Here is a 288,358-nt window from a genome sequence, read left to right as displayed (position 1 = left end):
AATAGCCTTGCCTTGCCTCTTTTGCTTTTTGTACGATTTGAGAGACTCTGGAGGGTAAAAAGAGGTAAGCAACATGGTTATCCAGGCCACCACAGGAATGAGAAAAGTCTGAAGGAGAGCAGTGGCCATAGACAGGAATGAAGGTGTTTCATATTCATGGGATCTCATACCTCTTTTCTCTTGCTATCTATTGGTCCTACCTGTGATTTCCTTAGAGCCTTTACAGATCATCTTCTCTCATCTCTTATCCCCATGGGATCCCACCACCTTCCTAGAAACCTTCTTCTCTGGAAAAACTTGTCACTGTCACAAGACTTGAGTTAGTTCTGGTCCTTAGCCAGAAGGGAAGTGATGGCTTTGGAGATAAGGGAGAGAAAGGTCTAACAAGAATCACAGTGGAGAGAGGTCAAGGCTGATCATACAATTGCCCTGATTTATATGGCGGTCATATGCAATTCCAAACTCCCTGTTGGATGGGGGTTAATCCCCGAATTATATTGGCAGGAGGCATTGTGGGTGCCTGTGATAAACTCAACTAGAGGAGATTTCATGGCGATTGTTGGAGCTCTTTGTGTAAATATAGAATTGAGTATTTCAACAAGAGCATCAACCAATATGCAGGAGGACATTTAAAATACATAGGAAATAATCCCTAGGCAGTGGATGAAGACTTCTGTAGGTGCAGCAGTGCAGCCATATGTCATATGTTTATAATTTCAGAGCAAAAGTGCTGTCTAAAATGGAGAAATTTCTGATGTAACTATTCTGGCATATCAGTATTAGGTTGTTACACTGGTCTGATTATATCCTGCCATAAATACACTGGTGAATTCTCCAGTGCAAACAAGCCTTGTAGAGGAAAGTGCATTGTCTTTCATTACTTCCTGATGAAAGACTAAAATATAAAAAGAGCAGCATGCACAGTCTGCCCTTTGGAAGGAAAAATAACAATTCTGAGTGACTGTCTTCCTAAGGCAAACACAAAGGAGTTGAAGGCAAGCCTGTTGTATGTCTGTTTCAGTGCTCTCTGCCCCTCATTTAATCAATGCACGGCACTGAGGAAGAGCTAAATCCTGCTTGTTTTACTGAGGCAAGTGATGCCATTGACTTGAATTAAGCTACCTGCAGGATTAGAGGTAGAAAGATTAAGACCTCACAGTAGCAAGTTCATTTCACTCTGTTTTCAAATGCAAAGAGTCACCTCTCAGTTGTCAGCTTGATTCATCTGTTGGTTGTTTAGCACAATGAGGCTCTGATTCTGCTGCCTGATGGTTTCTCCTAGGCTGCTCTCTACCACAAACATACTCAACTTCCATTGAATAATTGGGATGGAAGTGGAACAGTAAGTCCTCTGCAATTTTTAAAATGTATACCAATACATATTGATGGATAAATCTATCTCAAACTAGAGAGAAAAACTTTCTCATAGAGAATTCATCAGTTGGATCCCTGAGTTTTCAGTTTGCAACATGGTTTTATACCTATTTTATCTCTTATGTGGACAAGTTTTTCTCACCTCTTGACCCCACTGTACTGCTGAGGGAGAGACCCTGATTTGACAGGAAATATGGGAAGTCTCACATTATCTTACAACTCATGCCACTATCCTGTGAAACCACTTTACAGCTGCCTTCATTAGAATGTCTTCAGCAAGTTAAATAAATTACTAAGTGATAACTCATCTGTAACCAAGAACATATTTTGATTAGAACTGCAGTTTTAATATGTAAGCTGTCATTTTAACATATATATTAGTTATTTTGGATGGGGCACCACTGACAGATTACTGACTGTTCCTGTGTTTATCAGAAGCCTTACCAAATTATTCCTAATTGCACAATTGTCCTGTGTTTATCAGAAGCCTCACCTAATTATTCCTAATTGCATACCTTTACCTCTACAGCTATGCTGAATCTTTCAAGAACTTCTTTTTGATAACTTATTTGATTTGCCACCAAACCTCTGTTTTATCTTTCTACCAAAAATCCCCAAAACTCAAATGAAACCATTAAGTCAATGTCATAATTTCTTTATTTTTTATTTTAAAGAAATGAAAATTGACATTATGTATCACTGAAAATTATTACAAAAGTGTCACAGACATCTTTTGTGAAAATCTTAAGATTTTTTCTCTTCTGAGAAGCTGAGGCCTCAGAAACAAAATGTAAACAATGGTTATCTGCTGCTGTGGAATGCAACAGGTGGATCCGTGATTGGTCTCCTGTGGATGTTTGGATTTACTGGCCAGTCATGGCAGAGCTGGCTCTCTCTCTCTGTCCGAGCCAGCTGCCTTTGTTATCATTCTTTTCTATTCTACTCTTAGCTTAGCTAGCCTTCTGAGAGACAAAACCTTTCCTTCTATTTCTTTTTAGTATAATTATAGTGTAATATATATATATATCATAAAATAATAAATCAAGCCTTCTGAACATGGAGTCAACATTCTCGTCTCTTGCCTCATCCAAGAACCCCTGTGAACACTGTCACACAAAAGAAAAATAGTAATATATCATGAGGTTATATATCATACCAAGGTGTTGAGTTGCAAAGAGAAACTAAAAAATGAGGAAAAACCAGGAAAAGGATACAGCTTAGCAGTGCATATTTAAATGTTGAATCTGATTTTAAGAAAATATGATCCATTTGTCTGCATTTATAGTGTCTCAAAATTCTATTTTAAAAACCCCTATGGTTTATTTTAAGCACTTCTAACTTTGCAGCAAGGATCACTGTGTGAGTCTTTGCTGCTTACGTGAAAATGTTCAGCCTTCTGAAACTAAAAATTTTTTTGAAAAATGGTGCTCATTAGAACCAGTATTTTTATGCAGCCCTCAGAAACTGAGGTGCTTCACTGAGTGTTTGGACAGCAGGTTTACAGTTGCATTTGCCTACTCTGATTCTACAGAAGTCAGTACTCCTGGGTATGTGGCACCTCTACCTACAATTCTGACCGAGGAGCAAAAGCTCAAAAGTTGGCACACTTTTCTGAATAATATTTCAGGTCTTATTTCTTGAAGCTTTAAGGTTGTTCATTTTTTTTTTTTAATGTCTTGCCAGCTCAAACCTTCTTGCTTTGGTTTTTTCATTGCATTGTCCCAAATTGGAAGTAAGACTCATTTGAGGGAAAGGTGTCTCAGAATACGGAGTCTAGGATGCCAAATCTTGATCAAATTTAACAAAAAAGGTGAGAAAAAACCCAATCAATTATCCAGCAATTCTGATTTTGCAGCAAGAAATACCCTAGATAAATTTATAGCTCAAGTGCAAAGTCAAATATGTGATCTGGCTTTAAAAAGTCAGAAGCTCCTGAAGGGAGGCATAAAAAATACAGTGAAATTGGGATTTGACTTTTGTACTTAACATGTTGTGCAGGTTTTAGATGGGATAGAATTCATTTTCTACATAGTATCTGGTATGGGGATATATTCTGGATTTCTGATGGAAGCAAGATTGATACCATGATGTTTTAGTTGTTGCTGGGCAGTGCTTACACAGAGCCAAGGCCATCTCTGCTCCTCACCCCACCAGCAAGGAGGCTGATGGTACATGAGATGTTGGGAAGAGACAGAGCTAGGACAGCTGATCCCAGCTGACCCAAGACATATCCTTTACTGTCTGGTGTCATGCTCAGCATGTAAAGCTGGGGGAAAAGAAGAGAAAGGGCAACATTTGGAGTGATGGCATTTGTCATCCCATTGCAAAGTTCCATGCCTTTTTGGTGATTTCTCACAGGCAACTCCTCACAGCACTGACTCCTTCTTCTTCACAGCACAGCCAACAAACTCTAGTACCCTTCTCCACTAGCTAACCCACTCTTTTGTAGCACTTGTCTTCTTATTGGACACAGCTGTGGCCTGTTAAAGGCAGGCCTGTTCCTAATCTTTGGTGATTAGCACAGCTGCAGCTCCTCAGGGGTGAGACTACCTTCTGCACTATTCTCTTACATTCTATCCCTCCACACCAAGTCATCATCTTTTGTGATGAGGCCCTTCTTCCCTGGGGATGGCTGAACACCTGCCTGCCCATGGGAAGCAGTGAATGAATTCCTTGTTGTGCTTTCCTTGCATGTGTGGCTTTTGCTTTTCCTGTTAAACTGTCCTATCTCAACCCATGAGTTTTCCCACTTTTTCTCCTTCTAGTGTCTCCCCCGTCCTGCAGGTGGGGCAGGGAGTGAGCAGCTGTTTGGGGTGAGCTGCCCACTGGGGTTAAACCACAGCACATCACAAACTTTGGAAAGATGTTTGACACAATAATACAGCAGATTAATAAATGTGAGGTACAAATTAGACACTTCCTTTCACTCTTCAAAGAACTGCTCAGACTGACAACAGACAGCAGCTAACCACACTTAATACAAGGTCATGGTGCAGACAAAGGCTTTTAGAGGTAATAGAGCTAAGTGAAAAATAGATTATTTTCCTGGTGATATTTCACAGAAATACTACAACGTCACAAATTAAATGCTAAAACAAAGATATGCTTAACTCTGTAAGATACCCAAGCATGACTTTACTGTACTGTAATAAACGTTTTGCAAGTAAAATGGGCTGTAAATAAAACATTCATTTCAATGCATTACTTCTTTAATCATAGGATTGCTAGAGGTCTGGCATGGCTCAGAGGATTAAAAAAGTGCTGAACTTCACTAATATTAAATGTAGGCCCAGGCAATTGACTTTGCAAATATATGGCCAACCTGCATTGCATTTAGTAGTAACTAGATTGTAAGTAGATCTTGGATAGTAATAAATTGCATTTAGAGAGTGGTGGTCAACAGCTCAGAGTCCTGACAGACATCAGTGACAGGCAGTGTCCCTGAGAGGCCCATACTGTTGAAACTTCTTTGATATCTTCATTAATGACATAACAAAGATTCCAAGTGCACCCTCAGCTAATTTGCAGATGACACCAGGCTGAGCAGTGCAGTTGGCACACTGAGGGATGGAGTGGCATTCGGAGGGACCTGGACTGAGAACCCGAGAACTGAGCCATGGGAATCTCATGAGGTTCAGCAAGACCAAGTGCAAGGTGCTGCACCTGGATTGTGGCAACCCCCGGTACCAACACAGGCTGGGGAATGAACAGATGGAGAGAGTCCTGCTGAGAGGGACTTTGGGAATGCTGGTGGTGAGAGGCTGGACATGATCCAGCAAAGTCCCCAGCACAGGAAGGACATGGACCTGATGGAGCATGTCCAGAGGAGGCCACCAAGATGTTTAGAGAGATGGAGCACCTCTCCTGTGAGGAAAGGCTGAGAGAATTGGGATTGTTCAGCATGGAGAAGAGAAGGCTGTGGGGTGACTTAACTGAGGCCTACCAGTACCTGAAGAGAGCCTATGAGAAAGATGGAGAGAGACTTTTTACGGGGGCTTGCTGTGACAGGACAAGGGAAATGGCTTTAAACTGAAAGAGAGTAGGTTTATAGTTGATATGAGGAAGAAATCTTTGCTGTGTGGGTGGTGAGGCATTGAAAAAGATTGTTCAGAGAAGTTGTGAATGCTCCATCCCTGGAGTTGTTCAAGGCCAGGTTGGATGGGACCCTGAGCAGCCTGGTCTAGTGAAAGATATCCCTCTCTGTGGCAGAGGGCTTGGAACTAGATTTTCTTTAAGGTCCCTTCCAAGCCAAACCATTCTGTGAAGTAGAATTCTCTCTACTGGTTGTGACCAGCATAAAGCACATCTGACAGAGCTGTGGAGGACAAATGGTCTTGCTCTCAAACCCTTAATGCTAAGCTCAGAAAGTCCATAACCCATAAGCTCAAAAAACAAATATTTGTGAATAAAGGTTTCCCCTCCTCAGAAATGCATTTTCTGTAGCAAATCAAGCAGGAACAGATTTCATTACTGAGATTCTTCGATAAGGCTTCATTTAGCCCATAGCTCAGAATCCCTGACAGCAGTATCATGGAACCTCTGTTCAGCACAGGCTGTCTTGCCTTATATTGAAATATATTTTTTAGAAATATGTTTTTAGAAATAGCTTGGATTTTGTTGCTTTAACTGATTGTCAATACAATGACAGAATATATTTGAATTAGAATGGCAAAAAGCAATTTTATTCCTTCAGAATGATGCTTAACTTCCATTTTGCATAAAATAATTCACATTAAAAGGTCAGAGATGATCATTTTAAGACAAATCCATAGAAGGAACTTAGAGGCCTAAAAATCATGTGATGAAGTAATGTGATGTAATAAAATGTCTCCTGAGAATGATCTGCATTGTCACAGTGAAGGGAGATGTCTCAGAATGGAATTGAAAACAGCCAGCATGCTAAGCAGGCAAGTGTCTAGACTTAACTAAAAGACATCTCAAATCCCACTGCTCAAGCTCAGGGTCTTGCCATCTGCATAATGTTCTCTTGAAAAATATAGGTCCACATTATTTATTTCAATGAACTTTGTATGAATGCAAATGGCTTTTTAAAGTGATGGCACTTTTAGTGACACCACTGTCACTACTCAACAAGACTCATACTTACCTGACTGCTAAAAGTAAAATCATGTCAGCACAATAGCCAGATTTTGAACATTCAATAATTATTCTTGGCATTTCTGTGTAGTAGTGTTGCTTTCTCTGCTAGTTTCTTCCTTCCCAAAGCTTTGAACTGCTTTCAGGTTTGACATGGGGCAGGATAGAGCCTGCTGTTAAGACATTGCCATTAAACAAATAGATTCTACCTCCTTCAAACACATTACTGAGTCAGTTACACAGGTTGGGTGGATGGCAACTCTTCTGGGTTACTGAAAAAGAATTATTTCCTTTCCTTCTTCTAGCTCTCTTCAGTAAGAAAGGAGACATTTTCAACCAAGTTTTAAGAGAAGCCTGATTCCTTATGTTTGTTGGAACTACTCCAAATACTCTTTTGATATTTGAGTTGTGTGTTAGTGGATATGCAAAGGACAAGAGAACTCATTTTTTAGGGCCTCTAAGTAAGGTAATAAATTCTGCTAGATGTAATGCATCTTAAATGGAAACCATTTCTAATCAGATGGTTTGAGGAAAGTGTAGGCAGTAAAGAAATATATGTGTAGGCATTTAGATATATGCAGTAGTATACTTGCATTTAAAAAAAGTTGGAAGATCTTCTTTGAAATTGCTTTATGGTGGAAGGGTATGATATGTACTTATCTCCAAAAAACCTGAAAATATTTCAATTGTATTAATTTCAGAACAGGGCATCTGAATATGATGAGATAAAAGAAAATTTGGTGCAAATGAAAGAAGAAAAAGGAAACACACATCTGCTCATAATCTAAGATTTATTATATATGGCTTACTTGCAATGATACTGTCCTAGTATTTATCTAACTTAGAGTAAAAAAAAAAACCCATACTTGTACTTATGTTTGCTTTCCAGTTAATACCAAGGAAGTATTCAATACTCATTCAATTAATTTTGCTACACTCCATGTTTTCTCTTATTGGAGTACAAATACAAATGCAAAGTAAATCTGAGTTTGGTATGAGTTTAAATCATTCATGTTTGAAAAGGTTTGTAGCTTTGAGCTCCATTACAACTTTTAACGTAGTATATGACCAAATTTTGGTCAGAAAACAGATGAAGAGTTGGTCAGAATTTGGAAAATGGGATATTAATCAGAATGATTTTCTAAAAACAAATTTTGTGTTGTAGCTACTAGTCCTCCCTTTCTTAATATCTCACAGTTAATGAAGAAAGTGACTAACTATGTTATCACTGTTATTTTAAAAGACAAAGTTTACTGGCTATCTCTTGTTTTCTTTTTTTCTTAATGTAGCAAGAATATGCACATGCAGTATGCCAGTTTCTAGAACACAGTTTTGAAGACATGCTTTCCCTCAGAACAAGAGAATTTGGTATTGAACCCGCAACCATTAGCATGTAGTGCCATTTTACCTGCTTTCTAGCATATGCTGCATCCACAGCAGGTTGGTAGGTACAACACAAAGCTTTTGGAAGGCCTCTTCTCTTTGAAAAGCCTTCTGTGGGAATACTTGGATTCATGCTTCTGGTTTCATACTTTACAAATGCAGTACTCTCATGGTTTCAGAATTTTTCAAGAACAAAATAAACAGCGTGGAAAATGATCAGGTTTGTTTTGTGAGCAAAGAAAGGAAAATCCCATGGGACTCCTAGGAGGCTCTAGGGCAGGATGAGTTAGCTGAGAGCATCCTCCTGGTTGATGTGCATGGTAGCAGTTTTCACCACCATAACCAAAACATTTTATTTCCATGTGTTTTCTAGGAGAGCATTTGCTGGACTGAGAGGAAAACCAGGCAGTACCAAAGGTGCACTCAGCACAGTGCTGTCACCTGCATGGCCAAGTTTATAGAAACACCATGCAGCCATTTCTCTGCTCTGCAGCTGGAAAAGCCCATGTTTTGTGGCTGATCATTATTTCCTTCCTTGTGTTCACAGGATGCCATCATGATTGATAGCATTTACAGCTGTGCAGATAAAAAAGTCAAATACCTGGATTATTATTTATTGTAATTGTAATTCATAATGATTTATATAATATTTGCAATTCAGTACTCTTCCTTTAGATTTCTGTTTCTTATTTCATAAAACAAGTCTATCAATCATAGTAATTATATATCACTGTTTCAGTTTTGAAAGAATGTCTTGGGACTGTAATTTTAACAATTTCTGTGACAGACAAACATTAATTTATTGACAGCATGACTAGCAACCTGGAAGAATGATTGAGGCCTTCATAGTAAAAACTGTAAAATAAATTCCCCAAATCCTGTGCCTTTTCCAAACATGTTAATGTCAAAAAGTATTTAAATATTTTTGTATGGATGATTATTTAGAATATTTTATATCGATATTGTCTGTGGTTTTGTGCTCATTTTTGGTTGAAACAGCACACCAGAGCCCCATGCAGACATGATTCATCAGTTTACTGTGTTAAGAAAATAATAAAGTCTAAGTAATTTGCATTATTTAAATATATATCTACATATATGCTATATTTAACAAAACATAGGCTAAAAAGCTCCATGTGGTACTCCATAGAAATTGCCTATATTTTAAAATGACTGCAAATGAAAATACAGAGACCATCTCATTAAACTTCACTCATTTACAAACAGTCTTTAGGCACTGTGGTACAACCTACACATTAAATTAGTCTTTTAAATATTCATAGATCTAAATTAGGTATTTGAAATAATTTCCATTTTGAGTATTAATATGAATATTGAAATCCCAAGGCAACTTGCATATTTAAAACATATTTCAAATTTACTGATAACTTCTTAAAAGTGCAGTAATCTGTTGAGTTAGAGCTTGGAACTTGGAACTTAAACCATAAGCAAAGTATTTAATAATATGACCTACATTTTAGAAGAGAAACTGGATAGATGGTTAGTTGGTTTATGGATGAATCCTGTGGATGTTTTTGTCTCCCACTTACAATCACACAGAAGTTCTCTTGTCTTGTTTTCTGTCTGCATTGAATTAAAAAACAAGGAAAATCGTTATTATATTTTACATAAATTTTAAATTCAAGTTGCTAGCTGGAAATGAGAAGGAATCATTACATGGGTTTCATCAAAACCCCCTGAAAATGGGAAAGACAGGTTATGCTACATGGACCAGTTATGGTACAAAATGCAAGTGCACAAATGACCACTTTTGTAAGAATGCCTGCTTCAACTATGCAGTTCCAAACTATCTCACAGCCCAAACAGATTTTCAGGTCTATGCAGAACATTTCAGCTGAAGTTTAAAACTAGTTTTGTCAGGTCCAGCATGAAAATATTTTAAATTGGCTACTCATATGTCTTAAAATTTTGCTGTAGAACATAATGCAGAATACTGACAGAAAGACATCTGCAAGTTTTGAAAGAGATGCTGAAAATAAATTGGAAATTATTTAGGTTACCTTGCCCACACACTGTGATAATTCAAGGTGATTTTGTTGCATAAACATCATGTCAGAAACTTCCTAGAAAAAAATACACCATGCAATTGTTTCATTATTAATGCTGGCAAACTTCGTAACAAACCCACAGGGCAAATTCTGACAAACTATGAGATGAAGGTAACAATTCATTTCCCCAAGTGATGGGCAGATGAGTTTTTAGACTACAATACCTTTCAGGAAGATGGATAAGAACAAGACATGAAAATTATCTATTTATTAAACTTCCAGAAGTTAAATACCCCAGAATGTATTCAACAAAGATGTGCCTTTCCCCCCCACACACTTTTTACCCAAAGACCTCATTCTTTGAATTCTTATAGTTTTTGATTGATTAGACTTTAGCAGAGGTCTTTGATACATCTTACAAATGCTTTGCAACATATCTGAGTGTGAAAAAGAATTGTGATTTTTCATTATATCGGAATTTTCATTTGGTTACCCTCATGCTGGTTCACTCAGTTCCATCAAGGATGCTTAGCAGGGTGGCCTCTAGTTGCAAGCCTGACTAAAGCAGAGCTATCACATCTGCTTATTTACTTGTGTTCCAAACTTGAGCAGACTGGCAATGCAGTAATTGCTGACATATGAGCTCAGTACACAGGGATGTGGGCATTCTTCCTCAGCTAATGTGGTCCGCATTTTGTGGTCTCAGGTTGCAGGGAGTAAGGCTGCTTGCAAATTACACCTCCCACTCAGCCTGGAACAAGGAATTTTGCAGCAATAGTGCCTTCCAAGAGAAAACTATTGATGCTGTAATTCTTATTCATTTGTCTCCAGGAAGCTTTCAAAAACTCTCCAAGGGAATCATTAATAGATTGCAGAAATCAGCTGTCACTTTAAAAGATCCTCCTTCCTCTTCTTCTCCTCTGTACGGACTAATGATTTCCATTCAAGAAGATCAGCTTTTTAGCTGCACTTCATGCAAAATTCTCACTAAACATAAATGAACATAAATAAGATTCATTAATATAAGCTACTATTTTTATATTTTCATTTGGGTTTGTTTTATTTGATCAGGGGATGCCACATGCAGCAAGTCTTATTTCAATAACATGATTCAGCTTCTCTGCTGAAACTTGGCATCAGATTTTCAGAGATTTGAAACATAAAATATAAATATGTATCATCTTGTATATAAAATTTCTGCTTTTTTTCATTATTAATGTGATTCCTAGAGAAAGGTACAAGTTACCCAGCTGCTGTCATTAATGAATGACTAGCTAATTAATGCTAGCTAATTAATCAGAAGAAGTAGCTATGGGAATGGCAAACCTATAAACATGTACTCTGAAACATTCTCTGTTCCTAAACTTTGGCATTGTCACAAAAGTCCTAAGACAAGGACTCCTAAGGCAAATCCTTAACCAGCAAGGTAATTCTGACCCAGCATCAGGGGTTATGATAGGATATCGGTCTTCTCACTCTTCTAGATGGCTGCTGTGAGCCTTATCCTAAAAGGGGAGATATGGGTTTGAACTGCCTGAGGGACCCCATAAATCTCCCAGCTCAGCTCTTCAACATTTTCTGACCCCAACTGGGTACTTAAGAGCTGCTTCCCACACCTTTTGCTTCTAACTGCTAATGCAATGATTGTTTCAAGAGAATTACTGAAGATATTACTTAATTACTAATGTTCCCAGCATAGCAGGAATATGCCCTGTACATGGAATAACAAAACAGACATAAATTGAGGAGAAATACTGAGTAACTCTATTTTCTGGTCTATTCAACTCCAAGACGTAATAGGAAATAATCTATCTTAACATTGTTGGATTCTAGTTTTCTTTAAAATCTCCTTGTAGTTTGGAGGTATGTAAATAAAAGGTGAAAGGGAATTATTTAGTAATTATTAGCACAACGAATTTTCAGATATTAGGGACCACTCCCTTATCTAATCAGAAAATGGTAGAGAAGCTAGATAAACAGGTATCTTATAATTTGAGGCTTTAACAGGGAAATAGTAACTCATGCAAAAATTTACATAGAAAAAGAAATATTTAACCAAAGATTTTAGTTTGTTCAGGTTCCTGAAGATAGGCCTATTTAGTCTGTTCACTCTACTCAGCTACTGAAGAACAGTCTCTTTGCAAGCTCTATATTAAACTGCAGCCTTATTTACATTTTACAACATTTCTTGCAAATTAGATCCCACAGTGGATGCTTGCCTCAGTCAAATATTTTTCAAGCACCTAGAAGGCACTCATCAACAGATGTTTTGCTCAGTCAAGCTTTTATCTCATGGTTCAATGTTCATGAATCTTTTCATGAAGGATTTCTTATTAGAATGGATATTTGTATGTATGACATGTCCTCTAATCACAAGTGCAGCAAAACATGTGTGAGCAAACTAATTTGTGGGCAGCAACTACTTGTTACTTCTTGAGACTTTAATTAGGAAACAAAAATGACATCTTATGATTTGAGTTGCCAGCATCATAGACAATCATGAACAGCAAGTCAGAAAATTTGGCAGTAGTTTGGCTAACCTTGACTGATACACTTATGCAAATTATGATGCTTATAAATAAACAATGGAAAAATTAATTTAATATAAAATTTAATTGCTTAAGACAGTTTATATAAATATAAATAAATATCAACCAAGAATATATAAATAAAATAAAGCCATGAGAAAGAAAAAAGTTCTTTTGTTATGCAACAAAATTGTTTAACTAAACACACAAACCTTTATTTATAGCAGACAGAAATATCAACTCATTTCACTGGGTGATACTTGGATCATCAGAAGATGTTAATCTGATATCAACATGGCTCCTTTCTCCTAACAAACTCTACAAAGCACATATCACACCAGGAATGTGTGTATTTCATGCCAAGAACACCCTAATCTGCAGTGTCCCATCTCACAAACTGTGGAAACTATTCTGTAGGTACTGCATGAGAGAATTCAAATAAATTCAGGCTGGATAGAGGCAGAATTATTGCAAGTATCAACACATTTTGTACACACAGTCTAACAGTCTTTTACCTGCTGTAGTCTACACAGGATCTTTAAAAATTCCACCTGCTTTGATCAGATTACAGGAGTCAATCACGTCTTCTTTGCACTACATTCCAGTAATAGCAGCTCAATCTCTTACCAAAAGGATGTTCTGTTTAAACTGATTAAAAACTGCAAGAAAAATGTCTTTCATTTCAAAGAAAGACTTCTGAAATACATTAATCATTATTATTTGGTACTACTGAATAAGTCCACAAAATCTTACCTTGTGCTTTAACTAAAGCTAAAATTCCCCTTTCGAAACTGCAGCAGGGAGAATCACAGGCAGGCTTATAAAGATAGAAGGTGGCAACATGCCACTATTCTTTTGTTGTCACTGGCAAGAGCACAATCATGTGCCCTTTAATCTTTGTTATTCAGCCTGCTGCTCATATGGATAACACAATCAACCTCTTCTTTCAATCAAAGGAATAGGGACAGAATCGGCTGCACTGAGAGAGGTACCAGGACCAGACTAAACTTGTGAAATCCAAATACTCAATAAAAATTTAGAGCGATAAAAGGTGTCTTTGTTTTGCTGCTAATTGACAAGATATTCATTTTGTGGCACAAATTAATTTCCTAGGTAATAATTTTAACTTATTCATAGGGTTTTTTTCATACATCACCAAATACAGTATGCACGTACTGCATTATGAGTAGTAATAATATTACTACAAATACCAATACACTTGAAAAGTTTAATGTGTTCACCCTTACAGATTTTTGTTTTGTAGCTTTCCTAGTGCTCAGTCCCATTTAAGCCTGTTGTCTAATACTAAAGAACTAGAAACCCTGGCAAATTCTATGAAATGTTTTAAGATTCCTTGTCTGTTTTTTATCTCATCTGAGATTTTCTAAAAATAGTAACATCAGAGCAATTGATAACTGCCAATATAATCTCTTGTTGACTTTCAAAAGGCAGTTAGAAATAGTTTCAGGCAATGGACAGGCCTCTCTGATTCTGTGCTTCTACTAGCTCCTTTTAAAGGATTATTTTATATCATATCATATCATATCAATCATATCATATTTATTATACTATGAAAAGGAGGGGATTAGGGTTAGGTTCAGGGGAAAGGCTTCAGTGCAGCAGGTCAGAACAGAGCTCAGACCTCGATGCAGAATGCAGGAAGAGCTGCCTGAATTTAGAGCAGTGAACAGCTATCCTAAAAAAAGCTGCATATTTTAAACCCTGTTCTTTTGTGCATGAAATCCCATGCATCCACATGGGAGTCACAGTCCAGACCTTTACAGAAGCAGTATAGTGATTCCAAGAGTGTGTGTTTCTATGTATTAACCTTTTAGATGGAGCCTTTAAGATGTAGAAGACCCATGGTTTTTTCCCTTGTGTGCCTGAGATCAGAGATGCTTTGGCTGATACCGTCCAGCAATTCAGCACCTTGATCAACTGGAATTACTCAGGGTGCCAGAGGTGAGATGGGTGCTGTGCAGTTGATGGGAATAAGTAATTTTCACAGGAGTGAAAAGACAGTCATGTAAAGGCACACACCAAAAAGATGTCTTCCACACTACAGATTAGACAGATATGGTCACAAAGGACCTAGAAAATCTGACTCTTCTTACAGAGTAGGCAGCTAATTAGATAGGAAACGTCTTTTTCATAAGAACTTAACCACCAGTACAGTTTCCCTTAGATAGGTCTTTGATTTAACAACTGTACAGGTGCCTCCAGCCCCTGGATTTCTGAGCTGACATCTTTTATACCTTCCCCATTTTTGGCTGAAATATATCCTGGTTTCAAGAAGAATGGAGACACCACTCTCCAGACAAACTAAGACACTTTGATAGGGGTGAAGGTGTCCTCATGAAAGGACCTATTTGCAAATGAATCACCTCAGGCTGGAGATGATAGGAGTTCAGGTTTCCCAGTTCTTTTGTACATGTTACAGTGATGAGCCTTCAATGAAACAAAAGGCCCTGTTGTGTCCATTGTGGTTTTTGAGAATGAAAACGCTGACCTTTGTGCATGCCTCAGTACAATTTGCATGGATTAAGTTTGACTAAAATGCTTGGATTCTTGGGTTTCTCTAGGGGACTTAGGTAGAGTTTAGTGACCTCATAGTCTAGTATCTCAATTAGATAGGGAGCTTAAAGACAGAGACATCATGTAAATTCTAGGTAGCACATTTTTTAAAGAGCTCTTGTATCATCAAATTTCACTCAGTTCTCAATGGGAGCTGAGCAAGTCTTGGGACAATACAGTCTCAATTGTCCATGGCACTGATTATTACTTATAAGTATTATTTCTACACACATAATAGTTATGCTTATATTTAGAATATGCTTAGAATCTTTTCCTTGTAAGGAAACAAAACTTATTCTCTCTTCAGAATTTCACAAAATGTAGTGGCATAGAGTTGGTACAGAACAAAACAAACAAAAAAACAACCAAACCAAACAAAACAAAAAAAGCAGTCAATGGACCATCATTTTCCTTACATGTCATATTCTAAAAATCAGAAAAGTCACTGATCTGTCAAATGTTAAGCTTGTGCTTCAGAGACTTCACTAACAAAAGTAGTCTGTAGATAATTTTTCAGTTTTTGCATTTTATTTTACTAGTTTCAACTTCACAGGCAAGTTTCAACACAAAAGACATATTAGTAACTATACATGGAAGTTAGGTGTAAAAAGAATATCAGAATTGAAACATTACCATGTTGTGCATATGATCCTAATTATGATGTCATTATTTAAGGAAAGATCTTGCTCATTAAAAAATCTGCCATTGGAATTTAGCTAAAACATGTTTACAAAGAAAATGGAACAAAACAGACTTCACAGACAGATGCCATTCAATTCTAGTTACAAATGCATGTACTTTATACAATCACAATTCAGTATTGTTCCATTTGGAATAACTGTGAATATCAAATGTTCATTATTTGGATATGCCAATCTTGATAGTTCTTGGTAATAGATCTTTTAAAGCCTCAATAAAAGCTAAAACCCCACTGAGTCCTTGTCTAGGCTGTACCTTGTTTGAACACCCTCCCACTGTCTACTGTACTTCCCAATACTAATGCAGTGAAAACATTTCTGAAGATGATTCAGTACCATCTCCCAGGGCCTTGCAAGAAGATTTACAATCAAGACAAATTATGTAAATACAATCTCTGTTCTAACTAAGAAAATGCTAATACTTCATACTTGCCTTAAAACAATTTAAATAATTTGTGTGCAGTTCACCTTCATCTTCATCTTATCTGTATACATGCATTGTATACAGTTCATCTTCATCTGTATACATGCCATTGTATACAGAGCTAATCATGCTCATACTAAATATTTTACACTCCTGAGGCTCTTGTGTGACTCACGGTGGAGCAAACTAATTTCTTCTAGGAAGAACTCTCACTAGAACATCAACACAAGGGGTAAAAATGCTTATGGTAGCAAAGGCCTGACATTTAAATACATGACAGCTTTCATAAGAGCAGACTTTTAATTCCAGAAATAGATGAAAATCTAGCTAAATTCTAGGTCTGTTGGTCTGAGATCATAGGCAGTCTGTCGTCTGTGGAAGCTTATCTATGGTGCAAACCCACTTTCATTCCTCTAATGACAGCTGGGTAACTTCACAGCTCCCTCATACCCTCTCACATATTTATGTGTTATGGACCTAACACTGAAGCATTCAACACTTTGCTAAAATGCTTTTATTACTACTCTGTCCAGTCTAATTTAAGAATGACGACTATAGTGTAATAGATCTCAAACCCTAGGCATTTTTCCAGATAATCTTCTTAAATTTCATTAATTTGCTTCATTTTGCTGAGTAACACTGTCTTCAGATTTCAATCAGTTCAAATATTTAGAGATAACCAACTCCTCAATTTTAAACACTCCATATGCCAAATGTAAGAAAATTTAAATACATATATGTCTAGAAATTGTACAAATTTATACAGTATATGAATAATTACTTAGATATGCATATATTTACTTTTTTCTTTGTTTTTTTATACAAATACATTTCTAAGGCCAGGGTCTGGACCTTTATAGAGGGGTAGGCCCCTGGACCTGACCTCAAGCAACTGCCTAATCCTTTCCTAAACCCCAGGAAATTATCAGCTAAGCCTAATTCACTCTACATGTTTGACAAGGGAGTGGCCCCACTCTCCTGGAGGCAGAAAGCAGTAATATTCACAGCAGTACTTCAAAAGTATCACCAGTTAAGTAGCCTGAGGTTCAAGCAAATGCAGTAGCCATCAACTAGAAATAAATAGGGCATTGAATTTCTGACACAAGCTACCTTTCTTGGCTGTTGAAGAAGGGCCATCCAAGAATAAAAGATTTTGCTTCAATTCGCTTAATCTTTTTTGAAGAAATGATAAATGAAGCTTATGATACTATGATACACAGCAGAAGACAACAGCAAAAATGGAGCATCCACTGCTAAATGATGAAATAGGTGGAAGAGAAAAAGAGAAAAGAGAAGAGAAGAGAAGAGAAGAGAAGAGAAGAGAAGAGAAGAGAAGAGAAGAGAAGAGAAGAGAAGAGAAGAGAAGAGAAGAGAAGAGAAGAGAAGAGAAGAGAAGAGAAGATATCTGACTAAAGGCCAGGGCACAGGGAGATATTCTCCAGCCATGAATATTATCTATTTAACATTATGCCTTAAAAATTAATTAGCATATAAAATATTACTTTAAGTTACATTTGGTTTCTAATCAACAAGCCAGTTGTTTCATAGAAAAATGATGGCTGGGACAGCCATCTCTATGTTATATTTCTGCACTTGACTTTTATCTATCAATGTGTAAAGCCTTTCATTCTTCATTATATAATTCAAACATAACAATTTCAGTCTGACTGACTCCTGTCAATCAATATCACTTTGAACTATCCTTAGTGCTCATAGACAAATTTGTATTGCTTACAAAAGTAGAAAACACCTTCTCTGTCCTTGAGACAAGACATTAGGAGCGGCACTAAGTAGCGTCCAGCCTCAGATAGGCTTTTGTGCAGCCCTTCTTGATCCATCCCTAAGCCATTGAAACCATCCTCCTGAGCTTTATTTTTGCACCTAGTTGTGCAGCCTTGCAGTAGGATTATTTTGATCCCTAGGTCCTGCATGAAACTGTCATGTGAAATGGTGCCTGAAGCCTTTCCGTGGTCAAAATAAATCATATCTGCTCCTTCTTTACCCATCAACCCATTACCTTGTCAAAAAGACAAATAATGTGGTTTGACATGATCTGTAATGGACAAATTGATGAAAGCTCTCACTTTACATCTTGTTTTCAATAGATTGTGTTCTTACATGAATTTAAGCTGATTAGTTGTATATAGTATCTTGGGTTACTTTCCCCCACACAATTTTCAAGGATTAGTACTATTTTTGCCTTCTTACAGTTTTTTGGGACTTCATCCATTCTGCATGAGTTCCCAGATATAAATGCTAACGGCTTTGAGATGGTCTCATTCAGTTTGCTGAATCTCCTGCTGGGAATTTTACTTGACTGAACAGATTTGAAAAAGACTCATGAGTCTCTCCCCTCTTTTTTTACTTATAGTACAGTGGTTCTTACCTCTATTTCCATATGTCTTAATTGTGTTAGCCAATTAGGTATTTTGCTGAAGAATAAAAAAAAAAAAAAGACACTTAAACACTCAGAATTCTCAGGATATTCCACTATTGGATATGCTATCCCTTTGTGTAGAGATCTTTCTTTAATCTTCTAAATACCATGCTTTCAGATTATTTTTTGCCTCCTGATAACTGCATGTCATTTTATACTTTTTTATAAAAGTATATACTTTTTATATGGTTTATATAAATTTTATACTTTTTTGATTTCGTGTCTACAATTTCATGTTGTTCTTCTATACTCATCCTTAAAAAATTCTGAGAAATCCCCTCTGGTGTGTGAGGTTGCTGAAGAGTTCACATCCCAGTTAAATTTGTGGTGTAACATAATTTCTAGCCTTTCTTTGCACTGAGTTCTGTGTTTGTGACCCATAAATGGCTTTTAAGAGTCTATCAGACTTTGTGCTCTCTATTTTTGTAACTTTGCTTTCCCTAGCTTCTTATCTATCACTTCCCTGAGTTTATGCAAGTCTGCTTTCCTGAAAAAAAATTATATTTGTCTCTTTCTCCATCTTAAGAGAAAAGAACTTCAAAATTCATATTTCATATTAACCTTTATCCATCCACTTTCACTGTCTCAGTAAGGTCTTCCCAACTGGCCACAACCAAGTTCAAACAAGTATTACTGTCCATCACCTCACTTAAACCTGTCTGCTCTACCTCTTTGCAAGCTGATGCCTGAAGAGCTAAAAGTTTTTCACTGACACAAAAAAAAAAAAAAAGCAACCTTCCTAGTTTTAATTGGTAATTCCCCTTCTAAAAAAACAACTTCCAATACTTGCCTGTATTCTATTGGAGACCTTGAACACAACAGTAAATAACCCTTATTCATTGGCCCCTGAATGTGTTGGTTTGGGTAAGGATGGAGTTAGTTTTCTTCACAGCACTATGGGGCTGTGGTCTGGATTTCTTATGGCAGCAGTGTTGCAATAGAGATGTTTTAGTCACTGCTGAGCAGTGCTTATACAGGGTCAGGATCTTTTCCATTTTTCACCCACACCACCAGCAAGGAGGCTGAAGCTGCACAAGGGCTTGGGAGGGGACGCATCTGGGACAGCTGACCAAAGCAATACCCCACAGCACATGGCATCATGTAAGTATATAAGGACAGGGGAAGAAAGAGGAAGAGGGGCATGCTCTGTAAATACTCCCAGATCACAGAATATTCTGAGTTAGGAGGGACCCACAAGGATCATCGAGTCCAAACTTCACTGAATGGCCCATCCAGGGAGCAGCCCCCCAGCCTTGGTGTTATTAGCACCATGCTCTGACCAGCTGAGCTCATCTCAGGGTCTCATGTCCAGATTGATTATTCGGATTTATCTTCCCAAGTCACTGCTTCATGTGATGGGAACCTGCTCTCCTGGGGATGGCTGCACACCTGCCTGCTCATGGCAAGAGGTGAATGATTTCCTTGGTTTGCTTTCTTGCATGTGCAGCTTTTGCTTTCCCTGTTAAACTGTCTTTGTGCTCTCACTTTATCTTCCAATTCTCTTCAACATCCCACCAGAGGAGAGTGAATGAGTGATCACCTGGGACTTGGCTGCCAGCTGGGATTACACCATGACACCAGTTAGGTTCAACGCGTTCTGTGAGCATTTTGAGGGCTTGAATACCTCTACATGTCTCTTTTATATTAAAGGCAATATCTCATTTCTTTTCAATTCAAAATCACACTTTAGTTTCAATACTGTCAATATTCTAAATCTGTGAACTAATTTTCCATAAAGAAAGTTAAATCATTATTTCATTTGTGTACTAAGACATCAAGACCATCATTTGCATCTAAATCTATTCTCTACTGTGTGAGATGAAACACCTAAAATGTTTAAAATACAGCTTTATCATTTCTATCACCATTTTGGCACAGTAACTTTCTTCTTTTCTATGTTAAACCTTTAAGACTGACCTGTAAACTTATGCTTCCATCGTTTCCTAATCTAGACTAAAATTTTTCTCTCCCATAGCTTTGATAATGTGCCTTCATCTTTGGTATGACCTCAGTGAAAACTCCAGTGGAAGAAATGAACTCCTGTTCAGTTGTCCCCCTAAGAACATCACTCATGGGCAATGAAAATCAAGTCATCCTGCCTACGAGTCTGCAGATACACATTTTTATTCAATTTATCTATACCTATGTGGACTGTTACCAATAGCTATGGACACTAAAGGGAATTCCAGCTCAGCTCTCATTTTTACTCCAGGAGCTATGTAGCCTCTTACTTTCCTGAGATGGCTCCTGGCATCATCCATACAGCCTATGACTTGGGCTTATAAAGATGTCAGTGCCAGGACTTTGGCTAAATGAATTAATCTGCCTTCCCACCACTATTATTCTGTGGTTCCAGCACACTGTCTTCTCCCTTGTCCCTTGAAAAAGCACTATTTCCTACTTAAGGTGAAAAATGTTACCCACCTGACTGTTCCATCCCACTCTTAACCACATTTATTCTCTTCATTTTATGTGATGCACATATATGTACTCCACATCCCAAGTAGGATCTCACTTCCCTGTTCTGATTGTAACAACTCTTAATAGATGATTTATTTAAGAACATTTACCTTAAGATTGTACCTCTTCTTTTCCCACTGATCAAAGCTATTCCTTGACTTTTTGTAACTTGTTCCCTTCAGAATTACTGGAGCAACATATGCTCATTCAGATTTTTAGCTGATGTTCATCAGTCTGATCTCTTTAAATTCTCTATTTTTAGAGTATTATCTCCTTGTCGTTTGTGAATTCCCTAAAAGCTCTCAGGATGACTATACTTGGTCCAAAGATTACATGGTTAGACTTCTGCATTATATATGTCCAAAGGGATATGGCATATGTATATATGGCATTTTCCTTTCCAAATGCATTTCTAACAGGCTGTATCCATTCATGTAATGCTAAGAGAAATGAATGAAAAAAAACCCAATTTAAACAAATTATCATTTCTCAATTATAAGACTGGAAATGTGCTTTTATGGAGTCTATTTGTCCAACTCCTTTCATTAGCTCACTCTGTTGGCAATTCAAACTTGACAAATGCCTTTTTCCCTGCTGTACTTTTAGAATAGATCACTTTCCTCTTGGGCACAATCATCCATGATATTTTCACAAATTCAAGTCACTCTCAGAAATTATTTTTCTCTATTTGACAGTTATTTTCCTTGGTTTTTCAGCTCTTACTCTGTCATCCAGGTACATATTCCCAAAGGTGTTGAGGCCAATATAGGTATCAGTCTCCAACAGCAGGTCGGTGGCCTTAGTGCAATATTTTCCTTGTCTCCCTGAAGCTGCAATATACTGTCATCTGCAGCTTTGCTGGGGAAGAGAGCAAAGAGATAAACAAAAAAAAGATTCTAGGGAAGGTACAAAAAGAAAACTAGGTAGAAAGTTAAGAATGAATGTGAGAAAGATAAAAATATTCAGGAGACAGATTTCTTTTCTCACATGCCTCAGCTCATATTGATTATATCCACAATAAGCCACCTACACAGTCACAGCTTCTAAACTGTATCTAGATTAAAAATATTGACACCAAGAAGCTGTCAGATAGTTCTTGATAACTTGTTAAGAAATGTTAAAGAAAGGAAAATTCGAAAAAATATTAGGCAGGGATAGAAATAAAGGAAGTTAATAATTTCAAATCTAGTAACTTCTATATATTTACCTTTTATAAAGTTCCCTGGGAAATGACAGTAAACCATCCCTGCCTCAAGCCTCTTTCAAAGATCATGCAAACTCAAAACTAGCCTATATAATTTTTTTGTGGTAAGGAAAAAGCCCACCAAGTGGTAACTAATAGAGCATATCTCAATTTGCAAAAATTATTAAGAAAAACAGTGGAAACTTAAGAGTAGCGATGACAGTGGATATCATGTAAAAATCTCCTTGGTAGCAAACATATCTTGTCCTATTAACTTCATTGTTATTGCATGTGTAAATAAAATGAGCAATTATATATGTAAATAAAACGAGGCCCAATGAAATCTCTACTTCAAAATATTCTCCCAAGGGAGCCAATTATAAGCTCCTTCACTTAACACACTAAAATGCTGCAACATAAAAGAATAAAAAAACTTCTAACAGACAGCAAACTATACTAGATGATTCACCATGAAAAGTCTTTTCCATATCTGATTTCTATGAGTCAAGGATCCATAAAACCATCAATTTTCAGGGGCTGTCACCCCCATTTCCTCACTAGTAATTTCTGTTATCACTGGAAAACAAAGTTACCAATAAAGACACCAGTGAAAAGCTGCTAGTTACATGCATTTAAAATGCAGATCTTTTATTCAAATGCTGCTATGACATATAGCATTTCCCAGAAAAACCCACTGATTTGCATACAATTTTAACCAAGTAAAAATATGTTGCAATGTTAGTTCCTGGAAATAAAAATTGAATTGAAGGTTGATACGCTTTTATTCCTTTCTGCTGTCATCCTAATCTAGTACAAGAGTACAGACCTGCCGCAATTCTATCATGTAATTAGATGGTGCAAGATCACATGTCCTCTGGTGCATTGTTAAAACAAAATCAGGACCATGTTAACTATCAATGTTCAGTTCAACCTGTCCTGTTCTCACGAATGGGCTTCTTAGATGCATGTGCAGTAATTGAGGATTAGAAAATAAATACATAAATACATAAATAAATAATTTTAAACACCAAATATATTGAATCGAGGTGATTTTCAGGCACTTTAGTTGCTCATCATTTTATCTAGTCTACTGTATTTATCTAATTTATGGGGGTTTCCTTAGAGTTCTGCTTATGTTTTCCACAACAACTTTATTTTTCTGTTATCCATGAAAAGAAGAGCAATATGTTGACTTCCCATGAATTGTGAGGAAACAAAATTATTAATTTTAAAATATATCTTTGAAATTGTAGAACATAGATATCTGAGTCTTACTTTTGATAACATTATTAACTAATTCCACTCGGAATATGGGTAAGTGAAAATAAGCAAGAACACTTCTGTTATTCCAGTATTTGTTAACTTGTATTTTTTAACATGTGCACAAGAGGCTTACATGGAATGTGAGAAAGTATGAAGAATAAAATGAGACCAATAAAAACTGTGGCAATAGAAATGAAAAATTAATTTCCACATTAAAGTTTTAAAATATAGGCTAATAATAAAACATCCACTTAGGTGGTTTTCCAATCGAAAAGAACATCTTGTAGAACACCAGTTATCACAAACATACAATTAAAAACTAAGTACTAAAGAGGGGAAAATTTCGGTTTTTACATAACATTGAAGTTATATAAGGTTTCTCATTATTCTCTCACATGCAAACTCTTTCAAGAAGGTCAGTTTCAGTTTTGTCTAGCTTGACAAACTTCCAAATTAATTTCATAGGTCTGAAATACATAAAATATTCAAGTCCCCATGTATTTATTCAGGCATTTGTGCTGGTTTTGGCTGGGTTAGAGTTAACTTTCTTCCCAGTGGCTGGTATGGGTCTCTGTTTTGGATTTGTGCTGAACACAGGGCTGGTGATAATGGGCTGGTTTTGTTATTGTGAGCAGGGCTTGCACAGAGCCAAGGCCTTTTCTGCTTTCTATAACAACACACTGGAGAGGGAGTTTGGGTGCTTGGGAGGTTGGGAGGAGACACAGCTGGGACAGGTGACCCCAAATGACCAAAGGGATATCCCAGACCCTAGGGCATCATGCTCAGTATATAAACTGGGGGAAGAAGGAGAAAAAGCAGGGATGTTTGGAGTGATGGTGTTTGTTTCCCCGTGTCACCCTTGCATGTGAGGGGGCCCTGCTCTCCTGGAGATGGCTGAACACCTGTCTGCCCATGGAAAGCAGTGAATTAATTCCGGCATTTGCTTTGCTTGCATGTGAGGCTTTTGCTTTCCCTATTAAACTGCCTTTATCCCAACCCATGAGTCTTCTTCCTATTCTCTCTCCAGTCTCTCTGCTGGTGGGGGAGTGAACAAGTGTCTGCATGGGGCTTGGCTACTGGCTCAGGTTAAGCCACAACAGAATAATGAAAATATATCAAAATTCTTTGAAGAGTGATGAACAGTATTTTATTTCTTTATTGAAATTACTGCTCTCCAGTTATCACAGCTACAGTAGCGAGATATTTTATTTGTAAGTAACACATTTTTAATTTTTATATCATATGGTTTAATGAAAATGTCAGAATCCTAAGCCATTGCCCTTAATCGGTTCTGATAAAGGACTGATGAAGGAATTTTGAGAAGTAATTTTTTTACTTCTTGTTGGCGTTTTTTATGAAATCTGAAATACCAATGTTGTTTGTACAAAATGTTCTGAATTGATCATGCTCAGAACCCAAAATTTAGTATCACTGAACTTAACACTAACTTTTAAACACATTGCATAATGAAAGTGAAGTTTCTTATCATATGGAACTAAAATTTCCTGTATTTTCTTTTGTTTTGCAATGCATATTATTTATCTCTTTGTGACCTATGAAGAACTTACCCAGAAAATTTTATTTAAGGACGTATATTGATCTTAGTGTTGCCAAGGCAGCCAAGCAAGCTGTAATGAATGTAATGCTCACATTGAGTGAAAAATGGAGAAATATTTTTCCAAATGAAAAAACTTAATTTTCCCAATACATGAGCAGTACAGACAATGAAAAATATCATTTTCCAACACCTGGCTTAGGAGAGATGATTGAATAAGTTTTTATTAGTGCTCTTTGCTGTTAATCAGTTGCTATGAATACTTGTTTGATAACAATGGTATAAAAGTTTGCTGACTGTCATATGCAATCCTACAGAAAAAAAATCCAATTGTTTAAGAAGATATCACCTTCAGCTGTAAATTTAAGGTTATATGAAAACACAGTTGAATTCTAGTTTACTTTAGCTAGCCTGCCTTAGTTCACTTTAAGAAACCTTGGGAGAATACACTGCTGCTCTTAGGGCTCAGTGCTGATTTTCCAAACTGCTCTCATTCAATTCGCAGTAAGTTGTCTCTCCATACCTCCATCTTCAATCTGAATAATGGAATAAAATAATGTTTTTTCTTTAAGCAGGACCATCTCCCAGCTCAGAAGACTATCAGAGGTGCATAAACAACTAAAACTGGCCCACACTTAGCACACATAAGCAATACAGTCACTGTAATGCCCGTCTCTGCCTTCCAGGTCCTAACCAGATTACCAAGTTCAAAATTGCTCTTTCATTTATTCCTCAGCAGCATAATAAATCTTGAATTATTTTCTGCCCAGTAAATAGTGGAGCTTTGAAAGAAATGCCTTTTGCCACCATCCTCCTCACATCCCGACAGTGAGGTCACCCCTCAGAAATAGGAGCTCTTGGCTTGAATCACTGAGTCAGTGATCATGAAATCTGAGACAGCAGGAGCAGTCAAGATAGTGAAATCTGATGATGATTCTTTAAGACATACATGCCTAAAACTTTTGCTCAGAAGTGATAATACTAGCATCTAAATGACTCACCTTCCTTTCTGGTGGGAGATATTTATGTGCACACACATAATTACATAAACATGTATTTGCAATACGACATCTTTATGCATTTCTTGGGGAAGAGATATTTTCTTTAAGTAGAAAACTGAAGAAATAAAAGTGCAATGTACCATGAATATTATGTTTTTCTCTTTATGGCAGTGCATTATATGTACTAGAAGGCCTTTGCAGTAAGATTCAAGCTCATTTCAGATCTCATCTTTCTTTAATTAAGGTAAATTAGTTGCTCATTCTCCACTGAAAATTAATTTTCTCTTTCATATATCAACTATCTTGTTTTTAGCTAATAATGGAGATTTTTTTTTTTTTACTAATTCTTTAGCAGTTCACTATGTCTCTATAGAAGCTTTGTTTTGCTATAAGGTCATTCCTTGTTATCACTTCTGGGTAAGCTAAGAGCCATTCAAAGTACACAACTCCTTCTGTTTCACAACAAGTGACTAATGAACAGCCCTTTGGCATCATTATTTTTGCCCCTAATGTTATGCTTGATAATATGCTTTTGTAGCCTCACTGACAACAGGAGGATCATCCCACCTCTTCCTTTCAACACCTTATGTTTTAAATTTTCAAGCAGTTTATTTACTTTCAGTTTTCCCAACAGATATTTTAATCTTGTTCAAGTTCCATCAGCATCCCGAACTGGAATATGACTGAAGATCCAGACAGTTCCCAGAAAAGCCTGTCAGGAATCTGGATTAACACTTGCACCATGAGAACTTGTGTAAATTAAATGCCTTCTGCACTCATCCTTCTTTGATTAGCCTCCCAGATATGACATGTATGCTCAAAACTATGATAAAATAGGATCATAAAATGCAAAACCCCCAACAAAACAAAGAAAAAAACAACTACAAAAACAAAACAAACAAACAAGCAAGCAAAAACCCAAAAAGTACAAACAAAAACAAACCAATAAAAAAACCCAAGAATCCCCTTAGCAACTTGTAAGCAAGAACATGAATGGCTGTGGGTTATAGAAACTGTGCAAATGTGACAACAAAGCTAGTACTGTGGTATTTGGTTTTCATTTTGGTGGCCATCACAAATCCAATATTTATATTTTACCACATATAAAAAACACTAATTAATCTATGAAGATAAATCCATTCAACTCTTCTTTTCCTCTTCCAGGTGGTCTTGGATATAATCCTAAATTATGGGTTAAAATATGAAAAAGTAAAATAATTCAGCCTATACATCTATTTAAATAAAACTGCCTTACATGATTGTTAGAAGTAAATAGATACCATAGAATATCTGAGCTGGAATGGACCTCCAGGGATTATTGATTCCAGCTCCTGGCCCTGCACAGGAGACATATACACTGTATTTTACATGGAATTCAAGACTGTGCACTTGTGGCATAAGAAGACATTTCTATGCAGCCTGTGAAGGCACCAGAGCTTCAGAGAAGGGCAGAACTCGGGTACATTTCTAAATGCTTCTGCTCTGCAGCAGCATGCTCCATGAAGTCAGATACAATGATTCCTGTTCTGAAGCTCCAAATTCCTTCCTTTCCGAGCACATGATTTCCGGGTCAGCAGCCCAATTTTCTTGTACAGTGCTCATAGGCACAAATGCCTAAAAGCATCTAAGACCTCTTACTCTAAACAATTAAGATGTTTACTGCCTACAGCCTCTGCCTGTAACAGCATTTCCTTCCAAAGCCTCTAGAGTCAACAGTGTAAGCTGTTTTTTGAACTTCTCCTTTTACAGCAATTCCAGGTTTTTTCCATTTTCTCCTTCAGGAACAATGCCAAAAAATTCACTTTTCTGGAAAACCACTTGTCTAAGGAAATGCATGATTTGATTTATATATTAAGTTCTATATTTTGTGCTCTAGAATGACCCTGGTTGAGCAGGGTACTTGGATCAGATGACCCGCTGTGGTCCCTTCCGACCATTCTGTGATTCTTAATTTATATTTTATGTGTTAATGCTGATAATTAATAGGCTAAGACCAGTCTTTTCATACTCTCATGGATTATAGAAAGTACATTAAATCTTGGAAGCTTGCAGAAGTTAGCAGCTCTGTCTCCTCTTACTGTCAGATCTGTTCATCCCAGAAATCAATAAAGGTTTGAAGAATGTATTTACCCTGAACACACACACGTGAAAGTTTATGAATGAGAAGCAGCTGCAATTTAAAACTGTGCCTGCAGACAGATGTCATGAATTATTTTTAGTAGTTACAACAACATCTTGGGCAGAAGCCTAAAAAGCACTTGCATATATACTTGTACATATAAATCTAAATCTGAGATTCTCATAATCTTTCCTCAGTTTCTGCACAACTCTTTAAACTCTGCATGTTTCCCACACGTCCTGAATTTAAATGCATGTCTAAAAGAGCAACAGCCTTAAAAAACCAAGTGTTTTGGCCCAAGCCTGCCTGTGACGAGCAATTAAGCTGTCCTCTGCCTTTGTCCATGACAGGCTCTCCAAGGCAGTGAAAGCTAGGTGCAGACACAAAATGCAGGTGTGGCAATCCCTGTCCTTTGAAATAGGTCGATGGAAGTGTCAGGCTATCAAATGTTATATCAGGCAACAATTAATTGATAAAAAAACACCTGCCCAGTGATAAATGATGGGATCAGGTTCCTCACAAAATGGAATGACATTTCCTGTAAGACAACATAATGGTTATATGGTTTGCACAGGAGGAAATTCAATTAACTTTTTATGGTGCAATAAACTTTGAAGTTCTTGCTGCAATAGCTGGCACCTCTTTGGGAAATAAGATGGAAAGCATCTGCTCTCAAAACAGAGCATCCGCTGTTTAGGCTGACTCTCTAGAGATACAGATATGAATCCCTCAGGGAGATGATGGTATTCAAGCCAACCAGCTGCTTCTTCCCAAATGCTCCAACGTGGAATGGTAACATCACACAGCACACACTGACAATAGAGCAAGGAGAGGCATCACTAACAACTCTCTGTCTCGTTAAGACCCTTCTATCACATTTTGAGAAGGGATTAGTTCTTCTCACGTGTGTTAGGCTTGCTCAGTTCAACTGTCATTGATTAGGCCAATGGGGACATTAAACTTGAACTTGCCTGATAGACACAGATGGTATTCAGCCTGCTCAAGTCTATTTCTATAACGTAGATGTTCTACATTTAAAAGAAGTTTGAGGGCTTCTATTACTTTAACAGAGAGATAATTGGCCCAGTCACAGGACTTGAGAAAGCTGCTGATGTCATCCCCACACTTCATCATCTGAATATATCTCCAGCTCTGGATAGCTATCAATCATATCTAGCTCTAGGTATAATATAATTAGATCTAAACCCCCTAGTTCACACACAGAAAACACCCCTAAAATTGATAGGTTGTGTCCTACCTTAGCTGCAGAAAAAATCTAGGATGAAAAAGAGACAGGACTCTTATGCAACTGGACTTGCATGGGAATAAGTTCAACATTATCATCTGAAAAATATCCTCAGGGATAGAAGCCAGGGAGTCAATTGTAGCTACTGAGCAGACTCATTGGGTACCCTAGATAAGAGAATATTAATTTCCTAGAATTGTATGAGTTATGAGCCTGACCCCATACATTTGTTTAACAATTACCTACATGGCTTGGATAGTGGTCCCAAATTGAAGGTTAGCCTCTGATTCACTGAATTTACTCTGATTGGAGTCAGACAAGCCCAGAGCTGTTCACTGGCTTTACATCAGTGCTTTCCAGCTCTCACTTTCTCTCTGTGAGAAAAAGGTTTTCAAGCTTTCCAGAAGATTGCTGACAACCCTTTAAAGACTTGAAAAACCAGTCAGTGAGTCATGTTTGGTGGGATGCTAATTAGTACTGATAATTAGTGCTTTATATTGTCTTTTATCTTCAAAGCACTTAAGAAATGCTGACTTAGCATTAATTCTCCCACAGTGTCTTGTCTAACCTTGCTGAGTATACTAACAATTGAACAGCTGATTCAAAAGAAAAAACAAAAAGAAAACAAAAAAAAAAACCCAAAAAACCAAACAAAAAAATCCCAAAACAAAAAAAAAAAAAAAAAAACACAAAGAAAAAAACAAAAGAAACCCCAAAAAACAAAAAAGGCCAAGAGAGAACATGTGAACATGTCAATGTCTAGTTTCTACCTGTGCTCTGTAATATTTTCATAAGCACACAATTCTGCCATAGGTCCCAACTAGGGGCAGAAATTAACCATATCATAAGTTCATATACGGCTGAATAAATTCCTTAAACTTTAAAAGTTTATCTGTCATGTATACATTTATGTTTATTTACATTTCACAGTGTGCATCCACACACTGTTTTTTGTGACTCCAGTTCTTAGGTGCCTGAATACTCCAGAGCTCCAGACAAAGCTTTATTCCTTACGTCTTATTTGCAGGCATAAATTTTAATATTTATCAAAGAATCCAACATCTAGCTGCTGCAAAACACAATTTCTGTTTTGTAGGGCCAGCCTTAAAGATTCATAGAAGTGAAGTTCTGGAAAGTATCTCAAAGATCTTTCTTGTGCTTGTAGAGAAGATCAGATTTTATTTTTTTAACCAAAAACATATTGACCAATTTCTCTTTCTAGAAGCATTAAAAACAGAGTGAACAGAATGGAAGAGTATATAGGGTTGTTCAGGGAAACTTCCAAGGATGGAAATTTCATTACATTTCTTGGCAATCTATTCAAGTGCCTAACAATTTTCACCTTGAAATTTTGTTCCTCATATTCAGTTACAATTTTCTTTATTGCAACCTGTGGCAATTAAATACCTCTGGTCTTTTTGTTGTTCACCTCCTACAAGAGTCTGGCTTTACAAGGGACTTTTGGGTTACTGAAGACAGAAATTTAACCCCCTTTTAACTTTCTCATCTCCAGATCAAGCAAATCCAGTTCACTCCATCTCATACAATATGTGCTGCAGTCACTCAATCCTCTTAATGACATTTTTCTGGACTAACTTTAGTATTGGAGCATGCAAAGCTGAACATAATATACCAGATGTAGCCTTCCAAATGCCAGGTGAAGGGGAAAAAATACTTTCTTTAACATCTTTGACCTGCTACCTACACTCTAATGTGGTGATTCACATTCAATTTTTGGCCACCAGCACCCCTTTTTTGCAGTACTGCTGCCTCAGCAGCATGTATTGTTGCATGCATTTGTTCTGTCTCAGATGCAGGATTTTGCATTTGCTTTAGCTAAACTCCATCATGTTTGTCTCATGAAAGTATTAAGTAGAATCATCCTGATACTGGCCCCTAGTTGTGCTGGTTTTGGCTGGGATGATCTTCTTTGTTGTTGCTGATTTGGGCTTATGTTTTGGATTTCTGATGGAAGCAGTGTTGATAACACAGGGATGTTTCAGTTATTGCTGAGCAGTTCTCACAGAGTGTCAAGGTTTTTTCTGCTCCTCACCCCACACCACCAGTGAGGAGGCTGGGGGTGCATAAGAAGTTGGGAGAGGACACAGCTGACCCCAGCTGACCAAAGGGATACCCCACACCATATGGTGTCATGCTCAGCATATAAAGCTGGGGGAAGGAGAAAGAAGGATGTTTGGCATAACTGTGTTTGTCTTCCCAAGTCACCATAATGCATATTGGGGCCCTGCTTTCCTGGGGACGGCTGAATGCCTGCCTGCCCACAGGAGATGGTGAATGCATTCCTTGTTGTGCTTTGCTTGCATGTGCAGTTTTTTCCTTTGCCTTTATTTCAATCCATGAGTTTTCTCACTTTTACCCTTCCAGTTCTCTCCAGAATCCCAGCAGAAGGGGAGTGAGCGAGCGGCTGCATGGCACTGAGCTGCCATCTGGGGTTAAATAACAATACCGAGGAATATCACTGCCAGTTAGAGTTCAATTTGTTGGCCACTACCTTAAAGCCTGTTTCAGACTGTTTTCTATCCAGTTTGTGTTCCATCCACTCTGCGTCTCCTCTTCTAGGCCACATGTTTGTTATGGGAGACTATTGTCAAAGGCCTTGCTTGTTCCAAGGCAAATGACTCACACCACTCCCTCCAGCCCATACAAAGAGGCACTAGCATCTAAGAAGGCAATCAGTCAAGCATACTTTGGCCTTGGTAAATCCATGCTGTCTGTTCCCAAACACATTCTTGTCACAGGCTTGAAAACAATTTCCATGAGGTCTTTCTCTGTAATCCTCCGAGAGAGTGAAGGGAGACTGAGTGATCTATTGTTCACTTTATCATTCTTCCTGCCCTTTTTGAAAAGCATGTAACATCTGCTTTTTCCCAGCCATCAGGGACTTCCTTCAATCACCATGAGCATTCAAAGACAACCATCAGTGGTCTCACAGTGGTATCTGTGCTCTCCAACCTTTCCTCATAGTTAAACTTTTTAAACCCTCTTATCATTCTTTTGGTTTCCTCTGTACACTTTCCAGTTCACTGAAGTTTTTTAAGAACACAGTGACCAGCACAGGACATGGTGCTCCTACTATTACATACCACTGCACTTTAAAATAAACAGCATCATTGCATTGTTGACAAGTGCTCCATTTTTGATTCATGATAGATCCCACACTGACTAAGTGGAAAGCACTGAAGTCCACTAAGGCAAAACAAAGACATTTCTGATTCATAATAAAAAGCTCATATTACCAGGCAATGCCTTTCTCTCAGGAGAGATTCAGGTTTCTAACATATTGAGTTCAGTGAGATTTCATGATTTATAGCATCCATCATGATCAGAATGATAAGATTCAGTGTCCTTGACCAAGAATTTTGTGACACAGAATTACTACAGATGAGCTAATAAAAATAATTCCATTGTTATATTAGCCTCATTATATATGTCTGCCCTATCATAAAATGTGGTAATATTCTATTTCTTCCCCAAACTAGGGACTAGCTACTAAAAGTATTTTAGTAGCTGTTTCAGATAGTTTTGCATCTAATGTTAAATGCTTATTCTGAACTCCAGAGTGCCTACATTTATTAAATACAATTTTAAAATTTTCAATGCAAAACAAAGAAATGAAGGAAGGAATTTGTAATCCTCACTCTGCAGCTGACTGCTTCAGATGTTCATTTCACCATCTAATTAAAACATCATTTCAATTTCTCACAGAAACGTACTATCAGTTACAAGATACCTGGAAATAATTTGACTTGATGTTTATACAAGACAACTAAATAAGCAGGCTGTCACAGTCTGCAGGAAGGGAACATGAAATATTACCTGATCCAGCCTTTCATAGGAAAGGGAGCCTAGATGATAATTGTGGGAGGCAGACTAGCAGGGATGGACAGTGACTTGGCCTTGACAGAGTACACAGGTGGCATCAAGCTGAGACCATGGAAACAGGATGCTAAGAAGGATAACATCCAGCTAAGTTATGGAGAGGTGCATGGAATCATGGGAAAGGTTATGTTAATATGTTCATGCCAAATAAGGTGATGCTCTGAGTTCTTGTTCGTGATTAGTTAGTTATGTTCTCCATATAAGGTAATGTTTGTAGTTCTTGTTGTTCATTAGTTCCCTCAGCCAGCACTGTATATATTGTCATGTTTTCCCTATTTTGAGGTCTTTGAAGTAACCCTATATTGTGTGCAGCCTATCCCTTCATTTGTACATTATTAAAGTTTTGCTTTCAAGGTTTACTTCATCGTTTCTGCTTCTTCATCGCTGACGTTATGTGGCGTTCCTGCAGGCAGGCTATGTCACCAGTCCTTGTCATCAAGGATCCATTGGTGCTCCTGGGGCTGGACCAGGCAGTGACAGATATTGTCTGGAATCCTGCTGCATTGCTTCTAGAAAAAACCTCCTGTGGTAAGGACTCTGCTGCATCCCTGCAGAGATTGTTCCAGTGACTGACTGATCTCATTGGAAATACTTCTTCCTTATGCCAAGATGAAACCTCTCCTGGTGTTACTTGTACCCATTGCCCCTGGTCTTCTCCACGGGGCTCCTAGTGAAAAGAGAGACTCTGTCCTCTTTGTAGACGATCTTCAGGTACTGGAATACCATGATGAGGTCCCTCCTATGCCTTCTCCTCTCCAGGGTGAAAAGACCTAATTCCTTCAATCTTTTCCAACAGGATAGGTTCTCCAGCCTTTTGATCATCTTTCTGGCCCTTCCTTGGACCCTCTCCAGCCTGTCTGCACCTTTCCAGGCCTGGACACAGTACTCCAAGTGTAGCCTAAGACATGCTGAATACAGCGGGTAACCACATCTTCATCTCTGCTAGTAAAGCCCTCATGGATGCAGTTCAGGACCTGATTTGCCTTTGTTGCTGCAGCTTGACTCGTGTTCATATTGTGGTCCACCAGGACCCCCAGGTCTCTCACAGATAAATTGCTCCCAGCCACACAGATCCCTGTTATCCCAGGTGCCGGGCCTTGCACTTGCCTTCGTTAAACTTCATACAGTTCTTGCTGGCCCATTCTTCCTGCTGGTCTCAGTCTCTGACAAAGGGCTCTCCCTTCTGACAAGTCCACCTCACCATCCAGTTTGGCATCATCAGCAAACTTGGTGAGCGTGTTTTCAATCCCTTCATCCAGATAATTTATGAAGATGTTTACAAGCCTGGAGCCCAATATCGATCCCTAAGGGACCCTGCTGGTAACAGACTGCCAGCCTGGGTCAAAAGCATTGATCACCACCCTCTGAGTGCAGCCTGTCAGCCACTTTGCTACACATCTCACAGATCACATCCAGCCTGTATCTTGCCAGTTTGCCTAGGAGAAAACTGTGGGAAACAGTGTCAAATGCTTTGTTGAAGTCCAGGCAAACAACATCCAATGCACTCCCCATGCTGACAGAGGATGTTATGTTGTTGTAGAAGGTATTCAGGTTAATCTGGCATGATTCACCTTTGGTAAATCTGTGCTGATTTTTCCCAGTCACCCGCTTCATTTGGAGGGTAGTAGTTTCTGGGAAGACTAATCCCATTATTTTCCCAAAAACTGAACTAAGACTAATGAGTGTGGAGTTTCCTAGGTCTTCACTTTAGCCCTTCTTATATATGGGTTTGAAAACGCATTTTAAAATGCTTACACTAAAATTGAACTTATACTGATAAATAAAAAAGGTTGCTTTTTCTTACATTTGCTAATATTATTGATTTCTTCCATGATTATGGCTACTGCTAAGTAGTTTTTAATTGAATTTTTCTCTGCCTCAAATATTAAATTCGGGGAATTAGGTTTTGACTGCGTTTAGAAATTGTTTCATGAGTATTTATGAAGAAATATCAGTACTTTGAAAGTTATTAGAAAGTATAATCTACACTGTATTTTAATGAGGTCATGTAAAATTCAGATATTAATACTTTTATGTTTACTTCTAAATAATTAATTTCTAAATGTACTATCAGATGCAAACCAAAATAATATTCAAATAAATATTAATTTTCAATAAAATTATCTTTAGAATTTTCTTTATTTAAGATGTAGAAGCAAACTCTACAGTGGTTTATTCCTCCAACCTTCTACTCTTACACAGTTTCAAAGGAAAACATATGATAAACAGTTGGAAACTTATTTTACATTGTATTGAAATAGACTGATATAGGATCACCACTTTTTATCTATTCTCCTTTTTGAAGTTGAGAGAAACTTGATCTAGATCTGCCATCTGAAGGATTTTCTGCATTTTTGAAATATTCTGGGTCCATGTACTCCATAATCATAAAAAAGCCCATCTAAAATTTCCAAAATTGTCTAAATAGTTAGAATACTCTGAAAAATGTCAAACTTTAATTCTAAGCATTCTTTCCAACTACACACCATCATATTTTATCTGTCTCTGATCAAACATCAAGAAGACCACTAGTATCATTTTACTAGAAACTAGCAGGAACAAGGAATATTTCTTTCCTCTCACTATTCAACAAACAGTAAATTGGCAAATCATTTTGCATAAGACTGGAAAGTCTCCAGGTAGATCAGTTTCTGAGGCAATTTAAAAATATTAAAATAATTAAATTTTCAAAAACTTTTCTTTTCTTTTCTTTTCTTTTCTTTTCTTTTCTTTTCTTTTCTTTTCTTTTCTTTTCTTTTCTTTTCTTTTCTTTTCTTTTCTTTTCTTTTCTTTTCTTTTCTTTTCTTTGTTTCTTGTTTTTCACAGGGTGTTCTTCCTTTATATTAAATAATTTTCAGCTCTAGGTTTACAGTGGGAAGATTCAGGAGCAGAAACAGCAATCTCAATAGCCACTGAGTTAACAATTTGCACATCCCTCTTCCTGTACAGCACAGAAGCGTCTCTCTGACTTCGGCAAAGATGAGAAATAATAAAAAAGCCCAGAAACTATTGCTACACAGCTGCCAAGAACATATTTGTGGCGAACACACATATCCTAGTCCTCTCTGTGTCACAGTGGTTTTTCATTTCTTTGATATGAGATGGAAACAGGCCTGATGAGGAAGGTGGAGAGCAGCTGAGTTCCCATTTACACAATGGATGCCTCTTCCCTGCTACATTTGTCTTTTATAAAGTATTTTTCTCCTGAGATCAAAATGAATTATCTGTATCATAAACTGATTTATTCTCTTTTTAAATTTTTTTATTTATTTCTTAACAATGACTCACAGTGGAACCTGAAAAATTAAGTGATATTTTCTACTGCTTCATTATTCACAGCTATTCTTGGCCTTAATATTTAAAATTGTTAGTAATATTGTTTTCTTTGTTTGTGAGCCAACTTTTTTTGGGTTGAAAACAAAAATATAACTATGGCTGTTTCTGGAAGCCTTTCCTGGCAGGGACTGAATGCACCAGTCACAGGTAAGCAGTAAAAAAAAAAAAAGCATATTTTTCAGACATAGGAGGGATTCCATTTCTTTGCTCTGTGGGAAAAAGTCAATACGTTATCACCATAGCAATGCTCGCTCTGAGCTTAACAGTTTCTGTGAGGAAAGGAAATGCAGGCAGTGTTTTTTTGCAGACAGAAAATTATTTCAAATGAGTGCCCTAAGAAATACAGACCCAGTGCTTCATCCCTGTTCTTCATTATATTAACAGGAGATTGTTGAAACTTTCCAGGGTGCTAAAATTCACTGAAATCTTGTGCAAGACTGAAACCTTATTGAAATACCTGAATATTATTGATTATGCCTTTCTTCTTCATATATTTCGTTTCTTCTTTAACACAGATGGAGAAAAAAATATCTCCCAATGAATTCACTGAAGAACCTATTCTTCAGGAATTTTTGTGTTCTTTTGTACTGAATGGGAAATACTCAACAATTATTTTAGCAAAGACAGCCATTTTCTTGATTACACTACTATCCTGGCAAAGACCTGCCATTTTACCTCTGAACAAGTTTGCATTTTGTGCTCTTGAAACTATGGAAAGGAAAAAGCCTTCTCAAAAGCAGCATTCCTTCATGAAATTTTCTCAAAAACACTCACTGCAATCTTTAGATGTTCTGTTTAACTAAAACTCGCTAAAGTCTGGGGCATATTGTGCATGCAAATAGAAGTGGACTGTAATTAGGTAAAGTTTGTAACAAACACTCCACTCCCATTGCTCACAATTATTTGGGTTATGAAAACACTCTGAAAACATGTTCTTGATAACTGCTAATATTGCAGCATCATCAGTGTTGTCTTCTCTAGTTCCCAGACAATTTTCTTTGTAACTGTTGGCAAGTAGTATAGGATAGATCTTACCCACCCAGCCTCTTATCTATTTTGAACCCAAGGTATGGAGTTCTGGACACAGTCCACAGCTTCACCATTAAAACAAAGGCTGAAAAGGCTGTGATATTCTGTGACATTATGCAACTCTTCACTATATAATGAATTTTATGTAAGGAGCCAGAGCTTTTGGAGCTCCGAGAATGGGAGTTGAATTCCCAAAGCAACTGAGATCCACCAACATTCTCCTCAGTTACTACCCAAGACATGAGACAAAGAGGAAGAAATCAAGAACTATCACAGTAAGGGAAATGATACATCATGGGATTTTGGGCTTAAACTCAAATGAATAAATTTTAGTTTATTCATATATTTAATATATGCAAAACTCAATGAATAAATTTTTAGTTAACTAAACTGTTTCAGTAGTTTAATATATTCTAGGAAAAATTTGAAAAAACCCAACAAAATGGCATTTCTATTTCAAGACATGCAGTTTCAGTGAAACATTCATTAAAGAAAATACAGAAAATATCCTATGACTTGAACTGTGGTATTCTGCCATACTGGAGGGTGCCTTACACCTTAGGCTTCAAAATTAAATATCCTTCAGCTATTTTCATGTAGCTCTTGAGAAAAAGGAAGCTAGAGAAAAAAAGATAGATTTGAAGACTATCCAAGTATCCAGTCTTTTGTATATTCTCCCAGGAAGTTTTGGTTTACAGCTGTTTCAGCTAGAGGAGGTAGTGGGATATGGGTCTCTCATTTCCTTGGCAACTGTGCTAATCATTAGGTTATTCTGTGAAAGAAAAATGTGAGTCCAGCAGAGTTCTCTATGGAAGAGACTGCTGGTACCTACTTTCAAGTAAAAGCTTTCTCAGGTACTCTCTGCTGCTCTGTAAGCTTTCAGTCTGCTAAATATATTTTACTGCAAGTTGGTAAGATGATAAAGGAAATCATAAAAGCAGCCACAAAATATCTATGATGTATTTGGCCTGGTCACTAACAGAAGAGTATTTAAGACTGCTGTTAACAGCATTTAAATAAATCTATTTAAACAATAACTTGGCCCATGCTGTTCACCTACCTACAGGGGTGTGAAGCCAAGGGCAAATGGCACTAAGCACCTCGAATCTGCACTGCTTAGCACTGGCCCCTTGATGAACAGATATGTCTGATGTGGAGGCAATACAACACAGAGACAGTGACTGAGCTAACTTTAAGCACCATGCTCAAAATTACTGTGGCCCTCTTCTACTTCATCACAGATGTACAAGAACACACATAAGTTATTGTTTATGTTTTCTCAAAGTTTTCAAAGTCTTACAAAGGCTCCAAAAGTATTTAGTGAAGAGTTAATGTTAGAAATTTTTTAGATTTTATTTTAATCCTTATCTTTTCTCTTTACTTATTTTTTTTTAAATTCTATTTTAAAACCAGCAGTCCTACCTGGAACAAACTCAGAGCCTTCTGGTTCATAAAAGTGCTTTGCAGTCAAAGGATGACCTTGTAACTGAATACAGCTACTCCAAAGACAGGATCAGTTCAAATGTTCCCACAATGGTGAGCTAATGTACTAGAGATGTCATTTTCAACCTTTTCTACTTTTGGAAGCTAGCCATTTTCCAGTAGTATATAGAATAATGTAAACTCACTGAGAAATAATCATCCTGCATTTCTTAATTACCTTGGGGTTTATATTATTTAGAAGGAATTTACAGTCCCTAGAAGTCTGTGTGTCATGGGTTAAAACCCATTACGCTGAACAAACATCTCTATATCTCATTCTGCAGTCCTGTCTCATGCAAAATTTTCACTTGCCTTTCTTCTCTATTTAAGTGAGAGGTCTTGATGTGGTTTTTGGAATCAGTTGACCTCCTGTTTCCTAATTATTATTTTTTGTGGAGAAGGCGCTTTCTCACAGCTTGTTTCCAGATGGTGGCTGAATGTCTCTTCTTTCCAAGGGAAATACTTCCCTAAAATCTGTAACAGGAAAGGCACCTGGCAGATGTGTGTACAAACACGACAAATTAAAATTACACTGAAACCTATATGCATCTAGGCTCATTTCACCTTGAAAACATTCTAGTTTGCATTTGATTTATTCTCAGAGTAACATAAAAATTAATTACATTTATTCTGAAAAACAACTGAATAATGAGCCAGTGTAAGCTACATTGAACTACCTCATGAAATTTATACCATCATATTCACTAGTTTTAAATCTAATGCAATTTTTAGCATAACAATCTCTTCCCAGTCATCTTTTAAGAGCAAAAGCTGAGATTTTTCTATGGCTAAAGGATGTCACTTTTGCAAGAAAAAAAAAATTGTACTAGGCACAATAGAACATGAAATCTACCTGACAGCTGTCTCAGGAAACAAAGCTGTAGATAAATGTAAAAAATATGACCTGTTCTTAAAAAAAAAACAAAACAACTGACAACCGTTGTTTATTTGTCTTTCTTGGAGGTACTACCCAGGAATCCAGTCATGAGGAAGATACATCAGCAGCTGTGAATCAATGAATCCCAAAGGGAAATGGGAAAAAGACAAACTCCAAAGAACCTACCACCCTAAAAACTTGTCCTAAATAAGTCTATCTCCTAATGAAAAAAGGAAACTTGTAGGACATTTCTAATGTCCTTTTTATTATAGGACAGACTTTAAAAAAATTACCACACCCTATTAATTATAAAGATATTGAAATGTTATTTTGTTTCTGGACTTTAGACCAAATCAGAAGTACAGAGTCAACATCTGACTCCTCACTACAGAAAGAAAAGCTACCTACCATGCTTATACCCACAATCTTCACATACCCTCTAAATTAAAAACCTGAGTTTAGGTTCAGGTTCTAAACAGAGCTGAGGCTGAACTAAGCCACAGTGCCTGGACTCGGAAGGTGTTACTTTCACAGACACTGACATCAGCCTCCCTGCTGTTTCCCATTTACCTTCTTATGAAGAAATAGCAATTTGCTCCCAGCTGTCTTCCAGATATCTGGTGCTACTTCTGCCTTCCAAGTGGGGCACACAAAATAAGCACATTGCAAAACAACACTATTTTTAGTAGTTTTCTGTAGTCTCTTTGCTCTTAACATTACATGTAGCACTCCATGCCCTTCTGTTTGAAATGCCCATATAATCTGACAGCTCTCTCTAACTGAATGTGCAGTGGTATACACACAATACTTGGTATGCTTCCAGGAGCCTTCCTCATACTGCCTATTAATCTGGTTATTAATGTCCTAATTGCACTTGTTAATTTCAGGAAATGGAGAGGTTATTTTGGACAAGAGTTTACATCTTTGGTAAAAATTGGTAAAATTAATATTTTACCAATTTTTTCGCACTTAATACCTAAACACTCCTTCAGCAAGTATTCTCCCATGGGAACAGCCTCTAATTCACAAACAGATCAGGTGCCCTTCTCCATTAACCTTCTGGGATAACGTGCTGTTCCTATCTCTGCAGGGACAGCCTCGAAGACAAACTCCTTTGGAAGCTGTATGTAGCTATGGACAGAAAAGCTTTTCAAGAAAGGTTTCTACAGTTCTAATGGAGTCTTCCTTCTTTATTACTTTCCTGAAACCATCAAGGTCTGTCAAAGAAGCAACAAGCATGTGGGTTAATATTAATTCTTTTACAAAGAGGTTGTGTGCTTTTCAAGTCTTTCAGCAGGATGTCCCTTGAGATATGGATAGATTTAAAAACCCAGAGAGATAGTTTGAACTTTATCCCTGAGCTGAGCTCCACGCTGTGTGTCTGGGTTAAAGAGCAATGCAGAGAATTTCCAAGCCAGGAAGGAGTTGGCTTGCAGCAGTTGCAAGATGCATGGCTTGCACTGAGCTTCCTGACTCAGCAGGCAATGTAGACACAGCACACGCATCCACATGACCAAATTCAACCTTGAGTTCTGTGGGTGTATGGAGTGAGAAGTCAGTGGTTCCCTCTTCTTTGCATTCCTGGACAATTGTTGCATAATTTGGGCTGTGGTAAAAGAGCCAGATTGACATTTTATCAGATTGACATTTTCAGCCCAGTAAATGGAAAAAAGATCTTGAGTAAACTGTTTTTGGACTACTAAATCCCATCTTGAGCAGTGCTGAGGTACCTAGTTCCACATAGACCCAGCAGTATCACAAACTCTATGTTAAACTTGCCTGGGACTAGACAAAGGGCTTCCCCACAAAGGACTACCATGAGATCATTAGTATACAATTAGTCTAACTTTCCAGGTTTTAACTGACCCAAATCCATTAAAGCAGTCTGTTCTGTATCTTCATTGGCAAATTGCATTTTTCTCCAACTATGGAGCAACCTGCACAGAATAAAGTTCATAGATCCACTCACAATATTAAATCCTCTTATCTCACAGTCTTCCATCATCTTTTGGATAAGAATTGCAGCAAGAATCACCTGGAGCACACTTATCTCAATGCCAACCACTCAGCCATACTTCAGCTTCCCTATCTCTGATATATGCTGAGTGATCTCTTGGCTCCAGAGTTTCCAGATATTGCTTATAACAGAATTCTGCCATGTCATGCCCACTGACTTGAGAACCATCTGGAACATGTTCATTTCAGTGGTCAACAAGGGTCTGATTCAGCTCTACAAAGGCACCAAAGGTGCAGGACTCTCATAGGACTTATGTCATACCTGCAGGTCTTCTGCATTGGATATCAAAGACATCCTGAACTCTCTAGGACATCTCCAGTGATGCTCAGCAGTTATGCTGGGCAACAACTCTGCCCTTCTGCCATGAGACCACTCACTCCTAGTAAAGGCTGTCAGTTCTTTCAGTACTTTTGCAACAGGAGGGATTGTGTCCAGTCAGATCTTGAGCCAGTAGCACCTCAGGTTTTCACTTAAAACATTTAAATTAATATTAATGCTGGAAACATAACAAAATTGTGGAGAATATGTTATGAACAGAATACAGGAGAGTATGTGAAGTCAGAAACATTCATGGGTTTATGATTTTGCTGTTTCCTCTCATGAATCTTATGGGTGGGCACAGCTAGACAAACTCATCCTCTCCCCTCCAAACAGAGCAACAGTCACAAAAAATGGTGCTGAGGAAAATACCTGGTCCTTACATCTCTATATGGGACTACAGAGTCCAGACCACAAGCCTTTTAGTGACATAGATGAATAATTTTATATAAAGTGATATATACAAAGGTGGATAGATAGATTAGATATAGATATAGATATAGATATAGATATAGATATAGATATAGATATAGATATAGATATAGATATAGATAAGAGGTATGAGAAGCTGGATACAGTTGCAAGAAGTGCAACTTCTTGTGTGTTTAAGCTAGAATTCCCCATGTATATCACTGGTTTTGAAGAACAGATTCATCATGCAGATTTCCTCATCAACTCAAACTCTGACTGGAAAGAGAAGCCTTCTTTCATGGGAAACGTTCCAGCAAGATGACTTCTGTTGTGATACTAATTGAAAGGCCTCTCTTATCAGACAAAGATTTTATCTTGCTAGTGTTGAAACCAAGCTAAGGTCTTGTAGCTTGAATGCCACCATAAAAGTCTATGAATTTTTTGTATCTATTAACAGGCTTGCAATTTATGCCATGATGGCTTCAATGTATAAAGACATTGAAGAAGAGAGAAGACTGAAGTACAATTCCATAGCACCTCCAGATGGCAAAGGCTAGCCCTCCTTGCAGCTGAGTCATCCAGTGAAAGCTAAGAGTCGAGGCAATTACATTCCCAATACTGCATCTTTGGTCATTTGCCTAAAATTAGTTTGGAAAAATTTGGACTCTAAAATGTTTCAAACACTGGCTGGTTAAACTTCTGCTGACTCTCACAGAATGAACTGCAATCTGCAGAGCAGAAAGCAGAATTGGGAAAAGCAGAAATACCTCTATTTCTTCCACATAAGTAAACCAAATAATCAGATGAAGCACAGTTTCAAATTCAGCAGTCCTAAGAGTTTTCCATTCATGTTATCATCATCAATCTTAAAAGGAGTACCTTAATTTGGATAGCAAGTTGGTTTTTTTTGGTTTTTTTTAACATACTTGCTTTCAGTTTTGCCCAAAGAAAATTAGTTAATCACATTTGTAACTATATTTCTTTGGTTAATTTTATGAGGCTAACTGGCTACTCTCTCTTTAATTTGCTAGTATTCTTAACATTTTACTGATTCATTTCACTGGCTGTTCTTAATCATTATTTCTTATGGTGTGCCCTTGGTTCTTTTTACTGCCTGATAAACTGCAAGGCATGTTTTCATAGTTTCTAAAAAAATTCCCGCATTTGTAAGCACTCAGAATTTGTGAGCACTCTCTGTGTGGTTGATACACAAATAAGTCACCTCCTGTTCCCTATGCTTTTGTAAACAAGAAGGGTAGAGGGATGAAGGTTTGCTCCCCACCTGACAGGAGGTGGGAATGCAGCTGGAGTTTGTAGCTGGACCCAGAGACTGGGACATGCCCCCATGTTCCACAGTTTAGATTGCCCTCTGAGCTATTAGTATAGCACAAAGGAAGTCAAATAAAAACATGAAGAGTAGAAATTTGTTTTTCTCATGAGGCTACCTTCCCAGAGTGTAGTCATGGCTGATCACTTCTTTCCAGGACCAATGTTTAAAGCTGTAAAATTTTGGCCGTCAGTTCAGACATTGACTAGCTTCGACTCAGTCAACACTCATTTCTTTGCTGCATTCAGTTTGGACTACCCACTTCAGGAAGGTTATAGGTTCATTCAGTAGAAATCAAAAAGCAATCTTAAATTCATTTAACTACTAGAATCAAAGTTCCAGCCTGATTGCTTGTTTACCTCTAAAAAGCCCAAGCAGAAAGCATAGCTTCATGTTAATAAAATAATTATGGAGAAACATATTTCTTAAGGGAAATATGTTTCTCTCCTCTTCATACCTTTTAAACTTCCTAAACTACAAAACACACTAAATTTTATGGCATAAGTAAAACATTAGATTATCTGCCATTAGCTACACTCATTTAAACTGAATTTGTATTAGCTTTTATTATCAAGTCCCCATAGATAAGTTACCAGCATAACTTCAAACTTGGCTGCTTTCAAATACAAAGCACTAAGCATCCAAGACATTCCAATTTCATAAAGAGATAGCTTTAATTTTCTTACTAAGCATAGAGTAAGAGTAAGTTATTTTTAAATAACTAGTGCACTTCTGCTAGAAAACTTTTATTTATCAGCATACCCATAATTCAGTTAGTTTTATTCAAATAAAGCAAATTTCTTATACTTAAATTCTCACTCATTTCACTTCTGCAAAGCCAGATTACCTTGGCAGCTTCATCATAAATTTTATACAGAAATGCTGCTAATTAAAAAAATTAATTCATTAAGCCTTACATTTTTAAGAGATATTCTTACACTGTTCTTTAATATCAGGGAAGAATTGACTCCAATAGAGGGCTCACCTTACCTATGTATATACCTAAAAATTGCATAGGACTAGATGGCCAACAGACTCCTAAATCCAAAACAAGGTTTGAATTTAGACAACAATAAATTAAATACCAGCTTTTCTATTTTTCTCATGACATAGCAGAAGTAAAACTCTGGCAATTCATGAGGTAAAAAATATTTAGCAGAAACAAAATTGTAAATTTTACAAGCAAAGGAAACTTGTTGCAGAACTTCCTAAAACTGGGACAAGTTAAGGGATCAGGTGACACAGCAGCTTAAAGCACCAGTCAAAAGAAGTTCCTATAAAAAAAACCCCAGAAATCCACAAAAACCAGGAACCACAAACCAAAACAGCAACAACAACAACGACAACAACAACGAAAAACAAACCAAAACCCAAACCATACCTTGTTTAAGTGCAATGGAACAATTAACTGGACGAGCTGCAGCCAGAAGCATTCCGACAATTAAGTTCTCAGGACTACAATGGGATATGGCTTCAGCTAAAGGCGACTTGGTGTGGAAAACAAAATGACAGTAGCTGACTGGCAAAACTCTTGAACTCTGAAAAACAACTTTTTCCATTGTTGAGGTCAAAGAATGAGATTAGTAAGGCTTGTTGGAAGACTTTTGGTAAAAAAGAGTTTAGGAGCTAAAGAGGATGAATATATTTTGAATTTACTTGTTCTTACATCAGAACAGAGCTATAGTCAAAGGTAAACTGCATTCAATGCTCACCTGCAATCAAAGCAAACGGCCTTCTAACACATTTTAGAAAGACTTGCACCACAAGGCACATCTGCTTTCTTACTTTGCTGGTTTGCATTGTATTAAGATGAGTAAAGCAACTGGAAAACACATCATAACTGCCTGATTAAAGGTTTAATCTGTTTCAAGATCTAATTAAAATATGGTGGGCACATCTGAAGGGCAATTCTTTCCACCATAGAAACAAGAAGGATGAAGTGCCATTTGGAGACACTTATGTCTTTTCATTTACAAAGGAAGGAGCTTGTCTAGTGTAGGCAACAGAGCTAACATCCACACAGGTGGTTAAAACTAGGGTATCCTGCCTGAAGGATATTGATTATTAGGTGCTTGTGATAGACTGAGATATGTACTTTGTTCAATTTTAAGCCAGATTGGTATGAGATGCCCGACCTTTAGATGACTATTATTAAGTAAAGTAAGTTTTCCCTTTTTATGGCAAGAATGACTCTAAAGAAGGGGTTATAGGTCATCATTCCAAGGTGTGACTGTTGTGAGCAGAAAATAATTGAAATTGTCATCAAAATCTAACTAACTAAATCTATATTACAATTAGTTGCTTTAAAGCCTTTCTTCCAATTGCTGTTTTGAATGGAGTGAGGCGTTAAAAAGGTTGTCAGGTTGTCCTAAATTCAACAGTTACACACGGTTCTTCCAGATTATGTCTGAGCACTACACTGCAAGCTCTGTAGTGCTCAGACATAATCTGGAAGTGCCATGTATTGTCCTAGTGTCATAACACCTGTAAAGTAGCTCTGGAAGAAAGAGGTGGGGATAGTACACCTGCATGGGACTACTTTTTTTGTATATTGCTCCAAATGCCTGTACCTATATGGACTTACACAAATATAGAATTCACAAAGCTGATGATTAATTTCTGGGTAAAGCCTCATTGAACATTATTCTGTTATTACTGTTCCTTGGGTGATTTATTTTTTCAGTTAGTAAATATGTTATACCAGTCCTAAAAAAGGAGAACATTCAAAATTAAATAAATCAGCTAATAATCTACCTGCTCTATAAGCACCCAGTAGTCAGCCAATCATAAAATAAGAATTTCTAATATTCATTCTAGTTTTATGTTCTGTAGACTATAAAAATGTAAGATGTGTAAACACATACAGATGTAATCCAAATAGATAAGTCTCTACTAAAAAAGCACAGCAGCTCCTTTCCTGATGTCTAATGATTTCTGCAAGACAGAATATTAGCCTGGCATTAAATTTATATTACAAGAATGCAATTTGGTGAACTCTCTTTCCACAAAATATTTGATTCCTACTGCACCATCAGAACAAGCATTATAATATAGTTTGTTTACTCTGTTGCTACTTTGAAAGTTGCTATCTTTAAAACCTTAAATTTTTTGAGCTCATAGATGCCCATGTCAATTCTTGCTGGTGAGTTAGTTGTTTCTAAATACTACTTTAATGTATTCATGAAACATACAAAATACATAAACGATTAGTGATTTTGATATACTGACAAATAATATCATAAGAACCTGCATTTCTTCCCTGGCTCTTGGGGCATGGACAGTGGATAGGGTCAGATGTAATCCTTGCTCCAGCTACACATCTTTGTATTGCAACTTGAAGGGTGTTTCTATCCAAGCTTTTTTATGGCAATTTAAATTCATTTAGGAGTCCTTCTACTCAATGAAATGGCAGGAGGAATAGGTGTAACTCAAAAACATGATATAAAATGACAGAATCACTTCTCCTCTTTCTCATTTCTCCATTCTGTAATTGAGGATCGCATTTAGTCCTTTTTGATAACACTGTGCTTTGATGTTACAGACTTAGGAAATTAGCCCCCTTCACTTTGAGAAATAGTAGCACACAGCTGTGAATGTGATAAGGTATAAAGTATATGATTCCCAACTTAAGGCAGTTCCATCTCAAAGGCAGTCCAAGCTCAGAGAGAAGACCAATGTTATTGGGGGTGAGCAGATGAAGGAAAAAAAGGTGAGAGGTGTTGTGTGAACTGAAGGCTAGCAGGAGGATTTTGTCTGCTTGGCAACTGAATGAACTGAACAGCACTTTTTTTGAGTTTGTGAAATAAAGCCTGTCTGTTTAATAGCAGCAGTAGTACAGAGCTGGAAGTTGTCATAGCCATGCTACTTTTGTGGTCTTGTTTCACTTAAAAAAAAAAAAAAGACAAAATGTGTAACAGAGGTAATTATTGATTTTCTTAATGTTGATATTAGAAAATGTTGTGGTTTTTTTGGTGGGTTTTTTTATATTTGCTTTCTTCTTGTACAAGACTAATCTTTCAGTTACTCTGTAGTGTAGAAGGAATTGGAAGCTAGTCAGTTGCAGGAGAAAGTAGAAGTAAATTCTGTTAATATGGATAAAGCACATATACTGATACATCTCAAAAAGTACTTGTTCATCATCTAATCAATAACCTACTTATTTTATGTTCTATATGGTGTTGATAAATTTGAGTTGGAATATTGTGTAGTACTAACCTAGAAACCTATACCTGTTTTTCTGTCAAAGAGAGAAGGAAGATTTACATAATCTACTTTTATGTAAGAGCATAACTAAAGCTATTTCATCTTTGACTGTCTAGCACTGCAGTCCTTTCTGTTACCTAAGGAGTAATATTAAAATAATTACAGAGTAATTATTGTTGTTATTCTGTTGGTACCTCATAAAAGCACAAATGTAGTATTCTAGTTCTTTTAAAAGATCTCTAAGTATCAGGACAGTTCCAGGGGGTAAAACAACCTCAAAAATCAAAAAACAAAACCAAAACCAAACAAAATCCAAACAAACAAAAAACCAAAACAAAAAAAAATTCCATAAAACCAAAAACTCTTTGAATCTGGAGTCAGATGTTTTAGACTTCTTGATGTGGCTTACCTCTGTGATCAGTTAGTTTTAAAAAAACTTAGTCCTGTGGGTTTTCCTAACACCTGTCTTAAGTGCTAATGGAATGAAAAGTGCCTGGCTGCTTCAAGGTAATGCAAGTACTTCAAGAAAATTACTTTCTGTAAGTGGGTCGGTGGCATTTGAATAATAAGTGAGAAATGTTGATGGATGAAGACATTTTTCTGGGAGTATGTATATGTCATGGCTGAACCACACCTGGCAAGTGAGTACCACGTAGCCACTTGCTCACTTCCCTGCCCTGTCCTGCTAGGGAGAAGAAACAGGAAAAAACAGTAAAAATCATGCATTGAGATAAGAACTGTTTAATAATTGAAACAATTTAAAACATAATAATAATAATGATAATAATGATAATAATGATGATGATGAAGATGATGATAATAATAATAATAATAACAATAATAGCAACAATAAAAATAGTAACGAAAAGGAGACAGAGAAGAATAAATCCCAAGAGAAACAAGTGATGTGCAATACAATTGCTCACCATCTGCTGACTGATGCCCAGCCCATCCTTGAGCAGTGATCAGCAGCTCCTGGCCAGCTCCCCCAGTTCATATACTGAGCATGCTGTTCTCAGTATGGAATATCCCCTTGGACAGTTTGGGTCAGCTGTCCTGACTATGCTCCTCCCAGCCTCTTGTGCACCTGCTCATTGGCAAAACATGAGACACTGAAAGGTCCTTGACTTTGGGTAAACATCACTCAGGAACTCAAACATCAGTGTGCTATCAGTATTATTCTCATACTGAACTCAAAACTGTACCAGCTACCAAGAAGACAGTTAACTCTATCCCAGCTGAAACCAGGACAGTGTGACATTGTACTCTGCTGTGGCTTTTTCTTGTTTGTCATAACTCTGGTTACTCTAGTACCATTTATTCCTTGGGAATTTTATCCATTTACAGGAATTTTAGGTATTCCTTTGATATATTACCTCTCTTTTGGTAAATTTCTTGATTTTTCTGTCTTTAGGTGGAAATAAGAGCAGAAGGGAGATCAACAAGTGAGGAAGCCATTTGAGTGAGATCCATTCCTAGTCTTATCAGGTCAGTCACAAGTGTCCAGGACAAAGACCCAATTGTCAATGTTACTAAAGCATGCTACTAAACTGTATGATAAACTTCAGTACATCAAAATCCATGCCTTCAGATGCAGAGTCTAGCACGGGAAACAGTGTAGAGATATACACTCTCCCACACATAATGGCCAAATAGGCTTTGCCCAAGTGCTTTGAAAATCTAAAAACTGTAAAATATAAGTAGAATAATAAACTCTGTGTTGGGTGCTTGCCTCTTGGTCTAACTGTTTAATATATGCTCCTAGAAATACTGGGAACAGTGCTTGTGCTCAGGACCAGTTGAAATGGAAAGTTCCTTTTGGCTGCCTTACTGATACATATTTGTAAGAAAATTACCTCTTAATGTGACTAATGTAGTAATCCTTAGTAATTATAAGATTACAGGAAAAAGAGATCCCACAGGGAATAATGTGGCTAGTGCAGCAACAGGTATATGCACATGCCTCAGAGTTCAGTGAATCCAATGTGATGATTCATGTGTAGAAAGTTTCTGGGTGTTTTAACTAAAGAGCTGAGAAAGTTCACTGAGCTATAAATTTAACTGAACCCCTGGATCCTGCGTTTAATAAACAACACAAAGCCTGAAAGGTATTAATGAAATTTACAGTTGCTCAAAAAAACTGTTTTAAGTGACTTACAGTTACTAAAAATATGTCCATGGATAACTGTGTGAAGTTTTAAGCAGCTGCATCCTAGACTGTTTTGTTGGTTTGTTGTTTTTTTTTTTTTCTGTGATCACAGCACCATCCCTTCAGTTTCTTAGCTAGACTTCCAAAGCTTTCACTAACATGATTGTTCTAAATATATCCCTGGTATTCTGCTCTGAGTCTGGAATTTGAATTTAAAATTGACCTGCTTTATCCATTTGAGAAGACTCAATAAAATTATTTCAATCTTGTGTGGAAATAAGGAAATGGGGAAAAAATGGAATTATAATTTGATTCCATTTTTGGTTTGGGGATACCCAAGATTATTGCTTGCAGATTAACATGTTTGAACTGCTAGGTAATTTTTTTCCCTGACAAGCTAATTTAGTTTTCAATAGAGTTCAGGTGTTCCCTGTCTTGTAAAAGATGCAGGATTTATTGTTTCTCATGTACATTGCTTCATTTCAGGTAGAAGACTCATCTTGATGATTCAAGTGGATTTTTCCACTTTTTTTTTTCAATGGCTTTACATCCTAGTCTTTGTTTCTTCATCCTATGTGACAATCCAGTAAACATTATTCCATATGTTATATTCAAGACAACTTGAAATTTCCAAGTTTCAGAACAGTTTCAGCCCAGGGTCCAGTTTCAAAGCTTCCTGACATACACAGATTTGAATGTCAAGCCATACTAGCTCTTCCCTTTAACCTATATAATATTTTCAAAGCAATAATACATTATAAAACATTGCTAGTATGTATTTTTGTTTCTAATACTTTTGTTTGTTTTTTGACTTTCTGCATTCATTCACAAACTTCAGTGATGTTTGCTAAAAAGTTCTGCACAAATTTTCTTGCTCTTCAGGATGACTGAAGATAATTTCCTGGTAATACTTCTTCAACTGTGTTTGTCTTCATGTAGTGCTTAGCTGGTTCAGACATTTGTATATATATATATATATATTCTGGATTTCTGTATAAGGGGAAATCTGGTGGAATACTGTTAAATAATAATTACTGAAATTTTGAAAAGAAAAATTTACTCATTAATACTGTCTTTTACTTCAATGTATACCTATTTTTGTTTAGACTAATGCCAATTATATTACCATGGTAGCAGTAAGTTGTTGGGTTTTCTTTGTTGGTCTCCCTACCTAAAAGAAGTAATTATCTTAACTGAAGAGCTTATATATTTGTCAGCATTAAACTCTAAGCTTTTACTTCACACTATTTTTTTTGTGCATACTAAATAAATTTTAAAGAAAGCATTTAAAGGAAAAGACACGGCTTTTCTAAGGTGGAAATAAAGTCTAAATATTTGCACATTAAGTAATATAAAGACAAAAGTGGGTTCAAGGGTGCATAGAAGTACCTTTTGACTATCCAATGCTGGTATGTGTGACAGCTGGCATAAAAAATGAAGTGGCATTTGTTTGATTGCTTTCCTTTAGCATGTCTCTACAATTTAGAATGGAAAAACTTGACTTAAAAAAAACCATGACAATGCAAATTAATTTGATGAGTTGCATTTTTAAATTTATTTTTATTTTTTAAATATGTGCATTTTGTTTTCCTTCATCTGTTCTGCATATCAAAAGTAAACCTGGGTAAGCATAAGTTAGTGGCAGTATTTGATCTGGAAAACAAATGTATAGGGAGGAATAAGAACCTCCATTGTAGCATGGAGAAGAAAGCTTTGTCTGCAATATGGAAGCAGTATAGTGCCTGTCCTGTGCTTTCTATCAGTAAAGAGCTCTTTATAACAGAAAAGCACAAGACAAGAACTGTACTGTGAAATTTTGGGGTTTTGGTGCTTGTGTGTGTGTATGTCCCCAAAAATAATGAAGCTTCAAAATAAGTGCTGACAACTTAAATAACGATAGATTTCCATTTACAGAGTAATAATGCCAAAAGAGATGCCAGCTTGGTGGAACTATGTGGTGAAAAATGGCCCTTTTAACTAATCACGTTAACAGCCTCACATCTTGACAGCAACATAAGCTAAATAACCAAAAGATTGTTATGGTTTTTTTGTTGTTATTACTGATTTAAGTCCTATTTCTGGAGCAGATGTGTTGGCAAGAGCTAGTTACTTAAGGCAAACAAAGAATTCTAATCACCTGACTGTAGTAAATTACAAGTTTTACTGCAGAAGTACTGAATTCTAGGTTCATAACTTCCTGGCTTCAATGTGATATGTAAACTGTCTAGTTTACAAATTTTAAAGTTGTCTTACTCTAGATTCACTGCTTGCTGTGAAAAAAATTACTGCGTTGGTTTGTATAGTATTTTGAAAGCTTAAAAAAAAGGCCTGGAAATACAATCAAATAGTATAAGGGTTAAGTTATGAAACCATGAAACTTTTTACTTTACGTTCTGTCATGCAGGATATGGGAATTACCTGGTGGAAATTCTAGTTCTGCAGTGTTGAAACTCACATTTGTACAATACTGATCCACGTGAGCCGTGACAATGAATAAGATAGACTGTCAGGCTGATTCTTGATGACATGCAAACAATTTGTTCTGCTAAAACTTATTTATAAAGGTGCCAAGTGGATGAACACAACTGCTGTAAGCCCCACCTTAAAGTAAAAGAGAGAGGCCGATGGACAAAGCACTTCTTTCTGTGTCAGCAGGAAGATGTTTGCAAACAGGGAAAGAGCTGAGTGCTGTCAGAAGTAAGATATATTCTGCACAAAGTAGCTTTGCTCAGTTGACTGAGTTTGTTCTGATGGTATAATAAATCCATCTTTCAAGCATGTACTGCTAGACCTCTGCAGCCACAGAAAGGAAAGGGCTCATCCAGTGCAAACAGTCTCCAAAATGACACTATCCCTGAAAAAAACCAAACAAAAGAAACAAACAACAGAAAACATTGCCAAGTAACAAGCAAGGAAATCGATTTGAACTGGTAATGATTTCATCCCAGAACTGCAGAATACACTTTATGCTAACTACAGGAGTATAGTCAATATCAGATCGAGTATAAGGTTGGACCAGATGAAATGTGTACTCCTGAATGTTCTTACATGGCACAGTAGTGATGATATTGCTTGGAATTGGTGTCGGAATATGAAACAAGAGTACCACAGTCCAAATAAATAAAGGAGAAAGAAAAGGTGGCTTCCTTGGAGGACAAAGCAAGAAGTGAAAATATGGCTGTGAATGAGGACTGAGCCCAGCTCCCACTTTGTGCCATTAAGAGTCTCACAAGTTGGATACTTGCTTGTATTTTGAGTGAAGAGAGGTTAGAGGTGGACTAGAAGAAGTTACAGTGCTACCCTGGCCTGGCAAATCCTTTTCAAACTCCATTGCTCATCATAGACTGAAGCTTATGGAAGGTGGACTCTTGCACTCCAGGCACCTTGCAAGATTCACCCAAACTGAAAAACACTTGAGATAAAAACAGATGTGGAGTAGAAGTTGCAGTTTGCAAATAATGCTCACCCCACTGTGAGTGGCTCTGTAAACACAAGCCCAGACAAATTCTGGAGTTTGCAGCAATATGCAAGAATTGCAATAAATTGCATCACTTTCAACAAAGCTTGCCAGGACTTATTGCCCATGCAGTAAGATGGCTACAGTGGCAGCAGTGCAGAATAATTCTGAGATGAGACAGACAACCAGAACACAACCCTTTTGTCAGGCAGTGTGCGTTTAGTGAAGGAAAAATTACTATTTGGATATAAAGTAACAGCTTACAATAAAACAAAAATATGAGCTAAAAGGGAGTGGATTGCTGGTTTTGCTTTTTTCAGGTTTGTTTTTTTCTGTTTGTGTTTGTTTATTTGGGGTGCATTTGTTTTCTTGTTTATTTGTTTTTTGTTTCTTTGGTTTTATGGATCTTGCCTGTAGGAATGACTCTAGGTAACTCCTAGAAGAGGAGCTAGAAAGACTTATCACTGATTCTCATATGGAATGTGCTTTGGTGGTGGTAAACACCATAAGATGTGGTACTTCTCACAGCTCCTTTTAACCACTGCTGGTTTATTATTTTTTTTCTTACTTTTTTTTTCCCTCCTACCCACTACAATATTTTGACACCAATACGGAGAAAAGGTGTTATAAAAGAATTATAATGGAAAGCTTTTTAGTTAATGCTTGAAATATTTCTGGAATATTCTAGTTGCCTCTAAATGCATCAGAAAGTAGCTTTTTCTTCAGTGGCACACTATTCTGGCTGTCTTTCTGCTACCTGAACAGCTGCCTTTGTGAAAACCTGCATGAATTTACTGGCTTCAACATCTCTAGTTCTTTGTTTAAAAAAAAAAAAGTACCTGAAATTTAGCTTCAAAGATAAAGCATTGGTGGGCAACGCACAAGCTTAAGAAAGATGGCAATTGCATAATAATAGCATAATTTGCTATTATTTTATCTGTCTCAGGCACATGCTATGCTTCTGGTTGTCCTGAGCAGGTCAAGAGGCTTGATGATCCTTGTGGGTCACTTCCATTCCAGATATTCTGTGACTCTATGATTATGCAGAAATTGTTTGCAAAAATATTTATCTGTAGTTACAAGCAGGGGAATTCCAGGGTTTGTTTAGGGTCTTTTTTGGAATGTAGAATTAAAAATAAGAAAATATGTCAGCACATAACTTCTTTGGATGACAGCTTTCTGAAGACTGCAATCCAAACCACATTTGGCATGAAGGCTTTTTAAATTTATTTTTTAATTATTATTTATTACATATTACATATTCTAGCCTATATACTTGAAGTTTTCAGCTGTATAAAGCGGTAGAAAGTATGGCAAAACTGCAGGGCTACAACTCCAACTGATAAAAAGCAATAATGCAAGTGACCTGAAGATAAGAAAGTGCCTGCTGCCATGCCTCCCTTATCCTCTAAAAGCAGGTAAGTTGCCCTGGAGATATTGAAGGCAACTTAAGGAAAATTGTACCTAATATGGCAACTCGATTTAGTGGACTCTGCCTCAAGTCATGGAGGATATTGCTCCTGCGAAAAGATCCTTCCTAGGTAGCATTACATAGCACAGAAGCAAGGTGTGAGGCACTGGACATCTCAATAAAATACGATGGAGAGACACTCTATACAAATACCTGAAAGGAAGCTGAAATCAGGTGGCATTCAGCCTCTTCTCCTGGGCGCTAGGGTCAGAACAAGAGTCTTAAACTGCGCCAGGGGAGGTTTAAGTCGGACATTAGAGGAATTTTTTCACAGAAAGGGTGAGTACGCATTGGAAGGGACTGCCCGGGGAGGCGGTGGAGTCACCCTCGCTGAGGCGTGTAGGGAAAAGACTGGACACGGCAATTGATGCCCTGGTTTAATTGATGAGGCGATGGTTCAGTCATAGGCTGGACTCGACAATGGCTGAGGTCTTTTCCAACCCAGCTGATACCGTGATACCCATTCCCAACAGGGCGCAGAAGAAGCTCCGTGCCAACACCCGCCTCCCGGGTCCGCGCAGCCCGACCCTGCTCGGGCGTGACCGCGGGGGTGGGAGGCCGTCCCGGAGCTTGGCGCTCCAGCCGCACGCAGCAGGTACTCCCGCCGTCCTTCCCTCCCTACCGCCGATCCCGGATTTCCCGGGGGCCGCGCGGGGCGGGCGGGGCAGCGCATGCGCCCTGCGGCCGCGCTGCCCGCGGGAGGGAGGCGGGGCCGGGGCGGCCGTGCGGGAGAGGGCGGTGGCAGCGCCGAGCACAAACTCCGGAGGGGAAGCGGCACCGCCGGCCTCCGCCCCCACGCACACACCCTGTAGCGGGAAGGGGGAAGCAAGCAGCCCGCCCCCCCCACCCCCCGGTCCCGGCAGTGCACGGTCCCTCCCGGGACTCGGTGGCGGCGGGCGCTGTGCTCGGGGCGGAAGGCGAGCGGCGGGTAGCTGGGGCCTGGAGCCGCCGCTGGAGGAAGGGAAGAGCGGGGTGTTCCCGCAACGCGGGTGGATGCGCAGCCTGAAGGGCGGCTCCTGCGGCGCCTCCTGCGGCCTCGCCATGGCCGGGCCCCGACGGTGAAGGCAGCGGGAGCCGCCTGTGTCCGCGCCGCGCCAGGAGGCGGCGCCGCCGCAAGCAGGGGGCGGGCGGGGAGGGGGATGAGCAGCGCTGCAGCCGCCGCCGCCTCTGCGGGAGCCGCCGCCGCCTGCACCGGGGCCGAACGCGGCTACTCCTTCTCCTCCGGCGGCGCCGCTCCGGCCATGGGGCCCGAGGAGGGCTCGGCCGGCGGGCTGGGAGCCCTGCCCGCCCCGCCGCTGGGGTGCCGGAGCCGCTACCAGCTGCTGCTCTCCGGGAAGGCCCTGGCCGACAGATACCGGAGGATTTACACGGCGGCGCTGAGCGACCGTGAGCTGGGGAGCCACCCGGGCAGGTAACGCGCGCCGCGCTCCTTCCCGGGCCAGACGCGCAGCCCCCGCCACCCCTCCCATCGCCGGCTGGGAGCGGCCCGGCGCGTGCACCTTCCTCCCTCCCGGCAGCCGCCCTCCTCATCCTCCTCCCCGCCCCCGTGCCGGGCAGCGCGGCTGTGTGTCCCCGCTGCCATGTGGCCGCGTCGCCGCGCCCCGGGGGACGGACGGAGGGAAGGGGTGGTGATGTAACCCGGCGGCTGCCCAGGTGCCGCCCGGGCCCCGCCGCTCGCTTGGCCGGCGATACCGCGCAGATGGCGCTGCCGCCCCCTCTCCCGGGGCCCTCCGGGGCAGAGTTACCTGTGCCCGCCCCAGTGTGCGGCCCAGCTCCCCTGGGGGGATAGAGAATGCCAAGCTGGGCCCTCGGGCAGACCCCGCTCCGGCCAGGCTTGCCGAAACGGGCTGAATCCCGTGGTCTCTCCCAAGACAGGCTGCGCAGGGTGCCCGCGGCTCCCACTGGCTGTGTTACCCGAACGAGAGACCGTGCCGCTTTTTCCATGTACTGGGGCTGCCTTTAGCTACCCTGCCTTATTTTTCCTCCTCCTCTTTGGGTCATGTTCCCCCTTTGCCATCGCCATGTAGGCGGCCTCGGTGTCTGGAAGGAGGCAGCGCCTTGTGGGGGGAGCCGGGGGGTTCTGGGGTGCGGTGTGGCCCCGCCTGGTTGCCGAGCACCCCTCCCCGGCGGATGATGCCCCTCAGCGCTCCCATTCCTGGTCCTGCCGGCCGGCTCTGGGGCCGCAGCAGGGTGCCTGTTGCTCCTCCGGGCGGGGAGGGAGCTGCGGGCTGTAGCGGTGCGGAGCCGTAGGGGTGGGAGGGGAGGCCGCCCTTAGCCCACAGCCCTCGGCCCGACCCGGGCGGATCCTCCCGGCCCTGCAGGCCGTGGCGGGGTGCCCGGTCTCGCCGTGTGAAGGGCTCCCCCATGGTGCCGGGCGCTCCCCATTGTTCCCCTCCGGAGGTCGCTGAGGATGTGGATGACATGAAACCGGCACCTTCCTGTGTTCTCAGCTTGTGCTGCTCCTTAGGCTGATGATGTGTGTGGCCGGGTCCTACGGAGAGCTTTGAGTCACCGTTGTTTCAAGTTTGCAAACGGGTGTAAAGCACGAGGAGGTTGCCTGCTTGGCTTCTTCAGGTTTTTGTTAGTCGGACTTGACAGCAGGGCTTACCCCCCACCCCCCTCGCCCCAGAAAGCTGTGTCCAGGAGTGGAATTAACATAAGGCACATTACCTTTCCCAATTTGCTTTATGGTAAATGCTGGAAACGTGGACTGATAGCATGGGTAGTTGACATCTTTGCAACTACCGACTTCTTTTCAGAGTGTATGATAGGGAAACTATAGCTCTTCTTTCCCCCCTGAAGACCAGCAAGTGTTTTCTTACTCCACATATTCCTTAGTCCATTGCTTATACCTTTTCCATTAAATCTCTTCCCGCTTCTGAGCTTTGTATCATTTAAGCCCAGGATTGCAAGAGCTGAATGTAAGGATACTATTAAATGCAAGGAAATCAGCTGTGCAATTGCTCCTCACTGCTCAAATACCTGTCTGGATTTTGCCCAAAGGGGTGTGTATTTTTTAAAGCTGTAGTTTTGCATTAGTCGTGTGCTCCATGTCTTTTGGTTTCAGGATGATTCAACTGCGATCCCTTATACTTAAAATTGTAGAAAATACTAGCTTTAGGTGTGTGTAAATGTTAATGCTTCTTTTAATTGATGTTTCTGAGGTCAAGTCAAAGAAGATAGACTCCTTGTACAGAGCAAACAGGTTATATTAGGCTTTGGCAAGTAAATGGCAGGTAGTTAATACTGGTGAATACAGCCAGTGTGTATTAGACTTTTGAGAGGTGGAATATTTAATAATTATCTAGTTTCCTGCTATCACTACCCCCACTATCTTATGTGGCAGACTGATGGCAGCCAAGATATTGCTTGTGGTCTCCACCTTTTCTCCGTATTGGTGTCAAAATACTGCAAAATACTTCAGCTGCCTGGTAGACTTAAACAGAAATGGTCTTTTTAACCTTTTATGGTCTTTTTGACCTTTTATGCCTTTTTACAAAACTAATACAAATTCCAAATATTTCCTAAAGGGAGCTTTAAATTTAACTGTGTCTGCATCTAGTTGCTGTGGTAGAAAACAATGCTACATAAATTAAATGGAGCTTAAGATAATATAGGTTATGACAGAAGTCCTAACTTGATTTTTGTATATCTGGAAAATCTGAAGCCTCTTAATCAGTAAGATTGTCAGTAAGAGTGCATGTGACTAGAAAAACAACTTGAAGTAACTGAAAAAAAGCTAAACAAATTGGCTTATCAATAGTAATAAAATTCTTCATGTGTTCCAAGAAGACTAATGTGAAGAATGATAGTGCAACCTATTTGCAATAAGTTGATGTGGAATTTTTGCTTCAAGTCTGCAGAATTATACTCTGCACTTCATGGGCCGTGACCAATGCCTGTCTCAGTAAGTGCTTCTATTCCAAACCTAACTTTAGTGTTTATGAAGAACTGGCAAGCAGTATGAAAGTGCTTTTGTGTAGAAAAGGAAATCAGACATTGTGGAGATTATCTGAAAGTCACAAGATTAGTATCACATTTGCAAGGTGTTTGTGCTGGCTGTCATCGGAAGGGATGAATATCACGTGTTGAGTAGGATGCAGTAATTGGCTTTGAAACAGAACCAGCAGTGCTTTGCATTTCCTCATGTGATACAGGCTGCAGTGTCATGAACACTGGTCTCCACAGGAGATGGGTTGGTTGGTGTGCTTGCTCCCCCTGCCACGCTGACATAATACTTCTGTAGTGTCTTGCAGTAACAGATTAGAGACTCACTCTGGGTTAAAATTAACTTGGCAAAACTGGTTTGTTGTAATCCGGACTAATTCCCTGATCTGGCTCACCTTGTGATTGTACTTGTGACAGCGCGAGGTGAAGGGTTGCACAAAGATTTTTGTGTACAGAGAGGCAGGAACCAAGAAACTTACTTTTGTCACTCGTGTCAACCTAATAATTTTATGGAAGGAAACAGAAAAAAGTATCCAATTCTGTGATTTAACATGCCGTTGTCTGTGTGCAGATAACAATGTTAAGGATCTGCTGCAGTACTACCGGCAGTGGACAATTTAGTTGTCAATTCAGGATTGGTTTGGAAGAAAAATCTACTCTGAGCATGCCTCAGTTTATAGTCTCTGTTTTGTGGCCACTGAAGTATTTGAAAATAACTGCATAATGTCTAGTGTAACTTACTAGTGTGTAAAACGCTAGTAGGAAGAATTGGCCTCTTCAGAGGGCAACTAAAAATTCATGTTAAACTGTTGTCTTGTATGCTGGGTTCTGGGTGGACAAAACTGCAAGTGGGTACTGGTTTTAGTGCTGTACCAAGGCTCTGTATTTGCCAAGTAAGGTGTTTCTGATTTTCACATTTTTGCTGTCTTCAGATGCGCTTTTTCTGTCATATAACTTAATCCTAACAAGCATCCCTATCCATCTGAATTACTGCTATTATTGCTTGTGCATCTTGGAGGGTTTCCCTGAGTTGCCAGTCCCTTTACTGTCCTTTCCCCTATTTACATACTACCAGAATTATCAGTTAGGCTCAGCATGTTCTTTGATACTTCTTGTCAAATATGGATAGCCATATAAATTCATAATGGCTTTAGTGTGACCTGTTTTGTAGTGGAAGTGTTCACTGCATAATTTGGACTAACTTGAAATTGTTGTATTGCAATGGCAGTGTACTCTAAAATGACAGTGAGTTCATACTCATGCCAAAATGACCATTACTTTGTTGCTAAAGTTGCCTCTCAACTTAGATCCTTCAAAAAAATGAAAGCTTCTCTTTGTGTTGTGAACTCTAGTGTTGTGGTCTCACTGAGGCCAGGAAAATTTCAGTGATGATGGGAATGTAAGATTTCTTATAATAACTAGAAATTAGATGGCTGTTTTTACTAGCTATTTTGGCTGAAGAGCCAGCCAACTTTATTTCATGTTGATTGTTTCAGCTAGATGATTATAGCACATTTTGAAAGTAGGTTACTCATTCACACTTGTAATTGTAAATTATACATCCTCTGGACATTAGGTTAGTCTTTAGGCTTTTAAAAATGTACAGTCTTCCCTTATACCCTTACTTATAGTCAGTAAAGCAGTGCTTATTTGAGATGTTTGGAGTATATATACTTGAAAATTTAGTGCAGCAATATTACTGAAGCTTCAGCTTTGCCTTGTGAGGATTTAAAGATTTTGTGAAAACTATTTTTGAGTAAATTTTGGTGAATGAGATTTGTGTGAATTTGATTGTTGGTACACAAGAAAGCCTTAATTTCTTCAGATCTAAAGCCTTTACAAAAGCTGTTAGATTTTTTGGTTTGGAACTTGTTGCTCTTTTAATATGGAATAATAATTGCAAAAAGTTAGGAAGCATTTATTTAGTTAAAAAAATAAAGATTATGTGTACAAAGACTAGTAAAACGATAGTGGTATTACATTACCTACTCCATTTTCCTGGTTATTCCTGTGCAAAGATTTGCTCCATAGCTCCTTTCCAACTGAAATACTCTAGTCTAGTTTCTGTTATCTGTTTTTCTGTTCTTTTGTTTTGTAGATGTAATTTTACAAAAGAGAGTTCAAGTTTTGTGTAAACTAAAACTGTTCGATTGGGAAATTGATGTGCTGTTGAGTCTTAGATTAAGCAGTGCATTAGAAGAGCTGATGAGAGTTGCTCTCTGCTCTAGGCTTTTTAGCTGCAGTGTAGTAGTGTTTTAACACTGTATTCCCCTGCTGGTTAATGGGGTTTAGCAAATGACTAAAATAGTGTATTTTTATTTACTTACCTTGTATTCTGTTAAGGAAAACAGTTTTATGTAGTAGTTTTTTTTAAAAACCTCTAGTTGTCTCTCAGTCTAACATGGTTGTATTTGTTCAGTGTTGGTCTAGGAAACATAATAGAAGCTGGAAAAAGCCAAATAACATTCCATTGAGAGGCTTAAGATGGGCATTTTATTTGAGTATATTTGTAAAAAATAATTTATAGAAGTAATGGGAAAAATCAAAACATGAATCCACAGTTTGTGATGGATTTTTTGAATGTTGTATTTTTTAGTTTAAACGGAGAGGACATGCTAGTTAAAGTTTCAGTTTGTTACACAATCAGCTCTGGCACACTGATGGTTTGTTGGGTAGCAAGTTGAGGCAGTTAAGGTTGGGCTGGAGCAATTTAATAAGTTACCATTCCTCACTGCTAGCCATATTAAATGTAGTAAATGTGTTTCCTGCATACTGAAAAACTTGATGTTGAATTTGTTTTTCTGCTATGTTAACTATCAGCTGTCAGGGTTTAGTTTTGGTTTTCCTCCCATATTATGATCTGCCTTCTGGCCAAAATATTTTGAAGATTTTTTTTTCAGTAAATTCTCTTCCTGACATATGACTATGTATGTTTTGCCAAACCCATGATTTAAAGATAAAGACTGTTTATATCTTTATAGAAAGCACATGGGATGTATCAATAACACAGTTTCAAGGTACTTCATGCAAACTGGTTTCCTAATCCTTTGTTTACTTAGAAAATTTGATCCCTTGCAGCATTACTTGAACACATGGTTACATTTTTGTCTTTTTCTTTCTTACCTTGCTTGCCATAAACCCTGCCTTGTGCTCACGTGCTAAATGGAATAGTACTCCTATAATTAACTTCATGTTGTAAATACATTTTGAAGCTGGTCTGTTCCTTTGGTCTTTCACAGCCAGTTCCTACCACTGTGCCCCTTCAAAGGATGAATACTAGAAATTAACACAGGAGAATAACTTATGCTTTGACTGCCTTAAGGCAGATGGTTTCTGTACTTTTAGATTTAGTGTTTCATATGTTTCAAAGCATATTGATATGCTTTATATTATTTTTTCTTATGGTATCATAGTATATAGTATGTTATAAGCTCATTGACTTCAGACTGATGAATGTGTTGATGAACTTAAACTGAATGATTGTTATTTCTCTGCGTCTAGTATATCTATGACTACTTGGGCTTGAGAAAAATTTTCTTGTTGTTAGTGTAATAAATCTAAATTTATACCTGTTGTACACATTATAAACAAAAATCAAAAACTGAGTTTCCTTGTCTCCACATGATATTGGGGATGCGTGGTTAGATTACTGCTGTTCGTTGTTTTCATTTTCATTCCTTAACTTTTTTAGGCTTGTGTTCCAAGCATTATTGTCATATGTAATAGGTTTAAAACTCTTGGAAAATGCTCTGTAGTTTCTGTTAAAGGGTGTATGTGATGTAACCTCAGTGGGCAGCTGAGCACTGCATGGCTCCTTGGTTATTTCCCCCTGCAGTGGGATGGGGGACAGCTGGAAAGATAAAAATGTGAAAACTCAGGGGCTGAGGTAAAGACAGTTAAGTAGGTAAAGCAAAAGCTGTGCATACAAGCAAAGCAAATCAAGGAATTAATTGATTCCTTCCTTACCATCAGCAGGCTGATGTTCAGCTATCTCCAGGAAAGCAGAGCTTCATCATTCCCTGTGAGTTGGGAAGACAAACACCATAACTCTGAATGTATTGTCCCCCTACTTCTTTCTTCCTCCCTGTTTTATGTACTGATCATGATGTCATGTGATAGAGAATATCCTTTTGGTCAGTTGGATTCAGCTGTCCCAGTTATATCCCCTCCCAGCTTCTTGTGCACCCCCAGCTTACTTGCTGGCAGTGTGAGAAACTGGAAAGGCCTTGACCCTGTCCAAGTGTTAGTCAGCAACAGATAAAGAACAGGTGTGCTACCAGCACTGTTCCCATCACAAATCCAAAACATACAAACATGATACAAGCTGCTTGGAAGAAAAATTTTATTGTAGCCAAAGCCAGATAAGGTCAAAAGCGGAAATCTGTTGCTTGTAGTTTAAATTCACAGATGCTGTGGTATTTTGATTATTTTGGCCATGATCTCTGTCAGTCTGGAAAAGTTTGTAGCTAAGAGTTTTAACCTTAATGGGATTAAAACAGAAGTATTACTTCTCTGCTGTGCTCCTTGTTGCAGTCAGTAACATTGCTCATCTTTTCTATTGCTGTGTCTATACAGATCTGCAGCCAGTCATTTACGTTACACTGAGATGAGCTTGTTGTTATATAAATACCTTATTCTATTTTTATTATTTCAGCCTCTTCTTCATTTTGTTTAACCATGTTACATGTAGTCACTTGTGACTTTCCTATCTGATTTGGCCTTGCTTCTCTCCCACTAGCCAATGCATAATTCTTTCCAACAGATGTGCTCATATATCTTCATTATACTTGTATGTTTTCAGAGTAGTCATGTCACTATTCCTTTTCTCTTCAAACCAATTGATTCTCTATCCACTTTTATTTCTAGAATGTACTGCTATACAGGGTAGACCATTGACAGCTATAAACTGGTGAGTTTTCAGTTGTTTGCACTTGGCAGTTGTCTTCTGCTATTTGTTGCAGACTAAGTTTGAATTTCTTTGGTTTGCTTTTGATAGTAATCACTTTAAAGATGTTACACTGTCATTAATCACTAGTAATGGGCTTGTTCTTAATAAGTACAGATTTTCCTTTATTTCATGTAGCATATTTGCTAAATTAAAATTCTGCTGATATGATTCTGTGTAAGATAGCTTTGTATGTACACTTTAATTTTGGTGGTTGTGTTTAGATAGCAGAGTGGCCAAAAGTGCAGATTTTGTCATCCTTGCTTTGGCTGGATGACTTTCCAAATATAAAAAAAAGTCCTAGAAGTGTTTAAGGATAAACATTTGCATTGACAAACTTGAGGAATAAGGGTTTTCCTGCATCTGTTCTTGCAGATCTAATTTCATAGACAGCATTGAAGTGAATAATGAAAAATCAGGTAATTACAGAAAAGAAACTCCAATTGTCAATGGTTGTACTGAAAGCTGTTCTCTTTGTGTGGAGACCACTTCGGAGGGATGCTTTCTTTTAAGTTGCTTTTCTTCATCTGAGACAGATTTATGCTGTTCTGGAAACCTTTCCAGTTACAAAAGGGATCAGATACTGTTTTGCACTTTTGTCATGGTCAAATGAAAAGCAGTTGCATTTTACTTGTGCACTTGGGTTTTGATTTCATTTTTAGAACCTGTAGTATTTGTTTCTGTTATTATTGGAGAGGCCTTAGGGTATTCCAGCAGCTGGAATAATTCTTAAGCCTCCAGAGTTTTGGTTTTCAGAAAAATGGTAGTTGTTAAGAAAGTTATTGTCACAGTAAAATAGTCCTCAGTTATGAAATTAAAGTAATGATTAAAAAGATGTGTGATTTCAGCTCACCAACAATAGCACATAAAAATCCCAACTGGAAAATCAATGAGTAGGGTGGCCTTTTTTTTCTGTTCTGACTTTTTTTAACCTTTTCTTTTCAGATGCCTTAGAAGCCCAGAGTAAACCTGTCCTACTACTCTGCCTATGTTTTCCTCTAAGCCTGTGGTAATTGGATTGCAGCTGATGTTCCTTACCCTGATTTACGGATTTAGGGGGCAGGATTTTGATGATTTTTCCATTTGTATATATACTGCTTAAGCCCTGACTTTCCTTTTATTATTGGCATGGATGAAAATTCACGTCAGAATGCTTGATTAATTATTTAAAGAAGATAGTGTATAAGCTGGTAATGGCTTGGAGAGCATACAGGTGGCTCTTTGAATGACAGTTGACTTATTGTCCATTTCACTAAAACTGTTAAATTTTAGGCTTACTAAATAAAAACACCAATAACTTTAAATATTTGAGTTTATCTGAGATAATACCGTCAACAATAAAAAATACTAAGTTTTTATTATTTATGGAAAATATTAGTTGTGCTCTCAGTGCTGTTTTGAGGTCCACCTATCAAGCTGAAGAGTTTCCCACTCTAATGATTCTTATGGCTGAATTCCTTAAAAATTTGCAGGCCTTGGTGAAAAATAACTGTAGGCAATCTACAGATACAGGCAGGCAGAGCAGTGGATGTGCTGTACCTCAACTCGAGTAAGGCTTTTGATACTGCCTCCCACAGCATGCACAGGCTGACAGTGGATGGGTTACATAAGTGGACAGTGAAGTAGATTGAGAACTGGCTGAGTGTCTGGGCCTAGAGGTTTGTGACATGAAGTCCAGCCAGAGTCAAGTTGTCAGTCATGTACTCTAGAAGCTGATACTGGGGCAAATGCTGCCTAGCATCTTCACTAATGGCCTGAATGCTGGGACACTGTCTCCACAGCAAGTTCCCATATGGCATCAAACAGAGGAGTTCCTCATATACCACATGGTTGTGTTTGTGTTCAGAGGGATGGGCCAGGCTGGAGATTTGGGCTGAGTGGGATTTTTAAAGTGCCCCAAGGGGAATTGCACAATCCTCCATCACGGATGAAATAGCATTGAGGGGCTGACCAGCTAGGAGACAGCTCTGCAGAGAAGTAGCTTTGATGTACTGGTTGGCAACCATCTGTGTGCCAGTAATGCACTGCCGTGGCAAAGGTGGCAGAAGCCTTCTAGGCTGTGTTAGGAAGAGTGTTGCCAGCTGCTTGAAGGAGGTGCTCTCTACTCTCTGATGAGGCTGCATCTGGAGTGTCCAGTTCTGGGCTTCCCAGTAGAGGAGAGAGGTACTGCGAAGAGTTAAGGGCAGGGTCATGTTGGTGATTAAGGATCTGGAGCTTTTCTTCAGTAAGGAAAGGCTGAGAGGGCTGGGATTATTAGCCTGGAGAAGAGGAGGTTCAGGAGTGATTTTGTTAATGCAGTGAGGGAATAAAGAAGGGAGAGCCGGATGCTTCTCAGTAGTGTCCCCCACCCTGACATGGCACTGATGTGGCACAAATTAAAATTCACAGAATTCCAGTGCATTCCAAGAAAGCAATTCTTCACTATGAGAAAGGTCAAGCATTGGCAAGTGTTATCCAGAGAGGCTTATATCTCCTTGGTAGTACTAAAAGTGCCACTGCACATGGTAGTGGGCACCTTACTGTCTCTGACACTGCTTCAGCAGGGTTTGACAGAATCAAACACAGAATCACAGAACGATTCAGGTTGGAAGTGACCTCTGAAGTTCATCTGGTCCACACTTCTGCTCAAACAGGACCACCTGCAGCCACTTGCCAGATGGTTTTGAATATGGATGGAGACTCCACAGCCTTGCTTGCAACCTGTGCTAGTGCTCAGTCACCCTCACAGTAAAAAAAAAAAAAGTGTTACCTTTACAGGTCCCTTCTAACCTAAATGATGGGATTCTATAGTCCTTAAGGAGGACGTAGGTTCAATACGAAGTTCATTTGTCCTCTGAAAAGATGTGTCACAGGGAATGTCACAGACATGGTACTGAGCAAGCAGATCTTCCAGCAGAGATGTGTTTTAAGATGGTGGTTGTTGTGGTACTAGAAACAGAATCATTAAATAGTTTAGGTTGGAGAAGACCTTTAATATCAGTGGTTCCACTTCTAACCCAGCACTGCCAAGTCCATCACTAAACTGTGTCCCTGACAGCTACATCTACACACCTGTAGGGCGATAGAACATAAGTAAATAAAGGTAGTCATCTTTCCCCCTAAAGAGTTGCAGCTGAGCCAATTAGGAGCAGGCCTGATTTTGACAGGCTGCACCTGTAGGCAATCAGAAGAGTGCTATAAAAGAGTGGATTGGGTGGCTGTGGGGGAACTGGAGTCAGTTGGCTGCTGTGAGGCCAAGGAAGAGTCAGTGCCTGGAGGAGCTGCCTACAAGAAACATCAAGGAGGTGTGAAGCTCTAGCAATATGGAACCTTTGCAATGTAATGACAATAGGACTCTTGCACCTATTAAATACGTCTGGTGGTGGTGATTCTACCACTCTCAGGACAGTGTGTTCCAGTTCTTGAAAACCCTTGTGCTGAACAATTTTCCCCCAATATCCAATGTAAACCGTCCAGCTTGAGGCTGTTTCCTTTTGTGCTGTTGCTGGTTGCTTGAGAAGAGAGACTGACCCCCATCTGGCTACAACCTTTTTCAGAGTTGTGTGGAGGAATAAGGTCTCCCCTGAGCCTCCCTTTCTCCAGGCTGAACAACTCCAGCTATCTCAGCCCTTCCTCATAAGACTTTTTCTCCAGACACATAAGTAGCTTTTCTGTCTTTCTCTGGGCACACTCTAGCAATTTTGGAGTGAGGAGTCCAAAACTGAACACAGGTTTCAAGGTGTGACCTTAACATTGCACAGTACAGGGGGTGATCACTGCTCTGGCCCTCCTGGCCACCCTATGTCTGATACAGGCCAAGATGTCATTGGCCTTCTTGGCCACCTGGGTGCTCTGCTGGCTCATGTTCAGTAGCTGTCAACCAGCAGCCCCAGACCCTTTTCTAATGGGCAGCTTTCCAGCCCTTCTCCCAGCCTGTAGTGTGCAAGTGGTTGTCAAGACCCAAGTGCAGGATCCAGCACTTGGCCTTGTTGAACCTCACACATTTGGCCTCAGCCCAGCAAAGAGTCCCCTCCCAAGCCATAAGCCACCAGTTTTTCCAAAAAAATGTTGTGAGAAACAGTGTCCGAAGGCTTTATAAAGGCCAGGTAGACAACATCCACAACCTTTCCCTCTTCCACTAAGTGGGACACCTGGTCACAGAAGGAGATCAGGTTGGTCAAGCAGGACCTCCTTTCCATAAACCCATGTTGGCAGCCCTGGTGACCTGGTTGTCCTGTATGTGCCATGTGATGGTACTCAGTGTGATCTGCTCCATGACCTTAGCCAGCACTGAGGTCAGGCTTACAGGGCTTTAGTTCCTTCCCTGAATTCTCCTTCCAGAATTTCTTGTAATTGGGTGGCACATGCAGTGACTTTCAGTCAAGTGGAACCTCCCTGGTTAGGCAGAGCTGCTGGTGAGTGATGATGGAAAGGGGTTCAGGGAGCCCTCCTGCCAGCTCCTGCAGTACTCTGGTGGATCCCACCTGGCCCTGTAAACCTGCGTGTGTCTAAGTGGTGTAGCAAGTCACTGATCATTTCCCCTTGGATGATGAGTGTTGAATACCCTGAGAACACAACTAGACTAAAACAGAGAAGGATTAAGTACCTCTACATTTTCCTCATCCTTTACAGGATGGAGATTGTCCTTGCCCTTCTTTTTGTTGTAAACATTTTTAGAAACGTATCAGATCTTCCTGCTATAGCTTGATATGAGTAAAGGAAATGTGAGAAGAACTGAAAAGGTTCACTTGCAGTTTCAGATAGGACAAAGCAGCATATTTGGCCAAGCATTCTTGTAGAAGAACTGCATGGTAACAAAATACAAATGTAAGTAATTTATTATTTAGAGTATTTTTGAATTTAGGGTGTTTTGTGTGTTGAAGTCTTGCTGGGTGTTGTCTAGTGGCAGTTAGTTCCCAGTTTGGAAATATTACTGCAAAAATCTTAGCTTTTCTCTTTACAAGCTTCCACTTTTTTTTTTTTCCCTTTTGGGAGCAAATGTATTAAAACTGTAACAACAGGCAAAAATGTTTTGTGAGCTAACTATCTTGCAACTGAGCTACTTTGGCTGTGATGTTGGCAGAAGCAGTATCTTATTTTCCTATCTTACCTGCAACTGTGCAAAGAGGAAGTGAAGGTCAAGCAACTGCTTCATGGAGGGGTTTTTTATTAAATATTTTACAAAGCAATAATTTTTTTTTCAGATACAGTGTAAAATCCAGCATTACTAACCAGGCTTATATAAAGCATTTTTTTCCTCAGGTGCTCTGTAGATTTCATTGCCAAATCAAAGTGAAAAGATTTAGTACATTTATTTCTTCAGAAATCAATATTCTTGGTTTTTTTCTATTTGTAATTTGTAAAATTTTGGGTCTGTTTGTCATGTAAGTATATAGTATAGTATATACGTGGTGCATGTTTATTTCATAAAGCTTGCCAATACTTAGTTTGGCATTACACTGAGAATTTATATATTTGTATGATAAGCATTTGTGTGCCAGCTTTCAGTTTATATATATGTATTTAGTTCCCTGTCAACTGTACTATGGCAAGTCCTTTTGGAAATTTGATAGGCATATCAACTGTAGTTGATATGGAAAACGAAGCATTAAAAAGCTCTTGGAGCTATTGTTTGTAAGCAGACATTTTGTTTATCAAGGCAAGAGCAGGTTGGGGGTTTTGAGTGATATTTATTTCCCTTCTTTGTTCTTGCAGCCCGCTGGCACTGTCCTTCCCCATAGTTGAAAGTGTCCTGGATGTTCCAGCAGTAGATTGAAGGATAACCATGTTGGCTACTTAGTTATCAATGGAAGGTATCTGCTAGGAAGGAAAGTTAACCGTGGAAAGCCTTAGGAAAGTTCAGTTGCAGGGTGCTTCAACAACTTCTAAATGTCATGGAACATTTGCTGAGTCCTCTTGACTTGCACCACTTTGACACTAATTGGTAGATCTGTATTGGTGTGAGTTAGATGGAGAAACACAAAAGCGAGGACAGAATCAGATGTTTGGTACAGGCTGGGCCTAACATTAGAGCCGTTTTCTGAGCATCTCCTATTTTACAGTTAAAGATGCAATGTTAAAGCACGTACCTTAAAGCGACTCATTCTGTATGCCAGCTTTGTAGAAGGTGTATAGCATTTTGTTTAGGTGAGTTGTTTACTTTGGGTTACTTTATGGGACTTTTTGTAAGGCTGTTTTTCATTACAGATGGTAGAATTCTTGGCAGCTGAAATAACAGTGCTGAGAGATTACATTGAGATAGGAGGAATAAAAGTATTTTGTTTGCAAGGACACAGTACATATACCTATACTGTGTATGGTACAGGGAGGGTATATGGGAGATGATGTATGTAGAGGCTTTTAAAACAAGTAGTTGCTTTCAAAAAAAAGCAACTGTCCAGTTCATGGAAATAAGACTGCTGAAGACTGAAGCTTATGTACATGTGGAGAGGTACCAAAATAGGGAGTATGCAAGCAGTAACTCCAGTATGTTTTACAGCAAGGTTTGTTACTTGCTTTTTTTCACATGGTATCTTCATCTCCTTGACAACATGCAGCCTCTATGTAGTTTTATTGATACTCAGTTCTCTGGTCATAAAAGCTCTTCTCTGTCTATAGGTTAGGCCATTGAAGCTCTGCCCACTTGCTTTGTTCTGTTTCTTATCAATGTCAACTCCTTCATGTGAGCGGTTGCTTGTATGTTCCAAACTTCTCTTGAACAACTTCTTTTCTTTGTTCCCCTTTGGCTGTTTGCCAGATGCTTCTCAGTTGTTGACAGCAAGTCGGGATGTCCTTTAAAGTAAGATGGTCACACAATTTTGAGATCTCCTCAGATCTTCTGAGCAGACTTGATAACCATTTTTTCCTTAGTATTCCCTTTCCTTTATTTTGAAGCTCTTATAGTTGAACTTCTATGGCAATGAGATGTGTGTATAGTAAGTTTCTTGCTGATGAGTGAACTGATATTTATTAGCTGTAGTTCTCTGTGTTTGATATTAAGTTTCCTTGAAGCTCAATTACAGATTTAAGAACTGTTTTGGAGCAATTCAGAGAATGGAGTAAATGACTTGGGAAATAAGGATGTCCAGCAGAAACTGTGGTTGCTTTTAAGTTGCTTTTCATAACAGTATTGTTCTTTGTGTGATCAAGTGTCAGATAGATTACTCATTTACGGAAGAGAAGGAAAAAAACCTTAAAAATGTACATTGTTGTATTTCATCAGAAGAATCCTTTCTGGTTTTCTGTACAACAGCCAAGTCTGGTGCAGGTCTGGTGTATCTTGTTATAGCAGATGAATGAGTACATCAGAGCTCTTACTCCAGCCTTGGGCCTGCACCTGGAAACATTCCCTTGGGCCCATGGGAATCTCAAAAGGTTTATCAAGGCCAAGTACAAGGTGCTTCACCTGGGTTGGGGCAGCCCTTGTTATTAACACAGGCTTGGGGATGAACAGGAACAGATGGAGTAGCCCCCCACAAAGAAGGATTTGGGGGTAGTAGTAGGTGAGAGGCTGGGCATGATCCAGGTACGTCCCTGTTACAGTAAGGACATGGACTTGCTGGAGTCCAAGGGAGGGTTCCCAAGATGTTTCGAGAGATGGAGCACCTCTCCTATGAGGAAAGGCTGAGAGAATTGGGATTGTTCAGCCTACAAAAAGAAGACCTTTGGAGTGACTTAATTGGGACCTATCAGGTATTTTACGTTTCTGTGATTTTCAAGCAGGTGCAATTAAGAAAAGCAACATCTGTTGCTCCTGTTGTATCATTGTCTAGACTGTATCCTTCCTCAACTAGAATTTTTAGGTGTGTTACCTTCAGCCTGATGATTTGGCTGCCTTTGTTCTGGATAGAACAACTGTAAAGTAGATTTAAAGCTACACAGGAGCCCACCCTGGAGAGATGCTGTGTAATGGCTGTTGAAGGGGAAGCCTGTGAGAACAGGTAGTAGCTGTTGCTCTGCATCTGGATCTGTCCTAGGTCCTGAACTGTATAGTCGCTCTCTGACAATTTCAGAGCTGGAACTGAGATTGTAGATAAAAAAGTTAACAGAGGATGAAAACTGTAGAAGATGCAGTTAAGAATGTAAATGTTTTGCTTCAGAAAATCCCACTACCAAACCAGTAAGCAAAAACATAAAATCAGCAATGAATAAAAGGTACCTCATGAGAGATTCTACACATTCTATAAAATTATAAAGTGATTGTGATTCAGAAGTAGCCATCCTGGAACATTTCAGAATTTTATTTAAAATTGTGAAAGATTCTTTTCTGTAAGAAATCTGAGGTAATTCTTGACCTTTTCTTTGTATTTCAGCATTGTGGGACTTTTTTTTTCCCACTTTTGTTTTTTTCCACTGTTTTCTGAAAACTGACCGGTTACTATGAAAGAATAGTGAAATTAGATGGTAATGATGTAAATGAGTTATGGCTTAGGCTGAATTGAGACTGCTTAATTGTCAGAAGACTCATTTTTCCTCAGACTTGGAAAAAAAAATCTAGCAAATTGTGGAAAAAGAGAAAAATAAACTGATTTTTCTGTAATGAAGATATGAAAAATAGTATTTAATTGCCATAAAGACAATTTAAAAATACCTCAGAAAGAGTTCTCTTAGTAGGATTTCATGGGACATGGTGGGAGTGTGATCATTGGCAGTGTTTAATATCTCTCTAGGGAAAAGAGATGTTGGGAATGCAATGGAATTTAACTAGAATCATAGAATATGCTGTGTCGGAAGGGACCCTCAAGGATCCATGTCCACTTCCTGGCCCTGCACAGGACCATCCCCCAGAGTCACACCATGTGCTGGAGAGCATTGTCCAAACACTCCTTGAACTGTCAGGCTTAGTGCTGTGACCACTTTCCTGGGGAGCCTGTTCCAGTGCTCAGCCACTCTTTTGGATGAACCATCCTTCCTGATATCCAGCCTAAACTTCCCTGACTCAGCTTCATGCCATTTCCTCAAGTCCTCTCCTGGTCACCAGAGTGATGTGTACCTGCCCCTCCTCTTCCCCTCATGAGGAATTTGTAGCTGCACTGAGGTCTCCCCTCAGTCTCCTCCAGGCTGAACAGTGACCTCAGCTGCTCCTCATGTAGCTTCTTCTCCAGACCCTTCACCATGGTCCTGGCCCTCCTTTGGATGCTAACAGTAAAGAAATGTCTTTCTTACACTGTGGTGCCCAAAACTGCCCCCAGCACTCAAGATGAGGCTGCCCCAGTGCAGAGCAGAGTAGGACAATCCCCTTCCCTTGCCTGGCTGGTGATGCTGGGCCTGATGCACCCCAGGACAGGGTTGGCCCTCCTGGCTGCCAGGGCACTGCTGACTCACAACCAGCCTGTCATTGACCAGGACCCTTGGTCTTCTATGATAGACCAGGAAATGGAAATGCCGACCTTTCGGGGGTCTTTCCAGACACTCTTTTTACTGATTCTAGAGTACCTTTCATTTGACAAATTAGTTTTAGTTTCCCAGGTGACATGCCATGTGCACAAGCTTTTTTTAAAAAAGTCTTGTTAAAGATTCTGTGCAGTGCCCATGTTGGTTCATCTGCACAGAGAAGCTCTTGATTGTTGCATATAAGCATGTTCTCTGTCATGCCCTTCTTAGTGGACCTGTGGGTGTTGGTTGTCTCCAACGAAGTGTGGATCAATTAAAGTGACTGGATTGTCTTAATGCAGGCATATATTTTAAGTGTGATAAGGTAGTTTTCATGCCTCATTCTCTTGTTAGCTCTGTGTACTATTGAAAGTTTGATTATGCTGACTAATTCCCATAGAAGTTGCTCCTGTGCCTGATTTTGATGTCTGTTTGCTGATCCAGATGGTGAACAGATGAAAAGCTCAGTATGTCTCTACTTGGAAACATAATCAGAAACATGGCATGACACCAGGAGAAATGCAAAACTCAGAAAGAGAAAAAATACAGTCTTTCCACAATGCAGAAGCATGTTTATTTTACAGTCAAATTTTACTTTGTTTCGTAAGCAAATGGTGAAGATCACAGAATAGTTGAAATTAGAAGGGGCTTCTGGAGACTGTGAGCACTCAAAGTAGGATCAACCAGAGCAGGTTGCTCTACTTTTGAACTCTACAATTGAACATTGTCCAATTGTTTTTTCAGTATCTTCAAGGAGGGAGAATGTGTAGCCTCTTCAGGGCAAGTTCTTTGACCATTTTTACAGTTCTTGGGTGTAATTGGAACTTCCTGTATTAATTTTTTTTCCCCTCCATTGTCTCTTGGCCTGTCAGTGGATATTGCCTAGAAGAATATGTTTCCATCATCTTTGCTCTCTCCCATCAGATGGAGGTGGATGTATTCACATGGAGGCTATTCCTCTCCCACCCTCCCAGGTTTTCTCTTTTCACAGCTAAACAATCTCTGCTTGCTTGGTTACTCCTCATACAACAGAACCTCCAGTTCTTTAAGTCTTTCTCAGACTCCCTCTGGTAAACAAGTGTTTCTTGTTCTGGAGCACCCAGAGTTTGTGGTGGTATTCCAGATAGAGTGTTGCAAGTTGTGTGTAGAACTTGAGCCTGCATTGGAGAGCTCTTCTGCACTCTTTTCTCTCCAGAGAACTGTATCCTGTGGATTCTTCAAAGATGACTGATGAACAACAGTCTGTTCTTGACTGGTGAGGTCTGTTCTTAGGAAGTCTAGAGTTGTGATGCTGCCTTTGTCTTGCTCCCTTCTTTCAGGTTCCTGAACTTCACCTGCACTGCCACTGCATCCAGTAAATTGATGCTGTGATGAAACACCCTCAAACTTGATGATGACTACACAAGTGTATCACTCATCACTACATGATGAGTGATAATAGCTTGCTGTTGTGGTCTTCTTGACAATCTGAGCTTGGGATTTCACTTTGGGCTGTTCAGAAGCAAATGCTTCTTGCATCTTGTCTAACCAAGTTGATCACCCGCAGCAGTAGTTCACCTAATGGAGGAAACAAAAGACTTGTTTGATACCACAAACCTGACTGTTTCATTTTCAATGTTTACTGAGTGGCTGCTGCCTGGTAAGCAAATTTCCACAAGCCCTTGAATCTTTAAGCTAAAGATGAGTGTTGAGTTAGCACTCATGGAAACAGAGTAACAGAATGTATTTCTCATTTGTCTGAACGCAGCAACTCTTGGCTAGACTTGTCCTGTCAACAGTATACTTCTTCCCAAAGATGGGTAGCCCTTGAACCAGAGCAAGCGAGTTTAGACAAATGCACTGAGTTAAAGTCACTTGGAAGTCTTAAAAAATTGAGCATGTGTTAGCATGTGGTTTACTAAATTCACAAATTTTTCAAAAATGTACTCAAAGATTCAACAGCAGAACTGTGTCTAATACTGTACTAGCTACAGTAGTCTTTGGTACCATGTTTCAGAAGCAAAGGTTTTAGGTCAGACAGCACTTAAATAAAGCTTTTGTTGTTCCTTTTCTGCCTCAGCAGCAGAGACAGAATAATATTTTTTCCACTTATTATACACGCACTTCGTATAACATATAGTCTAGAAGATCTTATGCAGGTGTAACACTAACATAATGTTAGTCCATGTTGAGTGATTCAGTACCAGCATTGAGGGGAGGAACACATGCTCTACATGTAAAGCTTCCCTCTCAAATTTAAGCTTATCAATTACAGTTCAAGACTGTTGCACCTTGAGGGAAGATGCTCTGTTTGCATTTCTTCATCTCTTTTAAAGAGTAAGAGCAATGGTGTTGAGACACTGAACAATGTTCTCCTAATAATGCATCAGATAGTCCAAGTACTAGCTGTTGCTACTTCTTGTCTAGAACAAATAAACTAAAGCATGCCTTTACTCCTCCTGCTACAGGTGCTACAAGCCTGATTAGAATTGCAATCATGTCATTTAAACAGCTGTTTCACCTATTTTAAATTTTCAAGCAACTGGTTATTACCCACCTTCCCCTTTCCCCTCCTTTTTTATTTCTGCCTTTGATTTGAGGCAATTATTTCATATTCCAAGGTTGAAGATTTTTGGTATTTATTTTATTCTCAACAGATTTTTCTGTAAAGGCTGTAATAGCACCGTTATCTCTTTCTTTGTGTCCATTTGCTACAAGTAATTTTTTGTCAAGGTGTCTTTACGTTCCGTGCTCATTTGACTTGCACTTGCTTGTGGTCCAGTTCAAATTTTGGTCTCCAGTGTTACAAAGTTTTGAAGCAGTTTGCAGAAAGCCTGCCTGAGATTTGCTGAAAATGAGTGTTTGTTTTCTGTGAGCTAAATGGTATCAACAACTGAGTTAGAAGTTGAAGGCTAAGGACCTTTTGCCAGTGGAAGCAGATTGTCAGCACAGAGTACCAAGACCTTTACAAATGACAGCTAGCAGCAGCTTACAATTGTTAACCAGCAATATAATTAATAATTTAGCTAAAAAATCCAGCTGAGCCATATCAGATCTTGTTAATCTTCAGGTAGTAGAGGAGTTGTGGTTATAATTAACACATGTGGTTTCCAACAGGAAATTACTCATAATCTGCTTAGGATTGTTTTTCATGAATATATTTGCCCATGTTTTTCTGAATATTAAAATATCTCAGTGTTTTGGTATATAACAGTAGAATGGTGAACGATCATATGTATCTTTGTTACATGCAGATACATTGTGAATACATTAGTGTTATGCATAGTTATTGTAGGGTGCTCAGAACTATTTATAAAATTAGTGTGATGAGGTATTTTTTTATTAATTAATTGTTTACTTGTTTTGGAGGTTTGTTTGGAAATGGAAGAAAGTATACTTCCCACTTCCTTGAGGTTTCATTTTTAGAAAATACAGGGACATAATTGTGGGTTCTTACTGTGGCATTTCTATCCCAAACTGTTTCCATGTAAAATTATTCAAGCCCAAAACTTGCTGAAGATAAAGACTGCCACAGTGGAACAGTCAGACTGTGCTGCTGTTTGCAGCATCTTTAATGGTTGTTGTATGAATGAGGGAGATCTTAGCACCATCAGTAAACCCATTGCTGATCTTTCCTGTTTGCTAATTGGAAAAAACTTTGTGTAGGTGTCATGACAAATGAAGGTCATCTGCCAAATGGCAGAGGTTTTGTTACTATGGAAATGAGCCCAGTCTTGGGGGGAGGGAAAAGGCTTAATTTGGGGGTTTTTCAGATGTCTGTGTAAACATTAAGAAATACTTGCAAAAATTACAGGGATTGGTCCAGTGAAATATTTACAAGATGAAAAAGTGTTTTTAATGTTTGCAGACTGTAACAAATTTGGAGAGTTTTCAGGGATTTTGGCAGGAAGGATTCAATTTGAAATGTCTTGGCAACTTGAATAGTATCTTTTAAAACAAAAAGAAAAAAAGCTATGCTTTTCAAGTTGTCTGTGTTAAGTCCAAATCATATTGTGTTTAAAAGGCATAATTATTAGCACAGATAGAAAAAGAGTATTGGAAGCTCAATTTTGAGCTTTGCAGGGAAATGTTTTCATGCTAGCCTGGGTTAAATAGGTCTGCTGTGCCATACTGCTGTGGAGCTGCCAAATAATACCTGGAATGCAGTTTAAATGTGACCTTGGAGCCATATGAGACATTTCTTCTTCCTCTTCCTAACAGCAAACAGCAAGTATTGTTTTCGGCTTTGGTCAACATGGTTCATGTGTGGTATGGACTGAGAGAGCCCCGAAGATAATTTCATCAGGACTTCTAAACTGAAAGTTAGGGTGCAAGTTTCATAAAAGGTCATTATGTCCAGAGCAGAAGATTGAGTGGCTACAGACTGGGAAGGGCTGCACTGTTCTTCATGTTTGACAGCAGAATAAGAATTAACTGCATTAAATGATAATAAGGAAACATGTCTAATTAAAGAAAAACTAAATAGTGAGGCTATGGAGTTCGGTTGCTGAAATTTGAATAGTAAAAGTTATATGAAGTTGTTTTTTTCCTTGCTTCTTAAATAGCTTGTATACTGTTACCTATTGAAACTTTACTGTTGGGGGAACCTTGAGCAGTCATTTCCATTCTCTTCGAAAGCTTTAACTTTTTGGGGATGGTGAGGGAATTACTGCTCACTGAATCAGTTCTTTTAACTCCAGGATAATGGTGTTTGTTCCTTATAAGCAATGTGGTGAGCTGGTTTGTTTCTGCAGGAAGTGTCTTGAGGAACATACCTTCCTCTTAATATGGGTCAAGAGGGGAAAAGTGGTGAAATTTCTAGGAGGCAGCTTTCGTGGCATCCTCTGCAGGAATTCTTTGTTTGAGCTTGTATTCTAACTGCTGGCTGTTGGTCAGGCTTCAGTTTTTCCAGCTTTTAACTGCTGGACCATGAGGCTTCTATATTCTTGCAGTCTGAATGCTGTACAGAACAGTAACCACTATGCTTTTAGAACCTCAGCATTTTTATTTAGAACAAAGTTGTTTGAATAAAGTATTAAGATTCTTCCGATTCTCAGTCTTTTACTGAAAATGCAACTTCTCACTGCCTGGAATTTTCAGATGTGATAGTTTTTTTATTTTTCAACTAATATGAACTGTAAGCTATTGGAGTAAAGTTTGTTGTACAGAGGAATGTTAGTAGCTTTTACTTGAAGTCTTGTGTAAGGTGAGCTGTATGCTGCACAGGTACCATATGACTTTTTTCTTATTTTTGTAGAATTTATAATCTGGAAAAATAGGTTAAAAAACATGCATTTCAGAATAATCTCAGCGCTGGTGATGGAACAGGTGTGTGCGCGTATGGTGTCTTTCTTGTATGATGTGTTTTTTATTTTTCCTGGGTAATAAAATGGAGGAGAAGAAGAGTGTGGTAGGAATGAGGTGTGGGCAGGAGAGGATTTAATGAGCTTAGAGAAGTGTCTTAGCTAGATCTGTAATGTAAAGGGATGAACGTTAAGTCTATAAAGTGAGGGTGGAAAAAGTCCAAACAAAAGGTAAAGAAACTGCAGTTTCTTCCATCAGCTGAATCTTCTGCTAAATGATACATTTTTAAAGCTTACTTTTTGTCTTGGAAGGCTTGAATCTTTGTGTGATAAAGACTTTACAAAGCAATGTTCTGTACTAGCAGGTTGTTTTACTGAGAATTGTCAATAATTCTGGCTTCTAGCGTTGCTGTGGCACTAAAGAACTTGTAATAGAAACAATAGGGCAAGCCAATAGAAAGCTCAGGGACTTGTTTCTCTCCTAGCAGATATTCTGCTTAAATTGATGGGAGTAAAGGCCCATAATTCAGTGGAACATTAGGAAAGCACAATTTTAAGTGCTTTGTATTCTGATTTATACTTTGAAATTCTACCTGCGATTATTCCCTTTGTCTATGAGAAAAAAAATATAGAGCGCTTCTGACGTTTTTCCCCTCTGTGCTTATTACCATGAGGTACAGAAGGGAGTTTATTTATTTTGTTCTCATTGCTTTTTTTTCTTTTTCAGAAGTAAGAAACTTTTTAGCAAGAAAAAGTTGAAAAGAAAACAGAAGACTAAATTGAAAGTAAAAACACGTAACAAGGTAAGCCTGTAACTAACTTGACAAAGTCCTGACTCAAAAATGACAGTAACTTCAGTTGAGAGAAATGCAAGAGCACCTAAGTGTGACTAACAATGTGTTTGTTTAGAGGAGTTAACAGCAGACCAGTATTGTCTGTTTACTGTATCTTACGTGACTGTGATACCAATGTTAATCTCATTCAACTGCTTTTGGTGCTAATGTTCAACACAAAGTAATGTGAACAGTGTTTTTAGTTCTCCATGTGTATCTAAACATGTTGGTCTTAGAGGTAAATTTTGAGATCTGCATCTAGCAAACAGAGACTAGCGCTGCAAAGAGTTTGCCATATTGGCTAAAGGATAAAGGGAGCATTCTTAGGACTCCAAAGTTAGCTCTGAAAATTCCTCCATAATGGAAAAGGTAATAAATGATACCTAGGTGATTCTATTCCTGTTTTCTCTCCATGTAACCCCTGCCTCCAATCACTTTAAATGCATGGGAACCATACAGTGAACTTAATAAAAATGTTTACATCTTTATTCTTTAGAGAGAATAAATTTATGCAGAAGCAGTGCTATTTTAAAATACTGCTGTGCTGCATTCTTTCTCTATTAGAGAGCTGTTATTTCTCTATTTAAGCTACAGTCTTGGAAGGATTTTCATGAGGGTGTAAAGGCTTGTAGTCAGTAAAGAGAAAACTCAGTTTTGGAATGGTTCTGAAGGACAGAACCACTGAAGTATCTAGTGAAAACACTTTCTAGTCGGCTGAATGCCCTTATAATACAAATGCACTTTAGAACCACTTGGCCATCTTATCCCCATTTGCCAAACCTCATGTAGTTACTGTATCTCAAGACAAATGGCTTTGGGAGGGTGAAGCAAACCCTCTATCTATTCATTTGGTATTGAGTTTTTGGAGACTTACCAGATTATTCTGCTTATCTCAAGTAGTGCAGCTTCTGACTATGGTATAGAAAGAGCTTATCTTCATTTCTGTTCTCAGCACTGTACAGTAAAATATTTGTGGTCCAAACTGAATTTCTCAGTCCTTTCTTCAGTTGCTATAAGAAGTTTTAGCTCTGTCCTCTCCATGACTTTATCATCCCACTGTCAACAAAGACAACCAAGTTAGAGATTCGAAGAAATATAGTTAGTTTGTGTGTTCTGTCTGGTGATAGAAACTTGTGCTTTTAAAATAAGATAACTCTTTGGCTTTGGTCATTGTTACACTATAAAGGGACCCTTGTCTATCTGGTTCTTGGGACCCTAGTTTTACTGCCAAGTAGAAAGCTAAATACACAATGGCTGTGGACAAGCTTAGCAGTCAAATGTAGTTCTTAAATTTAGTTGTGTTGAGTAGATGGAGTGGCAAGATCCTTGGCCAAGACAATGTGACCAAGGCTAGTTCTTGTGAGTAGTTATGGATATGGCACTAACTGATAATCTCCTCACCTCATCCCTATGGAGGCTTGTTCTCAAGATTTTTCTTGGGTTTAAGTCAGTCTCTACTTAAAGCATTGAGATTTACATCTTTGAAAGTCATAATGGGTTTTTGTGTGTCTTTTACTGATGCCATTATCTAAATATTGTCTGAAACTGACCAGGATTGACCATTAGAACATTGGTCTTCATTCTGAGTGACTTGGGTATAGAAAAGCACTCCAGCTTATTTCAGCATGTTAGCAAAAAATTGTGTATTTCCTGAGACATGTAGCAGAGAAGGGAAGGATAAAACCAGTTTCATATCTTGAGGTTATGAAACTGACAGAGTTGGGTGATTTTGTTTATTTTTTTGTAGTTGTTTTTTTCATTGGAGGGGGTTTTTTTTGTGTTGTTTTTTTATGTACTTTTCAATGCATCCCAATGCTTACCATGGCAGAATCAGCACAGTGATTATTTTTGCACTGGAATGTCTGAAAATGGATGTGTCTGTCAGGAAAATGTGAGCTTCCATTTGGAATCTTTAAAATAGAGCAGTTGAAAAGTCTTTCACTACTGGACTTCTGAGCAGTAGAGTTTGTGTGCATTGGTTTATTTTTTGAAGAAACAGGGTCTTTTAGTCTGAACAGAGATGGAAGGTTTCTCTTACTTATTTAGTAGAGGCAGAGAGGGCCTTAAATGAAGAGTAAGATGAAGTAACCTAAAATTTTGTTATTTATATCCCCTGCTTAGTAAAAATGATTGAGTAATGGAAGAGGAGAGAAATTTAAAAGAGAAGCAATTGTTGAGCAACTGAAAGAAAATTATTTCCACCATTTAAGCATTAAATGTTAAAACATTTTAGGTACAAAACTCTAATTGGTGTTTAAATAGCTCAGTAGTTTGAGCCTTATTCTGTTTCTAAGGTGGGTCATGCTGTGATCACTGGTCTTTGAACTATCCCTTATTTTTTGGTTTGTGGTTTAGTATCTATTTTTTAAATGGAGGTACAAAAGTTTTCTGTGTGGTGCAGTCTATTTTGGCTTTAGAAATTCACTGCTGACATAAGTGACTTTTAAATAGAAAACAAGTATCTGATTGTTAGACATGGGTGTAGCACCTTGGATTCCAGTCCATACCTGCCCCCTGCCCACTTTTTTTTTTCTTTTGGCAAAGAATATTGCCATAAAATTGTAAGGCCATGTAACTTTTCCCAACTCTATGAATATTCCTGTTAACCTCCCCTTCCCCCTTCAGATACCCTGGATATTTTCCCCCTTTGCTGTTAATTCATGCAAGTGCTGCTTAGGACCCTTGGATTGAGAGAGACTTACACAGACACCCCCAGTTCCTCATATTCTCTTTTCATGTTATTTGAAGAATACTGAAAAGTTGGAGTCCACCAAACACAGCTTGTACTGGAAATGATTGGTGTCTACCTGTTTAGTTTATGCAGAAGTTTTAAGCTGTGACTTTTTTAGCTTTCTATAAATGGGAGTAATAAAACTTTAAGGGGGAGGTTCATGTAACAGACAAATTCATTGTAAGCTAATGAATAGATGTATAAAACACATTGACAGGGATGAATATTGTCTCATTAAAAACACACGTAGGTTCTCAAATAATTTGGCATTGTTTTCAGTGGCTTTTGTATTTGGTCTTTCAACCTCAAGAGGGCATCCCTTTCTAAGAGATCTTTTGACTGTCTGAAAAAGAATTGGGTGAGCTTCCCAGTGTTACACATGGATTAGATCAGATGGTTATTATAACCTGACCCATCTTTAACAGCAGATTAACTTTCCTCTCTTAGATTATAGTCTATTTCCATCATATTTAAGAATAAAACATTACCACAGCCATCTGATTCAAGAGAAAGAAAACAAATAGGTCAGAAAATAAGCTATGTATGGGTTTCATCTTTAGGGAAAACAGTTTCTTTATGTGTGAGGTGTGCAAAGGAGACCAGAGGGTTTTGGTTTTTTGCACTGCTATCCTTGAGTGTACTGGAACATTACAAAATGCTAACTGAGAAGAGCAATTAGGAGTAGGTTGCTCTTATCTTTTGAACCAAACCTGTGCTGTTTACCCTCTCCTACATAATTCATTCTTCCAGTTAGCAGGGAGTATATGTTTACAAGGACAAGCCAGGCATTAGAGTGTGAGCATCTGCACTTTGATCTCTCCCTCATGAGTCTTTCTTACCTTTCAGAAAATAAAAAGTAACACACAAGAAATAAAAACTTCACGTATTAAAACTGTCTTCACCAATGATGGATATTTAAGTTTTACAATGTATGTTTCACCATGTATCTTCATTTGATAAGGTGCACGTTTAATTTTTGGTGGCACCAAGTCAAACAGCAAAGATGAAGATTCAGAACATCCCACTGTGTTACAGTGTGGTGGTGTTCACAGGGGTCCCAGGACAAGGGAAGAGATGAGAATCTTGACTCCATGTTCAGAAGGCTGTTTTATAATTTTATGATATATATTATAATAAAAGAAAATTATATATTAAAACTATACTAAAAGAATAGCAGAAAGGATTTCATCAGAAGGCTAGCAAGGAATAGAAAGGAATGATAATAAAATCTTGTGACTGACCAGAGAGTCCAAGACAGCTGGACTGTGATTGGTCATCAAGTAGAAACAATCCACATTAGGCCAATCAAAGATGCACCTGTTGCCTTCCACAGCAGCAGATGATTATTGTTTACATTTCATTTCTGAGGCCTCTCAGCTTCTCAGGAGAAAAAATCCTAGCAAAGGATTTTTCAGAAAATATGTCTGTGACATTACAGCTCAGATGAAAACTACTGAATCAAACAGCATAATTCTATTTTCCAGTCTGTAAGCTCTCTTCTTTTTGACAGTGGTAGCAATTTCAGTTTGCAAGAAACCAGATGCTTTGGGAGGAAAGCTAGTACAGAAGCTATCATCTCATCATCTGCTTAGGCACTCTGGAAGCTGAATTTGTAGTCAAATGTAATGAGCGCTTTGGATTGCAATGTCCCAGCAGCCATTAAGAATTGGACATTCAGAGGCAGAGAAAGTGATTGCTGCTCTTCACCTTATTCCAAGTGTCATGTGACTCTCAGTACTCTTAATACCATGAAAACAAGCTGTAAGGTGTTGTTTCTTTCTGAAATAATTTATCGTATAGCTCAAGAGGAGTCTGTTTGCATTATTAATGATTCTGGTTCTGTGCAAAATCAATAAATTGCTTTAGTGAGTTCTTAGAAGTTGATTAACGTTTTGGTTTAATATTCTGCTGTTTTTCTTGACAACACAGATGTATTTTGTGCCAACATGAAATGCAGTATCATTAAGAGAATTGTAAGTTAAGACAGACTTTATTAGTTTAATAAAAGAAGTACTAAGTGAGGTTCTGTAGGTACAGGTATTGGTTATACTTTCTTACTGATCTATTCTACCTCAAAATCTGAATCCGCAACAAGATTGTACAGATGATATCATGAGTCTCATAATATTGGGGAAGTTTTTATGATTGTGTAGAAGGTATTCATTAGCTGCAGAAAAGTAAGCTTTCAGGTGATGATGGGATGAACTCAAATCCCAGTTTTCTGACTTGTTCAATGTATCTGACCTTAGTGAAGTTAGGAATCTGTTACCTAGAAAGGAAGAACACTTGTTTCATACGGGAAAAACTTCTGATTTCTGTTTTGAATACTTTCCTCTACCACTATTGAAGAAAAGAAAAAAACAACAAAAAAAGCTGCTCACTGAATGATCATTTGCATTAGAGGGGGCAGAAAGTTTTACTGGTTTCTTTTTTGTTGTTGTCAGCTCAGTTCTTGCCTTATGTAGAGGAAATCTAAGAATGTGATGTTTGTAGAACCTGCTTATTATATGCATCCACTTTTCAATAGGTGTTTGTTTTGAAGACCTAGCAACTATAAGTATTATAGTTAAACCACTTAGACTTGAGCAAATCCATCACAAGTCACATCAGTGTTTTTTATCTTATGATGAAGTTTCTGGAGGATGTTGTGCTGTCCTGAAGTCTCTGTAGGCAGTTAGTGTATGCAAGTATTGTATTGTTCATACACTGCTGTATAAAAGCAAAACACTGAACACAGAGAATAGTTAAAGTGCTTACTGGTTAACAGTTGTAAAGTATTTGGAATAAGGAGTTTATTTCTGAAAATTAGTCAGCTTGTTATTAATAGGCAAGAAAACATACATTGATTTTTATCTAGCACTGTAATGTCTAAAATTATCTGTGCTGGTTTAACAGTTTGGCCAGTCTGTTTCAAATGAGACTGTATGAGCTACAGAACTTAGGCTCTTCAGGATCAAAGATTTAGCTGAGCTGACAAGAAAGAATTGGAATGGAAACTCTTCACAGAAGTTACAATTACAATGTGTGATATTAACTAGATAAGTGAACTTTCAGATAAATATCTGGAGCCTCTGAAATAGCTTTCTCTTTCTGTAAAAAACTTTAGTAAACTAAGTTTACTGAGGAATTTAACCTGTGCCATTCAACTGAGCTAGCTTTAAAGCTGAAAGCTTGTACTGTGCATTTGCCTTAACTGGAGCTGCAAAAATTTTTGAGGTAATGTGTATGAGTACTTGATGAACAGAAGAGTTACATCTTAAAACCATTCAGTTTTATGGTGTCAAACATCAAAGCATGTAGGAGCTCATTATCAGTGGGGTCAATCCAAATTTATTTCGATTGTTTGATACTGGAATAACATATGAGATTGTGCCTTGGGTTCTTGCACTGATTTAATATTGTGGGATTTCTAACAAGAGCTTTACTATTTCAAAGATATTAATATTGAACAAGGACTAAACTTTGCTGTCTTTCAATCCTTATGGTAGAAGTTCTGTTGAGTTAAAGAAAAAACCTGCCAAACATGAGTATACATGTAGAGAACTTTTTCCAGCTTTTTCTTTTTCCTACTTCATTATATTTATATTTTTGTGCTTACTGCTACGACTGATGCAGGTGAGAAAAATTACCACACAATGTGTTTGATAAAATAGGTTGCATAGTAAAGCATTACTTCTTAATGTTCTGGCTTGCAGTAACTTTAGTAATAATGGAAAGGAAGGATAGGCAAATACATACTAGTACAGTCAGAATAATATTATAGTCAAAAATAGGGAATATGTGAATGATTAAATATTTTCAAGTAATTTTGAATTTTTTGTTATGTTTTTTAACATACAGTGTTAAAAGGTCTTAGAGTCTTGTGTTGTTTCTGGTATTAATAAAAATGTATGTGCAGATAAAAGTGGTTTTGATGTAGAAAATTGTGGCAGCTATATTGTAGAAAAAAAAATCACCCCATTAAAATATTACCCACTTCACTGGTTCTCAAATTCCTTTTACCTCTCCTCTGCTAGTTTAATGTTCTCCTTCCCATCACTGCTCTCAGTGATCTGTTTCAAATCACTGTAGTATAATTTCACTGTGTAATTTCATGTCAGATGAATGTGGCAATGCACAGTATTAATACCCTATAAATAAAACAAAACAAAAAAAAAAGACAAAAAGCCTCCACTCTCACTGTGCCCTTCCTCTCCCTGTCTCTCAAGAAAACAAGAATGAAACCAGAAATGACCTTGTGAAGTTAGTCATGACCCTGAGTCTGTCTGGCCTAATAATCCCCCGCATTTTGCCTTGCATGGTCAAGCAAATTTGTCCTGCACTCTTAACCTGGGCCTTCTCTCCTTATATGATCTATGTGCCCTCTGTCTACAGCAAGCACTTACAGAGAATTGCTTCCTCCCATATGCCTGAAATCCAGTTTTCAAAGCCTTTGCTGATAGCAGCCTGGTCTTTGCTAGTACACAACCCTGCCTGGGAGTTAATTGTTGTGGAGTTTTGTTTTTTCAAGTCAGTCCTCTCAGTCCTCATATCTCCTCTCCCATCTTACTGTTTCAGACTGGGAAAGTACAGGGCAGATTTTTAAAAATGTTTTTTTTTAAACATTTTCTCGTATTATTTTTCCAAGTCCAGTGGCAGCCTCATGAAGGCTCCTTTGTGTCTTGGCCAAGGCTGACAGTAATGCACCAGTGGTAGGTACCAAGGTGGGCTATGGTAGTGGTAGTTTCTCAGAACAATTTCCCAGCTCATACTTTGTGGCTTAGGGCTTCTGAAAACAGAATAGTGTCTTGTTAAGTTATAGGCCTTGATTTCTTTATTTAGTAATTAGTCCATTAGATTATTATTCTCAAAACTATTATCTGCAGCATCCTGACAGGAGTTTTTAAACTTGTCATCAGTTTTCATCTAATGAGAAAACAAGTGGGTTTTTAAATTTCTAGTATATGTTTAACAAACATCTTAAATTTTTAGTATTTAACAGCAGGTTAAAACTAACAACTAGAATAACAAGGCATGTATTTAAAAATTCAATTATAATTAAAACCTCCAAAACAGTCTGCTATTGAGGAGATAGAGCTTGATTCTGCTATTCTTACCACTGTGGCACAGGTTTGGATCATTCTGTAGCCTGAGCTCCTGTCATTTTTAGTCCCGGTGTCCTCATCAAGTTATGAGAGGTAGAGGCTAAAGCTAGATGGAATCTGTTGAAATGCCTTCCTCTTCTTCCTTTCTTCCCTGCTTGCAATAGACCTTTAGGTACTTCAACAGGAAAGTTGTCTCTAGTTTAGAAATAAATTGGTCTGTCAAAATTGAGACTGTTGAGATTATTTATATTTAGCAAAGCTTGAAACTTTACTAAACTAATGAACTAAAACTGATCTTGTTTTTCAGACTGAAAGCCTAGAGAGTACAATAACCATACCAGATATCAGATTACATAGCAATCCTTCAGCTTTTAATGTTTACTGCAATGTCCGCCATTGTGTGTTGGAGTGGCAGAAAAAGGAAGCGTCTGTGTCTTTGGCCTCAAAGAACAGTGTCCAGAGTGGGGATTCAGACAGTGATGAAGAAGAGGAGCCCAAAGAGCCACCTATTAAACTTCCAAAGGCAAGTAACTGATACCACTTAAAGTGTGCCATGTACGTCATCTAAGGTTGGTGTGTTCTTTTTGGGGATTAAAGAGCAACAGTATAAGCCAGCTGCTTAGAACACTGCTGTAATTTTATTTGTAGTGCATCTAGTTCAGAATCATTTAATGAATTAGGGTGATCTATGTACCTGCCCAAATTACAGTCAATTGAATGTCAGCTAAACACTCAAGTTGCACTCCTTTTAAAGTGTTGGTACTTGAACACCTCCTGCCTCAAAAATCTACACAGAAATGATGCAAATAAGGCAGCTCTAGTATCTCTGAGGGGCTACCAGCTCATAATTGTAAAGGGTGCTTTTTTTTGCTTTACCCCCCAAAAAGAATAAGTCTTTCTAATAATGGAAATAATTTGGTGGAATGGTTCCTAAGATGTTTTGCTGGGTATCCATGTAAGTGCAGCAACTGTCCATTATTCTTTCCCTTTTTTGGCTTTAGTGACCTTCGTGGTACTGACAGCTCCAGATTCTACTGCATGTTAAGATTTTGATGCTATAGTTGAACAGTTAGAGTGGGTTTTTAACTATTGACTGCTTCTATGCTTACAGTAGGATTAATGGTGGAAAGTCAGAAATAAAGGACTTACTGATTTTTTTTTTCTTTTTTTTTTTTTCAATTTGTTGGTTCACTTGTTTTTTACTATGTATTACAAAGCTATACATTTAGTTGTGTTCATTGCTACCTTATTAATGCTATGGAACATGCTTTGTTTTGTTCTTCTGAATCTAAAAAGCATATTCAAATTAACTTCCCTTGTATATATTTGGCCGAAAACCAATACAAATGCTGAATTAAAAAAGGTGGTTGCAGCTGTGGTTATGTAGAATATTTGAGTGGCTTAGAAAATTAGGATTTTATAGATGATTGCATTTAGGTGTTGTTATATGAGGGGTAAAGTTGGCACTCCAGAAAATAGTAGCGGTGAATTGCAGAGAAGCATAACCAAGTCAGCCAACTGAAATTTCATGATTGATGATTGCAATATGTGGTCGCTAGAAATAAAGTCAGCATTGTTTATGAACTGCATTTGAGTACTCATGGATTGTATTAAATGAATCAGCAAGTGCTTGTGGGTGCTTAATTTTAAGTAAAAGGCAATGTAGCTACTAGCATTTATGGAGCATGGAATGATGTTTTAAAAAGATGTTGAAATTAAAAGAGGTTCCAAGAAGGATGAGATTTATCAGTGATATGGACAGAAGACCTGCATGTGGAAACCAAAGCATTGGTATTGTGTTGGACAGCTAATTACAAAGATGGTGGCTTAGAAAAAATGCTAGGGAAACTGTAAGTAACAAACTTGTCTCAAAATAGAAAATTCTTGATATTTTTGTTGCATTCAGTACAGCAAATATAAAATTGGTGAAAATTAATATGTTTTCACACTGTTAATTTTTAGTAAAGTATCTACAAAATATCAAATTTATGGTTCAAAAATATGTTTAGATGCCTGATACAACCTCAGTATTTTTCATAACTATCTAGGTAATACAGGGTTGTTTAGGTCACTTGGAGGTAACAATTGGACTTGCATTCATACTTTTAAAAAAAGCATCTGCTTGGAACTGTCTCACATGTAGTAAACTTCTAGGGACTGACTTGTAAATCTTTTGCTATCCTGGATACAGGTGTCTGTCTCATGATAATGAACAATATTGTGTAGGGCTTAGTTTGTTAACTGTAAAGAAGACAGTTATTATAGTTTCTAAGGTTCACAATATTTGCAAGACAAATTTCTGATAGTAATTGTTAGTTTATTAAAAAAGATAATGATGTATTTTGAGTTTGACAGTGAGGTGAAAGATGAAAAAAAGTGTGGCTAGGGTTTGTACTCTTAGAGATTCTCCAGAGTGTAGTCCTTGGTGTGTTGGTGGTTTTTTGTTTAATTGAGAGTAAGTTGAAAACATTCTACAATTTTGTAGCTTAAGGTGACTGGGTGTTCTATGGAGGTATTTTTCTTTCAGATCTTAAACTTGAGGGAGTCAGGTTTGTTAGAGCCTTAAAGTAGAATGTATTTTTGAATCAGAAGTTGTCCTATGCAATTTCTATAATAAGATTGAGAATAGTTGTTTTTAACATTAAGAGACAGACTTTGCTGCTCTTCAAATACTAGCACAACAAAAAATTTAAATTTGTCTTTTGGTTTTGTTCAGATAGTTTAGTAACTTGTTTTGATAGCTTTATATTTTTGGTTTCTCAGGAAACACTTGCCTTTGTCTGACATACTTGTTTGCTACCTTATTTATTTAGTATCTTAGCTAATGGTGAGGAATTCTCTCTACCTAAAATGGAGTAGGTTCAGTTCTGTTGATAAGATTTGTAATTTGCAGACTAAAGGAAAGGTATTTCCCACACCTTTCACACACACACACAGAGACAGCCCCCTCCCCCCCGAGATGTTAAACTTGAGGCTGAGTAATGAATGATCCACAAAAGCCCTGTACTAAAAGAGACAAATACTGGATTAAAGTGATTAAGGTGGAATGAACTGACTTAAATATTCTTTGTTCCTGCCCTGGTATACATTTTGTTAATAACCTTAAGCAAAAATTTAAATTTTTAAGTTGTAACAAAAAATAAAAGACAAATAATTACTTTCTTTAGGGACTGATTTTATGCATGTTAAAATTCATTAGGATAATGTTACCTTCGTAAATGTTCTCTTTTTTTGGTGTATGTATATAATATAAATTAATTCAGAGTAGTGTGTAATTTTAATTATAGAAATGTGAGCATTGGGGATAATGCTCACAATGAGAGGAAAGATAAAGGAAATAAAACAAGGGCATAGATAAGACTTCAAGATGAAATAGGTGAGGTTTTAGGAATTAGTTAGGAGTCACAATGTCTGCATCCAGGCTAGAATTTTGGGTGCGTTTTGTTAAGGAGTCTTAAACTTTTGCTCTGAAGTCTCAAAGGTGTTGCAAAGGGAGTGGGAGAATGGTTGCACAGAGAGCATCAGTAGGAGCAGTCAGGCTGTGACACAAGCTGAGGCAGCGCAGTACTTGTTTTTGCTCAAAAACCTTTCAGAGAGCAGTGAGAACAAGCTTAAGATGTCCTGAAAAGAACTATTTGCTTATTCTGTCCTTCAGAGCGTGGTTTGGAGGAGAGAGGTAGAGAGATACACACACTATTTCTATATCTATCTATATATATATAATGTAAGATATACATACATGAGATAATACAGTAAATAGATCTATTTTATGAAGCCTACCCAATCTCTTGATCTCAGATATTTAAAAACCAATCCAAAACCTCTGGAGAATTGATAACATTGCAGCAGAACTCTTTCTTATTGATTCCTACTGTAGTGGAAGTTCAGCAAACTGTGAACTTTTCCACTGGGTTATGTTCTCTACTTTCTCTGGCTGCCTCTGTCAGCTCCTATATGAGGTCTTCTGTCTGAAGATTGTGAAGAATAAACTTAGTTTCTCTCAAAGACACTATAACTGAGCAGGAAGGGCATTTATAAAAATGTGTGAAAATGTATTTTATTTTTTAGCCTTGAGGATGGTGGTGAGTTTTAGATCCTGGAAAAAACATTATTATGTTGACAGGTTTTTTCACTGTAGATTCCATGCATCTGTTTTCCCCCTACTCCATTGCAGATGTGAAATGTAAGGTGTAATTAGTAGGAAAATTGCTGTTGTGCTTTGAGGACTTGACTTGGTTATGTTTTTGTCCTGCCTCCAAGAAAAAATAGATGGTAAAATAATTTCTGAAAGATGGGAATCAAATTAAAGGTCAGCAAAGACAGTTGCAAGGCATCCAGTAGAATTTAGAGCTGACTTCCAGAATATATGTTATAAGCATGGGTGGCAGTTGCATTAACGATGGTATTTATTTTTGCATTTCTGTATTTTTCCTTACATTTTGCTCAGGGATGAGTCTCTGTTAAATACTTTATGGGGGCTCTGCTCCTGACCAAAAGACATAGTGAAGTTTTTAAGATACAATTGCTTATTTGTAATGTGCTAACCCTCCTCTCTTTCATCTTCATCATTATTAAATACAGAGTCTGAGAAGAAGTGCAAGGGAGCAGTCAGTGAAGAGAAGCATGACTGTAATCTCAGAATAGTCAGGAATTCTAAAAGGGAAAGTTAGAGATGTCTCTAACAGGACTTTTAAACATGTTCTGTTAGTTGGCTTAATGCATGTGTTTTATGAGTACATGTGGAGTTTTAGTGACTAGCAATTAATCTTTGTTTTTGTCACAATATAAAAATAATCTCACAGGCTTTGGAGGAGAAAGTTCTAGAGCTGCCAGTATCAGCTGTCAAATGTATTGTTATTCAGGATGTGAAGCCAGGTTGCAGGACCATTCTAGTTTGCTGGCTCACGTTAATGAGCAAGGAAAAAGAAGACTGTCAAAGAGTGAACTGAATAGAAATTAGAAGGGCTCAGAGGTACAGTTTGCCTTTTATTGTGCAAAAATTTTAAGCTTCCTTATTCTTTCAGGAAACTTAGTCTGCTTAGATATGCTCTTTTATGTAGTGGCTGACTTACATGTAATATTTGCTGGTATAATTGTATAGGTGGATTCTTGATTTTGATGCTGGTTTAACACTGTATCTTATATTACAAGTTTTATTTGAGTAATTCTCTTGTTTAGTGAGCACTGGGATATACTTTTTTGATGAAGATCTAAAAATACTGTATTGACATCTGTTCTGAAAAATCTGTACTTCTTTAGATCATTGAAGTTGGATTGTGTGAAGTCTTTGAATTGATAAAGGAGACGAGATTTTCTCATCCATCCTTGTGTCTCAGGAGCTTACAAGCCCTACTTAATGTGCTCCAAGGTCAGCAACCAGAAGGCCTGCAGTCAGAGCCTCCTGAAGTCCTAGGTAATCTCATCTCTTACTGTATTTTTATTAACATACACCTGTTATTGTGTTGGACAGAAGAAAATGGTTCTTGGCAAGTATTTGTGAGATGGTAACATGCTTGTTCTCAACTGACTGACTATTCTGGCCTGTTAGGTCCTTATGGTGCATGTATGGAGTACTTCCTCACTGAAACAAAGTAAAGAGCATCACAGCCTAAAAAATTGAGTTTTACTTTCTTACTGAAACATAAAATACTTGGTCTTATTGGAAAGAGTACAATTTTACGGTGAATTTCTCTTGTAATCTGCTGTTGTGGTCTATAGCTTAGATGTTTAATTTTGTAATTTATGTGGAGCTGCTAAGCAGAGTGTCACAATTCCTGTTTTTATTTTCTCTGGCCATCCCAAAGTTTCCCTGAAAATTAATTTTCTTTTACATGATATTGAAAATAAAAGTTGAACTTCTGATGCCTTTGAGAGCATGATTGACTATATCCTTTAAGTTAAAATCCCATGTTTGTTGATAGAACTGCAGAGAAGTCTAGGCTGTAGCCTGAGTTGTTTAAAGACAATTTTTAAAAAGTCTTTAGACTTCATGTATTTTTTCATGTTTTATGACTTAACAGTATTGCATCTCCAAAGATTGTAATTTGCTGCAGAAAACTTACTTTGTATTGATTCATGGAGTATTAAAAAGCTGCAAAGAAAACTTTTTGATTACTGCCCTAGTGATTAATTTTATCAGCTCTTGGGAAAATTTAGGTGGATTTCTGTTCACACCTGTTAGAGAAGTTCAGCCACCAAACAGTCTTTGGAAAGAGGCATATGATCAAAATAATTTTCAAGCCTCAATTTGAAATGCTTGTTCCTATGAAGTGGGTTGTGCTTCAACATGGGTAAGGGTCATAAAGAGTAGACAAGTGATCTACACATCATCTCAGTGATGGGGTAGACTGAATAGTGTCTACTATAATAACACTTTCTGGTCCAGTTCTTGTTAATGTGTTCCACTGTGACAGAAGGACTTGTAGTTTTTCTTCTTCAGCCATGGTGATTATCCAGACTTGATGTTTTCTGGCTGAAAAGAAGAAAAGTTAAGGATCATTCAGGTGCATTTAAGATGCTTTTCTGTCTGAAATTAGCTCTGAACATAATAGCTGAGGAAAGATATAATGTATTTTCCTATTTTATTTTCCCATTGATAGTGAAATTGTTTTGTATGATTTTGTGACTGATCTGTGCAATGGCTGTGTTTTATCTGCAGAATCTCTGTTCCAGCTGCTTTTGGAAATAACAGTCCGTAGCACGGGAATGAATGACAGCACGGGACAGTCCTTGACAGCGCTTTCCTGTGCTTGCCTCTTCAGTCTGGTGGCTGCCTGGGGAGAGACAGGAAGGACATTGCAAGCAATCTCTGCAATCCTCACCAATAATGGCAGCCATGCTTGTCAGACTATTCAGGTCTTGCACTAAAACTTCTCTGTATCTGGGAATTTATGTAAATGAGTACTTCTCATGAGTTCTGAGAAGATGTGTTGTTTAATTACCTTCCCCCCCACTGTTTTTGAGATGAGTTGGTATTTCTTGGTCTTTCTTGAGCTGGAGTTAGGACAGAAGGTACAACATTTTAAAAGAATTTCATCTTTTTCACTCACTTTTTCTTTTACTGTTTAGGTGCCAACCATTTTAAACTCTCTTCAGCGGAGTGTACAGGCAGTTCTGGTGGGCAAAATCCAAATCCAGGACTGGTTCAGTAATGGGATAAAAAAGGCAGCCTTGATGCACAAATGGCCATTGAAAGAAATATCTGTAGATGAAGATGACCAGTGCCTACTTCAGAGTGATGGTTTTTTCCTCTATCTCTTATGTAAAGATGGACTTTACAAAATTGGCTCTGGATACAGTGGGACAGTGAGGGTAATGTGTCTGCTTCTTGTCTGATGAGTGATACTTAGTATTTTAATTTAACTTTTATGATGTTTCCATGGGCAATCTTACATAGCTTATTGATCATCAGTTCTATTACAGTTTGTGTAAATTTTTCTGATGATTTCTATGACAACTTGACAACATTTTCTTAGAATTTTCACTTTGCAATATGGTTGAAGATATTTCTTAGATGGGAAATGATTGTTGAGTTTTCACTCTGGTATTTCTTAAATGATGGAAATTTTTTGCTTTTCAGGGCCATATATACAATTCTACATCCCGCATCAAAAACAGAAAAGAAAAGAAGTCTTGGTTAGGTTATGCTCAGGTAAGTGAATACTTAAAATATAAAATGTGCAGCCCTCCTTATCCCTCATAAATAATTTAAGTAGACCCTGCCTTAGAGTAAGCTTACATGGATATTTTATAGTTGCTTTGGCTTTCTTTATAAAAAACAAAATTTTTTGTACTGGCTTCTAAATTATGGAGGATGATGGACCTGTAATCACTGGTCTGTGGAAAGGAATAATGGAGTGTCTTTGCTTTGTGTTGTCACTGTAAAGACTTTTGCAAAATATATTTTTGCACATCAGTTTATAGTCTGTATAGTCAATTGTGTGGTTCTGATGTATGTGCATGTCAGTGGATGTAAGAAAGTGTTGTAACAACAAACATGTAAAAAATACTTGAAATCCCTGTTTTGAAAAGAAATTGACATGAAAACATCTGCAGTAAAATAAGGAAATGCTGTTTTAGTTGGGGAGGATTGAGCGTATGTAAACAATACATAGAGATAATTATTGACATTGTCATTGCAGAGTTAACTATATTTGTATGGTTTGTGTTTTTTAGAGTTAGTTTCTGGAATATCAACCAATTTTTCTTATACCTTTATTATTCATTATAAAAAACCCTCAAAACATAAAAAACTATTTCAGAGAACAATTAATTTACTGAATTTATTGTATATTTACTCTTAACTGAGCGATCTCATTGTCCCAATGTGATTTTTAATGTACTCTTTGCCACACTTTTGAAGTGAAATTGTTCATTGCAAGTATGTGTTCTTTCATTGCAGTTATTGTGTTTATGTAAACACAAACACATGAAATCTGGTTTTATTTAATGTAAAAGCAGATCACCAAAAGGTACACTGACACAAAACAAATGGGTGTGGATGTATTCATTCTGGAGCCTGTTTTATCAGTTCAGAAAGGAACAGGATTCATGTGGTTTCATTATATAGTGTTACATATTTGGACCTTCTGTACATAACTATATGTGATGCTTTTTGAGTGCTTGTACGGGTGTGTGCATTCACACAGTGACTGTAGCCAAGGGCGCTGCAGTTTGGACAAGTGTCATTCTGTGGCTATATTTATAGAAAGGTGTGTGACTTGCACTTACTGCTAGTTACGTGTCCATAAGAGTTAAAATGTCCTTAGTGTCATTTCCCTTCAGGTGCATGGTTAAGTTAAATTCAGGTGATTTTTCTTACTTCATCATATTACTTTTAGATTGAAGCTTTACTATCTACTTTAATGCTCTTTGCTTAATTTATGTGGGTTTGTTTTCCGGATTTTGCCAAGATTTATTTATCCAGTAGTTTCAATGGAAGGAACTGTCTTAGTGTGGGAGTCAAAGTAGTTAACGAATACTTTTTTTATTCTAGGTTTTAATGCATGTATTAGTATGCATTAATGATTGCTCTTCTATATAGGACAACATTATCTATTGCCTTCCTGGTATTCCTGTGACTAGTCTGTTGATTTGAAAAGTGGACACACAAATCTAAATCTAATTGTATACAGATATAAATAACAATTAAAATGTGGGGCTTCAAAAGTTGTATACAAGCTTCAGCATGCTAATCTATGGCATGTAGAAAGTGGAGGAAGGGAGTCAAATTTCCGTTTTTTAATAAGAAATTTAGTTAAAATTTGGGTTAGTAGAAAAAATGTTGATCATCATTTGATGTAAAAGGCTTCCATTATTTTAAAGCAATATCTAAAATAATCATTGCATTTTTTCCCCTTTTAGTATCTCTTAATGTATTTTAGGAGTATTTTCATACCCCCACATATTTTTTTTGTTCTTGCCAGGGCTATTTATTATACAGAGATGCGAATAATCACAGTATGACAGCCATAAGAATAAACCCTGAAACTTTGGAACAAGACGGTACAGTTGCTTTGCCAGGTGAGAACCTCCAGATGAGAGCAATTTGGTAGAGTTTGCTGTTTCCCTGTTCTGTATTTTCAGGCAAGCAGAAGAGAAACTGAGATTTTTCAGGCCACAGATAGATTGCTTTATGACTTTGCTTTGCTTCAGACCAGCTTCAGTATTTTACTTAAAGGCCTTGCATCTTACTCCAGTTGCTGGAAGAATATTGCAACATTTTATAATATGTGAACATCTTAATTTAAAGACTACAAGAGCTTAAATTTCTTCCTAAAAGTTTTCTTTTCTTTCTCATGTTTGGCTCATGTATGACTTTGTTTCCAGGATTTCTTACATGTAGGCAGTTATAAACTATGAACAAAACAATTTTGTTTTTAATAGGGTAAAAATATATCCAAAAAGCAAAGGCAGCTAATGAACAGTGATGGACCATGCTGGTGAATTTTGGTTGATTTGTTGGGAGAATATTTTTTTTTTGGTTTTGGGGGTTTTGGGTGGGGTTTGTTTGCTTGTGGGGGGTTGTTTGTGTTCATTTTGTTGTCCTTTTTCAGAGGAGCCTCATAACTTCAGTCTGTTTAGAGAATAAGAATGTTCCTGGAACATGCTTTAAGGGCCTTCTAGTGAAATCCATCTGTTCTTAGCTACACAGATAAATAGCAGAAGGACACAAGAATATTTTTTAATCAAACAATGACAGGCTTATTTTGTAGATCACAAGAAAGATTTTGTTTCATCCTGACATAAATAAGAAAGCACGGGCTGAAACCTCAGAAAAGTTCTCTAGGATTTTTGTCTTTAAAATGCAAACAGCAATTTTTTAAACAAGTTCTGAATATTGAATCTAGTCCATGCATCCTTCTGCACATCCTTAAAGTATGGACATCTTTTTAAGCTGCTCTTACTCTTTGTGGTGGCTGTAAGAGGTATTTCAGTGAGAGCACATTCAAGGACCTGAAAAACTGCCTTTCAGAGTGGTTTTTCAGCTTTGTTCACCTCAGGGCAGCTTCTTACACAGTAGGGTTCATTGATGTCCTTAATTATGTTACCATTTGTAAACAAATTAGTGTTCCTCATGCAAGTCTTGAGAGAGATTTGAGCACATTTAAAGTCTACCCTTTGGAGCTCTTGCTTGTTTTTGCAAATCTCAGTGACAAGTGTCGTTCTGCAAGACTGCCTTGTATTTATACTGTAAAAAGGTACAAATCAAATGTGTGTGCCTTCTCAACAATTTGCAAAAGCAAATCCCAATGGGAATACCCATTCAGAAATTTCTCAAACTGTCCTCTCAGCTGCATTTTGTATGGTTTGTGATGGTGTTAGAGTAGATGTTAGATGTTCTCTGTAACTCCAGTCCATTGTATTTCAGTCCTTGAACTTTGCTGTTTTGCTTTGTGCACTTCTATGCATTTATATCAGTGTGTTATTATGAGAAGATATGACCTTGTTCTTTTGCCTGGGACAAATTCCAGGAGGTCCACTTCTGGTTATTTTCCTTTCCCATTAGAAAAAATGAAATGAAGGTAGGGGGAAGGTGTCTGACCTGAGGAAAACAGTAGGTACTTAATTCTGAATAGTAGTGGCTGCCTCACTGCAATCTTATGGTGACTTGCAAGTTGTTCTAGTTTTGAAAAGCCATGCTGGATAGAACTAGAGGCCAGTGACCTTGCTAACAGCTGAACACAGCAAATATTTGCTCCTAGTTGGGATGATATTCAGGCATGGCTCTATCTGGAATTAATCTCTTTCAAATGCCTGGGCTGGTCATAGTGCATTAAAGAAAGGTATTAGAATTTATTCATACATGGGATGCATAGGAGGTTAGGACATTGGATTACAAGTTGATCCTAGATAGAAGTCACATGACCTTAGAAAAGTCAGAGAACTATGGAACATTATTTTCTCCTTTCTCAGACAGTAGGATCCATCAGCTTCTTGAAGCCATAAACTTCTGTTTTTAAAGGGCAGTCTTTCCACTCTGAAAGATAATCTTTCAAATCCAGCCTTGTTTCTGGAACTACCAGGCTGTGTGTCAACATTCTTGTGTCTGAGCCTTTTGCCCAGATTTATACACTGTACCTGAGTTGAGTATCTGTTTTCTCAGTCCATGTATCATAAAAGAATGTCTGAATTCCATGAGAATTTACTAGATGACTAGACCTGAATTTACAGAGGTTTTCATCTTTGCCATTTCTTACAACAGTGATGCTTACTGCATACCTTAAAACAGCTTCTGTGTTCAGCTGGATAAATTGAAGTCACATGGTATATGGTTTTATTGTTCTTTGAAATTGCAAATTAGTGTCTTAGGCTCAGGACTATTCCCTTAGTGTGGAAAGTACTGCTAACTGAGGGTAGCCTAAGTGATCTCAAATCACACCTAGCAGGTGCAGAATGTGCATATGAATGTGGAAGGTGATGCTTCACAGAGGCTTCCTTTGAAGCTTCTAAGGAGGCTGTGATTAAAAGATGTCTGTAGTTATGTGGTTTTGGTATATAAACCCTTTCTCTTATAGCAATCTTCAGACAGAATGCTTGGTTATCCTTATCCCCATAGTAATATACAAAGTCAGACTGAATAAGATTTAGAATTGATCATACAAGCTTCTTCCTAGCTGAGACACTGTACTAGTTTTTCCAAATACTCCATTTGTCTTACGTTTTTTAGTCTTCCCAATGATTTGATTTTTAATGCTGGGCCTGTTTGGTAGCTAAGCAAGCGCTAAGTTTTAGGAAGTCTTCTGGAGAGCATGTATGTAAAAAAACAAAAAAAAACCACCTCTGTTCTAGATTTCCTCTTTGAGCAGATCTACCAAACATAGCAACAACCCCCAGAAATGCTTACCAGGAGACTCACCTTTCTTGAGGTGACTCAAGCAATAGGCTAAGTAGTGCAATATGGACCCACTGGTGGCCAGAATGTGCTGTTTCCTTGGCTGTTCTGCTTGTGTGAGCATGTAATTTTCAGTCATTCAGGGAAACTTCATGCTTACCAGCTTCCTGTAACCTTTGGAGAAATGTCATTTAGGTTAGTTTTGGAACTTCTCATCAAGTTACTGGTACTTCTTTTATGACTAACATGACTTTGCAGCATAGAGAATTAGTAGCGTGGACTGCCTTTGGTTGTTAAATCCAAGATTATTTTTGAGAGAGCAGTATTTCAAGGTTCAGTGTTTCTGCTGCCTTTCTCCATCATCTTGCTGCTTACTTTCTGTGATTCATTCCTGGTTGTGCTCTAAGGGGAAGGAATGTTGTCTGCTTTTGATGTTTTGCTTCCAGATGTGAAAGTGAGTGAGGGCTTTTTAATGCATGTTCTGTTCCTGATTAAGACACTATATTGGACTGGGCAGTGTATCAGGAAAAAGTAAACAGTGGGTTTCTAAGGGGTGTTTTCAGCTGTATTATTTTAGTGCTTTAGCTAGGTAGCAAAAATCCAGTGAACTTACTGGTTATGCTAGAAAGACATTAAGTATGCTCCATTTAGCATTAAATTTATTTGATAAAATGTTAATACTGGATCTTTGTTCAGATTATGAAGCAAATATTTGGAGTGTAAAGTGGCTGTCCTATAGTATTTTTGGAAGAGGTCTTTTTTCTGTGTGTAATCAATGAGACAAACACAAACCATATGATATCAATCTCTTTGCCAGTAGCTCCATCAGCACTGCAGGAAGAGAAGAAGAAATTGTGTAGGGACGTAGATTTAAACTTGCATGGTATTTTTCTTTTTCTCCTAATTTGGATAGAATTCTTTCCCTCCCATTTTCTTGCAATTATCTGAGCTATTTTCAATTAATGAGTGATGTATTCAAGTATATACTTCATAGTTTTCAAAAAACTCCTAGATTTTCAGTTAATAGTTGGTGAGATTTATAAATTGTGAAAAAATGAGATAAATAATGAAAACAATGATTAATTCATTTCTGTAGGTTTTATGTGCTGGAGCAAGGAGACATTTCTTTGAAGATAATGGTGTTTATATTAAAAAAAGGTTTTGGGAAAGGAGAACGATTTAATAGTCCTGGAAAATTTGAATTTATTTGTGTTGTAATAGTTTGAAATATGCTTCACAGGTGACTACCTGTGAAAGGTGAATGCCTTTCTTTTGCAGTTAAATATTGGGGTGTAACCACTCACATTCATACATTGGAAAGTGCTCTAATAACTCTTACAGGAGCTAAGAAGAATTACATGCTTTTGGTGAGACAGGACATCTTAATGTAAAATAACACATTATCAGAATGGAATGGTCTCACTTGAGACAAAGTAGAACTCTCATGATCTGATTGGAGTGAGGATGAATTAGACAGAAGCAGAGATCAGTGTATGTATGTATGCTAATATAAACTGATGCAGTGCACTTCATATTTCTCTCACAGATTGTCATACTGAAGGGCAGAATATCCTTTTCACAGATGGAGAATATATTAATCAAATAGCAGCATCTAGAGATGTAAGTTTTACAACTGGATTTTCTTTTACAATATTTATAGCCTCCTTTTTGCTTCATGTTTGGCTTTTTCTTCACTAACACAATTAAGGAAGAAATCCATGTAACTAGAAATAATGAGAAACTTCCATATTTGTGCATAAAAATGCAGTATTTCGTTATTAATTCACACAATTTTGATCTGTGATTGATTTTTTTATTTTTCAGATAAGTTTTAAGAAAAACTCCATTGCTCTTGCAGGAAAAGAAAAAAATCTCATACGTTGAATAATATGTTCTACAGGTTCTTTGTAGGATAAGCTTTGTAGATCTTAACGATAAAATTTTTTTTCTTTATTAATTTCCTGTAATTGCTTTGGAACTTATTGGAGCATTTCAGACAGTTTTATTAGAAGAGATAGGAAATATACTACATTCCAATTGATTTTTGTGTGGAAATTGCCTGATGGCCAAAGCTGTAGAAACTCAAAGTGCTCCTACTAGGGACAAAACTGTAGTGGTGGTTATATTTTTTTCAGCAGACAGTTACTATGTTTTTAATTCTGGTGTGGTTTTTCAAGTGAGAAATCTGCAAAACAGGGATGGGTTGAAACTGGGTTGGCAACAGATGCTAAACATCAACTGTAGATGTTTAGAAACATTTTGGTAGAAAAACCAAGATTAATCCATTTCCCTCCTAACAGAATCAACTGTTAGGTTTTTTTTTAACATGACTGCACTTGTAAACAGAAAACTCTTCTAGCTACTCTTTACAGCAGTCACTCTGCATGCAGAATTTTGAGTTCTGAGTAAGAAGTTCAGGGCTTAAACATAGATGTAAATAATTGCAAGAGTAAGATTTCTATAGCAGTTTACTATTTTTATAGTGTTCATAGCATTTTCTTAGAACTCAATGAGTTTAAGGAGTAAGATACCTCAGCTTGTCCTGGTGGCCACTTAATTATTTTCTCCTCTGTGGTAATTATAAAAAAAGTTACTTTATCAATGTGTCCTCTGACATTTACTCTGAAATAGTACTATGTTGATGCACTTAGGACTTGAGAAGTAAATTAATTAATTTCTTGTACAGTATAAAGTGGATTTTTGTATTTTTTACAGGATGGCTTTGTAGTGCGAATATTTGCTACGAGTACTGAGCCAGTATTGCAACAAGAACTGCAGCTTAAGCTTGCAAGAAAATGCTTACATGCCTGTGGCATCTCATTGTTTGATCTGGAAAAAGATTTGCACATTATCAGTAAGTTCTCTTCTTTGAAGGTTAATAACAAGCCTGATAATTCAAAAAGTAGAGCTGAAACATTGCATTTTCCTTTGGCTCTACTATGTGCAGGAAGGTACAGCTCCATAATAAACACATGGAGAAGGGTGTGAAACCATTCAGGCATTACTTGACTCAGAGTCAAATCCATACACCCATTTGGAACCACCTTTCTGTCTCTAGTACTGTTCATGGTTTTCAGTATTTTCCTTCAGTTGTATAATAAATATATAATTGTTTGAAGCTTGGACTTTATAATAAGCTGCAGAACTCCTTGCTGTGGGTCAAAGTCAACAATTTACAAGGATCACTGACTGGATTAAAGGGAGAAAGAATTACATTGAAAAACACATTTGCATCAGAATTTGAGGTGAAGAATTGTTTCTATCTATGAAGGTATTTTGAAAAAAGATCACTTGGCCTTTGCTTTGAGGTATTTTTGCTCTATTGAGCTTGCTTTTGGCTCTATCAGAACAAAAGAAAAAGCATGTTTGGCTCCATGGAGCAGCAGAGGTGGATAGGTGACTGGTCTGTGAAACTGCCTGGTTAAACTGTTCAGTTAACACAATCTTACTTGCACAGGTACAGGGTTTGATGAGGAATCAGCTGTCCTTGGTGCTGGGAGAGAGTTTGCACTGATGAAAACTGCTAGTGGAAAGGTACTGAAAATGTTCTGTAGTAAATAGCAAATTGCACCAATCGATTTCTGTGGTTTTTAATTTAAACATTATTTTCCATAATTTCTTTTTTGCCTTTTCAGTATGTTAGAATGTATTTTTATGACTGTACTCGAATATATTTTTCAGAGCCTGCTTTAGAACCTAAAAGGCAAATAGTTATTTAAAAAAAAGATTAGATAATCAATCAACCAATAAGATAATCAACCATTCAGATGTTGGAAGCCCTTAGAAATCCATTACTTGAATTTATAGGAATTTCTACAGTCAGTCTTACAATAAAGGGCTTTGTTTAAATTTGGGAAACAAAACTGTCTTCTGTCTAGAAATGATGTGTTAGCACCTTTGCAAATTTGACCACCTCATAACTTTCCACAGTCTGACTGTAGTAATTTATTTAAATCCCATCCTGATTTTTTTTCTGATCTTTTAGAGAATTATTGATTCCCCTATGCAAATGTTTCAATTGATTTCTTCAAACCTATTCTTAATGATTTGATACGTTATTTTGCTCAGTGGAGACTTTTTGAAGCATTTGCATAATCATGGAGATTTAGAAATAATACTGTTGGTGACTCTTTACATTATTTACTGTGGTTCAATTTCAGTGTGAAAGACTAATGCTGTTTATCTTGTAGAAACATAGTTCTTAATTACATATTCAAAATTGCAATGGCTTTGTTGGAATGAAGGCCTTGCTCTGCTGCTGTCAGAGCAGTAAGATTGCTTAAAATGTTAGAGTAAATATTTTTTAAGAGAATTTAATGGTATGTACCAGAATTTGACCAAATAGAACTCTTCAGCATTGAGGGAGACAGTTGCCTGTTCAGTATAAAATTACCACATTTCCTGGGTTTGCTCTATAGATTGTCTGTTAAGGTAGGAAATACAATATGTAAGGCAATGTGAAGTGGCCTCAGGTGCCCCATAGGCTGACATACTAATTTTCTAGAGCTGTTGAGTTGCATGGTTCTAAAGGAAACTTTTTAGTTCATGTCAGTATTTTTGTGTTTGTTCACGTGAAATATCTTACTCTGTTATTTTTGTAGTCAATGGCCACTGTGCATTTACTAAACATGTTTTACAAATGTGTTGAAGCATATTAAAATATATAGTAATTTTTTTTTTTCAGTTGATTTTATTGTTATGATACCATCTTGTTTTTACACAGACCAGACATTTTTGTGAGGTGTTTTAAAATGCTTCCTCTGAGTAGTTTCTTTGGTTTCTTTCTTGTGTGTTCAACTCATCTAGCCAAACAATTATATATGAAAACCCACTCAGTGGCTCAGTAGAAAGCACAATTCCAAACAATCTAATCTAAGAATCTAATCAGAATGTTTCCCCCATTAAGTCAAAATTGATGGGTTTGGGACAGAGATAGTGAAATGGCATAAACAAAGTCAGGAAGAGTGCAGTGTGCTTTGAAATGAAAGGAATTAAAAACCATGCAACTTTGAGAATTATGTAAGCTTGAAGTGCTGTGTCATAACTAAAACTGATAAACTTTTTTCTCCTAGATTTATTATACTGGCAAATATCAGAGCCTTGGAATCAAACAAGGTGGCCCTTCAGCTGGCAAATGGGTTGAACTCCCAATCACAAAATCTCCAAAGATTATTCAGTTTTCTGTTGGACATGATGGCTCACATGCCTTACTTGTTGCTGAGGATGGAAGTATATTCTTCACAGGCTCTGCTAGTAAAGGAGAGGATGGTGAATCAAGTATGTACCATTGCTTGCTTGACCAGTGGTTGGAAAAAGCCTCTTAAAGAGTTATTAATTTGAAAATAAGAGTTTCAGCATTTTCCAGGAACATGTAAGCATTCCATTTGTGCTGGAGATGATGCTGGCCACAAGTCCTGGCAACCAGTGCCGAAACCTCTCCCAGCTACAGAATCCAATCTGTGTTTTACCACAGTTCAGGGTGTGTGGTGGAAATACTATTTTAGATTTGTCCCAAGAAAAGACAGTAGTAAATTTGGTCAAGAGGCCATGCTGTCTGCCTGGAACTTGGAAAAACTGTGGAGTGGAGCCAAACTTTTGCCTCTTCACTGTTGTTTTATTGAGCTTTGGAAATGGGTGTTTTGCTGGCTGGTGGAGGTGCATTGATGAGAACTTGTAGAAGCAGATCTTCTGTGCTCGATCCAGCAGAATTCTTCAGATGTTAAAGAAGACAGATTAATTTGATCTTCAGGCTAATAAATGCCTCATCAATATAAGATTAACACATTTCCTAGTCTTGATTTCTGTAGTTGTGTGTGTAGGTTGAAACAGACTTTGTAAGACAACTGAAGATATCTTTAAGTGCCCTGAAGCTGTGATCTGCTATAATATTGAATTAAAGACTTCACTTTAGGAAACAGGTGGGAGATGTTGATGTGGTAGATTAGTAAGAGTAATTAACATGATTTGAAATACTTGAAGAATCATTTCTAAAAGATACTGATCTAATCATGTCTTGGCTTGCCATTGAATTTTTTGAGAGGAGCCAGTATAATCCAATTAAAACTAGATCAGGAGATTGTACCTATAGTGAGTTGTTTGTTTGGGTTTTTTTCATTAGTGGTCTGAAAACTATAATTATGCCTCTGATGGTTTGAGGATTTTTTGGTAGATATACTTGTAATTTATTTCTTTATTTAAAGCTAAAAGCAGACGGCAATCAAAACCATATAAGCCTAAAAAAATTATTAAAATGGAAGGAAAGATTGTCATATCTACAGCGTGCAATAATGGAAGCAGTTCTGTAATTTCCAAAGATGGAGAACTCTACATGTTTGGAAAAGATGCCATTTACTCTGATAGTACAAGTAAGTTAATATTGGGCTTCTGCATTATTTTTCAACTGAAGTAATTGAAATTAGTATGGAAGTTTTTAGCCCATGAAAATGTTGTTTGTGTGTTTACTAATGTATTTCTGACATTCTGTTGATTCAGACAGATATGACAGAAGGGTAGAAAAAGGTAGTTTCCAAAAGTTCTGTAACTTAATTTAGCACCAGTGGTGACAAATATCCAAAGTAATTCTTCCACTAAGGAAAAGAAAAAAAAAATTCACTTAGGTTAAGTTGGCACAAGAAGGCCACACAGGAAAAAGTCACAGAAATAAGATGTGCTTTGGTACGAACAAAGGCTGCTGGAAGCTAAGCCTTAATGTCCTTCTCTGCTCATAAGGTAGCAGGGGATCCTGTACACCACAGTTTAAGTAAAATATAATTAAATAAATTCCAATGGCTTTATGATTCCTTTAGATTTCTTTTTCAAAACACGTGATTCACAGCAGTTTTAGGCTTGCTTTTGGATTTTCATTTTTTGCAGGACAAGTGGCCTAGGCCTAGCTCTCCTTTCACTTTTTATTCTAGCACTTGTTTTATATATCTTCTCCCATGCTATAAATTTTAAAATTGTCAGTATCCACTAAAAATTTGGTACATCATTGAGTTTCCTTCTTGGCTAGAAAGTGCAATTATTTACCCAAGTGTTTTGTGTCTTACAGGTTTAGTAACAGATTTGAAAGGTCATTTTGTGACTCAAGTAGCCATGGGCAAAGCTCACACCTGTGTGTTAATGAAGAATGGAGAAGTTTGGACATTTGGAGTAAATAATAAAGGACAGTGTGGACGAGACACAGGCTCTATGAGCCAGGGAGGAAAAGGTGTGGGACCTTGTTTTGTTTTTTTTTTTTTTTTTCCTTTTCATTTGCATGCTGGCAAATAACAGAAGTGAAAACAAAGCTAAACATTTTGTTGTAAAATATAATTCCAATGCTAAAGTTTGAATACATGCAAGATGATTAAAAAAAATCAAGCATGTCCATGCACAGAGATTTCCAAAAAGTCTCTGTGCTGACTGAGCAGGCAAATCAGGCATTCCTAGTAATTCCTTTTAAAACCTGATCTGTGAATGTTCTTCAGAGCTTCAGCAGTTCATAGACACGTAGAATAGTTGGAGGTAGAAGCAGTCTTTTTAAGATCATTTAGTGCAACCCCCTGGCAATGAGCAGGGAAATCTTTGGCTAGATCAGGTTGCTCAGAGCCTTGTCCAACCTGTCCTTACCTCTCTGAGTAACCTGAACCCTCTCTGTTGGTCTCAGAAAGCAAGAATTTTTTATTTCAATATCTTAATTAGGTTTTGGAGTTGAGAGCATGGCAACAGCAATGGATGAAGATCTGGAAGAGGAACTGGATGAAAAAGATGAGAAGTCCATGATGTGTCCTCCAGGCATGCATAAATGGAAGCTGGAGCAGTGTATGGTGTGCACTGTATGTGGAGATTGCACAGGCTATGGAGCCAGCTGTGTTAGCAGTGGCCGTCCTGATAGAGTACCTGGAGGGTAAGCACATGTGTGGGACTGTGGCTGGTGCAGTGAGTTGGGTGGCTGAAGCACTTCCTGAATGTGAACTGAGTTGAAGTTTCCATCCAAAGTAACTTTATAGCTAAATATATAGTAGTATGTGCTTTTAAAGTCAGAAATGGCTTAAAATTTCTGTAAATAGCCTGTGGCTGCAGGTGGTTTAGTTTTACAAACTGTTTTCTTACTTTAGCATGTAGTTCTTTACTAGAAGCTGTTGGATGTGAACACCGATATAATTTCTGTCTCTTGACAGAGCTGCTGGCTCAGGATAACTTTTCTTCATCCTCTGATGGAAGTTTACCTTGCTTTTCAAGTTGCCTTTGTCTGTTACTACTTAGTTGAGCTGCAGAGACCCACTATTACTGTTACCATTACTGTTTCTTCAGCATTTTGTGTGCTCATTGTTTCCTTGTTCATGTTTTCATGTGGTATACATTAAATTGAAGAAAGAAAACTAATTTTGAGAAGTCAGTTCAGTGGACAATCAGTGTATGGTCCTGGCACCATGTAACAGCAGCTAGGATTTAAACTAGCTGTCCTTCCTGTTTATCGCAGGAAGACTTGCATGTCCACAGGTAGAACAAAGTCATAATCAGTAATGCACAAAAATAAAAGATAGTGATAAAGTAACTCTGTTTGCTGCAGAATCTGTGGCTGTGGCTCAGGTGAGTCAGGCTGTGCTGTGTGTGGCTGCTGCAAGGCATGTGCTAGAGAACTGGATGGCCAGGAAGCAAGGCAAAGAGGAATCCTTGATGCTGTAAAAGAGATGATACCTTTAGATCTCTTGCTGGGTAAGTAATATGAAATTAGCAAAAAGGCTTTTAATTCTCATTTTTACTGCACCTCCTTTTTTCCCCTCAGTACAATTGTTTACACACTTTACTGTTACAGACAGTTTTAATATAATATTGTTAAAATGGTGCTTAACAGATTTATTTATTGGTGATACAGCAAAGTGGGATCATTCTGTTAAGTGATCTGTTCTAAGTTTACCCTTGCTGTAGTCACCTGTACACATTTTGTGACCGGTGCATATATGATGCTAATGTTGATACTACAAAGTTGTTCTAGTCCTTTTTGATACCCTGAAAATTTTTCTATGAAGTTTTTATCAGAATTTAAGCATTCTTAAACTAAAACATGGCTAATTCATGTAAAACCTTTTAAAAATATAAACAATTGTAGACTTGGTTTAATAATACTTTCTGAAACTTTTTAGGGGAGAATGGAGATAACCACGACCACACATAACTACATATATATGTATATATGTATTTAAGTAATATTTAGTGATGTTGGAATAGTCAGATTGATGAAAACCAGGAAATTAGGAGATAAAGGTTAGAACTCCTCAAAATTTACTCAAATCCTTTTTATTGTCAGGGCCACGTAAAGAGCAGCTAGTAAGTAGGTTTTCAGTTTTCATTTCCTTAACTTCTTCTGGGGTTTATTGCCACCACAACAATTTTAAAGATAATTTTACTTATTTTCTTAATCTATTTAGCTGTCCCTGTTCCTGGAGTTAATATTGAAGAACACCTTCAGCTACGGCAAGAAGAAAAGCGGCAGCGTGTAATTAGGAGACATAGATTGGAAGAAGGAAGGGGTGAGTGACTTATTGAGAAGGGCCTAGAATAGCTTAAGAAACTTCTGAGTCTCTTTTCTAAGAATGAAAATAGTCTTCCTCCATTGAGCCTGTACAGTGATCAAACTCTAAATCAGGTCCTAAGAAGATAGTTCATTATGTAGCATGCTTTTAGAAAAAGTGGAAAATCTATGTGTTTAACGAAGTCTACACATACGATTCATAATTTTAATGATGAAAGGAGCACTTTATATCACTTTCACCGGTTGGTTTTTTTCCTAGTTGAATGATTGTTTTAGGATCTACATTTTAAAAAACATTTATTTGAAGAAAGGATTACAAGCCTGTCCCATGCTATTTACCTATTATATGAATTATCTAATTACTATGATAAATTATTCCATTTCTGTTCTGTAATAGTAGGCAGAATTTTCTTTTATAAAATGAACTTTTCTGTATTTGCATGAGAATATTGACACGGATTGAATTAAAAAAACAAAACACCATTGCAGCATTTCAAAATTTTCTTATGTTTTATCTACCTCTTTGTTGATTTTCCACACAAACAATAATCTACCTTAAGAACTTCACAGTACTCCTTGTGTTCTAAAATACCTCCATGTCTTGTCAAATTAAATATGAGAAATTTAGACTGATGTAACCTGTAATATTTTTGTAATGCATGATGATGTGGTTGCTAAGATTATTGTGTGTTGAGAAGAAGAATAACTTATTGGGACATATGCTCTTTCAAGTTCCTGCAGTCAACCACTTTGATTCTTCTTTTATGTATTAGATACTGGTTTTACTTGAATACAAAATGTGCCTTGTAATCCAAATTATTCCCTAGACTGTGCCAGTGAATCTTGTGATGTGAATTGTGTCATTATTTCATTTTATAAGAAATTGCTGGTTTTAGCCACAAATAAGGAGCAACAAGAAAGAGAAATCTTGCAGTTGCCTGTACATATGGAAGAGGATGGAATATTTATTTTTCTTTGCATCTTTGTGGCTAATTTTAGCTGTGAGGTAAAGAGAGGAAGCCTTTGTTTAGGTCATGTCAGAGCTGCTGCATGCTGCTGGGTGCAGCGAACAGTTTTTTATTCAATCCTAATTAAATGCCCAGGCATTACTGAAAGGTGCTGTTGTTCAGACTATTAGTGATGACAGAGCTGGGAGGTAAATATCAGTTAAAAGAAAAAAGAAAAGTGGCAGAGAAAAATTTACATTTGCTTCTATTTCTGTGGTTAGAAGTAGAACCAGAGCAGCTTATCCCTTCTGTATGCCATCTGTTTCAAAAAGCAAAAAAAGATCATTTGAACAGTAGCAGGAATGTACTCTTATGGTTGGTTTTATAGGCATATGGGTGAAAGGAGGCTGTAGCCAGGTGGGGATTGGTCTCTTCTCCCAGGCAACCAGTGACAGGACAGGAGGACACAGTCTTATGCTGCACTAGGGGAGGTTTAGGCTGGACATTTGGAAGAATTTCTTCACAGAAAGGGTGATTGGGAATTGGAATGGGCCCAGGGATGTGGTGGAGTCACTATCCCTGGAGGTGTTTAAAGGAAGGACTGAATGTGGCACTTAGTACTGTGGTCTAGTTGACATGGGGGTGTTTGATCATTGGTTGGACTCGATCTCAAAGGTCTTTTCCAGCCTAGTTGATCCTGTGATTCTGTGTAGGGACTGTAGCTTAAAAGATACTGTTATCCAGCTTGTTGCACACATTTGTGTTACATTCTCTATCTAAAGAGCATTGAAATCCCATACCTGTGTGGCTGTGGGAGGTAGTGGGTCTGGAAGGGTTGGAGATTAGTTTCCTGTTTTGGTTCAGAAAAACTTCTTGTGATAAAGCTGGGAACAGCGTTTCATAAATACTTAGAGATCTTGTTTCATATAATCAAGTATGAATATTTGATTTGATAATCAATCTTTATTTGCATAATCAGATCAAAGAGCTTTTTTACTTCTCCATCCAAATGCTTTTCATTAAAGTTTTTCATTAATGAGTTGGTGCAAAGAGTAGCACCATTCTTGATAACTCTTATGATGCTGCTCTTTTCATGAGAGAACAAGAACATTTAAATAATCTACTAGATTTTTTGTGCAAAAGGTTTTGCAGTCTCATAAAACATAGTTATAACAATGTTAAAAGAACAGGCAGGTTACTTGTTGCTTAGTTTTCCCAAGGGTTTTAGTATTTATGCATATGGAACTGAACAAATCCATGCTAATGAAATAGCTATTTGGAGATCCAGAGAGAACTTTCAATTTTCTGAAAACACTGCTTAGTCATTTAAAGGCTGGACCAGCTCTTTGGGGCCTTTCCTTAAGGTACACAGTGTTTAGTTTGTCAGGATTCTGATTTCTGGATTATTTAGTGTGTTAATGTGTGTGTTTTGTTCTTTTATAAGAAACAAAGCATGTATAGTTTATGGTGTTCAAGACTAGGATTCATCACTGAATGTAGCTGCAGACTTTTAAGTTCCTGTTGGTGACCTTTATTCAATACAAATATTTTCAGTAAATATTGAATGTCTTGTAAACAAGATAAAAGCTTTAAAAATACAGGAGTATTTCTTCCTAAAAGAGTCATACAAATAAAACAAAAAATCACAAAGAAACCTCTCACCTGAATGTGTTGAAATAGAACTTAGGTTTAGGAGAGAGGTGTAAGAGCAAAAGTGCTGGGATTATACTGATTTTTAAGTTGTCTAATTGTTTGTGCTTCATTCAAAGCTCCAGATTTTAGTCCTGTTACAGTGACCTGTGATACAAAAATATGTTCTTAATTTCTTCCCAAGATCACTTGTGGTCTCTTGTATTGAAGAAGATAAGAATGGTCATCTTAATTTGCATTTATCTGAAAATGCTAACTCTGAATTTGAATGTTCTGGGTAGAAGTAGCTGTTGCTAATAGCTGCAATATCAGTGACCTGGTTCAATGTTACTGTCACAAGCAATTACCTCACTTCTCACACATGATCCAAGTAGCCTGCCACTGTTGTAAGGGACCTGTGTACATGCTGCTCAGCAACAGCACACTAAGTAACTTCAGAAATTTAAAGTGCTTATGCTGAAGATTTCTTTGTTTTTTACACTGAAATGAGTTGCAAACTATAGTTTGTGATGGAACTGTAACCAGCTAATAATTTTATTTTTTGAATCAGTTATTTATGTTGCTGTATTCAAGAAAGAAATTCTGCTTTAGTGGAAAAAAAAGATCCTTTACATTATAGTGGGTAAAAAGTGTTTGTTTGGGATAATCAACTATTTAAAAAAATTATAAGTTCCTTAATATTTATTATAGTTCTTTGCTCTTTTCTGCACACAAGTGACTGCGACAAGCAGTGAAGAGGGCTCAAAACCGATTCTACATTTTTGAGTTGGTTGTATGACCTTCTGAGAAATAAAGCCAGCTGTATTCATCACAGCTTCTATGCTAAATCATAATATCTCAATATAATTATTGATGGAATTATCTCAGCTCTTCGCTGTCTCTGTTTTTCTGGTGAGAAGTGAAGGAGCTGATTTTCCATATGGTGAAGTGGTTTTTGTTTTTCAAGCTGGTTTGGGGCTTGATGAGTATGATGAGAGATGAATATGGAAATAGTTGCACTTCATTATTTTCTGTGGCAGTGAGGAAGTTTTGTATGTTAGAATGTTCAGAACATGGTTAATTATTTTTTCTTTCCTATGAAACTATTTTTTTCATCATGGGAGCATTAAATTGCCTTAATGGATTACAGAAATCTGTGGGCCACATGTGCAATTAATGTAATGAACCTAAGACTAACGTTTTCTGAGAGCTAATCTGGAAAGCTGTTCATGAGACTTTTTACTTTTTCAGATTGGTATTTGAACTAATATGTGTTGGTATAGTCAAAGATTTCAATTTATCACTTGAAGATAATTCTGGGGGTTTTTTCAGAAGGCAATGAGAGTGTTAAAATAGCTTTTTCAACTATATTTAACTAATAAGCTAAAAACCACAGACATGGTTCTCAATACAGCAATAATAAATGGTCTCATGCTTCACTGGTATTTCACTACAACTCCTTCTCAGCCTATGATCTAAAAACCTCAAGATGATCATTACTGAGATGCAGATTTGGTGTGTAATTAAGCAAGGTTTAGCTTTTGATGCCCTAACAGAAAAGGAAAATTAATTTTCATCAGTCTTATCCTACTTGCAACAACAAAGAACCCACAGAAAATTGATTAATTTTAGTCCAAGCTGCTCTGTTTAAGACAATATAATCTGAGACTGCCTAGATTTGGGCATTTTTTCATTTTTCTGAAGTGTAACTGTTTCAGTTACTTCAGTGATTAGTTTTACCATGGTAGGCTAAGTATCATACAAATCTGTTTAACATCTGCACAAGCCACTCTGAGCTTGCAATCTCCTTGTCTGCTCAACATATACCTAAATACACAGCAGAACTGTCTGCATTAGTGCAATATTAAGTGCAATATTACTTAGTAAATAATTGTGCAGCTTCTTTTTATGGTTTTAGTTAAATGTTTATTTTGATGCTTTCAGGATTACTTTTGTTTCAATGTTTTTTAAGCAAACCAAAACCACTCAAAACCTTTTCACTTGAAACAATATTGAATTCACAAATTACTTTTTAAGAATGCTTTCAAGGGAAAGCTGTGGGCTTTTGCCCCTAATGACCATCAGGTATGGTTCTGTGAACTTGCATTGTTACACTTGTGTCTGTGATTCCTTTGTGAAAGAGCTAATTATTGTTATTAAAACTGATGTTTAAAGTAAAAATATTTATATTATAGTTTCAGAAATCAAATTTGTAGCAGATACCATGACACAGTTCTGGTTAATATTTGCTGTTTTAATTTACTTCATGTATTTATATGCAGAAATGAATATTTTATACTTATTTAACAATACATACAAAGTGAAGTATTCAGAAGGGAGAAAGGGTCCAAATTAAGATTATCATAAACCTTACTTCCATCTCATTCTCTTATTACTCCCACATTGCCCTGCATGCTTGTGTTGGCTAGTGTGTATCTTTTTCCCCTTTAAAAGGCCTTAATTTTTCTTCCATACCTATTTGCACAATTTAAATGTTGCCTTAAGACTACAGGAAGAGACATGTATCCTGTCTTTATTTTCAATGTTTTGAACAAAAGAAGCAAACTGCAATTAACCTTAGTGCCTGCACATGACATTCTCCATGGATGTTTTTGCCTTAATGATAAATTGGTAGTCATAGTTGGAAGAATAGAGATTTTTTTTTTTACATACCATAATTATTAGCCCTGCCTCATAAGAATATTAAATTTTGTTTCCTTTAAGGCTTTATAGGTAGCACGTTATCTCCCTATAATGTTTTCTGCTTCTAGTGGAACTGAAGTAAAGCATTTGTCTTTAATTCCATTTTCTGAAATATTTTTCTCAAAATTTGCAACCTGTTGACCTATTAAGATGGCTAATTTCCTATATTAGGGTTTTATCTTCCTGTTTTATTACTAAAAACCAACAAAAACACACCCCCTCAAAAATTGCTTGGTCTCTTTCAAGAAGCCAAAAATAGGTTTTTACAACAGAGGGTGTGATCCAACCTAGGACTTAGCTCTGCAACCTGAATTTATACTACTTTTCTGTATGTATGTGTCATCATGTACTATTTTTTCAGGTAGCCTGCTGTGTTCAGTGCACTGATGCAGAAGTCAGCGTTTGGGATAATTGATTTCAGTCTCCTGCAATCACAGCTTGCCAAATAGCATTTGTTTAGGGTGAGGTACTAGAAGAAATCAAAGTCTGTTTTATATAAAATCAAACATTAAACTCCTTCATAGCTGTATCTAAGATCTTAGATGACCAAGAATGCCAAAGCACATTAAGTGCATGTAGAATGAAATAATAGTATACATTTTTCAGAAGTCCGCTGCATTATTTAATAAATGCATTCTATTTTGAGAAAATGAAATTATTTCTGTGGTTAAATAGATTTTTTTTTTAATGCTTTGAATTCTCTGTGAAAAAATGTCCATTTTGCAAAGTCGGAACCAAGAGAAGAAAGCTAGTCTTGACATTTCAGCTAGGGCTGTTCAGCATCCCAGCTCAGCTATGGAAAAACAGTCTGTGAAGGGAGAGAGTGAATGTCATTTTGCATCATTCTACAGCTGATGACTGATTTAAAATAGCTCTGTAGTCTACCGCTGACTCCTCTGCTTATCTCTGTCACTTGATCTTCTGAAGTAGAGACTAGTAATAGATTGTTATTCCCCATGCAGATCTATCTTAGAGGCTTCTGAAGCAGTTTTCCAAATAATACTCTGCAGAAATTTTTCAACAAATTAAAGGAGGTATCTAATGCATGACTGGGTTGTTCCACCAAAATATTCCCAGCACCTAAACTTTGCTCCCTTCATACAGGCAACCTCAGATGTGAGCAGAAAGCAATTCATGGTCTCCATGAATTGTTGTAGTGTTTTGTTGCCTGTGTTATTTGGAGGGAGAGGGGGAGGTACTTTGCACCTTGCCCAGCAGATGACCAAGAAGGCAGACATCACAATGCAATCTAAATGTAGAATTTTTTTTTCATTTTTGTAGTTTCCTATTCTGTTACGATCATTTTACAGATTTAGCATGCACAAAAACCCAAAGAAGATAACAGACGTGTTACAGGGATTTGGGTACAAATTACTGTGAAATGGCAATCTGCTGCATTTAAGTTTATTTTGGATTCAAGTTTTGTGCACAATGGTAAATGTAGAGTTTATAGGAATATCCAGAAGCAAAGATAATTCCTGCATTGGTCAGGTTAGATTGTCACAGAATTGTCAGTGTTGACTAGGAGAGTGTGATTCAGATGAGTAGCTTGGAAACTAATGGCAGGTATGTGCTAGGGCCATGCTGGAGCTGACAGTCTCTTATGCTTACTAAACATCCTCTGTCTTACAAATCTCCTGTAGTTCTTTTGCTCACCCTACTGTACTTCACTTCTGTCCTCCTGAAATTCTCTTTTGTTACCTTTGCTCTTAGCACTGAAATGCCAAAGGCTGCCTTTAGGGCTGTATCTTGTTCCCTGCACTGTTGTGCAAGCATGTTTTGGAGCTTCACAGTGTTTGCCTAAGTTATCTAGAGATCATTCAGTCACCTACAAATATTTTAGATCTACACTCTTCAAGCCACACTCTTTGCAGTCCTTGCATCTCTTTTTGTGACTTTGCTGATCTTTCACTTGTGCATGTTGTCCTGTCCATTCTCTATTTCTTCAGATTTTAATTTCATTAGAAACTTTCCAGTAAGTCCCACTACTTTTGCCTTATTTTCTCATGTTCTTCATTTGCCTTTCCTCTGTATCATTTGTCCTTCAGACATTTTTAGCTTTCATAATCTGCTTGTCATTCATCTCTTCCTCTTTTTGCCTTTTCCTGGTGTTCCTCAGGATACTCCTCACTATATCGCCTCAACTTGATAAGAAGGAAAATATGGTGTAGTTTTTTGTGTAAGTCAAAACTCTGGAAAGTAGAATATTAAACACAGTGAGTGGTTTGTCAGAAAGTAATGTTTACCAAAAATGTATCTATTAAATGGAAGTTTGAATTCAGAGGAGACTGAAAAGGGGGAGCACAACAGCAAGGCAATTGAAGGAAGAATCTGCAAGATGAAGGTAAATCAAAAGCAAGTGATGATCCTTGATTAGGAGAAGGAGCTCTGAATTAGTAAGAAGATCTCTTCTGGAATAGAGTCCAAATGAATGCAATAGAACAAAAATAAAAATTAAATGCTGTGTGCAGAAACAAACATGACTGAGGAAGTTTTGGGCCATTATATTCCCTAACACATGTATGAACCTCTATCCTAGACAGTAGTGTATTTTTAAAGCATTTTTCATTTTGTTTTTTAAGTGAATGCTAAAATTTGGGAGCTTCTCTGTATGAAGAAAGTTTCTTCATCCGAAAGTTCTAAAGCTATATAGATTTGGCCTAACTTTTGCATAGATGTCTATCTGTGCTTTTTAGAATTAGTGAAGAGGTGATGGTATAAAATTGCCAGCAGAAAACCTGAGGCAATGGGCATTTATTAAAAGTTAACCTACACTGTCTTCTTAATAAAGTTCAGCTAAGAAATGAAAGTATCAATGAATTTGCAGAAAAAGGAGGAATATTTGTATTCTAAGTTTTGCATAAGCAGTTTATAACACAACAGCCTGATTGGGGTGCTTTTGTTTAGTGTTCGTGGAGGGGCTGGATTTGGGGACCTGTGGAACTGAGTATCACTTGGCAGAATTAGTTGCTTCTCATTCATGGTTTCTGTTGAATATGAGACTTCTGAAAGGACAAAAAGTGTTCGAAAAATTCATGGCGACATAACTTAACCTGTAAAACAGGAGAAATACAAATTTAAGAAACAAATTCCTTGTCCATTACCTGCTTATACTCGGCCTCAGTTAAGCATATAGTACCTCACTGCCTAAGTCTAGATTTTTAAAAAGGAAAAGCAATCTGGAAAAAAAATTTAAATGCATGTATCATTGCTTTCTTTAAATCAAATCTTCTCTTGAAGACCTTTAAATAGATTGAAAAATATTTTCAAAATAAATGAATTTCAAAATTACTAAGTAGATAAGAAAAGAGTCATATGATTTGAATAACTTTCTTCATGAAACATGGAATTTTTTCTTTAAAAGTTATACCTCTGCATCTTCAATATAGTAATTGCAAACAAGTTTACGGTGGTAGCTTTTAAATATAGCAATTATATTATGACCTTGTTCCAAATCAATATTTTGAATGCTATATTGTAGGATTTAAGGTATGATAATTATTCTTTTTATCTTTTAAAGGCAATAATGGGTATTTGCTATCAAATTTTACTCTAATGTGAGTATATTTCCATTGCTTGCAGTACAGTTGCATACTTAGAAATTCAGGTAAAAGTATCACTGTGGGATGTTTATTGGTTTTTCACATAAGTTATCAAGAAATGGCAACTTTCTTAAATTTTAAGGTCTTTTGAATTTAAGAAAACGAGTTTATAATTATTATTCTTTTTGTTTTTTTCATTGCTTTTAATTTGAATTTTGTTTGACACACTGTTTCCATTTTGTGAGCTTTCCTATGCATGTGCAAAATGTTTCTCCTCAGGCCCCCTTGTAATTCCTGGTCCTATTTTTATGAACCACCGAGAACAGGCTCTAGCCAGAATCAGACTCTCTCCAGCACCGCTAAAGCATAAACGGGACAAGCACAAAGGTATTTGGTCTTCCTTATTGACTAGGGTGGAAATAAGCCCAGCCTCCCAGTCACTTCTTCCAGATGCTGCATCTGTCTTTTGAAAGAACTGCACAAAATGAATTCTGCCTTTTCTTCCTGTTAGTATCTTGTTACCTGAGGAGAAAGAAAACGCATTTAAATGTGGACCTTTCTTTAGAAGTCTACATGTTCATTAGTCCACATCATCTTTGTTTTTCTTTCCCCTTTTTTTTGTGAAATATGCATTGTCTTTCTGTGTGTCTTCTCTCATTTCTAATGCTGCCTCATTTTTAAGGTTCTTTATTTTTACTGTAGGAAACGTAACATGTTAGAGTGACTCAAGATTGTTGCACTGCTTTTGTCCTTTTGTGTTGTGTATTTGGGGTTTTTACTTAAACATACCAGTTTCAGGCTTGATAATTCTGGCATAAATCTTCTCATAGGTATGTTACCTTTCAACAAGCCCTTTTTAGGAGTGAAATACTTGAAATAATGTAAACATTACTTTTTGCTAACTTTGAATGGGGCAACTACAAATAAAAATAAACACTTTTCTCTGCAATATTCTTGGGTTAAATGGTTTGATAGAGTACAGGTATGGAGGTGTCTTGATATTTTAGACAGTTTTGTATGTCTGGCAAGCCAGTTCCTTATATCTTCAATTTCAAAGTGTGCCATTTGTTCAGATATAAGTGACTTAGGTGTTTCTTAGAAAGTAGTAGTGTATTACTTACTGAACTTATTGAAGTTGAGCTGTCTCAAATCAGATTTGTCTGTATCTGTGTATTGATGTGTCTGTACATACATTATTTATATACAGAAGATAAATATGTAAAATGGAGGTTAGAGACCTGGTCAAAGTAGGAAGCTCTTAAAAATGGTGAACCCAGAATGCTTCAACTCTTTTCTAAAGAATAGCTAAATATTAAAAGAGTTGGTATGGCATTTCAGCTGAATTAGTGGAAGTTACTGATTGTATTTGGCATGTGTGCAAACAAACTGTGTATCAGTTTGAAGCCTTATGGGATAAAGTTTCAGTGTATGTGGGTGATGGGCTTACTGAGTTATGAACATACTGGATCGTGAAATCATTTTAAGTTTAATTTATGGAAACGAAAGCAAAATCTGATCCTTTGAATCTGCATAACATTCAGTCTTTGGAATGCATATTGTCTGAGTTTTAAGTCTTGATGGACTAATAATAACCTGTCATCATCTCACTGGAGAGGTTGCCTGTTGAAAGAGGCCATAACGAATTTAAGTGTTGTTACGTGAGTGGCCGTTTGCTGACGGGCATTATTCTTGAGCTGGTTACTGCTGCTAGTTGTACTGCAAACCCTTGACTCCAGAGGCAAGTGCATAACGGAGTATGCTTGTCCTGCCTACATCTGTGCTTTTTTGGCATGTGTTAGTTGTTGGAACTCATTTCAGATCAAGTATCTCCTTACAAGAGGTGTATTCATTAGTGTCAGTTTGAGGCTTATGTTGCCTCTTGGAGTTGTAAGAACAGTATAAAGGTCTGTGTTGTGCTGGAAGACTTTGGTCAGATGTGCCCTATAGAAATGAACATTTCTTTTTCTTTAAGGAAGGCTATATGGAAGGAAATACTCAGTTTATTTTAGTTCTTTGTGTCTTATGGTAAACAGATAAGGAGGTTTTAAGTAAACTTTTAGACCCTTCTCTGACTCAGAAGACTGCTTTTCAAAAGACAGCTGTAAATTTGACTAGGAACTAGAAATACCCCTTAACTTCTCAAAGAGATTCCAAGGGGAAAAGAAAAACTGGTGAAGTGAGTTGTTATTCAAGTAACAGGCAAGGTGAGTATTGTGAAAAAGATAATGTATATTTTTTATCTTAGAAGGCATGCCTCTCTTCTTGAAGAAGAATGTAAAAGCAATAATAGAGCAGAGATAAAAGGACATTATCACATTGAAATCAGCAAATTATTTTATTTTTGACCATGATGCTTTCCAGACTGTCCTCCTTCCTTCAGGTGTTTCTGCTATAGTAGTCTTCTTCACACCAACCAGACCTTCAGGATCTTTGGGCAAGGAATGTTTAGTTCAGCTGGTAGTACTGATAAGGCCAGTACCAAACTTGCTGGTTGCCACTTCTCTGCTTGCAGCTGCAGAACTTCTCTTGATAATGATATTTAAACTTGAATGTGGACAGCTTCCTCAGGACTTTTTCAGACAATTATTGTCTACTATAAAAGGTGTATTTGATATCTACTTATACACATTGTCAAACCATGGATTCATGGACGTTAAAGATTATCCAGTCCCAACCCCCTTGACATGGACAGGGACACCTTCCATTAGATCAGGTTGCTCAAAGCTCCATCCAGCCTGGCTTAGAGCACTTCCAGAGGTGGGGCATCCTCGAATTCTCTGGGCAACGTGTTGCAGTGCTTCATCACCCTCAGAGTGAAGAATTTTTTCATAATAATCCTCGTGTCTGTCACTCGTGCAATTCATCTGTTTGGTTGTTCAGTTGAAAACTCCTTCAGTTTCATTGAAACAGCAGGTTTTTTAGAAGTGTTGCCATTGTCATTTACTCTTTTCACATTTATAGGGTCTGCATATCAAGATCATTGTTACTGCAAAAACTGCATAATTAAGCATACTCTTCCTGATCTGTCTTCTGTGTCTTTCACAATTATTAATTGAAGGGATTAGGTATGACATGTTTAGTATTCATGGAGTGGTTTGGCACTAAGAAGAAAAATGAGCTTGAGTTTCATCCTTATTCTTTAATGACATAGTGAGTTTCCAGTCTACATCTCCAGTCCCTGTGGATTCCCATAACTGAGCGTCTTAGTAAAAAGTGGTGCCTAGAGAGGATACCTAGAACAGGGGCTAGACAGGCTAAACAATGTTAAAGGAATAAAGTAGGTATTTATTGAAAAGGCCTTCAAAGGATACACCTTGGGCAGTTCAAGAACCTGGCTGTTGATGAACTCTGAGTTACGAGTTTTCACACTTCAATAAGTTTTGGTCCATTTCCATATTGGGGTTAATTGTCCAATTACAGCTTCAGGTCATGAAGTCCCATCCTCCCAGTTTGCTCTCCTCAGCTCACTGCTGTTTATACTTTTTGGGTCTGAAGCTGCAATGGTGTCCTTGGTTCTGAGGCAGGAAAAGGATCATTTTTGTCTAACTGAAGTTGCTAAGAAGAGAACTTGCTAACACTTCATATAAAGTTCAGAGTTTTACACTAATGCAGTACAGCATCTGGAAAATATGAAAACTAAAACTTAAGGCATCAAAGATTAATGAAAGTCTGTAAAATTTTCTCAACTGCAGAAATGAACTGAGTAGAAATAAAAAACAAAGTAAGCTTCTTGAGTCAGCTAAGATTCAGCAGTTTGAATGCCACCTTTTCCCTGTATTTGGAAGTAGTGGTAAACATGCTAAGGAAACAAATACCCTCAAAACTACTAGGACTAGATGAAGCTGAATCTGCATGGATGGAACAAGATATAGGTCAACCATTTTGCAAATGCTAAGACAAAATTACCAGACGTTCAAGAAAACTTACTTGGAATTTACTTTTTAACTTTTTGGCTAAGATACCATGTGAAGGGCAGAGTAGTTTGAAGCACTCATTGGAATGAGACAGTTGACAATAAAAAGCCTACATCTAAGACTGAGTTTATAATTAGAATGTGAGTTTGTTGTCACTTTATTGTATGTGTTATGCTCTTGTGGCTCTGCATATCTTATTTCACCTATAAGCTCAATAAGCTCTGTAGAAACCTCTAAAGAATCCAACAGACTTACTTTTTGTGCTGCCCTCATAGGATGGATGATTTCCACAGCCAGAGTACATTCCTTTTCCCCCTGCACTGTAGCTATAAAATTGGTTACAGATATTTCAGCTGCAGCCTGGGGTAGACAGTCAAGAAGCTGCAGACACAAGCTGATTAGTTAAAGTAATGTTGTATATAAAGTCTGTAAATTATGGCACTCAGAACACCCTGTGAGAGTTGGACTTCACAGAGACTAACTAGTAATTTGACCAATATGATTTATTTGAGTGATTGCTGCTGTACAGAACCAAGATTTGTTGACATGTGATGTGGTCGGAAGAGACAGTTAATGTAAGAATTTTTAATATACAGTCATACTCCATTAATGCTTTTCTTCTGTGGAGTATTTAATATCTTTAGAAGTGCTTTTTCTCTCCTCCAAAGATGGATGGTAAGTGAGAATAGGGATATCACCACCCTTGCTGTTGGAGAACTCCAACAAAATGCATTTCCGCTGGTCTGGGCCAAGCAAGGGTCCACCATACCTTTCTGTAACGATGCTGGGTATGGGTTTTTTGCCAGAAGAGGTCTCATTTAAAGCTTAGTACTTCACTTGTTATTGGGTCTGAATGTGCTTTTCCTTTGTTCCTGGAAAGTAGTGGTTTTTGTGGCAGCAATATGAGCCAAGAGAACTTCTAAGCACATTTAATGGCAGAGGAAAATCGTCTTCAGGAGTTTAGAACTTTCGGAGTGGTAGTGGGGATTGGTTGGTTGTATTTACAGTTCTCTCTCTTTCCTTCCCCAACTTTGAGGTGTGAAACATGAAAACCCATCATTGTGAAGTTGTTCATGGAGCACACCCCTCTGTGTTGACAGCAGAAAGTACTTTACTTTGGGGTTTTCTTCTCTCTCAGAGAGATGGAGTCAGAGGTGCTGTTCAGTAGTACTCCAGTTGGAGAACACTGGAGGTACGAACTTGCTCTGCTTAAAGGTTCCAGTGCATCCAACAGTAAGAGTCTGTGCTTCAGTAGCCTTTTTATGCTTCCTCTTCAGGAGCAGTTATTTTGATACTATATTCAATGAAATGAAAAAGTGCACAATTGTTTAAAGAAAACAAATGTGTATCTCCCTAGTTACAGTTGTTCCTTGAGACATGCAAATAAGCTTTCAGCATCCACTTTTGACTCACATTTTTTCAAAAAACTTTGACTGTTTGAAAGTAATGGAAGGAAAGAGGATGACCCAGTTTATTTGTGGCCTTATGTCTAAGTGTAAGTTCTCCTAGCCAGTGCTGCTGGAAAAAAATTATACGTTTTGGCCATGGATATAGTCCAGAAATATGGCTCTAAAAGTAAGCAATGATATAATGATATTCTATTTAGCTTTGTGTATTTTGGTCAAAAGACCTTTTTTTTTCCTAAACAAGACTAGCTGTTTTAGTTGCAAGAATGTTGTTGGAGCACACATAAATTACCAAGTGCTTATCAAGTTTTGAAGATCCAAACAATTCAAAGCTTTTGAGACAGTTACTAACCATGCAAAGAAGGCTGACAGAATTCCATTTTCAGTTTAAAAATTTCACACTTGAGCAAAGTAAGATATGCATGAAGGATTGTCGGTTCTATTCCTGCATTCTTAGAGTCTTTAAGAAGTTAGCTTTGGAAATTGGAAGCACCAGCTTTGTAGAACGTTATCCTTTAGAATAAATTTATTGCTCAGATACGTAATTGCAAAACTTGTTTCATGTGAGGGTACTTGTCTCTGCATCTTGCACACTAATACTTAGTATTTCCTCAAGGGAAGTACTGTGTTATGCTTTCATTTACAACCTTGGAGAAAACGGGGCTATATCTAGAATCAAGTTTTATTTGATGATAGTATCACATTTATCACATTTATCAACTGAGATAACAGGAATCCCCAAATTTTTATTAGTGGTTTTTTAAGCCCTTTAGAGCAGGATGATTTTCTTACAGTGAGGCAGAAATGCACATGTGCCTCTTTAAGTTTCTGCAGATCACTTGATATGCTGCTGCTGCTACATTTTGCTAATGTGACTGTCTAGGTGACATGGTTGCTGTATGCCCAGTGTGTTTCATTGGAAGTGCATGCAGCCAGGACACATTCTTACTGGACATGTGTATTTCTGACAGATGATTATAAAAGTGCATTTACACAGTGGGAGAGCTCATATTTTTTTATTATTCAGCAGTGTCTGAGGGAGGAAGGGATACAGGGGCCACAGATAGACTTTCAGAATAATCAGCTGTTTTTCTGCTCCTGTCTGAAAAACTTGTATGGAATTGGGAAGCAGTAAGCAGACTGCTTGTTGAATAATTTTGGGGGCAATATCAGCTGCTAGAACCACTCCTGATTACTTTGGCACATAGAGTTCAATGCAAAAGCAGGCATAAAAAGTTCAAAGGTACTCTATTTGAGAAGTAGTAAAACTTGACTAAAATACTGTGAGCTGCTTAAGGCAGAATTATGGGACTAAGAGGAAAACTGTAATTTTGAGGGGGCTGTTGTTCAACAATGATTCTGTCTCTCCTTATATTTCCTTATGTTACCAATACAAAAAAAAAAAAAAAAAAAAAGAAAAGAAAGCTGGGCACAGACCTTCAGAGACACTTCTAATTTGTGTGTCGTCTGGTAGTACACAACCTCAAAAATGCCATGGCAATTCTGAGAGACAAGTTTTCCTAACCACATCTCCATTTCACATGTATCCAGCATGTAGTGCATGTTTCATAGGAATGCTTTACTTACGCTTTTAAACCTAATTCTTCAAAACCATTAGGACCTATACACACTGTTCTTTACAGATGTGAACTACATGCCGATTCATGTAATTGCTGTACTCAAGTCATCACTAGAAAATAGCTTTATTCTTTGAACAGTAAAATTTTTAAAAACTGGCATGTAATGAAAGTGTGAAATTACTTTACTGTATCAGCAGTTCCTCTGCAATAAAAAGAAAAATTTGACCAATATGTATCAAAGCAGAATTATATTAAAACATTTTGTAAGTCTGTAATTACTATGCTTCACACAGGGAATTATGAAGTCCTGAAGTTCAGACTTCCACTGATGATTATTCAGGAAAATATGTTGAAATTCTAAGTAGAGATGTAAATTTAACAATACCTTGGAATTCTTTGAGAAGCAACTGTTTGGAAGCATTCTGATTTCTGAAGAAGATGGTAGCTTGCAAGAAATTTAGGAATAACACATTGCACTTCAGTGCTTTTGTCCAATGTGAAGGCAGTTTGACTTTAGGAATCAATAACACACTTCATACTTACTAAACTCATACATGCTTACTAAAGGAAATCACAGAAATGTTGTCTGAAAATGCATGGAAGCAGACAAGAAACAGGCTCTTGGTGAGTTGTCTGCGTTGTTAGAAATGAGCTGTGTAAGTAATTGTCACCTACTTAAAACAGGGGCTCTGTGGCTGAATTGGAGTCAAGTAAACTCCTTAAAGAGTAGTAATTGGAAAAGGTAGACTAGGCTATGCCTGCTAAGTTTAACTACAGTGTTTCCTACTTACTAATGCTACCTTACTGAAGAATGAAAGTAATGGCTTTTAAGCAAAGCTTCTGAAGTTTGCGTTTTCTGTTTTGCCTGGTTCCTTTTGTCTGCTCACTGGCAAGTTTCTGCTTTAGAGGATCTTTTCAAGTGTGTACCTTTATAGAACATTGTTTAAAAATAGAGTTTCTGTCATCTTCCATATCTGCTTTGATGCTGCATTTTGAGCTCTTTTGCTACTCTGGGAGTTCTCTCTTCTACCTTACAAGTGGTGGAATGGGGAGTTACTTACTATTCTTGTTCTATTCATTCTTCTAAAATAACTTTATTAGAATGCATAGTATATAATTGTAAGTCTTGTTTATAGATGGAAGTGGAGAAAGAGGTGAGAAGGATGCCAGCAAAATCACAACATATCCACCAGGGGCTGTCCGCTTTGACTGTGAGCTGCGAGCTGTACAAGTCAGTTGTGGATTTCACCATTCAGGTAAAATAAATAAATCAATGTTAATTATTATAATAGAGAGGGTTTTTTTTAAGGTTGTCATATGTGTCTTCACTGTCTTGTATTCAGTTTTTAAAGTGGATGTATACACGAGTGCTAAAAGCAGAAAACGTGGCACATTTTGTCACATCTCAGAGAATCACACCATGTGCCTAAGAGTATTGTCCAAACACTTCGTGAACTCTGTCAGGCTTCTGTAACCCTTCTCTGTGGAGCTTATTGCAGTGTCCAGCTACCCTCTGGGTGAAGAGCCTTTTCCCAATATCCAGCCTAAACCTTCCCTGACATATTTTATGCCATTTTATTATGGGCTAAAGTAAGATCACCACCCAAATCCTCACATCACCTCCCTTATTCCAGCAATGAAAGGCATCTCACTGTCCTTCAGTAGTGAAAATGGCTATAAGTATCATATACTGAGTTGTATCAGAGCTTGTAAGCAATTTTGGAGTGAAATAAAAACATCTACATGGCACAGCTCTACTCCTGTGTAGAGATGCTCATTGTTTTGGGTTGTGGAAATCTGATCTGGATCTCTTGGGAATCAGAAGCTGCTACTCAGAAGGATAACCAGGACTGGTGCAGTGCCATGTCATGTGTGTACGTCAGAAAAGTATTTTGTTGTTTTTCAGTGGTTTTGATGGAAAATGGTGATGTTTACACATTTGGATATGGGCAGCATGGTCAACTTGGACATGGTGATGTTAATTCCAGGTAAGCTGGTAATCAGAGGACATGATTGTGTATTACTGTACTGCTGCATAAGATATGGCTACATTTCTGGTTCTCTATAGCTAGCAAGTGTGAAAATTCAAATATAAGACCAAATAAAGTTGAAGAGCTCTTGTTCTGCACTTACTCCCTATAACCTTCTGAATATTGATGCAATAACAGTACTCTTGTACTGTATAAGTAATTTATTTAATGCATGAAATCTTCTGTGCATAGTTATTAGCATTGCTTGGGTAATAGTTTGAAAGACTTCTGTCTCTTTAATTTTCCCTGCATCTATGAGAATTACATTGATGCCTCATTAAGATTTAATTATTTCTGTAAAATACAACATAGGCAATAATTGAAATAGTATGATATTGTAAACATAGATGAACCTGTTCCTGTTAAATCAGTGGTAAGAGTTCACAGAATATTCACAGAATCACAGAATGTTCTGTGTTGGCAGGGACCCATAGGGATCAAGTGCAACTCTTAAGTGAATGGCCTGTGTGGGGATCAAACCCACAACCCTGGTGTTACTAGCACTAGCACTGTGCTCTGACCAGCTGAGCTAATCTCAATTCAGTTATAATGAAGTCTCATTTGTTGCTCATCACTTATCTCCCAAATGAAGTCTCTAAGCTTTGGTCTCAGCTGCATTTTGTAGTCACTTGTTTTGGGTGCTGTCAGAAGAGTGATGCGTGCTTTCGCTGTGGTCAATGGAAATAGAGAAATCAACAGAGCATGGACAGCTATTTGACTAAGCAGCCACTGCTTACATGCTTCAGGTGTGGTGTGCTTAGTAGTTCTGTAAATCTGATCTCCATTGACTACAGTGAGAGCATAGATAACTAAATATAGATGTCTTTAATGTGAAGCTCAATCTCACCCTTGGTATCTCATGCTCAGAGTCACATCTTTTCATTAAAGTAAATAAAAAAAACATTGTCTTGCCATAAAAGGAAATGTGATTTAGGTCTTTGGACATGTACATATGCCATATAATGCACACAATGGAGGTTTCTGTAGTAGGAATCTTTGAGACTTTGTGTACGTAATGCTCAGTACCCTTATGTAAAAGGCATACAGAGCAGAGCATCGATGACCTGTCTTCAGTTCTCTTGTTTCTCTTGTAGCAGTCAGGTGAAAATTACTGAACATCTGTCCTCCTAATCTCTTTGGAGACTTCAAAACCCTTTCTTTTGTCAAGTTCCTGAAGAAATCTTCATCATCTTAAAACTTGCATTGGATTCACTGTGCCAAAGGGGGAGAGGGAAGAAAGAAAGTATACTGGAAATATTGCCTTATATTGGCTGCTGTGCCTGATAGTAGTCTCTGAACTGTTACCCCTACTCAGTTTGCATTAGATTGGTGGATGCAGTCTGGGTTTCTGTCTATGATAGAGTCGTATTGCAGACAAATACTTTTTTTTTTTCCTTCCTGGAAATTCTTGGGTATTTATTCTAAGGAACAATGGCTTAAACTAGCAATTCAAGTTGCTGTTAGAAAAAGGCCAGTTTCTGTCTTAAAGACTGAAGAGGTACACATAGCAGTGACATTTGTACTGGTAACCTAATGTCACCTATTTCTAAATTTGATGAAATCACTTGGCTTTTCAGAAGGCTTTGGAGATATCTGTTGTATTTGTCAGTATTTCAGGTGGTAAACCCTGCATCTGTTGCTTATTTAGATAGAAACTGGATGAAAACCAATAGTAGTTCCAAGTGAGATCCTAAAGGAGAATATGAAAATTCTTGTGCTGAAGGATAGTGCTTGACCAGAAGTAGAAGCTGAGGAATTGCCAGTGACTTGGCACAAACCTTTCTATCATTCTACATCAGACCTAGAAAGTGTCTGAAAAAAACCTGGAAGAAATTTGGAGTATGTCCTATGCATGAGAACTGGCTATAGTACTATATTGCTATTTAGCACCATCATTCAAATTATAATTTCTTCATTGATCTACTTCTTTTTCCAGCTTTAAGTAGAGATCTCTCCTCTGTCCTCACAGTAAGGGATTCAGAGAAGGAAACAGGGAATCCTTATGCAGAGTTCCACCTCAGTTGGGATGCAGTGGTGCTCAGATGGCCAGCTCCTGCCAGGTCAGTGGTATGTCAGTCATGCAGTGTGTCACATTGCCTGTATTGACCTCAGGAAGAGCATCATCTTCGGAATTCAGGAACTGATACTCCACTGTATTTCTGGGAGAGAGAGAGAAGAGAGAGGAGAAAAAAAGAAAAGTAATGTTTAGGCATCCTTTCAAGAGACTTTTGACTTGCAGTGTAAAGATTTAGTAGTGAGGCTACATTTTTAAAAGTCTTGAAAATGGTCAAGTATTTTAAATTCTGAACACCTGTTCAGACATTCAAGCCTTGCTCCTTAATTAAGGAGATTCTAGACTCTTCTATTAGAATATTGTAAACATCACAAATTCTTCCTCTACTTCAGCAGGAATGAGGTAGATTACATGCCCTATCAGTAAGCTGGAACCATTCAATTAGCCTGTGTAGGCTTTTTGTTGTATCATCCACAGTGACAGATGTTGATAAGCTATTCACTACATGAAAGATTTGTCAATCTGTGCTTATATTCTCCTCAAATTAGATGCTGGTGAATAGAAACTCAGTGGAAGCAAGAAATGCTTTGCAGTATCTAGTCTTGGTGAAAAATAGCATGTATTGTGCTCAGGTAAGCAAAGGCGTGTTTGTTGCTGATGCTTCCCTCAAGAAGCTGGAAGTTGAACCTCCAGGATCTTTCTGTTACTGTTTAAAATTTGCCTGCATTTTTTTGTACAAACTCTTGACTTCAGCACTCCAGTAGCAAGTACATTACCTGACAGTCAAGTTCCAGAAATGGAATGACTGAAGTGATATGGTCTTTTTAGGATTTTGCTTCCAAAGGTTCAATAGGAACATAAACCAAAACTCTTCAGACCATCCATAGATGATCAGCTATGTTCCACTTGAAGGTAAAGAATAGAGACTATATTAGTAACTCCAGGGGAAAAAAAAAATGTTCCATTATCTGTTTATTAGGACCATGTTTTTAGGTGTATTTTCTGAATATTTTACTCCAGTGGTGGGAGTGCAGGTCATATTTACATCTTTTCACCAGATTTCCTCTAAAATGGAGTCACTTCTAAAATACAGAAATCTCCATTTTCTCTGTAATGAAGTTGTCTGACTCTGCTTGCAATGGACAGAAGTTGCTCCTGGTTTCCTCTTACCCACTACACAGTAACATTTCCCAGTGAACCGTGTTTGCAGCACCACGGTCAGCTGCCCCAAGTGACATGTTTTGGGAGCTGGCAGGCAGCTGTTGGCTGCATCAGTACCACGGACAGAGATTGTTCCAACAGGTCATGCATAATGAATTTTCAAAGACTACTACTGCTCTGAGAAATGCTTACCTTTGGGGATGGAAGAGGGTTTCCATGTGGACAGCCAGAATGCATCTGGGCCTTCTTCAGGATCCTGAGTTAGCTGATGCATGTACATCTCCTCAATTATTCAGCAGTTGCTTTTTCCCAAGGGATCTCAGGTTAATTTCTCTAGAGCTGAGCTTGGTCTTTTGTGATTGACCAAATGTTCTGTGACTTTAATACCAGCATGTCTTTCCACTCCATCCCAGAAAAATAGTGGTATGTCAGTCATACAAAATTCTTGTTTTCTTTGATTCAGATGGAGAAACTTTAGTTGTTAAAACTTTGCCCAGAGTCTCTCAGACTCTTCAGTGTCTATTCTGAGCTTTCCTCTGTTGAGTTTCAGGGGGATAGGGAAATACTCAGTAGTATCACGGGTTTTAAATTCTATGTACACTAGTCAAACTGTCTGTACTTTTTTAAATCCCTCTTCCTTTTATGAAGTGAAAGCTAGTTTTTTGCAATTCATGTTTATTTTATGTAGTTAAATATCTTACATTTTTTTTCTATTCGCTTCTAAATGAACCGATAGACTGTAGTTGGCCATTCCAAAAGTTGGGTGATCTTAATGAAAAAGCTGTTTAAGAGGGTAATGTAGTTCATCTCTCTGCATTAGTGGCTTATTTGATTTTTTTCTGCTGTTGCCAAGAGGCTATCAAACACTGTATTCATATAACATTACTGATAGAGTCAATTGGAAGAACAGAATGAGAAATAGTTATGGTGATAATAGCACCGTTTTTAAGCATTAAAAGATGAAATATTCACTGGTTTTTTGTTTGTTTTTTTTTTTTTTTTTTAATAAAGAGGTGATTGATAATTCCATGCCTGCAGCTATCCTAATTTTGAGAGAGAGGAAGAAAAACCTTATGATAAAAATACTTCCTTTTAACAGGGGTGCTTTTGGATTAGTTACTAGTTATGTTTTATTTATGTTTTGATGCCTTTTTGAGTTTCCTTAAAGTTAATGGGAGACAAATGTGAAGGTTTTTTGGTTTTTTTTAAATTTCATCATTGGTGCTGCTAAACTATGCTTTGTGTCTATGTATAATCATAGTGATGTCCAAATCTATGTGCCTGTAGACCAAGATAAGCACCTAAAATTGAGTGTCATGTTGTACATTCTCCACTTAATTTTATTCTGCCCTTCAGTCCCTCCATCTTCACTAGTCACTCGCTAAAATCTAGATTTGCCACCAAAGAATACTTTTTCTGTATACCTGTGTTCATCCTGCTTTAGGTTATCAACTTATCTTCATGCTACATTCCTCTGTTCCACATTTTTGTATGTTCACATCTTCCCATCTGCCCTTTTTCTGCTGAACACGATGCTTCACCTTCCTCATAATTTCTTGACTTCTATTTTACCTGCAATTCAGCCAAAATCAGAACTTTGACATGAACCATCTTTTACCACATCAGCTGCTAAACAATAACTAGGTAACTGTGGGCTGGCCTTTTTTTATTCCAGTATAAAACAACCTGTTCTTATTTTAGATTACTCTACTTTTGAAAGGCTGTGTTTAAAAGTAAGTTCACATAGTGCTGTCATCCTCTGTATAACTCTGAGCCCAGTTTCCAAACATAAAATTATGTGGGAATAACTTGTTCTTCAAATTCAGTCTTTAACTCCACAGGAAATATTAAGTCTAGGTAGACATTCATTATGGGATTCAAAGTCTTGTAGGTTTCTGTTCTCTTTGTTGGTATTGAAATAAAAATTTTAGTGTCTCATTCTTTTTATCTTTTGTGCTCTTACTATTCCAAGTCCTCAGTTCAAGTTTTCTTTCTTTGCATGTTGAACACCCTGTCGTTTTTTCCCCCTTCATTTTTACTGAAATAGAAAGTTTATTTTCTTATGTCTGTCCATATTTGGGAGACAAATGGATTAGACCTTTTCATATCTCTCTGGAAAAGAGTTCGGAGATGTTTATTCTTTATTGAGTCTGAGTTTGATGGGAGAGGAGCTGATGAAGAGGAGGAGACCTTTATTTCTTTTATAATTCCCTAGCCAGTGATCTTGAGAGTGCTGTAGCAATATTGCTTCTGGTAACTGTACTGGAGTAAGACTTTGATTGCTTCCAGGGGTTTTTTAAGTGCTTAAGTAGAGTTTTCTGAATATATTTTACTGCTACATTTCATTGCAATATATTGTGTATTCATACAAAAATACACACATGTGTATGTTATTGTATCTAAACATCTGTAATTCTAGAATTATATATTAAATGAATAATTCTTATTCAATGCTAATTTGATTTGAACTGAAGAGAGGGTCCTTGATCTGTTTCCCTGTAACAGAAAGGCATGAACTTGACTATCTGGTGCCGTCTTTCAAACCTCTGGTGGTTTAATATGCAAGATGTTTCTTGGCTCTAACTTCCTATAGTATGTGAATCTAGTGAATATATTTCATGGCAATTGAAATACTTATAATACTAATATGTTCTTTAAATGCTGCGTGACCGTGTATTGACATAGAGTTAATTTATTTTTATCTAGGGGATGTCCCACTTTGGTGCAAGCATTACCAGGTCCTAGTACACAAGTTACTGCTGGGAGCAACCACACAGCTATTCTCTTAATGGATGGCCAGGTTTTCACATTTGGAAGTTTCTCAGTAAGGAAATGTTACTTGCTTATGGGAATAAGTTAGTAGTTCATGTGTTGTTCAAAGACCTTTCAAGACTGCTTATACTTGCTCTTACAGAACTGTGCATAACTTCTGCATGTCTTCAGTACTTATGTTTTAAAATGTAGCCTTTAATATTGTTCTGATTAGAAAAACATAATGCCAGGAATTCTTGGGGTTTTTTAATATTTTAATGAAGATGGTGATTTAAAACAGTGTTATTTTATAAAGTACACCCGTTTTCTCAAACTCTTACTGTTTCAAGCTTGTTTCTAAGTAATTGTTGCCTATTCTATTACCTGTCTCCATTTGATAGAAAAAATTGTTTTGGGTTCTTCCATAGAAACAGCAATGAGTTGCAGAAGTTCTGTTTACACTTGAGGGAGGGGTTATTGCTCAGTACAGTACAGCACAACTCCAGTAGTCTTCTTTCATAGCCATATGGAGTATATTTCCCCATGTCCATGTGGAATCCATTCTTATATTCACTAAACAAGGATTTAAACATTGTTTACTTCCCTCTGTGCCTCCCTGTGTTTGCAAAGATGCCCCTTGTAGCATATAACTACTGAGCCATTTTTACATGCTTTAAAAACTACTTGCTGCCAGACACAACAGAAGAGAAATTTCAACTTTTGAAATCTTTTTACAAAAAAAAAAAAAAATTAAAAAGTGAAGACTGAAATTTTGGAAGTAGAAAGTCATGTCCTGAATTGAAAATGAGTAATATTTTGTTGTTTTTCAGACTTTAGGCAAAAGCTTTGATGTCTGTGTTCCTGTCAAAACTGACATATCTGACATATAAACATGTAAAGATTTAAGCTTTGCTGTCTTGCAGTGAAACTTGGCCCCTGAAAAACCAAGTTGACTCTCAGAAATGGGGTGTAAATCCTTGTCAGTTGGCTGAGGGTTTTTTCCCCTTTCGCTAAAAGGAAAAAATAAGTTCAGGCCATATTTAAACCACTTGATTTTTGTGTCTGGTTTTAATATTGTAGTACTAGAAAGTTTGCTGAAAGCTTCATAAAGTCAAGACAAAATCAAAACAAAGCATATTACTTGAAAATGTCTTCACCAAGTTTACTTATTTTGTTATGAAGAAACATGAGTAATGTGCTGAACAGAAACATTTCCTGTATATACATTTTTCTTTTCTCTAATGATTTTAACTTCATTTGCATGCAGTGCATTTTCTGTGCCTGAGGGAGGTAGATGGAGCATGAGCAGGTTTCTGGCAGCAGTTCTTTCTGCATACTTAGGTGCAGTATATGAACCGTTGGTCCATCTCAGTAACTAGTTGTACATAGAGGTAAAGCCCTAGATCTCCAGATAAGTGTTCATGAGCATGTGCAGCAGTGCTTGCTGAGGCACTGTTTTTAGCTCAAGTTTGATGAGCTAATCGATTTCTAGGTACTTTTAAGAGGTATTTGTTGTATGAATCTTGGTCCATGTAAGTTCAGAATTGAATGGAATTTGAATGGTCTGTCTGAATATATCTAAATAAAATTTTTTTTCGTTTGAATCTATTCCTTGTTTAGTACTGACATTAATCAGATATTGAACGTTGTAGAAAAACAATGCTTTTATATTTGATTCTGAAGATGGAGAGGAGGGTTTATCCATCATAGAGAGTTGGAGTTGTATTTAACAAAAACTTTACTCAAAAACTTATCTGAAAAGGGTGGAGTATATCTGTCAGTAACTTGTTCCTTGTAGTTAAATGTGTAGTGCTTCACTTGGAGCAGGCACTGCATTTTGAAGGTAGTTTTGTGGTAAATTCTCTTCCAGCTTACCAGTTTTGTGTGATAGAACTATCAAAATAATTTATCCATCTTTGAGACTAACTGTTACTGTCAATTACTGATTCTTGCATTCTTCCTACAGAAAGGTCAGCTTGGCAGACCAATTCTGGATATGCCTTACTGGAATGCAAAACCAGCCCCTATGCCTAACATAGGCTCCAAGTATGGGCGCAAAGCTACGTGGATTGGAGCGAGCGGGGACCAGACTTTCCTCCGCATTGACGAAGCTCTCATTAATTCTCATGTGCTTGCTACATCAGAGATATTTGCAAGCAGGCATATAATAGGCAAGAACTCTTCTATATTATTTTAAATGCGTATAGAAGTACTGGAGGAGAAAGTGGGTTCAGTTGTGTAAACAATAGAGGAGCAACAAGTCAGAAACATGGATGGAGGGACTGAAAATATTTTTGCTTTTTAGTTCTACTGCATATGATGATCCTTTCTTTAGAAAGGTGGTTTTTATTAAAAATAATAATGTGAAAGTCTAACCTTCACCTACATTTATCACCTTTTATATTTTTGTTGTAGCAATAAATCTGTTCTTCCCTACTGTAAAACATGACATTTTCTAAGCACAAAGCATTTATGAGTGGTGTCTTCATCTTTGCTCTTTTTGCTCCCTGATCTAGGTTTGGTACCAGCTTCAATATCAGAACCTCCTCCTTTTAAATGTCTTCTGATAAACAAAGTAGATGGCAGTTGCAAAACATTCAATGATTCTGAGCAGGAAGATCTTCAAGGTTCTGGTGTGTGTCTGGATCCTGTCTATGATGTTATTTGGAGGCAAGTGTGGATTATAGCTATTAAAATAGTAATATATAAATCCTTTCTAAAATATTGTGCAAGGCTGGAGATTTGATTATTCTTATTTTCCCTGTAAATGAAAAACAAGTTTTAGTCTTCCATAAATATTTTTTCACGTTTTTGGATCATTATTCAAGTAAGCCCAAAACAAACATGTTCTCTTGCCTGCATTTTTGAAATTTCTTTCCTTTTTTGCATCATTCTCATTCCAGGCTCATAATATTTTGGGGTTTCAAATCTGTTTTGTTTCTTTACTCTCTTTAATCCCTTTCTTCCATCTACTTAACACTTGACTGGATAACTTCCTTGCCATATTCAGCTGCCATATGTGTGTGTCTTAAATTACTGCTCTTCTGTCAGGCATTAGTGGTTAAAACCACTAGAGAAGGGGTGGAGCAATGGTATTCTTTTCAGTTCTGACATTTTGGGAGGTCAAAGTAAAGGTGTTTATTTATTTATAGACATTCAGACCAATTGTATTTATTTCAGTCTTTGGAGTGTAGTCTTTGGGCAAGTGGAGATAATAAGTCTTTGTTGCAACATAGAATCATAACATTCAATTCTTCTATAACAATTTAAAAGGTATATTAACTAGGATTTGTAGAGAAATCTGAACTTCCATTTGAGTTTGTGAGCTTGATGATATTTAAATTGCTTGAAGACAAAACAAGTTTGAGTGATGCAGGGAACCAGCTAGCCAACATTCATCTGGAAGAGATGATATCTCATGAGATCACGTCTTTAAAAGCTACTTGTATTTTACTTTGGATGTTTTCATCCAGAATTGAGATTCAAGTACTTAAGAGCCAATTAACATTAAAGCATGTGTTTGCCAGGCACATTCCTTTATGACATAGGAATCACCTTGGATGGTTGCAGTTCTGCATTTTGCACATCTGCAGGATTGTTTGAATCTCAGTGGTTCAGTTCTTAGTTAAATTATGCTGAGATTAGAAATAAGAGTAGCACCCACATCCCTTAGAGTTCTTTATTTTCAGCATGTTTAATCCACTGAAAGACTCCATTTGTGAACTAAACCAGTTATCAATGGCCATGGGAATGCAGCAAGTTTCAGGGGAGGCAAGGTAATGATACTCAACTTGAAGACAATAAAATGGTTATTTGGCTTGTGGAAGTACAAAGTCACATGTTAGATATTATAGGTAAACATGAATTGAGGTATTTTGCTGTCTTGTAGTACTTTGGGGACTATAGAACTAAATCCAGAGCCTGAATACTTACTGAAGAGTGGATTTGCTGAGACTGTGCAGATTTATTTCTCTGTTATATCCCATTCTTGTTCAATGAAAAATGCTAAAACAGTCAGGAGAGACATGTTAATAAATATGCCTGTTAGTAATTGAATACTTGGTATATTATTATTTCTAGACATTTTGATTCATGCCTATTTAAGTGATGGGTTCAGTTTCTTGTACAGAGACAACATTCTGATAATGAGCAGCTTAAACAGTTCCTCAGAGCTTTGTGACTTAGTCACTTAGCAAAATTCAAGTGGATGTGGAATGTCACGTGTATAAATTTGAACATTGCTAAATGCTGAATAAATGCTTGCTAAAATCCTGAATACATATGGGGCCCTTTAATATTTTTAGCTAAAACTATTTCGTTGTCCATTAGATTTTTGAAAGTGTAGCAAGTGAAAATTCCTTTTGAGTTTCTTCAGAACACTCCCATAGACTTATTTCTTACTGTTTTTTCCTTTTACATAGTGGTTTCAAAGATTTCATTTTCTTTTTTCTATGTGTTAATCTATATTATAGAAAGTCTTTGTATTCCCTTGTTTATGCTGCCCTTTTTTATAATCCCTTAAAAACTCATGAGGCGATGTTACCCATTTAAAAAAGCCCAAACAAAATACGTTGGATTCCTCAAGATTTTTTTCTCTTATTTGAAGGTAAGCCTTTTCCTTTTGCTTGGCATCTTTAAAATTTTTGAGCACATCTGTCATTCTGTTTAGTACTTAGCTAGTTACTTCACATTTCCTAATAGATAATGCTGTTTTAACATTTGTTAATTTTGAGAAGTGTCTTAATATTTTCTGGAATTTCTAAACCCTAATACGACTTTTTGGCTTAAGGTATAATAATGTTTTTGTATCTTTTTGTTTGCTGGAGTGTTAAGCTAGTAAAGTTTTCATGTATTTGCGATAGTGATGCTCAGTTTCAAGAGTTTATACCAGAGGATCTACATTTTATATTAAATATCTTTAAAATGTAATTGTTGGTAAGGTTTTGTATTTTTTCAGTAGATGACAGCTTTTGTTCATTCTGTTTTCTCTTGCTCCAGGTTTTGCCCAAATGCCAGGGAACTGTGGAGTTACAATGCAGTAGTTGCCGATTCCAGGCTTCCCTCAGCTCCAGACATGCAATCCCGGTGTAGTATTTTGAGTCCAGAACTTGCTCTCCCAACAGGTTCCAAAGCTCTAACCACCAGATCTCATGCAGCTTTGCATATTCTAGGTATACATTTATAGTTCGTGAGTCAGAACCGTAGATGAAATAAAGGACCATAACTTTATGTATAAATGAATTCTAATCTAAAAACTTCCTGACTTTTTCAGTTAAAATTTCACTTTGGTAGTCTTTCACCATTCCTCTTAACTTTTATAATTTGGCTGATGTACTTATCTTCTACCATCTTAACGGTGTTAAAGGATTTTAGAGTTCTAGTGAAACTTGTTAGATGCCTACATAATAAAGTAAGAGACCTTCCTAGAGGATCTTTTTAGAGTCCACAGAATAAAATCAGTACTTTTAACGTGAAATCTCAGAACAGAGAACTCGAACCTGGAAACAGTGATCTTCAATAAGTTATTTTTACTTTAAAGAACATGCAGTATATAAAATCTTTGCAGTTTTGTATAATGAGTTGCTAAGGGAAATACTATTTCCTTTTGTAGTTTTTTTTAGTCTAAAAATGCAACACGTAAGTACACTGTGTTCATGTATAAACTGGCCATGTGCAACATACCCAGATATTTTAACTCACTTGTCCACTGATTATGATAAGTCATCTGTTCCTTGAGCTGCTCACTTCATTGTGTGCTAGAGGTGTGGTAACTTTCAACTTGAACAGCACTTTTTTGTGTCTGTGTCAAAGTAAAGCATGTTGGGTGCTTACATGGATGAAACAAAACACCTTTTGTGAAGACTTTCAAATCTGATTGTAATCCAGTTCCTACTTCAAGTTCTTCTTGGTAATAATTTAAGTGTAAAAAAGGAAAAAATTGTTACTGGCAATTTATTTGCCATTGGAAGAGTTTCAGAGTAGGTTTAATCACATTTGTTCATTATTCTAGATAATAAATGAAGTTCATGTTCATTAGCAAGCCTTGAGATTCTGCAGCAGTTACCCTTAATCTAATCAAAAGTATAAAGCTACTTGGTAGCATATGTGTGGTGTAGGGACAACACATTTTGATTTTCTTAACTAGTATTCCTTTCTATTTCAGTGATTATAATCAACAGTGACAGAATTTGAGTTCTTTTTGGTTTTGCTTTCTTTTAGGTTGCCTTGACACTTTGGCTGCTATGCAGGACTTAAAAATGGGTGTTGCAAATACAGAAGAAGAGACTCAAGCAGTAATGAAAGTTTATTCTAAAGAAGACTATAGTGTTGTTAACAGATTTGAAAGTATGTACACACTAAAATTTCATAGCACATGCTGATGAGGTTGCAGAACAACAGACTAAGATTAATGATATTTTTGTTGGGGTTTTTTCCTGCAGGTCATGGAGGAGGCTGGGGTTATTCAGCCCACTCAGTAGAAGCTATCCGTTTCTGTGCTGACACAGATATATTGCTAGGTGGTCTTGGTCTTTTTGGTGGTAGAGGTGAATACACTGCTAAAATAAAGGTAGGAGGTTTGGTTTTGTTTTAAGCAATATTGTATCTCAAAATCACAACTTTCAGTAATGCTGTCCAAAACCATGATTAGTTTTTTTTTTGATGAATGAGTGGTTTACTGTATGTGGAAAGCATTATGCAGGCACACACATGAAGTAGAGAGCTGAGAATTACCATTCTTACTTTTCATGAAATTGGCCCATTCTTACCTTCATTAAATGCTGTGTCATCCTAGAGATATTTTGGGCAGTTATTTTAGAGTCTGAATGGTTCTGTGATCTATTTACACAAAGCTCCAAGGTCCACCAGCAGAAGATTGGTGTAGTGGGCTTCCGGTTAAAATCACATCCTGTGTGATGCATGAGGAGCTGTTCTCAAAAACAGAAAAACAGTCCTTATCAGGAGCTATTGCTTTCCACTTTCCATGCCATTTCTTTCTCATACTGCTCTATGGATAGCTTCTGGGCTGGGATTTTTCAACTGAGAGAAAATGGCAGCAAATACAATTAACTCTGTGCCAAATATAGACATGATTATGTGTGCTGATTGTTTTAAAATAAATAAATCCAGCTATGGATAAATAAACCTCATAGAAACACACACTGGTGTAAGACCTCTGGTTTTGGGTGACTGTTCTCTGCTCCTATATTTTATAAGTATTTTGGTGAAAGATATTATATCTGAGATTTCTATTAGATGTTTGTGTTTGTATATTCAGAACATGTTATTGTTGTTACTTATCATTTAGTGAAATATTGAATTTTCTCCCTCTATTTTCAGATGCATAGGTATTGAGGTTTATTCTAGGGAAATGGATGACACACTTAGCAGTAACATTTGCCTAAGCCAACAGAAAATAAGTAGTTGCGCTTTATTCTAGTTTAACATAATGACTGAGAATTGCAAATAACTAAGTACAGCTAAGAAACTTAATGTTAATCACACCTTTTAAATACCAGAGGTAATAACGTTATGATAATACTCTAACATTATATTTTCAGTGTGTTTAGGATTAGCTTATAGCCAAGATAAGAACTGCCAGTCCTGCCAGAAATAAGATGTGTATTAAATAGGTATTTGCAAGAGAAGTTATAGACATGTATTGTGGTCCTTTTTCAAAATCATCAAACGGTAGAAATTATTTGTAAGTAAGAAAACAAAGTTCTCTTAGGTATCATGTTTTGTCCCAGTCACCAACTGTTTGTAACACTATCGACTGTCTCTGCTGAACTGTCAAGCTGTCCCTTTCCAGAGAAGCTGAGTATATCTTAAGGTCATATAGTGCATTTCAGTTGGTGATGGAAAACCTGCAACTTCTGCCCAACTTCGCCTTTTTTAGATGCTCTGCTTTTACCTTGTTTGTGAGATTTAGGGAGTTTCTCCACTTAAAAACGTATCTGGACATAAGGCTGGGAGGTCAGTGTCAATTGCTCTTTCTTAACAGTTAATGCCTGACTTCCGAATGTGGTTTTGCCTGTCAGTGATACTAAGTAGTAGTTATTTTTGGGAAATACAATTTCCCAGAATGCCAGACAAGAAAAAGTGGTGTTAGGAGGTTGCCAACACTTAAGACATAATTTTACCTTTTTTCTTACTTTACCAGTTGTTTGAATTGGGTCCAGATGGGGGAGACCATGAGACAGATGGAGACCTCCTTGCTGAGACAGATGTCTTAGCATATGACTGTGCTGCCAGGTAAGATGTTTAGCTTGCCTACTTACACCTGCTTCTTGATCTTCATTTTTACTTCCCTATACATGTTTTAGCATCACTTTAAATATCAACAGAGATGGTCTACATCATTAAAATTTTGTAGCAAGTGATATAAAACACTTGATGTGTGTAGGGAAATAGTAAAACACCAAATACGTCCCCAAGCCATTACAGTATTTAAATTAAAAGAAGAAAAATAATCAAATTCTTGCTCTTGTATAAATCCAAGTCAAATCCCATCTTCCTGTGTTGAGACCATAAGACAAAATATTGCAGCAGCTCTTTTGTGCATATGTTTTGGTTTAGCTATGTTGTAGCTGCTTTTTCGTTCTCTGTAAAGAAGCAATTTAAATTTCAAATGATATGTGATTAATTCTTTCAGGTTTAAATCTTAATATCAATCCCGTAAATATATATCCTGTTAATTTCTTTAATGCTTATTGTAATTACTAAGAATTTATGTACAAGTTCTTGTCATTTGCAAACATTTTCTGAAATCAGTATTATATAGTACTTTATAATTAGTACTTTGCTTGCAGTATTGTATATTAGATGTAATTGGGTTTATTTAAGTTAATTGACTTAAACTTTTTAAAATTAATTTAATTCAACTTAATGTCTTCTTACTCTGGCATTGATACGATTGTTCACAGTTCAAGATCAAGCACAACTCAGGCATTTGTAGGTCCTTCTGAATTATTTTTTAATTACTACAATATTTTTAGATTAAAAGCTTTTGGGTTTTGAATTTAAATAGATACAACTTAATTCCATTGCTTCTCAATTTCTTTTTATAATTAGGGTGTCATTTGTTAAAAGTGAATATAAAAATAATTAACAGCTAACATTTTTCAAAATTTCCTTCTCCCAGAGAGAAATATGCAATGATGTTTGATGAGCCAGTACTCCTGCAAGCTGGCTGGTGGTATGTAGCCTGGGCAAGAGTGTCAGGACCTAGCAGTGATTGTGGATCTCATGGACAGGCCTCTATTACTACAGATGATGGGTATATTTTTTTCTATATTTTTATTGAAAAAGAAGAGCTGTAATAAGGCTTGAATAATAACTAGGTTATTTCTCTTTCAGTGTTGTATTTCAGTTTAAAAGTTCCAAGAAATCAAATAATGGTACAGATGTGAATGCAGGGCAGATTCCACAATTACTATACAGGTAATACTTCTGGAACAGTTTACTGACATGTTTTTTTTAATAGAAGTATTAAATTCATTATAACTGTGTTTCATGAAAATATTACTGTATTAAGCGAAGGAAATCAGTATCTGAAAAATGTAGGGAAAACTTAGTGCCTTTGAGAAAAGTAATGAAATTATACCCACATTTACTTCCTTGCTATTTTTCTTGCAGTCATGCTGCATGAGTCTTGAGATTTTCATTTACATCCATAGAATCGCACAATAACCTGAATAATATTGTTTGCTAGTTGGGAAGTTCTCTATTTGGTTGCCCTCAATTTAGGATCTGTATACTCTTGGACAGGTGATGTTAATGTAACAAAGCCAAAATAAACAATGAACTGTACTTTACAATAAGTTACCATAAACTTACCATTGCCTTGATAAATGTTATGTGTTGTAATAATCAGGAACTCTTTCACTGTGTTGATAGTACATTTTACAGATGTCCTCAGATAGATACATGACATAGATTTTATATATTTTGTGTGTATATAATTCCCCTGGCTTCCACACTGATTCTGAAGCTTAGAATTCTTTAATACCAGTTCTCTTGTCCTTTCTAAGAATGTCCTTTTCAAGGTTCCTCTGCAGAGCAGCTCACTTCTGCCATTAAGCTTTCTGTCCATAGATGTCCATAGAAGGACAGGCCTTCCAGGTGAAGGTTTCATTTTGATGTATATGAAGTCCTGGCATGACAAATTCATCATCTGGGTGATTTCTATGGGGAGATGGCTGTAGCCAAAAGGCAAACAAGCCTTTGAGGCCTCTGAAGACCAATGAGTGGCACAAAAGGGGAGATATTGCAGTGATAGATGCTGTCTGTATTTTTAACCTCCACATATATTTTTCCTTCACAAAACCGGTGTTCTTTTAAGAAATAACATTTTTAGTCCTGATGTCATCTGAGGAAATACAGTTGATTCTTGTAATAATTGCATGTAATTAAATCTCAGCCTAGTTTTCAGTTGTTACAGTACTGCCAGTTGGACAGAATACAGGATGCTTGGTTACTGGTCTAGAATGATGAGGAAATTGGAGAAAGTTAGGTTGAAGGTGAACTTTTTTTTTTGAGAATTAAAACTTTTTTCATTTTGGTTCTTTTCCCCAATTGAACAATAAAACCAGTAAAAACTACAAAAAGTAAAAAACCAAAACAAAACACCAAACCCAACCCAAAACTCTACTAAAAGTAAAAACTGGAGATTTCAAGTAAGTTCTAAAATTATTTTTCCAGGTTGCCAACAAGTGATGGCAGTGCATCCAAAGGAAAACAGCAAACTAGTGAACCTGTACATATTTTAAAGAGATCTTTTGCCAGAACTGTCTCAGTGGTGAGTAGTATTGAGAATCTTCTGTTTCCTGCAAGTTCATACATGGTTAGGAAACTGAAAGATTTAGATGTGGAAATAATGATGATTTTGTGCTTGCTTTCTCAAGCAGAAATTAGGTACCCTGATAAGAATTTTTTTTTTTTACTTTTTCTGAAGATTTCATTTTGGTGTTCAACACCAAATAATTTTATTTTACTTTCTGAGGTATGACTTTGTTAAATTGACTGACCACATACAATAATAATAGTAGAAACAAAACTTTTTAACTCCTCAGATTTTTTGTGGACTACCATGTGCTTCTATTTAGCTTTCAAGTATGTAAATGTCATATAGTGGCCATGGTCCTGCTGATCATAACTGTTTAAAAACAAAGTGAAGATGGCCCTGATAATACTTTATGACAAAAATGTATTATGTCAGAAGTCAGTGTTGCACTCTTCTGTAGATAAAGCAAATAAAGTTTACTGAAAATCTCCATAACAGGTGAATACATTTGTATTTAAATAACTGAGGGGCTTCCACACATAATATTCTAATATAGCTTATAGATAGATTTTATTATGGTATTGCAGTGAAGTGTCCTCTGCATTCTCAGTGGTTTTTCTTTTTTAATATTCTCAAGCAAATTGGGATTTGTGTGTTGCATGGTAGATGTGTATAGACATAGATAAAGATGCTGTCTGATTTAGGTAAACATAAATAGAGATGCTATTTGCCTTTTGTCTAAAACTGATGCAGAACTATCATTTCTTGTTTTGTAACACTCAATCTGTCTTCGGTATCTATCCTTCATACCCTGAAATAGGAATGTTTTGAATCTTTATTGAGCATTCTTCACTGGAGTTGGACCACACTGGTGCTGGGAGTTGAAGAACTTCGTGGGCTGAAGGGTTTCCAATACACTGCTACTCTTCTGGATTTGGAAAGGTTGCGTTTTGTGGGCACTTGCTGCCTGAGGTTGCTGAGGGTTTACACCTGTGAAATATACCCAATATCAGGTATTCCTCTCAGCTTCATATTTATTAGCAAATAATCTACAGGAAATTTATGGTTTGATCTAAGTAGTCACGTAGGATGTGATTTAAAATAGATTTGCTCACACAGATGGTTTTATTGGAGCATTAAAAGATTTGTTGTCAGAAACAGGAAATTTTCAATTGTCTGCATAACTAAGTATCCTAGTACCACATGTTTGCACTGTAACCTGTGTATTTTAAAGTTAATTTCCTGTGTGATTTGTCAGTTGAGCTGTTTTGGGCAGTTTGTATCTTTTTTTCCATTTCTGTACATAGTGCTTGCTGTGACAGTGAGCATAGTGTGAATTTCAAAGATTGTGTGTTTTTCATGCCTGTACTTTAATAATGCTCATTAAAGCACAGTATATATTATAAAAGATCAGAAAAGTGGGAGTTTTTAATGGTCAGGTTTCTTTGATAGAGTTTAACACCCTCTCACTGTTTTACTTTTGGAATTAACTTCTCTGAATGTAGATTCAAAAATGTTGCTGAATTCCCCATTTTTCTATTTGCATGTAAGGTGTGCATTCTAACATGAAAATATTTCATTATTGTGCATTTAATGCTTCTGTTTGTGTAATCTTCTAGCTACAGCTAAGGCAGTTGTAGAAGAAACCAGCAAACTAGCAGATTGCATTGGAAAAACTAGGACCTTGCTGAGAAAAATTTTATCTGAAGGAGTTGACCATTGCATGGTGAAGCTGGACAATGATCCACAAGGATATCTTAGTCAGCCTCTCAGTCTGTTAGAAGCTGTTCTTCAGGAATGCCATAATACATTTACAGCCTGCTTCCATTCATTCTATCCAACACCAGCTCTCCAGTGGGCATGTCTTTGTGACTTGCTGAACTGTTTGGACCAGGTACATTAAAAAGGCACAAGTAAATTCAGCTTAGCTTGTCCTTTTGCTCAAATTGAAGCCAAGTAATACGTAAAACTGTTACTAATTTTTTGCATTTATCCAGATTAGCAACTTGAGTTCTGTTGTGTTTTGGATTGTGTTTTTTAATGATTGGGTATTGGATTTGTTTCTGGTTTTGTTTGTTTGCGGTGTTCTCTAAACGTAGAGCCTAGGAACTTTGTCTTCTTTAGCTTTTAAGATTCTCTGTGGGACAGTGAAGAAAATTTGTCAGCACCTGCTTTTTCAGTGTTGAGGCCGTGCCTTTGTATGTGCTTACTCTTGCTGCATGTTGCCTAAGAGCATCCACGTAGTATTATTTTTTATCACTAATACTTGAGTAATTCCTCATTATTAAACACTACAGCAGTGCTTTGATCCAGCCAAGTACATGAGAAGCAGCTGGAAATACTATTCTGTAATCAACAACTTTCTTCTTTTGCTTGTTGTGAATGAATATCCCACACCTAAACAGTGTAATTGGTTGCTTGCATTGCTTGTGGTGGGATGTAAACAGTTTGCTGCTTTGCATGAAGATTCATTTAGCATATACAATTTCAAGGAAGAATCTGTTCTTTAATGTATTTCTCTAAGTCATTTAATTATTGTTTAATTTAATTATGGTATCCTTTGAAGACAAGGCTTTTCTTATATTGTTAATATAAGAAAAGCCTTGTCTTCAAAGGATACCATAATTTTAAAAGAAATATTAGATGGGTTTGTTTTAAAATATGCCAACCCAGAAATTTGAATTACTCCAGTTTTGAAGATCTGAATTCAAGCTTATGAGGGAAGGTAATGTAAAATTCATAAAAACTTTCTCTAAATTATTTTTATTAATTACAGTAAAGCTGGAAAGTTCCTTTCCGAGTTGTTTCTCTGTTGTTTCAGTGCAGTGGTGCCATTCTGTTAATTTCTTTTCTGTCTTTAGGATATCCAGGAAGCAAACTTCAAGACCTCCAGCAGTAGGCTCCTTGCAGCTGTCATGTCTGCTCTGTGCCACACATCGGTGAAGCTGACCTCCATCTTTCCCATTGCCTACGATGGAGAGGCCTTGCTGCGCTCCATGGTTAAACAAGTCAGCACTGAGAACGACTCTGCCCTGGCCCATCGCTTCCCTCTTCTGGTTGCACACATGGAGAAGCTCAGTCAGGTGAGGATGTGTTCTAAAAATCCAATGATTTCTTTTACTTTGCAACAGAAAGCTGTTACGTACCTACACGGTTTTGCTCAATAAAAATGTACATGAATTTACCTAAATGTTTTCTTTCTAAAAGGCTTAGTTTAGAAACTTATTATTTTATACAATTTTCAACTTTTTGTCTGAAATATTCCAACTGTTTCTTCTTTGGGGAATGTCTAAGCAGAATGGTTCTTATCTTGGAATATTAAATCGGACAAAATATCCTTTGGAGTAGTATTCTGTTGCATAGTGTTTTCTGTTTTTTCATGTGATCGCAAGGGAGGAGCATGTAGATAGATTTGGTGTTTTGAGGAAGAGTCAACATCTTAGTAATAAGTCATGTCCCAAACTGGAGTTTTTAAGGGGGTCAGTAAAGGAATCCCAGTTCATACTGTTCAAAGGTTATTCATACTGTACAAAGGTTATTAAACAATTTCCTAATCAAGGGCTCTTTAATGCTGTATTGTTGTAGTTCTGATATTTTAGAATTGATTTACAGGAATGAGAAATAAGATAGAAGATAAATAATAAAAGATAATAATTAGGGAAATAGGACTACTAAACAGTATACTTCAATTTGGTTGACAACAGGGGTATGAAGTTATGAATTGTGCAAGAAAGGTAAATAAAGGACACTTGTAGAATCTACCATTCCCAGAAATTTAGAGCAAAAGATAAGATCAGAAGTTTTCTACTCTTCATAAAATACACAGTTAAGCTGGGGGACATACTCCTGTAGGCCATTATTGTGCTAAAAGCTTTCATGGACTTGGAAAGCACCTGTACAAATTAATGAAGGGAAAAAACAACGGGCACTACTAAATGCAAATATATTTGTGTCTTGGATACAGCAGCCTCCTAACTGTAAAAGATGGAAAAGTGTTCTGTACAGGTTTGCTTTGCCTGATTGTCCTCCATATTTTTTCACTACTTGGATTTTTTTTGGCATACAAAGAGGTGAGAAAGATAAACCTTGGATTTTCATCTGTTGTGCTGATTTTATTTTTCTTGTTGAAAGCAGTGGATGTCACTGCTAGGCACAATAGATGCCTAAGCTTAGGTTAGTTTCATAGACTTCATTCAGCAAAGAAAAACTGTTTATAATCATCCCACCTCTGGTTTTGTCTTACCTCTTTGCATAGAAGATTCTTTTTGCTAACACCAAAACAATAAAGCTTCTAAGTCTCTTGTTTAGACACTGCAGAAGAAAATTGCATGAACAGTTTCAAAGGTAACTATATATCCACTGTGTTTTAATGTATGCTTTTAAAGCCCATAGGTTTTATGGCTATATAGTATATAAAGAAGAGACATCTCCTGGAAAGGATATCTATATCTGGTGTCTTTCCAATGTAATAAAAGACTTGTCACTACCTCATACAGGAAATTAAGGACATCAATCAGTTCTTTTGACAAAGGAATACATGATAGCTTTGGGTATTTTAATTTTTTTTCCACCTTCTAGACATTTCTAATCTTCATGAAGTCACAGAGATTTCAGTTACCTAGTACTTATAATATGTGAAAGTTAGTGTTTTGGTTTTTTTAATAACCATATCATTTGTCATTGTTTTTGTTTACACTGCAGAGTGAAGAAAATGTTTCAGGGATGACAAGCTTTCGTGAAGTGCTGGAAAAGATGTTGGTCATTGTTGTTTTACCAGTACGGAACAGCCTTAGAAGAGAAAATGAACTTTTCTCTTCACATCTGGTTTCTAATACCTGTGGGTTGCTTGCTAGTATTGTGAGTGAGCTTACAGCATCAGCATTAGGATCTGAGGTAAAGCTGCTCTAAAACAATTTTAGAAATCTTTCAGGACAAACATACTACAAATGTGATAGAGGCTGAATGGGTATTTTATAGGTGTGTAGATCTTTCAGAGATTGTGGAATTCTCTGTTTTGAGTAGTGCAGATGTTTTGCATAGATTTAAAAGCATATACTCACTGTATTAGAGAAATACTGTTGATAATTAGCTACTTCATTAGTGCTGAAGAATACTGCAGAATACTTTGTTTTAAAAAAGGCACATTTTTTGAATACTTTGCTTTTTGCCTGCATATTTATGTAGATATACAATCCTTTCAGGAGGCTATAACTTCATTAAGTGACAGAAAAGTATTTGACTTTGTGAAAGGCACATCACTGTCTCTATCCTATCAACAGGCTTTTCTCACAGAAAGAATCAACCTTTTGATGACATCTTGATTCAAGTGTTTTTACCATTATGTAACATCTGTTTCTGCCCTCTCTTAATCTTGACTGTACCTAAGGCAGAAATACCTTACCTTTACCTAAGGCAGAAATTCCTAACCTTTCTTTCAGTACAGCTAATCTGTATTTTTTGCTAATTCATCCATAAAATATATATTTAAATAGTTTAAAAAACCGAGTTGGATTTCTGATTATTCCTAGTTATTTTCTAATTATCAGAAATACTGTCTTTTTTCTTTTTAATCAATATTAACTACAAAGCTAAATAGTGGCATCTTCTGTGGTTTATGAGTTGACTTTTAAATTTCCCCAGTTGAAAAATCTGATAATTCACTTTGCTTTATTAAAGTTGTCTAAAATTTAGCAGTGAATGTTTTCTGACAACTGTATTTAATTTTCTGCAGGTTGATGGACTGAATTCTCTCCATTCTGTCAAATCCACTCCAAACCGATTCACTAAAACAAGTCAGGGAAGAAGCTGGAATACTGGGAATGGATCCCCTGATGCCATATGTTTCTCTGTTGACAAACCTGGTGTAGTTGTAGTAGGATTTTCTGTTTATGGTGGAGGAGGAATTCATGAGTATGAGTTGGAGGTATTAGTTGATGATGTAAGTACTGCTTTTGGGAAAACAATTTGAACAAAAGTAACCTCAGAGGTTTTCTTAGAGTATTTTTTACAAAGTGATATTTTCATATTCATATTCTGTCTAGGCTACCAGTAAACCAGTGCACTGGTAGTAGAATTTTTCGCTTGTGGTGAAGATTTTTGTATTACCACAAGCTTCATACCATATCTAGTAGGGTCCTTATCTTGGTTATTGTTGTGAACTCTTCCTTTATTACAAATAATATTTGAAGTATCATGGGCTCTTCACTTTTTGGAGCTAAATATAAATTAGTACAGTTACCTCTCTGTCAACCATGAATGAAATTAAGAAATAAGATTATAACCAAAATTGAAGAAAAGGATATAGCCTCCCAGCATGATCAGACAGTACATACAGATGTTTCACGTGCTGTTGATATATTTTCTTAGAAGCAGCATAAAACTGTCTTCTGGGTTCTTGTAATGAAGCAAAACTACTGTTCTTTTACCCACAGTTGTTCTCTATAACTGATGATTGTGATCTCTTCCAAAGGACAAGCATAGGTTACTATGGGAAATTAACCTCCCTGCTCAGTAATTTCCTCTTTAGGGGAAAGGCTTCACAGTTGACTCTGAGCAGGTTTTTCATCTTTTTGTTTGTAATGCCATGTGTAAAAATTTATTCAATGAAACATAAGTTGCACAGTTTTGTGTGTCATGTATTTGTGTACATGTGTACATGATAAATGTATTAAAATTACTTTGTTTCTTTGAATCAGAGTGATCATACTGGAGATGCAACTCATTCTCATAGATGGACATCTTTAGAATTGGTTAAAGGAACTTACACCACAGATGATTCTCCTAGTGACATAGCTGAAATCAGACTTGACAAAGTTGTGCCACTGAAGGTAAATAAAATAAAATCACATCTGTAGGTTTCATACAACTTCTTTAGATAACAAAATTGAAATGGTCAGTGTAAATTGTTTGGGTTTTTGGATGCACATTCACAAGTTGATCTTGATGTGTGCTTCATAAAGTCTCAACTTCAACCTATAAATTACAACTTCCAAATGCTTTAGCTAGAAGAAATTAGATCCCAAGTGCATATGATTTTTATAAGTGCATATGATAGATTATAATTGCCTAGTAATTTTAGAATATTTTTGAAAGTGCAACTTTTTTTGTGCTACTTGATAGTTAATTTTCTTGGATATCTGCTTGCTCTTAAAGTAATTAGTAGTAATTTTAAGTTATGTTCCATAATTTGGGAACATGGAACAGCTCTGATTTTTGTTTCATGCTGAACCTTTTTTGTTTTATTTCATTTGTAGAGTACTTTGAGGGACTTTCCAGACTCTCCAGTATTAATGTAAAATAATAACTTTCACATACCATGAAGCCATTAGATATCTGTTTTATACTGCAGCCTATTTTTGCTCTCCTTTCTCAGGAAAACGTGAAGTATGCAGTTCGTTTGCGGAATTACGGCAGCCGGACTGCCAACGGGGATGGGGGAATGACCACGGTGCAGTGTCCGGATGGTGTAACGTTCACATTCAGCACGTGCAGTCTGAGCAGTAATGGCACCAACCAAACACGAGGACAGATCCCACAGATCCTTTATTACAGGTTTGTGTGGTGTAATCATTCATTTCTAAGGAAAGTGAACAAAACCATCACAGGGTTATTATACCACATCTGTTTTTAAGAAGTGGTAGAAATAAATGCATCCAGAGTGTGCTTGTGATGCCTCTTCCAGCCTTATTTTAGGTTCTCTGTTTAGTTTTTTTTATTTGACAAATAATGTGATTGTTGACTTTTCTGAGGTCCATTGTTTACTACCTTAAAGCTCTAAATATGAGGAATTCGTAAGATGCACTATTTCAATTTCTGTTTTCTCTATACTATAGGTGATATCTGAGAGAGTACTCACTAGCATATTTATCTCCAACTTTTTCAGTTCCTCAGTTTCCAAAAAAGAATTGCATCAGGTAGTGAAGCAAGGTCTATTTATATAGGAACTCCTCTCTTACTTAGAGGTGAAAGGTATAAAAAGAGAAATTGCAATTGCCTGAAGAAAATCAGCTGAAACATATGACAGTTCTGCAGGGGAGCTTTACTTCAGCCTTTCAGGATGACAGTAGGATTGACTTGTGGTAATGCTTTTGCAGAAAGCATTGCTTTTGTGTTTGAGGTGCTTACCCTGATTTGTGTAAAGACAGGATTTTCAAACTGGTAGTACAAGGCTGATTAACAGAAGATGGAAGGAATAAAATGATCAATGAATAATAATTTACCTTTGATTGTGTGAGAAGTACCTACATAATAAAAGATGTAGAAGATACGAAAAGGTAATGCTACACCTAAAGTTTTAAAAAAGGCAAAATATGAAGAAATAAAGTAGCCAGCAAAATTACAGCAATAGTATATTTGAAGATACAGGATAGCTCTAAACTACCTTAAAACATAAGATTGTGATCAAAGATCCAGCTTGTCAATAAAACCAGTAATTACTTATGAAAGAATAGAATTGCAGTGGTGCAGATCATGATACTTTAATTGATTTAGTCTCCTGGAAACTTGGACTTTATTATGAAGTATCTTAATTGGAAAGTGTCATTATGTAAGAAGGATGAAAGACAGGCATGGAAAACATCTATTTTCACTCCTAGATTGTCTGCTTTTATATGGGCAGAAGAGAAAATTAAGAGAAATAACAATTTCTTTGATTTCAGAAAAGCAAAGGACATAATTTCAGTTATGGAAACTTCAAGGCATTCTAACAATGATAAATCAGCATATGAAAAACCCCACACCAAAGTCCCTTCTTCAGATCAGAGCAGTCTCAGGTTTTTTTGTTTCAACTAATAAAATTCAAAGAGGCTTTCGAAAGACTAGTGGTACAAGTTGGAACTGTTACAGAATAAATTGTGTTAAAAAAAATTGCAGCTGCTGTGCTGTAATCACAGTGTCTTTGTAGTTTGCATGGACAAGATAAATTTATCTTTTGCATGGTTATGGACTTAGTTTGGGGACTCACTGTTTGATATATAATGATTTGAAGTTTTGATTTGCCTACAGCAGAGAAACAAATGTTCAGTCAACTATTACAGAGCAGCTTGTAAAAGTTCACACTTCATTTTGTTTGGAGGATGCTCAGATATCAATCAAAATATTTCTTAGGCATATGCAAAAAAAAAACACATATAGAAGTTAACACACTTTTGATAAGGGGAGAAAAGTTTTGGAGGGATTTGTTGGAAAAGTACTCAGTTGAATTGCACCTACCATCAGTAGCTAAAAAATTCAAATGGGAAAGGCTTGAGACTGACAGCAAAGCTACAATTCTAGGACACTTTGAAAAAATAATATTTTTGTATGAGTCATTGATTCACATGACAGAGAAGGAGAAATATCCTTGTTCACTGAACTGCTCAAAGTAAAATTTCTTAAAGTTCTGAGGTGCTAGTCCTGAAATAATGCACTGGACAAACAGAAGATATCCCAAAGAAAATAGTAGATTTTGTTTTACATGTTGACTAAGTGATTTTATTTCTCTGTGCCAAGGCTTAATCATTATAATATTGAAGGCTTGAATTAGTTTGTAATTGTCATTTGATAGCTTTGAAAAAGCAAATCAAACCTTATTGAAATGATTGCATGCATGATGTTGTTTAGGAGAGCCTAATTTGACATACAGAGTGGATTTAAAAGAAAGAACTGTTTGTTTGGTAAGTCTTGGCTGAGCCCAGGGCTGTTTCAAAGCCATAATTAATCTTTGAAATAAGAAGGGAGAATCTTTGTCTCTTATGAAAATGCAGAAATATCCATTAAGGACGTTTTACTTGTTTCTGTGAAGCATTTAGCATTGCTCTGTTTTTACCAAGACAAGGAACTGGCTTTGCAATTAATGTGTAATTAATTCTGTGGTTTAAAAGGCATCTAGAGAAAAGAAACATTGCAGAAAAATGCTTTTTATACTTTTTGCCAAATGAAGTTCTTGCAAAGACTAACAGTGACACATTTCCTCCAAAATATCCTCCATGGTTTCTTTGTGGTTTTTTATTGCTTTATCAAAAATTGTTTTGCTTATTCGATGCCAAAAATTAGTCAGTAGTGTTTTTTAATGTAATTTTGTATTTGTGAACTTACTTTAACTTAATCCACTTTCCAGGAGTGAGTATGATGGTGATCTGCAGTCACAGCTGTTGAACAAAGCTAATGAAGAGGACAAAAACTGTAGCAGGGCTCTTTCTGTCGTGAGTGCTGTTGTCCGAGCAGCCAAAGACTTGTTGCACAGAGCTCTTGCTGTAGATGGTAAGGCTTGAGAAAACTTACTTTACTTTCCAAAATTTTACTTTGCTAGCAAGCCATAATAGTAGAATATGACCTGAATACAAGAGCTGTGATGTTTCTCTTTTGCTTTCCAAAGAATATTTTTCTAAACTTTCATTCCTGTAGGTATCAAACTATGAGCATCATTCATATCATTGAGTTATGCTTGTGATAGCATAGTCAGATACTTTGTATAATTGCTCATCAATTTAGCAAGTATTGTATTAAAGCTGGTAAGATTCTTTATTTCCTAAAGATGTTTTATGGCAGGTTAGTTGCAAATTTCCTCAGTGTTTAGCACAGAGGTTGTCATCAGTAGGACTGGTTAATGTAATTAATATATAAGCACTTAAACATCCCTTTTTGAGGAATGTACGTATCAGCCATTGTAGCCAAAATGTTCAGAATATTGCATAGTGCTATAAAACTCATTTTGAAGGGCTGGGACGACTGTTGTGCTAACTTTTATACTGTAGAAAATATGAACACAGTTTCACAAAATGGCAAAGAATGCAATAAAATAATGCTCTAAGAGAAGGACGTTTTTCAACAGAGATCTATATATAATGATATATTTATCTTGAGTGGACTTGGCAGACTCAGAATTCAACAGTGCCTAAATAATGAAAACAATTTGAAGTAAAAATAGTCTGGGAAATAGAAGTTTTAATTTAGAAGGGGCAAACCAGAAAAATAAGATGTGCTTTGAACCACACCATGTTTATTAATAAGACCTCTGTTCTAATTATCTTTTTTAAGCTGAAGACATTCCAGAATTACTCAGCTCTTCCAGTCTGTTTTCAATGCTGCTTCCCCTCATCATAGCCTACATAGGACCAGTAGCAGCAGCTATTCCCAAGGTATGCTCCTAACGAGAAATTACTGAAGAAATGTATGCAAGGAAAAGGTTTACTCTGAAAATTTGACCATCTTGATTTCTTACTATTCTGTGAATTAGTGGTTTATATTTAATGAGTCATGAATTTTCCATGAGTCAAGAATTTAGAAAACATGTAATCACTTTTTTTTAAACTTGAATTGAGAACATGATAGCAAAAATACCTTAAGGAATCAGAGAAATATGAGAGGCTCTAGTTCTCTAGGAATGAGAAGAATGTAATTTACAACTCATTGATGAACATTGGGAGATGAAATGGTTTTTTTACTTTATATAAATATTATTTTTACGGTAAAGAGCAGAAGCATTTGCTCATTAAATTAAGATTATTTCTGTCAAACTTAGCGCTAGAAAGATGTCAGCTATAAAGAAAGGAACATTTCTTTTCCAGTGCCATGCCATTTCTTGCATGTGCCTGGTCTGGGACACTCTTGAGATCTGTTATTAGATCTACAAATGTCAATAATCCTTAGCTAGTATACACTATTACCTTTTATTGCTTCTTCATGAGCTGTAAGATGTTTTCTGACTTCTTTTTCAAGGGAAGGAAATAGAACTGACCACTTAAAATCTAGCAGACATGCTATGAAAGACAGTGTCAGATTTTAGTTACCTTGTTTCTTCATGGAACTGAGATTTGAAATAACCAAGTGTTTTGCTGTAGAAGTAATTTGTAGAAGTGTTCATCTGCTTAGAAAATGCAGTGAAGATCACAGGGAACGTAATATTAATATTAAAATAAATATTAATATGTTTATAGAGTATAACTGGATTTTGGCTTTAGTATGGTATTTACTTTTGTGAACTTGTGCGTCCCGTTTGTTAATGCTCAAGATTTTAGTAGAAGCTATTTTAGGGAAAGGATGTCACAGTTGTATGCAGATTCTTGTTTCAGCTTTGGCACAGCTCCAAGAGAAGATTAATGTACTGGTGCTTTTTCTGTTAGGATTGTGTAGATGCAGAATTGCAAAATGATTGAATGAATTGTTATTAGTGATATTCTGAGAATGTTCAAACATTCTCAGAACCACTGAAGAGAAATGGAAGTATTAGACTATTGTTTTCACCAACTTATAAGACGTTCTAATAACACATGTGGTGTTATGTTACAGGTTGCTGTTGAGGTCTTTGGCCTGGTACAACAGCTGCTTCCTTCTGTGGCAGTTCTGAATCAGAAATACGCCCCTCCAGCTTTTAACCCAAATCAGTCTACAGACAGCACCACTGGAAACCAGCCAGAGCAAGGGCTTTCAGCTTGTACTACCTCCAATCACTATGCTGTTGTAGAAAGTGAGCACCCCTATAAACCCGCCTCTGTTACACATTATAAGGTGAGCACCATTTCTAAGTGCACATGCTGCTTTTTAAAAGCTTTACACATGAGTTTGCTTGAGTCAGCATTTGCTATCTGAAAAATTGTTGCTGTGGATGATAATTAATATTGTCGCATATTGAAGACATTATATTTTTGCTGTACTGCTTTTTGGACAAAACTCTACATCAAGTATAGTGGAAAATAGTGAAGTTTTAACCCCCTAATTCAGGTATCTGCTTTAAATCCCTAAATTTGCATAGTCTTATATTTTTCTGCTGTCATACAGTTTCTTTGCTTCAACTGTAGAGGTTGTGAAGTTCAAAGTCTTTATGTATAGAGTATGTAATCACATACCAGATTTTCTTACCTAATGCTTAAACAGTGTTTTGTAAGAATGCATAAAGCCAGTTCTAGTCAAATTAACATCCAGAAGTAGCAAAGCTATAATCAAGAGCCTGAACAGGACATAAATTATTATTCTGCTATTCCAGTGCTTGTTCTGTGAGACAGCAAGACATCCACTGCAGAAAATGTAGTTACCATGTGATCATCTTGATGCAATAATGCTTACTTTTGTCCTAAAAGTTTATGGAGCATGTCTAAAGCCTTGGGTTTAGTAGTTACTACCTTTGATTTTCTGTAGCTATATGCTATTGTACTGCAGGCCACATTCACTAGTGGAATTCAGCTGCTCTGTACTTTTCTGGGATTGCACAAAATAGATGTTCATTATATTTGTTGAAGTTTGAGTTTGAAAAGGTATCCGAGAGTTCATTGCGTGTAGTAGTCTGTGGCTGTTTTGTTTAATGAAGCTGTACAGAATTCTTGAAAGCAATCACAAGTGGTGCCAGTGCAAATACTTAAACAGAATATTAAGTTATAACACAGGGTTCTAATTGTGTAAAGTGTGGATCATTTCAGGTGTACATAAATTTCAAGGAATAAATTAGGTTAATGTTAATTAAAAGAATAGCAGAACAATTGTGTAGAATTACATAATTAAATCACTTCTGTAGACTAAATCAGAGTTAAGGCCAAATGGAAATGAAGAAGTAAATGTAAAAAAAAAAACAAAAAAAAAAAAAACAAGAACCCCAAAATCTTGGACATAATTAACCTATTGCTTTGTTTTAGGTGACTTTTCCTGAATGTGTCAGGTGGATAACAATAGAGTTTGACACTCAGTGTGGCACTGCTCAGTCAGAGGATGTTCTTCGTTTACTAATTCCTGTCAGAATTGCACAGAGCCTGGGATTTGGACCAAAGCATACCTCTGTCCATGAGAACCTTAATTCATGGATAGAACTGAAAAAGTTCTCTGGATCTTCAGGATGGCCTACCATGGTGTTGGTATTGCCAGGTAATGCTTAGATACTGATGTAATTGCTGGTAATGTGTGTTACTGCAATAATTAAAGGAATTTTGATTTTTCTGCAGAATTATCTTGGCAAACAAAATTAAAGAAGGGTCTTTATCCAGCTGGCAAGTTAATTATGTCTCTAGTAGGTTTCTTGCTTGAAGTATTGATCTGCTTGTTTTTCCCATGATTTTAATTCACATTTTACCTATAAAGGCTGGGTTTCATATATATTTATGTAAAAGAGGAGGAATATATTATTAATTTATCCTTTTACTTCTCTAAGGGAATGAAGCACTTTTTTCTCTGGAGACTGCATCAGACTATGTGAAAGATGAAAAAGCTTGTTTTTATGGCTTCAAATGTTACGCAATTGGATATGAATTTAGTCCAGGAAGTGATGAGGTAAGGGAAAAAGTGAGGTAGTTATAATTGCTTCACCTAATAAATCACCTAATAAATTTTTTGAGGGTAAAAAAAAATTGTATTTCCACTTATGGCTAGGTGACACATTGCAAAATATTTTTAGATTAATTATATAAAAGTAATAACATTTTTTTGCTAAGAGCATTATTAATTTGGAATTCTTTAATCAGGATACTATTGAAATGGCTTTTTGCGTGGTTTGTGGCACTCTGCAAAAACATAGTTTGGTTTTATCTTGTATGTCAGTGGGATATAAGATTTCCTGAAATTCTGGCCTACTCTTGCATCAAAGATCTAAGATGTGGGGCTTTTTACTGTCACTGCCTATTGAATGACATACTTGCATTATTTTCCAGTGCTCACTTAGACCAGAACTCGCAGACTCTTTGGAAATGCTATGTGCATTTAGGCTACCTCAGGTTTTACCCAGTGGTCTCCTCATTTTACCTTTAAGGACATGAATAATTTCCACCACTGTCAATTGCAAAGGGAAGATCAGATTTCTTCACCACCCAATTGTTTCTTTTGGCTTATTTTAAGAGATTACTGAAAACACTTAATATGTTTTATACTACATCCAGAAAAATAAGTCTTCCCTTGTCCTGGGAATCTTTGGCCCTGTTCCTTCATGTGGATTTCACAAGGTCTGCATCTTGCTTACACTACAACCCTCACAGAAGATTTACCTCATCTTATTCTGGATTTTGCTAAAACTAAATCATGTCTTCACATTTTCAGAATGTCAAGTTCTTTGGCATTTCTTTACATATCAGATAAGGACACATACCATAAGATTGTTATCTATGGTGGTACTGGCTTTCAGCAGAATCAGACTTGTAATTCTACAGATGATTGAATTAGTCTGTGTTTGTTTAAGCAAAAGTTATTTCTATTCAAAAATACCCATGTAGATTCATATGTCATTCTTTTTCTTTAAAGAATTTTCAAACAAAGCTGCTGGCATATTTTTAATGCTCAGTGCTAAAAAACATGCTAGCTAATACCTTAAGTCTATCATCTAAAGAACAGTTATAAGTAGCTGTTTTCAAACATACCTTTTTATGCTAAAAATTTTGGTACACTGTCCTATGTTGCAGCAAAACATGGCAGTAGCTGTATGACAAGAAATACATTGCTGAGAAGCTTCAAACTGGGACATACACTATTTCTTAATATAAAACATTGACAGAAAAATGTATTTGTCCTATTTTCTGAGACACTAATATTTTTTAATTTTTTTTTTAATTTGAAGGGTATTATTCAGCTGGAGAAAGAACTGGCAAATTTGGGAGGATCATGTGCAGCAGCTTTGATGAAGAAAGATTTAGCACTTCCTATTGGTAAGAACATACTTCATTTTTTCATCATTGTCCATGTTTTCTGAATTAGTAGTACATTCAGATCTTATTGTTGCTTTTAATTAGAGATAATAATACAAAATTGTCTTCAAACTGAATTAATCAAACAATAAAGCTGGCAGTATTTTCTGCTTGTCTTTTTCCCTCTGTGTGTATATGGGGAAGAGGGACACCTGGTCATTTAAATTTGAATGAACTCACCCCATCCACAGGTAGTGTGTGACTGTATGAACTGTGTCCCACAGCTTCCTCGTGGTACTTCCTAAATGTGCAGATATCATCTTTGTATTTCTCTTTCACTGTTTTTTTTCTCCCTACACTTCACACCTCTCTGTATGAAAAATACCTGCATCATTGAATTGCAAAACTTAAAAGTACTGTTTTAAAGCTGAAAGTGACCATTTTGTCTGTAGACCTTATAGCTAAAAATATTTATTTCTACTGTAGCTTTTTTTTCTGCAATTAGAAAAGAAATCACATATTTTTACCACAGATGCTGCAAATAGAGGTTTATAGTAACCCAACTGGAATTTAAAATGGAAGGAAAAATGAGTTTGTGGAAATTAATGGATATGGAGATGGAATTAGAAATTCTAATGATGCAGCTGTATTTTGAGTAATATAATTTCTCTTAAATAGCACCAGCATATAGGAAAAACAGGCTCATAATTTATAATAGGATATCTCTCTGATCATTTTAATTTAGGGACACAAATCAAAGCTCAGATACTGTTACAGTGGATTAATGAGCAGGAGAGCACTGATCAGTGTGGAGTTCTAATCACAAAACCTTCTTTGTATTTTTAATCCAGTATTTTGCTTATGTATTTGGATTGTTTACAGATTTCTTTATGTTGTAAGGAGGTGCCTCAATTGCACTAGTAGATCTGTACTTCACTCTCCAATGTACAGGCAATTCTTCAGGTTAAATAAGTGCCCTCCTCTCTTATCCCTCAAGCTACTTAGTTTTGTTGACTTCTCTTAGTTTTGTATTCTTCTGTGCAACAACAACAAAAAGATTGAAATCCTTGTAACTTATTTTCCCATATTTTGCAATACTTCATACTTTTCTCCTGGGAGCTTTTTATGTTTGTTCTGTTAAAATGCCTGGAATGAGAAGGGTGACACATAGATTGACTTCATGCTATCCCATAGAAATTTGAAATAAAATATGCAGTGAAGTTACCTATGCAATCACAGCTGCATACAAATGTGGTTGTTTATGATCTGTAAGAGAGGAGGGGTAGGTGCATTGCCTCTAAGGAGTTCCTTGATGACTGCTCTAATGGCAATTGATTTGTCTGACTGTTTATCTAACATCAACTCAAGAACTTCAACCAAGTCTCTTCATGTTGCTGGTAAGATTACAGTGCTTGTGCTATGTAAGTGTATTGTTTCTCTCCAAGACCACTAGACCCTCTGAGTAAACAAAACTGGGGAATTGTAGCCAACAGTGGTAGTATTTGCAAATGGAAACTACTGTGCAGCCTTCTAAAATGGTTCTCAGTTGTATGTAATTTTGGTTTGAGTGTTTTGCCTGGTGTCTCAGAAAAACACTGTGGCAGAAAAAGTGGTAAAGTTGTGGTTTTCTAGAGCAACATTTAAAAGCCTTAGTATATCTTTCTGAAAATATCTAGTCACATCCAAAGACTTGCCATACATAGTGCCTTCGAGATAAAAAGAGAAGCACCAAATTTTTGTTCTGTGCACTGAACTACACAATACTGCATGTTTACAATGTTATTTATAAATATTAGTATTTCAGCTGCTGATTGAACAGTATGATACATCCTTATGCAGATTTGAAATCTTTATTTTTCTTTTCTATTTATTTTCTTTTCTTTTAGTATCAGTCTTTCTTTTTCTGCATCCTAGTTTATGCATCTTCTACCTTTTGCTGCAAGTGAAATGCTTTTTTAATACTGTCGTTCCTAATCTGCAGAGCCTTTTATCGGACTTGTGGAAGAGTGTTTCTTAAGGAAAACCTACATAGAATAATAGAGTCAATAATCATATAAAAGACTTTCTTGTAATGCATACACATAGGAAAGGCCCTTTTTAGTAGACTTTTCATATTTTGTTATACTTTCTACAGTTTTACTTTTTAGTAATTGTTGTAGTGGGTATGTTCAGTGTGCAAAGTCAAATGTTTGTGGGAGTATTCCTCTAGAAATATTAGGAATAAAAGTGTTTTGAAGGACCTAACAAGGTTAAGGCTATTTTGCTCTGAAGGAAGGTGGACCAGAAAGTGATTTCTTCACATACTAGGAAAAGTGTCTTTGAGAGTTACGCCCAAATAGTGTTCAAGTTACCATGTTCAAATGGTCGTTCTTCCTTCTTGCGACTTCAAGATGTGAATTTAAGATACTTCTTTCCAAGAGAGAGATCTGGTCTATGACCGAGATCTGACTTCAACAGCAGTGTGAAATTGGTTTATGTATTTTGTATTAATACATTCCTAATTGTATCAAATCTGGCAGTAGTTTATTTCTGAGGGCAGTTTTTAGATGTCTTTATTTCTTTGAATTTTAAAAATTGCCTTGGAACTTGGTTTTCTTATTTCTCTCTCTTCGTACTAGTAGAATTGCCTGAAATATTTTTAAAAGAGAGTAGAAATATGGTGACCTTATCTGTTTCACCCCTCTGTTAAAAGACCGTGTTTGGCAATTATGGTCATCCTGGAATCAGGCTTTGGAGTTGGATTTGTGAGAAAGAAATACTGTGTAATAGTATGTATTTGAGCTTTCTGTTTTAGGAAGAATCATAATTTATGAAATTGTGCAGGGTTTGTCAGGTTTTCAAATAATTTTACAAAGCTAAGCTCTTAAAAGGGAGCAGCTTTTGCATACTTAGAGATACTGCTTCTCATAAACCATCCTGACCTCTCAAAATCTTTCTGAAAATATCTAGTCACATCCAAAGACTTGCCATACATAGTGCCTTCGAGATAAAAAGAGAAGCACCAAATTTTTGTTCTGTGCACTGAACTACACAATACTGCATGTTTACAATGTTATTTATAAATATTAGTATTTCAGCTGCTGATTGAACAGTATGATACATCCTTATGCAGATTTGAAATCTGCAGTATAAAAAGCTTCACAAAACAGAATTGAATCTCATATTCTGCAGTATGTAAATAATATAACTGGTCTATTTTTCCAGCAGGTAGTGAGTTTGAAGAGGATCTTGAGATACTTGAAGAGGCTGCCTTACAGGTATACTGCTGCTTTTTATCCATTGCAATGCACTTAAGCACAGAATTGCATTGAAACTGACTGCTACAGAAGAAAATCATTTGTAAGGCCTTTATAGTAGAATGGAATCCAGCTTATTATTTGACAGTTTAAGAAAATCATACAGAATTTTAGTATTTAAATTAAATCATTTTTTATAATGAATCTGCTTGGGAAAAAAGACCTGTAATGTCACATAGAACATTAGATGACCAAGTATTTCAAAATATCTGTTTGGCTGAAGTTGTAGTATTTGGCAAGTTTTAAATGTTACCAAGATGAATCTTTTACATGTCTTTGTAATGACAGAAATAAAATAACTTTTTCAGCTGAGCAGTGATGTTAATCAAGTCTCAAATACTACGATTGCAGTTGTTCTGGTTTGCTGATGGTCTTTTGTTGAGTACAATGGGAGTTAATGCTGAATTTCCCTCAACTCAGGGTCATTTAACCTCTTTTGGCATAAATTATGGTTTAATAGACTGTGATGGCTTTTTTTAAAGCTTTTATGATGGTAGAGCTTATTCTTCTTGAAAAGTTTTAAATGCTCAAAATGTTTTTACCAATTGTTTCACGTTACGGGAAAATGTGAACATGCTACTGAAAAGCTGTTCTGTGTCTCTCTTTTCACCCCCAACCTCTGCCAAAAAACCAAAAAGGTGTGCAAAGCTCACTCAGGCATTCTTGGGAAAGGCTTGGCACTATCTCACTCCCCAACCATTTTGGAAGCTCTCGAAGGAAGCCTTCCCTTGCAGGTCCAAAGCAATGAGCAGTCGTTTCTGGAAGATTTCATTGCTTGTGTACCAGGATCAAGTGGTGGACGACTTGCAAGGTAAAACTGCACTGTTGCTTGTCCTTCTAACTGGCTATAGAACTGTCATAGTTATTTTAAGTATTAGTTGACTAAAACTGTTTGGCTATATTGATTCCATTAATACATTAGTTAAAAGCATGTAGGCATTCAGATGTTCTGTGTCTTTTCTTAGCTCTGTGTCACATTTTTACAGAGTAAGAATTTGTCTTTTGGAGGCTGTAAGAGATTTTAATGTTGGGTGGTTTTCTTTGCTGTAGGTGGCTGCAGCCAGATTCATATGCTGATCCTCAAAAAACATCATTGATTTTGAATAAGGATGACATCCGATGTGGTTGGCCAACTGTTATTACAGTACAAACAAAAGACCAGTATGGGGAAGTTGTTCATGTTCCTAATATGAAGGTAATTATTGTAATCTTGGCTGTTCTGCCTAATCTTGTTGTCTTTTAGTTTTTATTGTAGGTATTCCACGGAATACTCTTGTATTGGGACAGAAAGTGGCATTCATAAATTCATTGTAATGAGACTTTCTTACCTCTAAATCTACAAACCTGCCCAATTCTGTACTATGCCACCACCATTTCATGAAATTCATAACTTGCCTGTAATGAACTACATGTGTGTAGTTGAATAAATAATCAGTCATAAGTGAGTTTGGATGGTGGTGATGTATTAAAGTGACAAGAATCCATTTTAAATTTGTAAGCCAGGCAAGAGTGTTATAAACCACAGACTTCGTGATGGGGAAAAAAGAATCAGAAGCACACTGATGGACCACCGTATAGATACTTTATTTTAGACTAGAACAGTACTCTTGCCTTTTCTGTTTCTAATATTGGATGTTCCTGTAGTCCTTGCAGTTAATAAGGATAACTGGCAGGACCTGGTGTTCCTGTGTTTGCCTTCAGCCTCTTCAGTTAAACACTGTTTTTCAGTACTGGAGAGGAGGTGTTCTTGACAGCCTCAGGTAGAGTTAGAAGAATTTTGTGCATTTTGGGGTAAAATCTATGTGGAATGTGTAAAAGTGGGCTGCTTGATTTGAAGTAGTAAAGCAATGCAAACAAAATGAACACAAAATGGTTTTCATGTAGTTCTAATAAATTAGGGTACTTTTGTGTTTTAAAGCCCACTACTACTGTGGAGTAGTTGGTTTTTGTCAAGCCCAAGTGTAGATGAAATGCTTTTTACAAAGGCATGATTCCTGTGAGAAAAGCTCCCAAATCTGTTCTTTGTATATGATGTAATAATTGAGTTTTCTTACAGTGAGCTGTAAACATAATAATGAACAGTAGTTCTGCACCAGTAACACAAGAATCAGCTTAGTCACAAACACTACTTGAGTGAAACTTGTGTGATTACTGATTTAAATTAGTGACAGAGCAAGTGGAAGACTCTCAGTAGTGATTTTATCCTATCAGTCAGGAAAAAGATATGTCAAAATATGATTGAAATTATTACTGGTTTTATTATTTAATTACTGTTCACAAATGTATTAAAGTAACAAAAACCTTAATTCAATTTAATTATTCTTCTGGACTCATTCAGTGTGCAATGCAGTGATGTAACTTTTGGTTAATTAAATCAAATTTTGATAAAACTGTGTGTGAAAACTGCAGAATTTGATATTGCAGATTTCCAATGAGTAATATATAAACTTATTTTCCAGGTAGTCTGTCTTTCTCAGACAATTCTGTACTGCTAGCTGTTACCTGCACTAATGGAGATCCATGCTACCTCTGGGGGAATAAGTCTGTTAAAACATGCATTGAAGAGCACAATATAAATGTGCAGTGCTGGCTGGGAGGTGGCAGAGCCAGCCAGGATCCAGTCTGGCCATTGCCGGTCCAGATCTAGTGGCCATGATGATCCACTCTGAAATCTGTGCACTCACTTGGAAGGCTCTCTTTCTCCTTTGTTGCAGTTTTCTGTTCAGGGAAAACTTCCCTAGGCATCCCAGACTGTGTTCTGCCTGCCAGGAAGTGCTCTGGGACTGGCAGAAGTGAGACCAGCCTGTGCTGATGGTGGAGTCAGTTGGGTGCCTCTCCCCTGCCCATTGGCATCTTCCCAAGATGCTGTGCTTGGCTTTGCAGGTTAAGTGTAGATATACATTGGGTTTGGACACAGCTGCATTTGCAGGGAGGGCTCTAAGTGCTTTGTCACTGCACTGCATCAAATTGAAAAGAATGTGTGTGTGTGTTTTCTCACAAAATCATATTCCCTCTTCCACATCTTATTACAGGTGGAAGTCAAAGCTATTCCTGTTTCTCAGAAAAAAACATCTTTGCAACAAGAACAAGTTAAAAAAGTGCAGCGGATACCGGGCAGTCCTGCAACAGCTGTTTCCCCTAGCAGTGATATGACCTTTGGAGGACTTCCTTCACCAAAGCTTGATTCCTCCTATGAGCCAATGATAGTAAAAGAAGCTCGGTATATTGCTATTACAATGATGAAGGTAAGTTACTGCAATTTTGGCAATGTAACTATAGAATTCAGCATTCAAAGTGTGTAAAGGTATGCAGCAGAGAAGGACAAATGTATGTTTATTTTCGGTCCCAATCTGAAAATATATTCAGTGGAAATTACTTTGATTAATATTAGTTCAGCAATAAACTAAATACTTCAAAAAGGCCAATTGCTTAAACTCTAAAGCAGTTAGATTGGATTAGCATAGAAAGGAAAGTTGTCTTTTTTTATTTTGATTAAACAGATTAGCAAATTAATTGGAGTCATGCAGGAGAAAAAAAAACAGACATGAAAGTGGTGAAGGGAAAGTTAAAGCAGTATTTTTATTTATATGGAGTTGGAGTGTTGCAGTGAATGCTTACTTTAAACTAGAGCAGATGAAATAGAAAATCAGGAAAAAAGAAGAGCTCAGTGTATTAAAAAAAGGCATACAAATTATTTATATATCAATGCATATGTATTAAGCAGCATCTAATGAAATGAGCCACTGTTAAATGGATCAGCTCAGACACTTAGCCAGGGACAATTTTTAAAGAAGTGAAAACTGAGCAGCTAGCGTTGATTTGATTATGTTGTGGCACATGCAGTAAATTTACATATGTGTACCATACTGACCCAGTTAAGAGATGTGATGTGTTGTGTACAACTAACAGTTGCACAGCTTAATGAGACAGGATTAGCCAGGAGGGTAGAGGAGGATAATACTTAGCATAATCAGAATGGATTTGTTGTGGGGGCAGAACCAGCAAACTGGCACCTTTTAGAGGCAGAGGATAGTGCTGCAGTACCTGTGTGTAAATAGTGCAGCTGGGTACTGAATACTGTCTTAATAGATCAATGAAAGAACTATGAAATCAAGGCAGTGTACAACAAATGGTTTAAGAACTTGCTAGAACGTGTGCATATCAAGATGTGATTTTGGCATTTTTATTTGGGCTAGTGCAAACATCAGTTCTTGGTTTGATGCTTCTTTTAAAAGTGACTTGAAGGGAGGTAGAAATAAATTATTTCTCCCAAGTTAGGGCTTAGATGATATTTCTGATAGCCACTGTTCACAGGTATCTGCTGTTTCTTTTCCAGTGATACGTGTCAAATCTGCTCACAAAACTCTTAGAGTTGTATATCTTGTAATGCATAAGATGCTTTGGGGTAAATTACAGTGGTGCAAGTGTAGCATGTTCAAAAACTGTTCTGTAGATTTGATGGAGTGAGGAATGCTTAATATCAGCTAGTTAATGTGTAATCATTCTTTAATTGAAATAAGGCTAAAGGAAAATGAAAATGGAAGGGTTAATTTAAAATCCTTCTAGAAGGCAATAACAGTATAAACTTTCATAAAGATAAAAGTAAAAAGACAACAAGGTTAATTTTAAAAAGCATTTCTCTTGTTGAAACATGCTTGATTTCTGTATTTAGTGCTTTTCCAGAGAATCTTCCCAAGGTTCCTCTCAAGTTAAGTCCTTTCCATCCAAAACTTTAAGAATTCAAGGCATTCAGAACATACTCATTTCAGTGTAAAATGCAGATGTCCCCTGATATTTTCATTTTACATCAGCCTGCACATTGTATCAGTACTTTATGCAAGCACCTAAATATGATTATAAAATCTCACTTCAAAAAAAAATACATAATCAATTATGACATGTTTGGGGGACTGATACCCAAAACTATATCCTTATGCAGGGACCCAGAATGGCTGATCTGCATATATGTTCAAAGGTTCTTATCCTACCTTTTGTTGGTTTTGATTTAACAGGGGAATCTGGTAACTCAGCAACTATTGCAGCCCAGAGAGATTCTTGCTGAGGGACTTGGTGCACTCCTAGGACTAACTCTGTTTTCTTAGGGGGCTTTTCAGAGCAGTGATTTTACAAGTTGCTGTGGAAGTGAACCAGGTTTTTTTGTAGTGGAAATCAGTGGAAGTATCACCTCAATGTTCAGGGAATTTCATCTTCACTTGGAATTGAAAGAAAAAGGATGTGTAATTTTATTGATAAAGCCCCTGGGCTGGTTTGCAGGTTTTACTTGCAGCTTATTTGCTTTCTTATCTTCACACGGTCTTCAGTGCACTGCCTGGATTCCAAAGGTTTTTATACAAGTTAGATTTGAAGAGATTCAAAGATTTTACAAGGTTTTTGTTAGCAGTAGCAATCTTTCTTATCTAAATCATGGCTGTTTAATGAGACAGTGAAGATACTCTTTTCCATGTGTGCATATATATTTCTGTGTTTTGAAATTTGTTTCTGATTCCCAGATCAGTGCTTCTGGGGTGTCTAAAATTAGATTCATGTGTTCTTGAAGAAAATGCTCTGCTTTCTTTTATTCAAGACAGTGGTATAACTGTTGGTTTTGTGTTTGAATTTAATCTGTGTACAGGCATACGAAAATTATTCTTTTGAAGAACTACGTTTCGCTTCACCAACACCAAAGAGGTAAACATTAAAAACTTTCCTTTGGATAGGAGCTTAAATTAACATATCCTGACACTTCTGCTTACACCCAGACTCCCAAGTGTGACTGACACATAATCATGTCTGAAGGTAGAAACACAGAAGTCAAGTATTATGTTTTCTTACATGTAGCAATTTTATTTAAAATATTTTTTTCTTAATTGTTCTAATATTGTTTCCTTATTTATATTAGCTACTCTTTGGATGTGATTTATCATTTGCTATAAATAAATGTGGAATAGAGGATTACATTTTCATAGTAAATAATAGGTGGTTAGTACATTGGAAAGGGAAAAATTGTATTTAGATGATCTGCTAGAAAAAAAAGAGTAGTTTGCAAAATAAACATTATACTAATCACTGTATTTAATTGATTGATTTTAATTGTGTTGTTTATGCCTAGACCCAGTGAAAACATGTTGATCAGAGTCAATAATGATGGTACATACTGTGCAAACTGGACTCCTGGAGCTGTTGGTCTCTATACCATTCATGTTACTATAGATGGCATTGAAATAGGTACTTAATTTTTACTATATTTAAGCATAAAATTATATTATTTCCACTTTGTGTATTAACACACTTGTTTTAATGCTCATAAGATTTAATACTACAGTTCATAGCAAAACTTAGTAGCCAAGTTTTCATTCACAAGCCTTCTACTTCAATCACTCTTTGGCAGAAGAAAAAAACCCCACTGAAATAGGAATGCATGTTGCAAATCATGTATTTATAATGTGGTTAGAGTACCAGATTGAGACTTTCTTATTCTCAACTCTCAGTGTGGAAAGAAGAATGTCTTGTTTCAGCTGAGAGTGACAGAAAGGTATAGTTAAAGGGGAAAAAAACCCCAGCCCTAAAGAAGAAGAACCGCCTCCTAAAGAAGGTGAAATTGTTCCTGATGATGCCAAAATACTTACTGTCATTTATTCTGGAAAATTGAGGAGATGTGGTCTTAACTGAGACTCTGCCTAAATTCTTAATTATTTGTACTAATGTTTAAATGATTTTGGTTCATCTCTTGCTGGAAATCTTTTAGTTATCTTGCCAGTCTTGGGGACTGCACTATGATATAAATACTATAGCATGTGGTGAAAAGAGTGCCTGTCCAAAATACTCTATCATGAATGCTCTCATGTCAGCCTTACTGGTGATATGGTGAAGATGGAAGTAGAAACACTCAGTGTTGTAGCTGGACCCACATGTGATAAGAGGGTTTGGGTGAGTTCATGAGCACCAGCGGTTCCTCTTTCCCAATACTGACCAGCACCTTTAGTTAATACATAGTGATGTTCATAAATGCAAATACACGTAATTCATATAGAAATGGAATGAGAGTTGGTTTTATGTGTTAACTACAGAAGATAAGATGTATAAAGTATTATTATTAATTATCCTCTATTTCTCAAACAGAGGAACATTTGCCTTCATTGGAGCCTGTGATGCACTCAGTTGTATTTTTTCCAGTGTGTCATCTCTGGAGCAAACTTTACACTGTAGCTTCAATCAACTGCTCTTATACTTTTGCACAAGTTCTACCATCTTCAAGCATTGTGTAAACTTATAGAAATGATAAATATAACTCTTAACTTTCATTATTAAACAGATATGATTATACTCTTAATACTTAGCTGTGCCATTTTTCTGCAATGGAACTTTCTTACTCAATCATTACATTAGACTGTGCCCTCTGAAGCTTTGATGTACGTTCACTTGGCCCCTAATTCAGTCAATTTTTGACTGCTTAAGTACTGATAACAGTTTCTCTTTTGTTTCAAACCTTTTATGTTCTTGATGCTCATAGATTGCTTCTGTTACTGCCATGCTTGTTTAAAAGGATGTTAGTGTAACCAGCAGTTTCATTGCTATGTCTGGATGATTCTTTTCAACATGTTGTTCTTCACTTTTAACAGTGATTTCTGAGGCAATTTCTTTGAAGGTTATTGCTCAGGGTTATATTCATCTATTAGATAAATTTTTGTGTCTTTCTTCACATGGATTTACATGTATTTTTCTTCACAAACAAGAATGTCACTTTCCAGTGCCTTAGTGTTTTTAACAGAATTGGTAATTAAATATGCCATTTTTTTACATTATAGGCGTTTTCTGACTGCTTAATATGGCTTTTCAGGCTCTTAACTGTCTCACATGTAGCAATTAGCTTCTGTAGCAGTAAGTACAGCATTGTGTAAGCTACTGCCTCTCCAGAAGCTTTCACCTGCACCTCTCAAACACTAGACTCTGTGTTGACCATACCTTGAAACATAACCCTACAGACACTATTAAGATACCAAATTACCTGATAGTGCTTTGTATGTAGCAGATATCTAACAGCACCACGAAACCACATCTCTGTAAATTTCCACATATGAAAATAGAAATGTTCAAAAATTAATACTTTGCCCCATGAAACAACTGCAAGTGTTGATTTTGGCAGACAGATAAGCAAGCAGTTATTTTGTTTACTCTAAATGTACAGATAAATGATAGTTGCTATTTAACTGATATATCCCCTTATATTTTTTTAAACTTAGTCTTTGTTTGCTTATAGATGCTGGACTAGAAGTGAAAGTAAAAGATCCTCCAAAAGGAATGATACCTCCTGGAACTCAACTTATTAAACCAAAAGCAGAGCCTCAGCCAAACAAGGTTTGGAGAACTGAAATAAACCCCAAAACAGATAGTTATGTTTGGGTGGGACGTTTTTGTTGTTTAATGTATACTTTTCATATAATAGTGCTGAAGACTTTAGGATATATGCAGATCACTTTAACATGCTGAATGGAATGAAATTAATATACTGGACAAAATGAAACAAATTCACTTTGTTTTCTTTTTGTACATGAATTCATAAAACTGATAGAAGCCCTACAGAAACTGCCTTTGCCTTGGCTTGTCACACAAACATATCACAGCTATTGTTAAAGCCACAGACAAAATTTTGCACTATTATTTGTTCTATTTCTTTTATATTGTACTGCAAAATTAATTGTGCACAAATTTTTACAAAGATTTTGTTTGTTTTGTCATGGGCATCTTCAATTAATATAAAATCCATAACCAGTTTCTTTAGTATATTTTCCTTCCTTAGAGAATGGCATGATTGTGTTTTTTAAAGGTATCCTTTCTGTAGCTTTTGATATCCCTATTTCACCTTATCATTCCACCCTGAAGGATTAAAGTAGACACAATAAAGCAAATCAGCTGAAGTGGGTGGCAGTGGTATAAGGAAAATGCCTAGATGAGGGAGATACCTTGCACTTTTCTTTTTTTTCTTTTTGGTGGTGGTGGGTTGTTTTTTTTTTTGTGGTTGGTCCGTTTGTTTTTTTGGGGTTTGGGTTTTTTTTGGTTTATTGGCACAAGGTTGTCTTTCCTGTCCTACTGAAATTGGGAAGGTGGTTAAGAAATACATGGTTACAAAAACGATCAGGTTTCTGACAAGTTCTTACCTTTGCAGTGCATCCTAATTTTTTTTTTCTAGACTTCAGGATAATCCAGAGACAGTAACTTTGTTGTATGGCTCCCCAGTCTCTAAAATGCATCCAGCATCTGCTTTTACTACTAACAAGATTTTTTCCCTGGAGCCATGCCTCAAATTAAAAATAATAAATGTACTTCTAGTTTCAATGCAGCATTTACCCCTCACTGGCTCTCTTTTTTTTGTTTTTTTCCCCAAGAAGCTTCTTTTAGACTTTCTCCCTTCTCTTGGAAGGAAGATTGCCTGGTTAGTTCATTATGTTAATTAGAATTCCCAATTCCTACTAAGAGAGATTTATATCTCAGGCAACTTCATTATACTTGCACCCAAGGTGATCATCATATGTGTCATTTTGCTGTCCCCAAGTTGAGAGAATCTGGTTTGATATGAGATGAATTGCCGAGCAGAAGTTCTGTTTTTCTTTTCAATTATTACAGTGGAAATTGGTGTGATTTGTTCATACATGATAACTCTGTGTTGTCAAAGAACAGTCAAAGTACTTGACAGAAGTCAGTCCTCTGGAGTTCTGAGATGTTACGTAGTGTTTGATCCTCTCCTTGTGTTACACTGTGTGCATGTCTCATTTCTTCTTCCAAGTTTGTCTCTTAGAAAAAGGAGCCATCTTTGTCCTGTACATAGTGTCTGTAGAGCCAGCTGAAAAGTTAAACTAGACTTTTCATGGTAAATCATTTAATCAGTCTTCTTTCTTCTGTGTCATAATAAATCACATAACAAATCAGGATAATTCTTTGTGTATCAACAGCAATATTGTAAGTAATACAGCAAGGTAGTAATTGTACTGTGCTCTGTGTTGCTGAAGCCAAGAATGCAGATTAGACATGTATCAGGCAGAGACAGTCCAGTGTACCAAATCATGTTTTGCTGACAAAAAGGGCATAGTTGAGCTCTAAATGCTGTTCCATCATCTTTGTCAGCCTGAAATTTCAGATAGTTGTAACCAAAGGACACCAAGAGTGCATTCTTAGTGGTGATCTGTTCTCAGCTAGAAACACCAAAATATTTTCATTGAGGCACTGGAACATTCCAGATTTGTAGCCAAACCTCATGTAAATTGCAAGCTGAAAATGGGTACTGTGTTATGATTTTATATGTGTATTCTTCCTTCTCTGTTATTTGAAGTCAGATGAAAAATCTGAAGGAAGCTATGATAGTGATCTGTATTCACCCTGGGGTATATGGCCCATAAAAATTGCTGCCTCCTTTAGTCTGCAAAGCTTAAATTAACTAACTTGCAGGAAACTTGATTCCATATCCTATTGAGGAAAACATTGTTTTTCAAGCTATGTACTGTAATTCAGGGTAGTTGGAACCAACTAGAAGGAAATGGTCCTAATTTAGCTGAATTTGAAGGTGCAAGACTGGTACCAGAATGATTGGTCACTAACATGTTTTGATGGTTTCTACCATCCTGATACAACAAGTAGCTAGCATTGATTGCAAAACCCAAAAACAACCACCAAACCCAAAAGCTCTGGGCTGGGGGTGGTTTTTCTCACCCCTTCATAGACCAACCCCCTTGTTAAGGTTGCTTTATCCTGGACAACATGTCACACAACACACACCCTTTCTTGTGATGTGTGTTGGTGTGACGTGTACCTCTTTGCAGATTTGTCAGATAAAAAAGCACAGCAATACAGGTCTTAAAAACTGCTGTAGGGATGATGTACATCCTGATTGCTCAGCCTTTCTGCCTTAGTCAGTTCTTCAGTTGGAATCCAGGTGTATGCTCCATGGAAGAACTGCCTGTGGAGGTGTTACGGAGCTACAAATCCACTGTGCTATACAGAAATATTCCTAGCAAAGAGGTGCTGTATCAGATAGAAGACACAGATGATACAATTTTTCATCATGGTCAGAAATGAGCACAAGAGAACTCCTGATCTGTTTTTTATTGTATTGTCTGTCAGTGGATCTGATCCTTAAGTAATTTCTAGTTATAGGTTGAAGTTTTGTATTAACTAATTAGGTTAGCTGTTGCAAAAGGGAAGAAGGCTCTTTCCAGGCCTGTCCCTGCTCAAAATCTGGAATGTGAGTTTTTCCTCTAAATTAAAGTTTTTAATCCAAGTTCTAGCAAAGTGTCATAACAATTTTCTGAAGTAACATGATGCAAGGACCCCTGATTTGCAAGACTTTGTTTTTTGTTTGTCTGTGTTTAGAATGCTGTCAGCAGTGATTTAGTTTATACTTTTACAAGGACCTTGAAAGTCCTAGCTTTGTCTGTTGTGAGAATCTAAGTATTACAAGTAAGAAGACTGTTAATAAGCAAAAGCTTGCATATTTTGGAGTAATTTATGTATGAAGTCCTTTACATGCTTCTGGTTTTGGAGTTTTGTTGGTTTTATATTTTGTTTTTTAAATTATCCTCAGAATAAATATGATTTCTTAAATAATTCCTTTAGGGAAAAAAGGTTCATACACTTAGCTCTTACCTTTCGTTATGTATCCCTAAGTTTGTTCCTTACACATCATTCTGTGCTTTATGTTGTAATAGATAAAATCCATATTTCCATTGATACTTTTATCACTTTTACCTGTGAAGTCTGAAAATAACCTTCCAAGAGAATGGTTTTATACCATATGAATAGAATATATGCATCTCTGGTTTTGAGAGACCAATAGGATGCCTTGTGTTTGTTCTCTATGGGATAGGTGCCTGATAATGTTTGAATGGTAAAAAACATGATAGTGAATAACAAGTGGAAGATTTTGTGGTGCTGTAGTAAGTCCAGCTAATAGCAAGAAGCCTCTGCTCTAACCCTCCTGTGGAAAAAAAAGGAAGAAGCTATTGGAATAGCTGTTTGAAAGATAAAGAAGTAGAAAGATTATTTTATTTTAAAATGGCTAGCTAAACTCTTTAGCTAAGGAAAATAACCAAATTTTGGTAAAAAAAAGCTGACTAAAGCGAATACTGCAGTAGCACAACTGAGAAATGGTAATCCAAGGCTGATGAGTTAAAAGAAATTATAAATTTGAAAATGCAGATCTGGTGAAATTTTCAGCAGTGAATGAATTATGTGTGTGTGTGTTAAAAAAAATCAGAAGGTTGTACTGATTATTGTAGGGTATAACAGAAATATTTCCAAGTTAATGCATGCTTACATTATGGTGTTTTGGAACATTATAACTTTCTTGATTATAGTAGAAAAATGAAGTTATACACAGCAACCATGGGAAACTAGCAACAAACTGTAACTCTTAAGACTGCTGTCTTGTCACTGGCATTTCAGAACCTGTTAAACCTATTTCTTTTTACTCTGAGAGCTCTGTTCCAATTTTTTTTCTTCCTTACTGTCTTTCTTTGCTTCTCTTAGGTTCGCAAATTTGTGGCCAAGGACAGTGCAGGGCTTCGTATCCGTAGCCACCCTTCCCTTCAGAGTGAGCAGATAGGCATAGTGAAAGTCAATGGATCCATCACTTTCATTGATGAGGTAATCCATAAGACATTTCTATTGAAAATTGGGCTGACATGTAAAGGTAATTCATGCAAAATAATGGGGTTTTTTCCATGTTTAGATGCTGACATATGCAACCTAAGACCATAAATTGCAAAAATCTAAATTTACTAATTTAGTTTTTCAAGCTGTCATTTCCTTTCATTTACTTACTTCAAACCTGTGTAACAAACATTTGATACTGATACAAGGAAAGAAAATTCCTGGAGTTCATCTTACAATAATACCTCTTAAGATTTAGCTTTTCACTACTTACTATTTCAACTATACACAAAAATTGAGATGCAGATGTCCTTTTCATTGCATCTGTTACACAGAGATCTGAAAGATCACTACCAACGTGTTAGACTACTATGCATGTATTTTTCTTACAATATAACTTCATATGCAAGGAATATTTTTGTGATTTACAAAGTCATACCAGCAATGGAAAAATGGGAAGTGGGGAATTTATAAAGCTTATTAAGGCTTGGCTTTCTTTCCTCTTTTGTTTCAAAGCAATTCTCATTTACTGCATGATCTGATTGAAATTTGTCTTCATGCCTTGACTTATAAAAAGATATGCTTCCCCATTGCTTTGGAATTCTGATTTTGTCAATATTCCTCTTTACCTCTGCTTTTGTTGTATCAGCATTGTAAGGATTGTTGCTTCTTTGCTGCTCTTGTCTGCCTGAAGTCTGTTAATCCTTGCTAGCTCCAGAACAGTTACAGGAGGGCATGGCTCGTTCTTGTTGCTTGTTTCCCATAGATCCACAATGATGATGGTGTTTGGCTGAGGCTGAATGATGAAACAATAAAGAAGTATGTTCCAAACATGAATGGTTACACTGAAGCCTGGTGTCTGTCTTTTAACCAACATCTTGGCAAGAGCCTTCTGGTACCTGTTGACGTAAGTAAAAGGTGCCTTTGAAAAATATCCAAAAGTACACTCTATCCTCATTACAAGACTTTCTTTAATTAAGGCTGCAAAAAGTCCTGAGGTAAACAATATTTTAATTATCAAATACAACCTTATACGTGTTTGCATTTTGGAGGGCTACTGTGTAATGAGGGTGGAGTGTAGAAAGGTATGAGGCTTTTTATATTGAAGCCTCTTCTCCTAAAAGAGAAACAGAAGTGCAGGGATTGCTATAATAAAAGCAGAATAGTTTTAGATTGTGGTCTGCACCAGGTGTTTCTTATGCTAGATAACATTGTCTGTGAAGTGTCCACTGGTGCTATGATTTCAGAAGAGGCTTGCAGCCTACAGTGAATCAATGTAATTGTTGCTTTTTACAAGAACCAACAACCAACCAAAAAAGTTCTTTAGGCTCTGGGTTTTGTGGATGTTTTTTGTGAGTTTTATACCTGAATCCTTAAGTTACCACTTCATTAGCTAATCAAAGAACCCTAGAGCTTCAAGACAAACATTGAATTTATAATAAGAGTTAACAGAAAGTGAGTAACTTTAATGGTGATTGTTATCACTACAGTTAAAGGTTAGACCTTTTCTGGAAACCAATTGCAGTTTTTTGAAAAATGTGAAAGACAAAGAAGGAAAAGCTAAACCAGTAGTTCTCAAAAGATTCATGAAATGCAGGCCTTTCTGGCTCATCTGTTTTCGTGCATTCCTGAGAGTGGGCACTACCTTGTTTTCTTATGCGCAGAATGTGAGAATCAGATGTAATTGATACTGCTATTTAGATTTGATTTGTCATCTTACCTGAGTAAGCTGCTGCTGCAACTGAAGATAGTTGAGAAATATTTCATTAAATTAAACACTGGGACCAGTACTATTATGTTGTTCATGGTTTTGATTATAGAAGAACTGAGATATTCCCAGTTCCAGTGAAATTGGGCTATTTGCTAGTAGCTAAATCTGGAAATTCATAATGCCCTGTGACTATTCTGCCAAACAGTGTTACATGGTGTAACAAGGTCTTCTTGTCTACAAATTATTTGTTGGTGTATTTTTATCCGTAGATTTCTTTCAATAGAATCCTTTTTTGGGAAATTATTTTAATTTTGGGTTTGGGAAGCAAATTATTTCTGTATTTAGAAATCAGTCACTCAAATATGCCTGTCATCACAGTGTTTTTCTAGTCTGTTGTAGAACATATGAAAACATTGAAAAAAATTAGGCTTTGTTTAAACTTTTGCCTGTATTTTTTGCCTTAGAAATTAGTTCCCATTAGAAAATTGCTGTGTTATACTTCCATGAAATATTAATAGTTCTGTGCAGTAGTTGTATTTTACCAGTTCACCCATGGTAAAAGTGAATTTATCTTGACTAAGTAACTAACTTTAGCAAATATTGTTTATCTAGATGGGTATTATAGTCTGGTAGATTTTTATTAGTTGTGGTTAGTGGTTTTTTTGTGGTTTGTTTTTTTTTTAGTTTAGCTATCTTCAGTACCTTTTTACTTGTTGAAGGGAATATTTTTGAGCTCAGCAATTGTCTGTGATTAGCAAGAACTTACTGCTTGGCATATTTCATATAGCTCTGGTATACATGTGGTTCTAGGGAAGAGCATATGCTGTGCTCCTTGAGAGAAGCCTGGAAAGAAATGTCTGCCATGAATAACTGAGCATTCAATCTTGACAGCATAATTTTGAGAATTCAAATTTCATATGAATAAGGAGGTCAGGTACAATCAAGAGTGAAAAACAACATTCAGTTTTCAAACATTTTGTTCTCTGCGTCTAAAGTTCAAATGAAAGATTCTCTCTTGGTTTTGGGGGTTGTTGAACACTCTTATGAATTAGTTTTGTTACCATTTAGACTGTTATGAGCTTTAGATGTGCCTAATTTTCTTTTAGGTAGCCAGTCACACGTCTTGAGTGACACAAGTTAAAAGTCATGTGCTTTCTTAGCTTCTGCTCTGTAAGTGGCAGCCAACATAGCAAAAGGGTTATGAGAGCAACTCTTGCATGTGCAAGAAATGTGTTCTGAGCTACTGTCAAAAAAGTTTCCTTGTGTGGCTCTAATTTTCAGATTTTCAGGAGGACTCAGCATATCCTGAAGCTATTTTATTTCATTATGACAGTATATAAGCAGTAAGATTTGTTGGTTTGATTTATAATAATAAGAGGAAAAAGGAAGAAAATAGTTTTCTAACATTCTGTATTTTAAAGGTGACAAAACATAAGGTTCAGAGGCTGACTTTTGAATGCCTTAAGTCTTTACAGCATGCTAGTCTAGCATATACTGCTTTCTTACTAGATCCTTCCTTTGCACAGATACTGCTTTCTTGGTAGGAAGTTTAAAATCATTTTTATGGTGATTACTAAGTTGAAAATATTTCAAATTACACTCTTTTTTGCAAGCTGTCAAATTTGATTTTTGCAGTCCTCTAGAGATGAATGATTTATGTCAAAAAAGATACTGAATTAAGTAATAAATGCTAGAGTTTTGTTAGATTAAATTGTGGTATAATTCATATCTGCTCAATCCTGTTGATTTTGTGTAGCTGAATGACTTGATGAGCAGAATGCAGGAGAAAAAAATTTGATTGTGTGAGATTTTTTGAAGCCAAGCTGTTCAACCAGTTTTGGCTTAAAAGGAAGATTGGAGAAAGTCTCTTGCATGACTGAAAATGCAAAGGGAAGATCAAATGCCTGAGCTAGGCCATGTATTCCCTGTATAAATAGATGTCACATTTCTTCAACTAGACTTCATTTTCTATTCAACTCTGAGTAGGCAGACTTGTCATCTCCAATTACATTGCTTTCTCATATTTAAATATACAAGCTTTTTATAATCAATCCCTTAAGTAAATAAAATTTCTTAGTGCATTTTGGAAAATGTGTAAAAACTTTTTTAAAAAGTTTTAGTTATTCTGTTTCTTCACTGTATTATGGAACAGTGAGCAGATTAAAAACAGTAGAGGTTCTTGGCAGTGTTAATTGTGACCTCTTTTCATCTTGATGTATATTTTGTATCTTCATTTTATGTATGTTTATTAGCATTAACTAGGTATTTTATGATAAAGCAAATACTGAATATTGTGGATCTCATGAATGCACTTTCTGTATTTTTATTAGAGCTATTATAGTTGAAGATAAATTATCATAGGAAAGGGGAGATCGATGGTATTGTCAGTGTTTTATTTATTTGAGCTGTGCTCATTTACCTTCTTAGAAAGTCTTCAGTTCTTCTTCTGTTGCTCTTTTCCTTTCACAAGGAACTACTTTACAGCCCCTGATCTAAAATTGTGCGTCCAATCCATTGTAGATAATTATGAGAATGTGAATTTAATAGATTGCAATTTTGAATAAGCTGATTCTATCTCTGGTACTTACTTTTCCTTCAGTCTTATGATATTCAGGTATCTGTTTTTGAAAAAATGCTTGTAAAATTCCTTATGCAGACAGTTACTTACTCTTGCTTACACATAGTGCTTAGGAGAAAAGAACATATGATACAAAAGAGTGCACACTAGGAAGAAATAGAAATTGATCTTGGTCAAACTCTGGAGCTTGTCTTTTAAAAAATCACATTCTAAGTTCTCACTACTTCATTTTAAATTTAAAACTTTATAAGAAGGAATATTGTACCCTGATACAATATTACATTCCCCAGGCAAACAAGGATTGCAAAATTTGTTTTTCCAAACCATTATTGCAATGGAAGAAAGAATTAATATTAATATGTAGGCTCCAGTGCTTGATCACAGAACCTCAGAAAGCTGAATGTTCTGTGGAAACACTGAAGGACATTGACAAAATTTTCTGTCATTGTTTTAAGCATGATGGAAAGCAGTTGAAGAGTAAGACTATGTTGGATAAAATGTCAAGATGGCTGCTTAAGATAAGTCTTTGTTTTGAAAAAGAATAACTGAGGTTTTAAATGCTTCCTAATGGACCAATGATTTTTTGTGGCAAAACAAATTAATTTTTTTTAATCTCTGAAACTTTGAATTTATTGGGAAAACTATGAATTTCTAAAATTAGTTTTAGATCTTGGAAGGTAAAGTCTTGAAAAAAAGCATCAACTAAATCTACAGATGATAGCATAAGGGCTAAATTCAAAGCTTCTATCTAGTAGTTTCTCAGAATGAAAACCTAGTTCCCAAATAGCTGCCTGATCTATTCATCTAAACTGGTGTGCAGTGTTATAATAGGCAGGAAGTTCTCAAGTTCACAGAGCAAAACAGAGCTTCTAGTTTGATCTTCCTGGTGTTTCTAAGCCAGCACGGTCCCACTTCACTGCTCTTGGTTTCCCTTGTGTATTTTACACATAGAGCCCTACGTAGAAAAATAGATCTTTGAAATGATACCTAAATATTTCAGGAATGGGTAGTCCATGTTTCTCAGTGGAAGTCCATCAGAAAAAAGGCGATATGCTGCAGAGTAATAGAATCAGGCAGTTTAAGCAGGTTGGATGCCTCTGAAGTACACTCACGAGGCACATGCAGGTTTTTTATAGTTGCCATAGTTTTATGCTGAGTTGATAAACCTTTACTTTGCTAATCTTCCCATCTGAGACCCTTCCCCAGTGCCCCAGAGCATATATCACTAGTGCATGGCTACCTCCTTCAGCTGTGGGTAAAGGTACTCAGTTCTAAAGAAATGCTGGTGTTGTGACAATTTCCCTCTCTTTGTCAAAATGGCAGATCATTTGTATTATTGAAACTTAATGTTTACAAGCAGTATATAGTAGATGATTTGCTTCTATCATGTGATAAAAGTGTAGATTTGCTTACTTTTAACATGTTAGTGCTTTTTCAAGGAATACAGATGAAGCATGCCAAGGGTGTTTTGTACTTGTTTCTGCCTGAAAGGATTTACTGCCTTAGCTACTGTTAAATTTTAATGCAGGTGCCGAGCAGCGATTTCACTTGGTTCCCATATCAGGATGGGATAGGAAATTAGATTCTGATACTGTGGTTCCTTTAGATGAAATGGGTGCTTTGTCAAAGGGATTCCATCACAAATACCATAAATAAGATTGTTACTACTGCTATATGTATACTATTCTTGCATTTGACAGAAACAGTGAAAATTTCTTCGAAATGAGTAGGAACTAGCCTATGGAGAAAAGATGGCTTCTTTTTCATGTTTTCCAGTGATTAAAAAATGCTGTCCTCACTGTTTTGTGGGAAGAAAAATTAAGGAGAACAGCAGTGCTTATTTAAATAGTGCGTGCAATTGGTTATAAAATTAGTGATGTCTTTCTGGCAGCTATATTTGGGTTACAGTCATTCATAACAAACTAGTTAATGCATTTTATGTTTTACAAAACTAATGGAATTTTAGCAATTGTTCTCCATATAGCACTGTATAGGTTAAAAGTACAATTTTGATGTGCAAACTGGTGAAATCATTCTGTGCAAGAGAGCTTAGCCCTTCTGCATCTCTTTGGTTCTGACTGGGTGACTAAAATTCTGTGTGCACTTGTCCTGCACAGGTTGAAATCATCTTTCAGAACAGGAGACCATCTTACTAGAAAACTGGTTTGTGATGGGACCAGCTACCATTTCTTTGTAACAGAAATATGAGATTTTCTGTGTCTGAAGTTTCAAACTTTGTAAGAGATGTCTGGCTCTTAATTTCAGTAAATGGCATGACACACTACATCCATTTTGAGCTTTTGACATACTAAACTGTTTCTGTGTAATGGATGATTTGCCATGGTGAGCAATGGACTCAGGTGACTTGATTAGGAAAATAAAACTTTCCCCTTTTGCAAAACATTCTACCAGTAAATTTACTTGAGGAGAAACTTTGCATTATACTCCCTTGAGCTTCTTCCTCCAATACTTCTTTGTTATCATTTCTTTGTTGATGTGTGTCTCTTTTTTTCAAACTTTGTTGCTCAGAATGTCTTTAATGCTAGCCAAGGAGTAAGGGATTTGGACTTTTTTTCATGGACTTCCAAAGCTTTACCCCCTAAGGTGAGTTAAATTACAGGAAAAGTCAAACTGTATCTCGTGTTTTCAGAATGCATCTTATGACTCAACTTTATGCTCAATATTCTTTGAAGTCTGTTTTACTGTGACTTATTTTTATAGGAAGGAGCAGATTTGCATTTAGTGCTGTATCTGTGTCTCTTTCTTCTAAAATGAGAAAAAAGTACTAGGGCAGATTATTGAATTTTTATTAATTAATAAGCAGTGCTCTCCTTTTTTAGCAAACCAAATTAGAAATTCAGGGAGGTGGCCTAGTAACATAACAAAGCTTTTCATTCTCTCTTAGAGCAGAATTTACTGGTAAATATTTTTCTGTTATTAGAGGCTCCACATAAAGTTGTGGCATCTAATAGGATGATATTTGTAGAAGTAAAGCCACCACACAGATATTTAATAAATACTCTGACCATTCTTAATGGGTTTTTAAAAATTATTTAATTCTAGGAACATGACATGTTATGTACAGTTAAGCTGTTTAAATTGACTGTAGAAGTGTTTGTCTGAATATCAGTTCTGTAATGTTTTGAGATGGACTTTATTTTGGTGTGAACTTTGTAATGAAGACAATAATGTGAAGTACATTTTGGTTTAGAGATTTTAAAACTTGTTTGTCCACTGGTTGTTTTTCCCCAGAATGGCAGACTTTATTATGTCAAGATCTAAACTATGTTTAAATTGTCTTTTTTTTTTTTCTCTCAAACCAGTTTACCTCAGCTTGCATTAACTTGCTTTGTAAGTTACATATTTACGTAATAGAATCATTTTTGTATAGAGCCTTCTTGAAAAAAACTGCTGTATTAGTCTGGACACATGCACAGACTTCCATACCAAAAAAAGCTGAAAACATGGTAATTAAAGAGATCAGAGGAAATTTGCATTCATTTAAAAGTAAATAATGTAACCAGAAGTTTGGTTTAAATCTGACCAAGAAAGTATTCTTTATCAGAGCAGGGAGTGAACTCCTGGAAGGTGTTTATTGTCAAGGCAGAAAGTATCAGCATATTCAAAAGAAATTAAATTTAGAGAAATCAGATTGATAAATAGACAGTAAAGAAAATAGGTATACCCTGTATCATCCATAATAAAAAGGTTTTAAGGTATATAAGGGACCACTAGTAAAGATTTTTATGCTGCTTCTAAAAAGCTTCTCCTGTTGCTGAACACAGTAAACTGAATGAGGTGAACCACTGGCTGCATCCAGCAGGGCATTATGTAGTCTGTAACTTTCAGGTGATCCTTTAAAAGTACATATGACTTTTAGTACAATGGAACTTGCTCCTGCTTCTCACTTGCATTCTTCTGAAATAAATGCACATTTGTTACTCCTATCCCTCATGGTTTTCTGTATAAAAGGGTTTCAGTTAAGCTGTTGCTGGCTGAAAAATCTAGGGTAATTTTTCTTTTCTTTTAGTAACTACCACTTTTTTTGGTAAGAAATTCAAAGTGTTTTCTGACTTCAGGTTTGGATATATATTTCATCACCAAATAGTATGAAATAATATTAAATTCCCTTTCCATAGCCCCAGACTTTAACAAAATCTCACAAACAGAGCAGGAGGAATGAATGTGTATCCTGAGAAATGTCAGCGAGGATAAAGGTTTAGTGAAAGCAGTTAGATTAAATAATTTGTATCTGATGTTAAATATGAGCTATTATTTTATATAAATGGTTGCATTTATACCAGTTTTGCTTGAAGAGTAATGTCAGGAGTAATTCAATTAATATGCAATTTAGTAGTAGTTAGTTGTTCAGCACTGCACACTAAAATTAGCAATGTAACTAGGATATCCTAGCTCTGAAATTTAACTTTTGTAGTCTTTAAGTAAGTGTTTCTTATCTCAGTAGTTTAAAGGTGGTATTAATAGGTTTTATTCTGTTCTGCCTTTTTTTTTAAATTTCTCAGGAATCTAGGTCTAATGCTGATGATTTTTTCAAAGACCTAAATTCACACTGCCCACAGGAAGCAGTGATGCAAGAACAAGACATGCCATTCCTTCGAGGTGGACCTGGAGTGTACAAGGTAGTGAAGACTGGCCCATCAGGTCACAACATCAGAAGCTGCCCTAACCTTAGAGGTATCCCAATTGGAATGTTAGTTCTGGGAAACAAAGTCAAGGCAGTGGGCGAGGTATGGATCCTTGTAGCTTCAGTTCATGTCTTCATAGATACCAGTATATAACAGTAGTAACCACAGCAAAAGAATCTGCCTCTGTCCAGGTTTGCTTTTCCCCTCCTCATGCTGAATACTGGCCTTTGACCTTTGTTTATGTTAGCAGTACTAATGCAGTCGTGTCTCTTGCCTTTTTGCATTGATTGGAATAATGTTGAAATTGCACTGCAGTTACCTATGCTTGCTTATGTATTTCTGTTACAGTATTCCTTACAAAATTGTGTTTCTTGATCTACCTTTTTGTCCTATTCTTTGAAAGAATTCTGTTTCATGATAAAATGTTTTCCTAGGACCTAACCATTTAACAAATTCCTGTTTCTCTTTGCTGATTGTATCAATTTGTTTAGTTGCTGAACTATTGTTACTGTTCTGGGTTGTCCAGTTGTGGTATTTTAAAATATTTTAAATGGTTAAGAAGGGCTTAAGGATGAAGTGTGTCATGCTATTTCCTAAATATAATATCAGGAACAAAATTAATACTCATAAAAACCTTTCATGTATATCTTGGTATTATAATTCTCCTGTTGCCACCATCGATTAGAAGGTATATCTTGGTGACTATTTCCCTCCAGTTTTTATTTAGGCTTATGTGAATTTTCTGAAGTTGTGGTGTTGGTGTTTGGCTTCTTCTGAACATAAATAGGTCTAAAATTTTTGGAATTACTCCTAAATGTAAATATGCCATAAATAGGTTTGGTACTTCAGTCTGCCTCAGCCTGTGGCCTTAATTTAAGAAACTTTTTTTTTTAACATTTATTTTCTAATAGAAAGATTGAAATTTAATGTGTTTTCCAGATACTATAAGTAGTTGCTGAATTGTACTACTGAATTATTTGAGAAGTCAATAAATTGTGCTTTTTTATGTGTGTGCATCAGGTGACTAATTCAGAAGGTACGTGGGTGCAAATGGATAAGAACAGCATGGTAGAGTTCTGTGAAAGTGATGAAGGCGAGGCATGGTCATTAGCTAGAGACAGAGGTGGAAACCAGTACCTTCGACATGAAGATGGCAAGTGGTTGTTTTCTTTTATTTTTTTTAATTTAAAAAAATAAGTAGTCTGACCAGGAGAAATAAAGAAGTATCGGAGTTTTGAGCAGGTATAACATTAGCTTATGTATTTTCACTTGAAATACATTGCACGGTCAGACTTAAAAGTTGTTTATAAACATTCTTTGAATGATTTTTTTTAAAAACCAGTCAAATTATTTCTGTATTATTTCTTCTGTACCAGTTATGGTTATGGGCAATAATTTTAACCATCTTTTTTCTTGTAGCTCTGGGGTTAATTTTTATGCATCTGTTTTCCAAAAAGTATCTTTATGGAAAGCTCTGACCTCAGCAGTTATACTCTGCTTGTGTTTTTAGGTCGCACTTATTGTCAGCCTCTTATCTGTTCATTTTAACAGACTCTTCACCATTTTTCTGGTTTTCACGTATGCTGCTGAAATTCATTTCACACATAGATACTCTAACAATTATCATCACATTACTGTATTAGAACAAAGCAATTCCTTGCTAATACATAAGTATTTCTGTAGACTGTTGCAGCTTGACTTTCAGGTGTAAAGCCTTCTGCAAAGAAGGGTAATAGTCAAGAGTTTTTCATTAAATATATAAATGTTTATGTAATATTTCAAACACTCCTTTAGAAGTCATAGCTTTTCTAATTTTAGTTGTGTCTGATAATGTCAAGTTGTGAGGTGCTCAAAGAGCCCAAGTAGATTCCATAAACTAAATAATTGTGAATTGGAACAGTACCTTATTGTTGAAAGCACAGGTATTCAATAATAGGGTTGATAAATTCATTATTTTCTATTTTTATACAGGATTGTTTGCTTTTCCAGTAGAAAATAATTTATCTGAAATCAATACATTAAGCAGTGTGCAAAAATTTCCATTCCAGAGTGCTTATTTTGAGAAATACATTTAAGTAACTTGACAGTATTTTGCATTTTTAGTAGTTTTTCATCTTTAGTATTTGACCTATCATTTCATATTGTCTTAAATTTCTCAAAGTGTATGTGTGCTCTAAGAAAGAATTCACAAATCAGGAAGACTTTAAACAAGACCCTTGTTTGAAGGTTTGTCTTCAGATTCTTGATGCTTAGGCACTGTTACTGAAGGACATCTTGGAATATAGCATTGCTCTCACAGAAAAACAGAAATGCAAGCTCCAGGCTTTGTGGACAAAACTCTGTAGTGGGATTTCTGCAATACAGCTCATAGAAATACCATCTTAGAAACTTTCTGATACAAATCCCATGCCTCAATGTAACAGTTGTTAATCTTTTCTAAATGAGTCTCTTTTTTACAGGTAGGGTGAAGGCAGATCTCTCTTGGGCATCTAGCTAAAGCAGTTTAAGCAGTTACCAGTGCAATTACTGAGATTTTTCAACCTGTTCTAGGTTCCTAGTCCACCTCAGTGCCATGTAAAACTTCCTGCACTCAAGCCATATCTGAAAGTTATTTTGAACTAGTTGTTTTTATTTGCAATGAAATTATTTCAAAATAATTTATCATCAGTTTCAGTGCTTTTGCTAGAGGGAAATACTAAGGATCAGTAGGTGCTCTAGCTAGATTTGCAAATTTTTTTTTATTCATGAATAGCACCATCTTTCACATTACATTCGTGTTCTTGTTATTTTAAAAAATTATAATTACATTTCCATAATGAGTAGGGTTTCTGTCAGAGACAAGGTAGAACTCTGAATAGCTAGATCTGTAGCCAGTTAAAGTACTACAGCAAGATCTAGAGTAGCTTCTGATTGAAAAAATTCTTGATCCTTTCTTTTATGACTGACTAAATTTCCAACTTTCTAATTTTCTCCCTCATAATTTGTTTTTAACTTGAATAAGTTATGTAGAGTTTGTACTCTGAAATGCAGTTTTGTCCTGAAATGCCATTTTTTCAAAATTACTTTTTAAAGAGTTGTGATTTTTTGTTTATTTTATCCATGTTAATTTTAGTACACTGACAAGAAAAAAAATTTCAAGGTGCCAGCTCAAGCTTTTAAAAACCTGAATTCAGGATATTTCTTCTGAATGCTTTCATATATACTGTCAGTTGGAATGGTATTTTTGACCACGTTAAGTCAGTAATTTCTCTGTAAATCTAAATAGTCTAGTGGATTCTGTCTCATTTATTTTAATTCTGCTGTAATTTTGAATATTATGAAATACTGCAGGTTGATTTGGGTTGGAAGTTGCTTTAGTGTCATACAGAAAGTAAAATTATAGTACTCATTTACAGATACCAATAAATTTGTCAGGAAAAAATGTCTTGTGTTCCATGAACTATCAGAGGTAGCCACAATTAAATGTTTATTGGCTCTGAGTTTGTCACTCTGAAAACCATCCTTTGTCCACCTTGCTTTGTCAAAGGGATTTTAACAATTGCTGTCCAAAGAATAAACACTGCTGAATGATGTTACTGGAAAAAAACATGTATCAAATAATGGCATAGCTGCCAACAACTTTCAGTCAAACAAAAACAGTCTAGGTAGTATTAAGTCTTCTGTCTTGTTATTTTTAGAGCATGAGTTCTGAAGTACAAGTGTGGGTTTTTTTGAAGAGGAAGAGTGCTATTGGTGGAAATAATATCACCTTTTGCTTTGTACTCATCTTTCTAGTGGAAATCCATTACTCAGAGGTCTAACCCCAAAGTGATGTGGTTTTTTTACAGAGCAAGTTCTTCTAGATCAAAATGTGCAGACTCCTCCCCCAAGTCCTTTTTCAATACAAGCTTTCAGTAAGGGGACAAGCTGTAGTAATGGACAAGGGTTTGATTATGGCCTTGGAAATAACAAAGGTATGTTTTTACACTCATATTTTTAATAGCTATATTTTATTACTCATTTTCTGCTTTTCAAGGCACCACAGGTCTTCTCCAAAGCAATAGTATAATGAATTACAAAGTGTTAAAACTGCTTTTGTCTCTGCTTTAGTTTCACTCAGTCTAAGTATTGTATATAAAAAGACTCAAGATTTGGAAGTTAGTTTGGGATTTCTGCAGTGGGAGGCACAAAACTGAAATGCTGAAATGAAAAATACATGTAAATCAAGATTAGAAAACTATTTGATTTTGAAAGCACGTTTTTAAAAGTCCAGAAACATTTGTCATCTTTCTTCATAATTTTAAAATGCCTTTAGTGAGTTAACAAGATAAAACATGCCATTTAAAATTTGTTGTGAAATTAAAAAAAGAAGTTATAAAACTGAAGTTGCCTTTTAGTCATCTGGATACAACTCCTGGGAAATAAAGAAAGTCTAGTTTCTTTTACTGATATAAAACAGTTGTTTCTTTTAATCATGGTTTATTTTGTTGGCAAGATCTAAATACATCCATAAAAGCTGTCAGAATAAACTCAATCTGCATGCTTTCTGTTCATTTCTTTGTTAGTTCTAGCAGATCTAATAATACAGAAGGGACTTTCCATGAGGTTCTTGAGAAATATTCCTGAACCATGGAGCTCTATGGTTTTATTCTTACATTGCTCTAGCCTATGCCACTACAAATAAGGGCGTAAGGTGTTCTATGTGTTTTTTAGCACCAGCATATATTTCTTCATGGTATCCTAAATAAAAGAATTTAAAACTTACTTTAAAGGAGAGAAGATTAGAAAAATAACTATTCCTAAATAGTCTATTCTGTTAATGTCACAACATGAAATAGCTCTATATCATTTCACAGTGGTTTACTGTGTAGAAAGGGGTCCATACTTGTCTATGCATTGTTATAGGAAACCCTCTTTTTTGGACAACGACTGCATAAGTTGAAGCATTTTCCTTTTGTTTTTTAGAGCCTTTTAAACCTTCTTTTCCCTCTGAAATGAATCCTTATTCATTTCAGAGTAGTGGTGGAATCACAAAAGTGGAAGTATTTAAGATGTGAGGCAGTATTACAGCTTGTCTCTCAGTGTCAATTGTGTAATAGTGCAGAAATATTATCTGTTCTTTTTTTGCAGAAATGTATTAAGACAAAATTTTTTTTGTTCTGTGTTGTCCAAAGATAAAATCTTAGAGATAAATATGCTATATTAACAGGCATCCTGATTTCTAAAGACATTGTGATTCTCTTTACTACATTTTAAGCCAGTCAAAGGTGTTTCTTTGGGATGATACAGTTACAAAACATTTGGAAGCTACTCCTGGCATTGAATTCACTACTATTTTGTATGCATTATTTTCTCAAGATACCCTCAAGCTGTGATATTTAGTGTGAATAAACAACTCAGCTACGTGGCTTCATTCTATCTGTGGTACTGTATTTCCTTTTGAATTGCCCAAGAGTTGTTGGCAACTATATTGAAAAAATAATGGTCTTACTTTCCCAAAAATAGAATTCTTCAGCTGTACCATTACTTTGTATGCAGTCTTTCTGTATTCTCAGGTCTAAGAAGCTCTGAGTTTTGTGAAAAATAAAAAATGGAAGGCACAGGCACAATCTCTTAGGGTAATTTCCCAAGGAAGCACTTCTTTGGAGGGGCTTGTTTGTTAAAAGTACTTTTATAGGAATGCCCTGGTTTTGATGAAATTTCAGTCCCATCCAAGAGTGTTTCAAAATAACTGATCAAATGTAAAGATCCCCATAATAGGTGTGTAGTTCTACAGTAGGTAAGAGTTTCCTTCTGTAAAACCATTAATTTTAGGTTTACATTATTACCTGCAAGAAAGAAGACTTGACTCCCCCAAAAAATCTGTTTGATTTAGCTATGTCTTCTCTCTTCCAGCTTTCTGTGTCACAGGCAAGTTTTTAATATTCCTCATGATTGGCCCTACCCACCTCCATCTTTGATTATTGTGGGCAGATGACTGTTACCTTCTTCTCAGATACTCTTCCCTTTAAAATAATTCCTCTTTTTAGGAATTAGGCTCATTACATTTAGTAATAATAGTTTGTCAGTCATGTAAATCACAGAATGGCTGGTGTTGCAAGAGATCTTACAGATCACCTTAGGTCCAAAACCCCCTAGATCAGGTTGTTCACTCACTTCTAGGTTTTTAAGGTAGGAATGATTGATGCTGAAGTGCAGATTCCAGTAGGTTTTAGGTATGCTACTTCCAAAAGAGTGAAATAAAATTGATTCATTGATTCCTCTAGATGATTATTTAAAAGGGCATTTGAGCTATTTTCTGGTATTTTGTCATCTTAATTTTTAACCCAAAATATCAAGAAAACAAATTCAACTTTTCAGTTCTTGGGTAATACAGGGTTTGATTCATCTGCTGGTATGTCCCTAATTCCTTAAAAAGATAATTTATAATAATCAAAAAATGTTGTAAATTCTGTATCAGCTGCTAAAATTCTTTGCTAGGTTTTCTACAATGCTGTCAAAATTATAGGAATGTGCAGAATTAAGTGACATTGTTAGGATTTGTCTGGTGATGGTTCAAATCAAGAATTTGAGAGAATCTCAGGTGTCTCCTACCTCATATTACTAAGTATACTTCAAGTTACAACATGGTGTGGCCTTCTTACTGAGGCGACATGTATTTCTAATGCTCACATAGAGTTCTTTAAAAATTGGCATTCAGAAATTAAAACTCTTGATTTTAACATCAAGAGTTTATTAATTATAAATTATAATTTATAAATTAGTTTATTGAATGCCTTCATTTGCCTCACAGTAAATGTAGGTAATTCTTCAGAAAAACAATTCCAATTCTTAAATGGTACTTACAGATTTTTTAAATTACCTTCAATCTGACCTTGAAAAACGGTGTAACAGAATAGTTTTTAAAATATTTGCAAAAATGAGCAAATATTTACTAAAACACTGGCACAGAAATACATTTGCCAAAGCCTAATTACATGTTAGCTTTCCCTTTTCATCAGTTTTTCTAATGTGTTTTCTGCATGTACTGTTGCATGTGTGTGTTACTGTAAGTGCTAGGGATTTCTGTTTTTTCTTTGGCTGCTCTTCATTTTTTAGCAAGGCAAATATAAATCTCTATTTTGAAATGTTTAAAATAATTGCAGTAAAATATCCATGAGCCATAAAAAATAGTCATTTTATTGCCATGCATGGAGTGAGATTTTTATGTTTAGCCACAACCAGAGTTGTATGTGGCTAAATGAGATGTATGAGCTTTCTCTGTTATCATCATTGAAACTTTGAGTACCATTTTACTCTGCCTTTGTGGAGAATGACAGGTAACAGGTTGTAGTTTTGACTGTTTTGCCCACTACAGGTGACCAACTGAGTGCCATACTGAATTCCATTCAGTCACGGCCAAATCTCCCAGCTCCTTCCATCTTTGATCAAGCTGCAAAAGCTCCCTCTTCCCTTGTCCACAGTCCATTTGTGTTCGGACAGCCCCTTTCCTTCCAGCAGCCTCAGCCACAGCTTCAGAGTAAGTTTGTCAGCCTTACCTGCCTCATCAGTCCATTTCTGCAGCTTTCACATTGCTGTTCTCAGTTGCTTACCAGCTGCTAACCATCCCACAGTGCACCTTTCTGGGTTTGTTTGTTTTAAGTTTTTCATGATTCAGAAGCATGTGAGGTAATGCTCCCGAAGAAGTATACTTGTTCAACTTTAATTTTTATATTGACAGTATTTTGGGTTTGTATGTGTTCTTCACCATAGACAAGTCATGAAAGTGCATTTCCAATATTTTATGCAACTCTGGTTTATAAATGAGGTAAATATTTTATATAGTACAAAATGTTGATAATTCTTTTAACATCAAAAATGCACTGCAGAAAGCACGTAGGTATTAACTTTTCTTACTTCCTAAATTTCTATTTCTGTCATTGCTCCTAACTTCAGGGATGTAGCAGGACAGTGGGAATAACTTGGCTCTACTCATAAGAAATGTTTTGTTAGTTTTCTGTTGGGTGCTCATAAGATTGGCATGCTAAAGAAAGTTTGCTAACCTGATGGGAGGACAGGAAACTGTTTTGATTAATGAAAACTAAAAGCTCAGCATTTGTGATGGATAGCTGATACTGCACTAAATTCTCTCTTACATGCAGAACAGTTACAGCCCAGGTCACAGGAATACTCCTTTATGCCTGTCTCCCACAAACTGTCTCTCTGAGGTGCCTCAGCTCTTTCTTGTTGACCCTGTCAGTCAGTTCAGTGTCTGTGTACATGCAGCCCTGCACCTCTCCAGCTCAGCTTATTGAAGTTACAGTGAAGTCCTTCATGTGAGAGCTAGATTAAGATTTCTAATTTGCTTTTACGAGGATTGTCGGAAATCTTTTGACTGTGATCTTCTGTAGTTCTGCTGGACTCTACACCAACATCCTGTAGTTCTGGTGGACTTTACACCACCATCAGAGCAGAATATTCCAAACTCTATTCAGATAAAACAGCTGACTGCCAGTGGCACCAGCACGCTCTCATTGAGAATTTGTCAAATATTTATTCTTTCCTATCACTTCTAGGGTTTTTTTTTCTGTTGTTCAGAGAGGTAAAATCAGTTACTCAGCTTTGCATCAAAAATAACCCTAATTGTCTTATTTCAAATTTCAGATTATTTGTCCTTTAGCATTTAAACCCATATTGTATGAAAACAATGGCTTTTTGATTGCACAACATTTCTCAATGGATTTTTCTGTCCAAGATGTGTAGATAAACTGTATTCAGTAAGGTACATCCATGTTTTGTGTTTTAATAAGGATCCAGTTCAAATTGAAGCCTTTTTTTTGTCAGGTAGGGGAGGAGCACTGGTAGTCTACCAAATAAAAACATGATGAAACTGGAAAATTTTTTTTGAATTTGTGTCTGATTTGGGATCTTAGCTTAGTACAACGTCTCAACCAATTTGGTGATTTGCCCTTCCAGAAGGGAAAAAATTGTCAGCCTGAGCTGGTGTACTGGTCGCTGACTGTGATTTGATGCATAGACTTTTTTTTAGACAGTTTATTATCCAGTGTCAGGTTTGATGAAGATAATGTAAATTATTCATAAAGGAGAGAAATATTAATATTTTTGTTTTCACAAAATTTAAGAATAATATGGGAGATTTCTTGTTTAAATATACTTAGACTTTTGCAAACTTGTTCATCCTCCATTTGCAAGTACATCCAAATTCAGCATATAGTCAGGGATGCCTGTAAGACTGTATCATTATACTTTTTCATCTAATAGTTTTATGCAGTTGTATTAGAACTGTAACAGAAACTCATTTTAAGTATGCAGTTTTAATTAATTACTTCTAAATCACTTCATAGCCTCCTGCTACCAAACATAATTAAAAGTCAAATCCACTAAACAACATATCTTGAGTCCATATCAAGTCAATTGAATTTTTGCCCTAGACATGCTTAGTTTTACTTTCCAATTACGTGCTCCATCCTTAAGTGCTTCCTGCAGTAAAGTTAGATTTTAAAATTAAAATGAATGCTTATAGTCAGTATACTGTTTTATTAAATGGACTAATGGTAGTCTAATAGTTGAAAGAAGTTGTGCCAGACTAGATTTTCCTGTCTGCAGATGTTATACACTAAATGCCAATCTTGATTGCAAGTCAGCCTAAATAGTTCAGTCAACTGTTTACGTTTTCTGTTCTTTCTCAAATATCTCTATCCCTGGGGAGAAGTTTGGTTTGGCATAATTCTGAGGAAAGCTAGGATCCTGCTGAATGCCCTCTAGAATTATTTCCTTAATTTAGATTTTTATAATAGGAAGAAAAATCTTCATCTGATATAAACATACTTTGTGCTGGTGACAGATTATAGTTTTCCTTAGAAGTGTTTGTAGGTAGCTGGTTTTTCGGGAGATTTTTCTGTCCTTGAGGTTTGGTTTGCAAATTCACTTAAGAAAGAAGGAAAGGACTTGTCACAACCTTTTATCCTCCAACACAGTGTCTGGTTATTTTTTTCTGAAATACTACAGTTTAGGACAGTCACCTCCTGAGATATAATGCTTGAAGAAATAAAAAGTGCCTCTGTTACTCCTTTCACATCATAAATGAGTTACAACAGCACCCTGTGTTATATGAAAGAATTTGTTGCAGAAGCGATATTAGAAAAAACAAAATGGAAACTGTTACTCAGTTTTGTGTTACTTGCTAGAAATCTCTGAATGGCTGATTGTTCTGTCCTGCTTAATTCCTTTGCTACTTTTCAGACATAGTTATACAAGAGATTGTTTTCTTTTTCACAGGGACAAACAAGGTACTCTTACCATTTATTTTAATTCTTTGTCAGTCTTGTGTGGAACTAAAAGTTCAGAAAAGGTAGAAGAGCTGGCAAAACCTACCTTAGAGTACAGGAACATCTGTTTTGACTTGGAGCCTTAGCAAGAATTTTTTTCCAGTAAGATCACAAGTTTATGTATGTTTCTTCCTTGGATATTTGACCAAAACAGGCTGTAATTGCTGCAGCCTGCTTATGCTTGCTTCTGAGAAGCCTGTAAGATCATCAGTAACAGATTTGCTTGTGCAAACTGCCATACCCACAAGATTATTACTGTTGCTTGATTTATTTGTCAATGAACTCGGCTAAAAGCATAGAAGACAAATTTCTGTTGAGTTCTGATTGTAGGGGAAGTGAGGAAGCCTAGAGGGTCATGGAAGATCTTGTTTCTCAACCTTCAGCAATATATGCTAGGTCATAAATCTCCTTAGATGTGGCAGGTGTAGGTAACAGGATTTGGCATGCTGTCCAGCATCAGTTACCAAAATTTGATGATTGGCTGTTGAGCTCTGAAGTTAAGGAGGGAAGTGTGAGACTTTGCAGTCACCAGTGTTAGAGCTTTATGCCATGGTTCCTCACGCCTGAGTTGATACTGCAAATGAGGGATGGATTTCTGGGCTAAAAAGCTTTGGACCCCCATGATTTCTGCTATGTTAACTTCCCTCCCTCCCAGCAGCCATGCAGCTTGTTTGAGGTACTGTTTCCTGTCCAGGCAGAAGCTGCAGTGCTGAGCTGCTGTTCAATGCAGTGTCCTGTCAGCTGCTTCCTTTGCAGTCTGTGCTGCAGAGCTGCAGTCCAACCATCCATCATCAGCTCCTGCCATTCTTGTCAGGAGTTCCTCCATACATCCTTTCACTATTGTGCAATCAGTTTCTTTTTGGTTTTGTTCCTTTCCCATTTAGGTGCTGGTGAAATTGCATTTAGAACCACAGTGCTTCTCTCTGCATTTTCTAAAACTGTGGAGGGGGCACAAAAGACCAGCACACATATGAAGCACATAAGATGTGCTTCTTGGAAGTGTCTCAGTAAAATTGAGAGAATCTTCTCAACCAGCCATGGTGATCTCTTCTGTGTGTGATTTAATCATCAGTTAAACCATTGTCAACTTATCTAATTGTTTTTTCATAATTTAAAAATGAAAAATAATGATACCTTGATATTGCCAAGGTATCATTCCTGAAAATTTGAGCTAAATTAAACGGTCCCATAACCTAGGCTTTTCAGGTTCTATAGGCAAGGGTACATAGGAAACATACATTTGGCCAGGTCAATCCAAAACCATCCTCGGAGGGCTGGTATGGTAAAGGCTGGAAAAAGAGTACAAATTGTGTCAGGTGTTTTTTTAGAACTAATCTCCTCATATCACATCTTCAGAAGTTGTAGTTACAAATTGGAAAAGCATAGATTTCTTTTTTTTATGTACCTTTCCAGGACAGGAACATTTCTTTCAGTTCATATGCTTATGTGGCTCAAGTGTTAGTGTTCCAAGCCCCACCATTGGTATAGAATATTGCTAATATTTTTCTCATTATAGCATATTTCAGCTTTTGCTTTAATTCATTCACTCATATCCCCACTTTAACCATACTAAATATTTTTTTCTTTTTAATATTCAAGCTTTTTTTTTAATTCAGTGCATTCTTTTATTCATGGAAAAATAATTTCTAAAAAAGTCCTAGTCCTGCTGTTAGTATGACATTTGGCATTTTCAGGAGGTGAAGAAAGATATGTTGATTGCAGTGCTTGAGGAGATTGAACTGACAGCTGTATTGTAGTTTCCATGTCAGTAAAAGTGAGTGAAAGAAGAATACATTATTTTTAAGAGGCATCCATTGCTTAGGCAGCACAGCAAAGGCAGGTCAGTGCTTTCCTTCATTGTGATGCAGAAAAGCAGTGGCATTTCAGAGGAAACTTAACGTTAACTCCATTTTCCAGTGGCATTTTACATGATGGTTACAGAGTTTGCTTAAAAAAATTTCACATGAGCCAGTCAGTGGTATGTCTTGCTTCCTAGGTTTCCTCAGAGCATCCTGGCATTGAAATTGAATTGCTTCTTATGTCTCCATATTGGGTAGCTTTTCAAGCTGGAGCTGTTTCCATGTTGAAGGAAAGCATGACTAAAGGCACACTGTCACATTTCAATGGCTCCTGAGACAGCCTTGCCTGCCTTGTATTTCAAGTCTTTGTAGTCTTTGAGGATGTTTCAGGAAGAGGGAGCCCTAAACAAAATGTTGGTCCCTGAGGCTGTCCAGTTATCCTGGATATACATGGATTGTCATACTGCTTGGACCCACAGTCCCCTTGAAATGCATTAGTAGTAGTAGTGCATCATTCAACACTAGATTACAGTATTATAAAATGTAAGTGTTCTCTGAGACAGAGTGAAAGAATGAAGTATAAATGTGCATTCATGAAAGTGGATTTCATAAAGATTTTCCTTTTATTATTCATACAGTGGGATGCTAGTGTATCAAATTGACATTTTTAGGTTTGCTGCTACTGCTGTTTTGTGCTCCTAATGTTTGTCTGCCTTTTACCTTTAAAAATTGACTGAGTGATATCCTGTTGCTCAGAAGCTATATAGTTGTTGTTGGATCTCTCAAAATAATTTGTAGGTATCAAAAGTAGGTAATACTGGTGTTAAATCTGTGTTAATACAGTGTTGAGAAATTAAGGATTAATTGCCTTTTTTAGAGAATGACATTCTTACTTCAAATGTATGAACACCTTCTCATTGCAGTTTCTAGAACCATAGCTCATTGCATAAGGTAGCAGGCTTGGTAAGTTGAGTGTACAAGTTAATAAATGTATTACCAGGACAAAAAGGTGTCTTTAATAGTGTAGGATCTGAAATAATTTATTTTCAATACAACTAGCTTACTCCATTTGTACAAAAGGGTGTATCTAAAACAGTATCTTCTAACATACACATTCTCATTACAATTACTACTTCAGTAAGAATTCTACTTTTTTTTTTCCCAAAGGAAGGAATAGGACTTAAAATTAAAACCAGGAAAAAAAATTAAATTATAGATGGAAATGAAAATTCCCTATTATTTCTCTCCAAGTTTTATTTTTGTGGAGTTGTATTTCTAACAGATTTGATGTCAGTACACTGTACTGAAATTATCTTGGATGACATCGGAATTTTTCTTAAATCAGAATTATTTTTAAGACCTGATGCAGGTTTTTTTTTTTCATCTGTGTACTGTTCTGACATTCATCTACTACTAGTTAGATTTCTTGTATTGAGGAACTTCACATTACATAAGTGAAGTTTTTCAAAACATTACATTATTGAGGTGCAATCACTTTTGAAAACAGAGTTTTGGTGTGTTTAATGTATTTTTTTTCATTCTTTCCAGTGATTAACAAGACTCCAAAACTAAATTAGATCTCCTCTAATTTTCACTAAAGAATATGTAAATTGATCATCTGGAAGGCCATATTGAAGTTCTAAATAATTAATTTATGAACTTACAGATTAACTGTTAACATCTCAAATCCAGGTTCAGTTCAAAACTAGACACTGCTGATTTTTATAATAAACCATAAATGTCATTGGCTAGCCCTCATATATTACATTTTTAGATCCTAAAAACTAAGATTTAAATTGCAGCATTTTTAGATCAAGGAAGCTGATCTACTGCATTCCAATACAAGCTACTGTCTGTCATTTAAAACTAAAGTAGGAATTCAGAATACATAACAAAGAAGATGCATATCATTTGAAATGCTATTGTTTTTATCTCTGCTGCTTTTCCATTGAATCTGTGCTGCTTCTGTGCAACTGTTTTCCACTGTAGAAACTCCATCCTGCTGCCTTGCTTCTCGTGAGCGTATTTACAAAAGTAGTGATGTAGCTGGGCCTGCCTCTGCTATTTCATCTCTCTCTCACAAACTGAAGGGTGGGTATGCATGCCAACATAGCAAGGTTATTCAGATTTTTTACCTGCAAAATGTTTTGGGTTTGTTTTTCTTTCTTCTTCCATGCATTTTCATTTCATTCATGTAAGAAAATAATGTTTTGAAAGCGAATGTTCAAATTTGGTATTTGTTGGGAGCTCATCTGATGTAGTCATTCAGTGTTGCCTTCCTGAGTTGCAGCAACTCCATGATGCACAATCTAGCTGTCTCTGCTTTGTAAAATGGAAAGTGACTGTTAGTGTAATTACAGCTGTTTTCAAACAATAGGCAAAAGAGGTATCTAAGAAGAAACAGGAAATAAAATCTGGGAATTTTTTTTCTTTTGCTTACAGACAAAGAAGCTTGCTATTTTATGCGCTTTTTCCTTTGGGAGATTTTTCTTTTTGTGCTGATACTCCTGAATGCTGCTTAGGATTATTTCTCTATGTGCAAACCTTTGTTTTCTTAAAAAACAAGATACTTTTTTTGTTGGAAGCCATCATTAGGCTATACCTTCCATAAGCAGTTTTGTTCTGGAATGTTTTCCCCATTGGTATTTGCTAATCATGCATATACTTTAAATTTGATACTTTGCTGAATGGCTTGAAGTGTTATATGCTCTCTAAAATGATTGTCATCTTTTCAGGTTTTTTTTCTCTTTTATGAGGCATTCTGTAAAACTTTCAGTCTTAAGTATTTTCTCATCTGGCAGACTGGGAAAAATGTGTATAAAAGTAATTCTAATTTGCATTTCAGAATTTATCACAAAATAAGCATCTCAAAATAGCTCGTGATTAAAACTAGTGAATAATTAAGCTGGAATGGTTGAAATGCTTGGACTGATATTTCCAAAACTTTTTTTTTCTTTTAGCAAGAAGAGTCATTTTATAAACCACAATTTACCATGTTATTTCTTGCCTTCCTATTCCAACTTCCCCCTTCCAAGTGAAAAACAGTTATAGAACTTGTAAAAATGAAGACAGATTAGACTCTGAAAATTTATTAGGATGATAAATACTTGCTATATTCTCATTATATTCTATTGCTTACATTTGATATATTATTCTTGAATGTAGACACAATATTTCTTCTCTGCTCAGAAAAGTATGAAATGCCATTTCTTGGGAAGGCAGAAAAATATTCTAAATTTCAGGCTTGTTAATATTCCAATATAATTCATCCTTCACTTTTTTCCTGTTGCTGTTAGTTTTATTGTAAGGTATTTAAATATGGAAATAGCAAATAAATAATAATTTTTTATAACCTGAGGAAGCATCTTGGTTGCTAAATTTTGCTCAAAAGTTTTCTAAATTTTTCTTGATTGTTTTTTATATTGTGAGAGATAATAGTAGGAAAAAATTGCATCTATGTATTTTCTAGGGTAGGGGTAAGGGTAGGTGATTGAGAACTACATGAAGTTGCTTCAGATCCCACAATGCATAAGGAAGTAGACACTGATTTCACATCTTCTAATACTGAAGATACTAGCTAAAGGTGACTGTCTATCCTGTTCCCACTAGAAATCAAGGCTCAAATTTGCAAATACTCTTTGATTAATTGAAACTTTATTTTTTAACAAATAGTTGCTTTCTCAAAAATATGCCCAGACAAATGCAAATAACCTTTTTAATATCTAGAAAAGAAAAATATTCCTACGTACTGTGTCCTAATTCTGCAGGCTTACTAGGGAAACACTTCTCATGTTTGACTAATGAAAACCCATTCAAATCAAAAGGATTTAACTCTGCATTCAAGATTTTGCAGTAAGGATTTATGGAGAGACAGCTGTATTAACTGCTGCATTGCTTGCCAGTAATTACCGTATTGCTTGGATTAATTTTCAGAATACAATTCTACAAGAGAGACTTGGTTCACAGAGGTATCAGAAGCAGATTGCCTTCATAAGCTACTTTTTGCATATACTTGTTTTGTATGTACCTGTACTAAGCTGCCTGTAGTTCTTGTAGCTCTTGTAGTCTTACAGCTCTGTAGATTAATGTATGTACAAAGTCAATGTGCATAGGAACAATAAATTAGTGCATTGAAGTACGGGGACATCATTGATCAGAGCTGGCCATTTAACTTAGTGGTTGAAAAAAGTGGATTTCTTGTTTTGGGGGAGTTTAAGTGTTTTTATAGCTGAACATGGGGTAGATTTTGAACTTGAAAAAGTAGATTCCATAGATTACCCATTTGAGTCATTTTGAGCATAGTTGCAAGCCTCTTGTCCAATTTGCCTTACTAACATTGTTTACTTGCTACAATTCCTGGCTTTTGAGCATTGAAGAAAATAAATCTGGCAGTACATTTGATCTCTATTCAAGAGAGATATACATTATACATGTGATCATCTCCTGATGCAGTCAGCCTGTCACACATTGAGATAATAAATAGTCCCTGGTTTCTGTTGCAACTGTGGTAAACTTAGTTAACTCTGGAATTTCACCTAAGGATGTAAATTGTGCTTCCTTTACTGTTTTGTAGAAAGAGTGAACTGTGGCTTTTGATAACGTCCATAGTAGTGTTTTCTCTGTAAAAACTTCCTAACGCTTGTTTCTGTGTACCTTTGGGAAATGAAATGTATCAAAAGTATTCTAGGGGGAAAAAGATCCCTTCATGTTTCCTTTCATTTTGATGTGAACAGAAGCATGTGTTTGATATTTATCTTGTGTTCAGGTCTTCAGTCTTTGTTTTGTACTATTGAGGGTGTCACTGTCAGCATGTAACAATTCAATTATGAAACATTATGCAGGTGACCGAATGAATTTCACAGGAGCTGCTAGACCGATTTCTCCAGCAGGAAAATCAGACATGGCATCCAAGCACAGAGCGGACTGCAGGTCACCCAAGCTTGACGTGCGAATGAACCGAGCCGCTGCCGAGCAGAAGAAGCCCAGAAATACCGATGGCTTATCAGCCAGCGAGTGCCTGATGCTGAAATCAGACGCCGCAAAGTTGCGCTCAGACTCCCACAGCAGGTCTTTGTCGCCAAATCATAACACTTTGCAAACACTAAAAACTGATGGAAGAACAACTCCTGGTCTGAGAGCTGAATCTCCGGCGCCAGGAACCCGGTCAACTTCTCCAAAGACAAAGACACTTACAGGCATTAGATCTGGTGCTAGTTCTCCGCGATCCTCGTCACCCAATGACAAAACAACTCTACCTCAGAAAGCTTCATCCCCTGTAAAAACAAAGCTTGATCCTCCTCGAGAGCGCTCCAAATCAGATTCTTACACTTTAGATCCAGACACCCTTCGCAAAAAGAAAGTGCCGCTAACAGAACCCTTAAGGGGGAGGTCCACTTCACCCAAACCAAAAATTACTACAAAAGATGGAAAACCTGCACCAGAAACTGAAAATAGAGCTCCTTCCCCTCATGTCGTACAAGAAAATCTTCACAGTGAGGTAGTTGAAGTCTGTACTTCAAGTACTTTAAAGACTGACAGCATTACAGATACCACCTGTGAAGACAACACTGAATTCAGAAGTCTGGACGATGGTTCTAATAAAGTTCATTTCAGCATTGGAAAAGCACCACTGAAGGATGAGCAAGACATGAGAGCATCTCCAAAAGTGAGCCGTAAATGTGCTGGCAGGCACACAAGACCCAAAAAGGAAAAATCCAACTTCCTTTTCAAAGGAGATGGATCAAAGCCCATAGAGCCTGCCAAGCAAGCAATGTCACCTTCTGTTGCAGAATGTGCTCGAGCCGTATTTGCCGCATTTCTTTGGCATGAAGGAATAGTTCATGATGCTATGGCGTGCTCATCTTTCTTGAAGTTTAATCCAGAACTGTCCAAAGAGCATGCACCCATACGAAGCAGTCTTACTCAACAACCTGCAGAGGAAAAAGAAACCAAGTTGAAAAATAGACATTCATTGGAAATATCATCTGCTCTTAACATGTTCAACATCTCACCTCACGGACCAGACATATCTAAAATGGGTAGCATCAATAAAAACAAAGTCCTCTCAATGTTAAAAGAACCACCTCTGCATGAAAAGTGTGAGGATGGAAAAACTGAAACTACCTCCTTTGAAACATCCAGTCATCACACAATGAAATCCAAGTCTCCTCTTCCATTAACACTGCAGCACTTAGTAGCTTTCTGGGAAGATATTTCTTTAGCAACTATTAAAGCAGCTTCCCAAAACATGATTTTTCCAAGTCCTGGTTCTTGTGCAGTCTTAAAGAAGAAGGAAAGTGACAAAGATAACAAGAAAGCCAAAAAGGAGAAAAAGAAAAAAGAAAAAGTTGAGGCTAGGCCAAGGGGAAATCTTTTTGGTGAGATGGCCCAGCTTGCAGTGGGAGGACCGGAAAAAGATACCATCTGTGAGTTGTGTGGAGAATCCCATCCATATCCAGTGACTTACCACATGAGACAAGCTCATCCAGGTAAGACTCCATATTTTTAACTCCCATGTCCATCCATAAAGTATATTTCACACACATGATTTGGTGTTAGCTGCTGTTAGGAAAATGTCAGGCTATGCTTTCTATTATATACACTAAATTGTACTTGCGTACAGATCAGTTGCACATCTTTGTGTATAATTTTAAGTAGTTAGGGATCCAAAGTTTCTATGTTGTTTGAAACAAGGTCAAAATAATGCTCTGACTTTACAGTAGCTCTTCAGAAACATGCTGTGTTTTACAATTTAGGATTTGAAGCTGTGCTGAAATAAAAAATGAGATTGGTCAGTTAGAGTTTCTACATTGACAGAAGTTTTCTGTTACTGTTCTACTGTCAAGAGTAGGAAACTTCTATCTGCTGTGTCAGTACTGGGTATCAGTGATTAATATTTTTTATGTACTTGTTGGTCTCTACTTTTTTTTAGCTCTGTGTGTGCAAAGTTAAAGTCCTGAATCTTTCTGAGAAACTCTAATCAGCAAAAGAATACCCTCCATTCCTTCTTGAGTTTTGTTAGCTAGGAGGCGAGATTTTTGTGTTTGTTAAATTACAGATATTGTTGGCTAACTTATAATACTCACCTTAACTATAACTTAGCTGTCTGAATAGGGATCTGTTCATGCTTTGGATAAGTTCTTTATAAAAGAACTTATTAAACCATTAAACCTATAAAACCATTTGTAGTCCATTTGTATTCTTTAGACACTGGTGGGACACATGGACAAGAACAGAGAAGAACCTTGTTTTGTAACCAATTCAGACATACAGAAAAATAAAAAATTAGGCCAGGAAAAGGCATGCATCTTCCTTTCTTCCCTCTTCATCCCTCTTTTAGAGCAATAAATAACAGAGTAAGAATCCTGCATTTGAAATCAGTTGTTCCCACCTTTCCCCCATGTAGGCTGTGGCCGCTATGCAGGTGGCCAAGGGTACAACAGCATTGGGCACTTCTGTGGAGGATGGGCTGGGAATTGTGGCGATGGTGGCATTGGAGGGAGCACGTGGTATCTGGTGTGCGATCGGTGCAGAGAAAAGTATCTCCGTGAAAAGCAAGCAGCAGCAAGAGAGAAGGTATTTTCAGCTCTTATGTTTAACTTTCTATCTGATTAGTAGTGCTGTCTTCACAACTTGAAAAGAAGGGCTAGTTTAAGAAATTTGGACTTTCATAATTTGGGAATATTGTCTTACCCTCATTGTTAGGTTTAAGATAATGAAATAGAAACTTCACTGTGTTCAGACCAGTTTTCTTCCCTTCAGATGATAGTGTGCTCAAATTTGTAAAGTAATTTTATTTTTTATCCCAGTATAACCACAGGATTGAATGTAATAACTTTAAGTATCTGTCAGTTTATTTCATTTTGAATGGTTTTATTTATTTGCTAAAATGAGGGCTGTTTTAACTTCATGTTTATAGTTTTTAAGTGATCCCAATAATCCAGATCGTTGCATACAAGATGCCACTAGAGGTGTTTTTAATGGAAATAGTACAAAAGGTGTTTTTCTTGTAGTGGTCTTCAAGGACTAATTTGAAATCTTGCTCAAAGTATGCAAATATGTTGATGCTAATGATGCTAATTTAACTTTATTTTTAAACTAAACTTTTTGAAACTATTTGCACACAAAATTAATCTTGAGGCAAATGTCAGAACTATCAAACTATTAAATGTTTGCGAAGGTAGGAAAGTAATAGAAATGTGTTTTGTCATAGGAGGCATTTTACAAAAGGTAGAATTCAGCAGCTCTATTATGAGATAGGTCATCAGGTTTTCCTGTGGTGAATTCAATTATGCCTTATTTAAATCTATCTAGATTAAGCAATCTAGGAGAAAACCAATGCAAGTTAAGACACCTCGTGCCTTGCCAACTATGGAAGCTCATCAAGTGATTAAAGCCAATGCACTGTATTTACTGTCGCTGAGTAGTGCTGCTGAGCCCAGTATCCTCTGCTATAACCCTGCAAAAGCATTCCAATCTCAACTTCCCAGTCTAAAAGAAGGAATTTCTGAAGACTTTCCCATTAAGATGCCATGTCTCTATCTACAGACATTAGCAAGGTAATTAAAGGACATGTATGAATATTGATTTTAACACTCATCTATGGAGAGTATTGTATAAAATGGGTGTGTAAACTAAACTAAAGCTTACATAGAAAAAGACATATTTTCCTAGTTCTTCATGATGTTTTTTTCTTCTGTCTGTTTTGATCCATGATCCTGTTCAATCTTTTAGATTGTATTTTCTCCTAGAGTCAAATATGCCCTAGTAGCTTTCAGCTAAATATTTTATAACAGTTCAGTTTCTGTCCAAAGAATTCAGAATTTTCCAAAGAGTTTAACTTAGTGTGTTAGTAGCAGACATATGTGCTACTTTTTTCTCTTCACAGTTAAAAATAATAAAAAGGAAACAAGAAGACTTGGGCTTTCTTGGAAATTCTTAGTAAATTTCACTGTAGTGTCTCATGTTTATGTTGGGTAGACTTTTGGACCTAAAATACATTCTGGAAATACCTACTAAAAGACAGAAAAGGGTGATCCCCACTGCCTGTTGGTTGAGAATGCCACTCTATCTTCCATGAACGTTTCAAAGTCACAACGAGCTTAAAAGCATTAGTAGGTGAAGAGTACATGACTAGCATTGGCTGATGAGGTGTATCAGCAAACAATTTTTGTGTATGTTTGTGTTTCAGCAATTTTTAATCCTAATTCTAATTTAAAAATCTCATTTGGTTTAGACATCATCATGAAAATTTTGTTGGGTACCAGGATGACAACCTGTTCCAGGATGAGATGAGATACTTGCGGTCAACTTCAGTACCTGCGCCGTACATCTCCGTTACGCCTGACGCAAGCCCAAATGTCTTTGAAGAGCCAGAGAGTAACATGAAATCTATGCCCCCAAGGTACTTCCTTGTAATTCTAGGTGCTACATACAAATGTTAAAGCAGTAGCATAACACCAATTAAAAAAACAAAAGGAAAACATTGCTGAAGTTAAGAAGCTAAAGTATCAGATCAGTTTCTGAAATGGCAGCATAAAAGCCAAAAGCCTATGAAGCTGTAGTTAGGAAATTTTCAGTGGATTATAGCATATCAGGTGTGTATTTTCAACTGTTAGCAGTGAAGTATGTTTGAATATGTAAATATGCAAGGAATATACAAATCAGAACTGAAACTTTTTACTGTACTTCAATTACTTGTCTCTAGAAAGATCCTGGGTTTACAACCCAAATACAAAAAAAATTTGTTCAGTTGATAAGGACTCTTAGCATACAGGGAAATTTATCCATAGCCTCTATTTCAGGCCTGCTTATTTCCCCATAGAGAAAAATTCTCCAGAATCTACAGAACTGAAGAAGTGATCTAAAGATCAATAATCCAAGGACTGTAACTATTGCAAATTCTTTGAAAATGTAGCAGGTTTTTTTGACTTTATATCTGTACTTTACCACAACTGATTGAGTGCAGGCTTTTTGAAAGGAAGTAGCTGTTGTTCTTTCAGGATTTCATTCTGAAGGGAAGCTTGAACAGGAGGAAATTTCATTGCCTGACACTTTTCAAAGCAAATGCTGCTGCTTTGTTCTGTGGGACATAAAAATGTCACCGAAGAAATGATAATGCTGTCTAGGACCAAGAGTGCTAGATGGTTTCTGTCAGGTTAAGCCACTTTCTTGTCATGTAATGTTTACTGTCATCTAATTCAATCAGGTATAAAAATTTTTGTTTCACCAGGGAAAAAATGGCTCTTACTATTAATAATAGTTCAGAATCTACTTAGCTGCTCAGTGTTCTCAGATGTCGGTGATTCCTCATATTATAGTGAGGATGTAATGGAGAGAAAATTTGCTTTTTATCTGTTTTTATTCAATTTGTTGTATTTCATACTGACTGCACAAATAGTTTATTGGAATACTACAATCTATAATGTAGTCTTTTCAGAAATAGAACTTTTCTAACAAAACTCCTTAAGAGTGCATCGTATTGGTATATTCCTTTATTAAAACTGTGGACACCATGGTCTCCTGAGGCCTATAGGGACAGCATAAGCTGGGAGTCCTTCTGCAGACTGTAAGAAGTCCACTGAAGGTAAGGAGTAAAACATGTCAGAGGTATAGCTGTAGCAATTCAAATTTGACTTTAAGGCTAATGATGTTAGAAACGATTACTTCACATAAAGTTCTAAATTTCAGTTGGCTTGCGTATTAATAATTCACTTCATAGATGTTTTCACATGCATTCTCAGGAGAAGTTTGGTCTGAAACTTCAAATTAGGCATGATCTGAATGTTTTTATTTCTCTAAAAGAAATATCTAAATTCTTGGAACTCATCATGTTCATCATTGCATTTGTTTATAAAGCACTTGCATGCTTTTTCACCATGTGTAATTCTAATACGTGCTCCTTCCTTTCCAGCATTTAAACAGTTCTTAGGTACATAAGACAAAGTTTCATGCAGTAGTAACATTGTGATTATGAAATGCATGTATCCTTATTAATTATTGGTGTATGATTCAGATACACTGTATGTATTTGCTAATGAGTGTATTACTTCACTGATTTCTTTGTAGTTTGGAAACCAGTCCAATCACAGATACAGACCTTGCAAAGCGCACAGTCTTTCAAAGATCATATTCAGTTGTTGCATCAGAATATGACAAACAGCACTCAATTCTGCCAGCACGTGTAAAAGCAATCCCCAGGAGACGAGTCAACAGTGGAGATGCAGGTAAGAGCACAAAGAGCAGAAGCAGGGAAAAATGATTCAAGGATTTGCAATTCTTTTTGGAAATTGTAGACAAATATATTTTTTATAAATACATGTAGTGACTTTTTAGTTATAAAACAAAATAATAGTAAACAGGTGTTTAGTAATCAGCACAGAATTAGCCTAAAATTGGATTAGGATTTACTGTAATTCTAAAATTTATAGTGCATCTTCTGTGCCTGTTTTAAAAGCGAAGGTGGTATTTTCTTTCTCAGTTGAAGCATCATTTTTCCATATTGCTTTTTTAATGCAGTTTTCTCTCAGAAAAAAAAATAATTTCTAAAAGTGCTTTATTGCTTTTCATTTTTACTGTGGCTATAAAATTGAAATGCACAAGGAATCTAATGTATGCATATTTTTATGCTTTTAAATAGAAGTGGGGTCCTCTCTCCTGAGACATCCATCTCCTGAACTTTCTCGGTTAATCTCCGCCCACAGCTCTCTTTCCAAAGGAGAGAGAAATTTCCAGTGGCCAGTATTGGCATTTGTAATCCAGCATCATGATCTGGAAGGACTTGAAATAGCGATGAAACAAGCCTTACGGAAATCTGCTTGCAGAGTCTTTGCCATGGAGGTATTCATGTACTGATGGCTCCTGTATGATTAAAATAATGTGGCGTTAAATTCTACTTTGGAAATTTGTTTTAAGATTATGCTCTGTTGGCTGTACTATAGTTGTCATCTAAATAAACTGTTTTAGCTACAGAGCAATAATGTCTTACTTGAAGACTTTTGCATTATTATTTGCCTGTCCAAATCATCATCACCTTCTTCAATAAATGGTCTAGGAAATAGTTTTACTCCAGGTTTGCTTAACCAGTTGGTAACTCCTTGTATGTAATTTGTTTTAGGCCTTCAACTGGCTTCTTTGTAATGTCATTCAAACAACTTCTCTTCATGATATCTTATGGCATTTTGTGGCTTCCCTGACTCCTGCACCTGTAGAGCCTGAAGAAGAAGAGGATGAAGAAAATAAATCAAATAAAGAAAATGCAGAACAAGTAAGTGAGGTTCTGCCAATTTTGTAGGCAAATTAGAAATACTTCCATATGAAAAACAAAACTCCTTAATCCTTCCTCTGTGAAACAGAATCTTAAACTGTAGTTGAATTCATTTTGTAGACATAGATTAGTTTTTCTTCTGAATCATCACTTTCTATGTGCTGATCAATCACGAGGTCTTCTAAAGCAGCATTTTCTAGTATTCTTGGGAAATAAGAAAGCAAAAAAAGCACAAGCACATTGCTAAATTTAAAAAAAAAGTTGCTTTTTATTCCTCCTTTGCCCTGCAATGAGAGAGAAGATAAAATATTTTTTAGAACCACTTTGTGGTTTGGCTTACTATGTCTTTCCGTGTTCTAAGTCCATAGTTAGTTATAAAAAGCATAGATAATTTACGTACTGCTGTGTATGTGTATGTATATAAATAAGTAAGTAATATTATGTGCAGTAGGTATACTTAATTCAGTGATTTAAGAAAAATCTATAGTTCTGAAAATGTAGCCTGCAAAATGGTACAGTCTAACATCCCATACTTCCAAAAGACATCTACATACAACCTATTCTCTAGACTTAGCTCTGATTTAAAATATTATCATGTCCATGATGAATAGCTCAGAAAAAATCATGCTAGTGTTGTCAAGAAGTCAGGATAATCTCTATCACTTCAAATCTCATCCAGTTTTGAAATTAGTTGTTCTGAAATTAGTCTTTTCAGCAGTGTAACCTGGTACACTGCTTGTCTGATACTGACACACCTTAACTAAGAATTATTATTTTCACAGCTCTAATGAAATGCAGCAACTGATAACATCAGCTTAGTGATCAAGTTTGCTATGGGTGGATTTTGCTGCTCAGATAAAGTTAGTTTCAACTGCTGGAATATGTTATTTCTTTCTGGTTTGTTTCTTTGTTTTCGAATTATTGCCATATAATGTTTCACATCTTTAAATCATGAGAAATATGTGGCAGTATACAACACGCTTCTCCAATTCCCTCTTTGAGATTCGTGCGTAACTTACTCCAAAAATTCTCTGACAGGAAGTGCGTTAAGTTCACATTCATTGTAAGATTGTTGCAGTTACTCTTAAAGCAAACAGCAGAAATGTTTTTGTGTACTGAACCTTTTGTCTCAGAAAGTCTGTTAATAACACCCAGATTGCTTTGCCCTGTAGGAAAAAGACACACGAGTGTGTGAACACCCTCTGTCGGACATAGTGATTGCTGGGGAAGCTGCTCACCCCTTACCCCACACTTTCCATCGCCTTCTTCAGACAATCTCTGATCTTATGATGTCTCTTCCCAGTGGTAGTGCATTACAGCAAATGGCCTTAAGGTAAGCACAAATCAAGCAAATTCTTGAAAAGGCTGGAAATGTTGTTTAATTACAGGTTAAAAGATTTTGCGATGTAAACAGGATGCTTGAAAACTTTGTGCGAGAAGGGGTACATCTGTCCTTACCACTAGGAAGGAGATACATAGAAGACACTTAAGTGTTTATACATATAAACAATAGTATAAAAGACTTTGTATAAAGTAATGTACTTTCTTCTAAATTCTGTACAGTGTCCACTATGAAAAAGAAAACATCTAACAGAATAATATGGAAGGATCTGTGTGTATGTGCATGGCTTTTTAGTGCCCTTTGCTCAGAAATCTGTCACCTGGATAGTATCTTTAAACTTTGAGATTTTTTCTGTGTATTTGTCTCAAAGACAAAAAATGAATAACAATGGTTGCATTTACTATTACAATTCTAAGAAAAGTCTATTCCTGCTTTCCTCAAAATGGTGCACTAGAAACACTAGAGATCCTGCAAAATTTGAAGTTAAATGTTTCTAGAAAATAGTTTGAGAAGCAAGAATGTGATTAATAGTTTCACGGGTAAGTGATGTCTTTTGCCAACATTCAAAATTTCAAAGTCAACTAAATGTATTTTCAGGTGCTGGAGTCTTAAGTTCAAACAATCTGATCACCAGTTCCTGCATCAGAGCAATGTTTTTCATCATATCAACAATATTTTGTCTAAATCTGATGATGGAGATAGTGAAGAGAGTTTTAGTATCAGCGTTCAGTCTGGTTTTGAAGTCATGAATCAGGCAAGTATTGCAGCTCTGGCTCAGAAGCAGAGATCATTTGTGAGCAGTCTGTTGTTCCAATGATGATTCTCTTTAAATTAAAAGATTCCTTATTGCAATGTCATAGTTTCTTGAACATATCTCAGTTTAGGATCTTATCCCTGCTCTCATATTTAGCTTTAGAGGTTCAAATATTGACCCTTAGCCTGTATATCACTCAAACCTAAATTTTGGAGGAGTGCTTGTTTGCAAGTGAAGTTTTTGGGGAATGTCATGGAGTCGGTTAACTTTTTAAATATTGTGTACTTTCAGTTCTTCTTTGCTTACATCTTTTTCCTTCTGTTATTCTGAGGAGCATGAATTAATACTTCTGTTTAATATTTTTAAATGCTTTCTTCCATTTAGTAATATATTTAGGCATTTGCTAATATATTCAGCTCTTAGCTATTAATGTTTCCTTTGGCTTAAAGCACTGAATAATTTGAATCAATGAAGGACAAATTTCTTGGAGAGCACAATGTCAAAACAGAAATGTCTGTGTGGTTTTAAAAATTGTAAACCATGCCCATGTATTTGGGCTTACTCTCAAGTATTTTAAAACTTGCCATTTGTTTTTACAGGAACTGTGTATAGTAGTTTGTCTGAAAGACCTAACCAGCATTGTTGACATTAAGACATCAAGCCGACCTGCCATGATTGGTAGTTTAACAGATGGGTCTACAGAAACATTCTGGGAGTCAGGAGATGAGGACAAAAACAAAACTAAAAACATCACCATCAACTGTGTAAAAGGAATCAATGCACGTTATGTTTGTGTTCATGTGGACAATTCCAGAGATCTTGGGGTAAGAGGAAAATAAAAGTGTCTCTCATAGAAGGTGCATAGTCCAAGCTGTATGTGTTTATCAATGGAGAAGTGCTGTTTTCTTTGTCAGTTCATAATTCTAATGCAGAAGTTCACATTTCAAAGTGAAGTTTTTAAGTCCTGTGATTAGAAAGCAGGAACTGTTACGATCAGACCAGTCTGTCTGAATTTACAGTTACATAAAACTGAAACTGGGAAACATAATTCTTAGTGGGATGTTCTATTTCAGATTCATTTTCAAACATTTAATTCTTTTAAGTTACTTTTTCTTGCTCATGGTTTCTGCAAAAGCATTGAAATAAGGAGCTGTCATAAAATCCAAATTTTCTAGACCTTTTACATCCTTTTTTATTGATCTGTACAGTCATGTTACATATATATCTGTATTTCAACTAAAGCTTTCAATACAAAGAGCAGACTGTGTTAGAGAGCTGTGTTTTGGAATTCTTTGTCCTTGATTTTCATCATGGGGGTTTTTTTGTAATGAAGCAATTTTTTATATATGTTAATATATATATTAATACAGAAGAAGTAGTCAGAAGTGTCTCAGTTAAAGTGTTTCATTCTTATTTTGCTTGTTTGTTGCAGAACAAAGTGACCTCCATGACCTTCTTAACTGGCAAGGCAGTAGAAGATCTCTGCAGAATAAAGCAGGTAAACATTTTAACAGTTGACACAGAAAAATTGCTGTCATTTTTTGTGCATATATCAGAGATTTTTCTGAGCATATAGTTTCCATTTCTTACAGTAGATAAATTACTTAGCAAATATCAGACATCATAATAAGCCTTGGAAAATACTGTATTATTAATGACAGAATTCAGTTATGTATACTGACTATTGATCAAGCTTTTACTCTTCTGCTGAAATAGAACAGGGTTATGTAAAGTGTTCTTTAAATTAATTTAGTTTTAATTACTAAAATATGGTAACTTATCCTTTCAGCTGGAGGTTTCCCAAAAAAACTCCCAGAACACAAGCAGGGACTGATTCAGCTTTGCTTCCTCTTTGCTCTGACACTTTTCCAACAGCTTTTTACCTTCCAGCACACCCACATACTATATCCTGTCTCATGGTATTCAAACAATAAGTTAGCCTTGTCTGCTGCAGCACAGTTCAATGCAGACTCTGAGAATTAATGTAGAAATTGGCAAAAACAAATATTAGCTTGATCATTAATGAGCCTGTGGATAGGAGAGAAGGGCTCACTTGGCTCAGGGCTTGGGTTTCTCTGAGTAGTGATGTGAGGCACTGCATCCTATCAGTGCTTGGTTTCCAGTAGTGACACTGCAGTTTCATATGAAATATATGATTTCATATAGCATTATTTATGTTGTTTTGTTTTTAACAGTACTTATTTTGAAATCCACTTAATGTGATACAGTTCATCTCCCTTTTTCACAGCTAAGTCCTGCATGTCTTGGTGTAAGGGTAGCAAATACTGACTTCCAGAGAGTAACAATTTCTTTGGCAGCGGTTTGTGTGAACAGAGATGAAATAATTTATGAAATGATAATTGTGTGTTATATTTTCATTTAAATTATAGAGGCTGTTTTTTTTTTTCCTAAGAGTAGTGTCCAAAGACTAGTTTTAAGAGTTGTTGTTTTTAATATATGAACTGTTGCTTTGAGGATAAAAGAGATAGGTAGGCCACTATTTCTAATCAGCTTTACAGATAAATCTGAAATGGCTATATGTCACTTTTTAATCTGAACTCGAGAGGTTGAATATTTTTATCATTAAATATAGGTCTTACTACTCAGGTTGAGATTTTCATTCCAAGCACAGTATTTGTTACAGTGATATATATGATGATAGGTGACTTTTTGTTTGATGTAATGTCAGTTTCCAACTTTATATTCCTCTTTAATAGGTAGACTTGGATTCAAGACATATTGGCTGGGTAACAAGTGAGCTTCCTGGGGGTGATAATCACATCATCAAAATTGAATTGAAGGGTCCGGAGAACACACTAAGGGTTCGACAAGTAAAAATTCTTGGATGGAAGGATGGTGAAAGCATTAAAATAGCAGGCCAGATTTCTGCAAGTGTGGCTCAACAAAGGAACTGTGAATCTGAGACACTGCGAGTATTCCGACTTATAACATCCCAGGTGAGATTTTAATGAGGTGTTGTACAGTGAAAGTTACTGTGAATTGTAGACTTTAAGTGCTTTATGTTTTAATGGAAAATGTCACAGCTGCACAAGTTTATCTTTGAGATATGCTGATTATCATTGTCTTTCTTCCAGGTATTTGGGAAACTTATTTCTGGAGATGCTGAGCCAACCCCAGAACAAGAGGAAAAAGCACTGTTGTCATCCCCAGAAGGAGAAGAAAAAGTACACAATGTATTTATTTGTATTCTATCAATAATACTTTGCTGAAAAAAATTATCCAGGATGATTTTCAGTATTTGTTCTGTTTCTTTTGCTGCATAATTTTTAGATCAAAACAGAAGTAAAAGGTTGCAATTGCTTATTTTTAAAATATCATAGTGTGTTTTTAATACTAAACCATAGTGTGTTTTTTTAAAATAAATTATAACTGAGGCATATGTATTTAATGGAAACACCATAGTAATGGTGATGCAAATTATGCCTACAATTAGAGAAGTACTTAACAACTGTAGTAATGGTCAGCCTGAAAGTCCTGGCCATTATCTTTTGCTTCAAGAGAGGCTCTGTTAATATGTTAATATGAAAAAGTATGAAGAAACTGCACTCCACTTGTTTTGTCTATTATTTCATTTGATGCTTAAATTCCTCTCACAAAGAGAAAGTTAATACATTGATAAGGTATTTATTAAGCATAGTTAAATTGATCTTGGTTATATATCTTCCTGTAAAAAAAGCTACTAACTTATAAAACACAGTTTGTTGATACATTCCATGTTAATTGCTGCAGTAAGTGGGAAGTATTCTTGAAACTTTTGATCTAATATTAAACATGCTTTTTATGAAGGCAACATCAGATGCAGACCTGAAGGAGCACATGGTAGGGATCATATTCAGCCGGAGCAAACTGACAAATTTGCAGAAACAGGTTTGTTCCTTTTGAAATTATTTGAGGATTAAATATTGGTATCTTTTAATAAATAAGCTCAATTTCAGTGAATATTGCTATAAAGATTTGTTCAATAATAGAGCTGTTGATTAATTTTGTAATTTTTTAGTTTAATAAGTTAAGCAGAATCTACTCTTCTGTCACTCATCTTAGCAAACATTGTAGTCTTCTAAAAATGCTTTTTACCATGCTATTGCTTCTAAAATTTTTAAGCTTTCTGGTTATTAAACTGAAGAAAAGACTATTTTAAGAAGTGCTTTTTATTTCTGTGTCTTGAGTCAATGTATTTCTTAGGGGGTTTATGTGGAGTGGTTTTTTTGGCCTGAATTCTATGTAAAAAGTAAATTAAAAGACAGGATCTGAAATAAAATTAAAAATCATTTCGATTTAATTTTCCATAACATAGATGAGCAAACTCAGCATTTTATTCTTCATTTGAATTTATGCTAAAAAGTAATTTAAGCACAGGCCAAATTCCACGGGTTTCCTATTTTAGCCATACTTGTGGAGGTACCTAAACCACAACGTTTTGCACTCGCTACAAGTTTTTAAGAGCTGCCGTGCGTTTGGCTTCTGTGTGGCAGGTGTGCGCGCACATCGTGCAGGCCATTCGGATGGAGGCGACGCGCGTGCGCGAGGAGTGGGAGCACGCCATCTCCAGCAAGGAGAACGCCAACTCGCAGCCCAGCGACGAGGACGCCGCCTCGGACGCCTACTGCTTCGAGCTGCTCTCCATGGTCCTGGCGCTCAGCGGCTCCAACGTGGGCCGCCAGTACCTGGCCCAGCAGCTCACTCTGCTCCAGGACCTCTTCTCCCTGCTGCACACGGCTTCTCCCAGGGTGCAGAGGCAGGTCAGTGCTGACCGCTCCTCCGGTGCCTTGGTATTGCTGGAATAGTGTCTTCGGAGTACTGAAATCATGTGCTTGGAAAAAATACAGGATTTCTTTTGGGAATTGAAGTGCCAGGTTTTAGGGTGCTTGTTTTTTCTAATGATTACATGGTAGAAATGTCTGTCAGATGAACAGCACGGTGATTTTTCAGTATTTCCTGGTATGTGTATATAATGCCCATGTAGCCTGTGTAGGCAAGATGAGAAGTTTTTAATTACCAGAGTCTGTTGCGGGTCTGGCATGAGTCCTTAGTGTCTGTGTCACACTACTACCCTCAGGCTCTAAGTGTAGTAGTGTGGAACTAGACAGCTCCTTTCTACTCTTGGTATCCTCAAGGTGAGTTTTAATATCTGTTTCTATCTGAATTTGAGTGTTGTCTGTGTGTATATATAGTTATATCCACATACTATATAAACACGTTTTATATATATATATATGTTTGTTTAATAATGCTAATAATATATAAACATATAACATATTTGCATTAGTACAGTTAATGCACTATTTTGCTGCTAGGTGCTGTGCCTTCTTCAGGTGGATTTTAAGTTTCTGTTGCAGAAGTTTTTGTCTCATACTCTTTATTCTTTCTTCTACTGTTTTTGATCTGTTAAAATCTCACATCCCATCTTGCCTGGGGGCAGATACTTAGTAGTTGTGATACATTGCAGATATGTAATGGTTTTTCAAGAGTACATTGAGGACTTGCAAAATTACATATGAAATATTAAGTCCTTAAGCTTTCATCAGCTTTCATGCTGATTTGGACCAAACTTCGCATGACACATGCAATTTTAACCCCAGCTTCACCAGTTGGTAAGGTTTCAAGACAATTCTTGTTGGGTCCACAGCTATTGACACAGCAAAAATAATTCCAGTTAGGCTATCAAAAGGGAAAACAAAGGCATTGGAAAAGAGTATTATAATTCTCAGTACTTCAGGCAAGTTCTTTGTTTCCAGAAGTCCAAAGTGTCTCTAACAGTTCTACCACAGTTTCTGACATCTCAATAATGCATGTGAAGTGGGTACCATGCAAACAAATCAAAGCTGTACAAACATCTGTATGACTCTTATCCTAAGTCCAGTACCAAACGTAATTTTGTTAGCATGTGGAGACTAAGTATTGAGTGAAATCAGTTTTAGACTCTCTGCCTTGTCTTGCTGCTTACATTAATAAATGCTTCGTCATTATATAGAAATATTGCAGAATTTCTTACAGGAGTAATTAAGTACAGCAATTAGATTGAGTCCTTCTAACTGAAATAAATTTGGAAGAAGGACTTCATGTGATTTTGCTTGAAAGCTCCAGCTGTCTTGGTAAGAACTGTGGTGTTCTGGTTTTTTTCCTCCAGGTAACATCATTACTGAGGCGTGTTTTGCCCGAGGTAACCCCCAGTCGCCTGGCAAGTATTATAGGGGTGAAGTCTCTTCCACCAGCAGATATAAGTGATATAATTCACTCAACAGAAAAAGGAGATTGGAACAAACTAGGTATCTTGGACATGTTTTTGGGATGCATTGCCAAAGCTCTCACTGTACAGCTAAAAGCCAAAGGAACTACTATCACAGGGACAGCTGGCACTACTGCAGGAAAAGGAGTTACTACAGTCACACTTCCAATGATCTTCAATTCCAGGTTTGTTTCAAAATATGTAACAAACTACTACAACCTCCTGTATGTTGAGTATGTACACTATTTCTTTGTGCTGGATTTTGACAAATACTAACTATTTGAGTTTATTTCATCTATTACCATTTATCCTTTGCAGCTATATTCGGCGAGGTGAAAGTCATTGGTGGATGAAGGGGTCAACGCCTACCCAGATTTCAGAAATCATCATTAAGCTCATTAAAGACATGGCAGCAGTGAGTTTCTATTCTTTAAATGTGGATGGTATTCAAATATTTCTGATCATGAAAAATACATTTCTTTTATAAATTCTGTTACAGTTAGTATCAGATTGAGCTGTTAAATGTTAATTGGTCTCAAGAAAAAAGACCCATACAGTTTTCTGGATAGAGTCTAGGGTTAAAAGCAGTAGCAACTGAGTTCTGCTTCTGATAAACAAAAATCTAGTTTTGAAACAAGTTTTTTAAAAAGTTGCTCATAGTAGAAATTTAAGAGATAAACAGTAATTGCAGGTCATTTTCTAATATTATTAACTTTAAAGTTTAATTTTTAAATCTTGAGCACTCAGAACTTCAAGTCAAAAGTAAAACTTATCTGTGAAGTAAAATTAACAGCATTGTTTTCATGTAACTGTGTGTAGACTTACTGTACAGATTTTATTGGTTGAGATTGACTTTTTTTAGTCACTGAAATCTACACTTATAGTTACTTACTACTTTATTTATCTGGGTTTAAATTTTCCATAGTTCTGCTTCAGACAATTTTTTGGCAGAAAAATTGAAGAAAAGTGAATCAGCTATTTCCCAGAAATAATATTGGCAAAAGAAAAAAAAGGTTCTGTATATGTTTCTGGGAAAGGAATTTAGTTAGGAGGTTGGGTTTTTTTTCCTTAATTCTGCACCTATTTCAGTGAGATGGTCTAAATGACCCAGATTTTCCTCTGTGAATACCCTTTGAAAGGTTTTCAGTATCTTTGAATGAAAGACCTATTTTCTAAACCATTCACTGTGCTTGGATTAAGGAGGTTCCTTCTCAAGGTTGCTGAAGCTGGATGGGAGTTCTCCCTGTTGATACTGACTACAAGATTTTAGAATCTCATAATCGAGAAGAGTTGCAATTAAAGTCTGTGTTGGAAAAGTTTTTTTTTGAAGCTTTTTAGAGCTGCTAATTATCAGCAGGGTGGCATCAGTGTAACTATCCTCTTCATGAGAGTTACAAATGTGATTCCTTTCACATAACATTTTCACCATTTGGAATGTGTAGGTACCTGTGTCTGAGTTAGTCACTTTAGCTTCCTTTTTTAGAGTCCAGTGAATCTCAGTTATGTGTCACCTTCAGCATGAAGTTTAGGACTTTAGAGATGACAATAAGAATTGAAGGATGCAGCAGCCTCTGAATCAGAAACTTGAGAATATGAGTCAGTGCCACAGGCTCAGAATGTTAAAGATTGGAAAGTATGCTGTGGTTCTGATGTTTGTTGTGTACTCCTATTTATTTCTTTCTAATACAGGAACTGTGGAGTCTATTCAGGAGGCTGAGCTAGGCATGTGAAGCTAATTTTTCTAGGAACCCACTGTGATCTGTGTGCTGGTTACAGTCACTTATCTGACTGTGCTCCAGCTCTGCATCTTTATTTCTCCAGAAGGGGTGGAGAATGCTTTAGGAGAAGGACTCCCCGTTGTTCAAATCATATGCCCTCTACCTATTCCAAGTTAATTATTCCAGTAGTTGCTCAGAGACAGCCTCAGTCACCTCAGTATTTGAGGGCTAATTTTTACCAGATGTGTCTGATTGGAAAATCAAGGCCAGGTTAGATGGGGCTTTGAAGAACCTGGTCTTGTGGAAAGTGACCCTACCCATGGCAAAAGGTTGGAACTAGAGGATCCTGAAGATCCCTTCCAAGATAAATAATTCTGTGAAAACACCTAATTTATCAATCATCCCAAATTTCCTCTTTTTCTGTTCTAACTTGAGATACTAACCTAATGTGTTGTAGCAGTTCTAATTACAATTTTATTTGCTCTTAAGGTTAATAAAAGCTGTAATAAATTGAGTTTCATCTTGAACAGGGTCATCTGTCAGAAGCTTGGTCACGTGTGACAAAGAATGCTATTGCTGAAACCATCATAGCTCTGACCAAAATGGAAGAAGAGTACAGATCACCTGTGAGGTGCATTGCAACAACCAGAGTAAGAACTTCATCAAACTTACCATTAGTTCATTGTAAATGTGCAGTAGGAGCCCATTCAAGAACCTTCTTATATGTCAGAAATACACAACCCAAAACTGAATTAGAATTAAATGTGCATCTAGGGAATCTCAGAAATAATGAAGAATAAGTGTGATGTCTGTATATATTTGGGGGTTTACTCTTTAAATAATTCTACTTGAAGTTTGTCACACTTGCTTTACACTAAATGTGAGATCATCTGTGTGGAAAATTGCGCAATATGTATGTAGCTGTGTTCTTTCAGCTCTCCAAGCAGTTATTATAAGTTGTTTGACTTCTAGGTAATCAGCTGCCACATCTTAAGGCTATTATGAAAACACTCTAACAGATGTTCTCCAGGACAATTAAGCTAAGCTTCAGTTGTGTTTGTCTCAAAAAATGTTTGCTGAGTCCTTTATTACTGACATGGTGTAACCTGGCGGTTTTCGTTTCTTGGCATTTACTTTGTCTGTGAATCTTTTATAGAAACTAAGGACTATTTTAACCTTAACAGATTGCTTGAAATACCATGAAAAGCGTGTTTGTAAATTATGACATTTCTGCTGTCATAGGGAGCACAGATTTTAGTTTCTCAAGCTTAATAGTTACATGTAAAAGTAAAAAAAAAAAGTTTGCAGTGGTTTCAAACATTTGACACTCATATTGTTTTCCATCTTAAAAGGCTGTAGCAGTTGATCTTTTCATCATTTTTGTTACTCATATAGTCTCTTCTTTCTGGAGGTCACAGTCTTGGACTACCACTGGCTTCTGCTGTTGTCATATTAGTTTAATCAGGTCTTAGAGGAGCCCTGAATGTCAGCCCAGCTGCTCCTGTGACTGAGTGTAGTTCTGTCATGGAGATGGGCAGTTTTGGGGGAGAGTCCAGTAAAGTTTCTCAACAAAAACAATTCTATTCAAATCAAAGATTTGATTAAAGATTGTTCCAAAAAGCAGCTGTCAAGTGCCTTTCAGTTTTGTTTGCAGTGACAAATTACCCTCATGTAGCTCATCTGTTCAGGATTTCCCTCTAGTCAGTGGAGAAGAAGAGAGAAAAGCTTCCTTTGACTAATTAGCTGAGAACCCTTTTCTAGGTAATGCCAATTGCCCTATGCAGTGAGGAGGGAATAGGGAAATCAGTCTCACTGTGCTCAAGTTTTTGGGTGGTTGTTTTTTGGGATTGATTTTACTTTTATTAGTCTGTGTCCTTGAATTTCTTCTTCCCCAAAGCCTGCAATGTTTGGGTCAATGTGCAAGTCTGTATTTGTCATATTTCTTCATAATGTGCTTTGGTTGATCTTTCTTTGCTTTTTTCTTTCTTGTGTGCTGACTACTGTATTTATAATCATAAAGTGACATACCTGAAAGGAACAAGGTAGTTCCCAAAAGTTAAGTCAGCAACACAATAAAACTTATTTATTTGGGAAAATCAACTTGCATTGTATGAGCAGGCTTCAGATAACAGTAATAGAGTTTGCAAGTAACGGTGACATTCTTATCTGACAAAGTTTATCTCTTCAGTATTTGGTTTGATTTTAATATGTCTAAGACATTTAATTCTACTTTGCCTTTCAATAGCTGTGGCTGGCCTTAGCATCCCTCTGTGTACTTGATCAGGATCATGTTGATAGACTATCCTCAGGAAGATGGATGGGAAAGGACGGGCAACAGAAACAGATGGTGAGACTGAAAATCATACAGTTTTGTGTTTATTTTGATATATTCACTCATCAAATAATTTAATGATAGAGAATGGTAAAATTGGCCTTTCTTCCTTCCATCCCAGTGAAGATTGTATATATGTTTGAAGTATTTGTGTTCTAGATAAGTATTGCTCAGAAAACAGAAATTCCAATTTAAAACAGTAATGTTGCAATTCTGCCAGTATTCAGGATGAAACAAGGCCTTCCTAACACCTGTGGCATGAGTTTTTTAGTAGATTGACTCTGTTTGTACAGCACCCTCTGTCAGAGCTCTTTCTTTGTCTTAATCCTTGTCACAAAATAAAATCGATTCTTCTGTGTTACTCAGTAACTACTTCTCTGTAATTTAGCTTCCTCTTCCCCATCTCACTAGAGAATGATTACCCCAGGGAGAAACTCCTTCTAACTGAATTTAGTAAAACTACCATTGACTCAGAGGATTTATAAATTTGATATGGAATATGATTCTCTCAATACTTTTCAGTTAACAAAATGCCTATACTTTTCCATATGACAAAAAGCTTGTGATTTTTTAATACCATATTAAAAAGAGCACAGTAATGAAGCTGGTCTCTCTAAATCTTGGTTAAGTGGATCCCTGTGGTAAGCAAGGGAAGGGTGTGCAATAGCAACCAAGCATAGTTAGAGCAAAGAAGCATCCAAAGCAGTTTAGTGTAGGTAGAAACAGAATGCAGGAGGCATAGAGCTGCAGTAGCAGCAAGGAATAAAACTCTGCTGAGACAGAAGCAAACACAAAGGTTTCTGAGGTGATTAAGAAAGTCAAAGGTCTTGGAGATGTCAGCGGAGCAGCCAAGACATTGTTAAGCAGTTATTCAAGCTGCTGAACCCAAGCATGAAATTCCCCAGTCCTGTTCCACATCAGGATATTCAAATGTTGAGGTGAACTGTGTGTCTCCCTACCAGAACTGCTGTGAGAGAACTCTGTTCTAAGTTGCATGAGAGTATCATGGAAACCATGTGTTACAATGGACCATGTATGACAATGGAAACTTGTTCTCAGAGATGTGCATAGTCAAAATCAGTTGTTGAAGTCTATTTGCAGGGATATTTTGAATTGCAAGGAAAACCCTGCTCAATTAAAAAAAAAATTGTCAGTAGAGCAACTTAATTTTATGATGGATTTTGAAGTTTGTTCCTTCAACCATACTGTCTTTGAGGTATGGATGACCTACAGCTTTGTTTAGATGTTTGAAAAGAGTAAACATACCATATTAAAGTAATGAAGGGTAAATACCATGCCTGTTGACTGACCTGAGTACTCATATCTCTGAACTTTTCTGTTAACATGCCCATAACCCCTTGTTACCACATAAACCTCTTCTCAGACTAGTTTAAACTGATGTCTCAATGTTATTATTGAAAAACACGTTTTTGGTACATCACACAAAAGAAGAGATGAAGAGTATGAGGAAAAACTGATGTCAGAAATTGAGGGGATTTGTGTCAAGGAATAATTGTTTATATACTGATTATTTTAAAGATAGCATTAATAGTCCAAGCAACCTCTTTTTCCACTTTTATAAATTGGAGGGATGGTGTAGGGTGTGTGACTGAGGGGAGAATAAAAACAAATGCTGAAAGGAAGTGAAGGACTTAATAAAGAGGAATTATTTCTTTTTTTTTTTCTCTCAGCCAATGTGTGATAACCATGATGATGGTGAAACTGCTGCAATCATTTTATGTAATGTCTGTGGGAATTTGTGCACAGACTGTGACCGATTCCTTCATCTCCATCGGAGAACAAAAACTCACCAGAGACAGGTAGAGTATACATGGCTCCCTGTTGTGTGCGTATTTATATAAATAAAATAGAACCAAAAGGTAGTAGCAAATACTGAATCTGAAAAAGGGGTTATATTTTATTTTGGAGATGGGATAGATGTGTTTCCAGTTAATTCTCTTCAGTTGTTTATGGTTACGTTCTCATGTCCTTTTATCTTTCACAAAGATTAGAAAATCTTGCAGCAGCTCCTAATTCTAGTTCTTGTGCTACATCAGCTTTTTCTCTCTTGTTTTTCTCTCCTGGTTAGGAATGCTTTTTTAGGAGAATTTAGAAGCTGCATATACTTTCTTAAGTATATGTTGATTCTTTATTCCTGTTAAATTTTATCTTCTTTACTACTTCTGTCATAGGAGTCAGTGCTTGTCAACCCCTTCATTTCTAATGTATTTGTATTCCTTTTTAATATCCAGGAAGATGATTTGACAGCAAATATTTGTACTGGTTTCCTTATGAGTTTTCTCTTATTTTTCAATATTCCTCTAGCTTTCACTGTGTTTTAAAACACAAATAGGTTTTAAAACAGAAATATGTTGCCTTATCCATAAGCTTGAAAATTTCCTGACTTCTTTTGAGTTTTTTTTAGAATTGAAACTTTAACTAGATATGAGTTTTTATAACTTGCTGTGTACTCTGCTAATTATTATTATTCTGTGGTATTCTTTTATCCTTTGGATTTTTTTCTTTTTGTCATTGAAATTGATGTTGAAGATGCCTTTACTTCTAGAATTCTTGAACATTTCCTCTTTCCTGCCTCTATTCCTCATTTATGGTTTGTTGTGATCCTTTACTTTCCCTTTTCCCTCTGACTACTTATATTTGTACAAGTATTAAAATAATAAATGTCAGTAATAAAGTTACTTCAGTGAAACTCAGTCCTCTTCTCCCTCTCCTACAATGCCTCTATATTCACTTTTAAAGAAGATGATCATGTCTCCTTAAAGTACATTGTTTTCTGTTACTGAGCAGCCTTGGAGTGCATGAACTGAACTGGTTTTGTTTGCTTTTAGGTGAAACTAAAAGCAAATCAAAAGATAGATGCAGAGACACTGCAAATGGTCGTTCAGTGCAAGAGATAAGCTGCTGTAGAGCACACGTGGTGTAGATATCAGACCTTTGGTACTGAGTTTCGCTCTCCAGTGAAACACTCCTCTCTGGTGCCACAGCATTTGCAGTGTAGTCTCAGTCTGGCACTGCCATGGGTGTCTATTATCTTCTAGTTCTCAGCCAGAATCTTTGGGATCCCCTTTGAAATTTGCCTATTTCATCATCCTAATATCATTTTATGTCTACTCTTCTGTCATGGCACAGCACAGTCTAGTCTCATTCATTTTTCTGATTTCTCCTATATAGCCTGTTCAGATTACAGTTGATAAAAAGTAAGTTCTTATCTCATAGAAAACCTCGTATTTTTCCTTTTATCTGTCCAAAATAGCTACTTACCAGATTTTCCTGTTTACTTCTAAAAGCATGTTTAAACTTCTGCTCTTTATTCACCACTTCTACCTTTACATCTCATATGTTAAGCCTCTCAAATTCAGTTTCAATTCTGTCATGTTCCCTCTGTCCTGTTTTCTGTTTGCTTCCTGTTCTTTGTCCAACTTCAGTCATACATACCTCTTTAATGTATTTTCTGTCCCCTCCAGAAAGGACAACCTGTAAGTTACTCAGATGTGCTTATGTGAATACTTTGTGAAGCAGTTAGAGGTTTTTTTCCCTGATTCTAGTAAAAATTGGAGTGAGCTGTATATATCCATACCTGGAAAAATTCTAACTTTCCTTGCATTACAGGTGAAACAAATGCAAACAGAACTTCCTTCAAAGCTTGGGAAAGGAGCAAAAGAAGAGACTGCATGAAATTCCCTAAGGATCTCTTGCAGTTTTTTTTAATTTGCAAAAACTTTATATTTTCCTCATTGTAGCCAAAAGTATCCACTATGTATTTATATGAAAGTCAAAAATACTAATATTACATGTTTCTATAATTGTTACTCTATAGTAGTTGTCATTAAGACCCTAATTCTCAATGTTGCTTTGATAAACTACTAGCATGGTTATATGAAGATATTTCTGATGTTATCTTGTGCTTTTAATATTCTGTGGCCTACTGGATGTGTTGGGTAGGAATTATGAAGTCCAAGATCTGTATTTATTAAATCAGAAAAAAAATGTGCAGCTCTATTCTTAGCATTGCTGCACTGTTGTTTCTGCACCATGTTAGATCAAGAGTTAATTTTATTCATTTTTACTTCTAAAAACATGAATCCTTTATCATGCATATCTGCAAGATGTACAAGTTATGGAATGTATAAAAGAAAAACAACTTGCAGTAGACAGTCTCACAGAATCTATAAAATACCTGGTCTGAATCCAAAGAGAGAGCAACAAAAATTACAGAGATAGGTCTATGCTCTAATTAAACATGCCATTTAGTATCTGTTTGGTTAACTTGACAGGTGTTCAAAGAAGAAGAAGAAGCTATCAAAGTTGATCTCCACGAGGGCTGTGGTAGGACCAAACTTTTCTGGCTGATGGCATTAGCAGATTCTAAAACTATGAAGGCCATGGTGGAGTTTAGAGAACAGACAGGTAAAACACAACTGTTACTACTTGCTCTTTATCCTGATTATTGTGATCCTCACCTGCTCTAGGGCAATGCTTTTAAATAATAATAAAAGTAGAATAGTTTAGCTGCATAAGAATTGCTGGCTTTCTGGTTGTTTTCTGTGAATGCTGCTTTGATGTCTGATAGAGTATCAGTCCCTTGTGTTTCATTGGAACATTTTTGGCCTTGTTCTCTCTTGCACCATAGGCAAACCTACCACCAGCAGTTCTGAAGCATGTCGGTTCTGTGGATGTAGGAGTGGAACAGAATTATCAGCAGTGGGAAGTGTTTGTTCTGATACAGACTGCCAGGTGTGTATTAGCAAGTATCAGTCATCATTAATTACATAAACAGAAGAGAGCATAGAATGAAATGGGTTTCTTATTTTGAATAAACCTTGTTTATCCTTGTGGTCCATTTTAAATCAGATCTGTCATATAAAAAGGTTCTAATATTGAATATTACCATTCAAATACTTCTGAATTTGTAAATGTTTATTTTAATTACTGATTATGAACACTAATAGTCAACTTACATACTGGGTAGTTTCATTATTATCTTCAAAAGTACCTCAAGTTTTCACAACAGCATTGCAATTATAAAGTAAACTACACACTGTCAGTATAAAGTCAAATGTACTGGAAAGCTTGATAAAAAGTTTGCTCAAAAGCCTGTGTATTATGTGAGTTGCCAGGTTTATCATCTGTATCCATGTATCCTGAGTGCTTCTGTGTCCTACACTGGGTGCAATTGGCAGAGGGTCAAATCATAACCAGTTTCTTACTTTGCCTTACCTGTTTACTTACTTTTCTTATCTGTTTCTGTCAAAGTGAAGCAAATTGGTCATCTTTTTTTCTCTGTCAGCCTGTGAAGACATATTACAGTTCATTAATGAACTGTTGAGTAACAGTTCATTACAGTTACTTAAATTCAGTTCAATTTGTTGCTAGCTTCTGGGTAACTTTTACAAGTTTTCTGTTTAGTAGGAATGGGAATTAAGGTGGTTAAAAATCCATTTCCATGTAAAATCACTTTATGCTGATTAATGGTTAGCTTATAGTGTATTCTTAAGAGTGAGTTACTTGAAACTTCTCCAAAATCTGCAGAAATCTTAAAGGCTGTTAATACAGGTCAGCAGTATTTATGCAGGAAGCACTCAATATATAAAAAGCACACAGGATCAAAGAACAGTTCTCTTTCTATTGAAAGTTTTAAATTAGGGTTTCATTTTTAGCCGTTTGCATTCAAAAGCAGCTAGGTAAACAAAGGAAACATTGTTATTTCAAGTACACAACGTTCAGCTTTTCCCAAGTACCTGAGGCAGCAGCCAATATAAACCATGATTCTTCCATCTCAGTTTATTGCATGGACCAGCAGTCCTTCAAAAAGCGACACTGTCAGAACACTCAGTAAAGGGGAAGAGATGATTAACTCTCTACTTGACATTTGTTTAGGAGTACGCCAAGATTGCCTGCAGCAAGACACACGCCTGCGGTCACCCCTGCGGAGGCGTGAAGAACGAAGAGCACTGTTTGCCGTGCCTGCATGGCTGCGATAAAAACGCTACAACTCTGAAACAAGATGCTGATGACATGTGCATGATCTGCTTTACTGAAGCACTTTCAGCAGCACCAGCTATCCAGGTTTTTTGCTTGTTTGTTTTTTCCCCTTCTAAGAGATTACTATTACAATTGTAATGTGTCGTATGAAGGAAGTGAAAATATAAAGTCTTTCAAATTATGCTCTTCAAAATTTGAAAACAGACACCGTAACAATAGTTAAGCTACTTAAAGTTTTATTTTTGTCTGACATTCTATTTCAAGAAAGCAGATTTGCTTTCAGATTTTGCTAGACATAGCAGTTTGCTATGTCTACTTTATTAAAATACATGGTATTTTGTAAAGGAGTAAAACAACTGAGGTAATTAGTTGATATAATTCACATGTATTTCATATATCCGTAGGTGATCTTGGTATGGTTATGATTTTAATGCCCATTTCATGTTCTTTCTTGCTGTTAAGAAGAAAATAGGGGTCTTCTAGGATTTCAGATTAATATTGGAATTGATATATGTTGCCCCTTAAAGGCAAATAACTGGTTCTACTTTAGTTAGGTTAATGTAACTTCAGTATTCACTTTAGTGGTTAATGTAACTTCAATATTCACAATATTCACTTATTCTTTTCTAAAGCTGGACTGCAGCCATGTTTTCCATTTGCAATGCTGTCAACGAGTACTAGAAAACAGGTGGCTTGGTCCAAGGATAACTTTTGGGTTTATGTCCTGCCCAATTTGCAAGGTAAATGAGCTATGTGCCTGCCAAAGTCAAGAAACTTACCTGATACTTTCCTTTTCTCTTTTTTCTTTTTTTCTTTTTTTTTTTTTTTGTTAATACTGTATTGCTTGGTACAGTGTAAATGAGTTATACATGACTTGTTTTCTTAATTCCACTTGTCGCTGCATTGATGCATCTTTTGACTCTCTCCTACTGTTCCCTGAGGTGTCCTCTTAAAAAGAAAGCATAGGTCAGACATTGTCTTAATATTGTTTCATTCTTACCAACATCAGCTTGCAAATTCCCAGTATTGGTGATAATGAGGAGGGGAAGAAGTAATCTTAAAGCACACTGTCTTGAAACAGGAATTCTCCATTTTACTAACCATTTTAAAGCTGCTTTTTGCTTTTCCGTGTGAGGGCAGAGCCAAAGAATACATGTACTTAGTTCAGCTAAGTTGCTAACAATTCTTCTTGTACTCTAAAAAATTGCTGTAACCAAAGCACATGATAGCTGCTGGAAGGAAGAGCACCTTACCCCACCCTAGGAATTTGAAATTTGGGAATAGTCAGCCATTCTGCATGCTATGGTTCTTCTGTCATGTTGTGTTGTGGTAATTAATGGCAGTAGCTTGTGGTCACTAATTGATAAAGAACTGCCGTAGAGGACTGTCAGTCATTATGCTTACTTGCTGAGCAGTAAGCCAAAAAGGACCAAAATTACAGAAAATACACAATGAGAATGTTCCTGTGCTGTGGTGAATATTTCATATACTCTTCACCACCTCCCTGGCTGTTAGTCTCTTGGAAGGGTTGATGTTCCCATGTCACAACAGGCCATAGAAAAAGCATTCATGGATACCATTTTTACAGCAAACAGAGGACATTCTGTATCAGCTGTTTTTTGAAGTAGGCCCATATGTTTTTATGACATCTCTCATGCTATTTGTGCCTATAACACAAATTATCATAGCTGTTGGGATAAAGATGCACGATACTTTAATCAGCTTTGTTTTTATTTCAGAACAAAATCAATCACACAGTATTAAAGGATTTGCTTGATCCAATCAAAGAACTCTATGAAGATGTAAGGAGAAAAGCGCTAATGAGATTGGAGTATGAAGGGCTGCACAAGAGTGAGGCCATCACAACGCCAGGTGTTAGATTTTATAATGACCCAGCTGGCTATGCTATGAACAGATATGCTTATTATGTTTGCTACAAGTGCAAAAAGGTATGGTGGGATTTATTAAATGGATGTTACCATTTCACAAGTAATTTCTTAAAACAGAAACTATGTTTAATACATTGTGTATGGAGCAGAAAGGCAGGAAAAGATGTTGTTTATAGACTCATGATTTAAAAAATCGAGTGTTGGGCTAATGAGATGTACACAGTATCTCAGCTAGTAAAGCTCAAGCATGTATACAGAGCAGCTCAGAAACCAAAAGCACCTTGAGTCAATGGCCACTTACAAGAAGGTGCGGTACCTACTTCCTCCAGTACCTATTCACCTCAAGCTGCTACTTAATTCTGACACAGGGTTCATAGAGCATCCAAATGCTGTTCCAAAAGCCTTACAGTCACTGGCATAGAGCAGGGGATGTTGCAGTTTTTGGTCTTGTTCATCCTGAGACTGAGGGACATTTCTCTGAGTGCCTCCAAACCACGTACCTACAGAGTCAAGAGAGTTCAGAATAGTGGGAGGCCACTGAAATGGCAGTCATTTGTCATATTCCCCTTATAATTGGAATTGGTTAAACTGAAAAGAATAGTTAAAAGAATAATTGTCTCTGGTTTAACATCCAATCATTTCTATATGCAATTAAGGCATATTTTGGTGGTGAAGCTCGTTGTGATGCTGAGGCTGGACAAGGAGATGACTACGATCCAAGAGAACTTATTTGTGGTGCCTGCTCTGATGTTTCAAGGGCTCAGGTGAGTAGATAACTTCTATTCATGTTTTTATTTCATTCTGAAACCCTGAGTACCTGAGCTATATGGTAATTCACAGCCATTTGTAATTACATGGATTGAACAATATTGTATATACTATTAATATATTGTACAGAATGTAGAAGTGAGTTGTTGGGATTGTGAGAACATGGCTGCTTCACTGACTGGTGTTTGCTTTCCTTGTTCAGATGTGTCCCAAACACGGTACAGATTTCTTAGAGTACAAATGCCGCTACTGCTGTTCAGTTGCTGTTTTTTTCTGTTTCGGGACAACACATTTTTGCAATGCTTGCCATGATGATTTCCAAAGAATGACAAGCATCCCTAAAGAAGAGCTCCCACACTGTCCTGCAGGTAGGACTTTGACAAAGCAAATTTACCACACTGAATTCTGAAATAAATTACAAGCTCTAATTGATATTAGCTTTTCTTGGTGATATTTTTTTGGTTTTCTGGCAATGTCATTGCACTGATCATTTAAACATTAGGAACTTTGATAGAGAAATACATTTCAATTTCCCTATACCAGGTCAGACTCCATATGTAGAATGGTGTGTAAAATGGTATATTGATAAAATTGACACATTATTAAGTGATGTATGTGTAGTTAGGTAGCCATTATCTGCAAACTGTTACCTCAATGCCTTAATTACTAAGTTCATGTGCTGTATATCGATGTTCTGTTAGTAAATGATTGGGGATTGAAAGTGTGATCCTTTCTTTAAGATATTTACATAAAATAAGTAAACAAATAAATTACAATTCCTGCTATAACCTTAGAATTATTGTTTACTGCAGAATGTAACTCTTGTTCATTATTCAATTTTTCTCTTACCTTGTGCAAATTTCTTGCACAGTATTAATGAGATACAACTTCCTTAAGTGACTGTCTATAAGCATCTTGCCTTTTTAAATTTGAATTTGATTGATTTCAATTAAGTGGCAGTTTGATCTTTTTTTATTCTCTTCATTTAGTTTGGATTTTTTTTGGAGGAAATGTAATATATGTCTGTTTACATTGTCTGCAAGCATTAATCTATTATTTTCTTTTTTTTTCTCTTATCCTTACATTCACTGTAGGTCCCAAAGGTAAACAACTTGAAGGAACAGAATGTCCACTTCATGTTGTCCATCCACCCACTGGTGAAGAATTTGCTCTGGGTTGTGGGGTTTGCAGAAATGCACACACTTTTTAGAATAGCAAATTTTTTTAACCAGAGCAAAACAGGTGCCCTCATCCCTCAAGTGTCCTGAAAACAAAGTCCAGCTGGGATGAGGATGGGACCATTCCATAACCCAGGTAAAAGGAACAATTTACAGTGCAAGAAGGATGCCAAATACCATGTACATAATTCTTGCTGTGAGATACTGACATTTTTTGAACTGAGACATCAAAATTTGTGAGGTGTTTGCATGTGGCCATTACAGTCATCGGCTAGGAAACATTGGACATTTACAAATAAACAATTGTTATTAAAGGATCTGTGTGTCTGTGGACTATGAATGATGCTGGCTTTCAGGAGAAAGAAAAAAATATTGATTATTGTATACTGACTTTTTGTAATCTTGTACAATTGTAACGCATCACAAGTGGGGATGGGAAAGAGGAATATTCTGGTTTATTTCCTAGACTGTTATAAAAAAATGTGTTAGGAAGGCATAAATGTAACAAGTATCACCCTGTATATAAAGGTATCAATGTTTGTCCTGTATAAGAAATATTAAATTACAACAGCAGTTTCATTTAAACTTCTGGGTTATGTTTGAGCCTGAAATTTTAATGAAGTGCAATACTGAGTGTGCCTCATATCTTGCAGCTGTAAACATAATGGAATGTACATGTCAATAAAGCCACTGTACATTTTTATACAGTGAAAGTCTAACAAATGTGTAAGCCTCCATTTTCAGAAACACTCTTAAAACAGAGTGGGGGAGGTGGGAGGGAAGGGGTAGAAGAGAGGTGTCCTATAATTATTTCAGCAGACTCTTGAAAAGTAGGAAAATCTTTTGGGTAAACTGGTGGTAATGGAAGTACTTATGACATGAAAAGCACTGCTCCATTTCTCAACAGAAAACTTGGATAAATGTTCCAGCATTCATATGAAGAATTGCATTCCTATTTCAATTTTAAAACACAAAAGACGACTGCATTTTAAATTATTTTTGATCAGTTTTATTTTACTGAAGACTCCTAATCACTCCCACTTTTAGGACAAACAGCTTTTTGAATTTCAAAATGTTCATTTCATAAGAGTCCGAAGTCCTCTGCACCTGCATAATGAATGCAGAATATAACTTCAAGTAAAAATTTCTATTTGTAAGATTTTTCTCTTTGGATTTTTTTTCTTAGATGTGTTCAACTCCCTTTCTAGCATTTCTGTCTTGAACCTGATGAAAAGTGTGTTACTGCCTTTTATATTTAAGATATTGGTAGATGGCATCCGTACCAGACAATCTTAATTGGAAGCACAGGGTCCATCTTGCCTAACTTCAAACATCTGGAATCACGGAATCACAGAAAGGCTGGCATTGGAAGAGACTTCTGGAGATCATCTTGTCCAACCCCTCCCTGCTAAAACAGGTTTACCTAGAGCAGCATATATACCTGCACTTTGAAATAGTTCTGAATAGTTCACACACCTGTGAAGTACAATTGATCTTTTTCACTGTAGGTCTGCCAAGGGATCGGGACAGGCTGGATCAGTGGGCTGAGGCCAGTTGTGTGAGGTTCAACAAGGCCAAGTGCTGGATCCTGCGCTTGGGTCACAGCAGCCCCATGCAGGGCTACAGGCTGGGGAAGGGCTGGAAAGCTGCCCAGCAGCAAAGGACCTGGGGGTGCTGGTCAACAGCAACTAAACATGAGCCAGCAGGGTGCCTAGGTGGCCAAGAAAGCCAATGGCTTCTGGCCAAAAATAGTCAACTATAGTGTGGCCAGCAGGGCCAGGGAAGTGACTGGATGTCTGACCCATTGTCATTTTTAGAAAATTGGAGTGTGGCACCATCCTTACAAATTAATTCAATTTTTTAATTTTTCAGCCTTCTCTTTAACTTCAGATTAATATGAGTATTAATTTAGGAAATTGAGATAATGCTGTGGAAAGGACATGACACTGTTCATGATTATTTAAAATTGATAGAGTGAGGGATAGGTAGTACTGCTGAAATGTTTCTCTCACACACAGCTGACCATCCCCTGTCACCACTCCAGGGAGGCAGCACAGCCACATGTGAGCACCAGGCTCTTGCACAGAGCTCAGCTCCTCACGTAATGGTTGAGCCTTGGCCACGCTGCTCCCACAGCGTCTCAGACATTGGCGTCACCACGTCCCCCCACGCCGATCTCTGCCGGTGATTATAGCAGATGCCAGCACAGGCTGCTAATCAGATCAGTCCACAATAAGATTGCTGTATGCCTTTCCAGCAGTCTCACATGTCTTTCTATCAGCTGTTGATCCACTGCCCACGCAATGGAAATAGTCAGTTCTTGTTTGTACCACCCTGTTTGCCACAGCCCACCACACTCAGCTAATTTATACCAAACTCAGCTCCTGGCCAAGGCGAGGCCTCAGTGCTCTCACACTTGGATCAGTTTAAAAATAGCTTGAACTTTTATGGGTGTATCCACCCACTGAACACAATGTGAACAGTAAAAGTTAATAAGATACAGCTAATTAACATGTCATCATCCAGGCCAAATAAGCTTGGTCCTTACAAAACAGGTTTTGCCAAGTCCATCATACTAGGCTCATGTTTCACCTAGACAGAGGCTTAGCTGGGGAGTTTCAGGCCCACCCAGTTATTCAGGATAGAACTCTAACTTTGCAGGGCTTTTCCACAGCCCTCCTTAAGCCATGCCACACATTGCAGGTACCAGAGTGCAGTGGTTGTAGGTCTGATTCCTTGTCCCTCAGCCCAAGGTGTACTGGAAGGGCTGCACTGTCACAGCCCCCACTCTCACTGATGGGGTGTGGTAGTGAGTTTGTGCTGCCAAGCGTTCCAGGATCTGACTCCTCACCAGGCATTCCTACAGAGATGCAGCCAAATGCAGAACAGCACACTGATTACACAGCAGCCAGATGCAACGGGGACTGTGATTATTATTGATAATCACCCAAAGATGTCCCCTGCCCGCTGGTCCAGGGAGTTTTCTCAGGTAATACCCACCACTGCTGTCTCTTGGGATTCAGGAGGTGCTCTCTGCTCTTGCCTCAATGTTATATGTAGGCTGTGGGCTGCTCATTGAAATAGAATCTGCTTGGATGTACCAAGTTTCTTTCTGTGTACCTGAAAGGGAATTTGGACACTGAAACGTTGGATGGGTATTTGAGGCAGTGCTTTGGGTCATCCACTGAGCATCACACACAGTGTACTTTGCTACTGCCATCCATGGCATTGCTTCTATACTCCCACTCATTTCTGCATGCCAGGTGATTCAAGCATCCTTAGCCCATGTTAGGTCTCAGCTAATCTAGTATTTCCACCTCCCTGTCTGTTCATTCAGTAATATTCCTTTCCCGAATGTGACTCTGTATACATCCTCCCCTGCACAGTTTAACTTTTCTGCTCACTCAGCTGCCTTGGAGAGCATTCCCACTCCACCCAGCCCCATTCCTAGGCCTCACCTCTGCCATGTACTCTGCCAGAACAGCCATTAGAGGAAGGAAGGAAGGATGGCATTAAGTATGCTGGCACACAAAGGGAATGCATACTCCACTGAGGCCATGTGGGCAGCAGTGTCACATCACTTTAAGATAGAGATTCAGGTGGTTTGGTGTGAATGGGGTATGATCTACCAGCATCACCATCCTAGTGCCAATTCCTAACAAAGATACTTAGAAACCTGGCTGGAGGAGCTGAACAGCTTTTTAAAAGCATTTGCCTGAGGGCAGGTTGTATCAGTGGACTCTGTCACAGAGCAGAAATTGCAATGGGATGATCCAAGCTACAGGGTAAACACAGCTCTCCACAGATTCTGCTCTAATGGACAAAACATATGTAAGATGATACACTGAGTTTGCATCCATGTCTGTCTCCCTTTTCTCCACTACAAACAGAATTTGAGCAACAACATTCCAGTTGTTACTCATAAGATTGTTGTCTCTATTTCTACATCTTTGGCTTTTTCCATACTCTTAGTGGGTTGTGGAATGGCCTAGGTTCATAAATCTTTATTTCCCTCCTGATGGAGGTTGGGCACAACTATGTACTTCCCACCAAGCAAATCCTAAATTTTGGCACACCCCAAGTGCCTTACTGCTGACTGAATTTAACCTTTCCCATGAATAGATGCCCACAGGCAGAACTTTGGATCTGTTCATCCAACACTCTCATACAATCAAGGAGCTGGTGAATAACTTCTGGGGTTTGCCTCCAGTGCTAGGATACAAGACTTAGAAACAAGCCATGTTTGGAAACCAGCTTTAGGATGCCCTTGCAGGACACATTTCACATCACACATAAGGTACCCTCCTTCCATGCCTTGGTACCAAGGCCAATCCTAATACAAATGCCAGCCCCCTCTTAGCAATAAGTCTGTTTGGGAATTTGTATCACTGTGGCTTGCTAATCATATTAACTCCTCACCCACTGGCAGAGTCAGCTGAACTGATTTGCAAGGAGCTACACAAAGCACAGAGAAAATTCCTGTAAACCAAAGACCTCCTCTAGCAGGATGCTGTCAGACCAACCAATCAGTGAGCTGGCACTGCCCTTTCCAGCAGCATTGCTCTGTCCATGGATCACACCATGGCAAAGGTGAGGTGCTGCCTGTGCTGCTGGGCACAACTCAGCCCACTCTGCCCATTTGTACAGCAGCCCTAGCCAAGGCCATGCCACCAGACTCCCCTGTCAGAGGGGCTCCAGCAAACAGCAGCTTTTCCTGTATTGCCTAACAAAATAGAGTGGTACAACAGCTTTTACCCAGGAAGCAACCATGGGAGCCATTCATCTGGAAAGAATTACTAGAACCTCTAGAGACAGAAACAATATTTAGAAAGTGAGGAACGTTTTAAAATAATTATGTCCAGCTTCTACTGAACCATGAGCAACAACATCAGGTAAACAGCCTGTTGCAGGCAACACTGTCCTGCTGTTGCTCATCCTTAGTTTTATCTTTGTATTTTTCTGTGGCCAAGAGGCCTTAAATTGAGGCTCACTGGTTTAAAGACCATTTTATTTGTATCTACTGTTAAAAAAAAAAGAAAAGCTGAGTTACAGCAACTATTCTGTAAGGTCTTGCTTTAGATGGATGAAACATACTTATTTTAGCAGCCCATAATACCACATTCTAACAGTATAAGAAAGTCCCTCACCACAGAAAATCTTCCTGTATAGACATGTTCAGGAAATAAAACCAGGAAGTTTCCCTAATGATATCCATTACTTAAAAACATTCACTTCTTTTGGCATTGATAATGAATAGATTCAGCTTTCCTCTGTATTTTCTTTTTCAGCACAATCTGCTGAGAATTAAGATTTTCACAGACATTCTAGACCAGCTCTTTCAGCCCCTACTCATCATATTAATATTCTCCACATTTTTCAGAACTTCTATTTTCATTAAATCAGAGCTACTCATGCCCCGCAAGCCTGACATACTTTCATCATAGCTGGATCTGGTCTGCTATGGTTACTTAACTCTCTTCCAATTGCTTCTGTGATTTTCCTCTCTGCATTCTTATCCTAGCCAAATGCAAGCCAGGCTTATCAGGGTGGAGTACAGTTCCTTGCTTCAGGAATGCTTCAGAGCTACTTGAATACGGCCAGAAAATCAGCACAGTAGACTTTCAGTGCTAAAGGGTGCAGCATTTATAATCAAGACCTGGCATTTGAAATGTTGCGGTGGCTTCATCAGTCAGGCAGCCTGCCAGCTGAAATGAGGTGTTCTGTGCAGCCTCAGCCTGAGCTGGTGAGATCCCCTGTTAGACACTGAGATTTTACTGGCTATATCTTGGGTTTTATGCCTGTGGGCTGTTCCTCATCTTCACATGGTGACAGTGAGGGCTGCTTCACATCTCTAAGTGAGTGATTCTCCCATCAGAAAAACTGAAACTTCAGCGAGCTTCTCCTTCTCTTTTGGAAAAATAAAAAGTTACAATGCAGTTTCCTTAATAGTCTCATTTTTGCATAGCAGGGCTCAGCACAGGCCATGGCCTTTTTCTGTTGCTACTGAAAGCATACACCAAAAAAAAAAAATCATTAAAAATATTCCTCTCTCAAAAACCCACCTGCTGTTAGTTAAGTGATTACTGTAAGGCATAGAGACTATTGAATGCAGACACACCTTACAGAGGTGTCCAAGTTACTGACTAAAGCTCCAAAGTGCCCAGCCACCACTGGCAACAACATGGCAACAACACAGACCAGCCCAGACCTATGGATGTTCTTTGAACCTTTACTGCTTGGCCCCCTTCTTAGCCTGCTGCCTCCCATCTCAGTGCCAGCTACCTGAGTCCAGGAGCTCTGCAGGGCTTTGTCTGCCAGCTAAACCAGAGCCAGCCCTGGGGAGTCACCTGGAGCCCACAGCACCAGCTGCCCACAGCTCTGATGAACTGCCCGTTTCTTGTGCTTTGCCCACAGACACTGCAGATGTTTTTGTCAGTGCTCTGCACCATGCCCAGGGCCCGGGCTGGCCCCAAGGACAGAGCTGCAGCTGCCTTTCTTGCCGAGTTTAGCTGCTATGGCCCCAAACAGTGTCATGCTGGGAGTGCTTTCTGCACTTGTTCTCCTCTCCTACACACACAAAGGGTGCCTAAAACTTACACAAGCGGCTCCAACAAAGCAAAGAAGGGCACAGGCAGTGAGCCAAACTTGGTTTACCCTAACGATAAGGCAGCAAATTGTAACTGCTTGGCACTGTAAGAAGTCCCTCCCAGTAAGTCAATACAGTGAAACTCAGATAATGCAAGGGTTTAAAAGTAGCATTACCTTAAAAATAATGAAATTGCAGCTGTTACATCTCCCAAGACTTCTACACAAACAAAAAAAAAAAAAAAAAAAAAAGAAAATATTTGTTTTGGTCAAAAGAAGATACTTCTTTTTTTTTTTTTTTTTTTTTTTTTCTGCAGACACCAGAACTTGATCAGAGCATAAATCTTGATGAAGCTATATTTTTAGTGACTTCACATGGCATGGCTCAGTTACATCACATCAAAATGCACATAATGCTGCCTTAAAACACTAAGAGAGGTCCAGGAGAAGCAGCAGCTGCTTGCTCTCTATTTGTCGATAAAAAATAGATCCTTCTCCCCATAGACTGGGCCCAGGTCTAGTTCCAGCCTTTGCAGGCAGTCTGATTTTGTCTCCCACATCTCCAGCAGTTTGCAAGTTGCATACTTGCAAATATGACTTGTCTTTACCAGAAACTGTAATTGGGGGATGCTCTCTTCCCACCATTAGAAACCATTTCTGACCTGGAACACAGGGCTGAAAAGGGAATTCCTAAGCAGTGAGAATGGAAGACATGGAACACTTCCAGATGGGGATGGCAAAACAGTTACTGCAGGTTTCTTGACAGTATTGGCTCCATTCATAAACACATTTCATTACCTACCAAGGTTTATACAGCTGTCTCATAAAACTGAGCAAATTATACAGTCACATATTTGCTATTACAAGGTTGTCTAAGATACTCATTGATCTGCTCAAGGTAAGGTGATAACTCACCTCTTATTTCCAGATTTTTGTTGCATTTCCTGAAAAGCTGAAGACTGGATGTAGATTTATAAATACACACAGAACACAGAACTGTAATGGCTGAGCTTTAGTAAATAGCTCAAGACATTCTGAAATGGAGAAAAAGAGATTATTTTCTCACAGAAACTCAAAATAAAAACTTATTATATGTTTCTCACTGAAAAACAATTCTGTTTCCAGACAAGTCTTACCCCCCTCCTCCCCCCCCCCCACTAATAATCTCAAGGAATTAGACTTAAAAAAAATTAACTGACTTAATGTGTGCAAGGAAATGTATTTTTATAAAGTGCTTCTTAAAGATTTCAGGGATGGTGATATTTGAGTGACCACTGAAGAATGTTTCAAAGCCATTTCAAGACTGGGGTGAGCACAGGATCACAAGTGCTGTTTCCAAGAAAATAATGACAGGAATTGGGATTACAACAATTTGAGCAGTAATTTATTTACTATAGTTTGCAATAAATTAATAATTAAGTTTTATGAATCTCAACAATTGTAAAGAGTTTGGACACATACAGGGCTGAAAAATGAGGTGCATTGGAGTGTACCACATGCATGAAGGACACATGATGACAAGGCATTTGCAGCCCATGGCAAATGTCACACATCACTTTGTCTTCTCTGCCTGGCAAAATCCCAAGCACATAATTCCCCGCGCCTGCCGGCCCCAGGACACTTTGGTGGTTTGTTTTCCCTCTTACATCTATTCCTAAGGCCATCCTCACGTGGGACTTTCAGATGACAGGAGGCAACCGGCTGTACTGGTGAAAAGGATCCAGCTCCATCGCTGGTAACACCCAGCGTGCCCAGGTGGCCGAGAAGGCAAACGACAGCACACAGCAATGTCAGCAGTGGTGTGGCCAGCAGGGCCAGGCAGGGATTGCCTCCGTACTCGGCACTGGAGAGGCCACACCGCGAGTGCTGTGTCCAGCTCAGGGCCCCACGCTACAACAAACAAAGTGAGGGGCTGGAGTGTGTCCAGAGAAGGGCAATGGAACTGGGGAAGTGCTTGGAACACAAGTCCTATGAGGAACAGCCGGGAGCTGGTGGTGCTTAGCCACCAGAAAGAAAAGGGAGGGTCGGGAGCTGTCACTCTCTACGTCTCCCGAAAGAAGCTTGTAGCCAAGTCGGGGCCGGCATCTTCCCCCAGGTAACCAGTGATAGGACAAGATGGCATAGTCATAAACTGCGCCAGGGAAGGTTACGGTTGGATACTAGGAAGAATTTCTTCACGGAAAGGGTGACTGAGCATTGGAAAGGTGGTGGAGTCACTATCCCTGGAGACATTTAAGGACAGACTGGACGCGGCAATGAGGAGGCACTGAGTGCCATGGTGCAGCTGACATGGGGGCGTTGGATCATAGGCCAGACTCGATGATCTCGGAGGACTTTTCCAACCTAACAGATTCTGGGATTAGCCCCGGTACGTCTCTAGACTGCACGGCTCCCTTCCTGCCCGAGGCGGGACGCGCCCAGCCCCGAGCCGTAGTGCAGACGGGCGGGAGGAGGAGCCGGCGCCGTCCCCGGCTGCGAGGCTCCGCGGGCGGGGGCGCTGAGGGGAGGTGGGGCCGCCGCCCGCCGCCATTTTGGCTGGTTCGCGTCGCTTCCGCCGCTGGAAGTAAACAGAGAGCGAGGCCAGGGAAGGAGCGAAGCAGCGACGCGGGCGGGACGGGACGGAGCGGACGGTCGGGCGGCGGAGCGCGCTGGGGTCGGCTTTGGCGCAGAGAGCTGATGTGGCCGGAGCGGAGGCGCCAGCGCGGCCCGAGCCCCGGTTAATGCGAAGCGCAGCAGGGAGCCGCCAGGTGATGGGGCAGGAACGGGCGGGCGGCGGCGCAGCGGGACCATCCGCGGGGTCCCAGGCCCCAGGAGCGGGCTCCGAGCAGCGGGGGCCGCGGAGCTCGAGGCCTGCCGGGCTGTCGGAGCCCCGCGCCCCGGGCCGGGGCTGGGCCGGAAGGAACCGACCCTGAGGGGAGCCTTCTCCGGGAGTAGCGAGAGATCCTTAAATCCTACTCCGCCGTGTTTGGGGTCGCTGCTTCGCAGCTTTCCCGTGATAACGGTAATCAGTCGTGAAAGCCTCGCTGTGTCCAGCGGAGCAGGTTGTTTGCGGCAGGGAGGGGTTGGGTTCGCCCCTTCTTTCAGCCTCTGCTCCCCTTCAGCGCGTTCCTGGTGTTCCATGAACAGCGGGGCTGAGGCACAGCGAGCTCGGTTGGACAGGCTCTTGGGAAAGCGTTATCAGTCGGGTGCAAACAGCTCTGCACAGTTTGTTTTGTTTGGTTTTGGTTGTGGGATTTTTTTGGTTTGTTTTGTTTTGTTTTTTAACTGCCGTTGTGTTCTGGCTGTACCTTACTCGGCAATAAAAACAATGTTAAGCACGTGCTTTGCTCCTCCTCCTGCTGCTCAGTGACTGAACTGTGTGATTAGGGTTGGACATGACTATTGCAAACAAGATAGCCTGGGTTGCGCCCAGGTGCGGAGTTCAGAAACGAGTCCTTATAATAGGTGGAGAAATTTGCTTGGAAAATCTTAAGGAGTTAGGCACGCACCCGTCTTTCACCCATCTCTCTGCCCCCATAGAGTTGGGTATTTTTGTTGGTTTGGTTTTTGGGATTTATTTTCCTTACTGGCAAAATCTTAGCTGCTAAAGCAAAGTTGGTTATAGCAGCAGTTTGAAAAACAATGATATGTGTGTGTCCTGAGTGTGCCAGAGAGAGATAAAAGCAAGATTGATGGTTCATGCATTTCTAAGAAGTGATAAGCAATCATTCCTTGAAAAGTAGGTTTTACTCATAGAGTAATTTGCTAGTATGGAATTTTGCATCCATGTCTTCCTGTTGAAAAGTTGGCCTTGGTTTTCAAGTGGTCGGATCTTTCAATTACTGGATACATAAAGCAAAATGAATTGAGCTTCTAATTGCATTGCCTTTTTCTTATGTTAAATGTCCAGAAAGGTTTACTTTAAGTGGCCTTTTAAAAGTAAATATATTTTTAGATAGTTCTGTAAACTTGTGCAGGCAAATATGCATTTTTAAAATTTCATATTTGTTTTATTGTTGGCATGTGAAGAGGTTGAAAGCAGTTATATTTTTAAAAAAACTATTTTGATACTTTAAGTTCTAAAATGAGAATACAAAAATTAGATGAACAAATTGGTTAAAAATCAGATGACAAAACAGTCATACAGTTCTTAAAATAAATTTTTTAGTCTTTAGCTTAGGCACTTTTTTCCTTTGGAAAAAAACGACGTTTGGAAAAAGTTTGCTAAGGAAATACTTTTGAAAGATTTCAAAAATCTTAATCTTGACCTCTTTAAATACAGTAACAAAAAAAGTTGTCTGGAAAGGTGTTTTTTTTTCCCCATCCCTTGCTTTAAGTCATGGCATTTAGTACATATAACTTCTTATTTTCTTGGAAGAAGAAAATATCAGTATACCTCTAAGTAATGGCTGTGGTGTCTTTTTGTTTTTTAAGGTGGCTGTTTACAAAAATATGGGGCAGTATCCCACAACTTCTATGAGTGGGTTTTGGACTGTAACCAGCACATATTAACTACTTAGAGCTCATCCCAGTTAGCTCAGAGGTGCACAGTGAGAGCTGTCATTGAACTGGTCCACTCCTATCAACGCATCCCAGAGGCTTTTTTTCCAGAAGAAAAATGAATGCAGTTTTGTCAGTGGCAGCTCCCTCCTGGTCTTCTCTGAAAGGGAGACAAAAAAGAGGGGAAAAAAAAAACCCCAAACCCTACCTTAATGCAGTGATAACAATAGCCTACCTAACTGGAACGTTTATGCAGCTTTACTGCCTTGCTAGCAGATGAGACAGGATCTCTGCAAAGGAGGACTTGGAGAGCCCAGTCTAACAGTACCTTCTGTAGCTTTTTACAGATGGCTTTGGAAAGACTTGGACCTCAAACAGGCAAGCCTGAGTTTGGCAAGTTAATAGCTTGCCTGTGGTGAATGCTCATTATAACCTAGTTGTTTGGAATATCTGTTTAGCCTAAAGCTTAAACCAATGTTGCATTTCAGACTAGCTTATTATAAATACTGTTCTTGCACTATGCTGAGTTATTATCTCTAAGAGAAACACAACAGGCTTGCAGTGGATTTGCCAATTAATTCTTGATTAATTTTAAGTTGAATTCCACTTTCACGGTTGCAAAATCCAATTCCTTTATATTTTTGTTAGTTGCAGATGGTTCTGAGTCACTGTTCAGTTTTCTTGCTTTTCTTCACTGATGAAGTGGCTCAGCACCAGAGCTCTGTCTCTAGCAGAAAGCTTGTTCCAGCACAGGAATTGTGTTCTGCATAGTCCCGTAGATGGGAACTGAATCACGGAAAACAGTTCTCAGGAAGCAAGTAGAGATTTTTGCCCAGTACTGTTTTCATGCTCTGCTTGCCTCCAAGTGTGCTGGGAGTAAAAATAGGAGTTTAAAATAGTCAAGACAAATTTTTTTCACCAGTCTTTCGGGACCCTATGTTCAGGTTTGTCTGCATCATCTTATGAGTGGCATTAGACCTTAAGTGATAGCTTGCTTCTGTCATGTGAGTAGCTAGGATTAAAGCCTTTTAAAGGTAGGTAGGGAGGTGCTGCCTTTGAGAAAGTAATCTGTGATGCACTGGATTATGAGCAGTATAATTTTTAGCTGGCATTTTGTTTCAGGAAGTACTTCCAGACTTAGTCGCAGTACATAGCAGGGAAATGTAACTTTTCAGATCCCAGGAGGGATCTGGGCATGTGATAACCCTAGACATGTAATTGTACTTGAATGTTAAACCAGGATGATTTTGCTGTGTATGAAGTCCTTGTTTATCTTCTAGGGAGGCTGGGGGTGCTTTATGTGTCAGGCTCACCCTGCCCCTGGATTCTCTCAGCTCTCTGGAGACTGGAATTGAGCACATTGTAGTTGAGTATGAGGCAGCAGAGCCCTTTAGGACATGATGTGCATCACACTGAGGCTTTTGAAAATAAATGATCAGATGCCGAGTTCACTTGTAAGATGGCATGTACAAAAGAACATGTTTGGATTAAAACCCAGTGAGCCTGGATGTGTTTCAGATATATGTAGTGGTAAGGGTCTTTTTCTCTCCAATAATGTAATATAAGGTAGAAGTTGTTTAGGTGATGTAATTATGGCAAAAGCATATGCTACAACCTTTTGCTGTGGGCTTGCTGAATTTAATACAATTTTGAAGAATTTTTTCTGGCCCTTCTCTAAATTTTTTTTGTGGGTTGAAACTTCCAGACTGTTACTGGAAGTCTTCTGTAATGCCTATTTACTAGTTAGCTGGAAAAATGAAAGCACACCAATGGACTTGATGAAATATATTTTCAAGGATACTGATTTAAAACAGATATCTATTTAAGCAATGCATTTTAAATAAATAAATTTTAAAAGAAAATATTCTTCCTTTATCAGAAAAAAAAAATATTTGGTCTGATGCAACATCGCAATATGCAGTGCTTGCAAGCATACATGCAGTAATTATTTACTTCCTTGCCTGATTTTTATCTCCACAGTTTCAAGTGTAGTTCCTAATAAATAGGACTGGGCCAGGAATATTTATGTCAGTGTTCAAAAAATTGTTTAGAAGATTATCCTTCCATTAGTAGAACAGTAGAGTAATAATCAACAACACAGTAAAACAAATTAGTTCAAAGTGTTCTCAAACACACAAATGAAACACTGAAAGGAGAGTGACTGTTATAAACGGGTTGGCACTGTTAATGATTAAAGAAGTAATAGTAAAGATATCAGTTTAGATGATAATGTTATTTCTGGACTGCCATTTTGGTTTGTTACTTGGGGTTTTTTTCCTTTATATATGGCAGGAAAAAAAACTCTGCCAAGGTGTTGTTGCATAAAATACCCTTTTCAACTCCACAGTTTCTATTAATATTGTTCTCAGCTCTTTTACATTTACAAAATAAATTTTTTTTTTAATTACTTCTGTAGAATGAAACGAGGAAGGACAACTAATGAGGCCAACAGCAGTTCATCTGAAGACACAACTGAGAAGGAATCCAAGAGACACAAGATTGTAGAGAAGAAAACCACAGTTGTGCAGAGTCCTGACTGGGCAAACCTGCTCCAAGACATTATCCTGCAGGTGTTCCAGTACTTGCCACTTCTGGATCGTGCTCATGCATCCCAGGTCTGCAGGAGCTGGAACCAAGTGTTTCATATGCCTGATCTCTGGAGGTGCTTTGAGTTTGAGCTGAATCAACCAGCCACGTCAAACCTGAGGACTACACACCCTGAACTAATCAAGCAAATAATAAAGAGGCATTCCAATCACCTGCAGTATGTTAGCTTCAAGGTAGTGTACTTTATAGGCTTTTTTAAAGTGACTTTTATCCTAAAAGGAATAGGGTAGCTGTCAGTGTGGTAGGTGGCCTTGTTTTCAGGCTTAATAGATGGAGGAAATGGATTCTCTAAATGGACATGTAGACATGGAGATTACCTCCCAATTAATTTGTTTGGGTTTATTTTGAGGACCAAAACTTGAAATAACAGTATTGAACCTACCTTTTCATTATCTTATTTCTGTCAGATGGGATTTTTTTTGGCTGGTGGTGTGTTTTTTTGTGGTTTTTTGTTTGTTTTTGTGGGTCCTTTGTTGGTTTGTTTTTCGGGGTTTTTTGTGAGCTTTTTGGTTGGTTTTGGCTTTTTTGGTTTTTTGAGGTTTTTTTTGTAGCAGTTCAGCTGCTTAAAATTCTGCTTCGTGAAGTGGACAGAAATAGTTCTGATACGACTGCATGAGTGGGTTACTGCCTCAGAATTAAGTTCAGTCAGAATACCTAAGTTGAGCATTTCCCCATTTCACATCCTGTAGGTACTTGGCTCTAATATTCATGGTTAGAAAACATCTAATGCACAGAGAGTGACTTCAGTACTGCCAGTCATCAACTAGCAGTTTTAATCTTAAATTGTATGGGATTGTCTGTACTCAGTGCAGCTGTGTACAGGGGACTGAGAGAGTTTGTGTGGTTTGCATAGGATGGTGCATGTATTCACATTGTGGAATTATTTTCAGTATATGAAAACTTCTAATGTGGGCTTACATAGCAGTGTGTTTTGGAAGGGTGCTGTGAATCTCCTGGCTGCATATGCATCAGCTGTGTGAGAAATTTGGAAAGGAAGTGTGTTCTGCAGCAAGTTCAGCATACTTGTTTCTGAGATCAGGCAGTTCTAATGCTGGAATCATCAGCATGTGAGAAGCTGAGTCACCTCTAACTGATCACATGTATTGCTACTGCTTGCTTGCAGTACCAGATACAAACTGTTACCACGTGGTTTGCAGGGCTTTTATCAGCATCCAAATAAAGAAAACCTGGGGCTGTAGTGGAGTGACCTCCCAGTGTCTTATCTCCTGTCTGTGTTGCTTTACACCCAAGGAATTTTGGGTGCCCTTTGCTTGTAGGGTGATCCATCATTTCTTTCATGTGTCACTTCAGTTGTTCCAGTGCTGCAGAATACACAAGGAAGTGGGTGTAACACTCACCAGTCCTCTGTAAAGGCTGCAAACAAGAGGGGTGTTGTCTATAGGCAAAGAAGGATGAATTGTTGAAAATCAAGGTTTTTCAGCTTGTGTTTGAGCAGAAAATGAATCTGTTGCTGCCAAGGTAGCATGGCTTACAGTGGAGTTAAATTTGATCCTGTGATCAAGCTTTATACTGTTCTGTAGGTCTGCAAAGCTCTCATGGCTGCTGTGCATTCAGAAAGCACATCTGAGAGTCGGGGGAAGTCCCCTGGAGACAAGCTTAGTGATTTGGTTGGGTAGCAAGCTGACTAATGAAGGTTTTGGGATTTGTGTTGGTTTGCTTGGTTTGGTTTGGTTTGGTTTTTTTAGAGTATCCATTGCATCTGTTGTGGTTTAGCAGTGAAGGGCCAGTCATTCAGGTTTATATGATAATGCACTTAACTCTCCAGCAGCTCAGTTTTATGAACTGAGCCACTGCAAAAAGAAATGGCTTTTGCACATAAGAAAGGATTTATAGAATTCTTGCATTTTGGTAAGGAGGAATGTAAAGAGGAAGTGGAATAGGCTCTGGACCCTCCACTGGCTTGTTACTTGATGTGGAATGAGGATCTTGGAACACACTGTTTAGCTAACCCCTCACCATGCTATATTTTACCAAAGTGTTTAGAAAAGTAGTAAATTTAGAGCATTGGATTTTTGATTCATACTTTTTTGGGGGAATAAAGAATAACATTGATGGGTTCACAATGAGAGTTTTTTTTTTACATCACATTTCAGAAGGTAAAGTGAAAAAAAAAAGTTAAAGAGTGTATTTGCAGTGCATTCTGAACACGAAATTCGTTTTGTTTTAAGGTGGACAGTAGCAAGGAATCTGCAGAAGCAGCTTGTGATATTTTATCACAGCTTGTGAATTGCTCTCTGAAAACACTTGGGCTAATTTCAACTGCCCGGCCAAGCTTCATGGATTTACCAAAGGTATTTTGTTATGTATATTTTCTATTGCAAAGTATTGCAGTGTTTCATACAGTACTTCTGTAAGTTTATGAAAAATTCTATTGTGGGAATATGAATCTTGGATAAAGAAACGTTTTTTAGTGGTCTGGCCTGTAATAAAGGGAGGAGCTGATATGTACAGTGATGGATATATGGAGTTCCATTCAGTCTCTGAATCATATGAGAGTGTAGGCCTGACCTTGTTCTTTCAAGTCCTCCTGTCTGTTGACCTCAATGTAGTGCTGAGCAGTGTGGTGCAAGCTAAGAGGCTAGACAGTTCAGGTCTGTGTTGTGGGGTTTGTTTAGGAGACAGTTGCAATCAAATGATTGGTAGAGTTTTATCCATGTGGACTTACACAATCTCTTCAGAAAGAAATAGGATCATGATTTGCAGGGCTTCACTTCAGGCAGTCAAGCATTAACATACTTGGTGAAGTGCACTGTATTTCTGAAATTTTCAGTCAAGATTTTTACCTTGCACATTTACCAAAAATCAGATCTTGTTAGAAAGCATTTAATCTGGATGACAAATCTCTTACATGTGCTTCTAGAGAAGCATTCCTGCTAGTGAGGTGGAAGGAACAGGGGAGTGGTTGTGAAGGGCCAGATACAAATAGACTATTGGCTAGATCTCAGTGTTGTCATGGCTACTGATGGCAGTAAGGACAAGGAAGAACTAGAGACAGCCTTGGAAAGGGAAGTAGGCTGCAGGTGAGGTTTGCTACAGAAGGGTTATAAATTATTATCCTTGCAGTGGTCACTGCCATGTCATATGTCTCTCTTGAATATGTATTTTTAACTGATAATTTTCAAAGAGGCTTTTCAGATATTTAATTAGTTTTACTCTGATTTTTTTCCTTTTCTGATGTTCTTTGAGGTGTGATGATAAGAAAACCTGAATATAGTGACAACAATCCACAGTGTGTTAAAAATACTTTGTCCTTTCAGCTCTTTCTTACTTTTTTTTTATTAACCTGAATGCTGCTTTAGATCTCTTAGTTTTCACTGGAGGGATATATTAGGATCATGTCTAGCTTGCTGAGTAATTACTTGTAATTGTTCATGCTATGTTCTGACTCAACTTCAAGGATTATAAAGCACAAAGGATTAAAAAAGGGTTTCCTTTTTTTTTGTTTCTCAGTAAGTTCACATTTGGCCTTTAAAAAAATAGATTCAAAATAAGTCAAAATTAGCTCTAAGGATAATTTGCCTTGTGGTGCTTATGACTTCAATAGTTTTGTCACTTGCATAAGGGACAAATAGTGAAACTAAAGAATTTAATTTGACTGTGACTGAATTCTTGTGGGAAGCTGTTAGTGACAGGTCCATTAGATGAAAAGCAGACAAAGCTGAATTAATTTGGGAAATGGTTAATACTTTGCTGTGGTTTTGGATTTCTTGGGGGGTGGTGGGGGTCTTATTTTTATCAGACTGTATAGGAGGTCTGAACTACTTGGAATTATCTTCATCAGCGCTCTCTTGTTGTCAAGTGACCTGACATGTGGCAAATATCTCTAACTCATATTTAGAGTTGTGTTGCCTGTCTTTTCACTAAGTACATTTTAGGTGTGTAGAATCTTTTAAAGAATCATACTACAGACTACAGATATGGCAATACTGAAAAGACCAGCTTTTACATGTTGGGATATTGCCTGTTTCCTGCTACCTCTTCAAACTAGAAGGTTCAAGTTACCTTTTTTAATAAGTGTGGTTAACTTTCTTTGCCTTTCTATTTAACAACCTTCTTTTTCTAAATACAGAGAATAAAAACACAGTGCTAACATTCTCATAATACAGAGTTGAAATAATATTAAAGCATCTTTTCTTCTGTACATAACACATATGAGCATACTGTTGGGATAGTTGGAGTGGTCCCTAAAGCCAAAGTGTGTAAAGATTCTGAGTTGAACTTCATGTTTCCATCTGCATGAACTGACTTTGAAAGTTTGTGTAAACGTGAAAGAAGTAAGTCCTACTGTAAATCTCATTGTGTGGCAGTTTTATTAAAAATCACAAATATATCACCTATGAACAAACAAATATTGTTACCAGGCCTTCTCTTACATAAATGTATTCAGGGTATGTGCCTGTGGCTCAGAGTGAAACAGGCTTGAAATCCAAGCAGCAGCTCAGTTTTTTAAAGATACTTAATGTAGTGCATGGAGAAAATTATTTTTTAAAGTCTATTTGGTCAGTCTGATAAGAAATCATGAAGATGAACTAAATATTCACTTCATAACCACCAGTGGTTTTTACCATCACTGCTGTATCTGCTCCTTAGTCTGTGTTTCTCAAGTTCAGGTTCCCAGGGCTCTCTGTCTTTAAGGATAAGTTTCAGTGGTTATGCTGAGCACTTGTCCTGCCTTATCTATGCTGCTTATTCAGTAGTTCATAGATTTCCTGCTCCTTGGCTCTGTTTGGACCACTCCAGTTAGCTTTCCAAGAAACCTGTCCAAACCCTAAATATTTCTATGTGGGTGGTAGGCAGGCAGTGCAGTCATTTGTCTTTGGATACAAACACTCCTGACTACGTATGCAGCAGAACTTGCCGTGAGGGAATTCCTCTTCTACAAGATGCTTCTTTCAGAGTATGACTTGTCTCATCTGTTCAAAGAACATTAAAACAAATCCTCAAAATGAGGGCTTCTAGGCTTTCCCTTTGCTTGTGGTCTTTCTGCAGATTTAAATTTGCGCAGTGGATTGTCCAAGGTCAGGTTCTTGATTAACATCTGATGTTATACATTCTGATTTTCCCAATACATAAACAGATAGCAAAAAATTATTACACTTCCTCTACTAAAAATGTCAGTTTTAGTATAATTTTTAAATTATGCAATATCAAAAGAATGCTTTTTCAACAAATAATGTCAAGAACTAAAAACTAGGAGTGCTGTGCACATTGTGAAACCATTGAGATCTTTACTTCACATACTACTCTTTCATTTAAATTTCCTTTTTTTTTTCAGTCTCACTTTATTTCTGCACTGACAGTGGTGTTTGTGAACTCCAAATCCCTCTCTTCACTTAAAATTGATGACACACCCGTGGATGATCCATCTCTCAAGGTTCTGGTGGCTAACAACAGTGACACCCTCAAACTGTTGAAAATGAGCAGCTGTCCTCATGTTTCTCCAGCTGGTAAGCTGCTGTGGTTTTGGGGTTAGCCTCTTTGGGGTTTTTTGGTTGGTTGGTTGGGATTTTTTAATGCATGCAATAAATTCTGTCTGAAACCAGTACACCTCTGAAAACAGAGGGGTGGGGTAAGAGGGAAGATGAGTATGGTATTACCAGCAACTGTCCATGAATAAAGTACTTCCAGCTAGTAGTCAATCCATCTATCCTACCACTTCACAGTGACTACTGGGCTAATGATAAAATAGTGCATGTCTGCTGTGGGCAAATAGTTAACCTCATGTGGAACTTAATGAGAACATATCAAATTGATTGTGCTCAATTTGTGCAATGACAAAGTATTCCAATATAATGAAGCTTTTTTGGAATACAGGTTTCTTTTCCATACTTTGTTATGTGTGGGTTTTGACTGTTGCCATGCCATGGCTTAGAAAGATGCTGGTTTAGTAATTCTGAAAGAAAGTCATCGCTGGAGAAAAACTGCGGACAGCATCAAAAAGGGGAGATGAGACTGAGCTATGCAAAACTTCTACAGTCACCAGATGTACTTCTCTAACACTCTTAACTGTGTCTGTAACAAGAATGAAGCCAGCTCATACCAGAACAAAATCATTCAAGATTGTTGAAATTCACAGAATTAACATTTCTGATAGACTTACACAACACACAGCGAATTTAAGATTTATTCACAGACCATCAGCTTAACACTTACAGTTTTCTACTGAGAAAGAGAAGAGGAGTTGTAAATGAAGTGCTGGCAATTTAGTGTGATTCCTCTTCTGAGGATGAGTAGAAACTATAGAAACCATAACACCATAACTTTCTCCGTGCAAATACATTGCAGCTGTAAATGCTAGATTTATTATCTGTCAAATTCACCAGCAGGATTTCTACAAGGGAAAAGCAGTACTGTTGCAGAGGGTGTGTTACTGTAGTGATAACAAACAAAACAAATTTAATACCTTTTGTAAGTGTAGCTCTCAGACAGAGCCTCGTGTTTGGCTTTGTATAAAGAAGTCCTGAAAATGCAGGAGTGGTGTTTTGCAGCAGCCTGGTCCAGCAAAGTGTTCCCAGAATTAACTGCGTAATTGCCTCCTCCAAGCTTTTTAGTCGTAGATGGGGTTTGTTTAAATTGGCTTGAGGGACTGGCTTTTCCAGCCTAAAATTGTTTTTTGAGAATCCTTGTGTCTGAGAAGTGCAAGAGCCATAACAGCTGTGTCTGTTAAGAGGAAAAGGCTTCAGCAGTAATTTGTAGCTAGGCAGAGAGAGTCATTTCCTTGGACTTGGATCGAAGAGTAGCCTGTCAGCTCTAGCAGAGTTGGCTGGTTTGTGGATAATCCTTGCTAGAAGGCTTCATTGGAACATCATACACTTGATAATTTGGGAGGAGACATGGGTGTGTTCTGATTGATGTATCTTGCATGGTTGTAAATTGAAGGAACAATGGGTAAGAAATGGTCATGCCTGTTAAAGGACATGTTCCAGCCTCCATGTTCTTCATGGAGGATGAATAGATCGGGGTAAGATGCATTAGTAACAAAACCAGGGAGTGCTGAGCAAACAGTAGGAGAGTTTAACTGCTTAATTCAGATAAGGGTGTGCCTTGAGATGGAAAAAAAGTGAATGCACTGGGTTTGCATGGCACTTGTTTTGTGGAGCAGTGAGGGGGCTACAGGAGTGGTTTCTGTGAAAACTGCCAGAAGCTTCCCCTTGTCCAGCAGAGCCAAGGCCAAGCCCATTAGAGACAGTGGTAGTGCCTCTGGGATAACCTGTTTAAGAATGGGGAGCAGGTACTGCAGGAGATCAGTTGCAGCTGGGGACAGGCGTGAGAATACATGAGAGAAACAACTCTGCAGACACCAAGGTCCATGAAGAAGGAGGGGGCAAGAGCTGATCCACGTGCCAGAACTGAGATTCCCCTCAGTCCATGGTGCAAACCATGCTGAGGCAGCTGTGCCCCTGCGGCCCATGGAGGGCCACAGTGGAGCAGAGGTCCACCTGCAGCCCATGGAGGACAGGTGGATGCCAGAAAGAGGCTGTGACTCTGTGGGAAGTCCATGCTGGAAGAGTCTCTTGGAAGCATGTGTTGAGAGAGGAGCCCATGCTGGAGCATGTTTGATGGCAGGAATTGACCCTGTGTGGAACACTGGAGTCTGTTCCTGAAGGACTGCATGCCATGGAAGAGACCCACGCTGGAGCACAACTGCAGTCTGAGAAGGACTCCCATTGAGAAGTTCATGGAGGACTGCTCCCATGTGAGGGACTGGGAAAGAGTGAGGGGTGGTCTCCCCCTGAGGAGAAGGAGTGGCAGACACAATGTCTGAAGAACTGACTACAGCCCCCATTCCCTGTACCCCTGTGCTGCTGGGAGGGAAGGAGGTAGAGAAAATAATAAGGAAGTTAAGCCTGGGAAGAACAAAGGAGTGAGAGGAAGGTGTGTTAAGATTCACTTTTATTTCTCCTTACCCTACTCTGATTCAAGTGATAATATATTGATTTCCCCAAGTTGAGTCTGTTTTACCCATGATGGTAATTGGTGATCTCTCCCTGTCACCCTTATCTTCACTCTTGAGTTTTTAACTGTATTCTCTCTCCCCTGCCCAGCTGGGGAAGGGAGCGATTGCACAGCTTTGGTGGGCACCTGGTGTCCAGGGAGGGGCATCCCACCAAGTGAACAAAGAAAGAAAGAAGCTGGTGTGTGGATGGCTGGCTTCCAGAGCAGGCAGGCTGCAAAAAATGAGACTGTTGAAGGAAAAAGTGACCTGGATTTTTTTTTTTTTTTGTAATGGGGATATTGTAATTAGCAGGCTGCTAAAAATATAGAAAAGCTTTATGGAAACAAAAGGGCTGTGAGTTGCAAAACTAATTACTTATAGATGCAATTAAAATGTCTTCAGATTGGAGGAAGGGGGAATGTTCATTACTAGGTCAGTTCTCAAGAAATTTTTTAGTGAAGGACAGAGAAGAGTAATGAAAGTAGAGCAAGAGAGACTCCACTACTGCAGGGATAAAGGAAAAAGGTTGATATCAAACAGTGAATTGCTCTAAGTTACTGTGTAAAGATAAAGAGACACGTTTGAATTTGGGCTGGAGAAACAAAGGCAGTGATGTATTTCTAATCTTTGTGAGTTTATCTGAAGTTACTTCTGTTTGGTGTTCCCACTCTGAAACACTAACTGTTGGAACAGAGGGAATGGAAAGTGTTCCTGTAAAGGTGGTATTTGTGCTGTGGCATGGGGTAGGAGGGCTGCTTCTCTTGGGAGTTGGGAAGCAGAGCAGGTGTCAGGTGTGCCTTTATCAGGAGCATCATGAGTCAGGGATTTTTTTGATGCAACTCAGCAGTAAGATCAGAGAGCAGAGCTGTTTACCTCTCAGTGACACTAAGGTGTGGGCAGTGCCTAGGGGTGTTCTCTGAAATACATGGGCTCCAGGCAGGCATTCCAGTAGCTGTCTACACTGTATACATTGTCAGCTCTTTATATAGGATGCATAGTTGCATTGACAGACCATGTATATCCAGTTTTAGACCCATAAAAATCACAGTAAATTGTACCCCAGCTCTTCCCTTTTTGCATTGCACTGGTCTATAGTGTACCACACAAGTTAACAAAGATTTATGGAAGGATGGCAGCCAGGACAACAAGCTTTTTTTAGATGAGAAAATGTATATGGATCTTGAAACTGCCTAAAATACTATATATCTCAACAGACCTAGGTATTCTGAAGCAGCGTGTCTGAGTTTCCTTAGAGAGTGATCATAGTGACCCTTCTGATTCATGCAATGTTTTTGCAGTGATTTTTTTTAAAAAAGCGTTTCTATGCTCAGAATAGGCTTCCCTAAATTTAATAGCTGCACTTTAAAATAACTGCTGTTTTCTGAATTTCTTCCTGTTGCTTCAGTGTATTGAGCTCAGGTTTTTCAGTTTCATGTTAAATGCTATGTTCTCATCCCTTCTCTTAATGGAAAGGCTGTATCCTACATTTCATGCAGTTTTCTGGGTCACATGAAATGCAGAGGACTGAATGCTCTTCTTAGTGCTTTTTATTTATTTCAGTATTGTTACCAGTATAATACCATCGCTTGTATCTACAAATAGTGTGAGTGGAAACCTTAGACTGACCCGAATTCTCTTTTTAATATTTTGTCTTCTGTGAGCTGCATTGAATATTGAATCATTAAAGAGAATCTGAAAATTGCTGTTTTAGAAATTACTGCTCCAAATTTCTACTGTTTTCCTCTTTTTTGCTTTAGCTTTTCCAAATTTAAGCATTTATACTTTCCTAGAAAAAATAAATATGACCGCAGGAGCCTCTCTATTGAATTAAAATAGAACATTCATTTTACTTTTGCTTTACATTTGCTTTCTTCAGATGACAAATTTCACTCACAGTTGCTTTGTCAGCCACAGAGCACTCAGCAGTTCTTCCAAGCTGGCTAAGGAAATAGTTTTATCATGAGTAAGCACCTTTTACAAAAGTGAGATTGAGTATATGTAGTCTTACAACAGAACAGTCAGAATATGCTATTTATGTATTTGTCACTTCTGTTTATGTGTTTGTTCACTTCTTTCTGATTCCCAGCAAAACAGAGATGTAGTCACATTGTGTGTATCTGTCTCACATGTAGGTACAAAAAAGTCACAAGATCCTGCCTGTGAAAAAGATTAGTGTTCTGGTTGTCCAGTTTGATTTGGTTTTGATTCAAGGTCTTGGTTGCACATTTGAAACAGGTGCCCAAAGCACCCCTCCTGCCACACACAAACAGTTCCCTCCCACTTTTTGTTCAGTCATCAGTGCCTTTATCTGTGTAACGCCTTGCATCGTGCTGTCCTCTCACAGGTATCCTTTGTGTGGCTGACCAGTGCCATGGCTTGCGAGAGCTGGCGCTGAACTACCACCTGCTGAGCGACGAGCTGCTGCTGGCTCTGTCCTCGGAGAAACACGTCAGGTTAGAACACTTGCGCATCGATGTGGTCAGTGAGAATCCCGGACAGACTCAGTTCCACACCATTCAGAAGAGCAGCTGGGACGCTTTCATCAAGCACTCTCCTAAAGTAAATTTAGTCATGTACTTTTTCCTGTACGAGGAGGAGTTTGACCCGTTCTTTCGTTACGAGATCCCCGTCACTCACCTGTACTTCGGCAGGTCGGTCAGCAAGGACGTGCTGGGCCGCGTGGGGATGACGTGCCCGCGCCTGGTCGAGCTGGTGGTGTGTGCCAATGGATTGCGGCCGCTGGACGAGGAGCTGATCTGCATCGCCGAGCGGTGCAAGTACCTGTCGGCCGTGGGCCTCGGGGAATGTGAAGTCTCCTGCAGTGCCTTTGTGGAGTTCGTGAAGATGTGTGGCGGTCGCCTCTCTCAACTCTCTATTATGGAGGAAGTTCTGATTCCTGATCAGAAATACAGCTTAGAGCAGATTCATTGGGAGGTTTCAAAGCATCTTGGTAGAGTCTGGTTCCCAGACATGATGCCCACTTGGTAAAGTCCTTAAAAGACTCCAAGGTGAATGGAGTAGCACCTTAAACCCAACCTTACCATATTGCAATTTCCTGTATAAGCTTATTTAATAATATAGATTCTGTTGCAAGTTAATTAATGGTTTGATTAGAAAATTAATTTTTCTTTCAAAAATATTTTGGAACTTGAGAACCAAAAGAGTTCACAGCTCCAAAACCTGTTTTCATCCAAACAAAATTCAGGTTTCTGTTTTATATTTAGTCTTTGTCATTAAAGGTGACTTTAAATATTTTTGGAAATAAAAATTATTTAAAATATTGAAATGCACTTGCAAAACACCGGTTTTAATATGGTGTTTTTCTTTGATTTAGATTAGTAGTATTGGACACAATCATATTTAATCTTAAAAAGCCAAGTGAAACCCCACCAAAATTGCATGCTTTTGTTGCAGACTGTAGCATTTCTAAATCCAGTCACCTCGATGACAAGATGACGATTATGAGGAGTGTCTAGTAGCCTGTGAAATACACACATTCTGTTAAGTCATAAAGGCAAGAGCAATATACAATAATAAATTTAGACAACTAAAGTAGTAAGTTTACCACCTTATTCAACAGATTATTAGATCCATCTAAAATGTATTTAGAGCGCTAACAGGCAGTAGTGTGAGCTACCAAAAGTGGTGTGGGGTTTTTTCCACGCTCTATGCATTTTAATGTAGTTTGCTTATGGGGTCTCAGATCTGCGTCTAAACCTGTTTTAAGGTATTTTATGTCTAGCTCAGGAAGCGAAAGCATTCTGGGGAAAAATGTAGATACATTGTATTTAAAACCACACTGGAGTTAATGAGCTTTCTTGCACATTACCCGGTTTGGCAGCATACGGTGAGATGGAATAATGTATGGTTTGTGAAATGAACCCAGCAATGTTATTCTGATGAAGTGGGTGTGAGCAGTGCGAGAAAGGTAAAATTTGAATGTTGACCAAGAACCTTTTCACAAAACCTTAGACCTTTTGGCTGCTTTCAGTTTGACAGAAATGACATTGGAACAGTTGCTTAAGCTGTATAAACTAACTGTATACTGTAAATCTGTTTCAGAAATGTTTATGTATAAAGTGGATGTTTAATAGATGATAATTTTTGTATTCCTTTAATTCAGCTAGTTCTGTAATTTCATAATATTTAACAATTCAAACGGAGTAGACTTGGTGAAGTAGAGCAATAGGCAAAAATTTGTTTTGAACATTTTATAAATCAGTTTTATTAAAGAAAGTTTTTAGTTTGTAAGTGGTGTAGGCAAGACACTGCCTGTGATCTGGACGTGGCTTGTGACTTCATTTCTTACTGCCAACAGTTATTTTCTCTTTGAGGTTGCTGATGGTAACACTGAAGTGTTGCCCGGAGAGCTGCATGTTTGAGAGATGTGGTCAGCCCTCAGCAAGGCAGAGCTGCCCCCACGGGCTGGGTTGAGCTTAGCTGGTGGCTGCTTCTCACTTGAGCTGTACAGCTCCTTCTGTCGTAAGTAGATTTCCTTCATCTCTGATTTCAGTCATGTTTATCCGAATGTATAATTTAGTGTAATACACTTATGAGTGTATTTAAGTTCATAACTATATTTTGAGCAAACAATGCTCAGCGGACTGGACATCTTTATAGGGGAGTTGTATGTTTCTGTAGAGCTTTGATTTAAAAATTGCATTTTATGAAATAACTCCGGTTTTTGTATTAGAATTTGTTAAATTAATGTAATCTATAATTTGCTTTTATTTGTACAAAAGGTGTCAATATATTTAGTCCTTAAAAGTAAAAAAGCTCTGTGTCTTTTATAACCTGACTCTCAGAACTGCCTGTATGAGAAAGGTGGAGTATCACTTGTAGTCTGGGGACAGGATTTAGTTTTCACTAAATTAATGTGAACTAATACCATTAGTAATGGAGCCAAAAGCTCTTTGGACCTTGACTGCAGGTGTCCCGATGCTGCATGGTAAGTTGCCAACACGTTGGTAGTGGGAATAACTGAAAGGCGAGGCATAACCTCAGTACCAGATCCCACTCCTGGAAGTCACACCTTGGAAACCCAGCGTTCTGCTGCTCACAGAGAGGCCTCTGTCAGACCCTGGTGTGAGGAATGTATTAGGAGCTGAAGGTGGCAGGGTTGGCTGTAGCAAAACTGCTTCCCAGCAAGGTAACTGGCTGGCTCTGAGAAGCCTGTGTTGTTGCACTGACTTCAAAAAGTCCTTCCTGAAGGCAACACCACATTATACTACTGGTTATTAGGATGTTCAGCACAAGAAAATGCTTAAAAGCAGTTGTCTCCCTCTTCCATGGGAGGTCAGCAGTTTCTATACATTGAATCAGTTACTGCATCCTTCATTCAAATAATCCAGCTATGACATAAACTTGCCAGGCAAGCCTACAGTGCTTTTTGAGCAAATTCAGTATGTCTTCTTTTGCCTTCTAGATGTTGAAACAATTCAAATACATAAAAATCATGGCACAAGTAGTAAAGAGTACCACAGACTCACAAAGTTCACTAGAAACAGGAACATGAGTGTCATAGATGTATAATTTTCCCCGAGCTCACCTTTATTTCTTATTATCAGAATAACAAAACTCAGGTGTTGGCTTGGTTGTCCAGTTTTGGGTAGGAGTTAATGTGTGCAGTGACAAATCTTACCTCTAAATCCAAGTGGTTACAAGTTAAGATATTGAAGGCAGCAGCTCTCCTAATCCAGGACATCTGGGGGTGGGTTTGTGAGGGGGAAGGCAGAGAACATTGGTACCAGTGACTTCTGTTGCACAGTGCTTTGAGAAGCAGGAGCAGCACACTCCGTTTGACCTTGATGGATGATGAGCCAGGATCTGCTTTGCTGGAGAACCCTCATGGAATGAAGTGTGGCTTACAACCCCGAGCAGCCCACAGGTGTGGCAATGCAGCAGTTTTACACAAGACCAGTGTGCAGACTTGGAAATCATTGTAGTACAGAATGATTGTATATTTTTGCCCTCAAGTGCAGTGTGCATCGGAGGAGGGAGCAGGACCAAGCACAGTCTGAAGTGATGAACAAGTCCTGTATTCAAACTGTGAGTAAAGACAGAGTGACAGTGACACAAAAAAATGCCAGGCTTATCCTTGAGCCTGGCAGTCTGGACAGTGCCCTGGTTCCTCCTGTTGAGCAAGTGCTAATACCACCTGCCTGTGAGTGAAATAGGTGAGATCCTACCTATTGCTCCCTGTGTGACTTTCAGGAGGAGGCCATCCTTAAGTGTTTGAGGTGAATAGGTGGTTTTCCATCACAAGCAGATCATCAGGTGCACAGAAGCCGTGACACCTAATGCTTCCTTTTTAAAAGTGTCATTTTTATGGATCTATTCTGGGCTTGTCTAAACTTTGCAGAATTAGCCTATTTATCACCTCTCTAGTTTTTTTTGGATCTAACTCTGTAGGCCGAACTCAAGGATTGTGGATTCTACCTACAAGAGAGCACTGCACTCAACAACTTCAATCATTCTAGTGCAATCATTCCAGTTTAACTGCAACAACAGCACCTCCTTCAGGACCGCAGTTTGTACTGGTGGAGTTTATTCCCAGCCAGCTGTGCATTCAGTCTGAACAATTAATTAACACACAAACCCTCCCAGCTGAGAGAAGCAAAGAAAGTGAGAGCTCTCTCATAAATACTGGCCTCAGAAGGAACTCATGTATGTTATATAAAGGGCAGCTCCTGCATTGGAAATTAGTACCTTTAAAGTGAGGATAGTGTTCAGAGTGTGAAACAGACATGTGACTGGCATGGAGCAATCCCCACATCACTGGCAGTGTGATTTAGAAGCTTGGTTCTGTGATCCTATTTCCCCTTCAGAGCTTTGAACAGTGGTTTGTGATGTTGAGGCTTTTTCCTGGGAAGACAAAAGTGGGTTTAACAACACTGAGGGTTTCAGAGACATAAAAACATGCATCAATGAGAATGTAACTGCTGTAGATGGGCTTGCTGCAGCCCCTTTGACTTCCCTAGAGCCTCCTGGACTACCTTCCTGGTGGTGCTGGGTGGTGCTCGATTGCTGGCTGGGGTGAAACCATGACAGTGTCTTAATCTAAAGCTGAGCTCAGTCACAAGGGCCTGTGACTTTGGCTAAAAAGACTCAAGTCTTTCAGTCTGTGGTAAAAGATGAAGTTTCACCTACCAGTGGAAGTAGCAGCTTGAAGAGAGGTGTGCTCATCCTCTCATTCTTCTCCCATTACCTTTCATGCTCATCCCATTACATGATAATGCAATTCAACTAATTAATTGTAGTGACCTTCTGAATACAAGGGTAATTTTCTGCCATTCTTATTGTTTGAATCCAAGCACTGTGTACTCTCCTCTCTGGCTGCAGCAGGGTATTAGCTTGGCTCAAGCCAAATGAAACTGCAGAGTTTCGTTCCTGTGTTCCTGCTTGGCCACAAGGCAGCAATAACTTCTGCAGGAGCACAATTCATCCCACAGCTAGTTTAAAAAAAAAAATCCAAGTGAGCAGTGAACACTTGGAGATGACTACATTGCTGCAGCTGTGTTTTTTCAGTGTGCAGGCACCTCAGTAGTTTGCAGAAAGTCAGTGTTCCTCTCACTTTGGTCCCTTGGGTTTAAAGGGAACTAAGTAGATGCCATAGTGCTCTAAGCTGAGCCTGGAACAGGACTCAAGGACAGCAGAGCTGGCACAGCACCACTACTGCAAACATCACTGCCAGCAAGAGGCTGCAGTCACATTTTAGAGGCAGCTCTGTGACAAGCATGGATTTTTACCTCCAATGTTGATGCCCCACAAGCTGTCATTACCTCTTTCATACTAAGATTTCTATGCTTTTAAAAAAAATTGAAAGGAATATACACAAGTTCTACAAAACTGACCCAACTGAAGCCTCAAGTAGACTCCAAGATAGTAGACTGGTAGAACACTGCAATTATGCATGAGTCAACATCAAGGCAGGCAGTTTGGCTTTTATCTGTGTCACAGAACACACATGAAACTGAAGAAGAGCCATCTGTATGGTGTTTACAGTGCAGCTGAAGGAAGCAAAGTGGTGAAAAAGCATCACCCATGCCATCCTCCAGTACATTCACTGTCCCAGAATACCAGAGAATAGTTCATAGGCCCCAGCTGTACAAACCAGAGAACTACAGGAACAGCAGTGTAAGGCACATGTTGAAGGAACTGGACACATCCAGACACTCATGTTGAGCGAGTTAGTCCTTGTAACTTGTGTCCCACCTCTGCTGGTGGCCAGATGCCATCTGCTGCCACGTGGCCATGCATGCAAAGAGTCCCTGAGCCAAGAGCAGGCAGCTGCCTCCCCATTCCCCCTCTGGCACTGCAGAGCTCAGCCAGAGGAGCCACTGCAGTCTCCCCTCAGGCAGCAGGGGGCCATGCTTACACAGAAACTGGCCAGGTCAGAGATGCTGAAGCACTCATGAATGTGTTATACAGGTAGTAAGAAAAAAAATGCTGAATCTTTCACTTGGTACAGCAAAGCTTTCCCAATGCAACTTTTACAGTCAGCAGTGAAACATACAACCCTTTCACATCATCATGGTAGCGCTCCAAAATCCTTAAGAATTTTTTGCCATAAAGGCAAGTTTTGTTCTTCAGTAGACCGTCATATACCAGAGGATGCTTTGCTTCCAACAGGCAAAGGGACCTCTTCATAAATTATTTTGAGATAAGGAGACTTCATAGGTAAAAACCAGTATTCCAAGTTGTAGAAGAGGTAAAACTGATGATTCAAGATAACACGATCAATTATTTTGAAAAGATCCACAAAAAACTCTCTGACACTCTGATGAGGTTTAAATGGATTGTAAAAGTCTCTTATAGCTGCTGCCAGTGTCTTGTTGCCTTGTGGTCCAAAAATAGATGTTTCATTCCCCAAATAAATAGGTTCTCCACTGAATAAAATTATGCTTGTGTAGTTTGTTTGTATCTTCCTAAATACAGCTCCTAAGTCAGCTAGCTTCTGGTAGGTTCTCAGTATAAACTTGGAGCACTCATAAGAGTCAAACCACACTGTTGAGTTTTTGTCAGGACTTGCTTGAACTGTCCAGGTCTCGTAGTAAATGCCAGTCTCATTGTCGTATTTTACCCATTGTGCCATTTCATTAAACATGGTTCCTGTAAGAGATGAAAGTAAGTATTGCAGACATCAGGTAACAAATGCAGAATTCAAAATATTTTCCATCTGTTTAAAGGTTCACCTGCCTCCACTGCAAAAGTTTACCTACACTACCTCAGCATACAGAGACACAAGGTTTAGGTCAGAGGGGCAAGGGATAACCCACTGAATAAACTACACTTACATGCAGATTATTTAAACTGTAATTCCTTTTCCTGATACTTTTCTTGCAACTATGCCAGAACATTCTAACACCAGAGAACATGACAATTCTCATTTTGCATTATCCATGCAGAAAACAGGACAGAGGTAGTACAGTCTACAAGAGATGCTGGAAAAATGCTCACCAGAACAATAGACATTTCTGCCCTTCAAGTTTTAACTAAATTCAAAAATTCAGAGCAGAAATTTTCATGTTTCTTCACAAAAGAGACACAGACTGAGACACCCTGCTGATTTAGCACAGCTGGCAAAGCTGAATTGAGCCAAATTATGGGTGGGATGTAAGACCACTAAGATGGGATGCTTTTTGCCAGCTCTCTGAAGGGAGTAAGTTCAGCTCATGATGCTGTTCATCTGTGCTTGCATCCACTCACCCTCCTTGACTAGAAATCTGACAGTTATTGTGAAATTCAGACAACTGAAAGCTCTCAGAAATGCTACTTCCTTCAAAGTTTCATGGAAATGGAAAGCAAGAAATGTGAGGAAGACTGTAACTATGCCTCCATGAGGCACCAGTATAGCCTCCCCTTTCTTGGGCATCCAATAATCCACAGAGAGAGGAAACATGACAAGTTTCCTAGCTGTTTGAAAAATTTTAATTTGGTATTCATACAAAAGAATCCAACTGTATCAGACATCAAATACTTCAGTCATGAACTACAAACTCACAGGAAAGCAGCTCCACTTTACTTCCTTGTTTAAAGAACTGCCTATGATTTCTTAGCAGCACTGGATAGATGATGTGGAGACTGAGGCCAGCAAAGCTGCTAAGGGTGGAAGTGGGCACACACAAAGCTGTAAGCTGACTCTCCACTGTGTCTTTCACACTGCACCAACTTCAGAAACTAAGCAGTTTTCATCACCCAAAATGTCTTACAAACAAAGTTCACTCAGTGAACTTTGTAAGTCATTCACTCTATTGCTAGAGCAATCAATCAGATTTATGTGAATGACCTTTTTATTTTAGGATTGCAGTGATCAGTATACAGCAGGAAACTCTTCTGGTGATCACCTATGTATTTTGAAGTGTAAGGCCTAGGTTTGTTCTACAACATATGACAGAGACCTATTACTGGGGACATTTTCACAGTTTTTAGGACACATAATGAAGGGGACAGAAATAGAGATTAATATTTTTATATCTTTGAGATTGTTTCTAAATATGCCTTATTTGTTTGCTCAATAATGAACATGTTTTCAACAGTTTTTCTATCTCAGCAGTCATCTGCCACTTCACAATAGAAGATTTTGTTTTGGTGAAGCCATCTGAAAAGAGCCCATAATGACTCTGTTTAAGCTTTACACTCAAGAGACTCAAGTGTTTTTGTACAGCAACACCAAATGACTCTCACTTAACAACTCTCCAGTGTGAATTGTTCAAAAGGCAGCAGCCTCATGCTACTTTCTGTATTCAACAGAGTGTCTGAAATCAGCATCATTGACTAATGCTGCAAATAACCTACAGAACATAAATTAAAAGATACTGCTTTACAGAAGACAAGGCTGACTCTATATTTTGTATTAACATTATCCAAAGCCTCTAAAATGTACCTGATATTGTGGTCACAAGAACTAAAGTTCCATTTGCCTTCCAGTGTGCATCATCTATTCCTTCATAAAAGCAGGCAGCTCCCTGGTTACACCAGAATGGTGCATCCATGCCAGGCCGCAGGTGTGGAAATGTGCAGTTCCCAAGTTGGAAGAGCTCATACCACTCCATTGTGTAGTTTTTGCCTGTTAGAGAGCTCTTGAAACCCACAGCATCATGCATAATTTTCTGGAAAATAGAAAAAAACAAAGAACCAAACCACCAAAACATTGATTTCATAACAACTTCAGCTTGACCTATACAGAAGGTAAGATGCTCAGGAGCTGTTCTGTAACAGGGTGAGAAGAGGGGAGGGAGTTCCTATAACATCTTGAATTCTGTAACACTGAAGCACAATACACCAGATTGCATGACACACACACACTACTATTCAGAGCATCATGCTGTCTCAGTGGTTGTCTATCCATCCATTGTAAATTCTGTCATTTGGAAGAAGATACTCAGTGGGAGCTCATCATCAAGACTCAAGCTGTCTTTTGAATCCTTAACTTCATGGGGGTATCAGAAAAATAAAGAGCAGAACCAAGTTACCAAAACCAGATTTTTCTAATAAATGCCATAAAACTATGATATAAATACTTCATTTAAAAGCTGCACAGAAAAACATAAATCCAAACTTAGTTAACAATTGAGATAACAGTATTTGAATCTATTCCCATGTCTAACTCTTTGTGCTTGGTTTTGATGCACTAACATTTCTTTACTAATTAGGAATCATGCTTTGAAGATTAATTTTGCTACTGCTATAACTATAAATATTACTAAAGCTGAGACTTCATGTTTGCATGATTCCATGAATGGAGACTTCAATCCCATACTCATCATAACACTCAAGAAAGAACTGTAAAAGCAACCAACTTCTCATGATCCACCATTCTGACCGTTGGCTGTCTGCTCCTGACAGATACCAATGTACAAGCAAATATGTGAGATTTTAACAAGAGAAAAATTAAAACACTAAGCAACTATTTTACCTGATATAAGGAGACAAATAAAGGTATTTTCTTGATGTGGTGATAGCACAGAAGAAAAGACATAATCCAAGAATAATCCAAGACATAATGGGGTGCATACAAAGCACTCATTATGCAGCTACAGGGGGAATGTGTTCAAACCCACCAACGATGCTGGTCATGCTCTTGTCTTTAGCTGAGCTGAATCCTGTACATTTTGTTTGAAACTCAGTGGTCTTTGAGTACCCGCCCTACAGATAGCCCAGCTTTAATTGTGTGCTCTAATATTCTTCCATACAAGCCTATCCCAACCTTACAGCTCCCACTCTTAACAGCTCCTGTTAAATTCAGCTGAATTTGTCATTCTAACTTTGTTAAAAAGTCACCTTACCAAATGTCCTAGCAGGTCTCCGTACTTGAATTCCCATACTGGAGCCTGTAGTCGATACACTTCAATGACATCCTCTTCTTTCATAAGCGGGATGGCAGAGCCAGTGGGACAGAAGGTGTAGCGAGCTTGGCAGTAAGGATCGGTTTTGGGACGGAAATCAAAGCGCCTGTGTTGAGAAAGAGAAGCACACAGAATGACAAACACAGCTGGAGTACCTGTCATGGCTTCCTGAGGGGGACAGCTTACATGTCCAGCACCCCTCAAGACAGATTCTGTGACCCAGACACTGCAACAATTGGAGTACACAAGTTCATAAGGCTGCTGGGGTGCACATCTGCAGAAACAGGACTTCAGGACTTAACGCTCACAAATGGAAGTCATACTGTACTGATTGTGAAGGAGTGGAAATAATGTGGATTACAAAGGGTGACATACCAGATTAGAGACACACAGATGCTGAGTAATGCATAGTTTGAGATCTGCCTCAAAAACATTCTCCTGGCAATTTATTTACATGGGGATTGACCAATTTGCTCTTGCTATTCTATAGTAAGAGGCCCCCAGAACAGCTATTTTGACTCTACAATATTGCAAAGTCCAGAAAAATAATTAATCCCTCTATGCTAATTTAGATAAAGAGGTCTAAGAACGTTGTTGGAATCGTTGTTTCTATTTCATTCCTATCAAACCTCAAAAACCAAAGACCCAATTCACTTCCTTATCACACTATAGTCAAACAGCAAAGAACCTTTTTGACAAGTGTAGGGGGAGCGTGTGGCCAGGTTTTGGTAGCAGAGTGGCTACAGGGGTGGCTTCTGTGAGAAGCTGCCAGAAGGTTGCCCCTTGTCAGGCAAAGCCAATGCCAGCCAGCTCCAGGATGGACCCTGCACTGGACTGGGCTGAGAAAATCAGGAATGACAGCAACACCTTTGTGATAACAGATTTTAGAAGTAAAAAAAAGTTACTGCACCAATGTAATTGTGGCCAGAGAAGAGCAGGGTTAGAATATGTATGAGGCACAGCCCTGAAGACACCACGGCCAGTGAAGAAGGAGGAGCAGGAGCTGCTCCAAGAGCTGGAGCTGAGATTCCCCTGCAGCCTGTGGAACAAACCCATGTTAGGGCAGGTGGATCCCTTAAAGGATGCTTTGACCCCACAGAGCAGGCTGCAGACCTATGGAGAGAGGAGCCCATGCTGGAGCAGGCTTCCTGGTAGGACTTGTGACCTTCTGGGGGACCCCTGTTGGAACAGACTGTGCCTGAAGGATTGCATGGAAGAGTGACCTATGCTGGAGCAGTTAACGAAGAACTGTTGCCTGTGGGATGGACTCAGGTTGGAGAACTTAATGGAAAACTGTCTCCTGTGGAGGGGACCCCACGCTGGAGTAGGGGAAGGACTCCTCTCCCTGCAGGAACATCATCTGATGAAATGAGCCTGACCCCCATTCCCCATCTCCCTGCAGCACGAGGGGGAGGAGGCAGAACCTGGGAAGGAGAGAGTGGTGGGGAAAAGGTGTTTTTAAGATTTATTCTACTTCTTATTTTTATTTATTCTGCTCTTATTTTGTTAGCAATACATTCAACTAATATCCCAAAGCTGAGTCTGTTTTGCCTTGTGATGGTATTTGGTTAGTGATCTCTCCCTGTCCTTAACTTAGGAACCTTGCTGTATTTTCCTTCCCCACCACTTGTGGAGGGGAATAATGGAGTGACTTTGGTGGGCACTTGGCATCCAGCCAGGATCAACCCACTGTAACAAGTCTTCCTGTTCCAAGTTCCTTTAGAGTCACTCCTGTATTTCCCTTAAAACAACACTCCTATATTCCTGATACCATGACAAATTGGCATGCACAGCTTGTCCAGATCTTGTCTGGTTAGCCGGGGGCAGGGGGGGAAGAAAAGAAAAAGAAGGGAAAAACAATCCCCAAACCCTAACAAGTATGTCTGAAAAAAACATACAGAAAACAAAAACTTAGGCCAACCACACATTCAAGTCCTATTTCTAGCTTGCACACCTTATATTTTCAATTACCCCTTGCACTGCATGTGACAAGAAGGTAAAGAGCACGTTAAGAAACACTGAAACCCCACACTTCTGAGCATCTCACACCAACAGGATTGTTCTCCAAATCTGACCATCCCAAGGCCCAGTCTTGTAATTCCTGAACTTGCTGGAAAATCCCAACAACTCATGACTGCAAGACCAGCTCCTTCAGGCATCACCTGACACAAATTTAACTGCTGGGAATTGCACAACAAGCTCTCAAAATTTCAGGTGTGCATTATTAAGCTGCAGTCAAACATTGATAACTACTCCCTTTACAAACAGCAAACCCGCACAAAATACACAATTAAGCGTAGTGCTTCTTCTGAAGGGGCTCATTTCCTCGGCACGGCCAAATCGCTGTTTTCACAACACAACGTGCAGTTGTGGCCCAACACCACCAGGAATTCTGGAGGTCAGGCAGCTCTGGAGCAGCGATTTTGTACCGTTTCATTTGTCACGAAGCATGATGTTAAGTTAAATTTAAAAGGAAAAAAACAAACCCGTACCCCGATTTTCTCACCACCACCTTTCCTGCGGGCATTAAGGAGCGTGTTTAAAGCGGGCAGTCATTCCCGGGGAGCCAATCCCTCCCGCTGCAGAGACCAAGCGCAGCTCTTGGCCTGGCACGGCACCACGGCAAGCCGAACACGCCAAACACTGTGTCAGTGACCACCACCCCGAGATCTGAAAGGGGAAGCTTCCCACGGCCTCTCAGTCTAAGGCGCAGAGAAGCAGGAGCAGCGCGGCGCGGCCGAGGCCCGGGGGCGGCACTCACCTGTAGGGCACCGGCCAGCGCCGCCGCGCCGAGCGGGGCTCCCCCGACACACGCGGCCCCCACAGCGCCAGGAGCAGCAGCAGCAGCCACAGCGGCGGCAGCAGCCGGGAGCAGCGAGCGGCGCCCATCGCAGAGCCGGGCCCAGAGCCGCCAGGGAAGCGGCGGAGCCGGAGGAGGCCGGGAGGGAAGGGGCCGCCCCCGCGCCCGCCCACGGGGCCGGGGAGGCCGGCGGTGCCCGCCGAGGCCGGGCTGCGGGCAGGGCCTGACCGAGCGGGGGTGCTTTTCCTCCTCCTCCCGAGGGAAGCCAGCAGGGTGCAGAATCATCCGTGAGAAACGTCACCCGGCCGAACTGCGACTGAGTTTTCTGGAGGTCCAGGGAACTACATGTCGCTATCGTTCGGATGGAGCAGGGGTCCTCTGAACGTTGTCCTTTCACGCATTGCTTTGGAGACGCGTCAAGGCTGGTGGAGGGTCTGGAGCACAAGTCCTACGAGAAGCAGCTGAGGGAAGTGGGGGCGGTTCGCCTAAAAAAAAGGAAGCTCATGGGGAACCTTGTCGCTATCGAGCGCGACACAGCACAAAGTACCACGACTCCATCAGAAGGGTGCAAGAGAGATTTATTATAGCAACATGTTGCTTTTATACTTTTTCAAGATATTTACATTTATTTAACAGACACATTCACTGCCCATTGGTTATAAGAAAGAAACAAAGTTCTCAGTAGGTGACCAAGGAGCCACGTCATTCTGTGAGCCAGCAAGAGTCCGTATCTTTTAACTTTCTTTCCTTCATTACGTCGCCATGGTGACAACCTTGATGTGTCTTCCTCAGGAGAGATACAGGGCTTTTTTTTTATCTTCAGGAGGCCTTTGCTGGCTCACAAGAACAGCACAGAATGTCTTTCATACAAACCTTATCACTTTCTAAAGCTCCCTGAAAGGAAGTTGTAGGTCCGGGTCGGTCTCTTGTCCCAGGTAATCAGTGACAAGATGAGAGGACATAGTTTTAAGCAGCACCAGGGGAGATTTAGGTTGGACATCAAGAAGAATTTTCTTGACAGAAAGGGTAATTGGATATTGGAATGGACTGCCCAACGGAGTTACTGTCTCTGAAGGTATTTAAGGACAGACTGGATGCAGCACTGAGGAGGTACCGAGTGCCATGTTGTAGTTGACATGGGGTGTTACCATACCCCATGATAATCTCAGAGGTTTTTTCCAACCTAATTGATTCTGTGATTCTGTAAAAGGCACATCAAGTGCCCATCCTCACACCCAGAACCTACTGAGGGAGTAACCTCTGGGCCTGGCCCTGGGATGATGACGTGAGGGTTCACCAAATGGCAGAGAGGCTTTTGCTGTGATAAACCCTGTAACCCTGAGCGTCCTCAGACTGCCCAGATGTCTTATCTGAAACTTTTCAGGGCTTCAAGCTAAGTCTGTATATCTGCCACCCATTTCAGAACACTTTTTCAAATCATAACACTTTACAGGACTCATATAGCATTTTATTCTCTCATCTTTATGGTAATGGTGAGAGCTGTCTTGCAGATGAACTAAGAGAAACTGTGAAGACAGGTTTGTCAGCAGCATCCCTGCAGAAAACACAGCTTTTTCCAGCTCTGTAGAGTCCAAAACTGGCTATGCTGGTATCAGAGTCCAGGAGGCTAAGTTTAGTAGTTGGCATCCAGATGAAAACACTGGTGTATGTTACTCACTGGGTAAATAATAACTTGTGCTGTGGACTTTTGACCATCAGGAGCCAGAAAAATATCCCTGCTCATTTCTTGTGAGCCCCTAAAGAACAATCAGTTCTCCAGTCAGCACTGTGCTAGGCTGTATATTCAAACAAAACTGCAGGTGGAAAACCCTGCATCCTTCATAAAAGTGCAGGATAGGCAGCTGAATATCAGTTTCAGTAATGCTGGGGGTACAAAAGATATTCAGAAAACCTTAAAACTTTAAATTTCAGCAACATTTCCTTATCTCACTTCCCTGCTCTCTGATTCTATAGTTTATTTTTAAAATCCCATGCCATTCAGCACTATACATTAATTTAATGCATGCTTACATAATCAATAGATACTTACATTTCCATATCTCATTTTAATCTCATGCATGTTAGTTGTGTCCGATTTATAAAATCTCTGGGCTTATTTATTAGAAAATAAAGTATGCCAGTAATCATGCATGTTTCATAGCTTGAGCGTAGTGCAATATACCAGCTCTTTAATCTGTTCAAAAAGATATGTGTTTGTTTGGAATATAGCCATAATTCCTAGTGCTAGAGATTTAGATGTGTAACTCTGGAAGTGCTTTATGAAATGAAGGAAGGCTAATTTATTCTTTCTTTGAAATCAGGATGCAAGGAAGTAAAAAGGCATAATAAAGGTGCCATAACTGCTCACTAGCCAAACTAGAAATGCAGTGTGAACGGGTTCTTAGACCTCACTCAGCATATGTTTGCAGTGAGGACTATTAAATCTCCACTATGTAGATGCTGAAGGGGTTGATTTTTTTTTTTTTTAATAGCATTTTCATATCTCACTTAATCACATACCACAGGAAACTTTTGCAGCGAGGAACTGGTTTGGTTCTTTTTTTTCTCATGCAACCTAAGTTATGCTGTAAACATAGAAAATAAACCACTAATATATTTATGAATAAATATACTTGAGCTAAAAAGTCATTGTCTAGTTTATTATGCAGAAACATGTCAAATTCCCCATTATAATCCCACAGAGCTGATCTGCATCTTTGTCCAGTAACAGGCTTTGAGTAAATACTGAAACTGGCTACAAAGATCAAAATTTTAGACCTGACAGGATTCCTAAATTTTTCTCATTTCCCAGAATATTTTCTTTTTTGATTAGTGAAAACAACACACAGCAGATAAAGCTAAAGCTATCTTCTGAAAGCACAGCAGATAAAGCTACACATCTGGCAGCTTTTTTCACAGGGGGTTTTTTCCCCACTCACACTGGCATATGTCAGTTATTGAGTCAGCTGGACACATACTGAGAAATACAAACATCACCTGAAATCATGCTGAAGCTGCTCTGAAAGACAGGAGTTCATCAGTCAGAGGCACAATCTCTGCTTTTGAGGGGTAAGAAAGGAATTTTGAGAAAAGGGGTCAGAAACAGAGCTCCTGGGCTCTACACTTTGCTACATAGCCTGAGATGCCATCTGAGCTGTGAGCTGGGCTGGGAGAAAGCCATGTCTTTTTCTACAGGAGGGGGGAATGACTGGGCTTTGTAAGACACTGCTAAGAGTTCCCCTCAGGATCTCCTTGACCCTGGCAGCTAGCATGGGAGCTGTGCTTGGGGCAGATATGCAGTTCAGCAAAAATTGGGATTACAGGGCAGCTTCTCCTTTGTCTGCTAGCTTAGGGGGCAGGTGATGGAAATTATCTCTTTCCAAGCTGGAATTCTAGGGGGGGTCTGCTGAAGCCTGAAAGATAGGATGAGGGTTGGGATAAGGATGCAGAGGAAGTTCATCATGAGTTTTAAACTGAGATGAACCCTCTGGGATTTGCTGCAGGGTAGGGATGAGTGAATTGATGAGTCAGCTGAGTGCCTGTGAAATACAAAGAGCTGTCCAAGTCAAATTTAAGCTAACAGCTGTCATCAGGCAACTAAGGCACCTCAAAGCAGGATTTCCACCAGAGAAAACATATTTCTCAAATCCTGGGCAGCAGGAAAAAGGCTGGGGTCTAGGGCAGAGCTGTAATTCAATCCCTTGAAGACTGGAGGAGACAGTACCTACTCTCTTCTCTTCAGGCTGTGCAGCTGGTTGCTCAAGGTCTGATAAAAACTTGTGAGAAAAGTCAGAAACTGCTTCTGCTCTGCTGAGACACCTCAGAAGAGGCTCCCTGCTCCTTTCCTGGTGAGCTGCTTTTAAGCCAAAGCTCCTGCCTCCCACCTGAGCTACATTGCAGCCACACCTGAACCCAGATGTGTACCCCACCAATGCAGACCCAGTGCGTTGATCATTCCAGCCTTGCATTTGCCTCATCACCATGGATTTTTCTAGTGATCAGACTCTTGGTGGAACCTCACTGCTGTTCAGTTTCTGGAAGGGAACAGGCCCATAGTAGTGGCTGGATCCAGCAGGAGCCCCAGATACAACAGGGTAGAGGCTGGGATTACATTACCTGTGCCAAGGGCAGTTTATAGGATGTGCAGGAAGAGTGACCCACACAGGATGGAGAAGAGTCCTCTTAGGGCTACTTTGGGGTGACAGAGAGCTAGGGCAAGGCCCTGTCATGAGCTGGGATGAAAACATGGACCTAAGACACAGAGGGTCATGACAAGGTCACACAGGCAGGGCAGGGACACGGCACGAGCAAGCTGGAGCTGGATCAGGGAACAGAGCTGGCACAGAGGTGTGAAATAGAGAACCTGAAGTGGGATAGGACTATCATATCCCAGTCAAGTCTAGGGTCCATCTAGGAAAAAGGACCACCTATAATATGAATCTGAGATCCATCTAAAAGACAGGGCCAGAAATAAGACTGGAGATGAGGTTACTGACAATTCAGGTTCAGGATCCATCCAGAAAGACTAGCCAGTAAGTCAGGTCAGAAAGGAGCAGGGAATTGTAGTCCTGAGGGTGCTCATTTCCCTAGCTCTAACATTAACCCCAGCCCTAACACACAGCAGAGTTTGGGACAACACTCATTTCTCCAAACATGCATTGAGCTTAAACTCCTTCGACGCAGAAGATGCAAAGAAGAACTCCTTCTCAAGCATAAAGATGATTCCAGTGGGATTCTAGCTCTGCAGACTCTCAGTGGGCTATGCTGTAATGCTCAATCCTAAGAGGCAGAGTGTGGGCTGTGGTGTAGACTGAGCTGAAGCCCTACACCCATTTGGAGTAAACACTGCCCAGCAGACAGGAGTCTGCCCTTCAGCAGGGAATTTCTCTATCCTGGCCCTGTCCTGTTCCAGAATCTCCTTGTCCATCATGCCACACAGACTCCCAATCAGTATTCAACTGAATGCATTTTGCTGCAGGAAAAGGCTCTGCTTTCAAATGTTGTTTTTGTTCTGCCAGACTGCTCACTCTCACATCCTCTGCAGAAAACCCATACTCCAAATTTTTGGAAGATACTCTAAATTCTTCTACAAAATCCAGCTTTTCAGTCCTCTGGTTCAGCAGAAGAGTAAGTTTTCATTATTAAACACAAGCTTCTTCTAAGAGAGGCAGCTCATGAGAAACGAAGAACCAAGAGCTGAGAGATCTTATTGAACTTCAGTGCAGCTGAGCCCTGGTGTGGCATTTGTGTGCACAGTCCTAAAGAGGAGACATGGGATGTATTCTTTCCCTTTTGGTTCTTTAAAGCAATGCCCTAAGGAACTAAGTGGGAAGAAAGTTTCGTTTGCTCAAATACCTCAGTTTTCCCTGATAAAGTGGAGCAGCTCCTTGAAACCCGTCATGAAGTTGAGGGAGAAAAAAGGCCTAGGTGGGGTCACTGAAACGAAAAGCATCAGGACCCAGCAGTACCGCAGGCCTCTTACCAAACTCCACTTTTTTTCTTCGGCTTTCAAAGCAATTTGGAAGCCGATTTTCATTACACAATTATAGCCTTACGCGCAAAACAAACCCAGCAAACAAAGCCCACCTCACAGGCAGCCCCTGAGGCTCAGCGAGGCCGGGCACCTTCGGGACCAGCGACAGGGCGGCGCGTTCTGCAGCGCACCGAGGTCACCGTGCGGCACCCGGCCGTCACTGCCCCGCTGCGGGGCGCAGCCAGGCCAGCCCTGAGGCCGAAAATATGTCCCGAGCTCTAAAATATGTTTTGTTTAAAACTAGAGACACACGCCCCTTGCTTTCCAGATTTCCTCATTTATTTCCCGCCCCGCCCGCTCGTACGCCGGCGGAAGATGGAGCTGGCGGCGCAGGCGCGGCAGGAGGAGGAGGAGGACTAGGAGGAGCAGGAGCAGGAGCAGGAGCAGGAGCAGGAGCAGGAGCAGGAGCAGGGACGGAGGTGCCAGGCCCGGGCCCGCCGCCTGGCGCAGCTCCTTGCTGGGCCTGAGGGGCGGCTGCCATGGGCAAGCGGGTGGCGCTGGTGCTCGCCGGCTGTGGCGTCTTCGATGGCAGCGAGATTCACGAGGCGTCGGCGGCGCTGGTGCACCTGAGCCGCGGCGGCGCGGAGGTAGCGGGGGGCGGCGGGGTGTGGGGTGTGTGTATGTGTCTGTCTGTGTCTGTGTGTCTGTCTGTGTGTGTGCGTGCGAACGACACAGCAGCCGAGCGTCCCCCTCTCCGTGGGACAGGAGCCCCTCCCGGTTTGCGGTGCTCCCTGCGCCGCCCCTGCACCCTACAAGCCCTTTCAGCCATAACCTCTCTCTTTATGTTGTCCCCCCCTCCCCGTTTTATTCATCCCCATCTGTGAAAAACGCCAGTCACTTGTTTTTAAAATTTTAAAAGTTTAATAATAATAAAATGTTTATAAAAATAGCGACATAATTAGAGTAATAATACTTTGGACAATTTGGATTAGGACGATATGAGACAATAAAAACAAACAGTTACGGACGTCCGGGTACCTTTTTCTGGGCAAAATAAGCCCGAAAAAGGACACCCGTTAACAGAGGATTAACCCTTAAAAACAATAGCCTGTTGTATATTCATACACTTCATACATGATGCATGAGTTCCATTCAAAGAAAGGATTCTGTCTGGTCAGTGTCAGCTGCTTCTTCTTAATCCTAGCAGCGTCTTCGGGGCTGAGTGAGGCGGGAAGAAGTTCGTTTCTTCTGATAAGAGAGCAATAAATTCTTTTTCTCTGAAAGATTTAGGTGTCCTGTGGCTGCTATCTTGGTGCAAGTCCTTTCTTTAAAAAAAGTATCTTACATAGCATAGTTTCTTTTTTAACATTTTGTTATAACCTAAAACTATATTTAACACACTACTTAAGAAAATTAATACAGCATAACTTTCTAACATAACACATATAATATTCATTTTAATATTTGCAAAAAGCCAATCATAAAATATGCATTTTTCACACCCTCCAAAGGCCTGTCTGGCTCCCTGACAGGAGTTCAGGTTGCACAGGCAGCTGGACACAAAACTGAAAAGAGGTCTCATTAATACAACTAAGTTATTATACTAAGAGTCATGCCTGCAGGTCAGAGAGACCCCTGCCCAGGTGAGGGCTGTTCCCCTGAGCCTGTGTAGAAGTTAACTGGAGATACAAAACTTGTGTGGCAATGACCAGCCAATTGTAACAGAGGGGCTTCACCTGGAGAGTTCTCTGGATTTCAGTGTATAGACAATGGCACAAAAACTCCAGTGGGTGTGCTTGATTTGTGGAATACCACCAAACACCCAAGCTTGCACAACTCTGAAATAAATGATCAGTGTCTGTCTCGATATGTAATTATTTGCTTGTCACATACAAGGTAATGAATCCAATTTTGTGGGCAACAGTGCCAGACTCTTTTTAGTGGTGCCCAGTGAGGATGAGGAGCAATGGCCATAAACTAAACCACAAGGAGTTTCATCTCAACATGAGGAGGAACTTCTTTACATTGAAGGTGGCAGAGCATGAGAACAGGCTGCCCAGGGAGGTTGTGGAGTCTCTGTCTGTGAAAATATCTAAAACCCACCTGGATATGTGTTTGTGAAAATATCCAAAAGCCTGCATGGTCGGGGGGGGGGGGGGGGTTGGACTGGATGATCTTCAGAAGTCCCTTCCAGCCCTTAGAATTCTTTGATCCTGTGAAGCCAGGAGCAAGGAGAAGCTGGAGACCTGTCCCTTCTCTTCTGGCCACAGGGAGCTGAGGATGGGTTAAAATTCTTTATCATCCTTCCAACTGCTTTTGCAGCCCTCACTGGGGGTTACCTGCTTGCTTTCTGCTCACAGTTTCTGGGCTCTCTTTGGTAAGCTGGGACTTGTCAGAGAAGCCTGGGCCAGGATGTAGTGGTGTGCTTTGGTCCCATCTGTGCCTTCAGATGGCAGAAGCTGGTCACTGTCTGTGTGTAGCTGTGCTGAGGTGTCTGATGGTAACAACAGCACCCTCATATTTAGCACAAAATTGTCATCTCTGAGAAGTTTGCAAAGGAAGCTTCAAAACAGACACAGTGGTACAGCCCTGTGGTAAACCTGTCACAGGGCTTTGTATTCTGATGCACTGTCCTCCTTTTGTGTCTAACCAAAATCGGTTCTGCTGTGTTTTGGTCTTCCTTTCTGCTGCTGGTGTTTTAGGATAGCTGGTAACTCTAATGTTTGCTCTAGAAATGCTTGTAAAATTTACATCTTTAACTTTTTTATGTCAAACTTTTTAGCACTTTCATCCCATAACAGTTAAGAGCAACCTTTCTTCAAAGTCAGCTGCATGTCCAGTTGGGCTGCTGATATAAATTGTGGTGTCCTGTTTGTCCTTGGCCTTATCTGCCATGGCAAAATCAGTAAGCTTGATGTTGGCATAAGAATACTCTCCTGTCAAAATGCTGCAGGAATAGGATGGGAAGGATGCCTGTGTTTACCCATTCTAATATATCATATGTTGCTTTAGATATTTAATGTGCTAGATTCATCCTCTGGAATTTGCTTAACTTAGATAAGAGGCTTCAGGAACAAAATCTGTTTTCATTAAATGATCTTTATTGTGACAAATATGTATGAGTTTTGTTTACATTCACAAAATTGCTTCATCTCTCTTCCTAGGTGAAGATATTTGCCCCCAATATTGAGCAAAGGGATGTAGTCAATCACCTAAAAGGAAGTCCAGCAGAAGAGAAGAGAAATGTGTTAGTTGAAAGTGCCAGGTTGGCAAGGGGAAACATTCAGGATTTGGCTGAACTTAAAGCTAGTGAATTTGATGCTGTCATTTTCCCTGGTAGGTATCACAAAATACACTGTGTTGAAAGGCCCACAAGGATCATTGAGTCCAACTCTTAAGTGGATGGCCCACACAGGGGTTGAGCCCACAACCTTGGTGTTATTAACATCATGCTCTGACCAGCTGAGCTCATCTTTCAAAAGAAAATTGTGATTTTTTTAAACTCAATATATTTATTGATTCATAGTTCACTAAGTTAAAATGCCAGAATGTTCTCTTGGTATTAAGTTATGCATCCCACCATTCCTTCTTACTGAATGTTGTGAAAACTTCACTACTTATGTGTGGACAAGAACCCTGACCAGAGTACAAAAATAGGGTCAGAACTCAGTTACATGGCAATGCCTTAATTTCAGGGCCTCTGAAAATGTTGGCAGAATAGCACGTTTCCAAATAGATGATGTTCCATGTCAGATGGGAGTACACTCTGTTTTAATTATGTATCCACTCAACTGCTGATCAAGTTGTACTAAACATGTTTATGGATAATTTTTCATTTAGAGACCACACAAATTCATTCCAGACAGAGGTAATTGTAATCATTTTTAGAAATGAAGAAGCTGGAGCATCACAAGGAAATCATGACTTGCTGAAGATCTGTTTTCAGAATATTCACAGTACTGTTAAATACTGCCTTCATGATTGGGCCTGTTAATTTTGAACTTTTCACACTGTTGTAAGGCCAGCAGGGGGAGCTTGTGTATAACACAGAGAAACAATTCTGCCTGCACTGTGAGTAGTTGATCAGGAGCGAGTAGAGGCTCACAGATGTTTTCCACATTAATTTCATGCTGTTATAACCCAGGCCCGGGGGGATTGCTGTAATAACTGTTAGAGGGAAATAAACCCTATTTAGTTTGAAAATTAAAATCTTACCTCAGAGATTTCAGATAACACTTGAAAGTGAGCAAACCAGGAAAGGGAAAATATTAAAAATGCAAAGCTTCTTGATGTCTGCTGAAGTACTTGTGGAAATTTCCGTATGCTTATTGGAGAAAAGTTGATGCTGTGCACATTCCATGTGGAATAACCTTACTTTGATTATTCTGATGGTTATAAATCCAGCAGACAAAGGAGCTGTAAAATACAATCTGCTTATACAATTAAATGACGATTAAATGTATCTAAAGGATTGTTAAAACTAATTTATAGAAAGACAAATCAGCACTAATTTTAATAGGAAATTATGTTATCATTTACAAGTTTTTTTGTCTTAGAATACCATATGTTATAGTGTCCATTTTATGTAAAATCCCCAGTAGTTTTTTATTGTGCTAATGGCTTTTTTTAATTTGAAAAGTAGTTCTAGGGAAGAAGAAAAGCTCTTCTATAATTGCTTAAGCATCAAAATAAAACTTGAAAGTTGATTACTATAGAGGGTCAAATCACTGTTGGCATTACTCCCATGAACTCCATACTTGTGCTTTCAACTAGTAGTGGTCTTCTGGTTCTTCTTCCTTATTGAGTGCACGACAGATGGTACAGCTGTTCTAGTGACTAGCAGGCGAATGTGAGGTTTCCCCTTTGTCTATTTGTTACTTTTTGAAACAAGGTTAAGCTTTCTGGCCTGTATATGACCTGCATGGTATAAAAAACTGCACAGCTAAACTTTTAACATTGTAAACCCTTTGTTTACAGGTTACAGTGACATTGTAAGGCTTTCAGTACAGTTACTTAACAGTCCCACTGATACCAAGATTATGTTGTAAAAAAGAGCTTCTGTTTGGTGTGTGCTATTATCAAATTTAATAGCGTTTAGCAGTGCCTTATATTTGAGCTTTTTGATTTTGGTTTGGTTTTTTTTCTTAGGTGGTTTTGGTGTAGCAAAGAATCTGTGTTCCTGGGCTGTAGATGGCAAGAATTGTACTGTCAACGAGCACGTGAACTCCACACTCCAGGCCTTCCACAGTGCTAAAAAGCCCATTGGTTTGTGCTGCATATCACCAGTTCTGGCAGCCAAAGTCTTTCCTGGCTGTGAGGTTACGGTCGGTCAGGATAAAAACATAGATGGAAGGTAAGAAGGAAACGGATGGCGAGGATTTTCATTGGAATTAAGATTAGGAAATGGACAGGCTTCTATGCAAAAGTTTCTTTGGTAGCAGTAAACCCAGGGGAACTTAGTTACTTTTAAGAAAAATTAATAGGCACAGAACTCTCAGGGCAGACAGAGTGAATCCATGAGGTCAGGTGATTTGTGATGCTACAACCAGATATACACTGATCTGTGATACCATAGACTTGTTTAGGTTGGAAAAGTCCTCTAGGATGGGCGACTCCAACTGCTAACTCAGGGATTTTTAATAAAGTTTTTCTAGTGGTAGTGGTTTGGGGCCACTTTAGGGGATGGAGATGAGAACAGGGCCTGGAAGAAATCAGTACTGCTTCAAGAACTGTCAACTCCCAATAAAACTTATGAATTAAATGTATCAGCAGCTGTAGTGGGGGATTCTGTTCAGAACAGATTGCAATTTGTTCCTTCTTTATCAGAAGGGGGAAAAAAATCAAAATCTCTAGAGATGCCAGAGGAACACCTTACATGGAGGTATTGGAAAAGGTTGCAAGTTCAGCTGGCTTCTCTCAACCTTTTAAAGATCAGTTATAAGTGCACTTGGTATCATCTTCCAAACTTAGGGAAAGATTAGTAAAAAGTATTGTACCTTCTGACATATTGTGGCTCCATATTTCAGACATTGTTTTTGAAGGTATTAGATCACTTGATATGTCCATAGGGGATAGGAAAATCTGATAGTAGCAGTCTCTAACTCCCTTGTCATCATCAGTTAAAGACTCACATAGATATTATTGTAGTTCTCTCATTCAAGTTATGTATGCAGAATTTTATGGCTGTATCATTCCTTTATGTTAATTAAAGTCTTTTTATTTACAGATTTCCTGATGCTGAAACGGCATCTGCTATAGCAGAGCTTGGATGTAAGCACATTTGCAAAAATGTAAATGAATCCCACGTGGATAAAGCCAATAAAATAGTTACTACCTGTGCTTTCATGTGCAAAGCTCCTCTGCATGAAATCTTTGATGGAATTGGAACAATGGTACAAGAAGTCCTGAAGCTTGCCTGACTAGAAGTGTACAGACTTCTCCAAGGAAATCAGTGTAGCTAAGCATAAACATTTAGCTTCCTTAGATTGAATTAATAAAATAATGCAACTGCTAAACTTCACAGTTCCTGGTTTGTTTGGTGTGGTGGGGTGTTTTTTAATATTTAATACATCAGATGGTTACTGCTGAATTTAACTTATTTATTTCTCTTTTAAAATAGAAACCATATATTGAAGGTGATGGGAGGAGTTCCTTTGTTTTTGTTTTGTTTTTTAATGAATCCAAATGTATTCAGCTGCAATTGCAACTGCGATGTACCCAGCTGCAATTACAAGTGAAGTAGCTGTAAATGAGTCTGTTTATCATCAGTATAGGTGAATAATTCAATTCTGATTTCTAATCAGAGGAGAAAAATAAAAGAATGTGGTTATTTGGATTCTTTTTTCTCTTGCAAGTCTTTAAGCAAGTATTACTGATGGACTTCCAAAATTTTTGCAGAGCCCCAAGGTAAACCAACTTTATAAACCAAGATGCAGCACAAATGAATGCATTGCCAGTGGAAAATACTAAAGTTTTGTGCTAATAAAGGAAGTAATTTCAGATTTATTTAGTAAAACGAATTAGATTTATTTTGTAAATTTTTTTTGCATACATTGTTTATTGTCCCGAGGAAGATAATTTTATATGTATTAGAAACCATGCTTTGATTTAATAAATGTGAACAAAGGGTTGGCAGCTTCTCTTAGAAGCTCAGTCTGGCAAGGCTTTGTACTCCTGGAGGAACCAAAACTTCCCAGAATTCATGATCTGGGTTCACTGAGTTGTCTCTGGGAAGAGGTGCTGTGGTGCTCACAGGTCTGTCACTCCTGCCCAGTGTGGTGCAGCCCACACTCTGCTGGGCCTGAAGTAACCTACACTGACATCACCTGCTCAGTGTCTCATGTAACTGGGGCAGGAATGAAACAGGAGCAGACCTGTACCACAGAGGAGCCAGCAGGTGGAACTGGGCAGTAATGCCTTTATGATGGAGTGTGGAGCTGTCCCTCACGCTCAGCACTCGTGTGATCAGGTTGGGCCCAGGCCTTTGCTGCCTCAGTGCAAGAGCAATGGCTACAGTGACACCTGACGTGCTGCAGAGTAGGGAGTGCTGCCCCTCCCTACATGTGCTGTGTTTATTTTAGCACAAATGTCAACACTCAGACATAACAGATTCCCTCTTCAAGGAGGTTGTAGAGATAAATCTACAGAAAAAAATATTAAAAGATTTTCATTCTTTGTACTTCTAACCATGATGATTTTCATGGACACAGCACTTCCATCCTCTTCCAGAATTTTGATTTTCTGTATGGAGTTATTTAGGAGAAGCAGAACACAGATTTTTGGCAGAGGAGCAGGGCGTTTTTTTGTGCCGTGAGCAAGCAGTGAGTGCTCTGCTCTAGAGGTACAAAGATAGCTGGGGTCAGCTGTGCCAGATGAGGATCTTCTGTTCAGCCTGGCTAAGCTGGGCACATAAACACCAAATTATTTACCTAATCAAAACCCACAATATTGGACTGAATATGGTTCTTGCTTTACAGGATTATGTTCTTGTGTTATTTAAAAGTGCTTGAATCGCAAAGTAAAAGTTTGTCCTGAATTTTGCATTGGCTTTGTGAAGAGCATGTAGCTGTTGGCTGGAACACTCAAAGGAAGCGCAGCTTCTCTGGAAGTACTCTAGCAGACTGTCCTGATAGAAATGTACTTAATACAGAACAGTCCTCTACTTTTTCCAGGTTGTACACAGTCTCTATAATGCCTTCCATGGCTTCTGTGGGCAGGATGTCGAGCGTATTGGATTGAAACTTTTTCTCCAAGTCCTCCTTTTCCAGAGGTTTCCTCCAGTGCCCGTAGAAGGTAGTGCAGCGGTCGCTGACGGTGCTGCCGTCCCGAAGCGTGACGCTCACTTGGCAGTACAGGCTGTCAAAGCTGGGCGTGTTGTCAGGAGGGTGCTCCAGCTGTGTTTTGCAGAGGAGCTCCCTCAAGGCCGGCCGGTGAATGTTCTCACTGGCGAAGGACTGGACTGACATGCTGCCATCCAGCAAAGCCGAGCACGCCACAAACTGGAAGGAGTGTCGTGCTTCATGCTCTGAGGCTGGGCTGGCTCTGTTCACGTATTTGACCTCAGGGACTTTGAGAATGACTTTCTCGATTTTATCAAGGGGGAGCAAGTTCTCACTGCTCTCCACGAGCTTCCTCCTAACAGAAGATGCTGCATCAGCCACCCAGTGTGTTGCAAGATGAGCAGGAAAGCGTTTGATGGCCACATCTTGCTGGTCCAAGAGCCATGGGTAGGACTGCAAGGTTGGCAGAGTCTGTGGGTTGTAATCTGTATAAAAGGCACCCATCCCTGACTCCATGTCCAAGATCTGTTTGTTTCCTTGAAGGCCCTGTAAAGCTAAGCAAGCTGCTTCCAGTCCATTCCTGGCAGCATTCCCAACATGGAGAGGCTTTATTTGGGTTGCTGCATTAGCCAGTGGGGCACCTGCGTAGGAGGCAGCAATAGCCAAGGCATTTTTACATTCCAGCTGGTCAAGAGCTAGCAGTTTAGCACAAGCTGCTGCGCTCCCCATCGTACCAACCACAGCTGGTGGGTGAAACCTGAGGAAACAAAAGTATCTTCATTACCAGATTTCAAAAACTCAACCAAATTCACTATCTACAAAAGCTTTTCACTCATTGCAATGGGAAGTGGATTGGACCATAAAGAAACATACATTCAGCATTCATGTGTGGGCCTAACTGAGAGTTGTCACATTTCCCCAGGAAAAAGTAAAACTGGAATAGTGCTGCTTGCAGTAGTAAGTCCTTCCCAGAAAGCAATGGAAACATTAGTGCTGCTCATAGTTTAAAGCAAATTTATAGTCTAAATATAAAGTTATATTTATTATTATTTAAATTTATATATTATTCTAAATCTATAAAAATGCAAAGTAGGGACATCATTGCATCATTCTGAATTAGTCGATGCTTTAAAAAAAATCTATTAGCTACAGAGTTAGGAATCAAATGTATTTATGTGTAAGATGAGCCTTCCCAAAATTTCCAACAAAGAGCTTAGGAAATATGAAAACTGTGCCACCTGTATGTTAACTGACATTTAATTATGTATATTAGCACTGATAAAAAACCACCTCCACTCCAATTTCTACTTTAAACATTTCTATGTACCTTCTTGGAATATTCCTGGCTTCTCTGGAGAAGTGCAGCAACCTGCCTTGCACTTCAATTCCCACATTGAAAGCTAAGAGCAGATCAAGACCCGAGACTTTTTTCTTCTGAGGGAAGGCCTCTGAGAGTGCAATCAATGCAGGGAGCACAGCCCCAGATGGGTGTGTGGCTGGATGCCAGGTGTCATCAAAGTCCATTGAGTGCACCTAATGGAAAGAGAAGCATTGGTATGTTAGAAATAAACTCTGACTTTGCAAGGTTGCCTCAGTCAAATGAAACTACTGCAACTGGTATTAAAAAGTGCCAAAAAACTAGATCTTCCTTAGAAAGCAAAAATTTCAAAAGTCTTTTAAAGACCTTTACTCCCAACATGGCTGTCTGAGAAGTGGCAATGCAGCAGAGATCTTTCCTCAGAAGAGAATAATTCTAATTCAACTTGTACTAGCCTGAAACCGGTGTGACAGTGATTCCTTTTTTCTGCAGTTGGCTTTTGCTTCTTTCATTAGACTGGTATAATTAAAGCAGCTATTCTAGGTCTACCATGTGAACATGAATTTTCTCTTTCCCCAAAACATAATGAAATATAAACACAATGAAATTCCTTCCCCGGTGCTGCAACCGATGCTGCCATTAGGACTCACACCATAAAACTGTAGCAGCTAAATACTGCTAAATGGAATTTATATCATCAGAGCTATTTTTCTGCTGCAGCCATCTACTGTAAAGTGGCACAAGCCTGAAAATGCACAGGAGGCTTTATTTTGTGAATTTTAAGCACACTGAAACTAGACCTGTCACACAAGAAACCAGATTTCCTGGAGTTGCTGGGAGTAGGAGAAAGCTACAGTGTGAATGTTGAACGAGCTGCTTGGCTCAAAAGAGTAACCCAAGAGGTGCCTTCTCTTTCTCATGCCCAGAGCCCAGCTGCTCAGGAAGGTTTTAGGTGTTCCCAGCATGGCATATGGCTGCTGATCTGGCAGCAGATTGTCCCCAAAAGTGCAGTCAGTGTCTGTAATGCATTGCTTATAACACACATTCCTTCCTCCTGCAAAGTTTTGAGAACCCCAAAGACCTGAGCGCATCAGGGACAGCATTTTTTAATATAGCATGGCAAAACACCTCAAAAACCTGAACTTTCACATCTGTTCACCCATGTTTTAACTTCAGAGCAAACTGGGAAGCTGGTCAGGCTCCCCAGCAGTCAGGTTTTGCCCTGTTATACTGTGATTCTGCATTTTTGAGGACTGTTTCTAAACAAATAGAAGAAAACGCAATGTCTCCCTTGAAAACCTTTCATGCCATCTGGGAAGATGCCCTGCAGGGCAGGATAAGGAAAGTTGTGGCCAAAGTTGTGGCTTGCAGTTGACCCTGCAAGCTGTGTTTCTGGTGTCCTCAGTAAGTGCTTAAATTGACCTGTGACCAAGATATAAACTGATCATATATATGCTAACAGCCAGATCTGAATATCATGAGGGCTGCTAGGAGCAGTACCAGATCTCATTTCCAAGGTAATTTTCTCTACATTGGAAATGAGCTGTTAAATTGGACCTCTGATATTGTTGTCACACTAATTTAAATAGGCTTAATATTACTATTTCCTTGGTTGGTCACCTTTCCTAGTTTTGCATAATTGCCAAATTTGTCTACCCCACCTCTTGTGCATCTTTCAATTTCAAACAGTTTCAGCCTCAATCTGAATTTAGACAAACGTCTGGGGAGTCAGTTATTGCTTTAATGACAAAGTGCATGTCCAAAATATATCACTGGCTTTTGGAAACTGTGTAACTGAAGATTAAGTTGCCTTGTGATATTATGTCTGTATGTATCTATATGTGCATCTGTGTTTTTCTGTAACTGTACTTTGCCAGCTGGCAAGAAATTCGGATCCCAGTGAAATGAGCTAGAGGGTGTGTTTTTAAGCAGCTACAGCAAGGTTGTAGCCTTGCTACAAGGTTGCCAGGTTGTAAGAGGTAGAGTTCTGACACTTGACAACAGCCCCAGGTCCCACATTAAATATAAGGGATGCTGTTGAGTTGGATCATGCATATATTATACCTTAAGTTCAAACTCACTGGAAGGAAGTTGTAGCACATTAGGAGAATAGTCTAGAAAAGTTTTGTAGCAGGCTTCAGAATAAGCTATGATTTTGGGGACATTTGTTCTCTATAGAGCAAGAATGGCATCAATTGGTATGATTTCAGAGCAAATAAAAGAGCATCCCTTACAGCCACTCCATTCACAAAAGCTGCATACAGAGGAGGCAGTCGGAAATCCAAGTGGCCCCAGATGGTACTGGATAAATCTGAGCTGTAGATCTGAAACAAATTGACACAAATTAATTCAAAGTCCTGAACCTAAGGATAAATGTGCATTGTATCTCTGATGTAACTGAGAGCAGACCATGTCCTCTGGGGATCTAACTGCTCCCTTTTATGAGAAAAATATTATTCTTTCGGAAAGTCTGAAAAGGAAGTAAATTTCCTGTTGGCTTATGTCCTATCCCACCCAAACAGAGCTCGGGGGCAGACCAACACCACCCACCTGGCACTCAGTACCTTCACACAACCTCTGGCCACTGATGCCCCTTCTCACCACCCATTGACAGAATCACAGTATCAGTTGGGTTGGAAAAAACCTCTGAGATCATCAAGTCCAACCTAAATTATATGGGACTGTCATCATCTTGTTGGGGAAGATGTCTCATTAAAGGGTTTTGTTTTCTGTGTTTTAGTAAGAGCCTGAGTAAACGATAGATGGCCTCCTGGTGCTGCAAACTGAATAAAAGGGCATAAACTACCCTGGTTTGGAAAGGGGAATTCTCTGTGGGAAGAGAGTAACTGGCACACAGAGCTCTGGAGCACAAGTCCACCCAGGCAGGCCTGAATGCTAAAACAGTGGGCTGAACTCCTCCTCATTGATGCACTCCTGTGCTGGGAAAGGCTTCTTTTCAGGGTCAATTTCTCTGGTAGTTTGAGGAGAGCAAGAGCGGAGGAGAAGCATGGCTAATACACCTCAGACAATTATGTTTTATGGACTGCAAGTAACCCACTCCTAACTCCCCATCTCTTTAACAGTTCCTTGATTTGAAAGGCTGGTGATAAGTGATGCTTACTTTGTTGATGTTTTTAATGAGATATCACAGGTGAAAGAAAGGAAGGGGTTCTTAGTTGACTGTGTTTGTAGAGGGGGATCTTAGCATACAGACTGATACACAGACTTTTGCCCATCCAGAGTGAAAAGTAATTTAAGCACTGAAGTTTCACTGTCTCCAGTGGGAAGAACATGATTTCTCTCTTTCCATCCGTGAAAGAATTTCACCATGGCAAAATTTCCTTTTCATTGCCCAAGTTTTCCCTTGCTTTCTTAAAGCTAAACTTTAGGGTGTGCTATGAATGCCAGACAGCTTACCTTGCTGTATTGTGCCACTTTGTGGAAGACCTCAGTGCTGGTACCCAGAAGCCCCACTCCAAGAGTATCCAGAATCATTCGCTTACTTCTCTGAACTACTTGATCTGTCAACTGATTTGCATTCAAACCATGAATCACCTTGGCAAAATTTCCTGTAACTGTCTGGAAAGGGAAAAAATAAAGAAGAAGTAGATATTTCTCTATATTTAAAGTAAACACTCTATTTTCTTATCCTTTCAGTTTTTGGGCTACTGTCTAGCACACTGGCCATTTCTACCCTAAATTGCATCAGCAAAGCCAAGGTTTGAGTTCTTCCTCTTTTTATTCCGAGAAACGCCACTGTGTTATTTATTTTTACTTATGCATTCATCATTATCCTTTTCTATTCTGTATTTCTTCTGCTTTCTCCCCTAGCCCTTGAGAGTATGCACTGCAGGTGCTATAACTATGCAAGATTATCATCTCTATCTCATCCCCATCTCATCTCCATCTCTAATGACTATTCACACACACACATCCCTCAAACAGAAGTAAAAACATCTGTCTTTCCCATGGCACCTACTTGTTGGTATTGAAATCAGTGGGAAATTATTTCAAGCCAGTGCACCCACTACCCCACAAGAAGGCAAGATTTAATCTCCCTGATTGGCAGCCTTACTATCTCAAAACTTGCTGAGCTTGGAGCTCAGTAGGAGGCAGGAATTGGCAGCCCTACCTTGCACATACTGCTCATAGCTCCCAGCTCCCATTGAATTCACTCTCAGCTGGAGTCCCAGCTTTTCTTCAAGACAAGGTCTTGCCTCTTTGAAAAGCAGTGTCTCCTTGTTCCTGGATCCTACTGATCTGGGAATTATATATATTTATTTTCCTCTCCTATTGAGCAATGACCCATTATGCAAATTCAACCTGCTTCTTGGCTGTGAGCTGCTGTTAGTATCTGTTTCAGAAAATGATGTCAAACTTCCCTTCCTGGACCATTAGAAATGTCCCACTTCCTGGATCATTAGAAATAAAGTGTAGAGGTACACATTATTTACAACCTAAAAAAGAAACAGTTTCTTTTTTCTACTGGCAGTAGTGAATATTTATTTTCTCTCTCTTTGGAAATTGTCTCCTTTCATTTCCACTCTTCATTGCCCTTCCTTTACTCCCCTGTACATATCCACACAGAGTATTGGTATTGCCTTTTGGCCTTCATTTAGCTGAGGTAAACAAACCAAACTCTGCTGTTCTCTCCTCTACAATATGGACTCACCCCTACCATGCTCATATATTTTCATTGCGCTGTTCACACTGCATTCCTCTTTCTCTAGCAATGGTGGCCTGTCATGGACATATTTTATGAAAAATCTTTTTGATAGGATCTTTTCTCCTGAGAAGCTTCAGAAATGAAATGTAAACAATAATTATCTGCTGCTGTGGAATGCAACAGGTGTATCTTTGATTAGTCTTATGTGGTTGTTTTTAATTAATGGTCAATCACAGTCCAGCTGTCTCAGACTCTCTGATCAGTCACAAGATTTTATTATCGTTCTATTCCTTTCTTTTGCTAGCTTTCTGGTGTCTTTTTTCTCTTTTCTCTTAGTATAGTTTTAGTACATAATTTTCTTTTAACATAATATATATCATAAAATAATAAATCAGCCTTCTGAAACATGGAGTCAAGATTCTCATCTCTTCCCTCACCCTGCAAACACCACCACAGTGACCAGAATTGTACCCACCATTACAAACAAGTTCTCACTCACACTTGCAGTGAAGCATTAAGATTATCCCAAGGGAGCAGTTACAAGCAGATTAAAGCAGGTGAACCCCCATATCCCATGGTGTGGTGGTCACCAACTGCAACATTTGCAGTGAGGATACAAAAGCTTAAATAGAGAATTGCATCTTACAGTGCAAGGAAACAAGACAGTACCTTTGCCCACATCCTGCAGGGGTGATGCACGTCCCAGAGAGATGCAGCAAATGAGTGGTGGCCAGTGAGCAGGGGAACTCACTCTCTCCCTATTTATGTGTGTCTGTCTGAGGTGGGGGAAGGAATATTAGGCCTTTCCACTTCTGCATCTTGTCCTGCCCATTTCCTCTTCCATCTATAAATGTTCTTTTTTGCTTCACTTTCAACTTTCCTCTGACTAATTGCACTATAAACCTCTGGGACACATGTGATAGGACTTAGCCAGTCATGTTTACATGTTGTGTAAATGTAATACATGTAATACTTCATTACCAGATAGGA

The 288,358-nt window shown here is 37.8% G+C and overlaps 5 protein-coding genes across 6 annotated transcripts; 3 read left to right on the top strand and 2 right to left on the bottom strand.

The window, feature by feature from the left end:
• Positions 1-56,467: 56,467 nt before the first annotated feature.
• On the top strand, positions 56,468-231,580 carry MYCBP2 (MYC binding protein 2). Its single transcript, XM_066545089.1, has 84 exons — positions 56,468-56,739; positions 79,582-79,657; positions 87,810-88,025; positions 92,762-92,915; positions 94,161-94,357; positions 94,571-94,813; positions 95,082-95,153; positions 96,928-97,024; positions 101,383-101,456; positions 102,552-102,690; positions 103,294-103,370; positions 104,909-105,113; positions 106,037-106,201; positions 106,888-107,046; positions 107,520-107,724; positions 108,391-108,536; positions 109,250-109,351; positions 126,211-126,330; positions 126,981-127,062; positions 132,986-133,103; positions 134,997-135,201; positions 135,547-135,700; positions 138,029-138,201; positions 139,250-139,375; positions 139,471-139,598; positions 141,192-141,283; positions 142,173-142,307; positions 142,388-142,471; positions 143,732-143,828; positions 144,634-144,826; positions 145,433-145,707; positions 146,675-146,896; positions 148,515-148,706; positions 149,545-149,751; positions 150,509-150,640; positions 151,186-151,364; positions 153,910-154,052; positions 154,830-154,930; positions 156,081-156,299; positions 157,418-157,643; positions 157,927-158,045; positions 159,319-159,406; positions 162,593-162,642; positions 163,320-163,492; positions 163,732-163,876; positions 165,714-165,926; positions 168,314-168,369; positions 168,791-168,906; positions 170,939-171,036; positions 175,198-175,314; positions 176,087-176,227; positions 182,139-182,213; positions 184,133-184,357; positions 185,276-185,408; positions 188,083-188,208; positions 191,592-191,753; positions 201,203-202,849; positions 203,767-203,936; positions 204,675-204,919; positions 205,597-205,764; positions 207,429-207,586; positions 208,000-208,199; positions 208,477-208,626; positions 209,799-209,959; positions 210,566-210,722; positions 211,322-211,546; positions 212,155-212,220; positions 213,440-213,679; positions 213,818-213,916; positions 214,530-214,610; positions 215,216-215,482; positions 216,871-217,154; positions 217,288-217,384; positions 219,218-219,337; positions 220,933-221,034; positions 222,711-222,839; positions 225,315-225,447; positions 225,671-225,774; positions 226,918-227,106; positions 227,655-227,762; positions 228,762-228,971; positions 229,568-229,675; positions 229,882-230,047; positions 230,774-231,580. Exons 1-84 carry the CDS (start codon positions 56,468-56,470, stop codon positions 230,887-230,889), a joined length of 14,139 nt encoding a protein of 4,712 aa, XP_066401186.1. The 3' UTR covers positions 230,890-231,580.
• Positions 231,581-239,964: 8,384 nt separating this feature from the next.
• On the top strand, positions 239,965-256,736 carry FBXL3 (F-box and leucine rich repeat protein 3). Of its 2 annotated transcripts, XM_066545085.1 has the most exons (5): positions 239,965-240,189; positions 244,338-244,701; positions 246,718-246,840; positions 249,825-249,996; positions 254,830-256,736. In XM_066545085.1, exons 2-5 carry the CDS (start codon positions 244,339-244,341, stop codon positions 255,471-255,473), a joined length of 1,302 nt encoding a protein of 433 aa, XP_066401182.1. In that variant the 5' UTR covers positions 239,965-240,189; position 244,338; the 3' UTR covers positions 255,474-256,736. The 2 variants fall into 2 exon arrangements, with proteins under 2 accessions (XP_066401182.1, XP_066401184.1); XM_066545087.1 differs by lacking the exon at positions 246,718-246,840.
• Positions 256,737-260,408: 3,672 nt separating this feature from the next.
• Positions 260,409-267,757, bottom strand: CLN5 (CLN5 intracellular trafficking protein). The gene is made up of 4 exons (XM_066545088.1): positions 267,594-267,757; positions 264,773-264,938; positions 263,371-263,596; positions 260,409-261,596 (listed from the first exon to the last, which is right to left on the bottom strand). Exons 1-4 carry the CDS (start codon positions 267,719-267,721, stop codon positions 261,085-261,087), a joined length of 1,032 nt encoding a protein of 343 aa, XP_066401185.1. The 5' UTR covers positions 267,722-267,757; the 3' UTR covers positions 260,409-261,084.
• A 5,783-nt stretch (positions 267,758-273,540) lies between these two features.
• Positions 273,541-279,625, top strand: LOC136553495 (glutamine amidotransferase-like class 1 domain-containing protein 3, mitochondrial). Its single transcript, XM_066545084.1, has 4 exons — positions 273,541-273,752; positions 276,270-276,441; positions 278,254-278,458; positions 279,332-279,625. Exons 1-4 carry the CDS (start codon positions 273,645-273,647, stop codon positions 279,522-279,524), a joined length of 678 nt encoding a protein of 225 aa, XP_066401181.1. The 5' UTR covers positions 273,541-273,644; the 3' UTR covers positions 279,525-279,625.
• Positions 279,626-280,088: 463 nt separating this feature from the next.
• ACOD1 (aconitate decarboxylase 1) lies at positions 280,089-288,076 on the bottom strand. Its single transcript, XM_066545083.1, has 5 exons — positions 288,038-288,076; positions 286,120-286,281; positions 284,937-285,026; positions 282,712-282,917; positions 280,089-282,141 (listed from the first exon to the last, which is right to left on the bottom strand). The coding sequence occupies exons 1-5, from the start codon at positions 288,047-288,049 to the stop codon at positions 281,187-281,189; spliced, it is 1,425 nt and encodes a 474-aa protein (XP_066401180.1). The 5' UTR covers positions 288,050-288,076; the 3' UTR covers positions 280,089-281,186.
• Positions 288,077-288,358: the final 282 nt, after the last annotated feature.

This window comes from Molothrus aeneus, chromosome 2 (genome assembly GCF_037042795.1).
Source record: "Molothrus aeneus isolate 106 chromosome 2, BPBGC_Maene_1.0, whole genome shotgun sequence".
In the NCBI taxonomy this organism is placed as follows: Eukaryota; Metazoa; Chordata; class Aves; order Passeriformes; family Icteridae; genus Molothrus; species Molothrus aeneus.
Note: the sequence above shows the minus strand (reverse complement) of the source record. Positions and strands in the feature narration are given on the sequence as shown.

Excerpts from the sequence above, each read along its gene's own strand:
- MYCBP2 (XM_066545089.1), top strand. The coding sequence starts at position 56,468 with ATGAGCAGCGCTGCAGCCGCCGCCGCCTCTGCGGGAGCCGCCGCCGCC. Across the intron at positions 107,725-108,390 it reads CCTGATAGAGTACCTGGAGG|AATCTGTGGCTGTGGCTCAG; the intron begins GTAAGCACATGT and ends TGTTTGCTGCAG. Across the intron at positions 139,376-139,470 it reads TGTTGTTAACAGATTTGAAA|GTCATGGAGGAGGCTGGGGT; the intron begins GTATGTACACAC and ends TTTTTCCTGCAG.
- LOC136553495 (XM_066545084.1), top strand. The coding sequence starts at position 273,645 with ATGGGCAAGCGGGTGGCGCTGGTGCTCGCCGGCTGTGGCGTCTTCGAT. Across the intron at positions 273,753-276,269 it reads TGAGCCGCGGCGGCGCGGAG|GTGAAGATATTTGCCCCCAA; the intron begins GTAGCGGGGGGC and ends CTCTCTTCCTAG. Across the intron at positions 276,442-278,253 it reads TGATGCTGTCATTTTCCCTG|GTGGTTTTGGTGTAGCAAAG; the intron begins GTAGGTATCACA and ends TTTTTTTCTTAG.
- CLN5 (XM_066545088.1), bottom strand. The coding sequence starts at position 267,721 with ATGGGCGCCGCTCGCTGCTCCCGGCTGCTGCCGCCGCTGTGGCTGCTG. Across the intron at positions 264,939-267,593 it reads CGCTGGCCGGTGCCCTACAG|GCGCTTTGATTTCCGTCCCA; the intron begins GTGAGTGCCGCC and ends TTCTCAACACAG. Across the intron at positions 263,597-264,772 it reads GAGACCTGCTAGGACATTTG|AAAATTATGCATGATGCTGT; the intron begins GTAAGGTGACTT and ends TCTATTTTCCAG.
- ACOD1 (XM_066545083.1), bottom strand. Across the intron at positions 285,027-286,119 it reads AAGTGGCACAATACAGCAAG|ATCTACAGCTCAGATTTATC; the intron begins GTAAGCTGTCTG and ends AATTTGTTTCAG. Across the intron at positions 282,142-282,711 it reads GCCAGGAATATTCCAAGAAG|GTTTCACCCACCAGCTGTGG; the intron begins GTACATAGAAAT and ends TTGTTTCCTCAG.
- FBXL3 (XM_066545085.1), top strand. The coding sequence starts at position 244,339 with ATGAAACGAGGAAGGACAACTAATGAGGCCAACAGCAGTTCATCTGAA. Across the intron at positions 246,841-249,824 it reads GCTTCATGGATTTACCAAAG|TCTCACTTTATTTCTGCACT; the intron begins GTATTTTGTTAT and ends TTTTTTTTTCAG. Across the intron at positions 249,997-254,829 it reads TCCTCATGTTTCTCCAGCTG|GTATCCTTTGTGTGGCTGAC; the intron begins GTAAGCTGCTGT and ends GTCCTCTCACAG.